Genomic DNA, 288,358 nt, shown 5'->3' on the forward strand with positions numbered 1-288,358 from the left:
GGTATTGACTGCATGTACAAGACAAAAATAATTGAGAAAGAAAGCATAGAGAAATATAAGGTAAGGCTAGTTGCCAAAGGATTTTCTCAACAACTAGCTATTGAAAACGGTGAAAACGTTTCTCTAGCTGCATGGTTGGATACCATTAGAACTATGTTAGTCATTGTATCCTAAAATAAACGAACATTTTTTTCTTCTTTTTTTCTTTTTTCGAGGAAAATCAGAGAAAAAATCCACCCAAAGGGATCACATCTTGCCAATCAAAATAATCAAAGTCTAACCTCGAGGATGCTAAGGAGAATTGATCCTATAACTTCCCAACTGCAAGGTGCTTTAGCAGCGAGATGTTAAGGAATTGAGATAATTCTAGGGGCTAACAAACGACTAGTTAAACTGGTGGATGTGAAGTCATCATTCTTGAACATTAATTTAGAGAGGAGGTGTAGTAGATTAATAACTAGGATTTGATGCTCAACAATGCATTTAGAGGGAGTAGTAGTGAACCTACTCTCCACACCAAATCATATCAACCTAAAATTATTATATTATGTATCATGTTGATGACATAATAAATATTGGATACTCAATATTAGAAAATTTTAACAGTGCTACATAAAGAGAATTGGAGATAATAGACCTTCATCTCATGAAACAGTTTTTGGTAGTTGAAGTCAAACAATTTGTTCAAGGGATTTTCGTATGTCAAAGAAAGTATGCTAAAAATACTTCAATAGATTCATGATGAACAAATTCAAACAAACATAGAAACCTATTGAAACATCACCAAGACTAAGCAAAAGCATGATGGAGCAATAGTTAATTTAACTTTGTATAAAAGGCTTGTAGGTAGATTCATGTACCTTATTACAATTAGACCTAATGTTTGTATGTTTCTAGTTTCAATTTTAGATTTATGAAGTCATCCAAGCATTCTCACTAGAAAATTCGAGAAAAAACAGTTTGAGCTATACTATAGGTACAACTAGTTACAAATTGTAAGGCACAAGTTCTAAAAATAATATATTTACTGTATACACAAATCAATATTATGTTGGTAGTATTAACGATAGGAAAAACACCTTAGGATATGTTTTTCATTTGGGCAGAAATTTGATTTGATAGGATTCTAATGAACAACCCGTATCTTCCAAAAAAGTAGAATACATAGTAGCTACTACAACATCATGCCATGTAGTGTGGCTAAGAAGGATATTAAAATATCTTGGAAATGTGGAGAAAGATCCAACTTCTAATTTCCTTGACAACAATTTAGCAATTGCCTTGTCAAAGAGTCATGTGTTTCACAAGAAAAGCAAACACATTGACACTTTATATCACTCCATTCTTGTGCTTGTCAACTACATTGACATATTTCTTCAATTCTATGGATCTAAAGATTAGATAGAAAATATCTTCACCAAACTATAAAAAGTTTTTTTTTTTTTTTTTAAATACCACTAGCAATTGATATTAAGGAGAAGTATTATAATATAATTTTTGTTATTAGCCTTCTTTGTTGTTAATTCAGTTACTCATTCGTCTGACTCTAGCAATTGAGATTAATGAGTGTTATAATATAACCTTTGTTATTAATTAAGTTAGTCTTTATTGTTAATTAAGCTGGTCTTTGTTGTTATTACCTTTCTTTGTTCTTAATTTAGTTACTCGTTCCAAGGATTAACTTATTAATATACAAGGAAAAATAATATTTTACTATAAAAAAATATAAAACATGACAATGGGGTGAAATTGTAGACGTTACGGAAAACGGCACGTTCACACCGAAATGTTCAGAGAGAAAGCATTCCAACTTTTTCTCCGCATGGAGACAAAGCGAGATAAAAATCAACGTAACATATAATTAAACTCCTTAGTCCATAACGTCACGTTTAGATCAAGAAACAAGGGGTGGACAATTGGCCTCCGGTAAGCATTCGTCCACAACTTGGTTTGACAAAACTTCATTAAAAATGTAACCAAAGTGGCGTTCCTTTAATCTTTCTCAAAATGATTAAATGGAAATGATTTATGTACGCTCCTTTAAATCTTTGCCAAAATGATTAGATGGAAATGATCTATGTTCGACTTTAAAGCATCGCCATCCCATTCGTGCAAAAACAATGATATAAACATTAGAATTTTGTGGTAACTCATTTTCACCTACAGTGTCATTTCTATATCTCCTTTCACAACGATGTGAAAAGCCACAAACATATAGAACACCGAAAATATGTCATATAATGGTAGCCTTCAATGAAAGTTATAAAGGATAAACATAATCATTAAATTTGACCTTTTGAAAAATGTTAAATTTATATCCAAATTTCATTGTCTGTCAAAGACGTTTTACTCTGTATTCAAGTTTCTTCATCATTTCTGGACAAGAATTTTCAATAACTAATGTTACAATGAGTAGAACACCACGATAATCAACCGGAAAGAATGAACGTAGTAAGAATAGTTTTATAAATATCGTCTATCTGATAGCTGTGCAATTAGCTTTCGCTTTCTTTAATCATATTTTATTGAACATTTTTGGTCAGTTTGAAATTTCGATGAAGCATTTAAATACATTTTCGATATGAAAATATACCTGTCAAAAGGGAGCAGCATACACTTTCATCGCAACGATATTACATAATCATAAGTAGAGATGCCAAAATTGGTTCTCGTGTAATAATAATTATATAAAAGTTTTTATTGAATATACTTAACTAATTATATTTAATTACTAAATATATTTAACGGTTGTTAAATTTTTATAAGGGAAATCTATATTCCATCAATCAAATATGATATTACATATATATTGGAAATGTTGTTTCAAGATAGGAAAACTATATTGGACACACAATATGTTTGTTGAGAAAATATTTCAACCACATACAAATCTAGGAAACAAAAAATGAACATACTCCTCTAAATAGAAATAATCACAACTAAGACAAGTAAGAATTACATATTCCAACACACCCCTTTAATGAGTAGTTGTCTCGATATCAATCTGCAAAGTCTAATTATGGTCAAACATAACAGAACAATATGTTGATGTCGATATAAAGAAGCAACCATCCACCGGAATGCATGGCTGCTAATCACTCCATTCGCTAGTGTACTACGATTCCCTTCGCATACATGATTCTATCAACCATTATAACTATATACATATAATTGCACCTGCTAATCCTCCTCCAATATCATCATCCTGAGTTTTATTGGATTACCTATAACCATGCCCTGGATTTTATCGGATCGTCCTCAACCATGTCAGCATGGGCTCTTAGCCACCGAGGTTCAACTTAGCCATGAAGATTCAACACAGCCACGAAGGCTCACCACAACTACTGTGGGCCACAAATCTGCCACTGAGGCACTCCAACCACTTTGGGCCACAAACCTGCCACTAGGGCACTCCAGCCACTCTTGGCTACAAACCTGCCACTAGGTCACTCCAGCCACTGTTGGGGAACTTGATGATGCAAAATTTAAGTTTAATAAATTTAATACTGCTGACGTTGGTACTTCAAGGACCTTATAGTTAATTTAGAAATTAATTCTACCTACCTACACCCTTCCCTTAAGTGATCACCCTCATACGATTTCAGGGTGAATCCATGGGCTTATTTCTTAGATTAAAAGACCCTTGTTTTTCATCCTTAGGGTTTTTTCACTGCTTCTTGTTTGTTGCAAGAGCTAAAAGAAAAGAGAGGGCAAGGGTTTTGACCCTATGACTGCCTGTGGTTTGTCGAGGTCCTCTGTGTGTGAAATGGCTTTGGCTTCTTCTTTGTGGGGTCTTTGTCTTCACGAGACACACATGCTTGGTAACACTGTTTTCTTTGTAACTATTATCCTTCAACTTCTTCTCGGATTTCCACAATTCTATATGTGACTTCTATAACCATCTTCTGCGTGTTCAACGAGTTTCAGCTTCACTCTTCAGCACCTCGGCTTCGTCATGCACAGGTAAGTCCTTTGTTCTGATTCTTTCCATCAACATTTGTCTTCATTTTACTGATCTTTGGGCTCCTTTGTGAATAGGTAAAAATGCTTTGTAACCTCAATATGACATAGTCTTGATAGTGCTTATTTTGGTCTTCTCGTCTTCTGGTTCGATGACTTGTCTCTTTAGGTAAGTTATGAATGGAATTCTTTGCTTCCTCTCTTTGTAGTCTCATGTGTAAATCATATTTCTCTATATTTTTTATCAGGTTATTTCTTTGTGGCTGCAGGTATTGAACCTAGATAGCTCCTTGCTAACTACGAGGTCAAAGCTCCGCTGTGTGAAGAGGGTAGGACCTTTCCTTTGTGGCTAGTAGTTTAGTTGCGTTAAAAAACTTAAAACCCTAAGAGGGTTTTTGTCATATCATATTCTTGAGTAGTACTGTGCTCGTCTCAGGTTTGTTTGAATACATTATCAATTTTGTTAGCAGGGTAGAACCTAGCTGTTTGATAATACATATATTTTTCGTTGGGTTTGTTGTTCAATACCGTCTAGAGCTTGTCCAATGTTACAGCCAGTTCGATGTATATTTTGGACTCTTAGAAATGAAAATAATTTAGATTATGCTTATCAAATTATTTTTGTAAAATGTACTTGTGGTATCTTCTTTGCAAATGTTGTACTCACTCTGTTTGTTTCGACTGTAATCTTGATTTGAAATATGTTGTTCCTTCCTGGTTCAATTCGATTGTAGATAACTTACTGTTCCTCCTTGTTTAATTTGAATGCATCTTGGTTCATGGTTCTGGTTCCTGTGTTGTTAGTTTTTTTGTCAAACATAACTCAGTATGTGTTTAACAATCTATTTTGCCTTAAGATGTCAATAATCTCACATATAATGCCAAAGAATTTATGATAATAAAATGCTCCACACACAGTTTGTCAATCAATTATTTATGATTATTCTTCTTCCTTATGATGACAGACCCTCACCTAGGTGGATCTAGTTTTGTTGTGTACCTTTCCAACATTCCCTTATGGTTGAGAAATTGTTTTCTAGTTTCAGAATAATTTATTGACACTAACCCTAACACTTTAACTAATCCTAATCTAACTATTCTTTTAATTGCAAATTACAATGGCTATGTTAGCCCAAATTTAACTTAAAACAAAATAAAAGAAAATTCAAAAACTTCTTCTTTTGTCCTGCAGAAGAAGTCAATTCCATCTGTTGCCTTTCAGTTGGATGCTCCTGCATCAAGCTCCTGGGGTAAATTAAACTCATGGCTTCTGTCCATGAGCTCTTCAATAGAGTACCCGACTCTTTGAATTTGTGCAGCGTCCAACCAAGAACAATCCTCAATAGGATGATCCTTCCATTTAACCAAAGACTGTAAATATTCCTTCCTTCGTGTCCCTAACCACCTGTATGTCTAATATCTATTCAATTTCCAAAGGCTTTGCTAGAGGAATTTGTGTAATCCATTTTTCTTCCTCATTCTAGGTGTCTTGTGTTCATCTCTCCGAACTATCTTCCTCATCAGCAACAAGGTAAGGGTACATATCTTCCAAATTAAAAATGGGTGATATTCCTATACCCAAAGGTAATTGCTACTCATAAGCATTTGTAGAAAACTTCCGAAGGATCTGCAAGGCCCAATATTTTTCATTTTTAATTTGTTGTATTTGCCTTAAGGAAACCTCTCCTTACGTAAGTGTGCTAGTACCAGGTCTCCTACTTCGAACTATACCTTCCACCTTTTCAAATCTGCTCTCTGTTTGTATTTTTGGCTACTACCTTGTAGCTTCAATTTTACCTGTTCATGTAGATTGTTGATTTCCTTCGCAAAATCTTCACCATCAGCGCTCCTGCAAACCAACTGACCCAAATCCTGAAACTCATATATTCCATGTGGGTGCATTCCATATAGGATTTGGAATGGACCTCTACCCATGCTTCTGTTGGGCGAGTCATTATAAGCAAACTCCACTTGTGCAAAGCACACAATCCCACTGTCTGGAATTTCCACCAACCAGACTCCTTAGCAGATTTCCTAGACTCCTGTTCACAACTTCAGTTTTCCCATCTGTCTGTGGGCGATAAGCTGAGATGATGTTTAGTTTGGTCTCTAACTTCTTCTACAAGGTTCACCAGAAATGGCTTGTGAACTTTACATCCTTGTCTGAGATGATGGATTTCGATAAGCCATGTAATCTGACTATCTCTGAAAGGAACAAGTGTGCTACATGTGTGCCATCAATTGTCTTTCTGCATGGAATGAAATGTGCCATCTTGGTAAAATGATCCACCACCACCATGATGGAGTCAAATCCCCACTGTGTCTTCAGAAGACCAGAGACAATGTCTAAAATGACTGAGTCCCATGGTCTATTTGGAATGGGTAAGGGTGTATAAAACCCTGCATTCTAGCTACATCCCTTTGCATGCTGACACAATTTTCATCTGATCATGAATTTATGGACATCTCTTCGCATCCTTGGTCAATAGTAAAATTGGCCCAACTGATCCAAAGTCTTCTCTATGCCAAAATGTCCTCTGAAACCACCACTGTGCTTTTCCTAGATCAAGTTCTCCCTCATAGAACATTATGGAATAGACAACTATCCTCCTTTGAACAACAATCCCTCCTGCATGTTATATTCCAACCATGGACTATTGTCTCTCAATAGTGGATTTTGGCAAGCTTCATAAGCTTCCTTAAAATCTGCATCTATTTCATACAAGTCCTTAAGATGTTTGAATCCTAATACTTGTACTGTGCTTTCTTGAAATATCAAACTTCTCCTGCTTAATGCATATGCCACTTTGTTGGCTTGACCGTTGATGTGTTTCAAAACGAAGGTAAAACTTTGTAGGTACTACACCCACTTCACATGTTTATGATCCATCTTGTGCTACTGCGTGATGTAGTATACCACATAATTTTCTTAAAACAAGATAAATTCATTAGCCAGTAAATAATGTCTCCAATGCTTCAGTGCTTGGACGACTGCATAAAATTATTTTTCATAAGACGTGTACTTCTGCCTACTCTCATTTAACTTCTCGTTGAAATAGGCTACTTTCATATCTTCTTGGCTGAGTACTGCACCAATGGCTATCCCACTGGCATCACAACAAAACTGAAAAAGTTTGTTAACGTCTGGTAATCTTAGAACTTATTTTTCAGTGTTTTTCTTTTTTAGCAGCTGAAAACTCCTCTCAGCTGACTTTGTCCAATGAAAAGGTTGATTTTCCTTTTTAACAGTATCTATCATAGGTACACAAATTCCACTGAATTTTTTAATAAATTTCTGATAGAAACTCACCAGTCCATGAGAAATTATTAGTTCAAACAAACTCTTAGGAGATGGCCAACTAACTATGGCTACAACCTTCTCTAGGTCCATCTTCAACTCATTCTCAGAAACCATAAATCCCAAATAAATCAACTCTTTCTTGAAAAAATAACATTTTTTAAAAATTTATCAGCAATTTACTTTGCCGCAATTTTTCTAACACATACCTGACATGTCGAAAATGTTCTTCCTTTGTCTTGCTGAATATAATTATATCATCAAGATAGACAATCACAAACTTTCCAATAAATTCTTTTAGCATCTCATTCATCAAACGCATGAATGTACTGGGAGCGTTACTTAGTTGAATGGCTTGACAAGCCATTCATAGAAGCCTTCATTGGTCTTGAAAGTTGTCTTCTATTCATCACCTTCTCAAATCCTGATCTGGTGATAGCTGCTTTTCAGATCTATCTTTGAAAAGTATGTTGCTCCACTCAGAAAATCCATCATATCATCCATCCATGGTAAAGGAAACCTGTACCTGATAGTAATCTTGTTTATCGCTTGGGAATCAATGCACATCTGCCATTCACCTCCTTTCTTGGGAGATAAAATGGTCAAAACTACACAAGGACTCAACCTCTCCCAAATCAACCCTTTATCCAACAACTCCTGTACTTGATTCATGATCTCTTCATTGCCTTTCGGACTCATCCAATAAGCAATCTTGTTTGGCAAACTGGCTCATGGAATAAAACCAATACGGTGACTTGTTCTCCTCTTCGGTGGTAATTTATCTGTTAGATCATCTACCACAATATCACTAAAGTCTTGTTGCATGTCCTATATTTCCACAGGCAAATCAATAATTTCAATATGTATAATACTTCCGTGTCTATGCACAACTGCATAGTTTACCTCATTATCTTCAATCTATCGCAGAAACTCCTTTCCGCCTATCAACAATGCTTTTGTCACACTAGTTTCTGCAGCACTTTCTTCTTTCATGGGAACTAGCGTATGCTTTATCCCATATTTCACAATTCTATAAAAATTCTTCTCCCTTTCATGGAAAACCTTTCTTTCATATTGCCATGGTCCTCCCAGCAGAATATGGCACATGTCGATAGGCATAATATCACAAGTTACCTTATCTTTGTACTTCCCAATGTGAAACTCCACTTTGCAGTGCTCATCAACCAACAATTGGTGTCCTTTCTGTAACCAGGACACCTTATATGAAGTCAGGTGCTTTAACTTTTTCAAACCCAATTTTTCCACCATTTCAATAGCTACCATGTTATCAGTACTTTCGCCATCTATAATTAATTTGTAGCATTTTCCACGCGACTTGCACACAGTCTGAAACAATACCTTCCTCTTTCTCAGGTTAGCTACCTCCTTATCTTGTTTTAGTAGAATCCTGTTCAACACCAAGTCTTCTCTTGTTTTAGGAAAATTTTCCACCTCCTGTGGCGATGCCTCTGCTACATTAGGTTGAGCAACATATGCTCCCCTCTATCCAGCTTTCTCATTTTCGGGACATTCAAAAGACTTGTGTCCCCATTTGTGACACTTGTAACACTGATAGGCATTTTATCTGCCTCTACCATTACCTCTTCCACGTTGGTATGGCCTTCCTCCTCTAGTGTTACCTTCCCTCTCAGTCTGTCCCAAAGTCTTCGAACTGATGCCCTCTTCATTGCTATTGGAAGTTCTACCTCTGCCAAAGGACTTTCCTCTTCCTCTGTCGAAACCACGTCCTCTTTTTGCATTCTGCTTTCTGGTAATCTTATCTTCTGCCTTCAAATCACTTTGATATGCCTCCTCTATTGTCTTAGGGGAAAGAATACTAATCTCGTATAGGATCTCCATCCGTAGACCATTTACAAATGTCACTTTCTTCTCGGGGATATCTTCAACATACTATCAAGTTTACTTTATAAAACTCCTCAGTAGATTCCTTTACACTCATAATTCTTTGTCTTGAGTTCTACACCTATTTGTAAGGGGTAATTTGGTAATCTTTAGGCAAAAATTTACTTTTCATATTCACAATCATTCTATCCCATTTTTTGATGAGTGGTTTTCTCAAATCTCTTCCTTTTTTCCTACACACTGCCCCACCACAATGTTGCGTGTCCTTTCAACTTGGTAACAACAAACTTGATCTTCCCATCATCACAGATTTCTTCATATTCAAAATAGTTATCTAACTCACTTATCCAATCCAACAAGGCCTCTATGGATAAGCTTCCATCGTAGTTAAAAATTTCTAGCCTTGGCTTGCTACTAACCATCAAAATTGATATCAACAGTTTGATCTTTGGTCCCTCCTCTTCCGACCAATCTATTGTTGCTGCATTTTCATCCTCACTGTCATCTCCACCTTAACGATCTTTGTGCCTTCCCGCTTCCACTATTTCCAAACATGGACAAAAAGTTATGATCTCTTCTTGTAGCCCTTCATCTACTACTCCTTTGATGGCTCTGCCTCGTCCTCTTCTTCCTACCTCCATCTTCACTGAAAGAAGAGAAAGTTGACCTGATACCACAATTGGTGGGGAACTCAAGGATGAAAACTTTAATTTCAATAAATTTAATACTATTGACATTCATACTTCAAGGAAATTATAATTAATTTAGAAATTAATTCTACCTACCTACACCCTTCCCTTAAGCGATCACCCTCATGCAATCTCAAGCTGAATCCGTGGGCTTATTTCCCAAGTTGAAAGACCCTTGTTTTTTTTCCTTAGGGTTTGTTTGTCACTTCTTCTTGTTCGTCGTAAGGCTTGAGAGAAATGAGAGGACAAGGGTTTCGACCCTATAACCACCTGTGGTTTTTGGACATTCTATTTCTATGTGAAATGGCTTCAGCTTCTTCTTTGCGGGGTCTCTGTCTTCACAAGACACACATGCTTGGTAACACTATTCATTTTGTTACTGTAATCCTTCAACTTCTGTTTGGATTTCCACAGTTCTACATGTGACTTCTATAACTATCTTTTATGTGTTCAACATGTTTCGGCTTTTCTCCTAAGCACCTCGGCTTCATCATGCATAGGCAAGTCTTTTGTTTTGATTCTTTCCATTAACATTTGTCCTCATTTTATTGATCTTTGGGCTCCTTTGTGAGCAAGTAAAAGCCCTTTGTAACCTCACTATGATGGAGTCTTGCTCGTGCTTATTCTGGTCTTCTCATCTTCTTGTTCAATGACTTGTATCTCAAGGTAAGTTATCAACGAAATCCTTCGCTTCCTCTCTTTGTAGTCTTGTCTTCCAATCATATTTCTCTGTCTTTTTGATTTGGGTATTTTGTTGTGTTTGTAGGTATCGAACTTGGATAGCTCCTTACTAACTTCGAGGTCAAAGCTCCCCTATGCAAAAAGGGTAGGGCCTTTCCTTTGTGACTGGTAGTTTAGTTGCATTAAAAATCTTAAAACCCCAAGAGGGTTTTTGTCATATCATATTCGTTAGTAGTACTGTGCTTGTCTCAGGTTTGTTTGAATACGTTATTAGTTTTGTGAGTAGGGTAGAACCTAGCCATTTGATAATACATATATTTTTATAAACTCTTACTGGGTTTGTTGTTTAATACCTTCTGGAGCTCGTCCAATGTTACGGCTAGTTCGATGTATATTTTGGACTCTTTTAAATGAAAATAGTTTAGATTATGTTCAACAAAATATTTTTTGTAAAATGTAGTTGTGGTTTCTTCTTTGTAATGTCGTACTCGCTTAGTTTGTTTTGACTGTAATCTTGATTTGAAATACATTGTTCCTTACTCATTCAATTCGATTGTAGATAATTTTTTGTTCCTCCTGTTTTAATTTGAATACATCTTGGTTCATGGTCCTGGTTCCTGTGCTATTAGTTTGTTTATCAAACACAACTCAGTATGTGGTTAACACTCTATTTAGCCTTAAGATGTTGATAATGTCACATATAATTACAAATACTTTATGAGAATAAAATGCTTCACACACACAGTTTGTCAAATCAATTATTTCTGATTATTCTTCTTTTGTAAGATGCCAGACCCTTACCTAGGTGGATATGGTTTTTTTTGTAACTTTGCAACATTCCCATATCGTTGAGAAAATGTCTTTTAGTTTCAAAATAATTTATTGAAAGTAATCCCTAACACTTTCAATAATCCTAATCTAATTGTTCTTTTAATTGCAAATTGCAATGGATATGTTAGCCTTAATGTAACTTAAAACAAAAAAATAAAATTCAAAAACTTCTTCTTCTGTCCAACATAAGAAGTCAATTCCAGTTGTCTCCTTCTAGTTGGATTCTCCTGCATTAGCAACTAAGGCTCACCAAAGGCCCGACTCTACTAGCCTAGGGTTTTCTCGGCTGACCCTCAACCATGCCAAGGGTTTTGTCGACTGACCCTAAACCATGACTATAGAATCCATTCCACTTCACTCTCACATGTTGTTTCCGGATTACCAAAAACTAACACTACAAGTACAAAATGGTTTTAATATTACCAAGAACTTTATGGGGCTACACATTCCTTACAAGGCTTAGAACAGAACTCCAAGTTTTGGAGTTACTAGGTACATACATTACAAAGACCGCTACGAAACATCCTAGACTTTCTTAATAATAAAATGTGTGACTCATAATACAACATGCTATTCAATCTATCCCAGAAACTCACAAAAACATTCAACTAGTTGTCCATCATCCAAAAATGTCACTTGCTTCGCACAAAATCAATTGTTGCACTTCAACCTTGACCACCGAATGCTTTTGTTCTCTTCTTTCTTTTTGGTTTAATTTTCTTGGATTCACTTGTGTGATTTGTTAGATTATCTAATTCTAACAAAACCACTTCATTGAGTTAGCTAGGCTCAATGATTCTAATTCGAGAACATTTATAAATACCACATTAATTTGTTTCTCGTTGGAGTTTTTTCTTAAGTCTGCAATTATAACAAATTGCACTTTTACTTTGAGTTGGCTAGGCTCAATATGTTTACCTTATCAAACTCCAATTCTATCAATTTGACTCGAAGAGAAAGAAGAGGGAGGTAAACTTCCAATTAAGTGAGCAAGACACTGTCCCCCTGCACTGGAAGCACTCACCTCCATAAGCATCGCGACCTGGCAGAAGATGCCACGTTTACTGTTTATATGCTGAGTCATTGTGGAAGAACACTGGAATGCACCTGACTATCAACTCCATATGCAGAGGAAGGATCACTAGGCTTCCATGCATCTTTCACTGTGTTGACTACTTAAGTAAACACATCCTTTTCTTTAACTGTGAGCTCCACCATCGAAGTAGGCAACCAAGTGTTGTAAAGACGCATCTTAGATTACAAATAAATGTTTGGCCTTTGCAGAGCACTTTAATATGATCTCTCTGATGAAGATTAGAAAAACTTTAGCAATGAAAGTTTGTTTCAAGGCCAATAAACTACCATTTATAGTAGCCCTCATCCCAGTGGACGTCTCCAACAATGGGGCACTTGTATGTCTGCATCAGTGGCTCCACAAAGATACAAGGATATCTGACATTTGAGCAGACTCAGATCTATTCACACACCATTAAATCTCATGGAACCGCATCAATGCTTTTAAAAAAATGACAGACATGTCATCGATCTAAACAATGATTGCAATGGTTGACTTCTACATTATTGATAAACTTTATTGGCACATGAGGATATAGAAAAAGGTATTCAGCTTTGAAAATCAATCCATGAGTGTCCTCGCACCAAAACAAACCGTGGTAAAGGCTCCACACTTCATATGTGAGATCCACGCTTCCACTATGTAGATCCACGCTGATCCGAGCTGATCCACAATTCTTGTTGCAGATTGCAACAACCAACTCCACCTTTGAACTAACACTGTGGACCTCACACAGATCCACCACAGGCAGAGCAAGGTAGGCCATGTCTACCAATCAGCCCACACAATTCACATCAGGTTCACCAGATTGTTTGCGAAATCATGAAATTGTGCCGAAAACATAAATTCACAATTAGGAGCTCCACCAAAAGTATTTTCAAGATTTTGATATTATAATTTGTGGCAAATTTCCCATGGCTTAAGAGATGGACAAACAAAAAACAAAAAAAAATATACTCTGTTATTTCCTCAGCCTAGGATAGGTCAACCCTAAGAGGGGTCACGCCCTTAGGGGGCTCTGATATAAATGATAAAATCTCATAGTGCAAACTATCTTACAATTTATTAATCAAATATGATATTACATATATACAAGAAGAGTTCTCTCAAGATAGGAAATCTATCTTGGACACACAATCTATTGGTTGAGAGAATATCTCAACCACACACAAAGCTAGGAAACAAAATAGGAACATACTCCTCTAGATAGAAATAATCACAACTGAGACAAGTAGGAATTACATATTCCAACAAAAACTGTCTAATTTCTATTAAGGTGGTTGGTTTTTTCTTTATTTTTAGTTTTTCATTATTATTTTATTCTCAATGGTCTCTTTTAACTACGAAAAAAGAGTCCAGAGGAATCACTATACCAATTTTTTTTTAAATACTAATGTATTAAAATGATGCATTAATACAATTTTCAAAGAATTTTCTGCAAAACAAATGAGAGACCTTCAAAAATTTTAAAAGATTTAAGGTTGTAGTAAAATAGAAAAGTGGAAAATACTTCAAAGTGTTGAAATTCTGTGGAGGGTGGTATGGCTCAAAAGAATTCTTCATTTTTTTGTAGACAAAATAGAATTAGAAGGAATTTTACTATCAAATATACTTCACAACAAAATGAACTCCTTTAATATAAGAATTAATCCATTAAGAACATGACAATGAGTATGCTTAAACCTAGAAATTTGTCAAGTGAGTTTGGGGTTTAGGTTGTTTCTTTTCAGTCTACATAAATAGATCTCCAATTAATAGTGTGGAAGGTAAAACCGATAAAAAAGAGTGGAGTGGCACAAATTTAAGTGCTTTTCATTTCAAAGTTTCGTGTTGTATTTCCTATGCACATCCATGAAGAGTTAGGGAGGAAACTTCCTAATAAGAGTGAAAAGTGCATTTCATTGGGTATACTAAATAGTCCAAAGCCTAGAAATTGTATAAAATTTGCGACTAAAAAATTCTTTGTAACCATAGATGTCGAATTCTTGGAGGAAAAATATAAAAAGAATGATGCAATGGCAGTTGAAACCCATCTCCCGCAATAGAAAAATAGGTGGAAACCTTAGGACAAGAAATCCCTCCATCATTTCCAAGATTACAGGTGAAAAGGCAAGAAGATAACTTGAATAAAAACCAAACAAATTATTATCCACATTATTCATCATTAATGTCAACATTTCTGAATCAATAGCAAGAACTGTCATTATGACATATCACTTGAGAGAAAAGATTGGTAGAGTGAACAATAAATACACAAGTGTCTATTATGTAGGTATTAATATATATTAATGAATTTATTAATGTACCTTAATATAGTTATAAGTTTTATATCTATATATCATTAATATGTAATTTAGGTGTAGGTTTCAATATCCATTAAAAAAGCTATTAATCATTATTCATAATTATTATTTTTTATATGGATTGGATGATTATATTTTTTTTCATCCATATAGATGCATTTCGAGTGGAAAAGGTGGAGGAATCAATCCACGGGATCATTTTTACCAATGAGACCCAGTTTGGAAAAATGGGGTCTAAAACTTTCTCGGAGTGTTTTGAGGCATCAAACGATGTTTTTTCGGGGTAAGACTTTACCATTTCTATTTGGAACTATTTGATGCTATTATATATACATATATCTTTCGAACGGAGCAATAAGCACATCAATTAGAGTTCGTATGCAAACTTTATGCCACTTAGAAGTTGACCTTCATGTTTTCACACCTATAGTTTGGTAGGATGCCACGTCAACCCTCATTATTCATGGAAAATATGCTATCCACATTATTATGATGAAAAATACTCTATAAGATTCTATATTGTAACTCTAGTTAAGCGTTGGTGTAGTCAAAATTAACCACTAGTAGGCTATTGGGTTTTGTTATAACTAAGCCACTAAGAGGAAGAGGCATTCCATTCTTTCAAGAGCATTTTGTTCCATAGATAAGCAAAGATAGCCATGAGAGATAAAATGTAGAGCACACATAGAGGATCTATGCATTGTACCAGCCCACTGGCCACAGAATTACTTCTTTGTACCTTTAACAATCTTTCTAGACAAAGAATGAGAGTGAAGCAACCTCAAGTTCCAGCTCAGTTTTCTCCTGAAAGGGTTTCCCAGAGAGCAAATCTTGTTTTTTTTTTTGTGTGTGCTTATTTTTTATTCTCTACTTTTTTCCATAATTTCTATTTACATGAATTCACTAATTACAACTAAATATACAGATATTAAAGTTTAATAAAATCCCAATAGTATAGAATTTCAGATTTTTAAAATAATATTATCAAAATTTGTTGTGGAAAGTTGTCTAATGGAATACTGACAACAGTTTGTGGATCAATTTTTTAGTTATTTTTCTCAAGTTTCCTTCTTAGGGTTATAATAGCTAATTATATTTTGGTTTCTTCCTATCTTCTCTAGCCCTTGCACTTATTTACTTTTTGTTCACTTCGGCAATCATTTTCCTCAATAGATCTGTCCTCATAATGGGTTTTTATATTGACTTGAAACATTGATATTATTGATGAATACTGCAGATAATAATATGGGTGTTTTCTCTTCAATGTTGAGCCCAAGAAACTTATAATAAATAAAGAAGAGAGTTCTTATGTTGTAGCAGCTACAACCACCCTCCAAAATTTTTCCTTAGCTTCATTTTGGAGCCTCCCTAACAACCATCCTTAGCAGCATGTCTTGCACTGTCAAGTACATAGGATTTAGCTTAGTTTCAGTGACTTGCCATCTTGTGCATGTCAGCTTGTTTGTCTCCCACCCGCAGGTCGATATTCCAAACATAGGAAAATCTCTGCCTGAGATGTTCACTCTGAAAATTGCGCAATTCTAGAGGGGAACCAACCTTCCCTCTAGAAATTGTGCAATCCTGTTGGGCTTCCTGGCGAGATCTAGAATTGCACAGTCCAGTCAGGCAACCCTCCCTCAAGAAATTGCGCAATCCACCCCAACACTGGCCTTTAGCACATAAATTGCGCAATTCTGGGAGGTAGTGCCCTACTAACCCCCAGAAATTGTGCAGTGCCTGAGGGAAAACCAACCTTGCTTAGCCCAAAAACTGCGCAAATCCCTTTCCCAGGCTTGCACATTGTTGCATGTGCCTTAAGGTTGATTAGTACCCTCGAGGACTGAGCAATCCTGATTTGCATGAATGGGCTACTTTTTTCGAAATAGAAAAAAAGAAACATGCAAAAATCATCCCTATATTTTAGGGATCTATTTTTCACAGTTGGAGGTTACATGCAAAGATCATTTTAGAAACTTCCCTTCAAGTGTCACTTTTTCCTAAATTTGTGGCATGCACGTGATAAGCATCATCCTTATCAAACCTAATTATTCAACATTGCAGAGCTCACTCTCCTCACATCGACCATGGAGCTCTAACATTCCACGTCATATCTAGGAGTCTTCGGCACATTCAACTCAAATTTTTCCGAGTAAGTATGCTTTTCATGTCATTTGGTGCCTTTTTGTTGCTTTCTGTATTTAACTTTCTATGAATGTTGTTTGCTTGGTTTTGTTGAAAGGCTGTTGTCATTTTAATGTATATTAGATTGTAGAAGCATCATTTCAGTATTTAGTTGCATCTCATTGTTATCGCATGCATGACATTGTTTTTCACTAACGGTCATAGTTGCGGCGATACATTTCACACACATGCATGTATTCCCATTTTCTGAATCTTGAATTCACGCTGCATGCATTATCATTCACTCTTGTTTACACTTAGTCTTACCATGCATCCAAACCTTTTCATGTTTTTAGTCACCCATCGACAAGTCTAGGCTGCCCTGGCCCAAACCTTACCTTATCCAAAAGGAAATTCACATTTATGGAAGTGAAGGCTCTTCCTTCCCTCCAAAAAATACATAAACCTAGACGACAATGACCTCCGAGCTTGCATTGCGTAATTCTAGGAGGCAGTACCCTGCTGACCATGAAAATTGCGCAATGCAGTCCCTAGGCTTGTATGCCCTTGGTGACTCAAATTATGAATTGTGCAGTTTTAGTCCTCAGCAGGCCAAGATGGAAAGCACATTGCACAGTTCTAGTAGTCAGTCAACTTCCTGATAGCCTAGACTGTTCCTTGCATATTTTTGGCAGTCGGTCTCCTAGCCTCCCGTGAAAATTGCGTAATCTTTACGGCCAATCACCAAGGTGTGTTGCATGTCATTCGTCAAATTTGTTTTGGCTTTTAACTAACAGATTTATTTCCATGAGTTTTGCTATGTCTCCAGGTATAACAAGTGTTCATCTGTCTCTCAACAGTACAGGTACAATCGCCTCCAAGAGAGCAGGGTCAAAGGACGTCGTTGGAAGTGAAATTAGAGATGTAGTTGAACAAGTGTTTCTGAGCTTGACCATTTATGAAGACACAAAGATGTTCACAGATAGAGACATCAATATGAAATTTCAGGACATCAATGACACATTCTCAGGCACATTTGAGGAAGATCTAGAAGACCGTAGGGTCTATGTCAACATCCATAAATCTGGCTTGTACTAGATGACATGCAGGTATTTCGTGTTTCCTTGCGCGGATATGATACATTGGATTGTCTTGCACACTAATCCTGAGACGATGACATTGATCAGTTTTAATGGGACTGAGATTTCTACCTTCTAGGCGAAGGAATTTCAGGAAATGTATCACTTGTCATAACTGATGATTGCAATGGAGAAACCCTTCAGTAAACCCAACAGCATCTGAAAATCCATAGATATCTTGAAGAGCTAGGTGAAAGTGCCAGCTAAGCTCAAGACAATGCCCAACCTTGTTTTGAAGATGAAGATACTGTGGAAGGGATATCAGTACTTGGTCATCTTTTTGTGTCGCTTATATAACCAAGAAAGAATGGAGACCTTCCTATGGAGTTGGATGATTTCATTGGAACAACTGGCCAATGAAGGAGGGCCATGTAACTGGTCTGACATGTTGGCTCTCAGGTTGAACGACCAGGTGGTAGAAGCTTGGAATCTGCCCAAGGGTCAGCAAGCAGAGATATACATGTCTTCATACATATTGGATGAAATTTGTGCCCATTACTAGTTTCAAGGCTTGAGTTGGACATGGACACCTTCGGAAAGCATTGTGCACACTTTTTGGATATTGTTCTCCGAATGAAGCTTGTGCGGAGTTATCACACAGTTGTCAGACCACATTGTCACCTGGTGTACAAAATGATATTTGAGTAGGACCAACCTTGCATGTCGTAGGCAACACCAAAGGAATTGGTCAACATAGCAGATTGGTATTCCTCACCCCTTGGAACCTTCATACGAATGTACAACGTGGATAAGCGTCCACATGTTTTACCGAAGTTTGTCATAGACAAGCTCGTCATGCAAGAAGTGTCGTATCACATCTCGACATGGTTGTTAGCTAGACTACACATGAAGAAGAAGACACCTTGGCCCACTATTCCTTTGTGGATCGGGTTCTACGAGATATGAAATCTCAAGCATGTTGAGGCCGAAATGGAGGAGTTCAAGAGATTCACCTTTGAAACTAGAAGTTTCAATCCGTATGACCCGCATTGGTTCGTAAAGGACCACTTTGTGAGAGTGAAATTTACTTAGATCTATGGGGCATGTCATTGGACTGAGGAAGACCCATGGAGATATTGTGACAACTTCTCCAGCCTCAATGAACTGGTCGACATAGTTGTGGAATGGCTAGCAGAGAAGAGGGAAGCAACATCTTAGAGAGAACCATCATTAGCAACATCAGAGGGTAACAAACCTGCGCATGACCAAGGCAAGAGAAATGTTGTTGAGAGTGTAGAGGAAGAAGAAAGCCACAAGTTCAAAGCAGATCCAATCGTGATGAAAGAAGATTTGGATATTGAGGCTAAGAGGCGACAATGAGTTAGGAGGAACGTGCAAAGGCAAAGAGAGAAGCGGAGGATGGAGGAAACATAAAAAGAGTTTCAAGAGCTCAAGAAACAACTCTGAGAAGAACAAGAGTTGCGCAGAAGAGAGATGGAAGCACAACAGGGACAAACAGAATAGGAGGACCAACATGCAGAGATTGATGAGACTACACCCATACAGGTTATAGACTCATCCAAGGAGCTAGAGTAGAGTAGACATGGTGAGCAGTCGTAGTTATAGGACTTAGCTCAAGAGATTGAACTGATGTTAGAGCATATGGATACGGATGTGGTGCAGCAAGAGTTCGAACAAGATATTGACCCCATGCCTCATACCCGAGAAGTCATCCCATGGGCTTTGGCAGATTCAGAAGCAGAGAAAGTCCGAAGATATCAAGGAGACACAAAGATCCTTCAAGACAATCTGAAAGCAGAGATGCACAACATATCTTTTGACGAGTCACAGCAGAGAGTTCTGCAGTTGTGCAAAGTGCCTACTCTGGATGTCCACACATCTCCTGCACAGTTTAAAGAATGAGTGATCATATCTAATGTGTGCAAGCAGCCAACAACATTGGTTGATGCTAGAAGATCATATGCTGAAGCCCCCAGCTCGAGTGTTCGATTATTTATAGTAGAGAACGAGTGAATGGCTAAGGAATTACAAGCAACTAAGCAGTGAGGAGAAAATATTACAGCATCCACCCAAGCAGTGTTGAGGAAAGCGATATTGGATGAAGTATCATCTCTCAAAATAGTCATGCGAATGTTGTATTCCAGATTTGGAACCATGCACAAGTCAGTTATCCATCTCAATGATTGGCAACAATGTTGTGCTAGGACAGCACACATCTTGTCAAATTTGCACACTTCTATTAATCACATGAAAACATGGACAATGAGGTACAAAGGAGTCCCATTGCACTTGTCAAAGATGATGAAGCCCAAGGCAGTAGAGTTGAAGGCATGTACCCGAAGTCAGATCCGGAACTATGAGGAACTTCTGTAGCTTATCAACAGTTTGCAGGATTCACATACACGGGTGTTCAAAAGCATGGATGTCATTATGCGTGCGGATGCAATCCCATCTATTGGCACACTTACTGAGGCGAAGTCAAAGAAACAATTTCAAACATAGTTGGACATGTACTTTTATGAGTTGATGCATGTAGCCACCAACACAGACTTGGAGATGAGCGTAGATACTATGCATCAATATGTTGTTGGTATGGTTGCACTAAAGACTATGATGCGCATGTTAACAGATGAGTTTGATAGAGGTTCCAAATTAGTGTACCCAGATGCAACGAAGGTGAGAGTTCACTTTCAATTGGATGCCACTGTTGAGCACGTGGTCATCACCACAAACTACCAATCTTGGCATCAGTTTTCCACTTTCGATCATCATGAGGATGTCGAAGAGTTGGTCTTCCCACAATTGTTTGAGTCTTAGTAGTGTCTTGCATGGATTTCACAAGCCTGTTTTGTCTCACATGGGTACATGTGCAGATTGTAATGTAACATCTTGTAAAAGTGAAAGACCAAGTATCGATGGTCGAATGTAACAATCATGTAGTAGTTGAAGAGTAATGAGGGTAGGTGAAGAGTCACAAAGGGGAATGTCAAGGGTCACCCCACCCTTTTCTATTTATAGAACCTCATAACACATTGTAAAGGCTTTTGGGAGACAACCTTCCTATAGGTGTATCTTAGAGAAATCTTGGAGTTTATTGTAACAAGCCTTGGCTTCTCCACCGTGAAGAGCTAGTATATCTCTTTAGAGGAGCAGGTGGCAGTGACTATAATGTTCTGTTGGTGGGACTAGTAGTTTGACATGGTTGTATATATAATTGGAACCTTCACTTTCTTAATATACCAGAGCCAACACATTGCATGCATATCTTATAATTGTATTTCAGTTATCTTGGTTACTCTAATGATATATGTAGTTATTTCCTTACCCATGTATGTATGGACGCTTTCTATATATGTACGTGTGAATCTTGTTGAGATGTGTTGTTGTTTCAACCATCACTTTGGATCATTGGTTCACCTTCCTTCCATCTGATGATGTATATTTTCTCGTGTGTTCCCTTACAAGCCACATGTTTCCACATGTTTCCAAGGGGCACACTTATTCCACTTTCCGTGTGTTAAAATCCTTCATACACCTTCATTGGCTTATTGTGCTGGTCACACTGTTGCTACCAACAAGGACATCCTGATTACCTCTGCGCGCAACCACAGTCTAGGCAATATCGTACGACCCATTGTTGGGACTCCTACACCAAACGACTTGAGGTCTAGTTGGGACTTCTTATGGGGGAGATCCCCTGACATGTTGGCAGGTCCAGTACCATCAGCATCTTCTTACAAAAGAGTGTCAATAGATTCAATGAAAAATCAGATTAATAGTCCTTCTTCTGCTGCTGAGTAAATTTAATGAGGAATTATAAAGAAGGGAGTTTAACATAAATATATGAGTAGTGTGACATGAAGTACCAAAATGCTTATTTTTCCTTAGTATCTGTTTCATCTACTTATTTTGATGAGGTTGTTGGCATTATGATACAGGTGTTGTCCTTGATGGCAATGCTCTAAGATGGAATATCACAATACAGCAAGTTAACAACAAAGAATTAGAGATCAGACTACACAGAATGGAGAAAGATAGGTATACACAGGTTCACCTTGACCAAGATGCGTATACACAAAGGTTCACTGACCACAAGTAGCGTATACGTACACACACACTTTCACAGAAGGAAAAGCGCATATACCTTGGAAAACTAAGTTTATGGTCCAAGGTATTTGGTCCATGGGATTTTGATCCATGGTATTGGTCCAAGGTATCTAGTTCGAGGCATTGACCCTAGGTATTTGGTCGAAGGTATTGGTCCTAAGTGGTTCTGGTCCATGGCATTGAGAAAGGCCTAAAACTATAAAAGGAGGAGAAGATCATTAGGCCATGTGTGCAAGTATTGAATATTTGATGAAGTGTAAGAACTAGTATGCAGGTTATTGACTTATGGTGTTGTGCTTGATCTGAACTAGGGATGAACCTTAGCGGTTGATGAAGGATAAGATCTAATGATGGATAAGGATCTTAAGGCTTGAAATGAATTATCATTATGTGGTTTTATTATGTATAGCCTAGATCTGAACACTGACGCATGTGTTATTCTATAAATATTATGATCTGGGTATAACTGAAGTCTGGAATAGCTGTAGAATTATGAATTAATATTTGCAGATGTATACGCTGGTTGTCTTTGAGAAAAGCGCGTATACACATAGGTTCGACACATGGAAGTAGCGTATACCTTATAAAGTATGTTTCAGTTATTTCTATTTGTTGTTGTAGAGTTCTGTGTCCTAGTTTGGATTCTGGTTACTGTATTCAGGTGACAGTATTCTGAATGATCAGATTGATTATGATTTAATGATGGGTTGTCAAAGTGATTGATTGATTCGGTTGTTGTTGGTTCAGAAAGTGATGATTGAGTCTCAGTGATTGGCTGATGTAGATGTATTTAACGATTTAATTGTAGTTATGATTTTGTTGATGGATCCAGTCTGAAAATTTATGAAACATGGTCCTTGGAGGAAGAAATAAGGTTCTAGCCTTCTTTAGGTCGCCGCCTATGTACTAATAAACATATCGACTAGTACAATAGTTATAGGGTTGTAGCTCCCTTCCAGTAGAAGCTGGAAAACGAGAGAAGGTTGTAACCTTCTACAGGTAGAAGCCTATGTATTGGTATAAGTCTGCACCAGTACAAGATTGTAATCAGATTTCCTTATTATTAAAATAAGACAGAGACGACAACAGAAGGTGGTTTTCACCCACATTGGATTTCCACGTTACATCTTGGTGTTTACGTGTGTTTCTTATGTGTGATTCTTTATTCTTCTTTTAATGCACTGTTTAATAAATCTCTGATACACTGGTTAAAGTTTAATGCATGATAAATTGGGTAAATCAAAAGTTCTCTGCATATATGCTGGTTGCTTTAAGTACAGTCCCGTATACACGCTAATTCACTTAGCTAAAGTAGTGTATACAAATATATTTGGCAAATTAAATTATTGATATGATAATACTGATTCAGCTCCCCTCTCTGTATTATTTCCAACAATTGGTATTAGAGCCAGTCCTTTAGAAGAAGCTTGATCACTTGAAGGGAGATCCATCGTCATGAGTAATCAAGAAACCGTGGGATCCACCAGACCACCAATCTTTGATGGGAGCAACTTTGTCTATTGGAAGATAAGAACCACAGCCTATCTATAATCACTTGGAATGGATGTCTAGGAAATCGTGGAAGGAGGATATACATTTCCATCAGCAATTCCTACAAATACAGCAGGTAAAAATAAATATGAAAAGAATACGAGGGCTGTTAATACATTATTGGGAAGTCTGTCACAATCAGAGTTTGTCAAAGTTATGCAGCTCAAATCAGCCGAAGAAATATGGGACAAAATTGTCCTAAGCTACGAAGGAGACTCTCACGTAAAACTTGCTAAACTACAAACTCTTAGAATTCAATATGAAACTCTTAAGATGCACAATGATGAAAGTATAGCTAGTTACTTCTTACGTATAGATGAGTTTGTTAATTGTATGAAGAACCTGGATGAAGAGATAAAGAAAGTTACATTAGTTGAGAAAGTTTTAAGATCCTTGTCTGCTAAATTTGAATCAAAAGTATCTACCATAGAAGAAAAATAGGATCTATAGACTATCACTATGACACAGCTTCACATAATCTTAATTGCCTTTGAGATGAGAAAAGGAGGCCCATCAGATATGAGAGAGGCCGCATTTAAAGCTTCAGCAAAAGGAAGAACTCAATGAATCAGAACATATTTCAAAAGAAGAAGATGAAGTAAACTTTGTCAAGAAGCTTCAACCGGGTTCCGAAAGATTTAGAGGTAAACTACCTTTCAAATGTTTTTCCTGTGGTAGAGTCGGTCATTATGCTGCCAAATGTCCTCATAAAGATAAATATGATAAAGGGAAGGAATCTACATAATGGAATAGAGAACATAGTGTAAGTAAAAAGATTTACTATACTCGTGAAGATAGCGATGGTTTATCAAATAGTGATGAGGATGAAAATAGTAATGACTATAGACTTCTAATGGCTTATGACGATGATAATTTTTGGGATGCTTTAGGAGAAGATGACCTTCATGAAGAAATCTCTAAACTCAAAATCTATCTAGAAGAAAAGAATATGATTATAGATACCTTGACATACCAACTTGCTGAAAGAGAAAAAAACAATGAAAAACTAGAATGTGAAATTGTGGGTCTAAGAAAGGATCTCGAGAAAACAAAATATCTCAATATTAGATTTGCTAAAGGATCAGAAATCCTAAATGAAATTATCAAAGTGCAGCATTCTCCTCTGATAAAGACAAGTCTTGGATATATTGAAGAGGCATCTCAATCGCAGAAGTTGTCAACCTCCACTAAAAGTTATCTTGATGCAACAAAGAACAATGAACAATATGACAATCGTCAGCAAAGGCATAAAACATATCACCAAGTAAATAAGGCTCAATTTTCTTCAAGGATGAACAAAAGACACAACCAACCTCAGGTAAATCATACTCAATTTTCTTCAAAGATGAATATCAATAGAAACTACAAGCACCGGGTCAATAGATTCAATAATCACAAGAACTTCTTTAATGGTTAATGTTTTTCATGTCATAATTTTGGAAACAAAGGTGCTCAATATGTTTCTTGCAAAACCATCATGAGTAGAGAAGCACGAAAACAAAGGAATGTGACAGGGATAAAGAAAAGTTCCTATAATAACTTTTCTCTTCTTGAAAATGAAATAGAATGGTCAATCTGTAACAACTTTGGCCATGAAGAATCTGAATGCTAGAGAAAATTTCGACAAACATCTCAAAAGGAGAAAACTCCATTAAATCCCAAAATATGGAGAAGGAAAGAACCTCAAACAAAAAAAATCTGGTATGGCCTTGTATGCAGAAAGACAAGAAAATCAGTGGTACATCGACAGTGGATGCTCAAAACAGATGACAGGTGACAAAGAAAAACTTCACTCATATAATGCCTTAGAGAAGGAAAAGATTGTCTCATTTGGAAATGACACTCCTGCTATCATAAAAGGCAAAGACTCTATTTTCTTGAAAGAAAAGGTTAAAGCTAGGAATGTTATGTATGTAGACGGCCTAAAGCATAACCTGTTGAGTGTCAGTCAAATGTGTGATCAAGGAAATGAAGTGGTGGTTCGATCAAACGGATGTGTTGTTCGTGAGCTTGATATAGGAGAAACTGTGATGAAAGGTACAAGAACTCCAAACAACTTATACATACTCAAGCGGGGATAACAACAATGCTACCTAAGAAAAAATGATGAAAACTGGCTATGGCATAGAAGATTGGGACATCTAAGATTTTCTCAAATACGAAAAGCATCTAGATTCCACGCCATTCGTGATCTTCCAGATATCAGCTTTCCTAAAAATACAATATGAAAACCATGTCAATTCGGTAAGCAAACTAGATCTCACTTCATTGAAAAAGAAGGATCAATTAGTAAGCCTCTTGAACTTGTTCATACTGATTTATGTGGACCATCAAAGAAAAAGTCACCTCGTGGAGAAGAATATTTTATTTTGTTCATTGATGATTTTTCCAGAATGTGTTGGATAAGTCTTCTAAAGCATAAAGATGAAGCATTTGAAAAGTTCAAAGCCTTCAAAGCTTTGGTTGAAAATGAATTAGATTGCAAAATCAAATGCCTCAGATCTGATGGAGGAGGGGAATTTACCTCAGATGAGTTCTTTGACTTTTATGAACAACATGGAATAAAAAGGAAGTTCTCCACCACAAGCACTTCTTAGCGAAATGGAGTGGTAGAAAGAATGAATAGAACTGTTGAACAAATCGATCAAGCTATGTTAGATGAATCTAGAACTCTTGCAACCTTCTGGGGTGAAGCTGCATTCACCACCGTAACTATTCTCAACCAAGAAAATGTTTGGGTAAATAGCACCCAAACTCTACATGAACTTTGGTATGGTAAGAATCCTACGGTAAAATACTTTAAAGTTTTTGGAAGCAAATGTTATATCAAAAGGACTTATGAAAAACTTGGTAAGTTTGAGTGTAGAGCAGATGAAGGTATTCTTCTTGGTTACACTTCCCAAAGTAAAGGATATAGATGTTATAATAAAAGACTTGGGAAAATTGTTGAAAGTATTGATGTTGTAGTCGATGAAGCATGCAAAAATCCAAAACAGATAAAAACCGAAGATTATGACAATGAAGAAGATGGGGATTATTTTCCCACATCAAATCATAATGATTCTGAAGAAGAAACCAATGAAGCACCAGAAAAAGAGATAATGGTAGAAGAAAAGACTCCATCCAGGTATGTTCAGAAAAATCATCCAGAAACTCAAATTTTAGGGGAAAAAGAGGCAGGTGTATAGACAAGAAGAACTATTACAGAAACCTCAAGCTATCTAGCATTACTATCCTCCACTGAACCTCAAAATGTAAATGAAGCATGCAAAGATTAATGTTGGGTCAAGGCCATGAATGAAGAACTTGAGCAAATTGAAAATAATAATACTTGGGAATTAGTTCCTAGACGTCATGATAAAAATATCATAGGAACTAAATGGATATTCAAAAACAAGTTGAATGAAAATGGAAAAGTTATTAGAAACAAGGCCAAACTTGTTTGTAAAGGGTATGCTCAACAAGAAGGTATAGATTTTGAAGAAACTCTTTCACCTGTTGCTAGACTTGAAGCCATAAGGATGTTTCTTTCTCTTTCTAGCTTTCAGAAATTCAAATTATACCAAATGGATGTAAAATCTTCTTTCCTTAATCGAGATTTAGAAGAAGAAGTTTATATTGAACAACCAGAAGGATTCATTCTTTGAAATGATGCAAAACTTGTATGGAGACTTAGAAATGCTCTCTATGGTCTAAAACAGGCTCCAAGGGCCTGGTATTATCACCTTGACAAATATCTACACCAACAGGGTTTTTCAAAAGGGTCAATAGATAGCAATCTATATACAAACATTGACACTGATAAATTGCTAATAATTGTTGTTTATGTTGATGATATCATTTTTGGTGGCAATGAAGAATCCATGAGTCAGAATTTTGCTTTAGTAATGCAACAAGAATTTGAAATGTCTGTGCTTGGTGAACTTACCTATTTTCTTGTTCTACAAGTTCAACAAAATAAAGATGGTATTTTTCTTTCACAAACCAAATATCTCAAATAGATCTTGAAAAGGTACGGCACGGAAGATTCTAAACCAGTATGTACCCAAATGGTAACAGGATGCAGTCTCAGCTCAAATAATGAATCAGTAGTAGTACATCAACCAACTTACAGATCCATGATTGGCAGTTTGCTTTATTTAACATGTACGCGACCTAACATCATGCATGCAATAGGACTAGTTGGAAGATTCCAAGCAAATCCAAAGGAATCACACCTTTAGGCGGTCAAAAGGATTTTGAAATATCTTCAAGGAACACAAAACTTTGGTTTATGGTATCCTAGAGATACATATCTTACTCTTCATGCATACATAGATGCAGATTCGGTAGGAAGTGTTGATGACAGAAATAGCACTAGTGGTGGTGCATTCTATATGGGTTCCAGGTTAGTGGCTTAGTTCAGCAAGAAACAAAGTTCAATTGTGTTATCTACAACTGAAGTAGAATATGTGGTTGTTGCATCTTGCTGCACATAACTACTTTGGATGATGCAAACATTGCAAGAGATTTAGATCACATGCACTCCACCCATCTCCATTCTATGTGAAAATACAAGTGCCATTAGTATCTCAAAGAATCCAGTCATGCACTGCAAGACCAAGCACATACCCATCAAATACCATTTTCTACATGAACAAGTGCTTGAACAAAAGGTCAAATTGGAATATGTTCCCTCCAAAGAACATGTTGCTGATATATTCACTAAACCACTACCCAGAGAGACATTTGAATATCTTAGACAAAAGCTGGGAGTAGTTGTTGCATCATCCTACTATTAAATCAAAATTTTTAATAAAAAGGTGATTATACGCCTGTTTCCTAAAGTGAAGTTGCGTACACACGCGGGTTTATGTCAGTCAAGGAGTGTATATGTTTTTCAGGAAAAAAATAGTGGGTAGGCTCTGATATGGGTGCTCTCACTGAAATTGATGATATGCTTTGTTCATTAATTTTATGTGACTAACAAATTTGCCTTAATCTTTGACCTGTTAACAATGCACAGGTAGCACCGGTTGAGGGGGAGCATTAGCCTTCACGTACATTCAACATTGTTGGCATTATGGTTGCTGAGTCCAACTATGGCTTCAGATATTTATATCATTGGTTGCTCAAGTCATGTAAAATCCTAGGGTGTGATATGTCTTCTCATACATTTGAATGGGTCCTCTTGGACAAATGATGTAATTTATATCCCCACTTTACATGGGATGGATGATGTAATATTTATTGTTTTTGTCATGTATAAACAATTGGTATATCCCCACTTGGTTGGGAGATGGATGTATGTATAAGTCATTGGTGATAGGAAGGTCATTGGTGATGTATGTATAGAGTCATGTTATTTTTTAGAAAATATTTTTACAGACTTTGCTTGTGCTCAGGGGGAGCATGGACTCAATCATGGGAGCTCAATTAGTACATTTCAGCATATCACAGAATTCAGCATGTACTCAGGGGAGTCATGTCCAACATAATGTATGTCAAAGGGGGAGCATGACCCTTTGCCCTTGATGTCAAAGGGGGAGAGTGACTTAGTGTTGTTGTTGCCATCAAGTCCAAAGGGGGAGATTGTTGGCATTATGATACAAGTGTTGTCCTTGATGGAAACTCTCTCAGATGAAAGATCACAGTACAGGAGGTTAACGACAAAGAATTATAGATCAGACTACATAGAATGAAGAAATAGAGGTATACGCAGGTTCACCTTAACCAAGCTGTGTATACACATACGTTCACTGATCACAAGTACCGTATATGTACACATGCACTTTCACAGAAGGAAAAGCGCGTATACCTTGGAAAACTAAGTTTTTCGTCCGAAGTATTTGGTCCATGGTATTTTAATCCATGGTATTGGTCCAAGGTATCTGGTATGAGGTATTGAACCTAGGTATTTGGTCCAAGGTATTGGTCCTAAGTGGTTTTGGTCCATGGTATTGAGAAAGGCCTAAAACTATAAAAGAAGGAGAATATCATCAGGCCATGTGTGCAAGTATCGAATATCTGATGAAGTGTGAGATCTAGTATGCAGGTTATTGGCTTATGGTGTTGTGCTTGCTTTGAACCAGGGATGAACCTTAGCGGTTGATGAAGCATAAGATCTAATGATGGATCTAGATCTTAAGGCTTGAAATGAATTATCATTATGTGGTTTGATTATGTAGATCTAAATACTGACACATGTGTTATTCTGTGAATATTATGATCTTCGTATAAATAAATTCTGGAATAGCTGCAGAATTATGAATTAATATTTGCATAGGTATACACTAGTTGGCTTTGAGAAAACCACATATACACACAGGTTCAACACATGGGAGTAGCGTATACCTTATAAAGTATGTTTCAGTTGTTTCTATTTGCTGTTGCAGAGTTGTGGGTTCTGGTTTTGGTTCTGGTTACTGTATTCAGGTGACAATATTCTGAATGATTAGATTGATTGTGATTTAATAATGGGTTGTCAAAGTGAATAATTGATTTGGTTGCGGTTTGTTTAGAAAGTGATGATTGAGTCTCAGTGATTGGTTGATGCAGATGTACTAAATGACTAAATTGCAGTTATGATGTTGTTGATGGATCCAGTCTGAAAATTTATGAAACGTGGTCCATCGAGGAAGAAAGAAGGTCGTAGCCTTTTGTATGTTGCCTCCTATGTACTAGTAAACATATCAGCTATTACAAGAGTTAGGGGGTTGTAGCTCCCTTCCAATAGAAGTTGGAGAATGAGAGAAGGTTGTAACCTTCTGCAGGTAGAAGCCTGCGTACTAGTATAATTATACACCAATACAAGATTGTAATAAGATTTTCTTATTATTAAAAGAAGACAGAGACGACAGTAGAAAGTGGTTTTCACCCACATTGGTTTTCCACCTTATATATTGGTGTTCATGTGTGTTGCTTACGTGTGATGCTTTATTCAGCTTTTACTGTACTGTCTAATAAATCTTTGATATACTAGTTAAAGTTTAATGCATGATAAATTGAGAAATCAAAAGTTCTCTGCATATACGATGGTTTCTTTAAGTACAGTCGTGTATACACGCTAGTTCACTTAGCTGAAGTAGCGTATAAAATATATTTGGGAAATTAAATTGTTTATATGATAATACTGATTCGCCCCCCCCCTCTTAGTATTATTTCCAACAGAAGCAATTAAAGAAAGTATTTGGGTGTAGGCAATGAATGAAGAGATTGACGCTATTAGGAGGAATGAGACATAGGACCTTATTGATGTCATAACTGATAAAATAAATGTTGTTGTTTAGTGTCTGTGCAAGTATTGGTGTTGAATGGATTTACAAGACAAAGTTAGTTGAGAAAAGAAAGGTAGATAAATATAAGGGAAGGCCAACTTGAAAATAATTTTCTCAACGACTAGGTATTTGAAAATGGTGAGAAATTTCCTCTACTAGAAAGGTTAGATACCAATATGAGAACTATGTTAGCCATTGGATCCTAAAAACAAATGGATACTTTAAATGGTGGATGTGAAGTAATCGTTCTTAAATAGCAATTTAAAAGACGAGGTGTAGTAGATCAATCACTGGGATTTGCTATAAAAAGCTAAGAGTACAATGTGTACAAGTTAAAGAAATTCTTATGTGGCTTGAAGCATGCTCCAAGGGCTTGGTACAGTCAAAATGAATATTTAACCAAAAATGGGCTTAGAGGGAGAAGTATTGAACCTACTCTATACACCAAACCAAATTAACATAAAATCATTATAGTCCTTATATTATGTCGATGACATGTTAAATACTGGAGATTTAGTATTAGAAGATTTTAAAGATGCTATGAGAAGAGAATTTAAGATGACAAACCTTGGTCTCATGAAATAATTTTGGTAATTGAAGTCAAACAATCTGTTTAAGGGATTTTCATATATAAAAAAAAGTATGATACAAATATCTTAAAGAGATTAATGATGAACAAATACAAGCCAACAAATACACTTGTTGTAATGAACAAGATTAAGCAAAAGGATGACGTAGCGGTAGTTGAATTAACCTAGTAGAAAATTCTTGTAGTTAGCTTCATGTAGCTTATTACAACAACGCCTTGTTAGTTTCATTTTTAGATTTATGGAGTCTTCTAATGGATCTCACTGGAAAGTTACAAAAATAAACTATTGAGTTATATTATAGGTACAATTAATAATGGATTTTAAGTTACAACATATTTACCATATACTTAAATGGTGATTTTGATGGTAGTGTTAGTGATAGGAAAAACGCCTTAGGATATACTTTTCATTTGAGCACAAATTTGATTTCATTGGATTCTAAGAAACAACTCATTGTTTCGATATCTTCCACATAAGTAGAATAGATAGTAGCTACTAGACAATCATGCCATGTAGTATTGCTAAGAAGACAATTAAAATATCTTTCAAATGTAGAGAAAGATCCAACCTCTATTTTTTATGACAACTTAGCAATTTCACTGTCTAAGAACCATGTGTTTCACAAGAAAAGAAAGCACATTGAAACTTTCTATCACCTCATTCACGAGCTTGTCAATAATAGTGACATATTTCTTCAATTATATAGATCTAATAATTAGCTAGCCAATATATTCAACAAACCATAAGGAAACCATAAAATAGTGACAAATTCTTCTCCAGAGAGTAAATTTTTTCTACTATTTCACCTCGACTTCATAATGCTTCCATTGGTTATGGACATTGTTATACTATCAATATAAAACATATAATCAATGAAAATAACCGGGTACTGACCACCAAGAGTTCAATGTTATCAAGAGTCAAAGCCATGAGTGAGAGCCACACCAACAGTGAGTCTTCCAATTCTACCAAAACCATTGATTCCAATCTTGTCTTTTCCACTATGAATAGCTCTGCCCCTCTCAAATTTTGTTACATCAAATGTCAGCTGGACAATCTGTACCAGAAGCCCTAGACCCACCACTTCCTCAAATAAATTTGTGTGCTATGATGATGATGTATTAACATAAATAAATCATACGAACAAACTATAGTAACGCTTGAAAATATGAACAAATAATATCATTTGCTTTCCACAAATCGTCTACCTTCATGTACATTATTTTTTTCCCTATACCGTATGTATTATTTATTTCTCAGTTAAATTCCACTCGTCTAAATGGAAGAGTAGATATTGTTTTCCACACGAGTATGGTGAGCTTTCTATTCAACAAGTAATTGTGTGCATATAAATACATGATGCTATGTTATAACGTAAATACGCTATTTTAGCTTATTAGTAAACGTTTGCGAGAATATTTTAACCATAAGGCAAAATAGGAATATTTTGGAATATAATTTTGGAAAAAATTATAATTTTATATTATTTAAAATATATTTTTACATCTAAAAAAAATCTATAAACTAAAGTGCTCTAATAAAAAGAACCAACTATTTAAATAATCTTTCATCTCGAACCAAGTTCTTAAAAACAAATTCTACATAACATCTATCGTTGATAATAACAATTACAATATTCAATATACGGACACATAAAACAACTAAGTATGACTCCTTCCAACAATTCACTTATTAATATACAAAGAAAAAATAATATTTTATTATAAAAAATATAAAAGATGAAAAATGGGTTGCAATTGTTGACCATCCAAAACACGGTACGTTCAAAGTGAAAATTTCAGAGAGAAAGCAATGCAATTTTTTCTCTGCAGGAAGATACACCGAGAAGAAAACGTTCAACCTAACATATAGTTAAACTTAGCTCATAACGTAACATTTAGATAAAAAAGGGGTGGACAATTGGTGTCAGGTAAGCATTCTCCACAACGTGGTCTGACAAAAACATTATTAAAAATCCTCCAGAAGTGACCTTCCTTTAGATCTTTCTCAACATGATTAAATGGCAATGATATATGTTCTACTTTAATGAATCTCCATCCCATTCATCCAAGAGGCAATGATATAAACATTAGACTTTTGTTGTAACTCATTTTCACCCACTGTCATTTCTATTTTGTTTTCACAAGGTTGGGAAAAGCCTCAAAGGACATAGAGCGCAGAAAATAGGTCAGACAATGGTAGAGTTTTCAATGAAACTTATAAAGGATAAACATAATCATTAAATTTAACAATTTGAAAAATGTTAATTTTATATCCAAATTTTAATGTCATTCAAAAATGCTATAAGCTATATTAAGTTTTCATCACTACTTGACAAGAATTCTCAGTAACAAATGTTAAAATCAGTAAACTACCGTTGTAATCAACGGAAGAGAATGAACGAAGTAAAAACAATTTTATAAAATCTCGTCATTTAGTGATGATATCTTTGTAAGTAGATTTTGCTTTCTTTAATCATATTTTTATTGAATTTTTTGGTCAGTTTGAAATTTTGATAAAGCATTTAAATACATTTTAAATATGAAAATATACCTGTCAAAGATGAGCGTACAGTTTCGCCGCAACGATATTACATAACATGGGCATAATGCCAAAATTGGATGCTTCAAGTGTAATATTAATTATACAAAAGTTCTTTAAGAAGTATATTTAAATTATTAATCTAAATGTATTAATTAGGTTAAAGTGGGTTATGGCCTTGGTTTTTCGTTTCTTCTTAGCTTTTCATTGTTATTTCATTCTCAATACCAAAATTGCCAAAATAAATATAATCAGCCTCATTCAAGGACGGTTTTAAGTATTTCATAAATCTTTTTTTTCGAATACTAATGTATTAAAATGATGGATTAATGCCTTCTTCAAAAGATTTTTTCTAAAACAAATTTTCAAAATGTTTAAATAATTTAAGGTGGTAGTAAAACAGAAAATTGGCAAATATGTTAAAGTGTGAAGTCTTTCGGAGGAGGAGAGTATGTCTCAAAAGAATTTATAAATTTCGTTGAAACATAAAATTAGAAGGAATTTTATCACTAGATATACTTCATTAGAAAATAGAGTCTCTGAATAAAAGAATGATTAACTTATCAACATTGCAAAGAATATGCTCAAAGCTAGAAATTTACCAAATAATTTTTGGATTCAAGTTGTTTCTCGATAAATTTACATAAACAAATACCCAATAAATAAATAGTGCGAAAAGTAAAATGCCTTAAAAATCATGCAGTGACACAAATTTCCGTGCTCATTTTAAAGCTTTTGGTTGTATTTCCTGTGCATATGTCTACAAGAGTTAAAAAGGAAACTTGACAACAAGAACTTAAAATGCATTTCATTGGGTATTCTCACCTGTCCAAAACATACAAGTTGTATTTCCTGTGCATATGTCTACAAGAGTTAAAAAGGAAACTTGACAACAAGAACTTAAAATGCATTTCATTGGGTATTCTCACCTGTCCAAAACATACAAGTTATATACTATGGTGACTGTAACCAGAAATGTAGAATTTTTGTAGGAATAATATTAGAATAATAAAGAGAATGAAGTAATGGTAGTAGAAATCCAGCTCTATGCAATAGATAAATAGGTGGAAACTTTAGGACAAGAATCCCCTTCCAAAGCATACAAGTTATATACTGTGGTCACTAAAAAATTCACTGTAACTAGAAATGTAGAATTATTGTAGGAAAAATATTAGAATAATAAAGAGAGGGAAGCAATGGTAGTAGAAATCCACTTCTCTGCAATAGATAAATAGGTGCAAACTTTAGGACAAGAATCCCTTCCCAAGTTTGGGTAGATTACAAGTGCAAACACGAGAAGACGACTTAAAAAGAAGAACATGGATACGAATTTTTTATTAACAATTATTAGTAATTATTGGTTTAGTGGTCTTTCTTAGGTGTATTTAGTAGGGTTCTTATAGCTGACCATATTTTGGTTTCTTCATTTCCTCACTAGTCCTTAACTTTATGTACTTATTTTTCACTTTGGGAATCTTTTCTCTTAATAGATATGTCCACATGATGCATCTTTTTGTTAACTCGAAACATTGACATTAACAATAAACACTCTCGATAGTAATTTAGATGTTTTTTTTTCCATCTTCAACCAAAAAAGATAAAAAATGACAATAAAAAATGAAGATAATTATTGTTATAGAAGATAGTCAACATATTTAGTTACTAGTGAGAAGTCAGAGAAACAATGCTTCTTTCGGTATTCAGTTAATATATTTTGCAAGGAAGTAGAAAACATGGACCTTAAGGGAAATATACGAGTAGGGTGGCTACAAGGATTAACAAGCCCATTTTTTCTTATTATCATATTAGTCTACTTATTTTGAAGAGGCAATGAAAGAAGGGCTTTGGGTGTAGGCCATGAAAGAAGATATTGAAGATATTGGAAGGAAGCAAACATGGAATCTTGTTGATCTCATTACTTATGGTGTTGAATGCATGTACAAGACAAAACTAATTGAGAAAGAAAGCGTAGAGAAACATAAGGCAAGGTTAGTTTCCAAGGGATTTTCTCAACAACTAGTGATTGAAAATGGTGAGAAATTTTCTCTAGTTGCAAGGTTCGACACCATTAGAACTATGATAGCCATTGGATCCTAAAAGAAATGACCAATTTTTATTTATTTATTTATTTTATTTTATTTGAGGAATAACATAGCAAAAATCCACTCAAAGGGATCACATCTTGCTAGCCAAAATAGTCAAAGCCTAACCTTGAGGATGCTGAGGAGAATTATCCTATGACCTCCCAATGGCAGGGTGATTTAGTAGCAGGATGTTAACGAATTGAGCTAACTCTAGGGGCTAACAAACTTCTAGTTAAAGTGGTGGATGTGAAGTCATCATTCTTGAACAACAATTTAGAGAGGAGGTGTAGTGGATCAATCACTAGGATTTGATGCTCAACAATGCATTCAAAGGGAGTAGTAGGGAACCTACTCTCTACACCAAATCATATCAACCTAAAATCATTATATTATGTATCATGTTGATGACATGATAAATATTGGAGACTTAATATTAGAATATTTTAACATGGCTACATAAAGAGAATTTGAGATAATAGACCTTGGTATCATGAAATACTTTTGGGTAATTCAAGTCAAACAATTTTTTCAAGAGATTTTCATATGTCAAATAAATTATGATAAAAATACTTCAATAGATTCATGATTAACAAATTCAAACCAACATAGATACCTATTGAAACGTGACCAAAACTATGAAAAAGCATGATGAAGCAATAGTTTTCTTAAGCTTGTATACAAGGTTTGTGGGTAGCTTCATGTACCTTATTGCAACTAGATTTGATGTTTGTATGTTTCTAGTTTCAATTTTAGATTTATGAAGTCTTCCAAGCATTCTCACTAGAATGTTTGAGAAACAAAATTGAGCTATACTATAGGTAAAAATAATTGTGGATTGTAGGGCACAATTTCTAAAAATAATATATTTACTGTATACACAAATCAATATTTTGTTGGTAGTATTAATGATAGGGAAAGCACTTTGGGATATTTTTTTCATTTGGGCACACATTTGATCTCATGGGATTGTAAGAAACAACCCATATCTTCCACAAAAGTATAATACATAGTAGCTACTACAACATCAGGCCATGTATTGTGGCTAAGAAGACTATTAAAATATCTTAAAAATGTGGAGAAGAATCCAACTTCTATTTTCAACGACAACAACTTAGCGATTGCGTTGTCAAAGAACCATGTGTTTCACAAGAAAATTGAACACATTGGCACTTTCTATCACCTCATTCATTCACGTGTTTTTCAAATATGTACAAGCCCAAATAAACTCCACAATGAAAGAGAACACGGAAAGAACATCATATTAATGATAAAATTACTTATTTATACATGTCAAACCTAGGTATGAGACAGTTGTGTCTCACTAACTTATTAACCATGAAAATGGAATTTAAAACTAATTATATATTATACAGTATACAATAACAATCCCGAAGGATTAGTTAACATTCCCCCCTTAATCCGAAGGGACATCTGACATGCCGAGTAACATTGTGAATTTTTCAAACTTTTTATGTCCCAGTGGCTTTGTAAATATGTCTGCGATCTACTTTGAAGTAGGACAATGTGTCAGACGAATAAGTTTGGCCTTTACATAATTTCGAATCAAGTGATATTTGGTGTTAATATGGTTGCTTCGATCATGAAACTTGGGATTCTTGGCCAACTAAATTGCAGAAGAGTTGTCGACAGGTAGTGGAGTTGAAGCCTTTTGTTTCTCCTACAAGTCTTCAAGTATTTTGTGAAGCTAAATGATTTCTTTTGTAGCATGAGCTGCTGCAACATATTCGGCTTTGGTGGTAGAATCAATAGGAACATATTTCTTGCGTTATTTCCAACTAATGGCTGCTGATCCAAGACTCATCCAATAACCAGAAGTAGAGACTCCATTCTCCTTGTATCCATCAAAAATAGAATCTGAATAGCCGGTGAGATGGAAATCTACAACTTTGGAATATTTGATGCCATATGTTCGATTGCCTTTCAAATACTTGAGCACTCGCTTTGCTGCATTCCAATGACCTTCACATGGCTTATGCATGAACCTAGAAAGTATCTCTACAACAAAAGCTATGTCAGGTCGAGTAGTAGTTAGAAAATCCAAAATTCCAACAAGTTGCATGTACTTTGTTGGATCTTCAAACATACTTCCTTCAGTAGAAGTAAGCTTAAAATTCTGCTACATAGGAGTAGCGATAGGATTACAATCCTGCATCCCAAATCCAATAGTTGTCCAATATACCGTTTCTGAGAAATGAAAATATATTTGGGTTTCTGATCAATTTCAATCCCTAAATAATAAACCCTGATCAATTTCAATCCCTAAATAATAAACCCAAATTTGTCATGTCAAACACTTTCAATAATTCTCTTTTAACGGACACCATATAGTTGTCATCGTTTCCTGTGATCATCAAATCATCTACATACACAACCAAATATACAACTAAATTTACAATTTTTTTAACAAAAAGAGTTGCATCATCCAGATCAAATATATTATAATTCAACTTGAGAACGTGTTCAATTAACTTTTCATACCGTACACAAGAAGCTTGTTTTAGTCCATACAAATCCTTAACCAATTTTCATACCTTTTTCTCTTTGCCTTTAACAACAAAACCTTCAGGCTGAAATATATAAACATCTCCTTCAAATCGCCATTAAAAAAAGTTGTTTAACATCAATATGGTGTATCTTCCAACTATTTTGAGCTGCAAGAGAAAGCAAAGTTCTAATTATGCCCCATTTTGATGTAGGAGAAAATGTCTCTATGTAGTCGACACCTTCCTTTTGAGCGTAGCCTTTTGCTACAAGTCTTTCCTTGTATTTATGAAGTGAACAATATTCTTTGTATTTGATCTTATACACCCATTTTCAACCAATGGATTTGAAACCTACAAGAGGATCCACTAACCTCCAAGTTTTATTCTTAATAAGTGCATAATATTCCTTTTGCATTGCATCCTTCCATTCATCACAATTAGCAGCTTCTTCAAAATAATTAGGTTCGCTAATTGTACAATGATTGAATTCACATTCATGAGAAACATTACCTGAATCACCTTTAGAAGACATTCCTACTTCAAAATCATCATACTTGCTTGGAACTTTTCCAGCACGTGTAGATCTTTGTAAAGGTTGCTGAAGTGGTTGTGATGGTCATTCATCTTGAAAACCAGGCTCAAGAACGGGCTCTTCAAGAGCAATTTCTAGTCCTGCAAAAACATTACTATCATCCAAATTTTCTTTAGCAATAACATCATCATGAGTGAAAGATGGAAAAACCACAGACTAATCCAGAATGGGAACCCCCGTTCAGTGTGTGGAACAACATTATCAGATTCAAAATAGAACTTCTTAGATGCAAATTTCTCCAAATGAGCTAGTTTCTTATCAAAAGTGGAATCACTTTTATCTGATTCAAGGAAAATAACATCTCTGGAAAGAATGAACTTCTTATTCTGTTCATCATACAATCTATAAGCTTTCGAAGTAGCAGAATATCCCAAGAAAATACATTTGCGACTCCTAGCACCCAACTTGTTGCAATGATGTTTAGGAATTAATGCATAGAATAGAAAACCAAAGACTCTAAAATGTTGAAAAATGGGAAGAAGATTATACAACATTTCATAAGGAGATTTATTATTGATGACAAAATAAGGACAATGATTGCGAATATAAGCTGCATAAATCATTGCTTCTCCCTAAAACATCAACTTAAGATTCTTAAATAACATCATAGATCTAACCATATTAAGCGTAGTTCTATTCATACGTTCTACGGCGCCATTCTGTTGTGGATTATAAGGTATGGTAGTTTGATGTTTGATTCCATTGTCCTTCAAGAATTGCTCAAAAGCATGAGAAGTGTACTCATAACCATTATCAGTTCTGAGAATGCCTATATTCTATTGAGTTTCATCTTTAATTATCAAAGTAAAATTTTTAAAAACATCAAACGCTTGTGACTTATTCTTCAACAAATACACCCAACACATTCTCGAGTAATCACCAACAAGTATTAGCACATATTTATTTCCATTTGTAGTTGCAACAGGCATACGTCCACATAAATCTGAATGCATGAGACCTAATTTTTATGAAGATCTGAAAGAAGAACCATGAAAAGGTTATTTACAATGCTTTCCTATAATACAAGCATCACAAGGTGTAATATTTCTTGGAACTGTCGGAAGAACTTTAATACCTTTCTTTTTCATAATTTTGATGGTGCCATAATTGATGTGACCAAATCGAGCATGCCACAACAAGCTGGGAGACATGATATCACTTTACTGCACCAAAAAAACAAGACTTTTAGGAGAATTAGTATATGAAGTACAATTTAATTTTAAAAGCATACCTTCTTCCACACCGGTCATAACGATTGCATGATCAGATGTTCTTCTTATCTCGATGATTCCATGAAATATATGAATAGAATGCCCCTACTGCCGAATATTGATAAGAGACATCAAATTTCGATTAAACTATGGAATATAAAGTACATCCTGTGGAACATAATCTACAAAATTTGGTATCTTGAAACAAGTAGACCCAATGCCAGATGGTTTAATTTGAGACTTGTCAGCAAAGTAAATAACACCATTAATATCGTCATTGAATGTTTCAAAAAAATCTCGCCTAAATGTCATATGACAAGTGGCTCCTGAATCCAAAATCCAACTCTCTCCATGAAGAAAATGTAGTGCTAAAAGCATCATTAATATTAAAATTATAGTGAGCAACAATGTAATGTGCAAAATCTGATGATTTTCCCTTATCTTGGGGCAGTTGATCTTTCTTTTCATTCAAGTGTTCTTTCCTTTCACTGACTTTCTCCCAAGGGATTTTACAGTTAGTAGTAGTATGACCAATTTTACCGCATCTAAAACATTTGATAGTTGGTCTGTCAGAAAAACTCATTTTTTTTCTATCTCCTTGATTATTCCCCCCCCCCCCCCCCCACCCCCCCTGCCTCTATAATTTCACCTACCCCGACCTCTACAACTTTTGTCACCTCTATAAGTTTCAACATGAAACTTCTGATCGTTTTGTGCAAGGAACAAAGTTTCTAGATTAGAGTTAGGTGGAGCCTCTTTCTTCCCAAAGGTTTTTTCTCTCTCAGCTATTTTGCTTACTAGTTTATCAAAGGTAATGTCTTTTAGGTGCCCACTAGCTTGGAGAGATTCCAAATAGTTTGAATAGACAGGGTGAAGGACTTTTATAAAAGTTGTAAGTTGTAAATCTACTTTAATTCCGGTGGTTTCTATATCATGAAAAATGACTTATTTCAGAGGCACTCTTCAAAGAATCATTATCTTTCATCTCCAAATTAAACAACTTTAACAATAACTAAATAATTTTGAGTTCTTTGTGTGAACCATACAACACTTTCAACTTCTTTAGTGCTTCGAATGCAGTGCCACAAGAATATTCTTACCTCCTTTGTCACCGATGCAATTATTAATGCATATGCCTTGTTGTCTTTTATCTCCCAAATTGCATGTTGTTTCTCATTATCAGACGGCTCTAGCGCAATTTCTTTTCCATCACTATCATTCTTGCCTTGACAAACTTCCCACAAATAGTTAAAAACAAGGGCACTTTTAAGCTTTCCAAACCACTCCTGATAATTTTCCTTTCCATTAAGAACAACTCCAACAATGGAAACTATTGAAGTCATAATTGTTATGTAGCCAAATATTCTTCAAATCCTTTCAAATTCAAAATATATGGAATACATCTGAAAAGATATAAATTTGTTTCTCCTCTTGTTTTAGCAAAGTTGACTTTGTGGTTTAGTGGTAAGTTTAAAAAATATCCTAGCAAAGAGCTAGGTTCAAATCTTATTAGCATTCAAGAATAAATTATATTTTACCAATGGCATCTTAAAAAAATATGTATTTCAAATCACTAGAAATTGACCACTCTGACCACTTATGTATTTCAAATCACTAGAAATTGACCACTCTGACCACTTTTCAATTAAAATTTCAGCCACCAAAAATATATATATCCACGCCAAAATATTGACCACTCTTCAATTAAAAGTTTTATTCAAGCCACCAAAATATATATACTTCATTTTAATTATCCTTCACAAATACTTCAGTAAAATATTTCAGTAAATTTTTTTGTATTCTTCATAAATATTTTTATAAAAAACTTGTATCATTCAAATTTTGTATCATTTTCAGTAAAAAAAAATTGTATTCTTCAAAAAAACAATTTTTATTCTTCTGAAATCCTTCTATAAAAAGCATGTATCATTTAAACTTTGTATCCTTCAGACATCTCTATTTGTAGTAAATGTATCTTGTTATCCTTCATAGATTTCACTATCATTAAACTCATGTTCACTGTGGTAAATGCAAATACTGTGATTAAAGTCTTGTTTACTGCAGTGAATGTAAACACTAAAGAAAATTATGCCACTCAATTCTCCAATCATCTTTCATTATGACTGAAAGACATGAAAATTACAGAGAGTCAATAGTTTGAGCATCCCATTTCATTACTCCACTAGATTAACCTTCTGTTGCACTCTATCTTCAGAGTCTTCATGCTCCGCGTCTTCTTTACCATAGGCTTCAAATATATGGAATTTAGGAACAACCCAACCAAGGCTCTTTGATACCACTGTACAAGCCCAAATAAACTCCACAATAGAAAAGAACAACGAAAGAGCATCATATTAATGATAATATTACTTATTTATACATATGAAATCTAGGTACGAGAAAATTGTGTCTCAGTAACTTATTAACCATGAAAACGGAATGTAAAACTAATTATATATTATACAATATACAATAACAATCTCTAAGGATTAGTTAACAAAATACAATGACACATTTCTTCAATTCTTTAGATCTAAAGATTAGCTAGCAAATATCTTCACCAAACAATACGAAAATATTTTTTTTTTTATTTCCAAAATTAAGACTATAGCAATTGAGATTATTTTATTTCCAAAATTAAAACTATAGCAATTGAAATTAAAAAAGAGTGTTATAATATAAACTTTGTTGTTAATTAAGCTAATATTTGTTGTTATTACCTTTCTTTGTTGTTAATTCAGTTACTCATTCTCATGAATGTAACAATTGAGATTAAAGACGAGTGTTACAATATAATCTTTGTTATTAATTAATCTAGTTTTTGTTGTTAATTAAACTAGTCTTTGTTGTTATTACCTTTGTTTGTTCTTAATTCAGTGACTCGTTCCAGGGATTCACTTATTAATATACAAGGAAAAATAATATTTTACTATAAAAAAATATAAAACATGAAAAATAGGATGAAATTGTAGACGATCCGGAAAACAGTACGTTCAAACTGAAATGTTCAGAGAGAAAGCAATCCAATTTTTTCTCCGAAGGGAGACACAGGGAGATAAAAACGTTCAATGTAACATATAATTAAAGTCCTCAGTCCATAACGTCACGTTTAGATCAAGAAACAAGGGGTGGACAATTGCCCTCCGGTTAGCATTTGTCCACAACTTGGTTTGACAAAACTTCATTAAAAATCTAGCCGAAGTGGCGTTCTTTTAAATCTTTCCCAAAATGATTAAATGGAAATGATTTATGTACGCTCCTCTAAATATCTCCCAAAATGATTAAATGGAAATGATTTATGTTGGACTTTAAAGCATTTCCAACCCATTCATGCAAGAGAAAATAATGTTTATATAAACATTAGACTTTTTGATAAAGATATAGAACACTGAAAATGTTATATAATGGTGGTTTTCAATGAAAGTTATAAAAGATTATGTGATTAATCCAAAAGACATTTATTTATATTATGGATCACAAAAGTCTTAAATCTAATTATAAACACAATCATTAAATTTAACCTTTTGAAAAATGTTAAATTTTATACCCAAATTTCTTTGTCATTCAAAAATAGTATACTCTATATTCATGTTTTTTCAACATTTCTTGACAAGAATTTTGAATAACTAATTGCCAAAAGATTTGCTCAAAAACTAGCTATTGAAAATGGTGGAACTTTTCTCTAATTGTAAGGTTGGATACCATTAGAACTATGTTAGCCATTGGATCCCAAAACAAACAACCAATTTTTTTTTTTCCTCTTTTTTGATGAAAATATGAGCAAAAGTCCACCCAAAAAGATCACATCTTGCCAACCAAAATATTCAAAGCCTTATCCTGAGGATGCTAAAGAGAATTGACCGTGTGACCTCCCAATGGAAAGGTGATTTAATAGCGAGATGTCAATGAATCGAGCTAACTCTCGGTGCTAACAAACTACTAGTTAAAATGGTGGATGTGAAGTCATCGTTCTTGAATATGAATTTATAGAGAAAGTGTAGTAAATCAATCACTAGGATTTGATGCTCAACAATGTGTTCATATGGAGTAGTATTGAACCTACTCTCTACACCAAACCATATCAATGTAAAATCAATATATTATGTATCATGTTGATTACATGATAGATATTGGAAACTTAATATTAAAATTTTTAAAAACTGCTAAAAAAGAATTTGAGATAATACACCTTAGTCTCATGAAATATTTTTTAATAAGTGAAGTCAAACAATAAAGAATTTTCATATGTCAAAAAAAAGTCTGCTAAAAATACTTCATGATGGACAAATGCAAACATCATAGAAACCTATTGAAATATGACCAAGACTAAGAAAAATCAGGATGGAACAATAGTTATTTTAACCTTGTATAAAAGGCTCGTAGGTAGCTCCATGTACCTTATTATAAGTAGACCTGGTCTTTCTTTTTTTTGGTTTCATTTTTATATTTATGAAGTCTTCCAAGGATTCTCACGAGAAAGTTCGAGAAAAAAAAATGACTATACTGTAGGTTCAAGTAATTACGGAATGTAGTGCACATCTTCTAAAAACGGCATATTTACTGTAGGCATACATCGATATTATGTTTGTAATATTAATGATACGAAAAACATCGTAAATTAAGGAATGTACTGCACATGTTCTAAAGACAACATATTTACTATATACACAAATCAATATTATGTTTGTAATATTAATGATAGGAAAAACACCGTAGGATTAACAACATATTTACTATATACACAAATCGATATCATGTGTGTAATATTAATGATAGGAAAAACACCGTAGGATATATTTTTTTTATTTGGGCACAAATTTGATTTGATGGGATTCTAATAAACAATCTGTATTTTTCACAAAAGTAGAATACATAGTAGCTACTACAATATCATGCAATGTAGTGTGGCTAAAAAAGTTATTAAAATAGGAGTAGTCTAGCTGGGCGGAGGAATGGCCCGGTTTCCGTTGCCGCCCGGAAAAACCTCCGGCTCCGGCGCCGGCAATTCCTTCGCCCAGCTCCGCCACCCTCAGCGAGCTCCGCCCAGCGCCGCTGCGAGCTCTGCCCATCTCGATTTCGTGAACTTCTAGATACTAATACACATGCATGCATGGCGCAATGGTAGCGTGTCTGGTTCAGATCACAACGTTACTTGTTCGATTCGCCTTCTTCTTTGCAGGCCATGAACTCTGGGGAACCAGATGGTGGAATTGACAATCTCCGCATTTCCGCCATACCCATCCCCAATTGATCTTGCAAATGGCTTTTTACTGCTTTTTACTGGTGTTTTCTCCATCGAATTGACCGGGCTGTCAGAGATATTTTTTGGGGTAAAATGGTTCGGCACAACGGAGAAAAATGGCATGAACAAAAAAATTGCCGCGCGCAAAGAACATATGGGCGAAAAATAAATTAACTCGCAACGGAGAAAAATGGCATGAACAAAAAATAGATTGCCGCGCGCAAAGAACATATGGGCGAAAAATAAATTAACTCGCAACATTGAACCCGTCGTGAATTGAACACTCAACCTTCTGATGTGGATTGAGACGCACTACCATTGCACCATGGGTCCATGTTTATTAATCTTTGGAAGTTAATGGAATCGAGCTGGCGGAGCTCGCGGCGGCGTTGGGCAGAGCTCGCAGAGGGTGGCGGAGCTGGGCGGAGGAATTTCCGGCAGTCGGAGCCGGAGGTTTTTCCGGACGGTGACGGAAACTGGGCCATTCCTCCGCCTAAATAGACTACTCCATTAAAATATCACGAAAATGTGGAAAAAGATCCAACTTCTAATTTTATTGAGAACAATTTAACAATTGCCTTGTCAAAGAATCATGTGTTTCACAAGAAAAACAAACACATTGACACTTTCTATCACCTCATTCCTATGCTTGTCAACTAGAGTGACATATTTCTTTAGTTCTATGGATCTAAAAATTAGCTAGTAAATATCTTCACGAAACTATAGGAAAATGCTCTTTTTTATTTTTAAGAATATCACTAGCAATTGAGATTAAGGAAGAGTATTATAATATAATTTTTGTTATTAATTAAACTAGTTTTTGTTGTTATTACCTTTCTTTGTTGTCAATTCAGTTACTCATTCCTATGACTCTAGCCATTGAGATTGAGTGTTATAATATAATCTTTGTTATTAATTAAGTTAGCTTTTATTGTTAATTAAGTTGGTCTAATTCAGTTACTCATTCCAAGGATTAACTTATTAATCTACAAGGAAAAATAATATTTTACTATAAAAAAATATAAAACATGAAAAATGGGGTGAAATTGTAGACGTTCTGGAAACGGTACATTCAAACTGAAATGTGCAGAGACAAAGCATTCCAACTTTTTCTATGAATGGAGACAGCGAGATAAAAATCAACGTAACATATAATTAAACTTCTTTGTCCATAACGTCACGTTTAGACCAAGAAACAAGTGGTGGACAATTGCTCTCGAGGAAGCATTCGTGCACAACTTGGTTTGCCAAAACATCATTAAAAATGTAACCGAAGTGACGTTCCTTTAATATTTCTCAAAATGATTAAATGGAAATGATTTATGTACGCTCCTTTAAATCTTTGCCAAAATGATTAGATGGAAATGATTTATGAGTTAAAAATAATCAATATTATTTTGTATTAATGGAGAAATGGTTACATAGTTGTAACGTATCTCCTTAGTTTAGGATTTGTTCCTAGAGTTTAGGAGTTTGTTTACAACTACCAAATTTCTAGTGATGTATTTAATATTGTAATATTCATTTGATGGTATAGTAGAGTGAACGAGAGAGAGTCTCCTCTTTGTTTGAGTGCAGTCTCCTAGGTGCTGTACACACCTGTGAGCTGCAACTCCTTCATTTAATTCAAAGTTTGATTTTTATCTTGGTATGAGATCTTAGGGTAGAGATAGCCTCAAATATTTTTTTAGGGATGTATCATTAGCTACATATCTGTAGTGGTAGGAGAGCATGTAAATGTATCTGTGTGATCAGGTGGAACTGCAGTAACACCTGCAGCGAAGGGTCTCAGATGACTAATCATCTCTGAGCCCAAGAAAGGGTTGGAGCACAATTTTTTTTTTCTCAGAAGAAGCAACAGTTGGCGCGGATTTTTTGCAGAAAGTCGCACCAATACAGAACAGAACAAGCGACTGGCGCAATTTTTTTAGTGAACAGACGCGCCCATTGGCGCCAGTTTGAGACTGATAAGAGTGCCAGGTAAAAAGTAACTGAATTGGTGCAAATCCATGGATGTTAATCGCGCCAATTTCTGTGAACTTCATAAATTTTTCTTTTCTGCAATTGGCACGGATTCGTGGCTGGTCAAGGCGCCAAAGAGCCGACCTCTTTTTCTCTGAAAATATGCAATTTTTCGTTGCAGATCGGAGTTTCCCAGTGGTGGCACATGGAGATTTGTGCTTGGTGGCAGCAGATTTGATTTGCCTGGTGGTGGCGAATTGAGGTTCCTTGATCCGCTCGGAGGTAGCAGATTGGACCTGCTCGGTGGTGGCGAATCAAAGCTCTGTGATCTGCTCGGTGGAAGCAGATCGGTTTTTTTTTTTTTGCCCGGTGGTAGCGTAGTGCAGCTCCTCGATCTGTTCGGTGGAAGCAGATTGTCTTTGCTCGGTGGTGGCATGTTGGAGCTTGTTTGTTGATATGTTCGGTGGTAGTAGATCGGTTTTGCTCGGTGGTGGCACAGTGAAGTCCCTGATCTGTTCAGTGGCAGCAGATCGGACTTACCCGGTGGTGGCACAGTGAAGTTCCTAATATGTTCGGTGGTAGCAGATCGGACTTGCCCGGTGGTTGCCGATTGGAGTGTTCAGTCGGATAGAAATGAATAACATTATAGAATCATATCTCCACGAGTCTGGCAGACTCGATGGATCGAATTTCTCCAACTGGAAATTCAAAATGCAAACTTTGCTGGAGAGTGTAAATGCATGGTCAATCGTTGAGGGAAATGAGAAGAGATCTGGAACATCGACCCAAGAACAAGATTGGGATAAAAGAGAAACGAAAGCAAAAGTTATACTGAAGATTTCCGTTAAGGACAATATTATCCCACATATCAAAGATTCTAAGTTGGCTACTGATATATGGACAACGATCAAGAACTTGTACAAGAATCAGAATACAAATCGTGTTCTCGCACTCAAGGGAAAATTGTTTGCATTGAAGATGGACGAGAATGAGTCTGTTGCTGGATTCATGGCCATAGTCAAGGATCTGAGTGACAAACTGGGAGCTATTGGAGAAAAGGTGTCTGACTCAGATCTAGTCACGCTTACATTTAATAGAATGACTGATGAATACCAGACGTTCATCACAGGACTGTCAGCGAGGGAGAAATCCCCTTCATTTGATGAGCTGATAGCGATTCTGCTCCAGGAGGAGGAGCGACGACCAAGGATAATTTTAGGGGCGAATGTTCGCCCTTTGGCGAAATTAAGGGGTTTTAAATTTTTAGTGGGCGAATATTTTGTATCATAGTAAATTTTTACAAATCACCTCAAATAGCCCACCTTATTTTAAGGGAGAGGGTAAAAAAGGAAAATTTAGCCCTTGAAATTAGGACTTACAACCTTCCATTCGCCCATTTTCAAGAATAGGTTTTATTTAAGTGAATCCATTCGCCCATTTTCAAGAATAGGTTTTATTTAAGTGAATCCTCTGGGCCAAATACCATATTTATAAAAGAGGTATGGTAAATTAATAAAAATATAAATAAATGAGAGGTATGGTAAATAAAATATTTTTTATATTTACTCCATAAGTCACCTTATATACATGTAAGGGTGTAAACAAATAAAAATATAAGTAAAGTGGAGGTATGGTAAATAAATAAAACGTCTTTTTATATTTACTCAAAAGGTATGGTAAATAAATAAAAATATAAATAAACTAGACGTATCGTAAATAAATAAAACCTCTTTTTATATTTAGTCCATAACCCTCGTTCTATTTATGAAGGCTCAAGAAAGAGGTTTTATTTAAGTGAATCCTATGGGCCAAATACCATATTTGTAAAAGAGGTATGGTAAATTAATAAAAATATAAATAAATGAGAGGTATGGTAAACAAATAAAACATTTTTTTATATTTACTCCATAAGTCACCTTATATTTACGAACACTCAAAAAATGGGTTATATTTAGGTGAAACCTATTGCCAATATACTATGGGACAAATACCATGGACTAGATTGTTATTAATACCATGCAAAAAACCATTATTAACCCTAATATTAGAATTAATAAAAATAAAAATGGCACATGGTATTGACCCATGGTATTCACCAAAATGGCACATGGTATTGACCCATGGTATTCACCTGGAATGTAGCATATTTAAATGGGGGAATTAAACTAGCATGTAGCCTATGCTAAGATTCACTAGGACTTTACAAAGTTTTATTATTTAGTGAAAGACTCGCCAAGATCTTACAAGATTTTATAATTGAGTAAAATATTCGCCATGCCTAGTGAGAGATTCGCCAAAAAATTATATATACATATTATATTATTGATAAAATAGCCTTCCATTTTTCCTATATACCATGGAGATTCGCCCATTTATTATATTTATAAATTTAGGGGGGGTTCTTAAAATTTTCCCTGGCGATGACAGAATCTGAAAACTCAGAGCAATGACCTTGCTCTGATGGCGAAGAGGCGACAGTACAGAGGAAAGCAGCACCAGCACCAGCACCAACACCAACACCAACACCAGCAACCGCAGCAGCAGCAGCAGAAAGGAGCCAACTCTTTTCAAAAGAGATCATTCAGAGGTATGACTGATAATTATGTTAATAGATGTTTTTATTGTGGGAAACCTGGTCATCAGATTAAAGAATGTTATAAGCGGCAGGCGGATGAAGGAAGAAGCAAATAGAGGAAACATCAGGGGTGTTTTGCTGGAGAAGAGGAGGACCACAGCCATGATCTTCGACTATTCACAATCGATCGTGCTCTTTCAGCATGAATGGGAGATGAGGAGGACATATGGTATGTCGACTCTCGTGCATCCTCACATATGACCAGTAAGAATGACTGTTTTGAATTTCTTGAAGAATCTGCACTTGGATCAAAAATTTATCTAGGAGATGATAGTGGGTATGAGATCAAAGGATATGGAGATATTCCTGTGAAGCTACCTAGTGGTGACATTAAACATCTTAAAAATGTATTATATGTTCCAGGAATTAAGAAAAACTTGATCTCTGTCTCAATGATTACAGGCCAGGACATGCAGGTGAAATTCCTTTAAGAATGGTTGTGTCATTAAGGATAGCGAGATGGAAACAGTTGCAACAGGAGTGCGCGTGGGGAATTGGTACAGATTGGATGCAAAGAGTATTCCATGAAAAGCAATGGCTGCAGCTGGATCAACAGTCGAAAACCTCTAGCATCAGAGATTTGGACATCTCAATTTGCAAGACCTCATCTTACTTCAGAAGAAAGGTATGGTCGATGGACTCCCTATTTTTCATAATGCCAAGATGGAATGTGATGGATGTGCATTAGGGAAAATGCATAGAGAAGAGTTCCCTTTGCATGTCAACAAAAAGGAAAGAGACATTCTAGAACTAGTGCATACAGATATTTGTGGACCTATGCAAACTAGGTCTTTAGGAGGTGCATATTACTTTCTATTGTTTACAGATGATTGCACTAGGTTTTCATGGGTGTATTTTTTAAGTAAAAAGAGTCAAGCCTTTCGGTACTTTAAAGAGTTCAAATCTATGATAGAGAACCAAACAGGAAAGAGGATAAAGATTCTCCGCTCGGACCAAGGGAGAGAATACAGGTTAGGAGAGTTCATGAACTTCTGCACGCAGCATGGGATTATGCAGCAATTCACAGTGCCACACACTCCATAGCAAAATGGAGTATCAGAACGCAAGAACACAACTCTTGTGGAGTGCGCGAGAAGTCATTAATACTAAAGGTCTATTGAATGGTCTTTGGGCAGAAGCCATTAATACTGTTGTTTATTTAAAGAATAGGAGTCCTACTAAATGTCTAGGCTTCAAAACCCCCTTTGAAGCATTGTTTGGACTCAAACCAGCAGTTAGTCATTTAAGAATATTTGGATCTAAAGCTTATGCTCATATACCAAAAGCAGATAGAAAGAAGTTAGACCCCAAAGCCTTGAAATGTATATTTGTTGGATATGGCACAGAGTATAAGGCATACAAGTTATATAATCCTGTGACTCATAAAGTTTTTGCAAGTAGAGATGTTATTTTTCATGAACAGGCTGAAGATGGAAAGGAAGACTCTAACAGTGATAGCCACATTCCATTGCTGATAGAAATGAACAGTGACGAAGATGAAGAGCAGGAGCAGAAACCTGAAGAAGTAGCAGCAGATAGTGTAATAAGTGATGATGCAGGCCCGGAAAGTGCTGAAACAGATAGACTTGAGGTAAGTCCTCTACCTAGAAGATCAGGTAGGAAGACTAGACTACCAACAAGATTGAAAGGCTATGCTTTAATGTCCAAAATTTCAAACATTGTAGAACCTTCAAACTATGAAGAAGCAAGTAAATCAGATGAATGGAGGGCTGCAATGCATGAGGGAATTGAATAAATATATAGAAACCATACTTGGGATTTAGTTGAGTTGCCTGAAGGAAAAACCCCCATAGGATGTAAGTGGCTGTATAAACCTAAAATAAATGCAGATGGGAGTGTAGAAAAATTCAAAGCTACACTGGTAGCAAAGGGTTACTCACAGCAAGAAGGAATAGATTTCGATGACACCTTTGCCCCTGTAGCTAAACTAAATACAATTAGAATGCTAATTTCATTAGCAACAAAACATAAATGGAAGCTACACCAGCTAGATGTTAAGTCTGCATTTCTGAATGGAGAATGAAAGGAAGAAATTTATTTACCACAGCCTCCTAGTGTTGTGAAAAAGGGGCAGGAGCATTTAGTGTGTAAATTGCATAAGGCACTTTATGGTCTGAAACAAGCACCCAGGTCATGGTATGAGAAAATTGATTCATTTTTTATACAGCATGGTTTTCATAGGAGCCTCAACGATCTAAACCTGTATACCAAGATAAATAAACAGAGGCAAATCATTTTGATTTCTTTGTATGTGGATGACATGATCATAATAGGAAATGCAAATAATTTGATCAAAGAAATCAAGCAACAAATGTCACAGGTATTTGAAATGAACGACCTTGGAGATCTTCATTATTCCTTAGGTTTGGAGGTATGGAAAGATTCTGGTCAGACTTTTCTAACTCAAGGAAAGTATGCCAGAACCCTATTGGAAAGATTCAGAATGGAACAGTGCAAAACAACAGCAACACCATTGCAGCAGAATCTCAAGTTAAGCAGTGACGATGGCACAAAACAGGTTATTCAGATTCTGATTGGGCAGGTAACCTAGATAATCGAAGATCCATCACAGGTTACGCATTTAGTATTGGATCTGGGGTTATTTCGTGGAGTAGTAGAAAGCAAAGTACTGTAGCACTATCATCATGTGAAGCTGAGTACCAAGCATTGTGTGCAGTCGCATGCGAAGCTATCTGGTTGAGGAGATTGCTCAGTGATGCAGGTGAAGGACAGAAAGAAGCAACCAGCATCAAAAATGAAAACCAGAGCACAATAAAACTTGCATACAATCCAGTTTTCCATAAAAATACTAAACATATTTACACTCAGTTTCATTTTGTTCGACAAAAGATACAGTCAAAAGAAATATGTGTGGAGTATTGTAACACTTGTGATAGTTTAGCTGATATTTTTACTAAGCCTCTTGGGCGAGTAAAGTTTGAATTATTTAGAGGGATGTTAGGAGTGCAGAATAACCCTTTCTCCATTAAGGGGGGGAGTTAAAAATAATCAATATTATTTTGTAATAATCGAGAAATGGTTACATAGTTGTAACGTATCTCCTTAGTTTAGGATTTGTTCCTAGAGTTTAGGAGTTTGTTTACAACTACCTAATTTCTAGTGATGTATTTAATATTGTAATATTCATTTGATGGTATAGTAGAGTGAACTAGAGAGAGAGTCTCCTCTTTGTTTGAGTGCAGTCTCCCAGGTGTTGTACACACCTGTGAGCTACAACTCCTTAGTTTAATTCAAAGTTTGATTTTTATCTTTATGTTCAACTTTAAAGCATCTCCGTCCCATTCATGCAAAAGACAATGATATAAACATTAGAATTTTGTGGCAGCTCATTTTCACCCATAGTGTCATTTCTATCTCTCCTTTCACAAGGATGTGAAAAGCCACAAAGATATAGAACACGGAAAATATGCCATATAATGATAGTCTTCACTGAAAGTTATAAAGGATAAACATAATCATTAAATTTGACCTTTTGAAAAATGTTAAATTTATATCCAAATTTCATTGTCAGTCAAAAACATTTTACAATATGTTCAAGTTTCTTCGTCATTTCTTGACAATAATTTTCAATAACTAATGTTACAATGAGTAAAATACCACGATAATCAACTGAAAAGAATGAACGTAGTAAGAATATTTTTATAAATATCGTCTATCTTAGTCTTGATAGCTGTGCAATTAGCTTTCGCTTTCTTTAATCATATTTTATTGAACATTTTTGGTCAGGTTGAAATTTTGATGAAGCATTTAAATACATTTTTAATATGAAAATATACCTGTCAAAAGGGAGCAACATACACTTTCACCGCAACGATATTACATAACAAGTTCATAACTTCAGGTGCCAAAATTGTGTGTTTCCCGTGTAATATTAATAATATAAAAGTTTTTATTAAATATACTTAATTATTTATTGTAAAAATAGTGAATAAATATATTTAAGTTATTAATTAGGTTAAAGTGTCTAATTCCTATTATGGTGGTTCGTTTTTCCCTTATTTTTAGTTTTTTATTATTATTTTATTCTTAATAAGTCTCTTTTAATTAAGAATAAAGAGTCTAATAAAATTCCACAAAGGAATTTATATTTCATTAATAAGATATGCAATTGCATATATACATGAGTATTGTCTCAAGATAAGAAAACTATTTTGGACATACAATGTTGGTTGAGAGAATATCTCAACCCCACACCAAACTAGGGAAACCACTCCTATACAATAGGAACAAAATATTTACATAGAAAGTCATACTAGAGACAAATAGGAATTAATATTCCCAACACACCTCCTTAATGAGTACTTGTTTCAATATTAACCTACAAAGTCTAGTTGTGGTCAAATATAAAAGAATATGTTGATGTCCATATAAAGGAGCAACCATCCACCGGAATGCATGGGTACTAACCGCTGCAACCGCCAATCTTGTAGGATGTCCTTCGCATACATGGTTCTTCTAACCATTATAACTGCACACATGTACCTGTACTTGTAAACCCCCTTCCAATATCATCATGGGTTTTATCGGATTACCCGTAACCATGCTCTAGGTTTTATCAGATCACCTTCAACCATGCCACCAAGGGCTCTCGACCACCAAGGCTCAACTCAGCCATGAAGGCTCAACATAGCCACGAAAGCTCTCCATCCGCTCTGGGCCACAAATCTGCCACTAAGGCACTCCAACCACTCTGGGCTACAAGCCTGCCACTAGGCATTCCAGCCACTGAGGCTTACCAAAGACCCGACTCAACCAGGCCAAGGATTTTCTCGGCTAACCCCAAACCATGCCGACATGAATCTTTGTCCCACTTCACTCTTACATGTGGTTTCTGACTTACCACACAATGACGCTACAAATACAAAGTGGTTTCTTTGTCCCACTTCACTCTTACATGTGGTTTCTGACTTACCACACACCGACACTACAAATACAAAGTGGTTTCTAGATCACCACGAACTAAATGGGGTACACATGCCTTGCAAGGCTTATAACACAAATCCATCTTTTGGAGTTACCAGATACCTACATTACAAAGACTACTACAAAAATCCTAGACTCGTTTACACATATGATTCACATTACAACATAATAGAGTCTATTCCACAAACACAAACAAACTCACACTAACTTTCACCTAGTTGTCCATCATCGTTTAATCATTGTTGCTGCTAGTTTCACCTCTTGGGCATCTTTTTCTTTGTCAATTAAATCTTGGAAATCCATGCTTAACATGTTGTCATTTGTTAGAGTCGCGAATTCTAACAAAATAACCTTACCTAAATTTGAGTTAGCCAGGCTCAAGAAGGCACAATAATTTTTTCCATGATTCCAAGATATTAAAATAACTATCATATTAACCAACCATCATATTTATCTATCTCTTCCTGTAGATGATTTTAGATCACTATCTCTAAAAAAAAATCTCTCCACCGTCGGCTGATCCAAGTCACACAGCGTCAAAGATCTGATGCCGGATAACTGCAGAAAACTCCAGATCTGCTACCCGAGATCGCCGATCTACACTGATTTCTCCTTTGTTCTTCACTTAGCTGTGCAAGTGAAGGCTTCACTTAACCAAGGGACTTACTAATCCACAATCTTTTGGCAGATCATTCGCACAACAACAAAAACCGAATCTTACCACACAGGCACAACATCGTCGGGTTGTGAGGTCAATCAAAGCCTCACTGTTGATCTGTCATGATATGCGTTCTCAAAACGATCACAATCTGCGTTGTCACCATCAGAGGCCTTCGAACTAGGTAAATAGTTGTCACGATCATTGGGCTCTTCTTTGACACAACACTACCACGCTTCTCCTGGTCTCACCATGATCGATCCTAAAACAATTTCAAGATTTCCCGGAGATTCAAGAAACACACAACCAACCATCCCGAGTCCAACATTGTATCTCCATGCCAAAATTCTGCAAAAGTGACAAAAAATTTGAAAGCGTCTCCTGAGCATAATTTAGACACAGATTCATGTCCATGCTCATTGCAGGCTCAACTCCAAGAAATGATGTTTTTCGCAACTCACCTTACAATTCTCACAATAACAGAACCATCATAAGCTCAGTTAATATAACCATGCAATAAAGAACAACAAGCATCTTTCTGATATGATCTACAATTTCTTCTACGCTTGGAATGCGAGGAGAGTGAATGTCATAGACACCAGGACCAATTCTGGCACCATATTTCACACCCTCTTGGAAAACTGAGAGAAGTTTCTCATTGGAACGAGAATTCTCAATGGTGATGACATCGACATCCATATCAATGATTGAATGAATAATGTCATTGAAGTTCGAGTAGCACATGTGAGTATGGATCTGAGTGGTATCTTGCACACCATAGTTAGTGATACGAAATCCGTGTACAACCCAATCCAGGTAATAAGCATGTTCAGCCTTGCGTAGAGGCAAACCTTCTCTAAGAGATACCTCATCAATTTGAATCACCTGAATTCCACCCGCTTCCAAATCTTCCACCTCATCCTTGATGGGCAAGGCAATTTGCATGCAAGTTTCAGATCTTGGTTGATCATTTCTAACAAACGACCAGTTCAAAATTGTCACTAGGCTAGTGAGCATCGCCTTCATGGGTCGGGCAATCATATAGATCCACCATGTAGATCAACTGATCCATGACACCACCATCCAAAATCCACTAATCCACTGCACCACCAATTCAGATCCACCGATGCTCCCATTGCTTCACCACAAGCAGACTTGGATCGCTCCTCTTGCGGGCATAAATAAATGGACAAACTAAAAATCATAAAAATTAAAATATATTCTTTAATTTCCTTCCCCCAGTATGGGCGAAGCTTTCTAACCCGAGGATGGCCAAGCCGAGGGGGGGGCCAGGCCCCTCAGGGCTCCGATACCATCATAAAGTTCTACAAAGGAATCTATATTTCATTAATCAAATATGCAAATACATATATGTAGGAGTATTGTGTCAGGATAGGAAAACTATCTTGGAAATACAATCTGTTGGTTGAAATAATATCTCAACCACACACCAAACTAGGGAAACCGCTCCTATAGAATAGGAACAAACTCCTTACATAGAAAGTCATACTAGAGACAAGTAGGAATAAATATTCCAACAAAATCAAGAGAAATCACTATACAAAAAATTTCCAAGATAAACATAATCAACTTCATTATCCCGTTGTTGGAAGTATGTAATAAATCCTTTTTTTTGATACTAATGTATTAAAATGGTGCATTAATATAACTTAAAAAAATATCCTAAAAAACAAAGGAGAGACATTCAAAAAGTTTAAAAATGATGCATTAATATAATTTTCAAAGAATTTCGTCGAGAAACAGATGAGAGAAATTCAAAAAGTTTAAAAAATTTAAGGTTATAGTAAAATAGAAAATAGTAAATATCTCAAAGTGTTTAAATTGTAGTTACCAAATTCGACCGAATTGGTAAAAAAAAAATCAGAATATTCATGAGGTCTTTGATTCAGCATAATTATCTATAAAATGTTGGTTCTTTTTACAAAAAAATGGATTATATAAGTAGAAGACCTCAAAGCCAAGGAAACTGATTTAATACAGCCTTCTCCTTGCCTAAATTGTTATAAAACATTAATGGATTATAGTTCATCTCCCTCACAACTTAGAGAGGGGTGAAAGTCAGCCAGGTAGGCCCAAGCAAGACAGATTTTCATTCATATTAAAAGTAGTTTGGGTAGATTTTGAAACATAGTAGATTCGGTACATTTTGAAACATATAAGTGAAAAGTTTAAAAATGATGTATTAATATAATTTTCAAAGCATTTCATCCAGAAACAAATGAGAGAAAAGATAAAATGTGAACATAATTGAAAAGAAAGAGATGTAGCTCTCAGGTGTGGCCTGCACCTGGAGACTACACTCACCAAAACAGAGAGATCACTCTCGTACACTCCATTATTCATCAATGAAAGATTACATCATTAAATACAATATTAGGTTTTAGGAAGTTGCACCCAAACCCCTAAACTTTAGGAACTAATCCTAAACTAGGGAGAACGTTACAACAATGTAACCATTTTCTCCATTAATACAAAAATAATATTGATTGTTTTTAACTCCCCCCCTTAATGGAGAAAGGGTTATCCTGGACTCCTAGCATCTTTCTAAACAATTCAAATTTCACTCGTGCAAGAGGCTTTGTGAAAATATCAGCCACATTGTCACAAGTTTTACAATATTCAACAGCAATTTCTTTTGATTGTATTTTCTCTCTAACAAAATGGAACTGAGTGTCTATATGTTTGGTGTTTTTGTGAAACACTGGATTGTATGCTAATTTAATGGTGCTCTGGTTGTCGCTTTTGATGGAAGTGGGATTCCTCTATTCTTTTCCTGCATCTTTGAGGAGCCTTCTCAACCAGATCGCTTCACACGTTACTGAACACAATGCTTGATACTCAGCTTCACATAAAGACAAGGCTACAGTACTCTGCTTCTTGCTGCTCCAAGCTATGACCCCGGAACCTATGTTGAATGCATAACCTGTGATGGACCTCCGATCATCTAGGTTACCTGCCCAGTCTGAGTCTGAAAAACCTGCTAGAGTAACATCAGATACATCACTGTATAAAATACCATAATTAATAGTACCACAAAGATACCTCAACACGCTCTTTGCTACTATCCAGTGACTTTCAAGCGGTTTCGACATGAATTGGCTCAATACACTAACAGAGTATGCCAAGTCAGGTATGGTTGTTGTAAGATATATCAAGCTACCAACCAGCTGTCTGTACATTGTGGCATCAACTTCCTTAGTGCCATCATCACTGTTCAATTTCAGATTATGCTACAAAGGTGTCATTGCTGATCTACACTGATCCATACCAAACTTTTCCAACAGATTTCTGGCATACTTCCCTTGGGTAAGAAAAGTTTGCCCAGTATCTCTGCATACTTCTAATCCCAGACAATAGTGAAGGCTTCCGAGATTTTTCATCTCAAAAACTTGTGCCATAAGCCTTTTGATTCCTCTGATTAAATCATCTTCATTTCCTGTTATAATCATGTCGTCCACATACAAAGAAATCAAAATAATCTGCCCCTGATTATTGTACTTGGTATACAAAATTGGGTCATTTAAACTTCTATGGAAACCATGCTCTACAAAGAAAGAATCAACCTTTTTGTACCAAGACCTGGTTGCTTGCTTTAAACCATATAAAGCCTTTTTCAATCTGCAAACAAGATGTTCCCGCCCCTGCTTTACAAATCCTTCACGCTGTACTAAGTAAATTTCCTCTTTTAAATTACCATTTAAAAATGCAGTTTTAACATCAAGCTGGTGTAATTCCCAATTACATTTAGTAGCTAAAGCAATAAGCATTCTGATTGTATTTAACTTTGCTATAGGTGTAAAAGTATCATCAAAATCTATACCTTCCTGCTGTGAATATCCTTTTGCAACCAGCCTAGCTTTTAACTTTTCTATACTTCCGTCTGCATTCATTTTTGGTTTAAATAGCCATTTGCATCCTATGGGTGTTTTGTTCTTAGGAAGCTCAACTAAGTCCCAAGTATCATTTCTAAGAATTGGTTCCATTTCTTCATTCATTGCAGCTCTCCATTCCTTAAATTGACTAGCTTCTTTGTAATTAGAGGGTTCTACAATGTTCAAAACCTTTGACATCAAAGCATAGTTTCTCAATTTTAGTGGTAATTGAGTCTTCCTACCTGACCTCCTTGGTGGGGGACTTACCTCAAATTTGTTTTCTTCTACTATGGCTAGGCTTGCATTATCACCTTCTTGTTGTTCTTCTTTTTGCTCTTCTTTCTGCTCCTGCTCTCTTTCATCCTCGCTGCTTTCCTCCAACAACAATGGAATGTGCCAATCATCACCAATGTCATCTTTCCCTTCCTGTACCTGTTCATGAAACACTACATCCCTGCTTGCAAATGTCTTACGAGACTCAGGATTGTATAATTTATATGCTTTAAATTCTATGCCATAACCAACAAAGATGCATTTCAAAGCTTTAGGATCTAATTTCCTCCTATCAGCTTTGGGTACATGGGCAAATGCTTTTGACCCAAATACTCTTAGATGGTTTACTACTAGTTTAAATCCATATAGCTTCAAAAGGGGTTTTGAAGCCAAGATACCTGGTAGGACTTCTGTTCTTCAAATATACAGCAGTATTAATAGCCTCTGCCCAAAAGCTATTAGACAGACCCTTACCTTGTAACATGCTCCTTGCGCACTCCACCAAGGTTCTGTTTTTGTGCTCTGCAACTCCATTCTGTTGTGATGTGTGTGGCACTGTATACTGCTGAACAATCCCGTGAGATTTGTAGAATTTCATGAATTCCTTTAGCTTGTATTCTCCCCCTTGATCAGATCGGAGAATTTTTATACTCTTACCAAACTGCTTTCCACCAAGGTTTTAAATTCTATAAAGCACTGGAAAGTCTGACTTTTCTTGTTCAAAAAATAAACTCATGAATATCTAGTGCAGTCATCAGTAAATAACATAAAATAATATGCTCCTCCTAGCGACCTTGTCTGCATAGGTCCGCATGCATCAGTGTGCACTAGTTCTAAAATGTTTGTTTCCTTCCTCCTATCATGCACAGGAAACTGTTCTCTATGCATTTTTCCTAAGGCACAACCATCACAATTTAACTGAATATTACGAAAGATAGGGAGTCCCTCGACCATACCTTTCTTCTGCAATAACATGAGGTCCTGCAAATTCAAATGACTGAACCTCTGATGCCAGAGTTGTTCGGCTATCGATCCTCCTGCAACCATGGCTTGCTTTGGTATGTTTTTTGCATCCAGTCTGTATAGGCTTCCAACTCGCATGCCTGTTGCAACTATTTCATTCTTGCAATCCTTTATCACACAATGAGTCTTGAAGAACTCGACTTGCATATCTTGATCAACCATCATGGATACAAATGTCAGGTTTTTATTAATTCCAGGTACATATAAAACATTTGTAAGGTGACTAATTTTTCCATTTGGTAACTTAACTGAAATCACCCCATGACCTTTAATCTCGTATCCACTATCATCTCCTAGATATATTTTTGATCCATTTACACTTTCTTCAAGACTATCAAAAAATTCCTTTTTACCTGTCATGTGAGAGGATGCTCCGGAATCGACATACCAAATGTCATCTTCATTAGATGTTGAAAGGGCATAGTTGACTGTGAACAGTCGAAATTCATGACTGAAGTCTTCTTCTTCAACAAAGTATCCTCTGTGCTTTGCATTTTCCTGCCTCCTCTTTGCATCATCAGCCTGCTTCTTATAACATTCTCTCTGTATATGACCCGTCTTTCCACAATAATAACATTTCTTTTCAGAATGATTTGCAAGAATACCTTTATGAGAATGCAGATTCTTATGTGATGTTGCTCCTTTCTGCTTTGATTGCTGCTGTGACTGCTTTCCTTTGGATGATCGTCATTTCGCCATCAGCGCAAGATCATCACTCTGGGGGTTCAAGTTCTGCCGTCGCTCCTCCTCTTGCTGCAAGATCCCAGTGAGATCATCAAATGTGGGCACTTTCTCCCTTGCCGACACTCCAGTGATGAATGTTTGAAAATCATCACGCATCCCGTTCATTGTGATTGCAACAAGATCTTCATCAGACACCGCCACTCCAATGGCCCCCAATCTGTCTTTCACATCTTTAATTCGCGCAAAAAATGCAGTAGCAGTCTCCCTTTCGTCCATCCCCATTGAAAATAGCTTGCTCTTAAGTGCCAAGACTCTGCTTGTATTCTGGGTCTCATACAGACTTTTGATTTTCGTCCAGATGTCTGCGGACGTTTTACAGTCTCTGATGTGTGCAATAACATTGTCTTTCACAGACATCTTCAACAAGACTTTGGCCTTGTTCTCTCGTTTTTCCCAATCTTGCTCCTGTGGCCCTCCGTTCGGCTTCTGCTCATCGCCTGTAACTATGGACCAAGCATTCACACCCTCGAGCAAGGTCTGGATCTTAAACTTCCAATTCATGAAGTTAGATCCATTAAGTTTACCAGACTCGTTAAGGTAAGATTCCATCATATTACTCATTCTGAATCTACCCAAAAACAAAAAAAAAACAATACCTATCAGATCGATCTGTCACCTCTGCCACCGATCTACAGTGTCTGGCAATCCCGCTCCAACGAGCAAATTCGACGTCTTCAATATAGTCGAAGATCCGATCTGATCAAAAAATTGATCCGATCTGCCTCTCCCGGATAGATCTGCAACTTCGCCGATCTACACCCCTTGCAAACCGCCAAATGAAGTTGAGGCTTCCCGCAGATCCCCTTGAAGGAAGATTGGCACGTCCTCAATCAGCGTGCGAAAAATACCTTTTGTGTTGGCGCTATCCCGAGCGAAAAATCCGCGCCAATTAAAAATTGGCTAGAGTATTTTTGCTGGCGCGATTTCCTGCTTAAATTCAGCGCCAATTTGATGTTCTGGCGCTCTGGCGCGATTAATCACAAAATATCCGCACTAATTCCCCAACCTGGCGCTTCTGTCAGCACAAAAAGCGCGCCAATATCCTCTCCTCTCAGAAAAAAAAAATCTGAGTCCGAGCCAGGTGTTCTGCAGTCCACCTACTCAATTGAGCATAGAGCTCTTGTGTACACGCGGCCACAAAGGCACTTCAAGCCACACAGGCAATTCTACCACACACGTAAGCTAGCTACAAAGGCACTCAGCCAAAAAGGTGACAAAAGATCAGGCTCACCCAATCTGAGCTCTGATACCAAGATAAAATGTGAACAAAATTGAAAAGATAGAGATGTAGCTCTCAGGTGTGGCCTGCACCTGGAGACTACACTCACCAAAACAGAGAGATCACTCTCGTACACTCCATTATTCATCAATGAAAGATTACATCATTTAATACAATAATAGGAATTAGGAAGTTGCACCCAAACCCCTAAACTTTAGGAACTAATCCTAAAATAGGGAGAACGTTACAGCAATGTAACCATTTTCTCCATTAATACAAAAATAATATTAATTATTTTTAACTAGAAATTCAAAAAGTTTAAAAAATTTAAGGTTATAGTAAAATAAAAAATAGTAAATCTCTCAAAGTGTTTAAATCGTAGTTACCAAATTCGACCAAATTGGTAAAAAAAATTCAGAATATTCGTGAGGTCTTTGATTCATCCTAATTATCTGTAAAAGGTTGGTTCTTTTTACAGAAAAAAAGGATGATATAAGTAGAAGACCTCAAAGCCAAGGAAACTGATTTAATACAGCCTTCTCCTTGCCTAAATTGTTATAAAAACATTAATGGATTATAGTTTATCTCCCTCACAACATAGAGAGGGGTGACAGTCAGCCAGACAGACCCAAGCAAGACACATTTTCATTATAAGCAAGACACATTTTCATTCATATTAAAAGTAGTTTGGGTAGATTTTGAAACATAGTAGATTCGGTAGATTTCTAAACATATAAGTGAATATTTTTTAAGCATACTGTCAATTTTTGTTCGAATCGAATTATTTTTGTATCTTATCTTATTCGAACGTGAACTTGATAATTATGGTTTAAATTGTATGGAAGGTTGTATGAATCAAAATAATTCATACTTTTTGTAGACAACATATAATTAGAAACAAATAAGAGACATTTTTTTTTTTTTTTTTTTAAATTGAAGGTTGTAGTAAAACAGATAAGTGGCAAATATTTCAAAGTGTTTAAATTATATGGAGGGTGGTATGACTCAAAGGAATCCATAATTTGTTTTTGTAGACAACATATAATTAGAAGGAATCTTATCACCAAATATACTCCACAGCAAAATGGTGTCTTCAATAGAAGAATTAATCCATTAAGAACATGGCAAGGAGTATTCTTAAGGGTAGAAATTTGTTAGGTGTTTTTGGCATTTCGATTGTTTATTTTTCAGTCCTACATAAATAGATCTCCAATTAATAGTGTGAAATGTAGAACCCCTCAAGAATCATGGAGTGGCACAAATTTAAGTAATTCCCATTTCAAACTTTTGGGTTGTATATCCTATGCACATGTCATGAAGAGCTAGTGAGGAAACTTTGAATAGGAGTTAAAAATGCATTTCATTGGGTATACTAAATAGTCCAAAGCCTAAAAAATATATAATTTTGTCACTAAAAAATTAATTGTAACCAAAGAGGTACAATTCTTAGAGGAAAAATATTGCAATAATATAGTGAATGAGGCAATGGTAGTTGAAACCCATCTCTCCCAATAAATGAATATGTGGAAACCTTAGGACAACAAATCCCTCCATCATGTTTTCCAATTACAGGTGCAAAGATAAGAAGATAACTTGAATAAAAAGCAAACAACTTGCTATCCATAATATTCATCATTAATTTTAACATTTATGAGTCCATAGCAAGACTCATCATCAAGACATATCTCTTCAGAGAAAATATTAGTAGAGTGAACAATAAATACGTAAGTGTCTATTATTTAGGTATTAATATATATTAATGTATTTATTAATAGTTAGTAATTTAGTTATAAGTTTCATATCTATTTATCATTAATTTTTAATTTAGGTTTGGGTTTCAATATCCATTAAAAAAGTTATTAATACTTATTTATAATTATTATTTTTAGTGATTTTTCACAAGTTTCTTTCTTAGGCTTATTATAGCTCATTATATTTTGGTTTCTTACTTTCCTCGGTAGCCCTTAACCTTATGTAATTATTGTTCACTCTGGAAATCTTTACTCTCAATCCTTACTCTCAATGTATATGTCCTCGTGATGGGCCTTTCTATTCACTTGAAACATTTATATTAATGATGAATACCACAGATAATAATATGGATGTTTTATATTCAATCTTGAGCCAAAGAAACTTACAATAAACAAAGAAGAGAGTTCTGGTTACAAAAGAGTGTCAATAGATTCAGTGAGAAATAAAATAAATAGTCCTTCTTTTGGTGGTGAGTAGATTTCGCGAGGAATCACAAAAGAAAGAATTTAACATAAATATATGAGTAGTGTGACATCAAAGACCAAAAATATCATTTTTCCTTATTATCATCTTAGTCTACTTATTTTGATGAGGCAATTAAAGAAGAGCTTTGGGTGTAGGCAATGAATGAAGAGATTGAAGCTATAGGGAGGAATAAGACATAGGATCTTGTTGATGTGATGAATAATAATATCAATATTGTTGTTGAGTAGTTGTACAAGTATTGGTGTTGAGTGGGTGTACAAAACAAAAATAGTTGAGAAAGGAAAGGTACATAAATATAAGGTAAGGCTAGGTGCAAAAGGATTTGCTCAAAAAATAGGTATTGAAAATGGTGAGAACTTCCATCTACTAGCAAGCTTGAATATTATTAGAACTATGTTAGCCATTGAATCCCAAAACAAATTGCTAGTTTAATGATGGATGTGAAGCAATCATTCTTGAATAAAAATTCAGAAGAGGAGGTGTAGTAGATCAATCACTAGTATTTTCTATAAAAGGCCAAGAGTATAATGAATACAAGTTAAAGAAACCCTTGTATGGCTTGACGTATGCTCCAAGAACTTGGTACAATTAAATTGACTATTTAATCAACAATGTGTTCAGAGGGAGAAGTAATGAACCTACTTCCTACACCAAATCAGACCATCATAAAATCATTATAGTCTATATTATGTTGACGACATGATAAATATTGGCGATGTAATATTATAAGATTTTAGAGCTGCTATGAAAAGAGAATTTGAGATGACAAACCTTGGTCTCACGAAATATTTTTGGTAATTGAAGTCAAACAATTTGTTTAAGGGATTTTCATATGTCAAAAAAAGTATGATACAAATATCTAAAAGAGATTAATGATGAACAAATGCAAACCAACAAAGACACTTGGTGTAACATCAACAAGATTAATCAAAAAGATGATGTAGTGGTAGTTGATTTAACCTTGTATAAATTGATTGTAGGTAGCTGCATGTACCTTACTAAAAATAGACCTACACTTATGTATGTTGTTAGTTTCATTTTTGGATTTATGGATTTTTACAAGAACTCTCACTAGAAAGTTTAAAAAAAAAATATTGAGCTATATTATTATTATTTTTTTTTTTTTTTTTTTTTTTTGTGTAAGCTTGGTAGATTGTTTTTCTATTAATATTTTCTGAATATAAGTATGTGTTTAACAAAATTTGCAGGTGGCCTCAACCTACCCATACGAAACCAGGTCTATTGGCGACCTGTCTGCATCGAATGCTGTCCAAAATTTAGATAAAGTTTTCATGACCGTCCAGGCTATATTTGTAGTTTTATCTATTATAAAATTCACATTAAAATAGTAAAATATAACCAACATATAAAAAAAAAAATTATGTTTGAAGACATATTTCACTCATCAGATAAGTCCACCGGAGCTGGGGCTTTCTCATTCGTCCTCGGGATTTCGCTCCTCTTCATGTCCTGTATACTCTGCTCAATCCTGTTTAGCGTGAGATTGTTTTGGTACACTTGTATCTGGACTGCAGAAATTTCTTTGCATAGATCCTTCATGGTAGGCTCCGATGATCTGGCCTCTTCATGTTCCTCTCGCTCCTTATATAATGTCATTTCTCGGGCCAAGATATTCTTCATAACCTAGTATTGTTGAATTGTTTTCCGAAACAGTGTGTGACGACCTTTGGTGTTCCTCCTCATCTTTCACCATAGTTTCCCATTCTTTTGCCTCTATTTCCTGATTGGTTATACTGTCATTGAGCTCCCTCTCCCACTCTGATATTTGAGCTTTCACCTCTGGTGGAGTGCCAACCATGTACGCGTTTATGAGGGTCTGCATGTTTTCTTTCCCAATCTTTCTTCCTCTTTTGTTTGGACCTCTATTGGAGGTTGCTTCCACCCCCTTTGTCCTTTTTCCTGCCTTACCTATTCCTTTGGTTCCTCTCTTGCCCGCCTCTTTTCCCTCCTTTGCCATCCTGTCCTCTTTCCTACTTAATATTTATTTTCCTGGCCAGATCACCAATTACGCGCTGCTTGCCTATTCCTGGGTTGGAGCACTATATGGGTTCTGGAACACCGGGTGTCACTGCACACTAGTATTTATATTACCTAGAACATAAAACAATGAAAATTCTTTATAAGTCAGAATTATTTTAAACAGAGTGAACTTGAGCTTCTTTGGCCCGAGCTTATCCACCTGCTCCTGGCTTGGAGAATTGTGGTTGCCCTCTTTATCCCCCGAATTCCCCCTTCCTTCTCAGAGATGAACATGCTTCTGCCCTTCACTTTGGGCTAGTGATTCTCTGTATTTTGTATATCCCAGTTTCCCAATTCCCGTGGGGTCTCTCTGTTTCCCCTTCCTACTTCAGTTTCCTCCCCTCCCTGCTTATCCCCACCTAAACAGACAAGATAATGTGTTGTAGAATTAGCAGTTATGCATGTGTACCAATTCTGAGTCTCATTCTAGGTATTCTAGGTTGCGTTTGAGGGGCAGACCATGATATTCTCCTTGTTGTTTCCCTCTCCTAATTGCTACCATTGGTTTTTCCTTGTGACTCGTAGCCTTGTTGCATGGTTCATGATGGTTACAAGCTCCCCTCCCATGACAATAAATTCTTCCCTCGCATGCCAGATGCTCCACTTTATAGGAGCAGAAGGTTTCCTACTCTCTCCATTGTAGAAGCCCCATTAGGAATCACAATAGGCCACATTCCCTTGGTCACTACATTCCCAGGGATTCATTATATATTTTCCGAGCCCACTCACCCCTACGGAATTCTAGGCAAAAACACTCCAAGCGATCAGGCTAGTTTCCTTAGCATAATAGGTCTTGACTCATTCTGAGTCTTGACTTCCTTCAGCCATCAACCCATATTCCTCTATAAAATTCATTTTTACTATGCAATCGAGAATGGGACTGAGGTAACATACCAATTCTTGTCGATGAAATCTATTTTCCACTCAACGTCCTCCAACTTGCTTCCACCACCTTTCGTAACACATTTTTCCTCCTTCTCCCTTTGCACACAAATGCCTTCTCTCCGTGGTTCCTTATCTTCTTGTTTCTCTATCCAAATGCCCTGCTTAATGTCCAATTGGTCCTCCACGTGCCCTCGTCCTCTTTCCACCACCCATGCCCTCATTTTATTTACTCGGGATGAGGTTTCCCTAACCCTTGCATTATTTCCTTCCATCACTCCACTTGTGCCAGCAGATTCCCCTGCCGTGGGTTTCCTTCTTTTGCCTTGCCACTTGCCATCAATTGTCTGCCCACCATTGCACTTGACCCTGGATCTCCGTCTCTCTCCTCCAGCCTCGACTACAACTGCATTAACCCTGTACCATCTGCCCTATCCTATCCTGTGTGCTTCCCCACCTGCATTTGCGTCCTCACACCTTCCAATACCCCCTTTATCCTTTGGATGAGCTGGGTGGCTTCTATCACCTCATCCCCCCATACCCTCTGACCCACCTTGGCTTCCGTCACCATTGTGCACCTACCACACCCTAATCAGGGGTTTTATCCCTTCTCCTTGTCGTTTTCTAGGATCTTCTTTAGGCTTCTCATCCCTTCCATTTGGCTTAGCTCCTCTCCCCTTATATCCATGTTTTTGCCTGCCTGCCCGCACCCCTTATTGCCAAGATTGTCTGCTGCCATGTTACCCGATCTATGAACATGCATAAGGACAATGTAGTCAATCCTTCGAATTAGATTTCCAACTTCTTGGATGATCCAAGTCGTCCTCCAACTTTGGCTAATCTTCTCCCATGAGGTTCCTTGCTGAAGTTTTTTCACCATTTCTATTGCCAGTTTCAAGTCTCCCTCCACCTTGAGTCTCTGGAAACTTTCCCTTTCTATGATTTCCAACCCCCGCTTCAATTCCTAGAGCTCTGCTTCATTGTTGCTCACAGTGCCACAATCCATGGCAAATAGACAAATAGTATTGCCTTTGTCATCTCTAAACACTCCTCTAGACGCTTTCGCCCCCAGATTCCCCTTCCCAACTCCGTTGAAGTTGAGTTTAATGAAATATTTCTCAGGCCGCATGAAAATGATCGCTAACTCACAGTGAGGGGGATGATGTTCCCATGAGTTGGGGCTCAGGATGCGTGGCTTTAAGCTTAGTCCTGTCATTATTCTTTCTTCCTGGGGATTTGTTTCTGAGTCTTCTGTATACTAGTTCTCAGCTAGGATTGTTTCTCTTATGTTCTGGACTATCATTTTCCATCATTCTACTTTTGTTCTCTTTTCCCCTTTGAATATTCTTTTGTTTCTTTCCTTCCAGACTGCCCATAGTAAGAATCCTAATGATATTCTCCAAGCACGATTCAGGATGGGGTTCTGGTAAGGCTTTCTTCTCCAATTTTCCATTGTTTCTTTCATGCTTATTTGATTCCTGTCATTAACTCCAAAGAGTTGTTCATGGTTTTTCCAGAGGTTTTCACTGTACCTACAGGCATTGGTCAGATGTTCCATTGTTTCTGCGTGTTCTGCATAGATACTACAGATCGATGGTCCCTGCAGACCTTTTATCTGAAGTTGGTCCCAAGTAAGTGCTCTCCCATGTCAGATTATCCACATGAAGAAAGAAATTTTTGGCCATGATTTTTCTTGCCAGATTTTGTCCCATATCTATGGCCCCTGTTGCAGGTGGTGCGCTGCTTGCAGATGATAGCCCTCTTTAATAGTAAACATCCCTTTGATTTTATACCCCCACCTTATTATATCTATCTCATCCGCTATTGCAATTTTCCAGGTTTCCATATCTTTCCCATAAACCTCTCATTGGGTGGATTCGGGAGCACCCAACCAATCTTGTTTCTGTTTCCATTTTCCTGAGTGTTCTCCTGGGTCCGGGGTCGAAAAGGTTTTCATTGTCTGATTTGTAGGTTTATTGGTGAATTGACATACTACTCCTAGAGCAGTTCTGTTGTGAAGTGTTTCTCTTTGTTGCCACACCGCATCCAAAAAAAGTTCTTCGTCTGCTCCCCTTATTTCACAGAAGCTATGAGTTCTTATCATTTCTCTATTTTCTGATGCTAAGTTCCATATGACCGATCCTTTGATGTTTTCCTGGACTCTTAGGCTTCCTTCAATTGAGCTTGGAATTCCATATTTAATCCCCCATATTTCCTTCCATAGATCTGCTCCTCCCTAAATCCATCGCCACCAAATATTTTCCCCCATGACCTGATTGAGAATGTACGGGTCTCTGAGACCTAACTGGCCTTCTTTTAAAGGTTTTCTCGACCAATTCCATGATAGCATGACCCAATTTGTTTTTCTATTTTGGGCCCTTGCCACAAGAACTTTTTGAAAATGTCAATCATCCCTTCGCATATCGTTTTTGGCATTGCTTGACTAGATAATTGGTAAATCATAATCGATTGGAGCACTTCCCTCCGTAGTATAAAATGACTTGGCATACTCAGCGATCTGAATGTCCAATTCTACATTCTCCCTTGGATTTTTTCCAGCAAAGTATTCTAGTTTGCCACTCTGGTTTTTTTGTCACTTAACTGTATTCCTAAGTATTTCAAGGGAAGATTAGCAATGGGGAATCCCATTATTCTTGCTAGGAAGGCTTGCGATGGCACTGTTGTATTAAAGAAAACTATATCCAAATTTTCCTTTTTTATCACTGTCCCATAAGCACCCATAAAGTCATTCAGGATCTCCATCAGGCCTCTGGCTTCGTTGAGGGTTTCTTACCCAAAGATCATTATGTCATCGACGGACTCTTGAGCAATTAATGGTAAATCATTACCCCACATTCCAAGACCTGTATATTTATACCTTTGCACTTTCTCTTTTACATACGTTCCTAATCCTTCCACAGCCAGTATAAACAGAAACGATGAGATCGGGTTGCCTTGCTTAAGCCCTCGGGTTGCATTGAACACCTCTATGGGTGTCCCATTGAGTATGATTGAAAATACCAGGGTCAATATCATCGATATTATCCAGGTTATCTATCTTGAATCAAAGCCAGATGCCTTTAGTATGACCTGTAGGTACTTCCAACTTCGGAAGTCATAGGCTTTTGATAAGTCTAAAACATCCCTTTGGGTTTCTTAAGTCTTCAGTGAGTGTATTTCCTCTTGAGCCATCACAATTCCATCTACTGTTGGTCTCCCTTTAACAAAGTCTATCTGTTCTTGAGAGATTAATCCAGGTAGGATAGGTTTGTGGCAATTCACCATGATTGTGGCCATGATTTTGTAAATTACATTGCAAAGCGTTATTGGTCTGAAACCTTGCGGTTCTTCCAAGTGGTCAGTTTTTGGAATGAGGGCAAGAAAGTTGGAATTCAGGGCTAGATGCATTCTTCTATTGTGTCAGGACTCCTCCATGAGTTCCACAATATCATCTCCCGTGAATGATCATGTAGCCTGAAATAATTTGATTGTAAACCTCTGGGCCTGGTACTTTGTTTTTTGCAATGAATTTGATGAATTCTTCTACCTATGACTTGGAGATTTCCCTTAGAAAGGCTAGGTTCTGGTCCCTGCTCACTAGTTGGGAAATATGTCTAGTTAGTCTGCTTATATTCTCCACCCTGTCTAAATTGGGTTCCATCAATAAGATTTGAAAATGTTGAACTAACATGTTCTCCATATCTTCCTTTTCAGTAAGGTGATTTCCTTGCTGATCGACTAAGGAGAAGATCCTATTTTACTGCTTGTGTTGAATCATGGCTTTGTGAAAAAACCTAGAATTCCTTTCCCCTTCCTTTAACCATTGGATTCTTGATTTCTTCTTCCACATGATCTCTTCTTGTTGCCTCCTTTCCTCTAATTTATTTATCAGTTTCCCTTCTTGCTCCACTAGAGAATCAAATCTACCCTCATTTATTATTTGTTGTTACACTTTGCTCATCTTATCTTGAATCAATTCCTGCTCCTGTTGTATGTTACCGAACTCTTCCTTGTTCCATTTTTTATTTTACCTTTAAGATCTTTGAGTCAGAGATGGAAGGTATGCATTAGATTTTTGCCTTCTTTCTCGCTCTCGTTCCACCATTCCTTCATTTTCCCAGTGAAGGTCAGTTCTCTTAACCAAAAGGCTTCAAACTTGAAGGGTCTCTTTGATTGCCCTTGTTTCATGTCCACTTCTAGTCTAATTGGCCAATGATTTGAACCCAAGCAAGGTAGGATGGATTCCTCATAGTAGACATCTCTTCTTATGAGATTTTATGCTGCCAAAAATCTATCGAGGTGAGACACTATTTTCCTATTTCCACCCCATCTGTTGTTCCACGTATATTTTCCATTAATTGTTGGGATATCCACGAGGTGAAGCTCTTCTTGGATATGCCTCAATTTCTCCATTTCTAGCTCCTCTAATGATGTTATTAGGTTGAATGCACCTGATATCAGCCAAAGCTTTTCCTCATGCATTTGGTTTAGAGTATTTATCCTTTGGATTAATTTTTCCTTTTCTATTGGGATGTGTGGGCCATAAACTACAGAGAGCAAGAACCATTCTTTAGTTCCTATGAGGTAGAACTGCGTTGTGAGGATGCGTTGCATGCTTATCCAATAGTATATAGTTACCTCTATTGGATTCCACAAAATGGAAATCCCTCCAGTACTTCCTCTTACATCTATTACCATACCCTCATACCTTGATTTCCTCTTACTTAGGATTTATTCTAGTTTCCCTCCTCTAATCTTAGTTTCTTGAAGAAGCATGACTTGTGGTTTCTCTTTTCTCAGTCTCTCTACTAAGTATCTCTGTTTTCCTCCGCTGTTTAGGCCTGTTATGTTCCAAGATATTACTATCATTGGGAAACTTTATTTAGTTGTTGGTATATCACTGACAACAGTACCACCATTCCTGTGTTCACCAACATTTCTACCATTATTTGTATTGATTCCTGAAGGTTTCTCCCACCTCTTTTCTTCCCCCCTTTTTCTTTGTTTTGATACTCATGGGGGTTTTCTTGGTGCATCCCCAATTTTTCTGGAATCTCAACCTGTCCCTATCCTTGCTTGGCTTGATATTGTTGAAACGTTTCTGTATACAGTCTCTTTTGGTCTTCCAAAATGAATGTTTCATCTAGGTGTCTCCATTCATTCAAAAATTTCTTCAGGATTTATTTTTCCATACTAAGCTCCTCCCCCTTGCTTGGGTAGATTTCCATTCTAGTGGTTTCCATCCCTACTTGTTCTTCTTTTTCTTCTTTGTCTGCAAGTTCTCTTTGGGCTTCTTGCTTGGGTGTTGGTTTTACTTGACTAGAGTTACTCTCTTTTCTTTTTTCCTGATAATCCATGGGTTGCTCCTCGTTTTCCGCTTCTTCTTCGACCTGTAATACTTCAAATCTATTTTTACTACTCGACTGGGCTTGGTGTTATTTTTCTAGATTATGGGGTTCCTTCGGTTGCCTCCTCTTGGTTTTAACTTCTTGGAACCCTTCCTTACCATCATATGGGTTCTTATGTTTCTTGTCCTTGTTCTCCGCCTCCTCAAGGTTCAATCGACATTCCTTGAATAAATGGCCATATTCATGGCACCTTCGACATCTAAACGCGATATGTTCATAGTCTAGGGTCTGGTGCCAAACATCCTCATGGTATTCTAGCTCCGCTGATTCAGGTATGGGTTCTGCTATGTTCATATATACATAGATTCTCGCAAAGGATATATATCTGCTTATTTTTGTTGTTTCTACTATTTTGACAAATTTTCCTATCATATTCCCAATGCCCTAAAATATTTCTGGGTCTCAAAAGTCCATTGGGAGGCCAAACAATCTTACCCATACTGGGGCTGCCAGGAATTTCTCCTTGTCGAGGTCATATAATTCCTCCCAATATCGCATGAATAGACCAGCATTAGAATGGAAATAGGGGCCATTTTGAAATAACCTTTCTTTATCTTGCAAGTTTGAGAAGATTACTGTAAAGAAGCCTCTGGCTCCTAGCTTGAATTCGATATGGCCCTTTGGTTGACATTTCTATTGTATCCACATGATGAGGTCTTTCTCTGTCAGCCACACTCCTGTGAACTTGCAGATCAATGTGTGGTTCTTCATGAAGCTTATGTATATTTCCATTTTTTTCATCAGGATGACAAAACTTGGTTTCTCTGTTGCACATGGAAGGCATTTTCCCCTGCTACGAGCCTGCCATCGCGCCACGAGGACAAGGCCATTTGTATGGCTCATTTCTTGGGCTTGCAGTTGGATGCTTGGTTTATGGCATGAATCGCCTACCGTGGCATCCCAGTAGGAGGGGATCTCCCCCCCCTCGGGCTTACTCTATCATTTCAGCTTGTTAGGTTTCCCCCTGGTTTATAGCGCTGCTGGTGTTGTAAGAAAATGAGGTTCGCGACTGAGTTTAGGTGATGGCAGAGTCAAGAGTCTGCTAGGGTTGCATAGCTCCTTCCGTTGTGTTTTCATAATACTAAATCCATTATATTGAGCTATATTATAGGTACAATTAAAAATGGATTTTAATGCACTATTTACAACATATTTACCATCTAATCAAATGGCGATTTTGTTGGTAATCTTAATGATAGGAAAAACAACTTAGGATATTCTTTCTATTTGAGCACAAATTTGATTTCATGGGATTCTAAGAAATAACCCATTGTTTCTATATCTTAAACATAAGTAGAATACATAGTAGCTACTGCACCATAATTCCATGTAGTATGGCTAAGAAGACAATTAAAATATCTTTCAATTGTGGAGAGGGATCCAACCTCTATTTTTTGTGACAAGAACTTAGCAATTGTATTGTTAAAGAACAATGTGCTTCACAAGAAAAGCAAGCAAATTGACAGTTTTTATCATCTTATTCACAAGCTTTTCAACTGTGGTGACATATTTTTCAATTATGTTCATCTAAAGATTATCTTTCCAATATATTCACCATTCCATAGGAAAAATAAAATAATCCAAGGATAACACTTAGGTATTGTGAATGTTGATGACTAAGGAATTGAGGTTAAAGGGGAGTGTTTTTCTTTTTGTCTATCAAATTGTCCGTGATCCTCAAAGCTTGACATGTGGCTTGAGGAGTCGTGACCCAGGGGCATATAAGCCATCAAAGTCACCCAAGGATTGCACTCGGACTCTGTCACACCAGCCTCTAGCTGAATGGAGTTTTTAGCATCTCTCACTCCCTAGCATAGGGCACAACCATCCCCCGTGAGGTTCGATGGTGGGTCACCTTGATGACGAGGTCCATCCTCAACCAGTTGTGCTAATGAGATTTTATAAGATTAAATGAGAGTGTTAAAATACAATAATTGTTGTTAATTAATTCAGTATGAGAGTTACTCGTTAGATATGTCTAAAAAGCTTTTAGTCATAGATATTTCTAAAAAGATGTTAATCCATATACTTCTATAAAGCTATTATTCATAGATTCTTCTAGAAAGATGTTAATCCATATACTTCTATAAATCTATTATTCATAGATTCTTCTAGAAAATTATATATTTTAAATTCATCTATTTAAAAATAAAAGTACAAACCATACTCATGAATTTTCGATTAATTTTCATTCATATCTTTATTTATAAATTTAATAAAATTAACCTATTTCCCAATTTTCCCTTCCTTCACCTAGACTCAAACATATGTTTCGTTCACCTATGCTACCTCATGGCTATGTAATGTTGATACACAATTACAATCAAACTAACTCTTATGAAACATGTGTTCCCTTCTCTTGTGTTACCTTGTAGTTAAGTAACATCGATAAGAAATTGAAAATGAGACATTGCAACATTGTAGGGTTGAAGCATATTTTACAAGGACTTTTAAACTCCACGTCTTATTATATTTATTAAGTGATCTTAGATTAAGTAAAGCCTTCTTTTTTTTACTATGACAATCACAATAGTAAATTTGGTTAATATAGGCCGGAGAACATTAATATTTCAATTTTTCACTAACAAATATAAATACAAATCTTGAAAATGCAGAACACTAATATTTCGATTTTTCACTAATAGATATAAATACAATCCTAAAAATGTTACAACACTGAGAGGCTCATTCTACAGCCTAGTATGATGTGTAAGGGTGTTAGTACATCATCAAAGTTTAAATTTTGCTCATCTACGTCAAAATAAAAATTTAAAAAAATATAAAATTAAATAAATTAAATAACTATACAAAATATTTAAATAATGTTGACTCGTACAAAAATTTTCACATGAAAAATAATGTCAGCTCATGTTAGATCTGTATTTAAGATGGATCTATGGTGGTGTAACCAAAACCCTAACCTAATAGATACACCCTAATAAAATTCCCTAATTTAGTAGATAAATTAGGGTGCTTAGAGGACCCACATACAACTTTGATCTATGTATCGACATTAAACATAAGATATGATGTTACAATTATTTTCAATAATATGACATTCAATCTAATTCAAACATATATTGCAATCACAAATATATATATATATCGAAAAAAAATACATTATTCCTTTTCCTTCGTTCAAGTATCCAAAAATCTGCAAACCTAGAGGAACAATCCCTTTGAAGTAGTGTCGAGCATAAGTGCTTAAAAACTAAAACTATTCGTTAAAGCAATTTTTTTGGAAAAATGTGGGGAAGACTCCGTGCGGAGGAGTGTTGGGTGTATGTGCAAAACTCTCACCCATGTTAATTCAAAAGCAAAATTTCTTTTATATTTGTAAGATGGGAAAATATAAGTTTTGAAATATCTTTGCGTAAAACGATTCATTCAAGGTACGATTTTTGATGAACAATCCCTGAAAGGTACCATTAGGTTATTCTGAAGAGCAAAGGTACAAATGTTGGATAAAAATATCCCGGCTCTTGCTTCGTAATAAAGGTGTAACATGCCTACCATAAATTATTATTATTTACTAAGTTTAATATTATGAAGAGTCAGTTGAAATCAATAATCATTTTGATTAGTTTATTAGTAATTTAGTTTGTCATATTTGCCTTTAGTTTTCGATGCTTAATATGTTACCATTATTTTCCACCTAAAATAAAATAATATGATATTCAAACTAATTCAAACATATATTGCAATCACAAAATATATATATATATACATTATTCCTTTTCCTTCGTTCAAATATCCAAAATCTGGAACAATCCCTTTGAAGTAGTGTCGAGTGTAAGTGATTAAAAACTAAAACTATTCGTTAAAGCAAATTTTTTTGACAAAAGTGGGGAAGATTCCCTGGAGAGGAGTGTTGGTGTATGTGCAAAACTCCCACCCATGTTAATTCAAAACCAAAATTTCTTTTATAATTATAAGATGGGAAAATATAAGTTTTGAAATATCTTTGCGTAAAACGATTCATTCAAGGTACGGTTTTTGACGAACAATCCCTCGAAGGTACCATTAGGTTATTCTGAAAAGGAAAGGTACAAATGTTGGATAAAAATATCCCGACTCTTGCTTGGTAATAAAGGTGTAACATGCCTACCATAAATTATTATTATTTACTAAGTTTTATATTATGAAGAGTCCGTTGAAATAAATAATCGGTTTGATTAGTTTATTAGTCATTTAGTTTGTCATATTTTCCTTTAGTTTTCGATGGTTAGTATGGTGGGATTGGTTGGGAATGGGTTGGAAAAATAACCGATCAGATTATAGTTATCATCTTGTTCAAGAAATTCGTTGCCTCAACTATCTTAACAGTTTTTTTAGTCTCAACATAGTGAGCCATCAATGAATTTAAGTGATTTGATCAATACAACAAACATCGCCTTATCAACACCAATGTATGTATTCTCCTCAGTGCTCTCCTTACTCAAGCATCGATTCTCCTCAGGGATCTCCTTACTCAAGCATCGATTCCAGAAAAGATTTGAAGGCCTTATCAACACCAATGTATGTATTCTCCTCAGTGCTCTCCTTACTCAAGCATCGATTCTCCTCAGGGATCTCCTTACTCAAGCATCGATTCCAGAAAAGATTTGTTCAAGAAGAGATTGTTCACGTGTACCTCCTTATTCTCATTCTTAAGAGAGCCCAGTGTGAGGCCATAATGGTTATCATTCTTGTTTTGACAGATGAAGATAAAGATTTTGCATCGAGGAATAAATCACTGTGACCGAAGATGGAATCTTAGTTGCAACGCTGATGTTCTCAGTAAAGCTAAGTAAGATCATTATTTCGTTTCCTTTCTCGACTATTATTAACTAGGTACCCCTTTTAGTACGCATTTTACCTTTACTTGCTTGTTTCTTTATATTTTAAGATTATATATGCACCATGATCCGACATATGCGAATGTGTATAAGGAAAACTCACACTATTTTTCTTAGTAAAGAAAATATATCTCTACATATAGATCAAGACTGTGATTATATATTTTTCTTGGTAAATAAAATATATTATTGCATGTAGATAAAGATTGTGATTATATATTTTTCTTGGTAAAGAAATATATTTGTGTATGTAGATAAACACTATGATTATATATTTTTCTTGGTAAAGAAAATATATTACTGCACGTAGATAAAGATTGTGATTATATATTTTTCTTCGTAAAGAAAATATATTAGTGTATGTAGATAAACACTGTGATTATATATTTTTCTTGGTAAAGAAAATATATTACTACATGGAGATAAAGATTGTGTTTATATATTGTTCTTGGTAAAGATAATATATTACTCCATGTAGATAAAGATGGTGATTATATATTTTTCTAGGTAAAGAAAATATATTAGATAAATAGTGTTATTACTATATATAGAAAAAGATGGTTATTATATATATTTGCAACATTAAAATATAAGTAACCTTTCTTGTCTTTATATAAAATGTATATGGCTTTTATGTAAGAAGACATAGGATGAATTCCCTTTTCTTAAAAATGGATTTTGTAGTCATTTTCCTAAAAGTGAATATAGATGAAAGAGGGTAATTTGTGAAATATTCTCATTGGTAAGAGAGTTCTTTTCAAAAAGAATACTTAGTTATGAGAAAATATAATAACCTATGCAAAGATGAAAATCAAGAGACAATATAAGTCATAGGAATCTTATTTGGAAAGAATATGTTAAAGAGGGTAATTTGTGCAATATTCTCATGGGTAAGAGAGTTATTTTGAAAAAGAATACTTAGTTACGAGAAAATATAATAACCTATGCAGAGATGAAAAGCACAAAGATAATATAAGTCAGGAATCTTCTTTGCAAAGAATATGTTTTTCTTGTGCATGAGAGATAAGTTAATTGTGTTGATTCCTTTGCAAGAGTTTGCAATGTTAACTTTTTTGGTGAGTAAAAAGGTAAATGATTTGTGTGTTGCATATTGGGTAGTTTGACAAGTTAGTTATGTTAATTCCTTTGCAAGATTTTGCAAATGTTACCTTTTTTGGTGAGTAAAAAGGTAAATCATTTGTGTTGCACATTGGATAGTTTGATAAGTTAATTGTGTTAATTCCATTGCAAGAGTTCTCAAATGTTACCTATTTTGGTGAGTAAAAAGGTAAATGATTTGTGTGTTACCTGTTTTGGTGAGTAAAAAGTTAAATGATCTGTGTGTTATATATTGCATAGTTTGATATAATTTCATGGTTTAATGCATAAAAGGTTACCATTATTATTTTATTAGTTCTTATGCCCAAAATAAAGGTTGATTATGATATTTTCTTGAAAACAAATGCATGAGAAATTTGTTATGATACCTTCTTTAAAACAAATGCAAGAGAAACATGGATTGTAGAACTATTGTGATAGGCCTTTTAAAGAGAAACATGGATTGTAGAACTATTGTGATAGGCCTTTTAAAGAGAAACATGGATTTGTGTACAGAAAATAATAAGTATTATGGAAAGTAAAATAAGTAGTTACTTGGAGTAAATGTACTAGCTTTCATTTGTAAAATACATATATCTGCATGCAAGAAATAATGAATGACTAACACATTAGTTCTGGTTTGAAAGAATGCATGTCTTTGTGCATGCAATAGATTTTGTAAATAACTCTATCTTGGAAAAGATGATTTTTGAAAAGGGACTTAAATTTGCATGCATGGTAATAATGTCTATCATGTTAGCTCCCTCTTAGAAGGGAACATCTACTATATTCAAAATATTACTTAGTTACATGCACAACGAATAAGCTAAGGGGTTAGCTCTCTTTGAATAAGTTTTTATCTAATTACATGCATGAAAAATAGAGATAAGTTGATAGTATCATTTAAATGGAATGAATAAGCTAAGGGGTTAGCTCTCTTTGAATAAGTTTTTATCTAATTACATGCATGAAAAATAGAGATAAGTTGATAGTATCATTTAAATGGAATGAATGGTTACAGTGTTATCCTTTGGATATGAATGTGTTGGTGTGAGAATGATCATGGTAACGTGGTAATTATTTTGACATGCTTGATAATAAAAAAAATTATACATGCACAATGTTGTTAGAAGAAAGCATGTTGTGATATTATATTACATCTCATGTGTGCACATGAATAGATGTCAAAAGATCACTTTTAAAGACAAATTATTAATTTATTAATACTTTATCTAATCATGTTACCAAATATTGTTGACGACATCAATGACAAGGATGGTGATTTGTGAAAAAGACAAATCAATTTTAGCATTGTGACATATAAGAACTATTGGTCCATGCTTATGAGTATGCGCTATAGGATGGTCCACTGATGGGAAAATCATGCCACAAGCATATAAAGAGTGGTCATTTGTGGGTAAATGGTTTCATGATCATTGTAGTATCTTTTATCTAGGTATGTTGTATTTTAATTGATATTTCATTGCAATATCTTTCAGCTAGGTATGTTGTAGTTTAATTGATATTTCATTGTAATATCTTGTGACAATGGTTCAGGGATGGACTCCCTTATAAGCCATAGAGTGATGGGTGAACACTCTCATGGGCATTTAATAATAAATTTAAATGTTTGCTAGTTTTCACCCTACGGGGTTTCCATGGTATATCGGTGTTTTATGATGTGATTGTTTATTATGTCAGTTTGATGATATGATTCCTTACATAATGTGATGTTGATAATGTCAAGTATGTGATTAATTAATGTGGTTAAGGGAATAATGAAATGGATGCAAGATTACATCATACCGTTTATGTTAATATACTACAAGAGTGGTGGTTAATAGTTATCAAACTTATTATTCCTCTAATAAAGTTACTTTATATATTGATGAACATTCTATTTAATGGTTAATGAAGAATGTGAATAGTGGTTTGGATAATTACCAGTGGATAATTTGTGTAAAAATTTTCTAACTCCCTGCATTTTCATGTGAGGATATCGGGTTTGTTACAAGAGGTATCAGAGCTAAAGGTTACAACACTAGTGCCTTTGGGAATTTTTAGGTAGAAGGAAATCGAGATATGCTACTAGTGAGCATCAACTCAAGTTTGAGTCTAACAATCTACATATTTATTTATTTAGTACACTACTTTTAACATGATATGTGTGATTCAAGTTTATAACTGCATTGAGTAGTGAGTAATAAAGTTTGCTCAAAACTATGTTCATGAATTCCCATGGGTTCCAATGGGTTGGGAGCAGCATTCTTTTTCCACTATGGTTCTTGTAGGTGAACAGACTAATTAATTATTTATGTGTTGCGTCAAAAATGAATTTTATATATAATTGTGTAAAATATGTTATGCACATTTTAACACCAAAGGAGGTTAGTAAGGAGTTATTGGAATTTTAGTTCCTTTATTGTATTAGCAATCCTGTGAGCGTCTTTGTAGGGGCTAAGATAATTTTCACTTGGTGAAATTATTGACTATTTTGATGATTAGAGAGCTAGGTGCTCTTCGGGTACTTTTAGAAGTACTTGTGTGGATGTCTTTAGTGGGAGCTAACACAGTGTGCATGTGGTGTAGTGATATATCCTTTTGATGATGATAGTGTTAGTGCTCTCTAAGCACTTGTAAAAGTGTTGTGATTTAAATATCACCTGACATTGCATAATTAATTTATAGTTAAAATTATTTCATTTGATTAAAATGTTATGACTAATGTGATTGAATTTGTTAGTCATATATTACAGGTTACTTGCCATGGAATATTGATGGGTCGTCAAATCACTATTAAAGTGCATATGTGAAGGTGATCATGATTTTCAGGAGTAATTAGTAAGTAATGGTAGGTTGATATAGACATTGTTTTTGTATAGTATGAATTTGAATAAGGGCCAGGTGATGGAAATTAGAACTTGCATATTTTTGCAGTTATGAATGCTTATGACTATTGATTTTTCTTATGTTATAACATTACTATTCATTGTTTATTGGCATTTCTTGAAATGAAATCTTTAATTTTAAAGAGGAAGGATACTCTTTTGTGTGGTTTAGATTGTTATATTAGGAGTAAAAGCTAAAGTTCGAATGAGAGATGAACAATGAGGACGATGTTTTCTTTAGGGGGGGGAGCTTGTAATGTTCCTACCATAAATTGTTATTTAAAACTCATATATTTACTAAGTTTAATGTTATGAAGAATCAGTTTAAATCAATAACCGTTTTGATTAGTTTATTATTAATTTAGTTTGTCATATTTTCCTTTAATTTTCGATGGTTAATATGGTGTGATTGGTTGGGAACGGGTTGGACAAATAACCAAAAATAATATTATAGTTATCATCTTGCCCAAGAAATTTCTTGCCTCAACCATCTTAAAATTTTTTTTTAGTCTCAACATATTGATCCATCAATGAATTTAAGAGATTTGATCATTGTAGTGAATGTCACCTTATCAATACAGGCGCATGTATTCTCCTCGGTGCTCTCCTTACTCAAGCATTGATTCTCCTTAGGGCTATCCTTACTCAAGCATCAATTCTAGAAGAGATCGGTTCCAGAAGAGATGGTTCACACATACCTCCTTATTCTCTTTATTAATAGAGCCCAATGTGAGGCCATAGTGGTTATCATTCTTGTTTTGACAGATGAAGATAATGATCTTGCATCGAGGAATAAATGATTGTGACCAAAGATGGGCTCTTAGTTGCAAGGCTGTTGTTCTCGGTAAAGCTAAGTAAGATGGTTATTTTGTTGCCTTTCTTGACTATTAACAAGGTACCCCTTTTAGTACACTTTTTACCTTTACTTGCATGTTTCTTTATATTTCAAGATTATATATGCACCATGATCCAATATGTGAATGTGTATAAGGAGAAATCACGCTATTTTTCTTAGTAAAGAAAATATATCTCTCCATATAGATCAAGACTGTGATTATATATTTTTCTTGGTAAAGAAAATATATTACTGCATGCAGATAAATATTGTGATTATATGTGATTATATATTTTTCTTGGTAAATAAAATATATTACTACATCTAGATAAAGATTGTGATTATATATTTTTCTTGGTAAATAAAATATATTAGTGCTTGTAGATAAACACTATGATTATATATTTTTCTTCGTAAACAAAATATATTACTGCATGCAGATAAAGATTGTGTAATTATATGTTTTTCTTGGTGAAGAAAATATATTACTGCATGGAGATAAAGATTGTGTTTATATATTTTTCTTGGTAAAGGTAATATATTACTCCATGTAGATAAAGATGGTGATTATATATTTTTCTAGGTAAAGAAAATATATTAGATAAAGATTGCTATTACTATATATAGAAAAAGATGGTTATTATATATATTTGCAACACTAAAATATAAGTAACCTTTCTTGTCTTTATATAATATGCAGATGTCTTTTATGTAAGAAAAGATAGGATGAATTCTCTTTTCTTAAAAAGGGATTTCATAGTCATTTTCCTGGAAGTGAATATAGATTAAAAAGGGTAATTTGTGAAATATTCTCATAGGTAAGAGAGTTCTTTTGAAAAAAAATACTTAGTTATGAGAAAATATAATAACCTATGTAGATATGAAAAGAAAGAGGTAATATAAGTCATAGAAATCTTCTTTGGAAATAATATATTAAAGAGGGTAATTTGTGAAATATTCTCATGGGTAAGAGAGTTCTTTTGAAAAAGAATACTTAGTTATGAGAAAATATAATAACCTGTGCAGAGACAAAAAGAACATAGATAATATAAGTCATAGGAATCTTCTTTGGAAAGAATATGTTTTTTCTTGTGCGTGAAAGATAAGTTAAGTGTGTTGATTCCTTTGCAAGAGTTTGCAAAATTGCCTTTTTTGGTGAGTAAAAAGGTAAATGATTTTTGTGTTGCATATTAGATAATTTGATAAGTTAATTATGTTAATTCCTAAGTTGCAAGAGTTTGCAAACGTTACCTATTTTGGTGAGTAAAAAGGTAAATCATTTGTGTGTTGCATATTGGATAGTTTGATAAGTTAATTGTGTTAATTCCTTTGCAAGAGTTCACAAATGTTCCATATTTTGGTGAGTGAAAGGGTAAATGATTTGTGTGTTACCTATTTTGGTGAGTAAAAAGGTAAATGATTTGCATGTTGCATATTGGATAGTTTGATTTAGTTGAATGGTTTAATGCATAAAAGGTTACCATTATTATTTTCTTAGTTCTTATGCCCAAAATAAAGTTTGATTATGATATTTTCTTGAAAACAAATGCATGAGAATTTTTTTTATGATACTTTCTTTGAAACAAATGCAAGAGAAACATAGATTGTAGAACTATTGTGTTAGGTCTTTTAAAGAGAAACATGGATTTGTGTACAGAAAATAATAAGTATTATGGAAAGTAAAATTAGTTACTTGGAGTAAATGTACTAGCTTTCATTTGTAGACTACATATATTCGCACGCAAGAAATAGTGAATGACTAACACATTAGTTCTGGTTTGGAACAATGCATGTCTTTGTGCATACAATAGATTTTGTAAATATCTCTATCTTGGAAAATATGCTTTTCGAAAAGGCACTTACATTTGCATGCATATTAATAATGTCTATCATGTTAGCTCCCTCTTAGAAGGGAACATCTACTGTATTGAAAAGATTACTTAGTTACATGCACAAAGAATAAGATAAGGTGCTAGCTCTCTTTGAATAAGTTTTTTGTAATAGCCCCAAAATAAAAACATGTAATTAATTAGATTAATCATGCGATTTATAATCAACATGCAATTTATCAATCAATTAACATCAATTTCAAAAATATGAGTAGAGACAACTTCCCTGTGGCGATGATGTTTCTCACTTGTGATTTCGGGATTGAACGCTAGTTGTATTTTGATAACTGCAAAAAACTCTTGGGGATGACTCTCCACCCAACCGTAGGCTCAATTGCACAAAATCTTGCTACAACTAGCCATCCCCGAGCCCTCAATCAACGTACTACTGCCAGGGAATCCTTTATCTCACAACACTATTCTCCCAAGAGAATGGATGATGGAATCGTGGAATGATGGAATGCCTCTCATCTTCCTCACCATCTATTAAATAGAGCAAAAATTGGAAGGGGAACCACATGCACACACTCCATGTGTCATCATGCAACTTTACTACTTTCTTGTTTTATTTCTTTTGTTTTTACTTTTTGATAGCTTTACTGATTTTTACTGCTTTCTTGTTTTATTTCTAGTTATATTTATTTAGAGTTTTAGTACTGTTATTTATTATTTTATTATTATTTATTATTTATTTACTATTACTATTTTTTATTTATTGTTTATTATTTATTTTCTTGTATTTTAATATTATATTATATTATTATTATTTATTATTATTAATATTATTATTATTTATTATTTATTATTAAGGGACATTACATACTCCCCCACTTTAAGGAACTTCGTCTCGAAGTTAAGTTCAATTATTTAACACCCTCTGAACTTCATGTTCACCGACACCCTCTACTGAACTAGTATAACTAGTAGGCATCGAAAGTTTCAAAACACCTGGGAAATCCCAAGGAATCTCTGTCCTTTTTCCCACTTTCAGAACCAGGCATAAGCCTCCTCGGTCTGTATCCTAGTCCAAGGTTGGCCCCAAGGCTAGTGCCTGACTCAGAACTCATCTACCCCAAGGCAGGCATCTGGTACAGTGCTCAAAGTCTCCGGGCATCTCGCAAGGTTGGCCCACTCCCTCCACAACTCACTGAGGCACACAACCCCGAGCATCAAAGTCCTTACACCCTTACTAGACTTTGGCATCTGAATACAATACTAGGCACCTAGCCTTCAATATCAGGCACTTGACCTCCTCAAGATGGTCATAGCCCTCAAGAGCCATCCATCAAGATCTATATAAGACAAAGGAACCACTGGCATATGTAGTGTTGATTGAGTATGTCCCCAGCCCATATGGTGTTACATATGCTCCCTCGCAAGTATGGGCTCCGACGCGATCATCAAATAAACCGGCCTTCTTGGCCTATTTGTGGAGTTCTTGTCAGTCCCCACATCTCAACATGCAACCACTGCATTAGTTATAATCATAGTATCATAGAAAATAATCGACATGAAAACTCTTGCATGTCACCATGATAACATAACACCATTGTTAATCACCACATTCTAAATAGTAAAAAAAATTGCATACTCTTATATGTCATAAAATCTGCATGCAATTACCACATGCTTCACCTTATGAAATACCATCATAATTTATAACATCAACAGGTCTATATCAAAGATATATCATGACATCACATAATTAATGAACCACACGTCAATATACATTTTATTGTAACATCATAATCCCTATGCATATCATATCCACAATGAACATACAACATCATTATAATAGCAAACTAAATGAATAAGAACCACATGTACATCATTATCCTCATGCCAGTATATCATGAAACATCATCAATATGAGAATCATCTCAATACTTATCAAATATATAATAATAATACACTATAAACATCCTTATCATGATTCATCAAAAAAACGAATTTCATTTGCTTGCATAAAAATTGAATACCAACTATGAACCAAGATTATTCAACATCCATCTAGGGTCTATGTTATCTCATCAGTACTATTAGTGTCATGTTTTCATCAAGATACCAATCAGTTTTCAATAACCATTTCTTTCTCTTTCTATTAGTAAGGTTCGATGGATTAGGGACACAGTTTTCATTATCTTACAATGCATTATATCATTGCCAAGGGTTACAATGGATTAATACTCGTGGGCATGCAGACACACAATTGAACCTTTGAAAGGATTGTGACAAACCATCGACGGATTGTAAAAAAAAATCGCCGATGGGTAAGACTTCAGACCCAAACATCTGATGGTTATGGAGACCCACCGATGAACCAATTGTTAGCTTTGCCAAAAATGTGTCGAATCAATTCGCTGATGAACTAGTTGATAACTAGGCCAAGATTGGCAAAGCAACCTCTCATCAATTCACCAACGAACCCATTGACAACGCGCCTAAGGGGAACCTGAAAGCAAGGGAAGTGAACAATTCACCCATGAGGAGTTTTGATAGGTGAGGGGCTATGGGAAAATTTTTAGCCACAACTTGCAGAGCCACATTATGTGAGTGATAAGTCACAACTAGAGTCAAAAGCTTCAAGTCATAGCCACACTAGAAATTTTTCTTTGTCGCAGCCTAGCGATAAAACAATTAGGATAGAATCATTAGGATGTGACTGTAAATTTTTTCTTTTTTTTTTTTGTTAAATCATTTAGATCGAAGTTTTCTACATTAAAATGTCTATAGGCCCTAAGAGTTGAACCTAGCCTCTGATACCATATGTAACAGCCCCAAAATAAAAACATGTAATTAATTAGATTAAATATGCGATTTATAATCAACATGCAATTTATCAACTAATTAACATCAATTTCAAAAATATGAGTAGAGACAACTTACTTGTGGTGATGATGTTTCTCACTTGTGATTTTGGGGTTGAATGCTAGTTGTATTCTGCTAACTGCAACAAAGTCTTGGGGACGACTCTCCACCCAACCGTAGGCTCAATTGCACAAAACCTTGCTACAACTGGCCACACTCGAGCCCTCAATCAATGTATTACTGCCAGGGAATCCTTTGTCTGACAAAACTATTCTCCAAAGAGGATGGATGATGGAATCATGGAATGCCTCTCATCTTCCTCGCCATCTATTAAATAGAGCAAACATTGGAAGGGGAACCACATGCACACACTCCATGTGTCAACATGCAACCTTACTTCTTTCTTGTTTTATTTCTATTGTTTTTACTTTTTGATAGCTTTACTGATTTTTGCTGCTTTCTTGTTTTATTCCTATTTATATTTATTTATAGCGTTAGTATTGTTATTTATTATTTTATTATTATTTATTTTTTATTTACTATTACTATTTTTATTTATTGTTTATTATTTATTTTCTTGTATTTTAATATTTTATTATATTATTTATTATTTATTATTATTATTTTTTTGTAAGCATGGGTATTACCTTCCTTTTCTATTTATAATAGCCAGTTAAACCAAATACAGCGTTTTGGTGGCCTCAACTTGCCCAAAAGGGAAGCCAAGTCTGCTGGCCACCTGAGTTTGCTATAAGCCGTACAGTAACAAAATTTAACCAGTCTTTCCATCCAAGATATATGCACTGTGTAGTTAAAAACACTTAACAAACTAAAAACTAACATATAAACGTCTGAAAAAAGATCTATCCACAAAAAAAATAGAATAAACAGGGAAGGATTATTCCTTCTGGTCATCGGGGATCAAATCAGTGTTAGCAGGAGCTGCCATGGAATCCTTGGGTGCTTGGGTCATCTGAGTCAGCCTCTGTTGGATCTCATCCAGCTTCTTGTCCTACATTATCATTATCACCTGCAAATTCTTCATTTCCTTTTTGACGTTTGGCATTCCTTAGGAAATTTCTGCCACTTCTCCTGCCACTTGCTCAAGAGCCTTTGGAAGAAGTCGTTTTAGCACCCAATACACATGGAGTGCTTGCCTATAGAGCATCATACGTCCTCTAGTGTTGCCAGGGTCATGGATGATGTTTGCCCATTCCTCTATCTTAGGATTTGACTGCTCTTCCATCACATTCTCCTCCATTTCTTGGATAAGTTGGCAGATGTCTTCATCGCCCCCTCTTGGTAGGCTCTAGCTGCTTCCTGGACTGCGGTCATCATGGATCTCCTCCCCCGCCGCTGACTAACAGGTGTCGCAGTTGGCTGGTCAACTCTATTCTACTGGCCCAGTCACCTTCTGCCTCCACGCCCCCTGCCTCTACCCAGGCATGCCATTTTCCCCTCTATTGTTGCCTGTTTGCAATTTTGATCAATATAAGTTAGATTTCTATGATTTACAGACTTTCCATCCTCCTTCACTTCCTTATCCCTAATCCCTCCAACCCTACTCTAATCATCTCCATTTTTCTAAAATTTCCATTGATTTTCTTCTCTCGGATGCAGGAAGGTAAGTAAACCCTCTCTCATACTAACCAATGCCTGGGCCAGGTTCATAGTTTTCTCAGCTTGACTCTCTATCCCCCTCCTACCCTTCGTCATAGTATGAGTGCTCTGGTCCTTGGTATTTCTCCCCAGACGGTCCTCTGGTTCTCTCATCCTCCGCCCATCTTGTGCAGCACCCTGCTTAACCCCCGCCTCTTGTTTACTTTGCATGGTGGAATAAAATACTACCCCGCTCATACTCCCTTCCTCCTCGGAGGTTGCCAACAGACCTCTCTCTTCCATCATGCTATGCATATCAGAGAGAAATTCAGAAGGAGGGCCAAAGGAGACATACCTGAATTCACGATTTCCCGTCGAAGCTCCCAACATTTGCCCTACACCTTGCTCCTCTTCCTCTCGACGTAGACTAAGTTTCCTTCTCCACTTCACCACCCTCAAGTAATTCATCCCATCTGTCCCACTTCCCATCCCACTACCGCCACTGATTCTGCACTTCTCTCTCCTCCCATTCCTTCCACTCCATTTTCTCGAGACTCGCACTAACATGCAGTTCGCCACCATGGCATTTTGGATGGTGCTTCGGGTAGTAGGTGGTCTCACTGTCCTTCTACTCCCACGAGCTGTCCTTCTGCCCTTACCTTCCCTCCTTTTCACCCTGATCGGGGTATTATTTATTATTGTTATTATTAATATTATTTATTATTTATTATTAAGGGACATTACATTTTTATCTAATTATAAGATAAGTCGCTAGTATCATTTAAATGGAATGAATAGTTACAGTGGTATCCTTTGGATATGAATGTGTTGGTGCGAGAATGATCATAGTAACGTGGTAATTATTTTGTCGTGTTTGATAATTGTTTGTTTATACAAGTACAATGTCGTTAGAAGAAAACATGTTGTGATATTATATTTGCATCTCATGTGTGCACATGAATAGATGTTAAAAGGTCACTTTTAAAGATAGATTATTGATTGATCAATACTTTATCTAATCATGCTACCGAAGATTGTTGATGACATCAATGACAAGGATGGTGATTTGTGCAAAAAACAAATTAAGTTTATCATTGTGACCGATAAGAACTATTGGTCCATGCTAATGAGTACGAGATGCAAGATGGTCCACTAATGGGACGATCATGCCACAAGCATATAAAGAGTGGTAATTTGTGGGTAAACGGTTTCATGATCATTGTAATAGCTTTTAGCTAGGTATGTTGTATTTTAATTGATATTTCATTGTAATATTTTGTGACGATGTTTAAAGGACTCCCTTATAAGCCATTGAGTGAAAGGTGAACACCCTCACGAGCATTTAATAATAAAATTAAACGTTTGCTGGTTTTCACCCTACAGAGTTTATAAGGTATATTGGTGTTCTATGATATGATTGCTTATTATGTCAGTTTGATGATGTGATTCCTTACATAATGTGATGTCAAGTATGTGATTAAGGGAATCATAAAATGTATGCAAGATTACATCATACAGTTTATGTTAATATACTACAAGAGTGGTGGCTAATGGTTACGAAACTTACTATTCCTCTACTAAAGTTACTTTATGTACTGATGAACATTCTATTTAATGGTTAATGAGGAATGTGGAATAGTGGTTTGGATAATTACCGGTGGGTAATTTGTGTAAAAAATTTCTAACTCCTTACATTTTCATGTGAGGCTATCAGGGTTTGTTACAAGTTAGGAATTTCGTTGTCCTACAAAATCGAAGCCACAGTTATACAATATCCCTGCCTCCTCTCTCAGGTTAGACTATTGAATTGAAGGCGGTGTCTAGAAATTGGGTCTGAATATAGCTTTGCTATGGAGGAAAATGATGAGTTAAGGCAGTGATTGAGATGTGAAGTAAAGCTCACCCTAGCATGCTCTCACGATGATTGATTTGAAAGTCAATTTGAATTAAATTTAACAAAATGAGACTTAATAATTTATTTGATTCTTACACGTGGTAAAATAAACAATAGTTAAATTAAAATATTATTCTTTGATTTGAATCTACATACTTTCACAAATAATAGTTAAATTAAATATATTATTCTTTGATTTGAAATTAAATACTTTCATATCATCACTTAAATCGTGTATTAAACAAATAATATTATTTTAATATGAAATCTTGTTTATTTAATTATTAAAAAATCAAAATTTCTCAAACCCAATTCCAATATATACCAAATCTATTAACATAATTAAATAAAGGTAAAAAAAATTAATTTTTAATTAAAATATTTTTTAATATAATAGTCTGAAAATATTCATAACATTTTCAATCCTAACCAAATCATTCATATACTACTACCATCAAAATACTGACCCGCTCGCGGCCTAATTCCCAAATGATAAACGACCCTTGACTCAGAAAAACTGAAAAAAGTTACCACTAAACGTATAGGGGATTCAAATTGACGATGAAATATAGGCAATGAGAAAGCAAGGTACGTTCAAAATTAAATGTTGAGATGGAAAGTGATCCAAACTTTCTCAAAATCCGGACAGACAGAGAAGAAAACATTCAACATAACTTATAAACCCATCTGATTAATTCCTAATTAAACTCAATAGTCCATAACGTAACGTCTACATGAAAAAACTGGGGGTCTGAGGTAAGCATTCATCCACACCCAGATTTGATAAACCTTTAGTAAAAATGTTCCGGACGGGACCTTCCTTTTAATCTTTCTGACAAATGATTAAATGGAAATCCTGACGACCCATATCGCAATGCTATATCTTTGACTTCAATGCATTTTCTTCCATCCATCCAAGAGGCAATGTCATCACCATCCGGCTTTTTTATATAACTCATTTCACCCCGTTGTCATTTCTTAAAGTTGTTTTGAAAAGAGACAAAGGATATTATGACAGAAATATGTGAGATAATGGTATAGATTTCTATCTCAAACTAATAGAGGGAATAGCATTATTTTCAAAATATTAATTTTTTTATTCAATTTCTTCTTTATTATTTGGTAAGTGTCTTCTCCCAGTAATGTTACAAAAGATAAAATACCATGATCACCAAGGAAGTTATGTTTTTTATTTTTAAAAGGCTTATATAATCAATATATTAAAAGTGGAATTAATATATAGAATATTAATTTTTTTTGATATAACTAATTATGGAATATTAATTTATTTATTTAAATTAATATAAATTTATTTTCATTCTGTATTTTTAAGTTTGGATAAGAATCAAATTTCTCAAAGAGTAAATTTCTTTTTAAATGCAAAATTTTGAAGAAAAATGTGTACCAATAAATATTTGATTCATCTTGTTTTTTTAGTAGATTCTTAGTTAAAATGGATCTATGCTAGTCCTTAATAATATTATTTATATTCTATAAGTTTCACATTTCTGTATGTAAAAGTATTCTCATTATTAATTTTATTAAAATTTTGATTTAATTTCTATGAGATATCTATGAAATATTTTTATTAGTAATGATGATACAGGTTTAGATATATCTCAAAAGTAATTATGATTTTTTTTCTTTTATATTTAATTAAAAAAAATTGTTATACAAGTAAATTAAATTAAATATTATGATTCTTGGTGTTATTGATAAGGCATGGCATTAGCCCATGGTATTGCAATGAAACCTATCTACAAGTTAATAATACCCATGGTTACATAATTATTATTTCAATTTGTCTTGTAAAATAGATTTTAATTTAAAGTTAATTTTTATATATTGTATTTTTAAATGTGATTATTATGATTTTCTTTTATTTAAAACTTTGTTTGTAATTTTATTAATTAAAACAAAATTATACTACAACACATGCAACATTTCGTCTTTCTAAGTCTTATATTATTTTTAACTTTTTAATTTTTAATTAAATAAAATTATAAATATTTACACACATTTACACCACTACAACATAACTTAACTTGATCAACACAAAAATAACTTTATAAAAAATCAAAAATCATATATAAAAATTTTGCATATAATCCTAATAACATGTAATTATCTTTTTTTATCTTCAAAAAATTCAAAGTTCAAATTTCATTGGTCATTTAGTATTATATCTATTATAAAAAGATATAATTTTTTTTATTATTTTTTGATATTTTTATTAAAAAAAATTATAATAATTTAAAATTTGATAAAAATGTTTAAAGATATTTTTAATATGGGAATATATCTCTAAAACAATTGCTAAAAAAGGTCATACACTTCATCTCAACACTATTTCATAAACTTATTAATTAATATGAGAAAATAAATACTATTATTCATGGAGTGTTTCAAGCTTTTCACTAATTATATACAAAAATTAGCTATATAGAAATTATTATTAGCTTTGTATTTATTAGCTAAATTAAATTGTTAATATTTAGTAAGTTGAATAGAGAATAATTGGAAAAAAAACCAACCAAAAAAATATAAATAAAATATAATATTTTTTTTTGTTTATATATATATATATATATATATCAATGGCGTGTTTAAGTCAATTTAACATTGGATGGGGTAATTATGTCAAGTTAATGCATGCATGTGTTTACAGAATAAAGACTCTTACCACTCCACTTCTTTGCATACCTTTACAAGTATCTAAATGTGTATTTTCTACTAAGATGTGTGATAGAGTGTATATTGATTGTTTTAACTCTTGCAAGATATAAATCATCCAAATCCTTTTCTATTATGATTTTCCTTCTTGGCAATTTTTTAGATATTCTACTACTCCTTTTCCACGTCCTTATAATGTTTCCTATGTTTGACATGACCTTCAACATAGGAGCTCTATCTCAGGGATTGTTAAATGCTCTCTAGCTAGTAGCTTTCCTTTTGACTCATATAAACTTTCCCAATAGAGAAGAGTTTGTCGAAACCACCTCTTTTTGATCACCCCCGTGGGAAGACAATTTCTCTATCTTCCTTAGCTTATGACTTATCCATTTCCTAGTTCCAAACCTTTTCAGTTTGGCCTGTGTTTTCTCGCCCAAATAATCAGGGCTCTATAACAAGTGCATAGTTGTAGATGAAGAAGAGTATGTAACTCTATGGGTGGCTTCACGATGTTGGAAATACTGAGAGGGGGGTGAATCTGGGTTGCTTTTCAATTGTTACTTTTACCAATTAGATCACTTATATTTAGAGCACAAAATGAACAATAGAATTAAGTGCTTTTATTAATATAATATTTACAATGAATCAAGTACAATATAGGTAGGGCTCTAACCATTGATGAAGACATCGAGGCTCCAATCTGGGATGTTCCAAGCACCTACTTGGACTTTAGTGAGGCTTTGACCTCTAGGGCTTCGACCCTATCTTATCCAAGGCACCAACCATGAGTTTAGGAGCACCAACTCCAAGGACACCAATTATGTAGCTTTGCTTTGTCAAAATATGTTAGGTTGTTCTTCACGACTCCAAAGGTCTTCTTCAACAACTCCTGTTAATCTTCAGCTTCATTATAGTCTCCACACAATGCCATCAATGACAACCTTGATATCTTAAAAGGTGTCACCACTGCTCTTCATCATACCCAAACAATTCCCCTAAGTTACCTCATGATGACACCAGTGATGCATCATGGTCTTCAATCTCATCTTCAAGATACCCACCAAAATGTAGTGAACAGTGTCTCCAAGGTCATTCAAGGCTACTCATCAAGAGGGCTCCAATATGGGATCTTCTCCAAGACCACTCCACAAGGACGTAAATCTATTATTCATTTTGGTTGTGTGAATGTTGTTCATTTTAGTTGTGCGAATGTTTTATATTATTTTTCACATGTGGGTTTTGAGGTAACATGCTTTTGCATATTTATTGCATTATTTACAGATTTGATATTTATTTTATAAATTGGTTGCATTATTCATATATCTAATAATTATGTTCTAGATCTACCGCATTTTACACAAATCTGATATTTATATTGCTAAATAATTTGTTGATTGTTTTAACAAAACCACCTTCCCCTTATTTCCCTTCGAGCTACGATGCACCTTACCATAAAGTCTCAAAAATGGATTTTACATCCCAAAGTATTGTGAAATAGTCCTACAAAATATCAACAAGATATAATAACACAAATTACAAGAACACCTTCGTGCTCTCTGATAATAAACATACTCGGTGTTTTTACTTGGATCTTCCACCTTTGAATTCAGTTTTAATGTTGGAACTCGTTGTTCCTCGTCATTTGTTAAATCAACCAACTGAAACAAAATAATTTCGCTATTATATTGAAGTAACAAATATTTTAGGTATATATATATATAAACAATCACATAATTTCTAAATCCAATCACCATAAATTTTTATTATTTGTATTAAAAAACTATTTAGCTAAATGATATAATCATGTTTTCAACCAGCGTCCCTCACACGAACGACGACTGTGAAAAAATCTAAAGAAGTTTAGCGCATAAGAACAACTATACAAAAAGCTTCCTCATTCCCAAATCCCCTTTTTTGCGTGGATGAAAATTGACATTCATGTGTCCAGATGGTAGTAACAAACCCATCTTAAACATACAGTCGAAGGGCTTATTGGCTTATTGTCTGAATATGTTATTTAAATTCAACAATGTCACCACAATAGCTGGATCATAAGCCAACATGATTGCATCTGTTATTGAACCTAGACCTATGGCGTGAACATCTCCTCTTTTGTCACCATGATTTTCCGAAGAAAAACTTGTTGGAGAATTTTATTATAACCATTAGTTAGGTGTCAAAAATATCTATCCAAGAGTCTTAGTTCAGTGTCATTTAATTCAGTTTAGTTCAGTTTTACTACATTCATTTATTATTGATATTTCCGATATAATCTTATTAAACTAATTCGTAATATTGAAAAGAGAAAATCTATGCTCTACGATTTCTCTTTATTCTTTATCATGGTATCATAACTTAGGCTGAGTAAGACTCAGTGAGAGTCGCAGAGAGAAAAAAAGGCGAAGCTGCATAAGACTTCGAGAGAAAGTGACGATGCCAATGAACAGATAAAAGCATTTGAATCATGTTGAAGCATAGAGATCAAGAATTTTAAAAGAAAAAAAAAAACCAGTTGTGGCCAAGCAATTAAAATCCGATCAAGCAACGCAATCCCTTCCGTGCAAAGAGAAAGAAGATTTTTATAATCCGTTCCGTGCAAAGAGAAAGAAGGTTTTTATTTTTCCGAAAAATTATGTGACGCGTGGCTGAAGTAACGCACCCCAACAACGTTGAATCTAGCGTTTTTAACACTTTATACGAGCAAATGAAGTAGCGTTAGCTACCCAACGTTATTAATGCGTCACACCATTCCAATGAGTCACGTTAGTTCATGGAATTTACAATAATTTCCACAACACGCGGCCCTGTAACAGTAACAACCGCGTTAAAGTGATTTAGCAAAAGGTCGTGCCAAAATTCACGAAGGTATTTCACGAATTTCTTTGAAACTCAACTCGCATTTTGTTTAAAAGTCTTCAAAGCATTTTTTTAATGAAACCAAAATCCCTGAAGCTAATTAACAAAAATAGAAAGATCCTTACTTGAAAGACCTTTCAAAAGAATTTGAAGGAGGAAGCCCATTTAACAAAACAAAGGGATACAAGTTTTTTTATTAATTACGTTTCATTGAAAAGTGAGCAAGCCCCACTCTTTTAAAAGGAAAAAAACGAAATTTGAAATAAGAAAAAGCTTTTATTAAAGTTTTAAAAAAACAAATTTTGGATTTGTAAGGGTTAAAAGAAAGGAAAAGGCTGCATTTTTTAAGGAGATTTTTTTTAATTTTAGAAAAAGGTGCACATTAAAAAAATGTCTTCTTGTAGCTCTTTGCCATAAACACCGACTTTTCTTGGGAAAAACTATGAATTATGGTCTCTTTACGGATGAAGACATTTGTAGAAGCCCAAGAGTGTTGGGATACACTTCAAAATGGTTATGGAGAGCCAACCCAAGAAGCATTGGAAACCATGACCAATAATGAGAGGAATGCAGCTATTGAATTAAGAAAGAAAGAGCACATTGCCAAATGTTGGATACATAACTCAATGGATTACTCTATATTCGACAAGATAACAGGAGCATCAATAACAAAGAAGCTTGGGATACCCTTGAGATGATTTTTGGTGTAAGGGGGAGTAATTCAGTTGAAGATGAAGAGTTTGGTGAATCCCACTGTGTTGAGCCACAAGTGGATGATGACTGTGAATATTTTATAGAAGAAGCAAAGAGAGAACATATAGATACTCGTGAACCCCACTACGCACAACTAAAAGTTGACAAAATTTGGTGATTCTAGCAACAGAGCTTGTTGATAACAATTTCGTGATTCCAACAACAAATTTTGTTGATGACAACTTGGTGATTCCAACAACAAAGCTTGTTGATGACAATTTGGTGATTCCAACAATAGAGCTTGCTGATGATAATTTGGTGAATCCAACAACAAAGTTTGTTGATGATAGTAAAGTTGTCATTGGAGCAACAAATGTTACACTGTATCAAACAATTCAATTTGCTAATGTAAATTTTGATGAAGACTTTTTACCTAATGATGAAAGGTTGTGGAGGATGCAACATAAACATCATATCGACATGATGTTATTCAATGAGACAAGCCCACCTGAGTCTAAAACCAAGTGGAAGAAAACCTGTTTGCATAGAAAAAGTGAGTAAAGAAGTTGAAGAGACAAAGAGAAAAGAAGAGGTAGAGAAGGAGGCACAACAGGAGAAATCTCTCATTATAGAGCATAAGGAACAAAACCAATCTAGTTATGCAAATGTTTTTACATTTACCATTGATTTCAAATGTCCAGGTAAACAAAACGATTATGAAGAAGAGTTAAATTTCTTTTAACAATGACTTGCAACACCATGTCTAAATGAGGACTACATAGAAGCTTCTAAAATGAATGTTGAAGACAACATGCATGATGAACACGTCAATGAAATTTTCAGTGATTGGAGTTTTAAAGAGATAAATTTTTATTCTCATCTAGTGTTGCAGTAGATTGATGATGAAAAACACAGTACAAAAGATGACATGTGGCAACAGTCCAGATACAAACATATTTTTGAACAGATAGATGATATCCATGCATAACGTGGAACAATCAAAGACCTACACCAACAAATCAAGAAACTGAGGTTTGAAGGATACAACAAGAAGAAAAGGGTGAAATAATTTAGAGGCTACATGATCTAGAAGAAAAGAACATTGGGTCGATTTCAACTTTTAAATTGTAAGCCTAGCTGAGACATAGACCAACAAGCATCTTAGTTTAAATTTTTTAGTGATTGAAATTAAGGTGGAGTGTTGGAGAATTTAGTTCCAACCACCTGCTAGGTGTCAAAAATGTCCATCCAATTGTCCTAGTTCAGTTTCACTTAGTCCAGATTAGTTCAGTTTCTCTTAGTCTAGTTTAATTTAGTCTCACAGCAATAATTTATTACTGATGTCTCCAATGTAGTTTTATTTAACTGATTCATAATATTGAGAAGAGAAAATATCTTCTCTACGATTTCTCTTCATTCTAGGTCAAAACTTACATTGAAATATGTGCATACGAGCTAAAAATGTGTGCATATATATCCGCGAAATTCTTGATACCTGAGTTACTTTCACTTTCTTGGACGTACTAGGTATTTTTTAAACTATAATGGCACCATTTTCACCTGCGAATCATATATCCTATAGATTTATAAAACTAGAAAATAGTGATAGATTCTTCTCCAAAGAAAAAAAAAAATTATATTATTTGACATCGAATTCATAATTCTTCCATTGGTTATGGACACAACTATTATTACAATATAAGACATATAATCAATGAAAATGATCGGGTCACTCACCATCATGAGTTTAATGTCATCAAGTGTTATAGCCATGAGTGAGAGACACACTAGCAGCGATTCTTCCAATTCCAACAAAACCATTGATTCCGATCTTGACTTTTCCACTATGAATAGCGCTTCCCCTTCTTGAATTTCACTACATCAAATTCCTGTTGGGAAATCTGTACCACAATTGGTTTAGGAGCATTAGAGCTTCCACGTCGTCAAGATTTTTGAAGAAAAGCTACAAAAGGGGTTTCAATATTGTAAAGGAATTATAATTTCTTAATTGTAAACATTTTTAATTTCTTTTAATTATTATAGAATATTTCTAGAAAAGCTATGGATAAAAGAGATTTTTTCCATAAGGCAAAAGAAAATTTGAATTGAAAAAAATGGGAGATTTATGGAATAAATCATAAGAGATTTAGTGAATAATTCATGAGAGCTTTAGGCAATAAATCACGAAGTAATTTATGGATTTACTAAAATCCATTTTTCTTGTAACTTTGTATTTAATCATTTTAAGCATGAGGGGAAAACTAATGGCTACAAATATGTAGTATCAAGCCATAGAGAGTGAATGGAGAGAAATGAGATTTTTTCAGTGTATGTGTATGTACATATTTGATTTAATGAAAGATAGTTTCATATATTTGTGGTTCTCATGAATTGTCTTTGTATGAATGGAAGAATTTTAATTTGTTCATGCTCTATAATTCACTGTAAGTGAAGTAGAATTTTTATATGAAATACTTTTGTAGAAAAAATTAAGATCTTGATCAATGATGATGAATTGATTTGTCATGTGATCTAGATATGGTTTATAGGAAACGTCGAATTTTCCTGCATAAAGTGATATGAGAGTTGGTAATCTCTTTGGAATTTAGGATTGCAACTAGAAGAAGGATGACTTCCAACAAGTAGCAGTTGGGTAGAATTTGTCAAAGGGCAGTTCCACAGTGAGTGTGGGTAGAATTTCTAAGAGAAGGTTTAAAGGAGAGAACCAGAGAAAATACCAAAAGGTCACGCTAGTGAAGAAAGCTTGATGAGGTATTGATTAGCAAGAAGAGTATACTTGCTACATAGGAGAGGCTTGGTTGTAGTTCACTGTTGAGCATGGAGAAGCTCACAAAGATAGAGAGAATGATGACCATAGAGGGTCATGAGAAAGATTTAGGTGGAAGCCATTCCATACGGAAATAAGATGTCAAGGAGAAAGACATCAAGAAGAAAACGAGTGATGAAGAGTTTAATAGGGAACTCGCTGAGATTAAAATACAGTTGGATGTACTTATGGAACTGCTACAACAAGAAGTTGAAGACCAGAAATGCAGATGGGTTTTTAAGAAGAAATTTAAATGGTGGGTTAAGGCATTGTTTGCAAGAAAGCTACAAAATAAGATGTGGCACATGATAAGAACCTTGTTGAAAGAATGGGAAATAAAATCATTTGAGTACGAGGAAGAAAAAGTTCACTATTGTGAGCCAAAGAAAGGGTCGTTACTTGGTGAAGAAGAGGATATAATAGTGGATGAGATCCAAGGATCTCATATTTATGAAACTGATGAATTTTCTGTAAATGCAGTCATAAAATTGAAGATGAGCATGAGATAAAATTAAAGAAATATGAGACAATATATTTCTTAATGATAGTGTTCAACCTCAAGTAAAGCATTCAAATTTAGTGTTTAATGATTTTGCGGAGGAGATGAGGTATTTAGAGGAATGGTTAGCAAGAGATGCATGTGAGTGCATAGAGGAACATATCAGAGCGTCATACAATAATAGTATGGAGGAAGAGATAATGCAACAAATGGAAGTTAACAACATAATATTTCAACAACCAATAATAAAGTTGGATGAAGAAATTAATGAGATTTGGATGCTGATGGAGAGAGTGTTTAGACAGAGGTACTCTATAAGTAAGAACAAACAAATAAAAAAAGGTTGCAATTTAAATTTTGGAAATATGAAGAGACAAAGGAAACAATAACTGAATAAGTCGATTAACAACATAATGAAGTGGATCACAAATTGCAAACTAAATTTTGGGATCTAGGAGGATTCAGGCATTAATGACACATGACCATGAGGTCATGATTTTTTTCTACATTGAGAATCTGATGCAGGAACATTAGAGCTTCCAAGCCATCAACATTTTTGAAAAAAAACTAGAAAAGGGGTTTCAATAATGTACTAGAATTCTAATTCCTCAATTTTAAATGTGTTTAAATGTTAATTATTATGGAAAAGTTTTAGAAAATCTATGGATAAGAGATATTTTTTACATAAGGAAAATAAAGTTGTCTTGAAAAGAATGAGCGATTTATGGAAGAATTCACGAGAGCTTTAGTGAATAAATAATGAGAGCTTTAGAGAATAAATCACAAAGTGATTTATGGATTTACTAAAATCTAATTTTCTTTTAACTTTATATTCAATGAATGTAAGAAATAGTGGAAAACTAATGGCCAAACATATGTAGTATCACGCAGCCATACAGAGTGAATGAAAAGAAATGAGAGTTTTGTGAGTGTATTTGTATGTACATATTTGATTTAATGAAATAGAGTTTCATATATTTGTGGTGCTCACAAATTGTCTTTGTATGAATGGAAAAATTTTAATTTGTGCATGCTCTAGAATTCATGGTAAGTGAAGTAGGAATTTTATATGCAATACTTTTGTAGAAAAGATTAAGAACTTGATGATGTAGTGATTTGTATTGTGATCTACAGAAGATGAATTTCCATGAATAGTAAAATTCTTTGCCTATAAATGGAAGAATTTTAATTTATGCATGCTCTAGATTTCATTGTAAATGAAGTAAAATTTTTATATGAAATACTTTTACAAAAAAAAATAAAATCTTGATGTTGAAGTGATTTGTAGTGTCTTTTAAAAAATATAAATTTCCAAAAATAATTCAATTTTTCTGCCATGAAAAACCCCAAACTCACCACTTCCTCAAATAAATTTGTGTGCTTTAATGATAATGAATTAACATAAGTAAATCGATGTCTTACTCCATTCTCTACGAAAGGCTCTACAACTTGATCTAGAGTTGGCGTTAAGGTTTTGACGTTGGGCACCATGGTGGGACGCGCAAGGGGGAGTGTTTCTCCCTCCTGCAGTCAAGTAGTTACGGATAGAAGTAAGGATGCAGGAAAGAAGCGTTTCAAGAAACCTCCGGAGAAGGTAAAAAAGGCAAGAAACATGGAAATATTGGGAAGAAGAAAACCTCATGAATAGGAAGGGGATCGACAGGAAGCTAGTAAGGAGAAGGAAAAAAGGGGTAGCAGTCAAAAACCTACTTCCATAAGGACAACTGGGGTCTGCAAACCCAAGTTGAACATCATTCATCGGGTCATCTTAAGTGACCCAGTGCTACCAGCACATAGGGCATCATATAACGGAATATGCGGTCATATGCAAATTCATGGGAATATGGCCGACGGAGAGGGTGTTGCACGTATGGATAAGGAGCGACTGGAAGCCAAAGGGGGGAATACACCTTCATCTAGGATCTAACGGTTTCTTCACAGTAGTATTCACAAGCCTAAAGGATAAAGACAGAGTATTCGAAGGAGGACCATATTTCTATGTTGCGGCAAGCCTCTACATGCGGCCATGGATGATGAACTTTGAACCAGAATGCGAGACATTCACATTGGTACTAGTATGGATCAGACTATACTCCCTTCCTCTGGATTATTGGCTACCGGAAACTCTAAAAATAATAGGGAACAAACTGGGGCATTTTCTAAAGATCTCAGATGTAACTCTGAAGGGAAAATACACCTCCTTCGCCCGGATATGTGTGGAAATGGACTTATCTGGAGCACTTTTGGGCGCGATAATTTTAGAAGTATATGATGAAGAATGGGTGCAGGCGATGGACTAGGAGCACATCCCATTTAGGTGTCGCAAATGCCATGAGCATGGGCATCTGTATAGAGATTTCCCAACAAACAACATGGAGAGAAATGTGAAAACCATTGTGGATAAAAATCCCAAGGGTTTTACCAAGGTGGGGGGTAAAAGGAAAGGCGAAAAGCGGTCGCAAAAGAAGATCAATGAGGAAATACAACCGAGCCACAATAGCTTTAAGATTCTAGAAGAAGAAGAAGTAAACAAAGAAACAAACCAGCAAATGGAGAACATTATCAATGCGAAGGAAAGGGATGATAGCATGGAAGATATCATAGAAAAAAACCAACAAAAGGATGATCTGCCAAGCATTATGGAGATAAATAGGGACCATGAGATGACTCCAACTGAGGCGGGAATGGAGGACCATGAACTGCAGGAGATTAGAGATAGGGAAAATCTAGATCTAGAGAAATTTCTAGAACAAGGGAGAACCAAAAGAGTGGACTCCCTGCCAAAAGAGGAATATTATAGGGTTCAACAGCTCTTCCTATGGAGATCACAATCGAAGGGATCTAGAGTCAAAATAAATCATGAAATCCAGGAGCATAGAGGGATCAAAATGATAGAGGAGACACAAGCACAATCTCCAAAGAACCCACGAAAGAAAAGAGGAAGAAAAAGACAGAATAAGTTGCTGAACGAATGTGGGAAACTATTGATTATCTCAGGTAAGATGAAATATCTCACCAGTTATTCCTTTACAAACCTTTCTTAATGAAGCTCACAACTTGGAATATTAGAGGCATAGGAAATAGAGGGAAACAAAGAAATCTTGGTAATAGGATAAAATAAGAAAAACTAGATATGCTTTTTATTTAGGAGACAAAATGTTTGATGGATAAGATTAGAAAAATTCATAAATGGCTAATCAAGTATGAGTATCTAGAGGTTAAAGCAAAAAACTCAGCGGGGGGGATTCTCATACTGTGGGATCCCTAGAAATTTGGAATTCTAGATGGTAAGGCATCTAGGAACTATATTTCTTTGGTATGTCAACCTTTAGGTGATAAGGATATATACATGATCACAAATGTCTATGGACCTCAAAAGCAAGAAGACAAACTCAAGCTTCTCACCTCCCTTGAGGAACTAAGAGCAAGACACCCTAATATGCCTTGGATCATTGTAAGAGATTTCAATATGATAAGATCTTTTATAGAGAAAAAAGGTGGTATCAAATAGCTAGGCAGAGACTCCATGGCCTTCCAGAACTTCATAATGATCATGGGGTTAGTGGACACTGAAAGAATAAATGGGACCTTCACAAGTCACCTCTAAACTAGATAGATTTATTATTTCAGAGGACCTCTTTCTCTCAGGCCCTACCATGACAACTTTTATTCTTCCCTTTGGAGGTTCGAACCATTGGCCTATATAGTTGGAAGCCACTTTTATGGGTACACCAAGAAACAAACCTTTCAGGTTTGAAAATGCCTGGCTCTCTCACCCTGAATTCACCAGTAATATTGACAAATGGTGGAGAGAGGATCTGAACATTGAAGGCACTAGAATGTTCCTGCTCCAACAAAAACTTAAACATATCAAATACAAGCTTAAAGATTGGAACAAAAAGGAATTTGGCAATATCTTCAAAGCCAAAAGAGAAGCTGAGCAGAAACTCTAGGAGATCAATCAGATCAGCATCACAGAGGACTTTATTGAGGAGCGGAAAAATCTAGCTAATTATTTGCAGGAAGAATGGGAAGATCGGTGCTTAAAAGAGGAGATTTTCTGGAGACAGAAATCAAGGATACAATGGATTAGAGAGGGAGAAAGAAACACAAAGTTCTTTCACAAATCCACCATGGATCACAGGGCACACAACAAAATCACAAAGCTCAAAGATTCTCAATGGAGAGAACTCGTCTCTCACAAAGACATGGAATTTTTCCTTGTACAACATTTCCTCAGTATAGCAGAGGAGCCTCTGGAGGATAGATCCAGGTTCATCAACCATTTCACTCAGTATATCCCTCAGCTGGTTACCAGAGTTGACAACCACAATCTTAACAGGCCAGTGTCAGAAGAGGAGGTCACTAAAGTGATTAATGAAATGCAAAATGGAAAAGCTCTAGGCCCGGATGGGTTCAATGTAAAATTCTTCAAAGCCTACTGGAAAAAAATCAAACAAGATATCCTTGAGGTGGTGGAAGACTCAAGAAGATCCAAAAAGGTTCTAAAGGCTTTTAATGCTTCCTTCATAACTTTGATCCCAACACAGGAAAAAGCCATGAATCTGGATGGTTTCAGACCCATAACTTTATGCAATGTGGTGTATAAAATTATTTCCAAGGTGATCGCCAATAAACTCAAACCCCTTTTACCAGCTCTCATCTTAGAGGAGAAAACAGGCTATGTGGAAGGAAGACAAATCCTCAACAACATCATCCAAGCTCATGAGGTGGTACACTCTCTCAAAAGCAACAAAAAAGCTGGTATGATCATTCAACTGGACCTAGGGAACGCTTACGACAAGCTAAGTTGGTCTTATATAAGGGCAGTTCTAAGAGCTTATGGCTTCAATCAAAACTGGATAAGATGGGTTATGGCCCTAGTTACCATGACCAGCTTTTCCATCTTGCTTAATGGCGCTCCTTCAAGACTCTTCACACACTTCAGAGGTCTCAGACAAGGGGATCCGCTCTCACCACTCCTTTTTTTCTCATGATGGAAGGGCTAGGCAGAGCGATTAAAATGGCAAATGCTGGAGGAAGAATCCAGGGTATCAAACTCACCTTGGATGGAGCAGCAAAAACTCATCCACAATTTGTGGATGACACAATGCTACAGAGCATACCCACAGTCAGGGAAGCCAGAATGATCAAATATATCTTAAATGACTTTTCTATGGTAGTTGACACAAAGGTAATCCTCAACAAATCAAAAGTTTTTTTCTTTAACACTGACATTACTATTCAAAGAAACATCACCAGAATTCTTGGGTTTCAAAGTGACCAACTACCTTCCAAGTATCTGGGCATACCTCTCATAGATAAACATCTAAGCAAGGAAGTGTGGGAGCCAATAATAGATAAACTTCAGGACAAGATCAGAAAATGGGCATGCAGGTCTTTAAATTTGGTGGGGCGCCTTGTGCTCACACAGGCTATCTTGCAGGCAATTCCCATGTTCATGTTCTCAGCTCTTCCTGCTCCTAAAGGAATTAAGCAACAAATCAGGAGCATACAAATGGATTTTCTATGGAGTAGAGGAGAAGAGAAAAAGAAATGGGTTTTAGTAGCTTGGGACAAGATCTACAAACCAAGAGCCATGGTGGCTTGGGGCTTCATGATCCTGAAACCCTCGGTAGAGTTTTGGGAGCTAAACTTTGGTGGAGGTGGATCAAGGAATCGAAAACTCCCTAGGCTAAGCTTTGGAAACAAAAATATGCCAAGAATTGGTAGGAGAAGGATCACATTAGAATGTCAGGGCATATTAAGGGCTCCCACATTTGGAACCTTGCCTGGGAAAATAAAGGTATTGTTCAGCAACATAGTTTCTGGGAGATTCGAGTTGGGAACCTAGCATGATTTTGGGAGGATAACTGGCAACAGGAGCCCAACTTGTATAAGGGTGAATCAGCAGCTCTCAATAATGACACAAACAACAAAGATCTACTTATGGTAAATGAATTCTGGGACCAGGTAAGGAACAATGGAAAATGGAGAATTCAGAAGGATCTAGGCCACAGTGAAGAGAGTCCTCTGAAGGCCTAGGCAAACTCTCTTACTGAGGATCTAGAGCATAGGAGGATTCTGGTATCCTCCTTGCCTAACCAACTAAGATAGGGAAAGAACACCGAAGGAAACTTTAACCTGAAAGAAGCTCAATAGGTAGTAACAGGATTTAACTACCTAAACCCTGATCAAGTTTGGAAGAATCTTTGGCAGAGCCCCCACTGGATGAAAATTAAGTTATTTATTTGGCTAGTTCATCAAAGGAAAATTTTAACTTGGGAGAATCTCCTGAAAAAACGCTTCACTGGACCATCCAAATGTTACCTTTGTGGCTCACAAGAGGTGTTAGGGTCCCACCCTAACCCCCTTATTTATGTCATGGGATCACGTCATAGTCAAGAGTCAATAAAGCCCATATTAATATTTGTAAGTGGTTAACCCACAATTAATGACGGGACCACAGTTAGTTGCAAATGGGAGGTAGTATTAGATAGATGGTAAATGGGCGGTAGTATTAGATAGATGGTATTAATAAAACCCACGATATTGGCCCGTGGTATTGCATGTATGAGTCATATATAAAGGATAGAGACTCCCTGCGAGGAGCATCGTGTCTTGTTTTGTAATCGAGCTCTGCTCTATTGGAGGTTGCCCCCTCGAAGAGGCCTGTGAACATTTCTCTCTGAATAATAAAATCATTGCTATTCTATGTTCTGGGTATATTTTCTTCACATATTCTGTGTTCTCGGTATCTTTTCTTCGCAAATTCTATGTTTGGGTATTGCTTTGCAGGTTAAGAGCATAACAAGAGGAGACGATGGATCACCTTCTCACCCTCTGCCCTTTCACCTCTACCGTGTGGGATTGGGTGGCCTCAATGTTTAGGCACATTGATAGGGATAGACACAGCATCTCCAACACTTTGAAGAATTGGAGGAAAAACTTCTCAGGGAATGAAATTATTAATAAAGCCTAGACTCTGGTTACAGGCTTTGTCATCTAGGATGTTTGGAAAGAACGTAATAATCGAATCTTCAAGAACAAAGCAAGCAAGCCCCAACACATAATTGACCAAATTTTAAGTTAGCTCAAAGACATGGTCAGAAGCTTGTTGATGAAACTTTCTAAGGACCTTCCTTTGCCCCAAGATGCGTGTATTCTACTGCATTTGGGTCTCTAGTCTATAGGCCCATAGGGCATAATCAAGGGTGTGAGCCAAACAAATGCAGATATAAATATTTGGAAGCCTCCTCCACATGGTGTGAGCGGTAATTCCACTTTGGCTCTGATTCCACTAACACAGCGACACGTAGCAGCGAGGTGAGAGAGCGAAACCACTTTTTGTGTGGATTTTGGGTGCGCAAGTTAACTGTGCAAAAAATGGGTGAGTCGTTAGATCTAGTGGACTGGGATCGACAGTTGATAAAATAGGGCAAGTTTCGAAGTCGGGAAGTGATGGGACCGTTGGATCTTGAAAATATCAATGGCGTAGAAGAGCCGACGTTTTTTCAGAAGGGAAAACTTCAAACTTTTTCACTAAGGTTTGTGTTATCGTCCAATCCAGAGCAATGGTCTGGAGCTTAGTGGATGCCCTTCAGTTGTTTGTGGATGACAGAGAGCCCTTGGGAGTTTAACACTGCTTCCTGTTTAATAGGTTTTGAAAGTATGGGGATTTGGTTTGCTTCTTGTTGTTGGCATTCCCACAACAGGCTAGTTCTTGTTTTGTTCTATACACTTGCATAGACATGTAACATATGTAATGTACTATTTCAGTTAATAGAAGGCTCCATTCCTACTTGACCAAAAAAAAGAATTAACATAAATAAATCATATGAACAAACTATAGTAACGCTGGAAAATAATAAACGAATCATATCATTCACATTCTACAAATCGTCTACCTTCACGTGCATTATTTTATTTTCCTATACGGGATCTATTATTTATTTATCAATTAAATTTGACTCGTAGAAATGGAAGAGTAAAAATTATTTTCCACGCGAGTATGGTGAGCTTTATATTAAACAAATAATTGTATGCATATATATAATGCTATGTCACAAGATAAATACACTATTCTAGCTCATTAGAAAATATTTGATAGAATATCTTTACCACAAGGCAAAATAGGAATGTCACAATTTAACTAATGAATATTTTAGAATATAGTTTGGGAAAAATTATAATTTAAAATAATTTTTTAAATATATAAATCGAAAAAACCCAAAATTTTTATTAACTAAAATTCTCTAATAAAAAACAAACTACATGGATAATCTTTCATCTCGAACCACATTTAACCTACCGAAAACTTCAAATCCTAAAAAAGTTCTTAAAAACAAATTCTACATAACTTTTATCGTTGATAATAACAATTACCATATTCAATATACGGACACATAAAACAACTAAGTGTGACTCCTTCCAACACTTCACTTATTAATATACAAAGAAAAGTAATATTTTATTATAAAAAATATAAAAGATGAAAAATGGGGTGAAATTGTTGACGAACCAAAAACCGGTACGTTCAAAGTGAAAATTCCAGAGGGAAAGCATTGCAATTTTTTCTCTGCAGGAAGATAGACCGAAAAGAAAACATTGAACCTAATATATAATTAAACTTATGTCATTACGTAACATTTAGATAAAAAAGGGGTGGACAATTGGTCTCAGGTAAGCATTCTCCACAACGTGGTTTGCCAAAGCTTTATTAAAAATCCTCCCGAAGTTACCTTCCTTTAAATCTTTCGCAACATGATTAAATGGCAATGATATATGTTCTACTTTAATGAATCTCTATCCCATTCATCCAAGAGGCAATGATATAAACATTAGACTTTTGTTGTAGCTCATTTTCACCTACCGTCAATTATATTTGTTTTCATCAGGTTGCGAAAATCGAGTTTTCAATGAAACTTACAAAGTATAAACAAAATCATTAAATTTAACAATTTGAAAAATGTTAAATTTATATCCAAATTTTATTGCGACTCAAAAATGCTATATGCTAACACATAATATTATTGTTTTGATCTAGGGTTTTGCTTTAGGGTTTGTGTCGCTGGTTACCATGGTGGGGTGAGGAGGAGGAAGTTCTGCTCCCTCCTACAGTCAAGTAGTTGCAGACAAAAGCAAGGGAGCTAGTTCTCATTGCTTCAAGAAACTAGCGGATGTGGGAACAGAGGTTACGAATAATGAAAAATCGGCAAGCATCGGACCTCAGGAACAGGGAGAGATCCATGAGGAACATGGTAATGAGAAGAGGACAGAGGGTAGCAATCAGAAAGTTGCTCCCATAAAAATATCAGGGGCATGTAAACCCAAGGCAACCAATATTCCTCGAGTCATTTTAAGTGATCCAGTGCTGCAGGTGCACAGAGAACACATGGCAGAATATCTGGTTATCTGTAAATTTATGGGGATCTGGACGACATAGAAGGCTTTGCAAGCATGGATAAGGAACCACTGTAAACCTAAAGGGAAAATTGACCTTCACCTTGGGTCCAAGGGTTTGTTCACAACGGTGTTCACAAGCCTAGAGGACAAAGACAAAGTCTTCGAAGGAGAACCCTATTTTTATGCGTCTGCAGGCCTTTACATGAGACCATGGGTAATGAACTTTGTCCCAGAACGAGAGACTTTCACCTCAGTACCGGTATGGATAAGACTCCACTCCCTTCTTTTAGATTATTGGCTGTCAGAATCTCTAATGCCTATCGGTAACAAGCTAGGACATATTATAAAAATCTTAGATACCACTCTAAGAGGAAAATACACTTCCTTTGCACGGATATGTGTGAAAATAGACTTATTTGGGGCACTTCCGGATGAAATCATTTTGGAAGTGTATGACGAGGAATGGGTGCAAACAATAGACTATGAACACGTCTCATTTAGGTGTCATAAGTGCCATTAACATGAGCACCTATATAGGGACTGCCCTTTGAACAAACTGGAGAGCAACACAAAAGCCACCACAGACAAGGATCCCGAAGGCTTTACTAAGGTAGGGGGTAAAAGGAAAGGAGGCAAGAGGTAACAAAAGAAAAGTATTGAAGACAGACAAACAAACCACAACAGTTTCCAGATCTTAGAAGAAGAATTTGAAAACAATGGGACAAACCAGGAATCGAAGAATATTCATAATGAGAAGGAAGGGGATGCTAACATGGAGGAGATACCGGAAAACAACAAACAAATGGATGATTTTCCAAATATGATGGAGCTCAGCAGGGACCACGAGATGACTCCAAGTGAGGCAGGAATGGAAGACCATGAATTGCAAGAGATTCTAGAGAGGGAGAATTTAGATCTAGAAAATTTTCTGGAGAAGGGAATCACCAAAGGGGTTGACTCTCTACCAAAAGCAGAGTTTGACAAGGTTCAACAACTCTTCCTCTGGAGATCACATAAAAAGTGCTATAGAGTCAAAATAAACCATGACAACCAGGAGAATAGGGGTGTGAAAACGATGAAGGATACACCAATGCTTTCTTCAAAGAACCTGAGTAGGAAAAGAGGAAGGAAGAAACAGAATGAGTTGTTGTCCGAATGTGGAAAACTTATGATTAACTCAGGTAAGATGAAGGATCTTAACATTTACTCATTTACAAACCTTTCTTAATGAAACTTACAACCTAGAACATTAGGGGTCTAGGAAGTAAAAGGAAACAAAGAAATTTTAGTAGTCGAATAAAAGAAGAAAAATCAGATATGATTTTTATTCAGGAAACAAAATGTTCGATGGATAAGATCAGAGAGATACACAGCAAATGGTTAATCAAGTATGAGTATCTAGAGGTAAAAGCGGATAACTCGGCGAGGGGGATTCTCACTCCATGGGATCCTCAAAAACTTGGAGTCCTGGATGCTGAAGCTTCTAGGAATTATCTATCGATGGTGATTCAACCTTTGGGGGATAAGGAGATCTACATGATCACTAATGTCTATGGCCCTTAAAAACTAGAAGACAAACTAAAGCTTCTCACATCCCTTGAGGAACTAAGGGAGAGACATCCTAATATGCCTTGGATTCTAGCAGGGGATTTCAATATGATCAGATCTCTTACAGAAAAAAAGGAGGCATAAGGAAACTAGGTAGGGACTCCATTGCCTTCCAGAACTTCATGAATAACATGGGGCTAGTGGACATAGAAACAACAAATGGCATTTTATATGGAATAATAAGAGAGGAGGGGCTTCTCAAGTTGCCTCTAAATTAGACAGATTCATAATCTCAGAGGAACTCCTTATGAAAGGCATTGATATGTCAACTTTAATCCTTCCCTTCGGAGGCTCGAACCACTGGCTTGTCCAGATGGAAGCTACTTTTATGGGTACACCAAGGAACAGACTCTTTGGGTTTGAAAATATCTAGCTCTCTCACCCTGACTTCACTAGCAATATTGACAAATGGTGGATGGAAGATAGGCATGTTCAAGGCACTAAAATGTTCACACTATAGCAGAGACTCAAGCACATCAAATATAGACTTAAATATTGGAATAAAAAAGAGTTTGGCAATATTTTTAAAGCCAAAAAATAATTTGAGAAGAAAATCCAGGAGATCAATTAGATCAACATCCTAGAGGGTTTTATCGAGGAAAGGAAAATTCAGGCTGATTCTCTACAGAACGAATGGGAGGATCAGTGCTTGCAAGAGGAGATTTTATGGAGACAGAAATTGAGGGTGCAGTGGATTAGAGAAGGAGAAAGAAACACAAAGTTTTTTCATAAATCAACTTTGAATCACAGATCTCATAACAGAATTTCCAAACTTGAAGATTCTCAAAGGAAAGAGCTTGTCTCACACATAGAAATAGAATCTGTCCTAGTTAAACACTTCTGTCGCATAGCAGAGGAGCCTCTCGTTGATAGATCTCGGTTCATTAACAAATTCACAAAGTTCATTCCTAAACTTGTAAACAGGGAAGACAACCACAATCTTAATAGGCTAATGTCTGAAGAGGAGGTTAGTGAGGTCATCAATGAGATGCAAAATGGGAAAGCTCCTGGCCCTGATGGTTTCAATGTGGATTTCTTCAAAGCTTGTTTGAAAAAAGTAGAAAAAGATATCCTTGAGGTTGTGGAAGGCCCTAGAGGATCCAAAACTATTTTGAAAGCTCTTAATGCCTCTTTCATAGCTTTGATTCCAAAGCAGGAAAAAGCTATGACACCGGATAGATTTAGACCCATAGTTTTATGTAATGTGGTGTACAAAATTATCTCCAAGGTGATTGCTAACAGACTAAAGCCTCTTCTTCCTGCTCTCGTTTCAAAGGAGAAAACTGGTTTTGTGGAAGGAAGACAGATTCTCAACAACATCATACAAGCACATGAGGTGGTACACTCTCTTAAGAGCAAGAAGCAAGCTAGTATGATAATGCAACTGGACCTAGCGAAAGCTTATGATAAGCTAAGTTGGGCATACATCAAGGAGGTGCTAAGAGCTTATGGATTCGACCACAACTAGATAAGATGGGTTATGGCCCTTGTATCCTCAGTTAGTTTCTCAATTCTACTTAATGGATTTCCCTCTAGAACCTTTATACCTTCTAGGGGTCTCAGACAAGGGGATCCGCTCTCCCCCTTCCTTTTTGTTCTCATGATGGAAGGACTAGGCAGAGTGATCAAAATAGAAAATGGTGAAGGAAGAATCCAGGGTCTGAAACTTACCCCAGATGGGGATGCCTCTACTCATCAACAATTTGTGGATGATACAATGCTGCAAGGCATTCCTACGGTCAAAGAGGCCAGAGCATTCAAACAAATCCTGAACGACTTTGCTTTGGCAGCAGGTACAGAGGTAAGCCTTAACAAATCAATTTTTTTTTTTCAATACTGACATTGCCTTTCAGAGGAACCTCACTAGAATTCTAGGGTTTGAAAGGGTTCAGTTACCTTCCAAGTACCTTGGAATGCCTCTTACTGACAAACCTCTGAGTAAGGGACTGTGGGAACCGGTCACCAATAAACTTCAGGATAAAGTCAGGAAATGGACCTGTAGATTTTTGAACTTGGCGGGGCGTCTTGTGCTTACAAAGGCTATTCTATAGGCTATACCCATTTTCATGTTTTCAGTCCTCCCTGCTCCCAAAGGTGTTATACAAAAAATCATGAGTATTCAACGATATTTTCTTTGGGGTAAAGGGGAAGAGGAAAAGAAGTCAGCATTGGTAGCTTGGACAAGCTCTGCAAACCTAAGGCCCATGGAGGTTTGGGGCTTCATGACCCTGAAATCCTCAACAGAATTTCGGGAGCAAAACTTTGGTGGAGATGGCTAAAGGAATCGGCAACCCCTTGGGCAAAGCTTTGGAAGTAGAAATATGAAAAGAATTAGTAGGAGAGGGATCATATTAGAATGTCAGGGCACATCAAGGGCTCCCACATTTAGAACACTCCTTGGGAGAATAGAGGCATTGTCCAACAACATAGTTTCAGGGAGATCAAAGTTGGGAACCTTGCCCGGTTTTGGGAGGATAATTGGCAGCAAGAACCAAATTTGTTTAAAGAAGAACTAACAACTCTCAAGAATGACACTAATAACAAAGGTATACTCAGGGTAAGGGACTTTTGGGATCAAGTAAGAGATAATGGCAAATGGTGAATGTGAAAGAATCTTGGTTATAGTGAAGAGAGTCCTTTGAAAGCTCAGGTAGATTCCCTGGCTCTAGACTTGGAAAAGAGGAAGATTTTAGTGTCTTCCTCATCTGACCAACTGAGATGGGGCCGAAACACTGAAGGAACTTTTAACCTCAAAGAAGCCAAACGCAAGGCCCAAGGTTTTGATTATCCAAACCCTGACCAGGTTTGGAATAACCTTTGGAGGAACCCGCAATGGATGAAAGTCAAGTTATTTATGTGGTTAGTTCACCAAAAGAAGATTCTCACTTGGGAGAATATTCTGAAAAGAGGTTTTGTTGGCCCATCCAAATGCCATCTATGTGGATTACAGGAAGAAACGATGGAGCATTTACTAAACCACTACCCCTTTACCTCTACCTTGTGGGATTGGGCAGCTTCAGTCTTCAGGCAAACTGACAGAGACAGACTCAGCATCACCAACACATTGAAGAATTGGAGGAAAGACTTCTTAGGTAATGAGATCATTAACAAGGCTTGGACTTTGGTTCCAGGCTTTATTATCTGGGATATCTAGAAAGAACACAATGGCAGGATTTTCAAGAACAAAACTGGCTCGACCCAGAATATCATTGGCCAAATACAAATCAAAGATACGGTTGGAGTCCTTATGTGGAAAATTCCTGAGGACCCCCCTTCGGCCTAGGAGGCTTGCATTTTGAGGGAGTTGGGTCTACATTCTCTGGTTCCCCTTGTCGCTGTTAAGGGTGTGAGCAAAACAAATACTGGTAAAGATATTTAGCAGCCTCCTCCTCATGGTTTTTTGAAAATAAATATAGATGGGGCATCTAAGGGCAACCTATGGATGTCTAGAATTGGAGGTGTCATAAGAGATGAGCAGGGGGGCATAAAGGATATCTTCCACAGTCATTTGGGGACTGCCACTAATAACATGGCGGAGCTCATGGCCTTAGAACAGAGCCTAGAAATCTTGATTGAGTTAAATTTCCACAACGCCATCATAGAAGCTGACATGGAGTTGGTCATTAATGTGGCTAAGAAAATGTGCAATGGAACGACACCTGGAAAAGTGTCGAAACGTTGGAGGCTCTCGCAGGTCTTTCAACGCATTCACTCCCACTTGCGAACACTGAGAATAGTCAATTTTGTTCATGTGCGCAGAAAAGCTGATACGTTCGATGATCATCTCGCGAATGAAGGTGTGATATGCAAGGAGAGTTATATATGGTGTGACTGGGGGTCTATACCCTCGAGTAAACTGTGGGAGTATTTTCATAAACAGGCGGCCAAACATATAGAGTGATTCCAGATCATGAATAATAAGCAGGAGGAAGACCAACGGGAGTGGGAAAGAGTAGAAGTACTGAGCCTGATTGGAGTGCCAGAGCGAATCCTAACCGTAGATCCCATAGTAAATGCTTACGCCATAGCATAAACAACATGATTGCTAGAATTAGAGTATAGGATAAATAGTGTGCTTTTTGATGGGCCGCAGACCATAGACTCTGTTGGCCTTTGATATCGAATGGATATTGGGCTTCAAATTGATCGGAAGTTAAGGGGTGGAGTGGACCCGATATCTTTTTAGACCAAGGTTTTAATCTATATCGGGTCCATCAAAGCAAGTAAATACCTTGTAAGTTTCTATTGCGATGACTTGTGGATCGTCTAATCAAATGGGTTTTGATCAACGGTGCAGAATCATCATGCACCTTGGTTGATCAGAGTGATTATCTACCGTCTGATGGAAGGAAAGATAGACGGTGGATCTCGGTAGATTGGAGAAATTTTCAACCATCCGATCCCACAGTCAATGCTTACGCCATAGCATAAACAGTGTGCTCGGTGGGAGTGGAGGTTGGGTTAAAAAGTGTGCTTTTTGTTGGGCCACAGACCATTGACTCTGTTGGCCTTCGATATCAAATGGATATCGGGCTTCAATCTGTTCGGTAGTTAAGGGGTTGAGCAGACCCGATATCTTTTTAGACCATGGTTTTATTCTATATCGGGTCCGAAAAAGCGGGTATTTTCCGAGTAAGTTTCTGCAGCGATGACTTGTGGACTGTCTGATCAAATGGGTTTTGATCAACGGTGCAAAATCACCGTGCAACTCAGGTGATCAGAGTGATTATCTACCATCCGATTGAAGGAAGATAGACGGTGGATCTCGGCAGATTGGAGATTTGTCAACCGTCCGATGGAAAGTTTGATCGACGGTGGGGTTTGAGGGTTAAGTTTTGGGGAGTTTGAGCGGTAAGATTTGAAGGAGAAGAATTGCGGAGAGTTCGGCAATTTGTTCTTTTAGGTTTTGCCCAGGGGGCTTTGGTGGGTATGATTGTAAGGTTATGGGGTCGGTTGTCCTAGTTGTATGTTTGTTCTTACACCGGTTTGTATTTTGTTGGTCTTTACACTTGTAAAGACATGTACCATATGTAATCTTTGTTCGGTTAATTGAAGGATCCACTTTTACTTGACAAAAAAAACAAAAATACTATATGCTAAATTCAAGTTCTCATCACTACTATACAGGAATTCTCAGTAACTAACTAATGTTACCATGAGCAAAATACCGTGGTAATCAACGGAAATGTATGAACGAAGTAAAAATAATTTTATAAAATCTCGTCATTTGGTAATGATATCTTTGTAAGAAGATTTTTCTTTCTTTAATCATATTTCTATTGAATTTTTTAGTCAGATTGAAATTTTGATAAAGCATTTAAATACATTTTAAATATGAAAATATACCTATTTAAATATGAAAATATACCTGTCAAGGATGAGCGTACAGTTTCACCGCAAAGATATTGCATAACAGGCGGATAATGCCAAAATTGGATGTTTCAAGTGTAATATTAATTATACAAAAGCTTTTTAATAAATATATTTAAATTATTAATCTAATTGTATTAATTAGGTTAAAGTGTCTAATTCCGGTTATGCTGTTGGGTTTTCGTTTCTTCTTAGTTTTTCATTATTATTTTATTCTCAATGAGTCTATTTTAACCAAGAACAAAGAGTAAAAGAGAAATAGCTATACCAAAAATTGCCAAAATAAATATAATCAACCTCATTCAATGACGGGTTTCAAGTATTTCATTAATTTTTTTTTCAAATACTAATTTATTAAAATGATTTATTAATGCCCTCTTCAAAAGTTTTTTTCTAAAACAAATCAGATATTCAAAATGTTTAAAGAATTTAAAGTTGTAGTAAAACAGAAAATGGGCAAATATGTTAAAGTGTGAAGTGTTCTGGAGGAGGAGAGTATATGTCAAATTTTTTTTATAAATCTGATAGAAACTTAAAATTAGAAGGAATTTGATTACTAGATATATTTCATTATAAAATAGAGTTTCTGAATAAAAGAATGATTACCTTATCAATATTATAAGGAGTATGCTCAAAGTTAAGAAATTTACCAAATAATTTTTAGATTCGGTTTGTTTCTTAATAAGTCTACATAAACAAATATCCAATAAATAGTGTGAAAGATAAAATGCCTCAGAGATCATGCAGTAGGACAATTTTAAGTGCTCATTTCAAAGCTTTTGGTTGTATTTCATGGGCTTATGTCTAGAAGAGTTAAAATGGATTTCATTTGGTATTCTCATCCGTTCAAAGCATACCAACTATATACTATGGTTACTAAAAAAATTCATTGTGACCAAAAATGTAGAATTCTTGTAGGAAAAATATTAGAATAATAAAGAGAATGAAGCAATGGTAGTAGAAATCCACCTCTCTAATAGGTGCAAACTTTAGGACAAGTATCCCCTCCCAAGTTTGCCAAGATTACAAGTGCAAAGACAATAAGATCACTTAAGAAAAGGAATATGGATTATTAGCCACAATAATTTTTTATTAACAATTATTAGTTTTAGTGGTCTTTCTGAGATTTATTTATTAGAGTTCTTATAGCTTTCTGGTTTTTGAGTTCCTAACTAGTCCTTAACTTTATGTATTTATTGTTTACTTGGACAATATTTTCTCTTAATAGATATGTCCACATGATACATCTTTTTGTTAACTCCAAACATTGACATTGATGACAAACACTTTGGATAATAATCTGGATGTTTTTTCTTCAATCTTCAACCAAAAAAACTTACAATCAACCATGTATATAATTCTTCTTACAGAAGAGAGTCAGCATATTTAGTGACTAGTGAGAAGTTAGAAACAATCCTTCTTTTGGTATTGAGTTAGTATATTTTGCAAGGAAGTAGAAAATAAGGAGCTTAAGGGAAATATATTAGTAGTGCAGATACATGGATCAACAAGCTCATTTTTCCTTATTATCCTATTAGTCTAACTTATTTTGAAGAGGCAATGATAGAAGAGCTTTGGGTGTAGGCCATGAATGAAGATATTGAATCTATTGGATGAAATCAAACATGGAATCTTGTTGATCTCAACAGCTAGTTATTCAAAATGGTGAAAACTTTTCTCTAGTCGCAAGGTCTAATATCATTAGAATTTAAAGCTATGTTAGTCATTGGATCCTAAAATAAACGACCATTTTTTTTTTGAGGAAAATCAAAGAAAAAATTCACCCAAAGGGATCACATCTTTCTAGCGAAAATAATCAAAGCCTAACCTCAAGGATGCTAAGGAGAATTGATCCTATGACCTCCCAATGGCAAAGTGCTTAAGTAGTGAGATGTTAAGTAATTGAGCTAACTCTAGTGGCTAACAAACGACTAGCTAAATGGTGGATGTGAAGTCATCATTCTTGAATATCAATTTAGATAGGAGGTGTAGTAGATCAATTGCTAGGATTTGATGCTCAACAATGCATTCAGAGGGAGTAGTAGTGAACCTACTTTCTACACCAAATCATATCAACTTAAAATTATTATACTATGTATCATGTTGATGACATAATAAATATTGGAGACTTAATATTAACATATTTTAACAGTGCTACATAAAGAGAATTTGAGATAATAGACCTTGGTCTCATTAAATAATTTTTGGGAATTTGAGATAATAGACCTTGGTCTCATGAAATAATTTTTGGTAGTTCAAGTCAAACTATTTGTTCTAGGGATTTTCATATGTCAAAGAAAGTATGCTAAAAATACTTTAATAGATTCATGATGAACAAATGCAAACCAACATAGAGACCTATTGAAACATGACCAAGACTAAGAAAAAGCATGATGGAGCAATAGTTAATTTAACCTTGTATACAAGGCTTGTAGGTAGCTTCATGTACCTTATTACAATTAGACTTAATGTTTTTATGTTTCTAGTTTCAATTTTAGATTTATGAAGTCTTCCCAGCAATCTCACTAGAAAATTTGAGAAAAAAAATGACCTATACTATAGTTACAACTAATTATGGAGTAGGGCACAAGTTCTAAAAATAATATATTTACTGTATCCACAAATCAATATTATGTTGATAGTATTAATGATAGGAAAAACACTTCAGGATATGTTTTTCATTTGGACACAAATTTGATTTCATGGGATTGTAAGAAACAACCCATATTTTCCAGAAAGGAAGAATACTTAGTAGCTACTACACATTATGCCATGTAGTGCGGCTAAGAAGACTATTAAAATATCTTACAAATGTGGAGAAGAGTCCAACTTTTATGTCAAAAAACCATGTGTTTCACAAGAAAAGCAAACACATTGACATTTTCTATCACCTTATTCATGTGCTTGTCAAATACAATGAAATATTTCTTCAATTCGGTAGATCTCAAAATTAGCTAGCAAATATATTCACCAAACCATATGAAAATGTTATTTTTATTTCTAAAAAAAGTACTTATGCATTTTCTAAAAAAAGTACTTACGCATTGCCCATGACTATAGAAATTGAGATTAAAAGGGAGTGTTATAGTATAATCTTTATTGTTAATTAAGCCCATCATTGTTGTTATTACCTTTCTTTGTTCTTAATTCAGTTACTCATTCTGATGACCGTAGCAATTGAGATTAAAGAAGAGTGTTATAATATAATTTTTGTTATTAATTAAGCTAGTCTTTGTTGTTAATTAAGCTGGTCTTTGTTGTTATTACCTTTCTTGGTTCTTAATTGTAGACTATCCGGAAAACGGTACGTTCAAACTGAAATGTTCAGAGAGAAAGCAATACAATTTTTTCTCGGCATGCCGCATGAAGACAGAACGAGATGAAAACGTTCATTGTAACATATAATTAAACTCCGTAGTCCATAACGTCACGTTTAGATCAAGAAACAAGGGGTGGACAATTGCCCTCCGGTAAGCATTCGTCCACAAATTGGTTTGACAAAACTTCATTAAAAATCTAACCGAAATGACGTTCCTTTAAATCTTTGTCAAAATGATTAAATGGAAATGATTCTATATGTACGCTCCTTAGAATCTTTCTCAAAATGATTAAATGGAAATGATTTATGTTCGACTTTAAATTAAAGCATCTCCATCCCATTCATGCAAGAGAATGACATAAACATTAGACTTTTGTGGTAACTCATTTTCACCCACATTGTCATTTCTATCTCCTTAATCTTTCTCAAAATGATTAAATGGAAATGATTTATGTTCGACTTTAAATTAAAGCATCTCCATCCCATTCATGCAAGAGAATGACATAAACATTAGACTTTTGTGGTAACTCATTTTCACCCACATTGTCATTTCTATCTCCTTAATCTTTCTCAAAATGATTAAATGGAAATGATTGATGTTCGACTTTAAATTAAAGCATCTCCATCCCATTCGTGCAAGAGAATGATATAAACATTAGACTTTTGTCGTAACTCATTTTCACCCACATTGTCATTTCTATCTCCTTTCACAAGGATGTGAAAAGCCACAAAGATATAGAACACCGAAGATATGTCATATTACGGTAGTCTTCAATGAAAGTTATAAAGGATAAGCATAATCATTAGTTGTAACATTTTGAAAAATGTTAACTTTCATATCCAAATTTCATTGTCATTCAAAAACGTTATACTTTTCAATAACGAATATTACAGTGAGTAAAATACTGCGACAATCAACCGAAAAGAATGAACGTAGTAAGAATAATTTTATAAATCTCGTCATTTAGTAATGATATCTGTGCAATTAGCTTTCGCTTTCCATAATCATATTTTTATGGAATATTTCTGGTCAGTTTGAAATTTTGATGAAGCTTTAAATACATTTTCAATACGAAACTATACCTGTCAAAAGGGAGCAGCATACGCTTTGACGGCAACGATATTACATAACAGGTTCATAACTAATATCAGGGCATCTTTATCTTGTTTGCCGATTCCCTGAATATTTGGCAATCAGACGGATACTGGTTTGGTCAAATTTTTTACCGAGACTGATCGCCAAATGGGAATCGGCGATTGAGATAAGCTCAGGGCTAATATCACATTCATAATTTCGAGTGTAATATTAATTATATAAAAGTTTTTATTAATTAGCAATGACTTCTAAAGGATGCAAAGATACAAGGAAGATATAAAAAATTGGGAAGATCATTTTGTCACAAATAAATCCAACTGTTGAATACATGAGCCCACAAGGGCTTCCAAACTTTAAAATTTCTGAAGTCAATAATAAAAGGAAAATGAAATGTTAACATATTATAGAAAAACTCACTTCATTTATCTACAACTATATGATTATATTTATTAGTATTGAACATTACATTATTTGATATAAGATTTAATTTACCTGAGTGAAAATTATTTGGAATCTTAAAAATAACATTGTACTATTAACTAATTTTATACATAGTTTTAAATGAAAATAACTTTTTTAAATTAATCCATTATTTTAGTTTTATTAACAATTTTATCATATTTATATTAAACCACTAGATCATGACCATTGACTATCCATGTTATCCTTCAATAAACTAATTATTCTTAAAGTAAGTTGCTCATAAATTCATACTACATGTGCTCACTCTTTCCATTTGAGAAAAACAAACCCTCTTCATTTTACAAGAAGTCCTCTTTTATATTTAATATATATAGCATGCATCCCAATTATAATGGCGTCATTATTAGTGATATATAGGGAATATCGTGAGTCATGCCTTCAGTCATTATGTGTTTAATCTACAAATAAGGATTTGGAAAACACACTAAATAATAAAATATCTCACTTGGGAATTATGTATTCAGTAAGCCTCAAATTTATACATATGCTAATTCAATTCATCGCATAGAATGTCTTATGATGGTTAGAATTAGATGTCTATAAAAATAAATTTCACACTTAAAAATACATGATATAAATAAAATTGAGTTAAGGAAAAAGTATTTAGTTATCAAAATTGTAATTCATTGTCATTAAAATATTAATAGCAAATTGGGCAGGGGGTGTGATTTCTTCTTTATGCTAGGTAAGACATCTAATATTTTAGCTAGAAGAATTTGGGGGAAGTTAGAAAATATTAGAGAGGTTATTAAATCATAGAATTGTTGGTTTTGATGATCCATTGAGATTCATAAGCTAAAGCATTTCAACAACCTCAAGCATTGAAGGACTTCTTTGAGGGAACACATTGGTGCAAAGTGGAGATATTTTTAACGCTGCAACCATATCTTCCTCTGAGCTCTCTCTAATCTTAGAGTCAAGAACCTTCCATAAGTCATCCTTTGTATTAAACTTCCCTCAAACCCATTTTACAACATTGATATTATCCTAAGCTCCATCTCAGTTTCATCCTATTAACAATTCCAATAATACTACTCCAAAGCTATACACATCAAAATTTTCTCATTTACTTTTACAAAGTAAGCATATTATGCGATAACCAAAAAAAATAGAGCAAGTATTATCATAGAACAAACCTTACACATTCCAAAAAACTTGTGTTTTTATCCTAAAGTGGTGATATCAAAAGAATACGTTTTACATTTCTATATTGAAATAACTTTGAAAAACCATTTAAAAGCATGAATTTTTTATACTGTTATATTATATAACTTTAAATAGTCTCAAAGCATAAAAAATAGAGCGATTACAAGGGTAGAACAAACTTTGGACATAAAGCAGTGATATCAAAAGAATGAGTTTTACATTATAATATTGGAAGAACTTGGCAAAATCATTAAAACATTATGTGTGAGATAATATGTCTTGTACACAAGGTCACCACCAAATGATTGAACCTTGGATCTTTTAGTTTACACGACTTCACGTCACTTCAATCACCAATTAAGCTACCGTGAAAACCACTAATATTATTATTATTTATATGAAAATGTCTAAATCTTATTTTTTAAGCTACTATTATTATTTGTATAAATAAATATATGTTATATTTTAAATTGTGTATATATAGAATTATCGATATATAAATTTAAATTTAGTTCCTTTACATTATTATCAATAAGTGCAGAGATTTTTTAAGATGTGCAAATGTAAAATACCCTAATTTTACATTTAATTATGTGTTGTGTTATATCAGTAGTTTAAAAAAAATGATAATTAAAAAGGAGTAATTAAATATATTTAATTTGAGATCAATTAAAATTAAAATTAAAATTTAAAATTTAGATTATATATATATATATATATATATATATATAATATTAAAGTTATTGCAAGTAATGTTGTCAAAACATGGGATTTTCATGGTGTAGTATTCAAAACAAAGAATTTTTTTTATTTTTTATTTTTTTTTATTTTCCTATTTCACCTGAACAGAGATGAGTGGGGTTTGATTTAGGGTTTTTCATATTCAATCTTAACATTAAAAATGAAGGGGTTTGATATATTTTTTATTTTTTTTTATTTTCCTATTTCACCTAAACAGAGATGAGTGGGGTTTGATTTAGGGTTTTTCATATTCAATCTTAACATTAAAAATGAAGGGGTTTGATATCCGATATTGCAACATACTAGGAGCGATGTATCAAAAAGTCCCTATAGTAGAAGTCATGGACTCAAAATGTGCAGAGTCTCCCAATATCTTGGTAACACCAAAGTTCGCAATATTAGCAATGCCAAAGTATGAATACAAAAGTATATTCTCAGACTCGATATCCCTGTGAAGGACCTGTGACATGAGATCATGATGCAGGTAAACCAAACCCTGGGTTGTTACAAGTGAAATACCAAATCGAGCAACCGAGTCCAAAACAGTTTCCGAGGAATGCAAAATATCTACCAAACAACTATTTGGAACATATTTATATATGAACATATTTGTTTCTTCATATATTTGTGAGACATTCTATGCGATGAATTGAATTAGCATATGTATAAATGTGAGGCTTACTGAATACATAATTCCCAAGTGAGATATTTTATTATTTAGTGTGTTTTCCAAATCCTTATTTGTAGATTAAACACATAATGACTGAAGGCATGACTCACGATATTCCCTATATATCACTAATAATGACGCCATTATAATTGGGATGCATGCTATATATATTAAATATAAAAGAGGACTTCTTGTAAAATGAAGAGGGTTTGTTTTTCTCAAATGGAAAGAGTGAGCACATGTAGTATGAATTTATGAGCAACTTACTTTAAGAATAATTAGTTTATTGAAGGATAACATGGATAGTCAATGGTCATGATCTAGTGGTTTAATATAAATATGATAAAATTGTTAATAAAACTAAAATAATGGATTAATTTAAAAAAGTTATTTTCATTTAAAACTATGTATAAAATTAGTTAATAGTACAATGTTATTTTTAAGATTCCAAATAATTTTCACTCAGGTAAATTAAATCTTATATCAAATAATGTAATGTTCAATACTAATAAATATAATCATATAGTTGTAGATAAATGAAGTGAGTTTTTCTATAATATGTTAACATTTCATTTTCCTTTTATTATTGACTTCAGAAATTTTAAAGTTTGGAAGCCCTTGTGGGCTCATGTATTCCACAGTTGGATTTATTTGTGACAAAATGATCTTCCCAATTTTTTATATCTTCCTTGTATCTTTGCATCCTTTAGAAGTCATTGCTAATTAATAAAAACTTTTATATAATTAATATTACACTCGAAATTATGAATGTGATATTAGCCCTGAGCTTATCTCAATCGCCGATTCCCATTTGGCGATCAGTCTCGGTAAAAAATTTGACCAAACCAGTATCCGTCTGATTGCCAAATATTCAGGGAATCGGCAAACAAGATAAAGATGCCCTGATATTAGTTATGAACCTGTTATGTAATATCGTTGCCGTCAAAGCGTATGCTGCTCCCTTTTGACAGGTATAGTTTCGTATTGAAAATGTATTTAAAGCTTCATCAAAATTTCAAACTGACCAGAAATATTCCATAAAAATATGATTATGGAAAGCGAAAGCTAATTGCACAGATATCATTACTAAATGACGAGATTTATAAAATTATTCTTACTACGTTCATTCTTTTCGGTTGATTGTCGCAGTATTTTACTCACTGTAATATTCGTTATTGAAAAGTATAACGTTTTTGAATGACAATGAAATTTGGATATGAAAGTTAACATTTTTCAAAATGTTACAACTAATGATTATGCTTATCCTTTATAACTTTCATTGAAGACTACCGTAATATGACATATCTTCGGTGTTCTATATCTTTGTGGCTTTTCACATCCTTGTGAAAGGAGATAGAAATGACAATGTGGGTGAAAATGAGTTACGACAAAAGTCTAATGTTTATATCATTTTCTTGCACGAATGGGATGGAGATGCTTTAATTTAAAGTCGAACATCAATCATTTCCATTTAATCATTTTGAGAAAGATTTGAGATAATCTCTATAGAGTTCTGGCAGTGTAACTCTATAGACCTTGTTTCCATCTAGATTTGAGATAATCTCAACCTCATTAAATTTAAGATGATAAAATACTATGGTATTCCACTTTGTTTTTGTAGGTTCTTATCACATTCTTTTGCAGGATCTTTGTTCAATATTAAGCCCACGATGAGTATGAGCCTAGCAGTCATGAATGCAACAATCAGAACCCAGATCTACACAACAAGATGGTTGCACAATGGCTTGTGTCTAAACACCTTTATCTCTCTGATTTTGGTGTAGTAGTTTGAATCACAGGGGCGAAGTTGGTGTAGGAGCAACAGGGGTGAAATATCATCAACACAAATGTCGTCGCAGAAGACTTTTCGGGGTGCTCGTCTAGCCTCAAATCATTCAGTTTAGCCGGAACTTTGTATGCTTAAAAAAAAAATGTTCTAATTAATTTGGGTGTCATCGAGCTTACTTATTAGGATTCGTTTTCCATTTTTAAGAAATTAGAGCTTACATATTAGGAGTCGTTTTGCATTTTTAAGAAATTAGAGTTTGCAGGGGTCAATTTATATTTTCTGAAGATTATTGTGGAGTTTTCTGGTCTGGTATTTGCCTCTTTTCTATTTTGTAGTGGTCTTATTGACAAATATTCAAACTCTTGAAGCTTTGTTGGGCTAAAATTCTGTTGTTTAGCCCGAACTTTGGAATTATTGAGAGAAACTGTTTAGATTAGGCAAAGTTTGCATATCTAATCAGGGTTAAATACTGAAGTCGTTTTGTTGTCCTAAAGATATCGCATTTGCAAGGGAAAATTTTCTATTTTCTTCGGTGCCCATTTTGTTTACTGGTCGTTTTCTATGTCTAGAAAGTTCACTTTGTAGGGGGGAATTTTCAGTTTATTCATGTTCTTAGCTTTTGTTATAGTAAAATTATAGGGTTAGGGTTTAAAATAATGGAGCGTGAGTAATACTGAAAAATACAGGGATCTAAAATGTATTTTGTTAGGTTTATTGTGTTTGGCCTTTAGGTTAGTCACCTAAGCTGTATTTTTTAGATTGGCAAGAAGAAGCCTGTAAATCTGCTTGTTTTAAATCTTTGGGGTTGTAGTTGGTTGTTTGTTCCCTAAAATGCTCAGGAAGCAAGCGAGAAATTCCTTGCAAGTCATTGAAAACGTTACGAAAGTCTATGGTCAAAGAAGTGAAATTTAGAGGCGTTCGCAAGTGTCCATGTGGAAGATTTTCGACGGAGATCAGAGATCCGGTGAAAAAGGCAAGAGTTTGGCACTGTACATTTTATACAACTAAATAATTGGCTCGTGATTATGATGAAGCTTCTAGAGCTCTGAGAGGAGCCAAGGAAAAGAGAAAATTTCGTTGTTCCTTGCGATGATCAGAGTTACAATCCGTAGCATTATTGTGGAGTCTTCGAGCGGTCCACGAATTTGGGACGATTAGAAGGAAAAATTCAATTTGAATGGAAGGGGAACGAGGATGGTCCAAATTAGCCATTGAACCCATCGGAATAGAGGGGCTAAAGACACATTGCGGTGAAACCTTTGCCACTTGTTGGGTCAAACCTTTTCCACTTGTCGGTTTTTAATTGGACAGAATGACGAAAATGGAGCACAGGGATTGGTTCAGGTGAACTGGGATTTGTTCAGGTGAACAGTGTCTACTCACCCCAACCATGAAAAAAAAACACCTTCCCTGTAAATATACTTAGTTAATTATAATAAAATTAGTTAATAAATATATTTAAATTATTAATTAGGTTAAAGTGTCTAATTCCTTTCACGGTGGTTGGTTTTTCATATTTTTTAGCTTTTCATTATTATTTTATTATCAATGGGTCTCTTTTAACCAAGAACAAAGAGTCAAGAAAAATCGCTATACCAAAAATTTCCAAAATAAATATAATCAACTTCATTTACCAACTGTTGGAAGTAAGTATATATATATATTAAAATGATGCATTAATCACGGAAAATTTTAACCATGGAAAATCATCTTAAATTTTAGAAATCTTGGTGAATCTTACTAGTCCCTAATATGAAAATGGTAAAATATTTTGAGATATATCAGTAAAATATTCAAATTTCTAATGATTTTATATATAGTGTCTACAAAATTTTAGCGGTCTTTAAGGTAAACAAAATTTATAATCTAAAGGTTGGGTTGATAATTATTAGGAAAAATGGAAATTGACAATTTTTTTTTTTGGAAAAGACATGGAAAATGAGTCCACCTAGGAATATTAGCCCCTAAACTTTTCCATGGCATTAATACAATTTCAAAAAAATTCCTCCAAAACAAATGAGAGACATTCAAAAACTTTAAAAAATTTAAGGTTGTAGTAAAATAGAAAAGTAGAAAATATCTCAAAGTGTATAAATTATATGGAAAGTGGCATGACTCAAAAGAATTCATATTTTTTTTTATAGACAACATAGAATTAAAAGGAATTTTACCACCAAATATACTCCACAACCAAATGGATTCCTTCCATAGAAGAATTAATCCATTAAGAACATGGAAAGGAGTATGCATAAAGCTAGAAATTTGTCAACTTGTTCTGGGGTTTAGGTTGTTTCCTTTTCAGTCTACATAAACAGATCTTCAATTAATAGTGTGAAATGTAAAACGCCTCAAGAAGCATGGAGTGGCACAAATTTAAGTTCTTCTCATTTGAAATTTTTTGGTTGTATTTCCTATGCAAATGTCATGAAGATTTAAGGAGGAAATTTGGAAATAGGAGTGAATATTGCATTTCATTGGGTATATTAAATAGCCCAAAGCCTACAAACTATATAATTTTGTCACTGAAAAATTCATTGTAACTAAAGATGTAGAATTCTTGGAGGAAAAATATTGGAATAATAAAGAGAATGAGGCAATGGTAGTTGAAACCCATCTCTCCTAATAGATAAATATGTGGAAACGTTAGGAAAACAAATCCATCCATCATGTTTTTCAAGATTACAGGTGAAAAGACATGAAGATAACTTGAATAGAAAGAAAACAAATTGTTTTCTACAATATTCATCATTAACGTCAACATTTTTAAGTCAATAACAAGACCCACCATCAGGGCATATCTCTTGAGATAAAATATTGGTAGGGTGAACAATAAATATATAAGTGTCTATTATGTAGGTATTAATATATATTAATGTATTTATTAATAGTTATTAATATAGTTTAAGTTCTATATCTATTGATCATTAATTTTTAATATAGGTTTAAGTTTCATTATCTTTTAAAAAGGTTATTAATAATTATTAATTTTTAGTGATTTTTCTCAAGTTTCTTTCCTAGGATTATTACGACTAATTATATTTTGGTTTTTTCCTTTCCTCCCTAACCCTTACCTTTATGTATTTATTATTCACTTTGGCAATATTTTCTCTCAATAGATATGTCCTCATGATGGGGCTTTCTATAGAGTTGAAACATTGATATTAATGATGAATACCGTAGATAATAATAGGCATGTTCTCTCTTCAATATTGAGCCAAAGAAACATAGAATAAAGAAAGAAGAGAGTTATTATTAGAAAAGAGTGTCAATAGATTCAGTGAGAAATCAGATAAATAGTCCTTCTTTTGGTGGTGAGTAGATTTGACGAGGAATCACAAAACAAGGAGTTTAGCATAAATATATAAGTAGTGTGACATAAAGGACCAAAAACCTCAGTTTTCCTTATTATCGTATTAGTCTACTTATTTTGATGAGGCAATTAAAGAAGAGTTTTGGGTGTAGGTCATGAATGAAGAAATTGAAGCTATTGGGAGGAATGAGACATAGGATATTTTTGATGTCATGACTCACAAAATCAGTATTGTTGTCGAGTGGTTGTACAAGTATTGTTTTTGAGTGGGTTTACAAGACAAAACTAGTTGAGAAAGGAAAGGTAGAGAAGTATAAGGTAAGGCTAGCTGCAAAACAATTTTCTCAAGAACTAGGTATTGAAAATGGTGAGAACTTTCCTCTACTAGAAAGCTTCAATACCATTAGAACAATGTTCGCTATTGGATCCCAAAAAATGGCTAGTTTAAATGATGGATGTGAAGTAATCATTCTTGAATAGCAACTTAGAGAAGGTGTAGTAGATCAATCACTAGGATTTTCTATAAAAGGCCAAGAGTAAAATATGTACAAGTTAAAGAAATACTTGTATGGCTTGAAGCATTCTCCAAGAGCTTGGTACAGTCAAATTGACTATTTAATCAAAAATGGGCTTAGAGGGATAAGTAATGAACCTACTCTCTACACCAAATCAGATCAACATAAAATCCTTATACTATGTATTATGTTGATGACATGATAAATACTAGAGATGTAACAATAGGAGATTTTAAAGTTGCTATTGAAAGAGAATTTGAGATGACAAACCTTGGTATCATCAAATATTCTTTGTAATTGAATTCAAACAATATGTTTAAGGGATTTTCATATGTCAAAAAAAGTATGATACAAATATCTTAAAGAGATTAATGATGAACAAATACAAACCAACAAAGATACTTGTTGCAACATGAACAAGATTAAGAAAAAGGGTTATGTAGCAGTAGTTGATTTAACCTTGTATAAAATGCTTGTTGGTAGCTTCATGTACCTTATTAAAAATAGACCTACAATTATGTATGTTGTTAGTTTCACTTTTAGATTTATGGATTCTTCCAAAGACTCTCACTAGAAAGTTAAAAAATAAATATTGAGCTATATTATAGGTACAATTAATAATGGATTTTAATGCACAAGTTGCAACATATTTATGAGATACTTAAATGGTGATTTTGTTGGTAGTTTTAATGATAGGAAAAACATCTTAGGATATTATTTTCATTTGAGCACAAATTTGATTTCATGGGATTCTAAGAAACACCCCAATGTTTCGATATTTTCCACATAAGTGGAATACGTAGTAGTTACTACAACATCATGCCATGTAGTAGTTTAGAAGACAATTAAAATATCTTGCCAATGTGGAGAAAGATCTAATCGCTATTTTTAGTGACAACAACTTAACAATTGTATTGTCAAAAAACCATGTGATTCTCAAGAAAAGAAAGCACATTGACACTTTCTATCACTTCATTCATGAGCTTGTCAACGATGATGACATATTTCTTCAATTATATAGATATAAAAATTAGCTAGCAAATATATACACCAAAACATAGGAAAACATTTTTTTTCCAAGGATAACACTTAGGCATTGTGAACGTTGATGACTATAGGAATTGAGATTAAAGGGGTGCGTTATAATATAATATTTGTTGTTAATTAGTTTAGTATGGGAGTTACTTGTTAGATGGAAAGTGATCCCAACTTTCTCAGCGTCCACACAGACACAGAAGAAAACATTCAACCTAACTTATCAACCCATCTCATTAATTCGTAATTAAACTCCTTAGTCCATAACGTAATGTCTACATGAAAAACGAGGGGCCGACGTAAGCATTCATCCACACCCTGATTTGACAAATCTTTATTAAAAATCTTCCGGACGGGACCTTCCTTTCAATCTTTTTCACAACCGATTAAATGGAAATCCAGATGACCGATATTGCAATGATATATCTTTGACTTGAAAACATTTCCTTCCATCCATCCAAGAGGCAATGTATTTTTTCAATAACTTATTTTCACCCAGTTGTCATTTTGTATGTTTTCTTAAAGTTCTTTTGAAAAGACACAAAGGAGATTAGGACAGAAATATGTGAGATAATGGTATAGTTTTTAGTAAAACTAATAGAGCGAATACTATATTCATTAAGTTTAATATTTATTTATTTTCAAAATATTAAATTTTTTTATTCAACTTTCGTAATTATTATTTGGTAAGGGTTTTCTCCATGTAGTGTTACAAAAGATAAAATACCATGATAACCAAGGAAGTTATTGTTTTTATTTTAAAAAAGGTGTATGCAATCAATATATTAAAAATATAATTAATGTATCGAGTATTATTTTTCATTTTAAAATGTAACTAATTAATTATGGAGTATTACATTATTTTATTTAAATCAATATAGATAAGTAAGTTAAATTACTTAAAGAAGAAAATTTTTATTTGAATGCAAAATTTTGAAGAAAAGTTACATTTATAGATATTTGATTCATTTTATTGTTTAGTAGATTTTTAGTTAAAATAGATTATTGTTAGTTTTTAATAATATTATTTATATTATATAAATTTCACATTTATTTAGATAAAAGTATTCTTATTATTAATTTGATTAAAACCTTGATTTAATTTCAATGAGATATCGATGAATTTTTTTTATTAGTAATGATAATAAAGGTTTAGATATATCTCAAAAGTAATTATGATTTTTTTCTTTTATATTAAATTAAAAAAATATTGTACAAGTAAATTAAATTAAAATATTATGATTCTTGATAGTATTGATAAGGCATGGCACTAGCCCATAGTATGAAACCTATCTACAAGTTGATAATATCCATGATTACATAATTATTATTTTAATTTATTTTGTAAAATAGATTTTAATTTAAAATTATTTTTGATATATTATGTTTTTAAATATGATATGCATATTATGTTTTTCTTTTATCTAAAATTTTGTTTGTAATTTATTAACGAAAACAAATTATACTACAACATATTCAACATCTCTTCTTTCTAAGTTCTATATTATTTTTAACATTTTATTTTTTAATTAAACAGAATTATAAATATTTACACACATTTACACCAACCCAATCAACACAAAAATAATTTTATAAAAAATCATTAATCAAATACAAAATTTTTACATATAATCCTAATAACATATAATTATGTTATTATCTTTTTTTTTTTTTTAATTCACAGTTAAAATTTCATAAAGTTAAAATTTCATAACCTTATTAATTAATTATATACAATTTCAAGTTTTTCACTAATTATATACAATTTATTAATTAATATGAGAAAATACATACTATTATTCATGGAGTGTTTCAAGCTTTTCACTAATTATATGTAATTTATTAATTAATATAAGAAAATAAATACTATTATTCATGGAGTGTTTCAAGTGGTTCACTAATTATATAGAAAATTTAGTTATAAAAAAATTATCATCAACTGTGTATTTATTAGTTAAGTTAAATTTTCAATATTTAATATGTTGAATGGAGAATAATTTGGAAAAAATAAATAAGTTGTTTATATATATATATATATATTAATTAATTAATTAATAAGGTGTTTAATTCAAGTTAACATCGGATGGGTATTTATGTCAAGTTAATGTATGTATGGTTTTACAGGATAAGGACTCTTACCACTCTATTTCTTTGCATATCGTTACAAACATCTAAAATGTGTCTTTCCTACCAAGATGTGTGGTAGAGCGCACATTGATTGCTTTAACTCCCGCAAGGTATAAGGCATCCAAATCCTTTTCTATTATGATTTTCCTCTTTGGAATTTTTTTTAGATATTCTAGTACTCCTTTTCCACATCCTTATAATGTTACCTATGTTTGCTATGACCTTCAATAGAGGAGCTCTATGTCAAGCATTGTTAAATGCTCTCTAGCTAGTAGCTTTCCTTTCACCTCATAGAGTCTTTTGCAATAGAGAAGAGTTTGTTGAAGTCACCTCCATTTGATCACCCTCCTGGGAAGACAATTTCTCTATCTTCCTCAGCCTATGACTTATCCATTTCCTAGTTCCAAACCTTTTTAGTTTGGCTTGTGTTTTGTCGCCCCAATAATCATGACTCAATAACAAGTACATAGTTGTAGATGAAAAAGAGGACGTAACTCTATGGGTGGATTCAGGATGTGATTTAAAGAAATGTCCTCAACTGGAAGTTAGCAGGTGTAGACTCCATTAGAAATGCAAGCTAAAATCTAAGATGTGGAAGAGGAACTTCATGAGGAGAGGAAGGAAATTCTTGATTCAAAGGTTATGGTAAGGGTCACTTAGTGGGTTCCAAACACCGATAATTCACGTAGGTTTCTAAATAATTATCTCCACATTGTGGATCTCTATTGGCATGTAAAGTTATCTCTTGGCAAGGTTCTAGCAGACAAGTGCCAAACGTAGGACATTCGATGGATGTTGAAGGTTTCCTAGTGAGGATCGAGATGGGATCCCCTCCTAGTTCTTCTATTCCACCATTATGCGAAGTTGAGAAGAAACCTATTTTCTTGGACACCTCTTTTTCACCTTGATGAATAAGCATTTTTTATTGTAAATTTCAATGTTTATTTTTTAGGAAGTTATGTTAGATTTCATGGAGAATCCCCATCCCATCCCTAAAGTTATTTTTGTTTTCTCTGACGTCGAGAAAACCTTTTTTGATTTGCAAATTTATGGAGCCACTTGTTTGATTATCCTTTACTATTGGTTTTCTCCTCAATGAGCATATATTATTATTCTCTTTATTCATGATTTTTACACTTTAATTTTGGTAAATTACCTTCTAAATTTTTCTATTTAAAATCCAAGTTCTCAAATGACAAACTAAAGATAGAGAGTACATTAAACATAATATAATTTTTTGAATTGTCATTTAAACTTTTTAAATAAAAATAAATAATTATAAATAAATAATTTAAAGAATATATATATATATATATATATATATATATATATTATATAATATAGAAAAGTATTAATAAAATAAGTAATTAAATCGAAAATGTTTTATAAACTTTTTAGACTCATATATATATATATATATATAAACAAATAATTAAAGCTTCCTTGTAAAATAAAGTATCAAGTTGCAAATGAAAACCTCCTCCATAGGGGAGAATTAATAAACAATGTAAATGTAAAATATTATAACTAGCATTTGTACTGAAAGTTGCAAAGGAAACGCCGTAAGTCGATAGCACATATGGAAAAAGAGAATAGCACATATGGAAAAAGAGAATAGCACATATAGAAGAAGAGAATAGATGAAGAAAGAAGTGATATGTTATGTAATCTAACTATAGCCGAGTGAAAAATAATTGTTAATGCTAAATATAATACAATAAAACAAAAGAGGCACCTTGTCTATCCCACCTTGTCTATCTTTTACAAGTCAAACAATTTAAATTATTTAAATTTGAGGGAAAATATCTAAGATGACAACAACCATGATATTGGCGATGACAATAACAATGTTGATGATGACGATAACAATGTCAACCAGCATGATACAATTACAATGATTATAATAATAACAATTTTCGGCATATTACTTTATATTTTAAGAAATATCAATCCCACAAAATATTGTATTACTTGACTTTGGGAAAAAAGAAAAGAAGACTACACCTTTTTAAAATTATCACAAGTTTAATAAATTAAAACCATAAAATTATATATTAAAAAATATAATGATGCAATGTGGCTATGGAGATTGTGAATGGTGTGTGAGATTTGGTTTGCTTTATCATGGGTTCTAGATAAATGTTGTCTTATAAATAGAATGATTGATTTAAATGTTATCATGGAGAGATGATGCAACTCTAAAGTCTCTCGAGACATGACTGTTATACCACGTAGAAGATATTCTCACATGTCCAGGTGGGATTCTTAAAGTTGACTATCCTATAGAGAAAGTCCTACTGCAACTGTTATACCACATAGAAGATATTCTCACATGTCCAAGTGGGATTCTTAAAGTTGACTATTGTATAGAGAAAGTCCTGCTGCAACTGTTATACCAGGTAGAAAATATTCTCGCATGTCCAAGTGGGATTCTTACAGTTGACTATCTTGTAGAGAAGGTCTCTTACTACTTGTATGATTAAGCAAATTGCTTGATTTGAAATTCCACTACTTTTAATCACATACTAACTATATTTAATCATTTAACAACTTAAATGATTAACAATGTATACAATCACTCTTTATTCAAAAAACTCTTTATTTAAAACTTCATGAATTTATTTTTAATGCTTTATCATAAATGTTAATTAAGCATCATTTATAAAATTACAATATTACTAGGTACAAAATTAATCTAGACCTTTCATACATAATGAGGGAAATGAATTTAATTTGTCTTTTATTTATTTTTTTGGGTGGTTGAAGTAGATAGGATTAATTATGGATTTTGGACCAATAAATGTCTTCAAAATGCACCAATCATCAGTTAGATAAAAGTTACTTAAATTTATTTTATTGCTGAATTCTAATCAATAATATTTAAAAAAAATAATAATAATAAATGTTCATAAAATTATAATACTATTCAAAGCCTGTAACTGTTGTGAGATGAAGCAAGAGTGGTTACTTTAGCTTTTTAGATACTTTTGAAGATTATCAGCTACATTGTATTTATATTCATTTATTATTGATCTTTAATATGCTCAATTTTTTAACAAATTTTCAAATATTATAAAAAATTTACACATTTAAAAATATGTTTTAAATGCCATAAAATACATTAGAAATTGCAGAATAATAGTAAGGGTAGAATAACAATACTATTGAAATTCCAATCCAACCATCAATATGTGTCATTATTTCAAATTCCTCAGCAATATCATTCATATTGGTATGGAAGAATATATGCATTTATCGAGCCTTTGCTTTTACTACTGAGTAACTTTGGGACTCAACCTAACCTTGCCCTTACTACTGAATAACTCTGGGACTCAACCACCAGATCTGTAGAAAGCTATGGGTTTTAAGTAATAGGATTTGACTGGAACGGAAATAATAAATACTATTAAAATACATTAATAGAATGACAATATTACTAATAAACCTTTGAAGCTGTGAGTTGTGAAATGAGGAAAGAGTGGTTAGAGTACTTTCCAAGAATATCAAATATATTGTATTCTGAATCATTTATTATTAGTTTTAGAATGGATGATTTAAAAAAATATTATAAATTATTTATACATTTAAAAATATATTCTAAGCACTATAATTAAAATAAAATTACTGCTTCAATAATTTACAAAATAATAGTAATGGTTGAATAACAATACTGTATTCTTGGCACTATAATTAAAAAATTAAAATAAAATTACTGCTTCAATAATTTACAGAATAATAATAATGGTTGAGTAACAACACTGGGCACTATAATTAAAATAAAATTACTGCTTCAATAATTTACAGAATAATAGTAATGGTTGAATAACAATACTGTTAAATTTTTCAATCCAACCATCAATACTTGTGTGTCATTACTTCAAATTCCTCCTCACTGATCATTCATATGGAGAAATTTATATATGGAAAGAAACGTGCAACCATGATTCTGGACTACATGAAAATAATACGTACCCATAATAATAAGCAGGCTACCAATTAATGAAATGGGGACGTTTTTTCTGATAGTTCCTTCTCACCCCACTGTGCATCATAATAACAGAAAAGAAAATGAAAGTTTCAAGGAGCAATTACGTTAAACATGAGTTAAGTCATGAACGGAGAATTATTTTCATGTTGAGTCATGCACGGAGAATTATTTTCATTTAGGCCATACGAGTTACAATGTTTAGCACATATATGATTTGACTTAGCCATTAACCTTCTGTATATAACACCTGTATATGATTTGACGTAGCCATTAACCTTCAGTGTATAACACCTATCAATGGAGGCTTCTAAGTTTGTTTCCACCCACAGACACTTGGCATTGTTCTCGGGATTGTCACTGCATCGACTGTCTGGAGCGACGATGCTCATCTGACGGTGGAAAACCTTCCCCCTCTTTTCAGGCTAAGAGCCTACCCTAACCCTCCGTCTCGAACACCATTCTCTCCAATTGTTCAGAGCATGCTGCTGCTCTCTGCCAAAGTCATGACAGAGGAACCACTGGTTCTTGCTCGGATTCAGATCGATGCTTTTCCCACCAGAACCCCAGAACTGACTTCCAGTTATGCGTGGTTCTCCTCTCGACCTTCTCTGCACAGGTGCTCTCATCTGTCACAGGAGGGCCGCACCATCGGATGGTTTCCTTTAGCAATACATGCACCCAGATAAAACGAGGGTTTGATGTAAGGGACGTTTCCGGCTCCTACAGCCTTGGTTTTTATGAGCATTTTCTTGTCTGTTTGCCGGTAAAGTTACAACTCGCGGCACTATGGTGGTAAAATCACAGGGATACTCCTGTAGCATCTTACCCACTATTGGAGTGTTAGTTTTGTTCCTCTCTGTTAAAACTATTTTGACTATCGCTTTTTTTGTAACAGGTACCTCTATTTCCCTTGGCTACAACAATGAGGAAAAGGGGTCTGGTTAAGGCTTTGTTTCTTAACAGGGTTTGCCTCTGCTTCCACGTATTTACTCCGGCATCCTCAAGGAGTTAAACTACTTATTTATTCTTGGATTGTTCTATTAGTTTGAGAATGGATGATTTAAAAAAAATGATTATAAATTATTTATACATTTAAAAATATATCCTGGGCACTATAATTAAAATAAAATTGTTGCTTCAGTGATTTACAGAATAATAGTAATTGTTGAATAACAATACTGTTAAATTTTTCAATCCAACCATCAATACTTGTGTGTCATGACTTCAAATTCCTCTTCACTGATCATTCATATCCAGAATTTTATATATGGAAAGCAACTTGCAGCCATGATTCTGAACTACATGAAAATAATACGTACCCATAAGCAGGCTATTAACCAACTAATGAAATGGGGACATTTTTTAATAGTTCCTTCTCACCCCACCCCACTGTGCATCATAATAACAGTAAAGAAAATGAAAGTTTCAAGGAGATAACAGGAAAGAAAATGAAAGTTTCAAGGAGCAATTACGTTAAACATGAGTTACATCTAGCAATAGTTGCCTGCACAACAGTACAAATGCAAATGCAGGCAGTGACGGTAGCAATCATGAAAATTACATCTATTTGTTTTGTATATTTTTTTAATTGAAAAAATAGCATTTTGTATATTTTTTTTAATCGAAGAAATCGCATTTGAAAGGCATATATAGTCTTGCATTTATAATTTTTAACAAAATTAGACCACAAGATTTATAAAACCAAACCTCACCACAATTTCAAAATACATATTAAAAAAAAATTCAACCATGATTCTGAACCAGATGAGAACAACATATATTGTCTACAACAATACAGGCTATTGACCAACTGATAAAATGGGTCATTTTATGATAGTTCATTCTCGCCCCCATCGTGCATCGTAATAACATGAAAGAAAATGATAATTTCAAATTATGTCTAATAGTCGTTGCACCATTTGCAGCAACATTCCAAATTCCGGCAATTATCCCAGCAATGTGGAAGATTACAACTATGTTGGCAGAATTGACTTCCAGCGAGCAGAACCAAGGTATGAGTGGTTCTCCTCTTGACTATACGTATGAGTGGTTCTCCTCTTGACCATACCCGACTTACTCGCTCTCAGTTTTGGGTTGTGGTTTTTCTGTTTAACTTCTAATTCGACCTTCTCTACACAGGTGCTCTCATCTGTCACCGGAGGGTCCCGCACCATCGGATGGCTGCCTTCAGCAGTACGTGCACCCATATAAAATGTGGGTTTGATGTGAGGGACGTTTCCAGCGCTTACAGTCTTGGTTTTTTTGAGCATTTTCTTGTCTGTTTGCAGGTGAAGTGCCAAACTTGCGGCACTATGGTGGTTAAATCACAGGTATACCCTGTAGCATCTTACCCTGTATTTCAGAGTTAGTTTTGTTCCTCTGGCTACAACAATGAGGAAAAGGGGTCTGGTTAAGGCCCTGTTTCTTAACAGGGTTTGCCTCTGCTTCCAGGTATTTACTCCAGCACTATGGTTGTGCTTCCAGGTATTTACTCCGGCACTATGGTGGTAAAATCACAGGTATACTCCTGTAGCATCTTACCCTCTTTTCCAGTGTTAGTTTTGTTCCTCTGGTTACAACAATGAGGAAAGGGGGTCTGGTTAAGGCCCTGTTTCCTAACAGGGTTTGCCTCTACTTCCAGGTATTTACTCCGGCGTCCTCACCTCACGATGTAGCTGTACTGTTATAGTTTTCTTGTATAATTGACTCTGTCCACAGACAAGAGAACAATTTATTTCCTATTTATGAGAACAAAGTCTGTTTAATTATCTATGAGACTAGATCTGCACTTTCAAGGTTAATGGTTATACGCTTTTATTGTTATGATAAAGTCCCTGTTATATCTGTACGGTCAAATGTGTTGCAGCATAGTGTTCCTTTCAAAGATTATTCATTTTTTGGTTATAAGTTATAATATGATCTTCATTGGGTTCTGTTAATAGGATTTGTAATTTCAATAATACAACCGATTCCTCTTGCATGAAACTGTTTGGTATCCAGTCTTATTTGTATGGAAATTAATACTAAGCTCCTTATATGTTGCATGCAGAGTGTTATTCTCTTGAAAATGGAAAACCGCGCATAACTAGGAAAGAATTAGGTTGGAAAAATCTCTTTTCATGCTCTCATTTTATTACTGCACAATATTTTTAATTATAACAATATTTTTGTTATTAAAATTCTCTTTCATGCATCCATTTCATTTCCACATGAAAAAATTTATACAGAAAAAATTTCGTGCATACATTTTATTTTGGCAAGAACAGATTGAAAGAAAATTTTACGCTAATTTAGCTAAATAAAGTTCATAAATTCACCATTTTCTGATCGTTCACTGATGCTGAGGGCTTAAAACAAATATTTTATTTTAGCAAGAACAAATTTAAAGAAAAAATTAGGCTAATTTAACTAAATAAAGTTCTTAAATTCACCATTTCGTGATCGGTTATTGATGCTGAGAGCATAAAACAAAGATTTTATTTTAGCAATAACAGATCTAAAGAAAAATTTAGGCTAATTTAGTGACATAAAATTCATAAATTCACCATTTCGTGATCAGTGACTGATTCTGAGAGCTTACGATTTCTTTTACCTTTATGCCATTACCGTCATTCAACCGCATCGATGATTGTCCTGCAGGTCGATGATTGTCAAATGAATTGCAGGTCAATAATTACATAGCTCCAAGGATCTTGCCACAAAAAAGAAACTCGTTACAACGTAATCAAATATGGAATTGGGTGTTCTGTTTTGTATGCGAAAAGGGAAAATGGGGAACCGAGATGAGATGAGGGCATGAAAATGCCAGCGTAACTAATGGAATACCATGGTGGAGATGTCAAATGAGACATTCCCTGGACAGGAAATCCTCTTTGGCAGGGATACGCAGGAAACTTGCTAGACAGGGACGGAACAACAAGAGGTTTCATGGATGGATAAGATAGAGGACGATATTCTGCGAGGCAAGCCATGGCCATCTACCTTCTCTCAATCATTCGCTGCTCCAAGAGGGTTCGCCGCTCCAAGAAAAGGATCATTCGCTGCTCCAAGAGGGTTCGCCCCTCCAAGAAAAGGATCATTCGCTGCCCCAAGAAACGGATGAATTTTCGACTGTTATTTTTAATTATAACAATATTTGATTAACGGTGGAAAACAGTTTAATCGTCTAACATAAGATCGGACGGATCATGGTAAGACACGTAAGACAAGAGGAGAGTCGATTTCAGAGGGGACGCCTTATGGTGTAATTACACCAATAGGTGTTTCCTCTACAGGGTTGGGGTGAGCAAAATTTTTCACCCTAGCTAATAAGAGACTTTCATTTTCTTCATCCTTCTTCCAATTAGAAACTGACACATGTTATAAACAATGTCTTCCACATCTTTCAATATCCACCTAAATTCACAACATGGTTTTTTTGAGTATATCATTGTTTTTTTTGTTCTAATAATTTTGTAGGTGGCCTTTTATCCGGTACGATTGGGGATGCAAGAAATTTCATCCTATACAAGTAGCTTATGGGCGGAATATTGGTGAGTATTAACATCGAAATCACTTCCTCGTCACCACCCAGTATGTCCATATTGGAAGTCTTTCTTCTCAAACTTCTTTCTCTCACCCAACATGATGTTTTTTCTATCATATTTGGGGTTTTACTCTTCATTATTAGTGTTGTCATGGAAATATTATCATGGGTGTGTCGTTCATTTCATAAATCCTCGTATTTATTGATTCCTTTTGTTTGCTCACATGATTAACAAACCATAGAACCCAAAAACAAAAGTTTCAAGAAAATCACTAATGCATTATACATAGATGAAAGCTACAAAATTTGTTATTCAAGAAATTAACAGAAGGCTCACACCTCTTTTGTTTTCCTCTTCTACTTATATGTTTAAGCCTCTTAGATTTAAGAGGTGTCAGGTTCAGATCCTTATATTTGTTTTGGTAGGATTGTGAAATATATGGATTGAACAAGTAGCAGGAAGAAAAATGCAAGATGATGGAATGACTTTAGCAGGAATGAACCAAACAATTGGATGCAGAAAGTGAGAATTTGAGTCTAGATAACCAAGTTTTCATTCTTATGAACATGCTCAATTATGATGAGGGGGGCAATGTGTGTACACCATAAAGCCTTGTTAAATGACAGAGGCTATGGTTTATGCTTAATGTTTAGTTATTTTCATAAAACAAAATTTTAAGCTCTATATATTCTCATTAGAAACAGGTGATAAAGGATATAAGTTTTAGTGATGATAGTCATTATATTAAAATTAGCTAATCGAGGAGAACTAGCCATTTGTTTTCTATAAAGCCTTTTGGTGGGGTTATTCTTCCATACCCATGAGGAAACACTTGTGGATGGAAGCATGGTATCCTCCCATGTATGGAATCCTACATTGTGTTAGTGGTCATGCTCTAGGATACTGATGGTGAGTCAACAACCTCTTCCACCACCTTCAGCCCTCATCACTCTAACTATTGTGAGCAGGTTAAAGAATGGTAATGCTTGTTGGTAGATTATTGTGAGTGTGTTGCAGCTCTTGCAATAGGTAGGACAAATTATTATGTTGGTGTTATTGCTATTGATGGTGAATCAACAACGTCTTCCACCACCTTCAACCCTCATCACTCTAATTTTTATGAGTGGGATAAACAATGGTAATATTTGTTGGTAGGGTATAGTGAGTGGTGTTGCAATTGTTGCAACAGGTAGAAAAAATTCTTCTGTTAGTGTTATTACTATTGTTTATGTGGTTAAAAACTAAAGTCTTATGTGGCTAAAGGGATAAAATTTGGTTCATTACTATATTAATTTGTTTCATAAGTACGCCTAAAAATTGTTGAAGATTGGTTAAAAACTAAAGTCTTATGTGGCTAAAGGGATAAAATTTGGTTCATTACTATATTGATTTGTTTCATAAGTACGCCTAAAGATTGTTGAAGATTGATTTGGAAAAAGAGAATGATGACACCGTAGGAACATAAAATTTATAAATAGCATGTGTATGACTAAAGGCATTTAGAGTAAGGGATTCTTCCATCTTCATTTTTTCATCTTTACTGGTACAATTAATGGATTTAATTCCATGAATGTCAGAATGTTTAACTAGCGAAACTATGGATTAAGATTTTGAAAGGAATTACTATTTTTTTAATGAATTGGTTAATTTCAAGTTCAGAAAATAGAAGAAATAAAGTTATTTTTAAAAGAATCTATATAGTGTAGTTTTAAGCATATGTATCATAGTTTATGATAATCATGTTGTACGAAAATAATGTTAACTTTGTTTCTTAGAGTAATGCAACCATCTAGAATTGCAATTTTTTCAATAATAGATTCAACTTACATCTTTCATTGAGAAATTTACCTGATTATTTGAAGATTTCTTTATATCAATATAAACATGGATTTTATTTTAGTATAAACTAGAAATGGGAAATAGTTACAAAATGCGTAACATGGACCATACAATTTAAACTTTAGAGTATAACAAATGATACCTTATAGAACCCAGGGCTTCCAAGCTTCTTGAATATAAAGAATTAACTATATTCATATTATGCAATATTTTATAATGGGAATTATGCATTATGAAGTGATGGAAGATGGCTTAGTTAAAGAAGATATAGTCAAGGTTCAAATCAACTCCACAAAACATATATTATATATAGTATGTAGTTTACATTAGACCCTCTACCTTTTTCTTTTCCAAAGTTACACACATAGGAAAGCCTTTAAATAAAAGGATGTTACCAAGGCTAAACCATAGAATCCTCATGAAACAAGGTTGGTCAACAAAAAGGCTCAAATCCATTATAATGGTACACTTTTTAAGAGCTCATCATGTCGCTTGTGGGAATTGAACCTTGGTGGGGAGGATAACAATCTTCCTCCCAACCACCTGGGCTAAACCCAGTTGGCATATTGTACTGTTTACATATGATAGGATATCTTCATTTTATCAACGGTACTTCAAAATTTTGGAAAGGCATTGAGAAAAGGGAGAGAAGGAGAAAAGCAATGTAGTTTGGCCCTAAATAAAAAGATTACATTTTATTTGCTAAAGAATGAGGAATTGTATTCCCCAAGCTTCAATCCCCCTTCAAAAGTCCTCTTGTTGGGAGCTGTTGTTTTCCTTGGATCCTTTTTCAATTTTAAAACCTTATCTAAAATAAATTTTGTTGTTTATCTCAAATTCTTCCCTTTAGAGAATTACGCATATATATGGCAAGTCTAACCCTAAAATCTTGAATTTTCACTTGTTGTTTCTTCGATTTGGATGGAGAGGAGTCTTCTCGTAGGTTTTGAAGGGGTAATATTTCATTTTATTTTTTCCATAAACTACTATTCCATGGAATGAGAATCAATTTTCATTGGAAATTTCTAGACTCCCATGTATGTTGAAATGTTTTGCTTCTTTTATTTTCATTACTCATTTTTTCTTCAATTAGATTAATGTAAAATTTTGTAATGTGTATAGTATTTATCTCTTGTTTTTAATTTTCCCTTAGAGTTTTGCATATTTCCATGGTTTGGTATTTTTCTAAGAACATTTTTTAGTGTTATATTACTTTTAGTTGTGTCTTAGTTTCATTAGTTGGATACCAACATTCAATAGGATTTGGATCAATTATGTGAACATGGGGAAATTTCTTACACAACATATCAACAAATTGTAAGGTTTGTTGAAATCTTATTTTTGGAGAAATTAATAGTTCAATACCACCTTGCAATTTTAAGGCACAAGGTTGACCTTATATAGAGGTTAGCCTAGAAATCTAGCATCAAGCTACTATAGATATTTATGACATGGTAGAGAAGAAGGAAGAAATATTCCATAACAAGTACTAAGAAAACTATTCCTTGAAATTCCTTCTGACAAAAAGGTTGAAGAAGTGCCAATGGTAAGCCCTAGATCCCATTCACCATTCTAAATATAAGCTACCAAAACTTCATAGTAAAAAAATGTCTTGTCTCACAAAGTGTTTCTTATATATTAATCAAATTTTTATTCAAGTGTTTCCTTTGCCATCAGTCTGTGAAAATGCTCTTTTGTGTACGTATGATTACATTTGTCGTTCTAAAATTTTATTGCACTTTTAGATTTTAGAATCCATGTTAAGAAAATTAATGGCAGAGTCTAAACAAAAGCTTTCTAATCAAGGGGAACATGTAATGCAATAAATTCCATTCCTACTTTGCAATTATCTACTAATGTGATGAATATCGCATTTGGATTCTATGCTACGTTTGTGAAGAATCATATTGCTAAATCCCCATTTATCATGGAGACTTCAAATATTCAACACAAGAAAGCTAATTATACGCATCTATCATAGTTTATGGTTGAGAATGGTTCTAAAGGACCTACTGACCATTGGATTTTTTTAATTCTCTATTGTGGTAACCACTTCATACTCTTTGATGTATGTCCCACAACATTAGGAACCTAAGGGGCTAGAATTGTGGAGGCAACAATATTAATGCCTTGGTATAAATTCTCTCACTGGGGCAGATATCAGACACTATCCTCCCAGCTATCACTCGTATCATTATATTTTTTCACCCTTTTCTCTTCCATATCCAACAATTCATAATATCATAGGGAATAGTGGTTTTGCCTAGCTTATGTTGGTAGCTTATATCCTCCAGCTGTTGCTACTAGCAATACACTCTGTTTCATTGATATTAGAGGATCTCAATATAAATAAAATAATGTATACATTGTTTTTCAACATGTATGCATTCCTTATCCTTGTAAATGTTTTCTTATCATTTCATTTTTTGTGAAAAATTATATGTATGCAATAGTAATTGAATTATATTATAACTTGTAGGGCGAATGATATACAATATTTTTTAGGGAATATGAGATATTTTTGGAATACAATAAAATTCGTACTGTAATTACCACCATCATAGGGGAAACATGTGGCATTCACACATGCACAAGGTGGTCATGCAACATATATTGTATTATATCATCCTACATAGTTTGGGCCAGCTCCAAAAGCACATCCATTACTTCAACAAACACCAAAATTAGGGGAAGTCATTGATTTTTTGTTGCTCAAGCAAGGGTTTATTAGCAATCACAACATGCTCAACTAAATTAGGCCAATAGTTACTGACATCGCAGAGAAATTCACTCTGTTGGCTAGACTAGGTATAGTCTATTATTCGCAACCACTCTTAGATGGCCCGGATGTATAGTTGTTGCTTTGAATGAGGTTATATTCCTGACATGATTTTACATATTAGGTGTGAATCTCTAGGTTGTGAGAGAATTGATTAATTGGAAATATCTATTGTAGTTTTTAGGCATGTATGAGAACTTATAGAGAGCAAGCACTTCATCTATTTTTCTTCCCCACATGTCACCATTGTTGTCATCTTAGAATTTCTTTTATTTCGTTGAAAATCATATTTCCATGGTCTTAACAATGGTGAAGTAATGGTTCATGATCCATATTGGAAGCATCAATCCAAGGTAACCATGAACAAGAGTGGGTTTTAATTATACTCCACAATCTTAACTTGTAGAGTGTTAACTCCACTTTATTAACCCATTGGTAGTGATGTAAGCTAATTTACCTGTTAAAGAATTCATTGGAGGAACTTAGATTTGTGGATGTTATATCAGATTCAATAAGATATTTTATATTGATTTTAATCTATAATTCTTGTTTGGTCTCTATCAATATAAGATGATTTTATGATCACTCCTTTTTATGCTATCCTTAAGAACTAATTCCTACAACAATATTGGTCATGTATAAGGGACTATGCGACTATGGAGAGGAAAAAATAGAAAATAACTTCCTCCCACTAAGGACTATTCATTCTACTATGTTTACTATATGTTTGAAAAAAAAATTGTCATGAGAATGACATGTTTTAAGAAATATCTAGCCCTAGTATTGATTATTTATACTTATTATCATCTTAGATGTGATTCTGGACAGTTCTGTGTTGATCTCAGCAATGACCTGTAGCTTAGCCCTAAAAAAGTGGCATAGATATTGTAACTACACCCTCTGTACTCAAGAAATTCAGTTGTAATTGCATGGAATCAAGCTTATGCATGTGGTTGGAGCCTTCCAAATACATGCATAGTATGTCATGATTATGGTTGTGGTAGAACTCCTGAGAAAAAGAAGTTCCAACACATGGATTAATCTCCAGGGGTAGTTGTCATACACCTGGGTGATCTAGGGTCCCTGAGAGGTATCAATCAGTTTTTGGTTTGTAGGCCCCACTTCCATAAGTGTAACTTGGATGTCACATCATGTCATAGTAGCACTTAACTCATGCTTACCCTGAAGAGCTTGTAAAAGTAGGTAAATGTGGGATGGCGTGGTTACAAGGTGGTATTAGAGCCAAGTTGCAACATTGAAGTTTCATTGGTATGATTATGGTTAGGATATTAATTTATGATTTGGTATGATTTTGATATTGTATCGTGTTAATCTGGATTGGCCTGTGCATATCCAATAGCCTCCCCTGAGATACCTAGATGTATGTTTTTTATTATGTTGTTACTTATCTAACAATGACATATTGTAGGAAATATAAGGCCAAGAGATGAAGAGCAAGATAGTTAAGTAAAATGCATATGACTCTTGGTAGAGGCCGAAAGAGACATCGGTAGGCTAGGAGAGATCTATTGAGCAATAGGGAGAGGGATATTGTATTGTTTTGATAGATACATTTAGGAGTTTGAGGGTATAAATTATGAGTGTAAAGAAAACAATGAGCAGTTGATTAAGGCACAGGAAAGACTTTCCATAGCTTAAGAAAAGAAAGTTAAGCTTAATGCAGTCATCCTTCAAAGCCTTTCAGATTTGTAGAAGTAAGGTCAGCTAGGGATTAGTCATGGATAGGAAGAAAGGACTAATGGTGGAAATGGTAGCAAGCCTTGACAAGGATATATGATGGATATATATGATACAGCCAAAGGTGTAAGATCCTTAGATATAGATAAAAGGAGGGCTAGAACTTATGGTTTTTATTCAAGTTGTGATTTTAAGAGACATCATCACCATTACCTCCATCATCTGTATAGGACGAGTGAGATCGAAGGGATACTTTCCATAAGAGTTTAGGGAATCCAAACCCACTATATTTTAAGGAGAGACGAATAAATCAAAAGATGCAGAAGCATGGATGCTTGGGATGAAGAAATTTTTCAGATTACATGATCATTCAAAGAAAATGAGTTCAAAGACAACTAGCTTCAGTCTTAAAGGAAAGAAAATATCTGGTGGGAATATGTTAAGCATGTCAGAGGCATTAGATAAGAGGAGATGATTTGGGATGAGTTTGATAGACTCTTCAAGAATAACTACATGTTTGAAAGATACTATGATGAAAGGGACAAGGACTTCTATGAGTTAAGCATGGGTTCTATGAGGAATGATGAGTACACAACCACATTCCTGGAGTTGTTGAGGTATGTGCCTTATATCAATGACCAGAAAGAAAATATTCAAATTTTCATCAGTGCGTTTCCAGTAGCATTCAAATACCGATTGAGTTTGATGTGCCTCAGTCACTGGAGGAAGCCATTACAAAGTTAAATAATTATTATGATCAGTCAAGGTGCAAGCTTGAGTTCAAGCATGATTGGAAAGGGAATGAGAAGACTAAAGGAAAATGGCCTAAGAAATGAGAAATAACTCAGGATGTAGGTGATAAGGAAAATGTGGCACCTTACAAGAATTTCAATGGAGTTGAGAGAGGATATGGGTCTCGGTTTGAGGAGCAGAATAAGGGAAATGTTAGAAATCCTTTGAGATGTTTGAATTATGGTGCAGAGCATCATAGGAGATATTTCCCCCATTAGGGTGGCAAGCCTCATATTTATAATGCTGAGGAGGTGCAAACAGTTGGGGTTGTTGGATAAAGTATTCCTTGCATTTATTGAATAGTTGATAGTAGGTAGGTTGATCATTTGTCCTCCATTATTGAGATGGAAGGTAAGATTTGTGATAGGTTGTTTCTATTTTTATTGATACTTGATCTAGTTATGGCTATATCAGTCCTAACATGGTGTATAAGTGTTTCTTTAATAAAGAAGTAGATGCAAAATTTTATTTGGTGCACTTGGCTACAGGGAATAAGAGAATAGTTCATCACGTGCATTTGATCTCAATGGTCAATGGTATGCCTAAATCAACAAATCTAAATGTGCTTCATTTGGGTTCATATAGTATGCTTTTGGGCATGGTGATGATAGGGAAAAGAGAATCTTGCAGTGAAAGAAGAAGCCTACATCAATGAGAATGGTTGCAACTTTACAAGAAAAGCGCAGCCACAGGAAAGGATGTTTATTATTTGTAGCACATGTTTCCACTAACAAAGGGAAGGATATTGAGGATGAGGAAGTCCTGAATAAGTGTCTTGTTTTGTAGAAGTTTCAAGAGTTGTTTCTACAAAGATTTTATAGTTGTCGCCTCATATGGAAGTGTATTTTCCTATTGAGTTGATACAAATAAAAACACTGACATTTAAGGTATCATACATGATAAGTAATTTGGAGTTTGTGGAATTGAGGTTTCAGCTTAAATAAATACTTGATAATGGATACATAAGGCCAAGTGTGTCTCCTTGGGGTGCACCAGTGTTGTTTTTAAGGAAGAAAGACAAGACTATTAGATTGTGCATTGATTACATGCATCTGAATAAAGTGACTATCAAGAACAGGTGCCCATTTCCATGGATTGATGACTTGCTTGATCAATTGAAGGGAGAAATAGTATTTTCGAAGATTGATTTGAGAGTAGGATATCATCACGTGCATGTAAACGAAGAAGACACCTAGAAGGCTACATTTCGTATGAGTTATGGGAACTATGAGTCTGTGGTAGTTCCTTTTGGTCTTACTAATGCTCCAACCACCTTTATGTGTTTGATGAATATTGAGTTGCACCCTTACCTATATAAGTTTGTGATAGTATTTTTTGATGATATATTGGTATATTCAAAGAATGAGGAGGAGCATGCAGAGAACTTGGTAGTAGTGTTGATATTGTTTAGAGAGCATCATTTTCATCCAATCTCAGTAAGTGTAGTTTCTCTCAATCTCGTATTTATTACTTGGGACATGTTGTTTCCAAGGAAGGGATAACAGTGGACCCATAACAGATTAAATCTATCATGGAGTGGCCAACTCCTACGAATGTGGATGAGGTCAGATCATTCATGGGACTAGTAAGTTGTTATAGGAGGTTCAATAAGAAATTCTCTAAGATTGTCTATCCTATTAAATATTTACAGAGAAAAGGGAAGAATCTTGAATGGGATAAGGAGCGTGCAATTAGTTTTGATCAGTTGAAGGATTTGTTTTTAAATTATTTGGTTTTGATGATTGTAGATTCAGATAAGGAGTTTGCGGTTTGTACAAATGCTTGCAAGGAAGGACTTGGTGAAATCCTAATGCAACAAGGACAGGTAGTATGTTATGATTTAAGGGAGTTAAATGAGCATGAGAAGAAATTTGCAGCTCATGACCTTGAGTTGGAAACTATAATTCATGCATTAAATATGTGGATACACTATCTCCTTGGCAGGAGGTTTGTTCTAATGAGTGATCATAGTGGGTTGAGGCACTTGTTTGACCTACCCAGTATGAATGCTAGGAAAGCAATATCGTTGGCTATCCTAAGTGAGTTTGACTTTGAGATCAAGTACATCAAGGGTAAGGAGAAAAGTGTTGTGGATGCTCTTAGTAGGAGAGTACAGGTGAATCATATTTCATCTATGAGCTCTTATGGGATAGATTTGCATGAGCAAATCTTACATGTAGGGAAACATGGTGAGAAGTACTAGTAGTTGAAGCAAAGGTTGCAGCAAGAGGATAGGGATGAGGACTATCACCTCACAAAAGATGGCTTGCTCAGATTTGATAACATGATCTATGTGTTAGTTAATAGTGAGTTGAAGAAGCTTATCTTGAGGGAGCTTCATGTCAATCCATATTCAAGCCACCCAGTATACCAAAAGATGTTAATAGTTGTTAAGAAGTCTTATTATTGACCAAATTTGAAGAAAGAGGTGGTTGAGTTTGTTGTAGTAATTTTGTACTGTTAGCAGGTGAAATCTTAATGTAATCACCCCGCTTGTCTATTGCAGCCTATTCTGGTTCTAGAATCGAAATGGGAGATCATTTCCATGGAATTCATTACAACATTGTCAAGGAAATCAAAGTAGCATGATGAAATCTTGGTTGTGGTTGATAGTTTGAGAAAGGTAGCTCACTTCATCACAGTGAACTCTACTAATTCATCATTTGAAGTAGCTAGGACTTTATCAGGGAGATGGTGAGGTTACATGGAGTTCCCAAGAATATTATATCAGAGAGAGATTCCAAGTTTACTTCCAAGTTTTGGAAGGAGTTGTTTGCAGGCTTGGGGATCAAGTTAGCTTTCAGTAAAACTTATCATCCACTGAAATTTGGACATACAAATATGTTTAACAAAATTCTTGAGGATATGTTGAGGATGTATGTCATGCATTAACAAAGGAAGTGGGATGAGTGTCTTCCATATGTATATTTTTCCTATAATAATGGGTATCTAGAATCCTTGAAGATGAGTCCATTTTCGGCTCTCTACGGGACAATTTGTAGCACCCCCATCAGCTAGAGTGATTAAGTGAATATGGTGTTGATTGGACTGAATATGTTGGATGAGATGGAGTAGGTGATGTAGGTTATAAAAATGAATTTAAAGGAAACAAATGATAGGTAGAAGAGTTATGTGGATTAGAATAGGGAATTCAAGGAGTTTCAAGTTGGAGAGCATGTGGACTTATGCATCCACTAGTACAAAATGGCTAATTAATTACTAAGAAAACGACTAAAATTTGCATATAAACGACCATTTTTTAGTCGGTGACCAATAATAGCTAATTTACAGTGTCTTATAACATGACCAATGTTTAGTCATTTTTAGCTTAGTCATTAATTGGTTGTCTCAATTTTATCATATAGTAATATATTTAGTCGTAAATTTTCTCATTAATTTAGTCATTAATTGTCGCAATTAATGAGGAAATATACAACAAAATATATTACTATATGATTACCTGAGAAAACCAATTAATGATAGAAGAAATATGACGAAAATGTTGATCGTGTTATAAGATATTGTAAATTAGCTACTAATAGTCATATATATGAAAAGTTTAGTCATCCTTTGAAAGAAATTAATGACGAAATAAATATGACTAAATGTTTAGTCGTGTTACAATATACTATAAGTTAGTTACTAATAGTCATATACATGCAAAATTTAGTCATCATTTGTAATAAAAATTTTGTCATTTCCAGTAGTCATTTATCTTTTTTTGGTTGTTTCATATTCATTATATAAACAACTAATTTAGTAGTATTTATTCATTTAATTTATAACAATTATAATCAACTAATCTAGTCATATATTAATTTTATCTGTGTTCATCACTAATCAATATAAAGTAATAATGTAGCAGTTTTAGATTGATTTTATGTGTTCATTATTAATATACATAAATTAATTAGTATGATTTTGCGAATAAATTTAAAAAGAATGTCATTTAATGTGCATGTTCATCTAATGTGATAACACAAAGTTATATATGTTAATTACAAAATTGAATAATATCAAGTGCAAATAAAAACAATTTAAACCATATAAATTTTATTACATAAAATTTCAAGTATTACAATAGGAGTCTTCAACTTAACATTGGTTGGACTATAGTTTACACATGAAATATTATTTCATCGACATTTCAAAATATTATCACTGTTTTGCCAAGGCATTGCATGTGAATTCACCAACTCTAAAGACTTGACCATTAGTCTCTATGTGTGTGTCTTATGCAATATATATTTGGCTCTAAGGGTATCACTAGACTGGTTCTCTTCTCTCTCTCATTTTCCATTTGTCACTCCACTATTATTGTTCTTCTCTTTCTTCAATTCCTCCTTCTCACCATCAATATTGAATTCCTCTCCTAAAAATGAAAGAAGATACAATGCAGAGCGTAAGACATGAAAGACGATGAATACTTGAATATAAACTAAAGTAGAGTATAAATATTTATACGACATATACCTCAACATCAGTAATGCCAATTCCATTTCCCCCCATCAAAGCAAGAAAATGGAACAAGTTATGTTCAGTTGGGGATAGTGGCCATTATGTATTCATATGACATGTATAAACAAAGAAAATAAAACATCACCATAGAAAAGAAAATCTTAGTAACTTAGTTATATTCAACCTTCAAGGAAAGCTTAGGCACAATCATGCTAGCTAAGTTACATGTTAAAAATATCATGTTGTAGATAACTTGTTAAAACAAATAATATAAGGTGTGATGTTTAATCCTTGTCATTTTATTCGCAACAACATTTCATTCTCTAACACATGAACTTGGTAAAGTATATTGACAACATGTGCTCAAATAACAACATGAAAGTAAATTTTTTTAATATTCATGAAAATATTTTAACATGAAACAACTAGAAGGATTTCAATTAATATCGTGTAGTACTAAACTCATATTCAAGCTTTGGATGTTTTCAAATGGACATGATACCAAGTATTTTCAATTTCATAGTTAAAAGATAAAACAAACTAAAAAGAAACACGCAAAATACAATCAAACAATAAAGAGAGGATATCATGGAATGAACATTGCAATTGTGAGAAATTTGTTTACCTATCCACCAGTGCCTTGTCTAACATTCCTAAAATATTTTCTTTCCCAAAATAACCATGAGGTGAAAGAATCAAAACATGAAAAACCATAGGAATTCCTAATAGAAACATTTCCAAAGTCGATGGCTTAGATGCCTGAAGGATTTCCAACAACAAATGAATCATATCCAAGACATTCTCTGCATTATCTCCCCATCCTTTTTCCAATCCCATTTCCTGTAACCTGTCCACACCATAGTAAAGTAACAATCAAGCGAAGGCATTGACATTTTTTTTTATCTTTATATATATAAAATTTGAATCTAATTGGTTTAAACAACATATTCTTTCATATTTGAAGCCTTCCTCTCATGAGAAGGTATCAATATTGAAGTAAGACATCAGAAAAATCGACCTTAATGAGGTCCTCAAGAAATTCCTACAATATCAATATTTTTCTTACTATGATATGTAGGGTCGAAAAGATAACATATTTGCAAAATAAAAATCCATATATTACTTGTGTTCAAACTGTGTATATGGTGTATTTATAGGCATCTCTTCAAGATGTTATTCTACCTTTACCAAAGAAAATTGTAGCTTGGTTAAACTCTATATCCTTTCATTCAACATCAATTTCTGCAAGATAAATGTCACCCATTGATCTTTTCCATTTCTCAACATGCTACAAATGATAAATTGAAAGTCACATAAAACCAAAGAAAACCCTTTTTCTAACCAAAACAAACAAACAAATAGTTCCTCTAACAAAACTTCACACGTCAGACATTACTCTTCCACGTGCATGGGCTAAAGTTGATATTCTTTGAACCATATTTAGGTCATACTTAATGAGGTATTATTATGTTTACCGTGATGTCAATTTTGTGTTAAAAGTAGTATATATATATCCAAGTTATTATGAGTGAAATTCAAGTACAATTCAAAAAAAATAACGGCATTACAAGGTAGTGAAGAGAGAAACATCTTCATAACTAGGCTTCTCTATTTTAGTTTTATTTGAATTATGTATTTATTTAAATATATAATTTTCTCTAAATAAGTGAAATAGAAAGATGAGAATCGAAATAACCCGAACAATCCCAAACCTTCCTTTCCTAGTTATCCATACCTATCTCCTAGCCTTGTTAAAATAATGTGCTTTAAATTATTCAAAGAGTATAATGAATTTGCTACAAAAAAAATTGTGGTCATCATGATATTAATTATAAGCTCCACAAAGAAAGTTTTCAATTGGGTTTATCTCTGGTGGTTGTGAGGAATGATTGTTATCCTTCCCACCCAGTTTCAATTTCCATAAGTGATGTGTTGAGCTCATAACAAGCATATTGGTGTAATGAAATTGAACCTTGTTGTTGACTGGCATTCAACAAGGTAAATCTTCTAGTCACCATTCTCTCTAATTCAATCCAAAAACAATTGGCCAGTTGCTACATAAGTGATGTCATAGCTATAACTTGTGAATTCTTTCCTAGCATATGGCTTGCTTCATCCTGACATTAATCTACCTTACCAAAACTTTAAACTTATTTATTTCATGTATTCAATCAAAAATGTATGTGGTATTGACAAAGTCAATTCAACTAAATCACCCATTTTCATCTTCTGAAAAGGACCACTAACAATTCTTTGATTCACTCTTCGCCTCAGCTCCTCCTGTATTGGCAAACCATAAGATGTGAAAAGTGAATTGGCATAAGTTATTTTGTCTAGAAAATCCTCCACAATTGAATTATGAGGTATTTCTTGCACAGTCATCTATTTAACAACAATAAGAAATCCTTTATTCATGAAATTGATATGATGGTAGAAATTTCAAACAACATACATAAAAAATTGTGTAAAATATTAGCGAATGAATTTGAACGCAAGAAAATTGCAAAGAAATTACATCATAATATGGTGTTTTTAGTAATACCATACTCACTTTATCATCTTCCAACATAATTAGGAGGCGGCTAGCATTTGTGTTACACGGTGGGATGAAAAATTTATCCATATGTGGGAAGCCATGTTTATGTGAAGGGAAAGGGCAAGGTGGTATCATGTTTGCATCCTAGGGAGATAATCGTAGTTTAGTGTCCATAATATCATTGTTCCACATTAGCACCCATCATGCCCACTCGGCCATCTAAACAATGAAGGAAGAGTGTGTTTCTTCACCCTACTTGTACCTCCAATGTGCAACAACTCCAAACACAGCTTGTTGATGCATTTCTTTAGCCTATATTTGTATTTCCAGTGGAAGACCATCACCCCCCAAAACAAAAGTATGTAAATACCAATACCTAAATAATTTGGACCACAACATGTGTTAGGAGAGTAACCAAAAATTTCCCATTGGTTTGTGCCTAACCTAATCTACAAATGATGTAACTTCAATAGAGAAGAATGATGTATATCCCAAATAAGGGAAATCATAAAATATATATCCTTTGCATATGGAAATGCAGTGATAAATTAAAATTCCTATATTTGGGGAGTGGTAGAAATGAGAAAGGTTTTAAAAGGGATGTTGATGAACGATATAAGTAGAAGCATCCATTATCCATCATATCCAATGGAAATTTTTAAAAAATTAGCAGTATCTTATCAAGAAATAATGCAAATTACAACACTGACACCATTCAAAACATGTCGATATGCCACCATGCAAAACTTGTCGATATGATTGGTGATATGGAATTTAATTTTTACATTCATGTATAATACCTCGATAATGTCATCCACGTATTTTCAACAATTTATTTGAATGCCATCTCACATGAGAGATTTCAACATCTGATTTCCTACTTTAGAATGTATGATGATCATCAAGAAGGCGTTTGTTAGAAGAGAATGTTAGCACTCTGTAATTTATCAAGGTTGTGAAAGAAACCTAGAGGTAACCACAAAACCACTTTCAAGCTTAGAAGTTTCCCCTTTTAAAGTCAGAGAGGGATCCCTCTATTGGATTTAGATTTGTTGATATCAGAATTTTAGGCTAGATATTAGGTTCAAAGTTTGGTTTTTTGAAATGTTTGGTTGAAACTACAAAGAAAGGCCATTGTGCAATGGATTCAAGGTCTTAGGGTGATCATATGTAGAAATATCATAATAGATTGAAACAAGGCAAGATAGGTAGACTATTAGATCTTTGTAGCTTTTTTGAGTGAGAGGGAGGAATAGATTCATATTTAATTAAACACAGAGCATTTTAACATGAATGATATATTTAAATTCAGTTTGAAAACATAAGAATTGCTTATAAAATAGGACAAAGTGTGATTAAACAAGTTCAACCCTTCATCTTCTTTTAAACAATTTAGATAAGAAAGAGATATAAAAAACAAAGATATAACAAGCTTACAAGAGAAATAACATCACCAGTTAGCGTGACACATGAATCATGGAACAAACTTCTATATTAATGAAATGATCACTTTCAGCTCAATGAAAAAATTTACATCAAAATGTGCTTTCTTGATACAAGTCCCAACATTTTAACTTCGATTTGTGAAGTACTTGTACAAAAATTACCAGAAATTTCTTGAGTAAAAATATCAAGGTTTTTTTTTTTAAATATCCTAAATTGGTTACAGGATCAATATAAAAAAAATAGGCAGCTAAAACTGTTGTAGTGCTCTTCCACTATCTTCGAGGATTGATGGTGATGACTTGGCCTAAAGAAGTGTTTCCTTACTGTTATAAGTAAAAAAAAAATTACCCAAGTAACTGGCACTATTTGTCCCATATGTCTTCACTTGGAGTGGATAATTCGACTAGCTTCCTGTAGATTTGATCCACCTTAGTGTACTTTTAAAAAGTGGGTTTGATAATAAACAAGTGATTTATCTCGTGTTTGATCAGAAAATCAAAGTCCAAAGCTTTCATGAGGGTTTCCCCTGTGATAAAACCTTTCATGGTAGAAAACTTTGACTTATCCGTGGCTATGGTTTATAATTTATGGTGATAATATTCTAAACTGATCAACTTATATCCAATTCCCATCAAACCTAGAAGTCCCTTATAATTTACCACATTAAATTTCCCATGGAGTTTTTGAATGTTGGAATCCATATTGTGACACTGGTTCTGTAATTGAAACGTAAGGTTCATTTTTGTAGGAACCCTCCTCACCTCTAGAATTGTCTCTATCCTATCTGCCATTTCAAATTCTTCCAATTCTTCCTTGGTATTCCAATTTAAAACTCTAATCAGAGCAGTGGCTTCACCTGGCTTATGCCCTCAATCTTCTTTTACCTCTTCAATGACCTCTTTAGACCTTTGTATTAACTCCTCTTACTAAAAAATAATTTGAATTGAGGGCCATATTTCAGTCATGGACTCATTTCTTTCTATCCATATACTCTCTTTTGCATGTGCCAATGTTTATGCCATTGCTGATTCATTTTGGAATTTCTCAATATTCTGTGTTAATTTATGATTTTTCTGCAACGCAGCTAAGTATACATTATCAATCTTCAACTTCTGCTCCTGAAGGTTATTCAACTGAGTTTTCATCTTCTCAATTTCCTATCCTCCAATTGACAGGTCATCCATTGCTCTACTAATTTCCTTTGAAGAATCTATAGATTTCTCCTCATTGATGGTTGTTTAAGTGGATGCCCCTGCTACTGATGTAGATGTGATGTAAATTGTTGTTAGTGGAATGGCTGCCAACTGTGTGGATTGTTCTCTTTCCTTTAACAATTTCTCCATTTCAACCTCCAATGCCCCATTGTTCGATAATGATCCACATTGTTCGATAATGATCCTCAACATGTCTTCTTTTTCCTTCTCTAATTCTCCAAACTTCCTTAGTACGTGGATCTTCTGTTGAGGGAAGCTTGAGATGCTTCTTGAGTGTTGCAATGTCAACATTTTTCCTTTTTATAATCTCTTTTGTTGCTTTCACATTGCTAGGATTATATCCTTGTTTGATTACAAGGTCTTCCAATGATTTTATTTTTGTAACCTTGGCTAGATAAGATACTTTCTATAATTTAAGCTGAGAGTGGATGTTATTTATAGAGGCTTGTAGCCTAGAAGTTTCCATTGCTAAATTTTTCAAAGTGGAGTACAACATCTCCCATATTTGCTTGTGCAGGTCTATTTGATTAATTGGATGAATTTGATTAGTATTGAAGGAAATAATTGATTTTTTATAATCTTCATGAGTCTTTAGGAAAGGGACCTCAGCATGTAGGAAGGCTATCTCCATTTTCCCTTTCTTTGTGTCAAAGGCAGAGAGTAGCCTATGTTTTGAAGGGGTTGCCTTCTTCCAGAACTGTGTATATGTTGTAACTTTTAGCATTTTATTTTTCTTCCTGATCTCTCTGTACATAGTAAATATGTTTGGTTCATCTTGGTCAAGAACCAATTCCCCTACCTGAGAGGTGTCTAATGGCTTATGGGAGGCCGAAGAGGATGGAGAGCCTACAAAAATATCTTCAGTTCCACTTGAACCACAAGGGCCTGTCAAAATAATAGTGGACTGTGTATTTTCTTCTTGAAAATGTTTCTTTGTTGGATTGGTCCTTTGCCTCTTCTTGTAGTTTTGAAAATATTTCTCTGCAATTTCTGTGACTGTAGGGAAGACCTCTTACCCTAGTCTCTTGTCTTTTTTCTCCTCTAGTGTAGGAGTCTATGCTGTTGTAGTGGAGATTACCTGTTCTTTTTCTTCCTGCAAAGTGTTCTCCAACCATTGATCCTAGTTCATGTATTTGTCAATCCCTTGCCTCGGAGTGTGAATGCGGGGAGTAGTCTTATGTTCCACTCTTAGCTTTTAAATCACTTCCAAGGGGTCATATGACCAAGTAAAGCTGAGTTTTAATTTCATTTGTTTTAGGATGATGTATGTCTTTTTAGTTGTTGCTCTGGTGTTGCATATGAAAGGGCTGACATGTGCTTTAATTCTAAACGATTATTTCCTCTTTTTTGTTACAAAATGGAGATCATCCATATGAATAATATGTATAATATATTCTAATGTGAAAATTATCAATGGAAAAAACGTTGGCAATCTGTAAGGTGGCAATTCACACCCATACACCCTAATTTCTGTGTAAAATCCTTCTTATTTCAGGTCCTATCCTAGGTTCAATTTCACTATTCAATCGGAAACAAACTATATAGAAATTGATCAACATAGCCATTGAAAGTAAACTCATTTCAATGCTTCCTCACTAAGCAAGTCTAATGAATTATATATTGGGCATTCCCTTGTTCATCCAATCTCTAAAATGGAAACTGAAATTTGTGTGTCTGATGATATAAAAACAAATAAACTAGAACTGATGCATATTTGAAGGTTCCCTCTGTAGAAAATTTTAGGAACTGCTCATGGATGGCGTTTGCTAGAAACTCACTGCAGTCATCTCAGGGAATATGGAGGATGAATAAGAGAGATTCTTCTTTGGTAATTGGGCATCCTCAAGGAGAAATGTTTGAAAAAGTTATTCTCTATGAGGAAAGGTTAGGTTCTTGTAGAGTTCCATGAGGGAATCTACTGTAAAAGGTTTCAAAGGTGTAGAGTTTTGAATTTGGAGCATCTGGGAGATGGATTCATAGGTGATGGTGAAAAGGATGTCATTATTTTGAGCCATAATTGCCATCTGACTAGAAATATATCAAAATTGGCACCATGATACAAATTTAGGGTAGTGGTAGGTCTGAGGGAAAATGAATTGGGGTAGACAGGAATCCCACAGGCCCAATTCATCGCTACGGTTTATAAATTTCTGTTTTAACCAGTTTTGGAGTTCATAAAGGTCGAACCCACAACTAGTTTAACTTATTTTGTACTCTTGGTCTACAAAAGGATGATGGTCCAAATCAATGATAGGGGGTAGGGGATGGTTCTCTTTTGTAATCTTAGCTTTCCCTTTAGGAGCATGTTGTAGCGGCTACAACCACCCTCCAAAATTTTTCCTTAGCTTCATTTTGGATCCTCCCTACAAACCATCCTCAGCAACATGTCTTGCACTGTCAAGTACACAAGATTCAATGGCTTTCTAACAGCATGATAGCTTTATGCATTTCCCTCACAGCCTGCCTCCCCGAACTTGGTCCAATTGTAGGCTAAGTAGCTCCCTCAAGAAATTTTGAAGTTCTGGAGGGGAACCAACCTTCCCTCTAGAAATTGCACAATCCTAACTGGAAGCATGCTAGGATCATGAATTACAAAATTCTAGTCTGTCAAGCTTCCTTGGAAAAACTCCGCAATCTGACCCAGCAGGATTGCTCGCCCCATAAATTTTACAATCCTGGGAAGCAATTAGTTGCTCAACCTAGAAATTGTACAATCCCTCTGGATAGCTAGCCCAACTTCCTCCGAGAAACTACGCAAAAGTTACCCTCAGTCAAGCAGGCTATTGCATGTTCCATCGGATTGACTGGTTCCACCCGGGACCGAGAAAAATTGAATTGCATGCATGGGATGCTTTTTCCCTAAATAGAAAAAAACAACATGTAAAAAGCATCCCTAGATTTTAGGGATCTATTTTTAGCAGTTGGTGGTTACATGAAAATATCATTTTAGAATCTTTCCTCCAAGTGTCGCTTTTTCCTAGATTTGTGGCATGTGCATCATAAGCCTCAAAATTATTTATTAGATTCTTCAGATCTTACTTATTCACATCGATCTTCGAGCTCTGACATCCCAAATCACATCCAGGAGTCTTTGACACATCCAAATCAGCTATTTATAGGTAAGTATTCTTAACTTGTCTTTTGCAGCATTTTTGTCACTTTTTTTTTTGTTTTGGCTTTTTTGAGTGTCATATGCTTGAGTTTTGTGAACTCTTGCTGTCATTTGCATGCATATTAGCTTGTACTAGCATCATTTCAATTTTTGTTAGCATCTCACTGCTTTCGCATGCATGACACTCTTTTTCATGAACAGTCACTGATTCAGTGACTCACTTCACACACATGCATGTTGTTCCATTTTCTGAATATTGCGTTCACTATTTGCATGCATTATCATTCAGTCCTGCTTACACTCAGTATTGCCATGAATTCACATTCACATTTTCTTTCAATTGCCCATCGGCGGGTCTGGGCAACCTTGGCCCAGACTCTGCCTCACCAATACAACACTGCACAATCTTGAGAGGGAAGGCTCTTCCTCTGCGAAAATGCACATTTTTTCCCAGTGATTGTCCTCCAGTCTTACATTGCACAATTCTGAGAGGCAGTGACTACTGGCCGAGAAAATTGCGCAATGCAGTCACTGGGCCTGCAACCCTTTCCAACTCGAATTGTGCATTACACAATCCCAACAACCAAAAGGCCAGTTTGGATTTCTCATTGCACAATTCTAGCAGCCTGGACTACTTTTTGCATAGTTCTAGCAGCTAGTTCCTTGGCCTCCTAGGAAAAATTGCGTAATCCTTGGTAGTCAATCCCCAAGTATGTTTCATGTCATCCCTTAAGTTTGCTTTGGTTTTAGCTAACAAATTTCTTGTGATGTGTGTATACATGTCTCCAGATCTAGCAAGTGTTCATCCATATCTCCACAGTCCATAATCAATGGACTCTAAGAGAGCAGGATCAAAGGACACCAATGGAAGCGCAACTGGAGCAACAGTTGAGCGAGTGCCTACAAGTGTGCTGATCTATGAAGATACCAAGATGATTGTAGACAAGGAAATCAAGCTGAAATGGAAAGAGTTCAATGATGCATTTGTAGGTGCATTTGGGGAAGACCTCAAAGACCTCCAAGTCTATGTGAAAATTCACAATTCTAGCTTATACTGGATTGCATTCAGGTATCCCATGTTCCCATGTGTGGACATGATACATTGGATCATCCCGTATACTAATCCCGAGACGATGACATTGAGCAGTGTCTATGGGATGGAGATTGCTACCTTCAGGGAATAGGATTATGAATAGATGTACAATATGTCAAAGCCAGTGGTCACCATGGAGACACTGTTCAGCATACCTAGCAGCAATGCCAACTCTAGAGATATCTTGAATAACTAGGTAAAGGATCTGACCAAATTCAGGATGACACCCAACCATATCTACAAGACGAGGATAATGTGGAAGGTGTATCAATACTTGGTAATCTTTGCATATCACCTGTATGGCTAAGAGCGCATGGAAACCTTCCCACAAAGTTGGGTGATTGCGTTGGACCAACTGGTCAGTGAAGGTAAAGCATGCAACTGGTCTGACATGTTGGCTCACAGGCTAATGGAACAGGTAAGAAGAGCTTGACAGCCGCCCAAAGGTCAACAAGCAAAAATCTACATGTCCACTTACATCTTGGATGAAATTTGTGCCCTTCAGGAGTTCCCAAGTTTGAAGTGTTCATGGACATCGGTGGAGACCTCTGTGAACACTTATTGTAAAAAAAATTCCAAACACAACTTTAGAGGAGTTATCACACAGCTGTTAGATCATTTTGTCACCTGAGTGTACAAGATGATGTTTGAACCGGATCCACCTTGCATGTCGGAGGAAGCAATGGAGGCACTCATCGATATAACAAATTGGTATGCCTCACCATCTGGAACCTTCATACATATGTATATCAGAGAGAAGTCTCCACGTGTTCTATCGAAGTTTTCCTTAGACAAGCTCGTCATGCAGGAAGTCTCATACCACATATCAGAAGGATTGTCAGCTAGGCTGCACTGGAAGAAGAAGGCACCTTGGCCCTCTCTTCTATTGTAGATTGGGTTATACAAGATACAAAATTTCAAGCATGTGATTTCGAAGCAGGGGATATCAAGACATATCCATTCGACACTCGAAGCTACAATCCATATGACCCGCATTGTTTTGTAAAATATCACACACGAGAGTATAGTTTTAGTGGATCGACGTGGCATGTCATTGGACAGAGGAGGACCCATGGAGATATTATTAGAGCTTCTCTAGGCCTAACGAACTGGTCGACATCTTTGGAATGGTTAGCAAAGCAGTGTGAAGCAACATCCAGGAGAACAGCAACACAAGTACCAACAAAGGTAAACATACTAGCGTGCGACAAAGGAAAGAGGAAGATTATTGACATAATGGAGGAGGAATAAAGCTACAAGTTCTGAGTAGACCCACTTGTGTAGAAAGCAGTGTTGGAAGTAGAGGTGAAGAGGTAACAGTAGGACAAGAGGAATGTGCAAAGGCAGAGAGGAAAACGAAGAATGGAGGAAATAGAGAAGGAGTTGCGTGAGTTGAAGGAGTAACTCTGGAAGGAACAGGAGTTGTGCAGACATGAGGAGGAAGCGCAACATGTACAGAAAGATGAAACTACACCTGTAGAGGTAGTCGACTCAACTAAACAGTTGGTACCAAGTAGATAGGGTGAGCAATTGTAGGAGCAGGACATTTCTCAAGAGATTGAACAAGCGCTTGAGCAGATGGATATGGATATGGAGAAATAGGAGTTAGAGAAATACATCGACCTCATGCATCACCACAAAGAGATCAACCCACTAGGTTCACTCGATCTAGAAGTAGAGAAAGTCCCAAGCGACGAAGGAGACACTAAAATCCTTGGAGACAATCTGCAGGGAGAGATACACAACATCTCATTCGATGAATACCAACATAGAGTTGTGCAATCTCGTAGAGTGTCGACTCCGGATGATCATACATCACCTGTGCAGTTTGAGGAATGAGTGATTGTGTCTGACATGCACAAGCATCCAACAGCATTCACTGATGCTACCAGAGCATATGTTGAAGCCACTAGCTCGAGTGTTTGCTTCCTTATAGAAGAGAACGAGCGAATGGCTAAGGAGTTATAGACGGACAAGTAGGGAGGGGAATGGGTTACATCATTCTCCCGATCAGAGTTGAAGAAGGCAATACTGGATGAAGTATTGTCCCTTGACACAATCATGCAGCCATTGTATTCCAAGTTTGGTACCATGCATAAGGTAGTTGTCCATCTCAACAGTTCGTAGCAACTATGTGCTAGGAGAGCACGTATGTTGTCGAATGTACATGTTGTTGTTGATTACATGTAAACATGGACAATGAGATACAAGGGAGCCCCGTTACGCTTGCCGAAGATGATGAAGCCCAGAGCAGTCAAGCTGAAGGCACACATTTAGAGCCAGATATGGAACTATGAAGATCTCTTGCAACTCATCACTAGTCTACAAGCTTCTCATGCACAGGTATTTAGGAGTATGGATGTTGTTGTGAATGCACATGTGATCCCATATATTGGGACACTCACCCAGGTAAAGACAAAGGCATAGGTTTGACTGGAGCTTGACTCGTACTTCGACAAGTTGATGTGCATAGCCACCAGCCCAGACTTGGTGATCAGTGCAGACACCATGCACTAGTATGTTGCTGGTCTGGCCACACTCAAGACAATGATGTGAATGTTATTAGATGAGTTGGATAGAGGAGCCCGAGCAGTGTACCCGAATGCTATGGAGGCAAGTGTTTGTTTCCAGAAAGATGTCACCATTGTGGACTACCGAGTTTGTCACTAGTTCGCTACTGCCAACCACCATGAGGATGTCGAAGAGCTGGTCTTTCCATAGTTGTCTGAGTCATAGTGATGTCTTTCATGGCTTTCTGAAGGCTATTTTGTCTCACGTGGCCACATGTGCAGATTGTATGTAATGTCTTGTCAAGTGTAAGTCCAACTGTCGATAGTTCGATGTAACAGTCATAGAGTAGATGAAGGGTCATGAGGGTAGATGAACTCTCACAAAGGGGAATGTCGAGGGCCACTACACCCTTTTCTATATATAGTCCCTCATAACTCATTTTAGAGGCTTTTGGTCATGCAAGCTTCTGATAGGAGTATCTTAGAGAAATATTGGATAGTATTGTAACGAGCCTTGGCTTCTCCAATGTGCAGAGCTAGTATACCTCTTTGGAGGAGGATGCGGTAGTGACTGTAACGTTCCGCTATTGGAACTAGTGGTTTGTCATGGTTGTATTGTATGACTGGAACATACACTTCTTAATATAACAAAGCCAACACATTTCATGCATATGTAATGTTGTATTTCATCAATAATGTTTACTCTAAATGATATATGTATCTCTTTGCTTATTATTGGGTTAGTGGGCCCTGACCGAGGTTCAAATTAATTATCCAAACAAATAACATGCATATGTAGCTATTTTCTCTATATGTATGTATGAAAATTACTAAAATGTGTTGTTGGTTTAACCATCACTTTGGATTTCTAGCGTACTTGCCTTCCATGTTGTGATGCATCTTTGCTCGTGTGTTCCCTTCTTAACTACGTGCTTTCATATGTTTTCAAGGGACGCACTCACCTCACCTTTTGCGTGTTAGAATCACTCATGCACCTTCCTTAACTTATTACATATTTCATACCCTTGATACCAACAAGGACATGTTACTTGCCTCTATACGAAAATGCGGTCAAGGCGATACAGTATAACCCACTGTTAGGACTCCTACACCAAATGGTACGAGGTCTAATTGGGACTACTTACAGGGAAGGTCCCACGAGATGTTGGCAGGTCCAGCGCTGTGAACATTTCTGGGGCGATAAGGAGGGATAGATGACAAGATGTGTCCTCTCATCCTCTTTTGAATCTTTGTACATCTATCATGGATTTTGTCACACTGATCCAAAATGGATCGTAAAAACCTTTAAGTCTTTCAATACTTAAACACTATCGCAAAGGATAAACCTTCAAGAATGGAGGAAAACACTATCAGATGGGGAAAAACATGAAGAAATGGAAAAACTAGAGTCTATCGGATGCTAAAGCAACAATGCACAGGAGCTGTCAGATTTGGCCAATCAATGGTCCAGATCTAATCAGCATATCGCAATCGGAGGTGGCAAGCAGAGTTAATCGGAAGCGGCCTTATGGAAATCGTGATAGCAATCAAACGCGATTAAACAAGGACCATAGATCAAGCGCGCAAATCAACGGTCCAAATATACTCGTGCAATATCGCATTGCTCATATGCATACCGAGAAGGACTTAGCCCGCGGTTTGAAGTATTGGCGATATGCGATTGCGATATATCGCATCACAATATCGCATCATAGCTTTGTAAGGGGTGATGCCAAGAAGGCCAACGACCATGCTATAGCGATGCGCTGATAGTCGATAATGTCGATCGGTGCAATCGATGATTGAGGGTCAAGAAGGATATGCGACATGCGATATAGCCAGACCCGACGGGTTTTATAAACGCGAATATATATATTTTGAGTTTTGATATAAAGGGATTTGTCAAGCTTTTGTATGTTAGTGCATTTCCACATAAAAACTGGAAATGCAAAAGGAAATGCCTCTATGCAATAACGCCAGACCCGAAAGGGTTTTTGAATGCGATATGATATATTTTGAAGTCCGATAGGGAGCAATTTGTCGCATTTTCATTTCTATTTGGGGTTTTTCATTATAAACCCAAATACAAAGGAACTTGCGACTAGCGACTTGCAATAGCAATATAAAGGTGGACCCGATGGAGTTTAGGGTAGGTTTAATAATATTTCAAGTCTGATAAAAGGCATTTTGGTAGATTTTGCAGTGTTTCTTCGTATTTCTCTGTGTAAATAGAGAAATGATTGTTTTTGGATTTCAAACGCGTTGATGGTCCCTTCTGTTTAAAAACAGGTGGCCACCATACCTGAAGACGTTTAACAATGATTATTTAACGCTTAGAGGGGATTTGAGAGGAGAGAGGCCAGGAGCCAGAGAGCCCAAAAGGGAAAATGAACAGACAAGCGTTGATAGGCTTAAAAGCAACTTAGTGTCAGAGACAAAGGCAGGCAGTGCTGAGATAGAGAAAACGAAGATAGAGAGCGAGAGGGAGAGTCTGTGTACTCAGAAATACTTGAGGGATTCAAGTAAAACCTTGTTGGTTGTTCCTGTTTTGTTGAGACTCAATTTGAGCTCACATTTGTAAAAAATCTACTCTTGAAGACATAATAGAGAGGTCACCAATGAAATCTGGACCAGGAGATGTAGCCCAAGATTTTTGGGTGAACTCCTTGATTATTTGTTGTGTTATGTGTGTGCGTCTATTATGTTTCTCTAACTGCTCATTGTCTATATTATTCGCAATCTTTTTGATCCGTTGCATTAAGTAATATAGAAAATCCTGCACATGATTCTATAATACCTTAATATTAATCTAAGATCTCATTTATAGATCAAGAGGTATCAGAGCTTTTTGGTTTTGGTTTTGTTAAGGTTAGACAAGCTTGTGCTAGATTCTTGAATGCTAACTAGGTCAAAGCTCAAACTAGGAAAAGGAGAACTTGTTGAGGCCAATCCAGAGATTGGAAGAGTCTTTCCTCAGAGAAGAATGGCAGAAGAAGCTCCATTGGGATCAAAATCTTAGTTCATGGATAGTTTTATGGCCATGCGAGCCATGGTGGAAGAGATGTATCAGGAATTTAAGAAGGGTCGAGGTGAAAGCACTTCAGCTCCTAAACCAGAAAAAGGAGCAGAGGAACCTCTTCTAGTTGCCCATCTACAAGGTAAAGGAAAGGAAGAGATGCCTTCTCCACCATCTACTCCATCATCACCTTCATCATCCTCATCATCTTCTTCACATAAAACTAGCCCTCATAAGAAAAAGAAGAAAACTTCTTTGATTAAAATTAGATGTAAAGTTTGATTTGCCAATTTATGATGGAGAGCTAAATGCAGAAAAGGTAGATAACTGGATAAGACAGATTGATGTATATTGCAGGGTACAGAACATTGATTCATAAAGGAGAAAGATTCAGCTAGCTAGCCTTCGCCTTGGAGGAACTGCCCTAGTATGGTGGGAAGGAAAGACACACGCTGAACTGAAAATACATGGTAAAATCCTTTCTACCTGGAATGAATATGTTTCTGCCATTAAAAAAAAATTCTATCCTCTAGCTTATATGCAGCAAGCAATGATGAGTTGGAAAACTCTTCGCCAATTAAAGGGCCAGAGTGTACAAAGTTATACCCAAGAAATTAGAAAAAGAGCTTTAACTCTAGGCATATCTCTAGACTCACCTAAAATTTTGTTCAAGTATATAGGTGGCCTGCATAGCTATTTGAAGCATACCATTCTCATGTTTAATCCCACTAGCCTAGATGATGTATCAATTTAGGCTACACATCTAGAAGCTAGAGGCAAGAATGTGAACCCAGAGGTTGGGGGATCATCAAAACCATCTGCAAGAAAGAATAAGGAAAAGAAGAAGCTGAAATGGAAGGAGAGGAAGAAAAACACTGTACAGAAAGACAAACCTTCATGCACTCATTGCAAGAGGGACGAACATGATGATGCACACTGTTGGTCTTTTCATCGGGAGATGAAACTTAAGAAGTTCAGTGGTAAGAAGAAGAATACTATTGCTGCTATTCAGAAAGACTTGGGGTCAGACTTAGGTGATGAAACAACAGTAACAACCACACGTATAAAAGGTAAAAATTCTAAAGCATCTATAAGTAATTTTGCACAATCTATTGACAATGAAGATAATGAGAGGAAAAGACATGAGCTTTTTCATATTAGAGTTATTTCCAAGCACCAAAAGATTTCTACTTTATTTGATAGTGGATCACAAGTAAAATTGATTTCTGAAACAATTGTAAAGAAGTTGGGATTACTAACAACACCTCACAAGGAGTCATATCCATTAGGTTGGGTATGTGATAAAGCAAAGCTACAAGTGACAAGACAATGTAAACTTCTGTTTGCTATTGGCTAAACATTTGTATATGAGGTTGAGTTAGATATAGTTCCCTTGGATATATGTGGTATTGTTTTAGGAAGTCCTTACTTGTATGATAGAAAAGCCATTTTCTATAGAGCTGAAAATAAGTATCAACTCACTAAAGATGGAATAGAATATATTGTAAGAGCTCATAAACTCAAAAATAACTATTCTCTCATAAACTCAGGGCAGATGAAAAGAATTGTAAATTCATGCAAGAAATTTTTACTAATGGTTGTAAAGGAAAAGAACCCTGATAAAACCAATGTATTTGAAGGCTGTGATGCTAAACAGAACACTGATTTAGTTAAAGTTGTTTCAGAATATGATATCCTATTTCAAGAACCTAAAGGTCTGCCACCCAAAAGGGAAATAGTACATGATATTCTTTTGCAGCAAGATGCTCCATTACCTAACATCAGAATGTACAGGTTATCCACTTTAGAGAATGTAGAGATAGAGAAGCAGATATAGGAGTTGCTCGATAAAGGGTTCATAAGACCAAGCACATCACCATGTGGATCTCCAATTGTGTTGGTGAGAAAGAAAGATGGTACGTGGAGGATGTGTATTGATTACAGAGCACTGAATAAAATAACTATCAAGAATCATTATCCTCTTCCTCGCATTGATGATATATTAGATCAGTTGAAAGAAGTAGTTTACTTTTCCAAGTTAGACTTGCATAGTGGCTATCACCAAGTCAGAGTTGCGGAACAAGATGCATGGAAGACTGCTTTCAAGACAAAGCAAGGGCTGTATGAATGGCTAGTTATGCCTTTTGGCCTAACTAATGCTCCTGCCACTTTCATGAGAGTTATGAATGATGTACTCATACCTTTTATTGATGATTTTGTAATTGTATATTTAGATGGCATTCTTGTTTTCAGTAAAACATGGCAAGACTATTTGAAGCATGCAAAGCAGACTTTAGATGTTTTGAAGAGAGAAAATCTCTATGTGAAGTTATCAAAATGTGAATTTGGCAAAACATATTTAAATTATTTGGGTCATATTGTACGGGGTGGTGAATTGAAGATAGATACCTCTAAGGTTGAAGTCATTGTGAATTGGCCTAAACCCAAATCTGCTACAGAAGTTAGGAGTTTCCTAGGAGCAACACAATATTGGAGAAAGTTTATTTCTAACTTTTCCTTGTTTGCAGCTCCATTACATGCTTTGACAGGATTGAACAAGGTGTTTTAGTGGGGAGGCAAACAGCAGAAAGCCTTCGACACCTTCAAAGAAAAAATTAGTACAACACCAGTACTAGAACTGCTAGATCTTCAACATCCATTTGAGATTGAAACAGGTGCCAGTGACTATGCCATGGGATCAGTGTTGATGCAACACGGTAAGCCCATATGCTATCATTCTGAGACATTTAATTATGCAGTAGTTAATTATCCCACATATGATAAATAATTGTATGCATTAGTACAGAGTATGAAAAAGTGGAAACATTACCTAATGGGCAAAGAAACAATCATACATACAGATCATCAACCACTTCAATATTTTCACTCACAAACTAAATTTCAACAATCAAGACATTATAGGTGGATGGTTTCCTACAACAATTTTATCTTGTCATCAGATATAAGAAAGGCATACACAATAAGGTTGCAGAAATGCTATCAAGACCAATCATAAATGCATCTACTATACTTAAGCATAACTCAGTAATGCATGAAAGCTACATTGAACAATATGCTCAAGATGTAGATTTTAAAGACGTATATGCAACTTTAAGTCATGGCAAGCAAGTAGAATAATTGGATTATTATGCTAAGGACCAACTCTTATACCATTTGGGAAAGTTATGCATTCCACAAACTTAAAGAGTTAACATAATCTGAGAAGCACATACTTCTCTCATATCAAGTCGTTTTGGTGTAAGTAAAAGAGTTGCACAGTTGCAAAGGTTCTATTATTCACCAAGAATGCATGAAACCATTTCTAGATATATTAAAGGGTGTACAATGTGTGCTACAAGCAAGCCCAGTAATAGAAAATTAGGCTTGTACACTCCATTTCTAGTTCCTTCTCATCCTTGGGAAAGTGTTTCCATGGACTTTGTTGGGGGATTGCCAAAATGTAGAAAAGGTCATGATTATTTGTATGTTATTGTGGATAGGTTCAGCAAAATGTGTATTTTGATACCTTGTAACAAGCAGGATACAGCTGAACAAACAACAAAGTTGTTCTTTTAGCATGGATGGGTTCATTTTGGGTTGCCCACTTCTATTGTATCTAATTGAGATTCTCGATTTGTTTGGAAGTTTTGGTCAAATATATGGGAGTTGATGGACCCTAGATTAAAGAAGAGCACAACATTTCATCCACAAATAGATGGTCAAACAGAGGTGGTCAACACGACAGTGATCCAGTTGCTCAGAGGCTATTATAGCAAGCATCCCAAGCTTTGGGATGAACATTTGTGTTATGTACAACATGCTTACAACCATGCCAAGCACTCTTCTACTCAGAGATCTCCTTTTGATACTGTTTTTGGTTTTATACCAAAGTCTCCCTTGGATTTTGTCTTTGGTAAAGACATAGCAGTTGATGGACACAGTGATGTGGACAAAGAAACCAAGTTCATTGAAAAAATCCACCAAATTCACCAGGCAGTGCAGGAACAACTGGAAAGAAGCCAAGCCAAGTACAAGGCAAGGCATGACAAGCATCGAATTGAACATAGTTTCCAAGTTGGTGATTAAGTCTAGTTGTACATCAACAAAGACAGAATGCAAGGTGAAGGTAAGAAGCTGAAGCCAATAAGGTATGGGCCTTTCAAGATACTTGAGAAAATTGTTGAAAACGCTTTTTGCCTAAATTTGCCAGCTTACATTCATATCTATTCAGTCGTTAATACAAAGAGCTTGAGATTGTATGAAGCTTCATTGATTGAAGATCCCGACGAGTAAAGTTAGTTGCCTTCTATTAATGATCTGTTGCCCGAATATCTCAATGACTTGTAGGAAGACACAGTTCTGGACAGGAAGGTGAGAACTATGCACAGAGGGGATGTTGAGTACTTGAGAATCAGACTCAAAGGTTCAAAGGCAAGTAGTGCACGATGGATAGAAATTGGGCAAGTGAGGAAGTTGTATCCTCACTTGATCGATGCTTAAAAACAAACTTTTGGTGGTCCAAAAGCTTTTCAGTGGGAAGGCGTGATCCAAAATGGATCCTAAAAACCTTTAACTCTTTCAATACTTAAACACTATCGCAAAGGATAAGCCTTCAAGAATGGTGGAAAACACTATTGGATGGGGAAAAACATGAAGAAATGGCAAAAACAGAGTCTATCGGAGGCTAAAGCAACGATGCATAGGAGTCGTCGGATCTGGCCGATCAAGAGTCCAGATGCAATCAGCATGTCACAATCGGAGGTGGCAAGTAGAGTTAATCAGAAGCGGCCTTATGGAAATCAAGTGTGCAGATCAATGGTCTAGATCTACTCGCACAATATCACATCACCCATATGCATACCTAGAAAGACTTAGCCCGCAGTTTGAAGGATTGGCGATATACAATTGCGATATATTTCATGGAAATACCGCATCACAGCTTTGTAAGGGGTGATGCCAGGCAGGCCAGCAACCATGCGATAGCGATGCGCCGATAGCCGGTAAGGCCGATCAGCGCAATCGGTGATGAAGGGTCAAGAAGGATATGTGACATGTGATATAGCCAGACCCGACAGGTTTTGTAAACACGAATATATATATTTTGAGTTCTGATATAAGGGATTTGTTGGGCCTTTTGTATGTTAGCGCATTTCCATATAAAAACCGGAAGTACAAAAGGAAATGCCCCGATGCGATAACGCCAGACCAGAGAGGGTTTATGAATGCGATATGATATATTTTGAAGTCCGATAGGTAGCAATCTGTCAACTTTTCCTTTATATTTGGGATTTTTCATTATAAACCCAAATACAAAGGAACCCTAGTGACTTACGATAGCGATATAAAGGTGGAAACGATGGAGTTTTGGACAGATTCAATAATATTTCAAGTTTGATAAAAGGCGTTTTGGCTAATTTTTCAGTTTTTCTTTGTATTTCTTTATGTAAACAAAGAAATGATTGTTTTTGGATTTCAAATGCATCGATGGTTCCTTGCATTTAAAAGCAGGTGGCTACCATACCTAAAGGCGTTTAACAATGATTGTTTAATGCTCAAAGGGGATTTGAGCGGATAGAGGCCAGGAGCTAGAGAGCCTGAGAGCGAAAACAGACAAACAAGCATCGATAGGCTTTAAAGCCACTCAGTGTCAGAGACAGAGGTAGGCAGTGCTGAGACAGAGAGAAAACAGAGACAAAGAGTGAGAGGGAGAGTCTATGTACTCAAAAAGACTTGAGGGATTCAAGTAAAACCCTGTTGGTTGTTCCTGTTGTGTTGAAACTCAATTTGAGCTCACATTTGTAAAAACTCTACTCTTAAAGACATAATAGAGAGGTCACCACTGAAAGCTAGACCAGGAGACATAGCCGAAGAGTTTTGGGTGAACTCCTTGATTATTTGTTGCGTTATATGTGTGTGTCTGTTATGTTTCTCTAACTGCTCATTGTCTATATTATTCGCAATCTTTTCGATCCGTTGCACTAAGTAATATATGAAATCCTGCACATGAGTCTGTAATACCTTAATATTAATCTAAGATCTCACTTACATATCACACACTCACCCCTCCACAATGTTTCTCGCATGCCAAACCTCTCAACATCACGAGGGATTTTTTGATCTCTTGTTTGAATTCCTGTGTGATGGTGAAGGCGAAGTGGCATGGCCTGTGTTCTTACATGACTTCCTTGCCATTCTTGATGAGGAACATGCATGTTTTGACGAATAGGTGATGAGCACTAGTATTGCAGCAAGAATGTTGCAACTCTTGGGGCTACCAACTTTACTTCATCAACCCGGGGTTCGTACAAACTTGGAGGTGATAGTGTTGTATACACAAATCGATGCTATGGGTCTACTCTTTTGTCACTGCTGAGATGGGCAATAGACCACCAAGGTTTCTCAAACTAGCCTTCTATGTATTTAGAATAAGTTTTATTAAAAATGGGAAAAGGGGAATTTTACCCTAATTGAGAGAATTGAAATATTATCTATTGTAGCAATGAAAGATTGAAATAAATGCTTAAAACACACCACTCATCTAGTTATTTGTTAAGATATCTTGATTCGGAATCATTCTAAGGTAACACATGTGAAACCCTAACTAACCTAAGCATGTAATCTGATATAATCAAACACTTTACTGTTGTACATATGAATGAACATAACAACGTTTTTTTTTGTCCTTTTTGTGAAAACATGAATGCTAATTCTTTTTTGTTGTATGGAAGGTGGGTTAGGTGTTGACAAAGATGAATGTGAAGGGTCATATGACTTGAGAGGCAAGCAGGGGCATTCTCCTATATTTCATGATGCATTTCTCACAAATCAGCCTCAAAACAGGCCACTAAAGGTTGTCCTACAAGATGTCCTAATTCACCTACAAGATCCCCTGTATTCCTAGAGGAACAGGCCAGAAACATAAGGAGTGATTTGGATGGTGGTATAGGGTTTAGGGAAGGTGAGTGACAGAAAAAATAAGGCATGTAAGTTGCTAGGACTTCGTCAAAACTCAAACCCAAGTTTGTATGATGGTTGGATTGCTCAACAAGCATGACAAGTTGTTCTTATAAAATTGATAACTCGGTTTTGGATTTAGTGGCTCTTGGCAATCATGGATGGGTGCAGTTAGGCTGGGGCTGCTAATATGAGGTCTTCCTGCACTATTTAAACTCTTGCAATACACACATCACTGGCATTTACCCATAAATCATGTCAAAACAAGAAATATTTACGACAACATAAGAAAACATAATTTCATCATTAATTTGCCTAGCTCATGCATGGAAATTCTTGCAGCCTATTGTGAAACAGCATGAAATCTAATACAAAGTTGGAGATATCATAAATAACAACTACAACCTATCCTTGAAAACTGAAAGATTTTGACCTAATTAGCGGAAAACCTTAAATTTCATAAGAAATTAGAATTCAGTCTTTTGGGGGTTAAATGGGAGGTTTTCCTCAAACCATGGTCCCTGAAGGGAGGAGTGAGGCAAGATCCACCTGTTATCAACCTTTTTGGTATCCATTTATCTCTGTAAATTTACTACTAAATCTACGCACAAATGGAAGCAAACTAATCAAATTTACCAATACTTGCAATGAAACAATGCCAAAATCAATTCAACAAGTAATCTAGGAAATAGCCTAAGCATACAAGTACAGTAAGAGGAACCTCTACTGCTAGGGTTGGTCCCTAGCCCAAGAGCTTCAGCCCTCTGAGTCAACTCAGTGTTGGACCAAGGAAATTCTCATTTTCATTAACATATCAAAAATATACATAACATTGTTTTTCCACAATCCTTCAACTAAAAACTTCTTAGTTCTCTTGCTTAAAAAATCTAAATCCTAATGAGGCTCTAGGCCTCCTTATTTATACAAATGAAGTTTCCATCAAATTCCTTAAAGCTAGGGATACTTCGCTACCAATCACAAGATGAACTGGTTCTTAACTATTGCTAGCTTGGCTGCCAATGATCTTCATGACTCAGCTGCCTGCAACTTTGAGCTAGTATGATTTGCTTGAGGGATATTCGAATGAGTGAGGATTTAATGTGGAAAATCCATCTCCTATAATCTCTCCTTCTTGTCTCATTCGATTTCCTACACCCTAATTAGCCATAATTTCCATAATTTGCTCCCAAAAACTTGCAATCAATGCACATTAGATCACTAGACATAACATCTTACTTTTATTCATCTCATTAAGCAAAATATAATTAAAACATGTAAGGAATTATAAAAAGAGTTGATTTAAGTAAGATTGGAGGTGTATTAAGGTCCATATATTTACCTAATGATGAGCCTCATCATAACCCCCCTACTGAAAGTGTTGCTCATCCTCTAAGCAAATTAATCTATGTCCATGCCCTTCATTTTTCTGGTGGCTTCCCTAACATCCCATGCTTCTATTGTAGTCTCCTCTTCCTGTGAATAAAATCCTGCCTTCCTCTCTATTTCCTCCCACTGCTTTCTTTCTTCTTCTTCTTTCCTTCCTTCCAACATTTCTAAAAGCAATGGTGGAATGAGCCTCAAGCCAATCCAATTGACTTTGAGTCTTTGCAGAGCCTTCTTATACATGGGGATTCTATTTAGTGCCTCTCTCATTCTGTCAGGAGAATGATATTCTCTGATTTTTTGGTTGTAAACAAGGTGTTCCATCTCCTTTGGAAGCTTGCATGATCTCATCTCCTAGCAATCTGAACATGTCTTCAAAGTTTGTGACTGTCTGTTCTTTTGTAGCAAGGTACCTAGGTGCAAGCTTGGGATCATTTGCAATGAGGTTGTGGGTGTTGATGCTAGCCAATGGGTTAGATTGTTCAACTCTGATCATAAGGGGTTCTGTCTCTTCTTTTTCCATTACCTTTTCCATCTTTGTAGCTCTTTCCTCCTCATGATTCATCCATGATGCTAAAGCCATTAATTTCAAGTACCCTAGCTTGGGATTTGGGTCCTACACATTTAAATCTATCAAAGCCATGTTGTGTAGGTAAAACTCAGATATTTTTTCTCTATCTTCCAAGGTTCTTTGATCACAGACATCAATGAATTGTCTATAGTCTTGGAAGGGTATAGTTCCTCTTTGTGTCGGGGTCTTTAATTGGAATTGTAGCCATTGTTCGTTGAGATACTAGCCATAGTTTCCAAATGGCTTTCCCTTTCTTGTAGTTGTCCCCTTAGCCATGTGTTTTCTGCTTCTAACTGAGATTTAATCATTTCTTCTCTATCCCTTATGATGATTATGTCTCTGCCAATCTCCTTCAATTTCTCCTCCATGTGGCCTACACCTTCCACCCCTTTTGATTTGGCAATTTGTGTCCACTTGTGTGTCCTTGCCCTCTCTTTATCAAGTTCAAAGAATAAGGGAATGGAAAACTTCTATGGGATTACCCTTCCTCCTTCAATGAACTTGTAGTAGGAGCTGAGGTTTGGTTGTGGACTAGGTTCTCTCAGTTCTTAGTCTTCTTTCTTTATCTCTTGTTGAGTGATACCTTCCTCGTCCCTTTTCTTTGTTTCCTATAGCTTTGACATAGTTTCCTGTAGGATGGCCTCTATTTCTTATAGGTTTGTTTGTGTCCCCTATAAGAGACATTTTCCATTAGATGAGGCTGACCTTGTGATAGGCCTCCTAACATAAGTGATTGGAGACTCGGGAGAGGCTTGCTTCGATGATCCTTCTCCTTGATTTTTCTCTAGAGGGGTTGCCTTTTCTTGCTACTTCGACGAATCCTCAATGAAAATTGGCATTTTGGTGGAGGTTTGAGGTCTCCCTTGTCTAATCCTAGTGCTCTTTCTTGTCCTAAAGTACAGTGGGGTTTGTCTTTGCCTCTTCCCCTTTGATTTGATAGGTGTACCTAGGGCAGTAAGAGCAACTACAACATCTTTCTTTGTGGCCTCTGGAGATACCCTTGGTGATTCTTCTCCTTCCCTGCCTTGAGCTGCATAGTTTGGCTCATCCTTCTATCATTTTTCCTCTTTTCCATTTTCCTTCTCATTTTCTTCTTTGTCTCCACGTTTCTCTTTTTCTTCTTCATCTATTTCTTCACTCTTCCCATCTGTCTCTTCTTTTGTTTTTTCCTCTATTTCTTCTTTTTTTCCTCCTCTGTTTCTTCTTTTTTTTCTTCCTCTATTTCTTCATCATTTTCCTCCTCTATTTATTCTCCCTTCTCACTAGCAATGGGGCTTTTGTCATATTCAAGAGCTTGAATTTCTCCTTCTGCCTGTATGTCTCTGAAGGTTGTCCATGCAATAGGGAGTCTTACGTTTTGTAGAGGATCTTCAAGGATGATTTTTATTAGCCCATGATGGGCTAGTTGTTGATTTTTCCCTCCTACATTTTAATGCTCATTTCTATCATTGATTGTAGAAGAAAATAGGGTATATTAAATTTATTTTGAGGAGCTATGTTCTCCCCAAATCTCAATTCTTGGAGGAGTTTGAAGCGGTATCCATACACCACATTGTATCTCCCTTCACATGATATGTATTTAATGAGGTGGTAACTGACTTCATTCTAAGGGTATGGAATTCTTTCCCTTCTAATCCCATTTTTGTCCTTCATTGGCTCCTCTCCTTCAAAAAAGAATCTTTTCTTTGTACGGGTTTTGTTACCATTGTCTTCTTTTCTCCATGGTAACCCTAAAGGGAGTGTAGTGATTTTGCTTATAACTTCAAGGGTAATTACTACTGATAAGCCTTTCACCACATCATTGGCATTGGTCCTAGTGAGAGGTATGAGTGAGAGGGAAAATTCTCTAGGCACATCATCATCATATCCTCTCATCCTCTCAATGAACCCCATCCATTGGTGTCTTATGAAAATTTCCACTACAGGAGGATGCTGGTGGATCCTTGTTGTGTTTGTGGGTTCTCTCTTATTCAAACCTCCTATCATCTTTCCCTGGTAATTGTGGAGACTTGTGTGGATACAATGTCAAGAATTTTGGGAGGTGAGGGAGGTTTGAATGTTAATTTTTAGTGACATGCAATACAACTCTCCTATACTACAATTTCCTTAATCAAATTGAGGATTTTTTCCTTCTTTCAAACGGAAAATATGGAAGGTATAGCTCTTACATCACCTTGATATGTTCTGGTGAGGATAACCTTTGACTTCTTCTCCCTTCTTTCCCACTGATAGTCCTGTAGGTTGAATCCTCTGTATCATGTAGGCTTCCTGTAGGTTTGTTGTTGGTTTCCTACGTTGTAGATGCTGACTATCTCATATAGGTGTTGCTTCAGGAAGGCTGAGAGGATCCTCTTCATTTGATGAATCCTCAAAGTTTCTTATGCTATCTTTGTATGGGAATCAATGTTTTATTTCCATATATGGATGATCGTGTGGGGTGGTGTGTTGGTTGTCTAAGTACGAGCACCTCCTTTTGGACTGTTGGTCCCACTATCAATCCATCATTCCACCTTACCTCGTAATCATCTCCCATTCCTTTCCTCCGTAACCTAACCATTTTTGGATTTATTCCCTTTTTCTCTTGATTTGAATTTTTCCACATGTGGAGTGGTCTAATTATTTTCTTCTCGTCGATTGGCCAAAGGTGGCCAAGTTAACTAGCCACCTTGACTTATAAAATCAACTCTTACATATCCTATAGTTTTTATCATATCATACTAAAGAGAGACCATGAGTAAGATGACATACCTATGGGTAAGATGCTTTGATAATGATGCATGCTGGAGAGTGATGCATCTTTGCTGCGTTTTTGTTGCATATTTTTCTGTGTATTTGTCTTTTTTTATTCTTGTTCCTTTTGATGTGCAGGTGCTGGAGAGTGATGCTGGTGATATTTTTGTTGCTGCGAAGCTCTGAAGGAGCTAATTCACTCATGGAATCCCTGTTCAGAAGATGGCTACAAACTGTGTGGTTTCATTTCTGGGATAGGATGCTACAGGATTTCCTACAGGATACCTACAAGATCTCCTATAGCTGCCTCTCCCCTAAACTTTCATACTTTCTCTCAACTCCGATGCATAATGGATGTTGAAATGAGTGGAGAAGGATGATAGGGAATGGTAGGTGAGAGATGTTGTCTCTAGGTATCATTTCTCTTTCCCTCTTCTCTCTCTCTTCTGTTTGTTTTCTTTTTTCTTTTCTTTTTGTAATCTGTAATTTTTTTTTTAATTTGTTTCTTTGATGGATGTAGGGGTGACATGGTGATGAAAGGAATGGCTATGATGTGGTGAAATACATGGTTTTTCATCCAGACACAGGCTTGTGTCATCTTCTTGCTCTTGGACTACCTTCTTGGGAGTTTCAATGTCACTGTAATTCCTACAAAGAAACTCCTATAGGTTTACAGGGAATCTTTTAGAATTACATTTAATCTTGTAGAAAACACAGAGTTTGTGTAACATAAGCTGGAGGGGTTTATAAGTGGATGAATAGGTGAATAGTGGAAGATATGAGTTGGGTGAATTGAAACATGGCCCTTGTATGTCCCTCTGTCCCTCTCATGATATCCTTATCCTCCTCTTGCTGACTTACAAAACAAAATTTCCAATCTTTTATATGTTTTTTTTTCTTTGTACATCAACTAGTCTTCCTCCAAGGGGGTTTTCATCCTAGTTGCCTTCCCTCAGTGCCTCAAAAGAGGTTTTGACCCAGAGATATTTTTATTTTTCCTCTTTATTTTAAAACACCCTTGGGCTGCCTCCAGAGGTTTTCAACCCAATAGTGCGACTCAGGTGCCTCATGGAGGTTTTCACCTGAGTCTCTTTGTTTTTTTTTTATTTTTTTGTTTTTTTTTGTGTTCCTTTTTCCTTTTTTTTTGTTTTCTCTTAAGGGATTTGGTGAGGTGGAAGCTAAGACTTGTGCTACCACCATCCCTGTGTTGTTGATGCTATTGATGAATTCTTGCTTTGACAAGGGCTTCTTATAGATCTTTAATCTATAGCCATTGAAAAGAAAAGGGATAGCCTTTGCATCAATGGTTTTTACCTATACAAAACCATTATCATGACACTTTTCTATTACATAAGGCCCTAACAATCTAGTCCTTAACTTACCTTGAAAATCCTTGCAACGGGAATCATACAACAAAGCCCAATCACCTTCTTGAAATTGTTTGTCTTTTATATTCTTTTCATGCTAGATTTTCCTCTGAACTTGAGTCAACTCTATGTGCAGGAGGGCCTGCATCCTAAATTCATCTATCCCATTCGGCTAGATAAATCTTTTTTTTTTTGCCCTGGTCAGATCTAGATCAAGTTGTGCTACCATTCTTAAGGTGTTGTATTCAAATTCAATGGACAACAAGGATTTCTTGCCATATACCATCTCATAAGGAGTGAACCATGTAGTGGTATTCTAGGTGGTATTATAGGCCCAAGTGGCTTCAAATAATCTATCTGCCCAATCCTTTCTACTATTGCTAATCACTTTGGTCAGAGTGCCTTCGAGTGCTCTGTTGGTTACGTCCACTGGCCCATTAGCTTACGGGTGGTAAGGAGTGGATGTTTTGTGCTTGATCTTGTGCTGTCTTAACAAATTTTCAATCATGTGAGATGTAAATTGACTGCCTTGATTGGTGACCATTTCTCTAGGGTACCCAAACTTATAAAACACATTTTCGCTTAAGAATTTAGCCACCTTTTCTTTTTTTGCTACTTTGATGGCTTTGGTTTCAGCCCACTTGGTTAAGTAGTCAGTGCACATAATGATGTATTGCTTCTATTTGGATGGAGGGTCAATGGGTTAGATGAATCCATGCCCCACTTGTCAAATGGCTCGAAAGTCACTTGAGGTTGTAGGGGCATCTAATCCCTTGGGGTAGGTTTCCCCATCCTTTGGCATTGATCGCACTAATTGGTATACCTTCCCACATCTTGGTGAAGAGTGGTCCAGTAATAATTGGCATGTAGTACCTTGAATGCTGTTTTTTTGGATGCAAAGTGACCTCCACAAGGCCCATCATGATAGGTCAGAAGGATGTCAAAGACTTCCTCCTCCCTGACAGATCTTCTTAGGATTTGATCTGGGCCTAGCTTGAAAATATTTCCCCCAATCCAAGTGAATGGGGTGCTCTTCCTTACGATCTTGCTCTTTTCCCTAGAGGACAATGTTGGCATTATGATACAAGTGTTGTCCTTGATGGCAACTCACTCAGATGACAGTTTACAGTGCAGCAGGTTAACAACAAAGGATTACATATCAGAGAGTAGTTTAAGAAGTATACGCTGGTTCACCTTGTCCAAGCAGCGTATACACGTGGGTTAATAGAACAAAAGGAGCGTATAATGTATACACGCACTTTCACAGGAAGAAAAGTGCGTACATGTTGGAAAACCATGTTTTTGGTCCGAGGTATTTGGTCCAAGGTATTTTGATCCAAGGTATTGGTCCAAGGTATTTGGTCTGAGGTATTTGGTCCAAGGTATTGACCCTAGGTATTTGGTCCAAGGTATTGTCCCTAAGTGGTTTTGGTCCAAGGTATTGAGAAAGGCCTAAGAGTATATAAGGAGGAGAAGATCATTAGGCCATAAGGAAAAGGACTGAAGATCTGATGAAGTGTAAGATCAAATATGCATGTTATGGGTTCATGGTGCTTTTCTTGATCAAAACTGAAGATGAACCTTAGCGGTTGATGATGGATGAGCTCTAGTCAGGATCTAAAATGAATTATTATTATGGATAGTCTAGATCTGAATAGTGATACATGTTTTATTTTGTAAATCTTATGATCTGAGTATGACTGAAGTTTGGAATACCTGTGAAATTTTAAGTTAGTATTTGCAAATCTGTATGTTGGTTAGCTATGGTAAAAGCATGTATACAAGATGGTTCAACACATCGAAGTAGTGTATACCTTATGAAAAATGATGTCTGAAGTTGCAGTTGCTTCTGGTTGCTGTTTCAGAGTTCTAGGTTCCTCTTTTTTGTTTTGGTGACTATATTCAGGTGACAATGTTCTAAATGTTCAAATTGATTATGATTTGCTTCAGTGATGGTGATTGGTATGTGGTTGATTGATTGTATAAGTGAAAAGAAGTGATCTATGTTGCAGCCTGTGTACATTTCTGTAAGTGGACAGTAGATGTTCATTATTTTGTTGGTTGGTACAAACTTGATTCAAAAGTTTATGTTTGCAGTAGTTTTGGAGGTATACATAGGTTTGATTAATGGAAGTAGCGTATACACGTAGTTTGGGTTCAGCCAAGTAGCGTATACAGTCTGATGTATGGTTTTTGAGGTTACAGCTGGTTGTGAATGATGATGCAGGTTTCTAGGTTCTGCTGACATTATTCTAAATATTCAGTGATGATGGGTTTCAATGACTCAGTTATGGGTGATTCAGAGATTGATGATTGAGTTTCAGTGATTGGTTGATGCAGATATATTTGATGGTTGTATTGCAGTGGTGATCGATTTTGAGCTTTAATGTTGTTGATGGATCCAGTCTGAAAATTTATGAAACGTGGTCCCTGGAGGAAGAGAGAAGGTCATAGCCTTCTGTAGGACGGTGCCTACGTATTGGTAAAAATATCATCTAGTACAAGAGCCAGGGGTTTGGAGCTCCCTTCTAGTAGAATCTGGAGAAAGAGAAAATGTTGTAGCCTTCTGCAGGTGGGTGCCTGCATACTGGTATGAGTCTGCACTAGTACAAGATTGTAAACAGGTTTCCCTTATATTAAAAGAAGACAACAATAGGTGGTTTTTGGCCCGCATTGGGTTTTGACATTAAATCTTGGTGTTCATGTGTGTTTCTTATGTGTGATGGTTTGTTCTATTGTTACTGCACATGATTACTGTTTATATGGTTAATGAAGTACTGATGCACTAATTAAAGATCAATCATAAGTTTGTTGCATATATGTTGGTTGTTTAAATATTGTTGTGTGTACACGTGAGTTACCCTTGTTGAAGTAGCATATAAAAATCAGAGTATGAAATAAAAAATTATTGATTTGACAAATACTGATTCACCCTCCCTCTCAGTATTATTTCCAACAATTGGTTCCAGAGAAGGTCCTTCAGAAGAAGCTTGATTGCTTGAAGGAAGATCCATCAAGATGAATAATCACGAAAGCATGGGATCCATCAGACCACCAATCTTTGATGGGAGCAACTTTGTTTATTGGAAAATAAGAACCACAACTTATCTACAATATCTTGGAACAGATGTTTGGGAAATTGTTGAAGGAGGATAGAACTTTCCAACAACAATTCCTACAGACATGGCAGGTAAGAAGCAATATGAAACCAATGCCAAAGTTGTCAACACTTTATTGGGAAGTTTGTCACAATCATAGTTTGTCGAAGTCATGCATCTCAAATCAGCCAAAGAGATATGGGACAAAATCATTCAGAGCTACGAAGGAGACTCTCAAGTAAAACATGCTAATCTTCAAACTCTCAAAATTCAGTATGAAATTTTCAAGATGCATAGTGATGAGAGTATATCTAGTTACTTCTTATGTATAGATGAGGTTGTTAACTGTATGAAGAATCTGGGTGAAGAAATAAAGGAAGTTACCTTAGTTGAGAAAATCTTGAGATCCATGTCTGATAAATTTGAATCAAAAGTGTCTACCATAGAAGAAAAACAGGATCTACAGAATATCACTATGACACAGCTTCATGGAATCCTAACTGATTTTGAAATGAGAAAAGGAAGTCCAACAGATATGAGAGAAGCCCCATTTAAAGCTTCACAAAAGGAAAATAAAAGGAAGAACACAATAAATCAGGACGCATTTAAGAAGAAGAAGATGAGGTAAATCTTGTCAAGAAACTTCAATGGGGTTCTGGAAGGTTTAGAAGTAAGCTACCTTTCAAATGCTTTGATTGTGGTAGAGTTGGTCATTATGCTGCCAGACGTCCTCATAAAGAGAAATTAGAAAAAGGAAAGGAATATGCAAAAGGGAATAGGAAACGAGTTATGAATAGAAGGAGTTACTATACTCATGAAGATAGCGATGGTTTATCTAACATTTATGAAGATGAAACTGGTCAAGATTATATACTTCTCATGTTTTTTGATAGCAATGATGGTTGGGATAGTATAGAAGAAGATGGTGATGGCTTATCTAATGGTGATGATTATAGACTTCTCATGGTTTATGACAATGATGATGATTTTTGGGATGCTTTAGAAGAGGAAAACCTTCATGAAGAAATTTCTAAACTCAAAATTTCCTTAGAAGAAAAGAATATGATCATAGATACCTTGACATACCAACTTGCTGCAAAGGAAAAACATAATGAAAAACTAGAATGTGAAATTGTGGGTCTAAGAAAAGATCTTGAGCAAAAAAAATCTTTCAATCTTAGCTTTTGCTAAAGGATTAGAAACATTAAATGAAATTATCAAAGTTCAGCGTTCTGCTCTGATAAAGACAGGTATTGGATATACTAAAGAAGCATCTCAATCACAAAAGCCATTGACCTCCACTAAAAGCTATCTTGATGTAGCAAAGACTAGTAAACAGTATGAAAATCGTCAGCAAAGGCACAAAGATGATCACTGGGTAAATCATACTCAATTTTCTCCAAGGATGAATATCAATAGAAACTACAATCAACAGGTAAACATATTCGATAGTCATAGAAACTTCTTTAATGGGCAATGTTTTTCATCTCATAATTTTGGGCACAAAGTTGCTCAATGAGTTGCTTACACAACCATCAAGACTAGAGAAGCACCAAATCAAAAAATGTAACAGGGATCAAGAGAAATTCATATAATAACTTTTCTCCTCTTGAAAATGAAATATAATGCTCGATCTGTAACAACTTTGGTCATGAAGAATTTGAATGTAGGAGAAAATTTTGGGAAACACTTCAAAAGGAGCAAACGCCATTTAATCCCAAGATTGTAGAATTTTCCCACTGTAGATGACCTGATAATGCAATATACTAACGCAAAATACTTGATCTACTTCTACAAACAAACTTGCGGAAGCTTAATTGATTTTGAGCAAGATCAAATAGAACACATATAACAGAGAATGAGAAATCAATCACACATGAACACAGAAGAATACTCTAGGCAAAGCCTCAGCTAAAAACCCCGAACTCTGTATTATCATACAAGTGGAAAATATCTTCGGATTACACAAAGCTTTAGCTCACAAGCTATCCAGCTCTTAGTACAATCCCTCAATACAGCTCATAGACAGAATAGACACAACATATGCCTTCCTTTAGTCCTCCAAGCCTCCTATTTTCTTGCGCAGTTTCTCCTGGGTCCACTGGCTGCCACCTGTGTTAATTCTCACCTCACACAACTCACCAAACTCAAAAATAACTACGCAATCCTCAAGGAATGAATTCCTTCTGCATGCAAGAGATATCCTCAATGGAATATTCCTGCAACTGATAGTACACTGTCCCATCATCTGATCTCAACTGGGTCTTTGACAGAATTGACATGCATGAGTTATTTATGAGAGAATATTCAGTTATCTGAAGTGCAATAGTTACATGCATGCATGCATTAACTAACTGAACTCACAATTAGTTCCTCCAACTGTTGGAACTAATCTAATTGAGCTTAGCTCAGTTAACTGAGCTAACAAATTACAACTCAATGTACAAATCATCCTTATCTCCTTAATTAACGGATAACTTCCTCAATCAAAGGGATAACTGTTGCATGTCCTCATATAGACTTCATGTTTGATTTTCTCCAACTAATTAAATCAAGATGCATTAATTAATTATTTTTCAAACATCTAGTGAGACTAAATTCGAATTTTAATTTTCAATTTTAATTCGGGGACTAATTAAAATTGGAATATATCCCAAAATTCTATTTTTAGCATTCTATTTTTCACTATTTCCAACTGAGTTGGAGTATATCATGAAATTCTAGTTATAGCAATGATATTTTTAGCATTTCTTGTTGCTTTTTTCAACACTCCCTCTCAACAAGAAAGGGATTATCAGTCACCCCAATCCTGTCTCTGTGGAACTTGAATTTGCATTTTGACAATTCCCTAGTCAAAATATCTGCATCCTTCTCCTTGGTCGAAACATATAGCAACAACATGATCCTATTCACCACACAGTCTTGAAGATGATGATACCGAATATTGATGTGCTTGGACCTGCCATGAAAGACAGGATTCTCAAAGAGTTTCATACAACTCTGATTATCGCAATAGATCACAGTTGGATCCATCCTCTGATCAAACAATCCAACTAGAATCTTCTGCATCCTAATGGCCTCGCATGTTGCCTGACTGGAAGCCATGTATTTAGCCTCTACTGAGCTAAGTGTAACTGACTTTTGTCTCCTACTATACCAAGAAATTGCAGCTGAACCAAGGTTGAAGATTCCTCCTAAAGTGCTTTTCTGATTTGATGGACTCCTTGCCCAATCTACATCTGTGAAGCCCTAAAGCTTCACTCCCTTTGTCTATCTATACCATAATCCATACTGAGATGTGCCTTTAAGGTATCTTAGCACATGCTTCGCTACCTTCCAAAACAGCTTGCTAGGCTGAACCATAGCTTGAATCAGCCGGTTCACCACAAAGCACAAATCTAATCATGTGTTCACTAAATACATCAATGAGCCCACAAGCTGCCGATAAATAGTAGAAGCTACTACCTCACTTGAAGTAGCATCCTCCTTCCTCCAGTTACCAGCTAGAGGAGTCTGCATGGGCTTGCACTTCTCCATGTGGAATCGCCTGAGTATCTCATTGGCATACTTGCCTTGAGACACAAACACTTCCGCATCCTTCTGCCACACTTCCATGCCTAGAAAGTAGTGCATGAGACCCAAGTCTTTCATCTCAAACTCTCTTGCAAGTTCCTCCTGACAAGACTTGATCAACTGATCATCACCTGTCAATATCAGATCATCAACATAAAGAACAATGATCAATGCCCTACCTTCTACCATGATGTGGTAAAGGTTCACATTCGCTTCACTCTTTGTGAAGCCCAACCCGGTGAAATAACTATTGATCCTAGTGTACCAAGCACGAGTGCTTGCTTCAGCCCGTACAAAGCTCTCTTAAGTCAGCACACATGTGACTCACGATCAAAGGTCTCAAATCTTTCTGGCTTCCCTATGTACACCTCTTCCTCAATCTTGCCATTGACGAACGCAGTCTTCACATCCATCTGATGGATCTTCCAACCAATCTGAGTTGATAGTGCCAACATCGATCTGATAGATGAATACCTTGCTACATGAGCAAAATTCTCATCGTAGTCGATCCCCTTGACCTGTGAGAAACCACGGGCAACAGAACTTGCCTTATGTTTCTCAACACTACCATCAGCTGCCTGCTTTACCTTGTAAAGCCTTCAGGAACTCACCACTAACTTGCCCTCTGGTCTTGGGACAACATCCCACACTCTGTTCCAAACGACGGAGTCATACTCCTCCACCATAACATCAACCCATACTGGTTTCTGCATCGCTTCCTCGAAGGAAGAAGGTTCGATCTCTACACACTACCCAACTGTTAGTGTCAGTCTTTGCAGCCTTCCTCTAGTGATCAAACATGCTCTTACAAAGTGATTTTAAGGTGTCAAAGTCAAATTTTGTCATTTCAGTGAGTCTTCAAGCAAAATTTAGTCACTAGGCATTAGGTCTAGGGTTTGCTTTCACTCCTTTCAAAGTTTCCCAAATGTCAGTCTATGTCACTATTCAGCTGAGTCTATCATTATTCAGAGGGTTGTTATCATCATGTCAGGTTCCATTGGGTCATGTTGCACCTTGTTCATGCCTCAGTTGCGCCTAGGCAAGGTTCATTTCCCTCTCCTAGGGTTTTGAAGGCAATTTCTCTTGAATTGTCAAATCATTAGCAAAACTTGTATCCCGATGTTCATACACCTTCCCCTATCCTTCATGTACCTTATTAAACACTTCCCATCACTCAGATCCCCCAAATTCCTCATTTTCGCACAAACCCTAGTTTCTTGCTACAACCTGGCAATTTTCTAGGTTGGGCCTGTGTTTTGCCCTTTTGGACCCCTTCCCCTCACTCAATTTCTGAGATTCCACTTTCCCCTACTTCCTAACATCCCTCCCTACTTCCCAAAATTTCCTCAAGAATTTAGAAGCTCCCTATCCCCTTCATTTCGCTTCATTTCGACAAATCTCTTGTTCCGCACATCGGGGTAGGTTTTACTCAAATGATGTTTCTGAGAAATCAAAGATGAATTTTGGAAAACTGAGAGAAATTTTTGTCCACAACAGGTCAAGGAAGAAAAACCTCCTTCACGTTTTACACAGGTATCATGGTTTTAGCGAAGTGTCAAAAATACCGTCGCCTCAGGAGAATTGAGTGCACCTCTGAAGTGACCTTCGGAAAATCATGTTTTCTCCTAGCTTGGTTGGCCAAATGACTTTCTAGATGAGTCAAATGATAACCAGACACAAATATCTTTCCAATGAGCTATCATGAGCTAAATTTGGAGTTGCGAAAGGCATTCCAAAGTTGACTGTAACAGCACTTTGCCTTTGGGCAGCCTCATTTGGCACATTTTGACCAGTCTTAGGAGATTTGACTTTTGATAAGGAAAATGAACTCAAAATTTAAAAATTCCATTTTTTTGGAAATTAGACTCAAATACCTTTCCAACTAGCTATCCTGCGCCCGATTTTGACACCGGAAATGCTTCCAAAAGTCTCGTACAAAAAGGTGCTATGCACATACTACGCGCTACGCACTGGGTAAGCGCGCAACGCGTATAATCTTAGAGCCGAAAATTTTTGCTTCTTCATCCAGATTCATGCAAAATTGCCTCCAGCTGCTTGCAAGTAGGTTCTTTACGTTTTCCCAGTGAATTTTGGACATGATTATGGTGTTTTGAATGTGGAGAAACAAGTGTTTAAGGTAAAGAAATGTAAACCCTATGTTTATTGCCAAATTCACTTCTTAGGGTTTGAAAAAAATATTAGGGACTGTGTGGGGGTTTTTCAAACTTATGCTATTGATATATGCTTGTGTCATCTATTTTCAGTGGTGTCCCTGCTCATTATTAACCTTAGCCTCACGCTCTTTCTTTGCCATTACATCACTGCTGTCATTGTTATGGCCATTGTCATTTTCACACTGTTTATCATTCATGTTATGACATAGTCCTATTTTCACTTGTCCACATCCTCCATTGACAATTGTCAAACACTTCCAGTGCTATTGTCATTTTTGTTCCTAATAGTTATTTCCCCCGCATTACTCTCTTTTCTACTCTCTTGTCAAATCCCCTCATAATCAAAGCAGTGACTGTTTTTTCATGGAGAGTTGGCCCGGAAAAGACATGGCGATTTGACACCTTTTGAGCGGCAATTTTGGCTTGAGAAAATCAATTGACATCTGGAGGAGTTGTTGGCGAAGGCCAATAGAGAGAAATACATGCTCCGTCATATGAAACATCACTATTGGGCTCTCATGCACATCGGTAAAGCAAAAATAAATATTTTGAAGAGGAGGTTGAGCAGAGCATTAAAATGGCGAAAGAGGCCTGATCCACTTTGGATTTTGGGTGAGGCTACGTGGCTGGGAATGATACATGATGGAGGGTCTTCGCTCCGAATTTGAGCAAATTCGGAGAAAATTTTGTCATTTTGGAAATTATTGGCTTGCAAAACAGATTTTTCAGCCCAACGCGTAGCACGTCGACGCGTGCGCTTATGATTGGGACACTTTCTGGAGGAAAACTTTATAATTTTGGATATGTCATGGTAAGTTATGCATGCTCTAGTATGGCCAAGGCATTTCATCAAGTTCTGGATGATCGAAAGGGTCAAAAATGCCATGAAAATCACGTTTCTGCCACCTTTTGCATCAACAGGAAGTACTTGTGGGAGAATGAAAGTTTGAAGGGTCAAATGAGCTCCAAATTGGGAAATTCCACTTGGGCTGGATAACAGACATCTAGGGCTTTCCAACAAGCTAACATGAGCTTGATTTTGATGTCAGGAAGTGCCCCAAAAGCAGGCTGAAAGGTGCGCGACGCATAGAGCTCAGGCGCGTGACGCATAGAGCTTAGGCACGCGACGCATAGAGATTTTTGGTCAAATTTTCATCTTCTAGCTCAGAAATTCGGCCAGTTTTCACTAGTTTCACCTTCTGATGTAATATTTGACTTATCTTGATGTAGTTTGATGTATATGATGTAACTTTGGCACTTATTTACCTATTCTAGATTATTCATTCACAAAATAGAAAAAAATTAATGAAATGGATCAGTTTCCCTTCTTTTTAGAGGCAAGTTGTTGGGATGCCTAGTTTTCAGCTCTATGTTTGGAATTAGTTCAAACTGCTCCTAGAAGGAGGAGCTCGACCCCTAGAGGCTAGGAGATAGTTTGGCATGGTCTATATTATGTAGATTTTCATTCAGTAGCAAGGGTTGGACTTTTGGGAAAATTTTGGCACACTATTGTACATATCTTCTGCATTTTGGCTAAGGAAAGATTAGAGGTTTTGCAGCACTTGTTGGGATTCTTGTGGTTTTCAGTTTTGATGGTGTGTTCTCTCAGTTATTTGTAAGTTCTTTAATGTTTTAATGTATTTCATTCCCTTCTTTTGCTTCTGAAACTAAATGAATGAGTAAGTGAGGTAGAATCCATTGATTTCAGTGCTCTGCCTTTAAATTTGTTTAGTTTTATATTTTTTCACCAGTCTGGAGAGGATCCCTGTTTCCCCTTGCCCTTTTCAGCTCCTTGTCATTCTGATCCATCCATACATATGATCAAAAAGCATCAAGGCTACTACCTACCTTTCCCCAACTCGAATTCTGCAAAGATCTGGTCTCATCCCTGAGCCCAAATTTGTTTTTTCCCTTTTCTCCAACAAAACCCCAAAAAATTTTAAATCAAACCTACCTATCCATTTACTAGCCTAAAATCAATATCCAGTATAAGTCATCTCAGCTCCTTTGAAGACCTTTTGTCGAGATAGACCCGGAGAGAGCCCTCTCCTATCCTCGTAGGGCTAGCTACGAGGCTGAGCTTGGTTTGATGTGGCCTTGAGTCTCGCCTTCCCTCAACCTAAGGCAGATTCCATCGCTAACATAGTGGCGACCATACTGGGGAAGAAAATGGTTTGCTTGTTGATGTCATTTGTTTTATAGCTACAGACGGAGCCTGAAGTTATGCCAGGTAGCCTTCGGAACGCTTTTGCTTTGCATTAGCGGAAGTAGATAAACGATGCTTCAGTCAATCTCTGGTCTAGCTTGTAAATGTGACATTTAACTTGTTAATTACCCCAGTACATGTATCAAGTTTAGATCTGATTGTTGATGGTGGACAACGATTAGACACTAGCAAGGCTGAAATCATTCACCTGGTGACTCTAAATCATTTTCGAGATCAGATCCAAAGACTCCACTGGAGGATGATACCGACCAGTAAAAACATGAAAGGACAACATGGACAGATCAGGTATTCAAGTTGGAATTTCCTCCAAGACATTTTGTTCTTTGTTATTTCTTCTCTTTTCCCAAGAATGTCAAGAAGGCTTTGCAAAGTATATTGTATTTGAGAAGAGATCCTCAGCCTGCACTTGATTCTTTCCCTTTGAAGATTGTAAATACCAAAGATTTGCATGCCTTTGAGCTCGATCAGGATCCTTTTTCCGAATTTTGTGATGACCATCTTCAAATTGATGAGCCCCAAGAGACCAAGACTGATTCTATACCTTCTGTACATACCCCTATACCTTGTAAAGTTCCAGATCGGTATAAACCTCTTGTTTTACCTTCTTTTCTTCATGTTTTCCCCAAAAACTATGATCTATACTTGCTGAGGTTTGACGGTGAATGTAAGAATGTCAACGCTGAGCAACTTGTGCAGAATTTTGAGTCCTTTCTTGACCTTTTTGAAGTTGATGAAGAGGAGGTTAGTATAAGGATTTTTTCTCTTTCTTTGCAAGGAAAAGTCAAGAGTTGGTTCAAAACCCTACCTGATGCGAGCATCTCAGATTTTCGGCAATTTGTCAAAGTTTTTCTCGACAGGTGGATGATCGGACTGAACCTTTCTTGATTATAGAAGAGTATAACCAGCTGAAAAGATTGCCAGCAGAGACAGTACAATAGTTTTCAGCCAGATTTAATCAAGTTTATTATTCAATGCCAGTTGAGATAAGGCCTACTCCTAGATCTGCTCTCTTGCACTATCCGGGTGCCTTTGATCTAGAGATGGAGTTTCAGCTAAGAGAAAGGAACCTTGCAACACTTGAAGCGATGCAGAACAGTGCAGTAAATGTAGAGGCTCACTTGCTGATCCGAAGGGCAAGGTTGAAGGAAGAAGAGATGAAAAACATAGATCCGGAGGAATCAACATCTCTAGAGGTGAAGCTTGACATTTTGGTAAGTGCAGTGGAAAAGATGATGGACAAGATCAATGCAAGGAATGAGAATAGTGTTCACGCCCATGGCTCGCTGATTGAAGAAGAACAAGCTGCTGATCCAAAACATCTTATTTCTTATCCCAATTGTTATAGATCTGATGATGATTGTCTTATTAATCATCTTGGAGAAGAGAGATCTGTTGATATGACATGTATGCTTGATGATGTCTTTTATACTGATGATTTGCCTCAGTTTGATCAGTATGATGATGATTATGTTCTCCAAACAGAAGCTAATCTTGCAGACAAATCAGCAGCTCGTTTGTGGGCGGAAGAAGTTCACTTATAGCAGCTCGAATATAGTGATCAACCGATGCATATCAGCTATGACAATGATGAGGAAAGTGCAGCAAATTTTGAAGTAAGTGAAGGATCTTTGCCTTTTTGTTTTGATTCATGTCAGTTCATCAGAGACAATCTCCATGCAATCAGAAATCAGTTGTCAACAAGTCTTGATTTGGACCCTCTTGAGGGTGATGAACACTTTGTTCCAGACTTCTCATATTCAGCTTTGCAGTCCCCGAAAGCCATTGCTTGTCAAGTTGCAGATGAAGACATGGAAGCTAGCACATGTGATCAAATGATACGAGAAGATTTCATACCATTTTGTTTTGAATCATCTCAGCTTTGGAAGGGAAAATTGCAAAGTAAATCTTCAGTAAAGAATGAGTAGCATGTAGGCAATCATGTAATCACATTGGAACCAATAGAAAATGCGTTTCAACAGTCTTTTTAAGTTTTTCATGATCCAATAGCTGATGTTTTGGATGAGGTTTGCAGTCAAAGTCCTTCTCCATTGACTACATGTGAGCCTGAAACGTGTACTGATATAAACTTGATCCGGCAGCCGGTTTCTTTGTCATTTTTAGCAGAGGTCTCGTCACAAGGCTCAGATCAAAGTTTGCATTCATGGTATGAGAAAAAGAGAAGTAATCCATTGGATGAGCTAAGTTCCAGTGTGCTTGAATTTCAAGATCCTTATGCACTGTTTTTGGAGGCGGATAGAGGATGCATATCATTCAACGGATCTGTTTCCAAGTTGTCATGGGAGTTTCCTTTCAGTAGTTCTCTCTTGTTTTTCATAAGCGAGCACTTGCGGAGAATTCAAACAGCAGATGGGATACTTACTTGGTTGCATTAGTTGTTTCATTTCACTTGATCAGGTGATGAATGAAACTGTTAGAGTAGGTTGTGATGAATAAGCTCCACTTTGAGCATCATTTTTAGTTTGTCGGTTGTGTTTAAGTATCACGTCAGTTTTTAGTTGAGTCATGCGTCATTTGTGAGTCAGTTTTCAGTCTTGTTGTTAAGTTAGTTTGTGTCGGTTTTCAGTCATGCATTTTAGCTTAAGTTTTTTATTCCATTGCCCAATGGATGAAGGCACTGTCTGCTCTCCCAAAGATCTGCCGTTCTTGGCACCTCTAAGGAGCTACCATCCCAATTGGAGCCAATGTTAGTGTCAGTCTTTGCAGCCTTCCTCCAGTGATCAAACATTCTCTTACAAAGTGATTTTAAGGTCTCAAAGTCAAATTTTGTCATTTCAGTGAGTCTTCAAGCAAAATTTGGTCACTAGGCATTAGGTCTAGGGTTTGCTTTCACTCCTTTCAAAGTTGCCAAAATGTTAGTCTATGTCACTATTTAGCTGATTCTATCATCATTCAGAGGGTTGTTAACATCATGTCAGGTTCCATTGGGTCATGTTGCACCTTGTTCATGCTTCAGCTGTGCCTAAGCAAGGTTCATTTCTCTCTCCTAGGGTTTTGAAGGCAATTTCTCTTGAATGGTCAAATCATTAGCAAAACTTGTATCCAGATGTTCATACACCTTCCCCTATCCTTCATGTACCTTATTAAACACTTCCCATCACTGAGATCCCCCAAATTCCACATTTTCGCACAAATGCTAGTTTCTTTGCTACAACCTGGTAATTTTCTAGGTTGGGCCTGTGTTTCGCCCTTTTGGACCCCTTCCCCTCACTCAATTTCTGAGATTCCACTTTCCCCTACTTCTAAACATCCCTCCCTACTTCAAAAAATTTCCTCAAAAATTTAGAAGCTCCCTATCCCCTTCATTTCGACAAATCTCTTGTTCCGCACATCGGGGTAGGTTTTACTCAAATGATGTTTCTGAGCAATCAAAGATGAATTTGGGAAAATGGAGAGAGGTTTTTGTCCAAAACAGGTCAAGGAAGAAAACGATCCTTCACTTTTTACACAGGTGTCATGGTTTTAGAGAAATGTCAAAAACACCATTGCATCAGGAGAATTGAATGCACCTCTGAAGTGACCTTGGGAAAATCAAGTTTTCTCCTAGCTTGGTTGGCCAAATGACTTGCTTGATGAGTCAAATGATAACTAGACACAACTGTCTTTCCAATGAGCTATCATGAGCTCAATTTAGAGTTGAAAAAGGCATTCAAACGTTGACTGTAACAGCACTCTGCCTTTGGGCAGCCTCATTTGGCACATTTTGACCAGTCTTGGGAGATTTGACGTTTGATAGAAAAAATGAACTCCAAATTGAAAAATTCTAATTGTTTTAGAAAGTAGACTCAACTAGCTTTCCAAAATGCTATCCTGTGCCCAATTTTGACACCGGGAAGTCTTCCAAATGTCTCGTACAAAAAGGTGCTACGCACATACTGCATGCTACGCACTGGGTAAGCGCGCGACGCGTATAATCTCAGAGCCAAAAATTTTCGCTTCTTCATCCAGATTCATGCCAAATTGCCTCCAACTGCTTGCAAGTAGGTTCTTTACATTTTCCCAGTGAATTTTGGACATTATTATGGTGTTTAAGAATGTGGAGAAACACGTGTTTAAGGTAAATAAATGTAAACCCTATGTTTATTGCCAAATTCACTTCTTAGGGTTTGAAACAAATATTAGAGACTGTGTGAGGGTTTTTAAAACTTGTGCTATTGATATATGCCTGTGTCATCTATTTTCAGTGGTGTCCCTACTCATTATTAACCTTAGCCTCACTCTCTTTCTTTGCCATTACATCACTGCTGTCATTGTTATGGCCATTGTCATTTTTCGCACTGTTTATCATTCATGTTATGACATAGTCCCATTTTCACTTGTCCACATCCTCCATTGACATTTGTCAAACACTGCCAAGGCTATTGTCACTTTTTTTCCTAATAGTTATTTCCCCCGCATTACTCTCTTTTCTACTCACTTGTCAAATCCCCTCATAATCAAAGGAGTGATTGTTTTTTCATGGAGAGTTGGCCCGGAAAAGACATGGCGATTTGACACCTTTTGAGCGGCAATTTTGGCTTGAGAAAATCAATCGACATCTGGAGGAGTTGTTGGTGAAGGCCAATAGATACAAAGACATGCTCCATCATATGAAACATCACTATTGGGCTTGCATGCATGTCGGTAAAGCAAAAATAAAGATTTTGAAGAGGAGTTTGAGCAGAGCATTAAAATGGCGAAAGAGGCCTAATCCACTTCGGATTTTGGGTGAGGCTACGTGGCTGGGAATGATACATGATGGAGGGTCTCCGCTCCAAATTTGAGAAAATTCGGAGAAAATTTTGTCATTTTGGAAATTATTGGCTTGCAAAACAGATTTTTCAGCCCAACGCGTAGCGCATCGACGCACACGCTTATGATTGGGACACTTTCTGGAGGAAAAATTTATAATTTTGGATTTGTCATGGTAAGCTATGCATGCTCTAGTATTGCCAAGGCATTTCATCAAGTTTTGGATGATCAAAAGGGTCAAAAACACCATGAAAATCACCTTTCTTCCACCTTTTGCATCAGCAGGAAGTACTTGTGGGAGAATGAAATTTTGAAGGGGCAAATGAGCTCCAAATTGGGAAATTCCACTTGGGCTGGATAGCAGACATCCAGGGCTTTCCAAAATGCTAACATGGGCTTGATTTTGATGTCAGGAAGTGCCCCAAAAGTAGGCTAAAAGGCACGCAATGCATAGAGCTCAGGTGTGCGGCACATAGAGATTTTTGGTCAAATTTTCATCTTCCAGCTCAGAAATTCGGCCAATTTTCACTAGTTTCAACTTCTGATGTAATATTTGACTTATCTTGATGTAGTTTTATGTATATGATGTAACTCTGGCACTTACTTACCTATTCTAGATGATTCATTCACAAAATAGCAAAATTTTAATGAAATGGATCAATTTCCCTTCTTTTTAGAGGCAGGTTGTTGGGATGCCTAGTTTTCAGCTCTATGTTTGGAATTAGTTCAAACTGCTCCTAGAAGGAGGATCTCGACCCCTATAGGCTAGGAGATGGGTTGGCATGGTCTATATTATGTAGATTTTCAGTCAGTAGCAAGGGTTGGACTTTTGGGAAAATTTTGGCACACTATTGTACATATCTTCTGCATTTTGGCTAAGGATATATCAGACGTTTTGTAGCACCTGTTGGGATTCTTGTGGTTTTCAGTTTTGATGGTGTGTTCTCTCAGTTATTTGTAAGTTCTTTAATGTTTTAATGTATGCCATCCCTTCTTTTGCTTCTGAAACTAAATGAATGAGTAAGTGAGGTAGAATCCATTGATTTTAGTGCTCTGCCTTTAAATTTGTTTAGTTTTATATTTTTTCACCAGTCTGGAGAGGATCCCTATTTCCCCTTTCCCTTTTCAGCTCCTTGTCATTTTGATCCATCCATACATATGATAAAAAATCATCAAAGCTACTACCTACCTTGCCCCAACTCGAATTCTGCAAAGATCTGGTCTCATCCCCGAGCCCAAATTTGTTTTTTCCCTTTTCTCCAACAAAACCCCAAAATTTTTTAAATCAAACCCACCTATCCATTTAATAGCCTAAAATCAATATCCATTATAATTCATCTCATCTCCTTTGAAGACCTTTTGCCGAGATAGACCCGGAGAGAGCCCTCTCCTATCCTCGTAGGGCTAGCTACGAGGCTAAGCTTGGCTTGATGTGTCCTTGAGTCTCGCCTTCCCTCAGCCTAAGGCAGATTCCAGCGCTAGCACCAACCAAGGCCATGTAACAAGTGTATCGCTTGGGTGATCTCCTCTATTTATGCTAAGAGGATGGCTATCCCACATTCTCTCTTGCATCCATCACCAATCTGTCAGCTTCGCTTGAGCATTTCCACCCATCTTTGGAAGACTCTACATGAGTGTATGTCTCCACTCCTGGATCCTCTACATGCGTTGCTCCGCATCAGTCTAAGGCTCCTCCTCCTTTGGAAAAAAAAGTTCCTCCTCTGCATGCAACTCGATCTCCCTCTCAAGTGATACTCGCATGCCTTTCTTCTCGCCGAACTTCAGATCTCTACATACCACTGTCCTGTGAATAGTAGGCAGAAACACCTGATACTTGTGGGGTGTATCAGTGTACCCCACAAGTATCCCCAACTCAGCAGTTAGATCTAGCTTCTTCCAGGAACCTTTGGTCACATGGCAATAAATCGATGATCCAAAGATCCTGAAGTGATTCACATCTGGTTGCTTCCCAAAAAAGGCCTCCATTGGTGTCTTCATCCCCAGTATACAATGTGGGCTTCTATTATGCAAGTATATTGTTGTATTGCATGCCTCAACCCACAAATGAAGAGGTAGGCTTTGGTCATGAAACATCGCTTGAGTTGCTCCCACAATCGATCTGTTCTTCCTTTCGGTCACCCCATTCTGCTGTGGGTTATGTGGTGCCGTCAACTCCCATTTAATTCCTTCTGCTACACAAAAGTCCTTAAACTGTTGGGAGACATACTCTCCACCATTGTCGCATTGCAATGCCCTTATTTTCTTTCCATATTCTTTCTTTGCCAAGGCTTTGAACTCACAAAACCTTGAGAAAGTCTGATCCTTCTTCTGCATGAAGTAGATCCAACATCTACGAGAAAAATCATCAATAAAAATAACATAGTACCATTGTTTCGCTGTGGAGGCTATAGAGAATGGTCTGCACACATCTGTATGAACTCGCTCCAGGATTGTTCCAGCTCTACTGTTTTGATCCTGAAAGGAAGATTTTGCATACTTACGCAAGGTACAACCTTTGCTTGTATCCACTTGCTCCAATTTTCCTTTGGGAAGTCCGGTAGAAATCTTCTGCATGATCTTCAAGGCCCCATAGTGCAAGTGGCCCAATCTTCTATGCCATAGCTCGCCAACATCTTCGCTCCGCACCAACTCTACTTTGGAACTCAATGTAGCACAGTTGTCTACCTCCATCTTATAGAGATTATTTACGCGAATCCCAATCCTCTTGGTTAGTCCAGTGCCGATATGCCTTAGGAATGACTTTCCTTTACTAAAGACTACATCATAGCCTTTGTCTTCTAGCATAGTGATGGACACAAGATTCTTCTTCAGACTAGGCACATACTTTACATCAGTCAGGGTGAAAGGAGCTCCATGCTCCCTCTTAAACACAACCGTACCTTCACTTGAGACACGGTACTTTCCATCATCACCCATCTCAATGCGCATCTGGAGGTCCTTCTCCTCCAAGGTACTAAATAGATTCTTATCACCAGTCATGTAGAGTGAGGCTCCACTGCCCAGGTACCAAACACATCCCAACATCGATGAAACCATGCATGTGATGAGGGTGAAATCCAAATTGAACTATGAGGCCAATGCCTCACCATATAATCCCTTTGAGGATCCCTTCTTGGATTTCTTCTCTGGACAATGTGTAGCATAATGGCCCACCTCATGACAATGAAAGAATCACACTTTCAATTTGTCAAACTTCTTCCCACCATGGGAAGAACTCGATTTTGAATGGGACCCCTTCCCTTTCCCCTTCCTAGCCTTACTCGCTAAGGCTAGATTTTCTGCATCATCTTGCTTTGATGAAGATCCATCTCTGGTACTTCTTCTTATCTCCTCCTACATCAGATTCGGCCAAAGTCGTTCCCAATCTGGCAGTTTCTCTCTTTCATTTACCAAGTCTTGGTAGCTATGCCAGCTCTTAGTAAGACCAAGGAGAGAAAGACTCACCATGTCATCATTGGCTATCGTGATCCCTACACTTCCAAGCTCATCCCTGCAGGTGGTGAGCTTGTTCAGATATGTAGAGATCGTGTCACCCTTTTCACACTTGATTTTCCAAAGCTTGTCTTTCAGCGCCAGCTTCCTCTGATCGCTACTGTTCTAATATAGATCCTTCAACGTTTCCCACAGTGAAAACGGTGTCTCCTTCCCATTGAGGCTCGAGAAAATGTGGTCTCAAACTCCCTCCAGAAGGATCTTCCTCGCTCTAGCCACACATTTCTTCCATTCTGCCAATTCTTGGGCATTAGCAGTTGCTGGCTTGGGGACTTCTTGATCATTGAAGTCCTTGAAACCATTGTCCTCTAATACTACTTCCATGTGATCCTTGCAGGCTATATAATTTGAGCTGCCATCAAGGGCATACTCAAGTCTCAAACCGTTGACCGCCATTGGTGAATTTGAGATGTGATAAGAATTTGATTTCTATAATCACGAACTTCAAACTTTGAACTTCTCCCTTGTTTGTATACTGTTCTTCACTTTGATCACCTTTGCTCTGATACCATGTAGAAATTTCCCACTGTAGATCACCTGATAATGCAATAAACGAAAGCAAAATACTTGATCTACTTCTACAAACAAACTTATGAAAGCTTAATTGATTTTGAGCAAGATCAAATAGAACACATATAACAGAGAATGAGAAATCAATCACACATGAACACAGAAGAATACTCTGGGGAAAGCCTCAGCTAAAAACCCCGATCTCTGTATTATCATACAAGTGGAAAATATCTCCATATTATACAAAGCTTTAGCTCACAAGCTATCCAGCTCTCAGTAGAATCCCTCAGTACAGCTCATAGATAGAATAGACACAACATATGCCTTCCTTCAGTCCTCCAAACCTCCTATTTCCTTGCACATTTTCTCCTGGGTCCACTGGTTGCCACCTGTGTGAATTCTCACCTCAAGCAACTCACCAAACTCAGAAATAACTACGCAATGCTCAAGGAATGAATTCCTTCTGCATGCTAGAGATATCCTCAATGGAATTTTCCTGCAACTGATAGTACATTGTCCCATCATCTGATCTCAACTAGGTCCCTGACAGAACTGACATGCATGAGTTATTTACGAGAGAATATTCAGTTATCTGAAGTGCAGTAGTTACATGCATGCATGCATTAACTAACTGAACTCACAATTAGTTCCTCCAACTGTTGGAACTAATCTAACTGGACTTAACTCAATAAAGTGAGCTAACTAATTACAACTCAAAGTACAACTCATCCTTATCTCCTTAATTAATGGATAAATTCCTGAATCAAAGGGATAATTTTTGCATGTCCTCACATAGACTTCATGTTTTATTTTCTCCAACTAATTAACTCAAGATGATTTAATTAATTAGTTTTCAAATAGCTAGTGAGTCTAAATTCGAATTTTAATTCTCAATTTTAATTCAGGGACTAATTAAAATTGGAACCTATCCCGAAATGCTATTTATAGAAATGCTATTTTTAGCATTTATATTTTTTGATATTTCCAACTGAGTTGGAGTATATCTTGAAATTCTATTTTTAGCATTTCTTGTTGCTATTTTCAACAAAGATACAGAGAATAAAGGAATCTCAATTAGAAAGATGTGGTATAGCCTTGTATGCAGAAGGACAAGAAAATCAGTGGTACATCAACAGTGGATGCTCTAAACATATGACAGGTGACAAAGGGAAACTTCACTCATATAATGCCTTAGAAAAGGAAAAGAATGTCTCATTTGGAAATGACACTTCAGCTGTCATAAAAGGTAAAGGTTCTATTTTCTTGAAAGAAAAGGTTAAAGCTGGAAATGTTATGTATGTAGATGGTTTAAAGCATAACCTGTTGAGTGTCAGTCAAATGTGTGATCAAGGAAATGAAGTGGTGTTTTGATCAAACAGATGTGTTGTTCGTGATCTTGATACAGGAGAGACCGTGATCAAAGGTACAAGAACTCCAAACAACTTATACATACTCAAAGGAGGAAAACAACAATTCTATCTAAGAAAAAATGATGAAAATTGGCTGTGGCATAGAAGATTGGGACATCTAAGATTTTATCAAATAAGAAAAGCATGAAAACTCAAGGCTTTTCGTGATCTTCCAGATATCAACATCCCAGAAAATAAAATATGCAAACCATGTCAAATGGGTAAGAAAACTAGAGTTCACTTCATGGAAAAGGAAGGGTCAACTAGTAAGCCTCTTGAACTTGTCCATATTCATTTATGTGGACCAACAAGGAAAAATTCACCTCATGGAGAAGAATACTTTATTTTGTTTATTGATGACTTTTCCAGAATGTGTTGGATAGGTCTTCTAAAGCATAAATATGAAGCATTTGAAAAATTCCAAGCCTTCTAAGCTTTGGTTGAAAATGAACCAGATCGAAAAATCAAATGCCTCAGATCTAATCTAGGAGGGGAATTCATATCAGATGAATTCTTTGATTTTTGTGAACAACATGGAATAAAAAGGCAATTCTCCATCGTAAGAACTCCTTAGAAAAATGGGGTGGTAGAAAGGATGAACAAAAAAGTTCAACAAATGGCCCGAACTATGCTAGATGAATCTGGAACTCTTGCAACCTTCTGGGGTGAAGCTGCATTTGCTGCCATGACTATTCTCAACAAAGCAAATGTTCAGGTAAATAGCACTCAAACTCCACATGAACTTTGGTATGGTAAGAATCCTAATGTAAAATACTTCAAAGCTTTTGGAAGCAAATGTTTTATCAAAAGGATTGATGAAAAAATTGGTAAGTTTGAACCCAAAGTAGATGAAGGGATTGTTCTTGGTTATTCTCCAAGAAGTAAAGTATATAAATGTTATAATAAAAGACTTCAGAAATTGTTGAAAGCATTGATGTTGTAGTTGATGAAGTATGCAGAAATCCAAAACAGATAAAATCAACAGAAGATTATGACAATGAGGAAGATGAGGATTACTTTCCCACATCAAATCAAAATTATATTGAAGAAGAAACCAATGAAGTACCAAAAGAAGATATAATGGTAGAAGAAAAGACTCCTCCAGGTATATTCAGAAAAATCATCCAGAAACTCAAATTTTATGAGAAAGGGAGGCTAGTGTACAGAAAAGAAGAGCTATTACAGGGAACTCAAGTTATCTAGCATTACTATCCTCCATCGAACCTCAAAATGTAAATGAAGCGTGCAAATATGAATTTTGGGTCAAGGTCATGGATGAAGAACTTGAGAAAATTGAAAAAAATGACACTTGGGAATTAGTTCCTAGACCTCATGATAAAAGTATTATAGGAACTAAATGGATATTCAAGAACAAGCTGAATGAAAATGGAGAAGTCATTAGAAACAAGGCCAGACTTGTTTGTAAATTGTATGCTCAACAAGAAGGTATAGATTTTGAAGAAACTTTTGCACCTGTTGCTAGACTTGAAGCCATAAGAATGTTTCTTGCTCTTTCTAGTTTTCAGAAATTCAAAGTATATCAAATGGATGTAAAATCAGCCTTCTTTAGTTGAGATTTAGAAGAAGAAGTTTATATTGAACAGCTAGAAGGATTCATTCTTGGAAATGATGCAAAACTTGTATGCAGACTCAAAAAGGCTCTCTATGGTCCGAAACAGGCTCCAAGGGCTTGGTATTACCGCCTTGACAATTACCTACACTAACAAGGTTTTACAAAAGGTTCTACAGGCAGAAATTTATATACAAATATTGAAAATGATAAATTGCTAATTATTATTTTTTATGTTGATGATATCATTTTTGGTAGCAATGAAGAATCCATGAGTCAGAATTTTTCTTCAGTCATGCAGCAAGAATTTGAAATGTCTTTGCTTGGTGAACTTACCTATTTTCTTGGTCTACAAGTTTAGCAAACTAAATATGGTATCTTTCTTTCACAAACCAAATATCTCAAGCAGATCTTGAAAAAGTACGGAATGGAAGATTCTAAACCTGTATGTAGTCCAATGGTAACAGGATGTAGTCTTAGCTCAAATGATGAATCAACAACAATACATCAACCAACTTATAGATCCATGATTGGTAGTCTACTTTATATAACAGGTACCTGACCTGACATCATGCATGCAGTAGGAATAGTTGGAAGATTCCAAGCAAATCCAAAGGAATCACACCTTCAGGAAATCAAAAGAATTTTCAAATATCTTCAATGCACTCAGGACTTTGGACTATGGTATTCTATAGATGCAGATCTTACTCTTCATGCATATACAGATGTAGAATGGGCAGGAAGTGTTGATGATAGAAAAAGAACTAGTGGTGGTGCATTCTATATGGGTTCCAGGTTAGTGTCTTGGTTCAACAAGAAACAAAGTTCAATTGCTTTATCTATAGCTGAAGCAGAATATGTGGCGGCTGCATCTTGCTGCACACAACTACTTTGGATGACGCAAACTTTGCAAGACATTCAGATCACATGTACTGCACCCATCTCCATTCTATGTGATAATACAAGTGCCATTAGTATTTCAAAGAATCCAGTCATGCACTCCAAGAAGAAGAACATACCCATAAAATACCATTTTAAACATGAATAAGTGCTTGAAAAAAAGATCAAATTGGAGTATGTTCCCTCCAAAGAAAAGATTGCTGATATATTCACTAAACCACTGCCTAGAGAAACATTTGAATACATCAGACAAAAGCTAGGAGTAATTCCTGCATCATCCTGCTGTTAAATCCACCTTTTTCAAAGAAAGGTTATTATACGCAGGTTTCAAGAAGTATAGTCATGTATACATGCGGGTTTCTATGGATGAAAAAGCGTATATGTGTTTCTGACAAGCAACGTAGTTAGACAAACTCTGGAAAAGGGGTCTGATATGGTTCAGTCAATTATCTGCTTTGATTGATGATGGTTACAATCTACTGATGATCTGTGGAAATGTGTTGGTACTCATAAGGTGTTAAAAATTTGATGTATATATGTTTTGATGATTCTCACTAATAATTGCAAAGATCAGATCTGACAATAAACAGTTGGCACAGGTTAAGGGGGAGCATATGCTTCTAATAATGCATTGTTGGCATTATGTTAGAAGATCTTGGTACTTGAAGATGATTATATTGCTTGATCCACATAGTTATTTTGATTCAAATGACTCTTTTTATGATGTACATATACAGGATGTTGATCTTGACGCTGCTGACAGATGTTGATGGTGTAGATCATATATGGTGTATGATAGTTGCTAATGACTATTATGGTCTTGTTTAGATTGTTGGTCCCTATTATAAATGTCATGTATATCATTTTATGTAAAGGTCATGAAAAGACCTGATTTATAACCCCACTATGCATGGGAAGGATGATGTCATAATTTCTATTTCAGTCATTTGGTATATCCCCACTTGGTTGGGTGGATGAGTCAAAATTGGTGTATCCCCACTTGATTGGGAGATTGATGTATGATTCATCGGTGTTAGGAAGGTCATGTGCTCAGGGAGAGCATGGACAGTTTAGTGCATCTGAGCATGTACTCAAGGGGAGAATATCTTGGTCCACCCTTTGCCCTTGATATCAAAGGGGGAGAGCGTCTTGGTTTTGTTGTTGCCATTAATTCCAAAGGGGGAGATTGTTGGCATTATGATACAATTGTTGTCCCTGATGGAAACTCACTCAGATGACAGTACACAATGCAACAGGTTAACAACAAAGGATTACAGATCAGAGAGTAGTTTAAGAAGTATACATTGGTTCACATTGTCCAAGCAGCGTATACATGTGGGTTAATAGAACAAAAGGAGCGTATAACGTATACATGCACTTTCATAGGAAGAAAAGTGTGTACATGTTGGAAAACCAAGTTTTGGTCTGAGGTATTTGGTCCAAGGTATTTTGATCCAAGGTATTGGTCCATGTATTTGGTCCGAGGTATTTGGTCCAAGGTATTGACCCTCGGTATTTGGTCCAAGGTATTGGTCCTAAGTGGTTTTGGTCCAAGGTATTGAGAAAGTCCTAAGAGTATATAAGGAGGAGAAGATCATTAGGCCATAAGGAAAAGGACTAAAGATCTGATGAAGTATAAGATAAAAGATGCATGTTATGGGTTCATGGTGCTTTGCTTAATCAAAACTAAAGATGAACCTTAGTGGTTGATGAGGGATGAGATATAATCGGGATCTAAAATGAATTATTAGTATCGATAATCTAGATCTGAATATTGACACATGTTTTATTCTGTAAATGTTATGATCTGAGTATGACTGAAGTCTAGAATAGCTGTGAAATTTTAAGTTAGTATTTGCAAATCTGTACGTTGGTTAGCTATGGTAAAAGCGTGTATACATGCTGGTTCGACACATCGAAGTAGCGTATACCTTATGAAAAATAATGTCTAAAGCTACAGTTGCTTCTGGTTGTTGTTACAGATTTCTGGGTTCTGCTTTTTGTTCTGGTGACTATATTCTGGTGATAATGTTATAAATGTTCAGATTGATTATGATTTGCTTCAGTGATGGTGGTTGGTATGTGGTTGATTGATTGTATAAGGGAAAAGAAGTGATCTCTGTTGCTACCTGTGTAAATTTTTGTAAGTGGAGAGTAGATGTTCAGTGTTTTGCTGGTTGGTACAGACTTGATTCAAAAGTTTATCTTTGCAGTAGTTTTGGAGGTATATGCAGGTTTGATTAATGGAAGTAGTGTACACACGTAGTTTGGGTTTAGCCAAGTAGCGTATACAGTCTGATGTATGGTTTTTGAGGTTACAGCTGGTTCTGAATGATGATGTAGGTTTCTAGGTTCTACTAACAATGTCTTGAATATTTAGTGATGATGGGTTTCAGTGACTTAGTTATGGGTGATTCAAAGATTGATGATTGAGTTTCAGTGATTGGTTGATGCAGATATATTTGATGGTTGTATTGCAGTGGTGATCGATTTTGAGCTTCAAAGTTGTTGATGGATCCAGTCTGAAAATTTATGAAACATGGTCCCTGGAGGAAGAGAGAAGGTCGTAGTCTTATGTAGGTCGGCACGTACGTACTAGTAAAAATATCGGCTAGTATAAGAGCCAGGGGGTTGGAGATCCCTTCCAGTAGAAGCTGGAGAATGAGAGAAGGTTGTAGCCTTCAATAGGTGGGTGCCTGCGTATGGTATGATTCTGCACCAACACAAGATTGTAAACAGGTTTCTCTTATATTAAAAGAAGACGGCAGCAAGTGGTTTTTGTCCCACATTTGATTTCCACCTTAAATCTTGGTGTTCATGTGTGTTTCTTATGTGTGATGGTTTGTTTTGTTTTTATTGCACATGATTACTGTTTATCTGGTTAATGAAGTACTGATGCACTAATTAAAGATGAATCATAAGTTTGCTACATATAAACTGGTTTCCTTAAATATTGTTGTGTGTACACGTGAGTTACCCTCATTGAAGTGGCATAAAAATCAGAGTATGAAATAAAAAATTATTGATTTGACTAATACTGATTCAACCCCCCCTCTAAGTGTTATTTCCAATAGAAAATTTTGGTAGAAACTGTGCAAACACCAAGTAATTTGCTATGTTAGCAAACCATGGAGAGAGAACTGAAATGGAAAATAAGTGTTCATTTGGTAACTAATCATCAACCATTCCTTCCTCCTCTGCAAGAAAAGTCAATCTGGATAAAAAATATGCAACAACATTCTCCTTTCCAGGCTTATCAATAACAGATAAATCAAACCATTGCAATAAAAGTAACCATCTAATAATCAGGGCATTTACCTCAGGTTTATTCATCAAGTATTTAATTGCAGCATGGTCAGTATGTACAAATGTTTGGTAACTAGTAATGTGTTGTAGCAGCTACAACCACCCTCCAAAATTTTCCCTGAGCTTGTTTTGGAGCCTCCTTACCAGCCTTTCACAACACTTTGTCTTGCTTTGTCAAGTACATAAGATTTCATATTTTTCATGCACAAAAGCAGCTTGATGATCACAGTTTGATCCATTCCCCTCACAGGTTGTTCACCCGGACTTGGTCCAGCTGCAGGCTGAGCAGCTTCCCCTAGAAAATTGTGCATTTCTGGAGGGAAACTAGCCTTCCCTCCAGAAATTGCATAATCCTCTCTGGAAGCCTACTGGGCTTGATGATTGCGTAATCTTGCCAGTCAACACTTCCAGCAGGATTTGCACAAATTTCCTCAGCAGGGTTTCTCAGCTTAGAATTTTGGAAAATCTAGGCAGCAAATAGCTGCTCTACCGAGAAATTGTAGAATCCTCATGGGCAATCAGCCCATCTCCTAGCCAGAAACGCATATTTTCTCAAGCAGTTGAGCAGCTGCATGCATGAGTAGTTTAGTTGGCTAGTTCAACCCAGGAGCGAGGAAACTTGACTTGCATGCATTCACGACTGGTTCTTCCTAGAATAGCAAAAGGAAACATGAAAAAGTAATCCCATGATTTAGGGATGTATTTTTAGTAGCCGAGGGTTACATGAAAAGTTGTTTTAGAAGTTTCCCTCCAAGTGTCACTTTTTCCTAGATTTCTGGCATGTGTGTCATGAGCCCAAAATTATTTATTCGACACATCAGAGATCATTCTTTCACATCAATCTTGGAGCTCTGACATCCCATAGCACATCTAGGACTCTTTGACACATCCGGCTCAGCTATTCACGGGTAAGTGGCCTCAACTTGTCTTTTTCAACATTTCTGTCACTTTTTTGTATTCGCTTGTATGAGTGTTCTTTGCAAGATTTATTTGAATATTTGTTGTCATTTACATGTATACTAGCTTGTCCTAGCTCTGTTTTAGTTTTTGTTTATATCTCCCTACTGTCGCATGCATGAAACTGTTTTGCGCGAACATTCGCCCAATCGGTGAACTACTTCACCCACATGCACGTTGATCTATTTTCCGAATCTTTCATTCATGTTTTTCATGCACTATCAATCACTTATGCTTTCACTTAGTGTTGCCATGCATTCACTGTCTTATTTACTTTTAGTTTCCCGTCGACGAGTCAGGCCAACCTTGGCCCGGACTTTGCCTCATTGAGACTGCTTTGCGTAGTATGGGGAAGGAAGGCTCTGCCCTCCTCTCCAGAAATGTGCATTTTTTCCTAGCATTGGCCTCCAAGACTATTTTTCACATTTCTGGAGGATAGTGATTGTTGGCCTAGGAAATTACACAAATCTATCCCTGGGCCTATAGTCCTTCTCAGCTGCAATTACGCACTGCACAATCCCAACAGCCAACAACCAGTCTAGATTTCACATTGTGCAGATCCAACATCTAGTCCTGTCTCCCAGATAGTCCAAACTGCCTTTTGTGTTGTTTTGGTAGCCAGTCACCCAGTCTCCTAGAAGAAATTGTGCAATCTTGCTCATTAGTTTCCTAGGTATGTGTTGTGTCATTTCTCAGAATTTGCTTTTTTTTTCGCTAACATATTTCTTGCCATGCATGTTGCTTCTCTCTAGATCTTTCAGGTGTTCATCTATCTCAATGGCTTCCAAGGGAACATGATCTTAGGACATTGATGGAAATGCAGCTGGAGCAGCAACTAAGCAAGTCTCCTCTAGTCTGCCAATCTTGAAGATACAAAGTTGTATCTAGACAAGGACATCAAACTGAAGTGGAAAGACGTCAATGAAGCATTTACAAAAACTTTTGGGAAACACCTCAAAGACCGTTAGGTGTATGTGAACATTCACAAGTCCGGCTTTTACTAGATTGCATGTATATATCCCATGTTCCCATGCACATAAATGATACAATGGATCGTCTCTCACACTGATCCCGAGATGATGACCTTGAGCAGTGTCAACGGGATGAATCTTGCAACCTTCTGGGAACAAGATTATGATGAGATGTATCAGATGTTAAATCTCGTGACTATCATGGAGACTCCATTCAGCTTACCTAAAAATAGTGCTAACTCCAGAGACAATCTGAAGGATTGGGTAAAGGAGCTAGCTCATTTCAGGATGACACCCAACTAAGTCTATAAGACAAAGATACTGAGGAAGGTGTACCAATACTTGATCATATTTTCTTCTTGACTGTATGGCAAAGCAAGCATGGAAACCTTCCCACAGAGTTGGGTGGGTGCATTAGACCAAGTGGCTAGAGAAGGAAAACCATGTAACTAGTCCTATATATTGGCTCATCAGCTGAAGGAACAAGTCGTGAAGGCTCTACAACGATCTGGAGGTATGCATGCAGAGATTTACATGTTGCCTACATCCTAGATGCAGTTTGTGCCCGACATGAGTTCCTAGGTTTGGAGTGGACATGGTCACCAACAGAGACTGCTGTGACACATATTTCAAGTTGTTGTTCGAATGCATCTTCAAAGGAGTAATCACACAGTTCTCTGATCATTTTGTCTTCCCTTTGTACAAAATTGTATTCGAACAAGATCCACCCTGCATGTCAAAGGAAGCAATGGACGCATTGATAGGTATTGCGGATTGGTATGCCTCACCATCTGGCACTTTCATCCGAATGTTCAGTGTAGAGAATCCTTCACATGTTTTGCCAAAGTTTGCCTTGGACATACTTGTCATGCAGAAAGTATCCTATCACATCTCAGCAGGATTGACATCAAGACTGCAGAGGAAGAAGAAGGGACCTTGGCCCACTCTTCCATTGTAGAATGGGTTATATGAGATCTGGAGTATCAAGCAAGCGGATGTCGAAGTAGAATTGATGAAGAAATACTCGTTCAACCTCTGAAGCTACAATCCATATGACCCACATTGCATTGTGAAGGATCACTGCAACAGAGTTCAGTTCAACTCGATCTACAGGGCATTTTATTGGGTTGAGGAGGACCCATGGAGATATTTTTATAGTTTCTCCAGACCCAATGAACCTATCAAATTTGTTGTGGAGTGTTTAGCGAAGCAGTGTGAAACATCATCACGGAGAGCACTAGTAGTAGCAGCAGTGGCAATAGAGCTGAGCATAAGAGTGCCTAAAAAAGGGTAGAGGAAGATTGTCGATCGCATGGAGGAGGAGCAAAGATGAAAGTTTCGATCATATACACTTGTAGAGAAAGAAACTATGGATATAGAGGCAAAGAGGCAATAGTGCAACAAGTGAATCGCGTGAAGGAAGAAGGATAAGAAGAGAATGGAAGAAGTAGAGAAGGAGTTGTATGAGTTGAGAGAGCAACTCTGGAAGGAACAAGAGTTGTGAAAATAGGAGAGGGAAGTGCAGTAGCTGAAGATATAGTAGGGGGCACATCACATGGAAAGGAATGAAGCAACACCCATACAAGTAGTCGATTCATATGAAAATCTAGAATTAAGCGAACAGGGTGAACTATCATAGGGGAAAGACTTTGCTCATGAGATAGAACATGCACTTCAACAGTTGGATGCAGACATGGAGTAGTAGGAGTTGGAATAGGATACTGACCTCATGCCTCACCACAAAGAGGTCGACTCACCCGCTTCAATGCATCCAGAAGAAGAGCAAGTCTTGGATGACCAAGGAGGCACTGAGATCCTTCGTGATAAGCCAGAAGAAGATATGCACAACATCTCATTTGATGAATCCCAACATTGAGTTGTGCAGTCTCGCGGAGTGTCAACTCTGGAGGATCAAACATCCCCTGCGCAAGTTGAAGAATGATTGATCATTACTAATGTGCACAAACATCCAACTTCTTTGGCTGATGCAACCAGAGTGTAGGCTCAAGCCACTAGCTCAAGTGTTCATTTTCTTATGGCTGAGAATGAGCGAACGGTGAAGGAACTACAGGCCAAGCAAGGAGGAGACTTGGTGACAATGTCTGCTTGATATGAATTGAAGAAGGTGATACTAGATGAATTATTGAACCTTGACACAATTATGCGAGAATTGTACTCCAAGTTTGGTACCATGCACAAGGCGGTCGTCCATCTCAATGAATGGCAACAACGATGTGCTAGGAGAGCACGCATCTAGACAAGCATACATGCTGCTATTGATGACATGAAAACATGGATGACGAAGTACAAGGGAGCCCCACTTCACTCGCCAAATATGATGAGGCCAAATGCAGTCGAGCTGAAAGCATGTATACGAAGTTAGATCTGGAAGTATGAGGACCTCCCACAACACATCACTAGCATATAAGCTTCTCATGCATTAGTATTCAAGAGCATGGATGTTGTCGTCTGTACACATGCGATCCCATCACTTGGGACTCTCACCCAGGCGAAGACCAAGAAGCAAGTCCGACTAGAGCTTGACTCGTACTTGGATGAGTCGATGCGCATCGTCACTAGCCCAGACTTGCCTATCAGTGCACACATCATGCACAAGTATGTTTCTGGTCCAGCCACATGGAAGAAAATGATGCACATGCTATCAAACGAGTTGGATAAAGGTGCCTAAGCAGTGTACTTGGATGTTATGTAGGTGAAGCTCAGGTTTCAGATGGATGTCACCGCAGAACACACGGACACTATCAGAGACTACAAAGCTTGCCATCAATATGTTACTGTTGATCAGAATGAGGACATTGAGTAGTTGGAATTTTATAGTTGTCTAATTCAGAGTGATGTCTAGTTTGGCTTGCTCAAGCCATTTTGTTCACATGGGTACATGTCCATTGTAATGTTGAGTCATGTCAAGTGTAATTCAAGTGTCAATAGTGAATGTAACAGTCATAAAGTAGGTGAGGAGTCATGAGGGTAGTTGAACAGTCATAAAGGTGAATGTCAAGGGCCACCCCACCCTTTGCTATAAATAGTCCCTCATAACTCATTGTATAGGCTTTTGGTCAACCAAGCTTCTGATAAGACTATCTTGGAAATAACTTGGACAGTATTATAATGTGCCTTGGCTTCTCCACTGTAAGGAGCTAGTTCATCTCTTTGGAGGAGCAGGTAGGTGTGGCCGTAACATTTCACTGTTGGGACTAGCAGGTTTACATGGATGTATTGTATGATTTGAACTTAGACTTCTTTATATAATAAAAGCTAGCACATTTTCATGCATATGTTGTTATTGTAGTTGGACTTCTCTGGTTGCTTTAATGATGTATGTTGTTTAACTTATGTATTTTTGTATGACCTGCTTCATATGCAATTATATGAATCTTGTTGCAGATGTGCTATTGGTTTAACCATCACTTTGGATTGTCGACTAATTTTCTTTCCAGCTTGTCATGCATCTTCGATCGTGTGTTCCCTTCCCAGCTGAGTATTGATGCAGGTTTTCAAGGGGCGCACTCATCCCAACCCACTTGTATTAGAACCTCTCATTCACCTTCCCTGACTCACTACAGTGGTCACACCCTTGATACTGATAGAGTTATCTTACTTGCCTCTGTGTGACATTGCGGTCAAGGCATTACCTTACGACCCACTGCTGGGACTCCTACACCAAATGATTTAAGGTCTAATTGGGACTTCTTACCGGGGAGATTGCCTTCATATGTTGGCAGGTTCAGCACCATCAACATTTCTGGCGCTAGAAGGAGGGCTAGATGACAAGTTGTGTCCTCTCATCCAGTTTTGAACCTATACATACCATTCATGGATTCTTTCACTCTACTCCCCCCGCGATGTTTTTCGAATCATGAAGATGTCTCCATCACGGAAGACATTTTCGATCTCTTATCCACTTTCACGTATGATGGTGAAGGCGAAGTGGCCTGGCCTAAGTACTTACATGGCTTTCTTTCCATGCTTCTTAAGGAAGTGGGTGTTCTTACGAACAAGCCAGCTTGTTGCTTGCATACACACTTTGTGAATCTCCATTTCGTTGGCTGCTCAGCCTACTAGCTGGCAGCGTGCACTCATTTGAGCACTTCTAAGATCTTATTGAAGACACATTCTATCATTTCGATCTAGACCATCTTGACCGGAAACTATTATAGCAACGGAGGGATCCCCACCAATTAGTTATCGATTTTTGGTAGCGCTTTCGTGTCTTGCAGTTTCAAGCTTCGAGGAGCCAAATCAAATTTGCTTATTTTTGGGACAGGTTCGAGTATTGCCTTAAGAAATTTCCCCATCCCAAGAGGAAGTTTGAGCTGAAGCCTCGCTCAACATTCTTCATTGATGGAGTTGCACAATCTCATGTGGATGCGGTTACTATCTTGATTGACTGTCCGCCTCCCTCTCATTCAACAGATCCACCACAGCCTAGTGATATTGAAGATCATGCTCACACAATTGTTTAGTTTTCACATTCTCCCAACATCACTTCACTTAATTTTCATGCAGATTTGGTTGCGAGTCCTTTGAGTTCTCATATGAATTTTGTTTTGCGTCCTACGTCTTCGCACTTGAGTGTTCCTCCAAATGATTTTTTCGTGCATTTGTCCATTCTGGACTCTTCACTTATTGTGAATGAGGAACAACCCATTGATGGAGTTAGTGTTTCACAACCAACATGCACTTTCATTCATGAAGAGTGTGGCCGGGAGCTTGAGCATCAACACTCGGTGAAGCATGACTCCCTTCCATCTAAGCCCCCTCCATTCTTTCCTAACATCTTTGATGAACCAACCATCCATGATATTGCATGTGTGTCTTCATCCATGGATGCACCCATTGTTGATCACTCGCAGGACTCACCAGATGTTGGTCCATCATTCGACAACAGAGAGGACAAGTTATTCGTTGAAAATCCGCTTGATCTTTCATCTATCTTTTCTAAAAACACAAAGGATGAGTTTGTTCAATTTTCATCTACCCCTCTGTTTGATACATTTGATTGTGAGGATGCAAATGAATTCATTGCTTTTTGTGATCGTGGCAGTGATGATCCATTTGTTTCCATATTTGATCATGATCATGGCTCTATCATAGTTGATATTTCGAAGCCACCATTTTATGATGATCTACCTGAGGATGAAGTTGAAACACACAAGATCGTCGAGGCCCTTCAGCCCAAGATGATGGTTATGTCAAATCCTCGCTCTCATGGGGTAAGTTTCACTTTCAATCATGAAATTTTTCAATCACCCAAGGTTCCTGTTCACTCATCTGTATGCATTGAATATCCATCTCACACACAGAGCACATCTCCTCCGCTCAAACTACATGATCCCATCACTGATGCATTGGAGGAATCTTACCTTGCAAGCACATGTGTATGCCACAAGTTATCTTTGTTTCTTTCGTTTCCTTGCATGTCCCAGTCAAGAGTGTGCTTATGCTTCAAAGTTGCATGCAGTGTCACACAACACCATGATAAGTTCACCAACTACTCATCATGGACTTGCACTCACTTAGGTCCTATGGGCACTGTCAGATAGGAAGTGTGGTTATCTTCATTTTTATATCTTTATTGTTTGTTGGTTCGTACTACTGGGTTGATTGCGTACCAAGCCTTCACCAACATGGGTCTACCAATGCATCAATGGCTGCATTGGAAATATCACTTCACATGATCAGGCCCATGCACCATTAGTGTAGGAGTAGCAGTAGTGTTTGATTTCAATCAATCTGCTTGCATGCTTGTTTGCTTTTGCTTGTTTTGCTTGGTTTTTTACTTACTTGCTTTTCTTTTACTTTTGCTTATGCTTTTTCTTTGCTTTGACATTTGTTAGTTCGTTTGTTTCATTCATAGGTTAGTTTTACATGAAACCATGTATGACTCTTCAAATGAGCTGGGTGATGTACAAGAGGCCTCGTATAGCTATCACTGCATGGTTATTTATCATCTTGCCTCTATATGAACTTGTTACTTTCAGTCCATGATACATCGAAGGAACATATGTATTGTTCGAAGTGAACCTTGGTGAAGACACAATGCTTGCATGCTAATTAGTGTCGCCTTCTCTAGTCAGTTGTTTTTAGGTTCACCCTTTTCAGCTCAGTCAAGTAGAGTAAGGTGAGGAGGAAAATCTTAATAGGCATGTCAGAGATATAATAAACTACTTCTTTGCTGGAACAACCTCTTCTATTGTCAATAAGTTGGGATCCATTTTCCGCTTCTGAAATTAATAAGTGCTATGCACAGTGAAATGGAAAAATGAAAAAAATGAAAAGTAAAAAAAAAATCAAAATGAAAATGAATAAGGTGAAAGAAGAGATAGGCTTCTTGCGCAGGGAGGTGATGCAAGTAACTCCGTTGGGGTACTAGCCAGGGTCAATCATAGCGGAGCCATGCTTGTGTTCCTATGTCACTCCACCGGGGTATTGTCTAGGCCTGCCGGCAATGGAGAAACACCCGAGATGAAACTAAGACTCTAGCGACTATATTGCTTGTGAACCTATATACCACTCAACCCCAATTGAAACAACTATGTTGCCTTGGCTTAGAATGTGTGTCAATCGACCAAGAGCTTAATAGATTCTACATCTTACAATCAAGCTAGTATGAAATGAAGATGAGCTGAGAATTGAACAATACTTCTGGAGGTCTTAGACTTGCTTTTCATGAACAAGGTCCATTCAAAGAGTTGGAGTTCTACTAGTATGTCACTAAGTGTTGTAGCGACTACAACCACCCTCCAAAAGTTTTCCTTAGCCCATTTTGGAGCCTCCCTATCAACCTTTCACAACACTTTGTCTTGCTTCGTCAAGCACACAAGATTCATTGTTTTTCATGCATAAAGGCAACCTGTCGATCACAGTTTGATCCATTCCCCTCACAAGTTATTCAGCCGGACTTGGTCTAGTTGCAGGCTGAGCAGCTTCCCCTAGAAAATTGAGCATTTTTTAAGGGAAACCAACCTTCCCTCCAGAAATTGCGCAATCCTCTCTGGCAGCCTGCTGGGGTCCACAATGGCACGATCCTACTAGTCAACACTCCTAGCAGGGTTGCCCAGCCCAGAATTTGTTCAAATTTGGGTATTAATCAACTTCTTTGCCCAGAAATTGTGCAATCCTCCTAGGAAGTGAGCCCAGCTACTAGCTAGAAATGCGCATTTTTCTCAAGCAGCTAAGACGCTAGATGCATGAGCAGTTCGGGTGACCAATTCCACCTGGGACCGAGGAAAATTGACTTTCATCCATCCATGACTAGTTCTTCCTGAAACAGCAAAAGACAAATTGCAAGAGGAATCCCATGATTCAGGGAGCTATTCTTAGCAATCAGGGGTTACATGCAAAGTTATTTTAGAAGTTTCCCTCCAAGTCTCGCTTTTTCCTAGATTTGTGGCATGCACGTCATGAGCCCAAAAATATTTATTCGACGCATTAGAGATCATTCTTTCACATTGATCTTGGAGCTTTGACATCCCACAGCACATCCAGGAATCTTCGACACATCTGGCTCAACTATTCACGGGTAAGTGGCCTCAACTTGTCTTTTTTAGCATTTATGTCTCTTTTTGTGTATTTGCTTGTATGAGTGTTGTTTGCTTGATTTCTTTGAATTCTTACTGTCATTTACATGTATACTAGCTTGTAATAGCTTTGTTTCATTTTTGTTGTTATCTCAATGTTATCGCATGCATGAAACTATTTTTCACGAACGTTCACCCAACCGACGAACTGCTTCACCCACATGCATGTTGATCTGTTTGCTAAGTATTTCATTCATGTTTTGCATGAAATTTCAATCACTTCTTATGACACTTAGTGTCACCATGAATTCACTATCATATTTTCTTTCAGTTGGCCATTGGCGAGTCGGGCCAACCTTGGCTCGGACTCTACCTCACTGAGACTGCTTTGCGTAATTTGGGGAAGGAATTCTCTGCCTTCCTCTCCAGAAATGCACATATTTTCCCAGCACTGGCCTCCAGGACTATTTTGTGTGTTTTTGGAGGACAATGAATGTTGGCAGAGGAAATTGCGCAAATTTGTCCTTGGGCCTATAGACCTTCCCAATTGGAATTACACATTGCACAATCCCAGTAGCCAGCAACCAGTATGGATTGTGCATTAGGTAGATCCAGTAGCTAGTCTTGCCTCCTAGATAGTCCAGACTTCCTTTTGTGTAGTTCTGGAAGCCAGTCACAAAGCCTCCAAGAATAAATTGCACAATATTTCTCATCTGTTTCCTAGGTATGTGTTGTGTCCTTCCCTGGAAGTTTCTTTGTTTTCGCTGACAGATTTCTTGCCATGCATGTTTCTTGTCTCTAAATATTTCAAGTGTTCATCTATCTCAACGACTTCCAAGAGAACAGGACCTCAGGACACTGATGAAAATGCAGCTGGAGCAACAGCTAAACAAGTGTCCTCTAGTATGTCAATCTATGAAGATACAAAGTTGTATCTAGACAAGCACATCAAACTGAAGTGGCAAGAAGTCGATGAAATATTTGTAGGAAATTTTGGGGAACATCTCAACCAACATTTGGTGTACGTGAAAATTCACAAGTCCACCTTGTACCGGATTACATCTAGATATCCCGTGTTCCCATGCGTGGACATGATACACTAGATCGTCTCTCACATTGATCCCGAGACGATTACCTTGAGAAGTGTCAGTGGGATGAAGCTTGCGACATTTTGGGAGAAAGATTATGATGAGATGTATCAGATGTTAAAGCCCGTGACTGTCATGGAGACTCCATTCAGCTTAACCAACACCAGTGTAACTCTAGAGACATTCTGAAGGATTGAGTAAAGGAGCTAGCTTGTTTCAGAATGACACCCAACCAGGTCTATAAGACAAAGATACTGAGGAAGGCATACCAATAACTGATCATATTTTCTTGTCGACTTTATGGACAAGCAAGCACTGAAACCTTCCCAAAGAGTTGGGTGGTTTCGCTGGACCAAGTGGCTAGAGAAGGAAAACCATGTAACTGGTCTGGCATACTAGCTCATCAATTGAAGGAGCAAGTCAGGAAGGCTCTACAGTCACCCAAAGGTATGCATGTAGAGATTTATATGTCCTCCTACATCCTAAATGTAGTCTGTTTCCGACATGTGTTCCCGGGTTTGGAGTGGACATCCTCACTGACGAAGACTTTTGTGAACACATATTTCAAGTGTTGTCTAAATGTAGCTTCAAAAGAGTAATCATGTGGTTGTTCAATCATTATGTCATCCCTTTGTACAAAATGATATTCAAACAAGATGCACCTTGCATGTCAAAGGAAGTAGTGGAGGCATCGATAGGTATTGCAAATTGGTATGCCTCACCGTCTGACACTTTCATCTGAATGTTCAGTACGGAGAAGCCTCTGCATGTTTTTCCAAAGTTTGCCTTGGACATACTTGTCATGCAAGAAGTAGCCTATCACATCTCGGCAGGATTGACATCTAGAATGTAGTGGAAGAAGGAACCTTGGTCCACTCCTTCATTGTGGATTGGATTATATGAGATCCAGAGTATCAAGCAAGTGGATGACGAAGAAGAACTACTGAAGAAATACCCATTCAACCTCCAAAGTTGCAATCCATAGGACCCACATTGCATTGTGAAGGATGATTGTATGAGAGTTCGGTTCAACTAGATCTACGGAGCATTTCATTGGGCCGAGGAGGGCCCATGGAGATATTGTTATAGTTTCTCTAGACTCAATGAACCAATCGGATTTGTTGTGCAGTAGTTAGTGAAGCAGTGTGAAGCACCATCATGGAGCGCACTAGCAGTAGCAGCAGTGCCAGCAAAGTCGAGCATATGAGTGCACAACAGTGGGAAGAGGAATATTTTTGATCGCATGGATGAGGAGAAAAGTTGTAAGTTTCGAGCACATCCAATTGTAGAGAAAGAAGCTATGGCTATAGAGGCAAAGAGGCAGCTACACGACAAGCGAATCGCATGAAGGCAAAAGGATAAGAAGAGAATGGAAGAAGCAGAGAAGGAGTTGCATGAGCTGAGAGAGCAACTCTGAAAGGAACAAGAGTTGTGAAAACAAGAAAGGGAAGCGGAGCAACAACAGATACAATAGGGGGTGCATCACATGCAAATAGACGAAGCAGTGCCCGCACAAGTAGCCAATCCATCTGAATAGTTGCCATCAGGCGAACAAGCCGACCAATCACATGGGCAATACTTTGCTCATGAGATAGAACATGCACTTCAATAGTTGGATGTAGACATGGAGCAGCAAGAGTTGGAATAGGACATTGAGCTCATGCCTCACCATAAAGAGGTCGACTCACCTGCTTCAATGCATCTAGAAACAGAGAAAGTCTCGTACGATGAAGGAGGCACTGAGATCCTTGGTGATTATTTGGAAGAATAGATGCACAACATCTCGTTTGATGAATCCCAACATAGAGTTGTGTAGTCGCGCAGAGTGTCAACTCTGGAGGATCAGACATCCCCTGTGCAAGTTGAAGAACGAATGATCATTACTGATGTACACAAGCATCTAGCTACTTTGGCCAATGCAACCAAAGTGTAGTTCGAAGCCACTAGCTCAAGTTTCTCTTTTCTTATATCTGAGAATGAGCGAATGGCAAAGGAGCTACAGGTGGCCAAGCAAGGAAGAGACTTGGCGACAATGACCACCCGATCTCAATTGCAGAAGGCAATACTAGATGAAGTATTGTCCCTTGACATAGTTATGCGAGCATTCTACTCCAAGTTTGGTACCATGCACAAGGCAGTCGTCCATCTCAATGGATGGCAGCAAGGATGTGCTAGGAGAGCATGCATCTTGACAAACATACATGTTGTTGTTGATGACATGCAAACATGGATGATGAAGTACAAGGGAGCCCCACTTCACTTGCCAAAGATGATGAGGCCAAATGTGGTCAAGCTGAAGGCATGTATCCAAATTCAGATTGGAACTATGAGGACTTCTCACAACTCATCACTAGCATACAAGCTTCTCATGCACGAGTATTCAAGAGCATGGATGTTGTGGTGCACACACATGAGATCCCATTACTTGGGAATCTCACCCAGGTGAATACCAAGAAGCAGGTCTGACTAAAGCTTGAGTCGTACTTGCACGAGTTGATGCTCATCGCCACCAGCCTAGACTTGCCTATCAGTGCAGATATCATGCACAAGTATTTTGTTTGTCCGACCACATTGAATAAAATGATGTGAATGCTATCAGACGAGTTGGACAAAGGAGCCCAAGAAGTGTACCCATATGCTATGGAGGCGAAGGTCAAGCTTCAGACAGATGTCACCATGGAACACATGGACATTATCAGAGACTACAGAGCTTGCCATCATTATGTTGCTGTTGATTAGCATGAGGATGTTGAGAAGTTAGAATTCTATAGTTGTGTAAGTTAGAGTGATGTCTAGTTTGGCTTGCTCAATCCATTGTGTTCACATGGCTACATGTGCATTGTAATGCTGATTCATGTCAAGTGTAAGTCAAGTGTCAATAGTGAATTTAACCATCATAGAGTAGATGAAGAGTCAGTAGGGTAGTTGAACAGTCACAAAGGGGAATGCCAACAGCCACCCCACCCTTTCCTATCAATAGTCCCTCATAACTCATTGTATAGGCTTTTGGTTAGCCAAGATTCTGATAATACTATCTTGGAAAGAGCTTGGATAGTATTGTAATGCACCTTGGCTTCTCCACTACACAGAGCTGGTTCATCTCTTTGGAGGAGCAGGTGGATGTTGCTGTAACATTTCACTATTGGGGCTAGCAGGTTTACATGGATGTATTGTATGATTGGAACTTACACTTATTTATATAATAAGAGCTAACACATTTTCATGAATATGTTGTTATTGTAGTTGGACTGCTCCAGTTTCTTTAATGATGTATGTTATTTAACTTATTTATTTGTGTATGAACTGCTTCGTATGAAATTATATGAATCTTCTTGCAGATATGTTGTTGGTTTAACCATCACTTTGGATTTTCGACTAATCTTCTTTCCAGTTTGTGATGCATCCTCGCTCGTGTGTTCCCTTCCCAACTAAGTACTGATACAGGTTGTCAAGGGGCACACTCATCCCAACTCACTTGTGTTAGAACCTCTCATTCACCTCCCTTGTCTCACTGCAGCAGTCACACCTTTGCTACTGACAAAGTTATCTTACTTTCCTCTGTTTGACATCGCGGTTAAGGCATTACCTTACGACCCACTGTTGGGACTCCTACACAACACATTCTAAGGTTTAATTGGGACTTCTTACTGGGGAGATCCCCTTGACATGTTGGTGGGTCAAGCACCGTCAACATAATGTAATGCCTAAATTTATTCAATGAATGCATAACAACTAGGAGCTCTTTTTCACTCACTGTGTAGTTCAACTCAACTTTCGACAAATTCTTACTAATGAAGTAAATCGCATAAGGTAGCTTGTCGTCTATTTGGCCTAGAGCTACTCCTACGGCTTTGTGAGAGGCATAAACATGTATATGAAAAGGAAGAGCCTAATTTGAGCCTTAGAGAATAGGTGCAGTAGTCAACTTGTCCTTTAGAGTGTCCAAGGCTTCTTGACATCTCTCTAACCATAAACATTCGGAGTCTTTGGCCAATAACCAAAATAAAGGAGAAGCTAACTTGCTGAAATCTTTTATAAATCTCCTATAGTGCCTTGATAAACCTAAAATACTTTTGAAATCCCTTTTTTTGTGGATTTGGGACCCTTTTGATGATGGCTCTCTTATTTGGGTCTACCTGCAGTCCTTCCTAGGATATTGAGTGACCTAGAACAGTCCCTGCAGTCATCAAGAACTCACATTTTTTGGGACTAAGCGATAAGGTCATTTCAATACATTTATTTAGCACCTTACCTAGGTTAGAGAGAGCCTCCTGGAAATCACACCCATAGGGTGTAAAGTCATCCATATAAATTTCTACTGCATCATGGACTAGCTTTGCAAAGATACTCAGGGCTGCCCTCTGGAATGTGGCAAGGGTATTGCATAGACCAAAAGGAAGGACTGTATAGGAGAAAGTATCCCAAGGATAGGTGAAGGTGGTTTTATCTTGGTTTTTTGGGCTAATCTGGATTTGATTGTACCCACTAAACCCATCTAAGAAAGAGAAAAACTTTTTACCTTCCAGATTGTCTAACACTTAGTCAATGAAAGGTAGAGGGAAATGGTCCTTCTTTATTGATTTGTTTAACTCTATATAATCAACCCAAATCCTACACTTCTGATTTTTTTGGAAACAACACCAAAGGAGACACCCACTCACTGTTTGTGATAGGGTAAATGAATCCTACATCCAACAGCTTTTGCAATTCTTCTTTGACTGTATCCTTGAGAGTTGGATTCATTCTCCTCTGGGATTGTTGGATTGGTTTGCAACCTTCTTTGATGTAAATGTGGTGAGTACACACCGAGGGGTGCACTCCCTTCATCTCTCTGTAATTCCAAGCAAAGGCATCCAAATGCTTCCTTACCATGTTACATAACACTTCTTCTTAGTGTACAGAAAGAGAGGGATTGATTTCCAGAGTTCTTTCAAGGTCGAATTCTATTGTATTGACATGAGTCAGGTTTGAATCAGCTAAACATAGATCAATTTGATGGTCTCTCTTGGCTTCCTTCACTACTTCATCTAGAGACAAGGTGTTGGGAGTTGGATTTTGGAGGATTTGTTCAAGCGAATCATCTTCGTCAGGTTGTCCTCCTCCCATGGCAATTTCTATGGTATAGAGTTGGGTGGAGTAGATTTCATTTTTTTCCTCCTCTTTTAACCATAAAGGTAGATCATGTTCTAAAGATGGTCGAGGAGGAGGCTACAAGATCAACTGCTTGGATAGATGCCCATTTTTGATAGTCATGTTTCTAGACCTTGCAGCTGATGTAGGCATCGACAGCAGCTAACCAAGGCCTCACAAGTACGAGAGGATAACCATTAAACTTGGTCTTAGGCTGGAGAACTAGGAAGTCTCCGAGGTACTCCCAGGAGTCAATGGAGACCATCATATGCTCAATAATCCCATCAGGGGCTACTGTGGATTGGTCTGCAAGCTCCAAGACTGTCATGGTCTTTCTTAATGAACCTTGGAGATTTAGCTTGAGCATGGTGTCTTTAGTCATTACATTAATGGTAGCCCCAAGATCAATCAAGGTATGTGGGATAATGGTGCCATTGATGTGCACATCTACTACAGGACTTCCAGTGTCGAAATACTTTGGGGAAATTACCTACCCCAGTAATAAGCTGGATAGTTGTCCAATAACATTAATGGTAGGGGTGTCTCTTTGTCGCCTCCCTAGATTTTTGAAACAATTCTCTTTAATTATTTTGTTGTAAATAGGTAGATCCTTAATGGCTTGCAGAAGTGGAATTTTGACACATATATTTTTCAATTCACCCAAAAGTTCATTCGCTTCTGGGGTATGCTAGACTAGATGAGTTAATCTTTCAGGAAAGGGTGGTGGATTCACTCTAGGCATACTTTCCTCTCTTTCCTCTGCATTCTCCATGGGTGGAGATGGATGTTTGTTATCTAGGAGTACTCTCCCAAACCTCAGGATGATTTCCTGAATTTCCACAACATAAGCAGGGTAGGATGTCTCTCCACTATAGACCTGTTGTGCTTATCTGTTGTTCGGGTTCAGATTTGGTTGGGCAAGCACCTGAGGTTTTTTAGGTGGAGCAGGGTGTAAAAGTTGTGTTTGAGTACTAGGTGAAAGCAATAAAGCTGGACCATTGCTGTATGGGGGCTTCCATCCCTGAGGTGGTGCATTCCACTGAGGTTGTGGATGATTATATGGTTGAAATGCCTAGTTGGTCGGCTGGGAATCACACTGAGGTGCAAAAGACTAGGGAGAAGGTATAGACCATGAGGGATGAGCAAGGGGCCCCCAAGAGAGAATGGATTTGTTTTGGTTAGGGTTGTAATATGCATAAGATGACCCTTGTATGCCCTGCTAGTATGGTCGAGGCCCATGAGGCCTCCTTTGATTTATGTAGCAGATTTGTTCAGTCACCCCTTCAGTTCCCTGATACATAGCTTTTAGTCCAGGTAGAGAATGGCACTTATCTATGGAGTGGTTTTCTTCATAGACCGAGAAAATTTCTATAAGGTTTAATGGACATTCATTCCTAGGGTGCCTCCTTGTGCATCTAGGGCAGAAAATGGCTAATGCTCTCTATGCTTCCTCCTGCTTCCTCTTGATTTGCATAGTGTACATTTGTGGGGTAAGGGTTTACATCATTTCACTCTTAAAATATTTCAACATGTTTTCAATTTCTCCTTTTATAGATGTGTTGGAAGAGGATGAGTTGGTCACTATTTGAGTACCCTTACCCTTTTTCCTAGTTGCCATAGAATGGGTTTTAAAGACGAGCTTGATATCTTCATAGGGTAGTTGGTAGATGTCGCTTCCTAATAGCAGGTTTAGGGTATCGAGAGGATCTTCCCTGAACCCCCTTAGAAGGACTAGCTTAAGTGACTCAGGATCAAGTGTGCACCTGGACCTTCTTTAGCTAAGATGGAATATTTCCCTATAATCCTCTAAGGACTCATCATGCCCCAAGGTCATTCTAAAAATTTCCTCTTTAGTGTCTTTGGACCTGTAGTAGTCCCTATACTTGTTGTTGAAAGCTTGCTATATCTGAGCTCAGGTGGTGATACTATCCCCAGGTAGACCCATGAACCAGCACAGAGATGCATCCTTGAGAGTGGATGGGAATAATTTCAACTTCTGATCATCAATGGTGTAATCATAAGTTGTGTATATGATAGTGAATTCAAAAAAGAAAGTGTATGGATCTTCTGAGGTTAGGCCATGGAAGTGAGGAAGAGAAGAGGGGCTTATGCTTTTCATCTTGGCATCCCCATTGGCTTCTCTGATGGGAAAAGTGCCCTCAATTCTTTCTCCATCCCCCCTTTCATATCTATTTTTTGCCATTATGTTAGCTGGAATGGGTTCTCCTTCTTCTTCCCCTATAGGCTCTTCAAAAATATTTGGTTTTTCTTCTTCTTCCCCTAAGGGGTACTCCAATTCACAGTCATCGAAGAACAAGGAAGGTTGGCTTTTTGAGGTGGTGGGGGTATTTGGTAGAAATTTTCCTAAGTTATCCCTATTCCTACGAGGCATGAAAGAAGTGTTTTTGTTTTGTTTTGTTTTTCAAGCTTTAAGAGTAATTGCAGAATTGAAAAGACAAATTGAATTGAAACTAACTATTGAATGAAATTACTTGCAGAATGGAAAGGAAAGCAAACCAACTTACAACTATCTTGCAAAAATGAAACTAATAGAAGAACGAAAGAGATAAGAAATGGAAGAAAGAAATTAGAAATCACATCCACTCAGACGCTTCCCTGACAACGATGCAAAAAAGTGAGGAGCACCAGTATTGCAACATGAATGCTGCAAATCTTGGGGCTACCAACTTTACTTCATCAACCCGGGGTTCGTACAAACTTGGAGGTGACAGTGTTGTATACATAAATAGATTCCATGGTTCCACTCTTTCGTCATTATTGAGCTGAGCGATAGACCACTAGGGTTACTCATACCAACCTTCTATTACTTTAGAAGAAGTTTAATTACAAATGGAAAAAGGGGAATTTTACCCTAATTGAGAGAATTGAAATATTGTCTATTGCAACAATGAAAGACTGAAATAAATGCTTAGAACACACCACTCATCTAGTTATTTATTAAGATATCTTGCTTCAGAATAATTCTAAGCTAACACATATGAAACCTTGACTAACATAAGCATGCAATCTGATCTAATCAAACACTTTATTGTTGTGCATATGAATGAACATAACAACCTTTTTCTTTTTGTCCTTTTTGTGAAAACATGAATGATAATTATTTTTGATTGTATGGAAAGTCTTTTAGGTGTGGAGAGAGATGGATGTGAAGGTTCATATGACTTCAAGGGTAATAAGTGGCCTTCTCCTATATTTCATGATGCATTTCTCACAAATTGGCCTCAAAACAGACCACTACAGGACTTCTTACAAGATGTCCTAATTCACCTACATGATCCCATGTATTCCTATAGGAATAGGATGGAAGCATAAGGAGTGATTTGGACAGTGGTATAGGGCTTAGGGAAGGTGAGTGATGGAAGGAATAAGGCAAGGAAGTGGCTAGGACTTCCTCAGAACTCAAACCCAAGTTTGTATGATGGTTGGATTTGCTCAACAAGCATGGCAAGTTGTTCTTATGAAATTGATAACTCAGTTTATGGACTTAGTGGCTCTTGGTGATCATGGATGGGTGAGGTTAGGCTGGGGCTGCTGATATGAGGTCTTCCTGCACTATTGAAACTCCTGCAATACACACATCACTAGAATTTACCCATAAATCATGTCAAAATAAGAAATATTTCCGACAACATAAGAAAAACAGAATTTCATCATTCATTTGCCTAGCTCATGCATGGAAATGCTTGAATCCTATTGTGAAACACAATGAAATATAATACAAAGCTGGGGATATCAAAAATACAAACTGAAACCTATCCTTGAAAACTGAAAGATACTGGCGTAATTAGCAGAAAGCCTTAAATTTCATAAGAAATTAAAATTCTGTCTTTTTGGGGCTGAATGGGAGGTTTTCCTCAAACCATGGTCCCTGAAGGGAGGAATGAGGAAAGATCCACCCGTTATCAACCTTTTCGGCATTCCATTATCTCTCTAAAGCTACTGCTGAATCTATGCACAAATGGAAGCAAACTAATCAAATTCACCAATACTTGTAATGAAACAATGCCAAAATCAATTCAACAAGTAATCTATGAAATAACCTAAGAATACAAGTACAGTAAGAGGAACCTCTACTTCTAGGGTTAGAAACTAACCCAAAAGATTCATCCCTCTGAGTCAACTCAGTGCTGGATCAAGGAAATGATCATTTTCATTAACATATCAAAAAAATACATAACAATGTTTTGCCACAATCCTTCAACTCAAAAGTGCTTAGTTCTCTTACAGAAAAAACCTGAATCCTAATAAGGCTCTAGGCCTCCTTATTTATTCAACTGAAGTTTCCCACAATTTCTTTAAATCTAGGGAAACTTGGCTCCCAATCTCAAGATGAACTAGTTCTTAACTATCACTGGCTCGGTTGCCAATGATCTTCATGACTCGACTACTTGCAACTCCTAGCTAGTGTGATTTCATTGAGGGATATTCGAATGAGTGAGGATTTAATGAGGAAGATACATCTCCTATAATCTCTCCTTCTTGTCTCATTTGAGTTCCTGCACCTTAATTAGCCATAATTGCCATAATTTTCTCACAAAAACCTGCAATCAATGCACATTAGACCACTAGACATAACATCTTACTTTTACTCATCTCATTAAGCAAAACATAATTAAAACATGTAAGGAATTATTAGAAGAGTTTATTTTAGTAAGCTTGGAGGTGTATTAAGGTCCATATATTTAACCAATGATGAGCCTCATCAACAGGCCAGTCTGCTGCTTGCATACACACTTCGCGAATCCCCACTACGGTGGTGCTACAGCCTACCGGATGATAGTGTGCACTCATTCGAGCATTTGTGTGATCTCATTGGAGATACTTTCCATCATTTTGATCCATAACATCTTGAGCAAAAATTGTTACAACAATGGAAGGCCCTGCATGAATCACCTGATGATTTTTGACAGCGCTTCCATGTTTTGCAGTTTCAAGCTCTGAAAAGCCAGATGAAATTATAGTATCTCATTGACAGATATAGATATTGTCTTATCAAATCTGTCAATAATAATGTAAACTTTGAAACGGGAACGATAAACTCAAAATGAGAACTCTGGCCAAAAAACCCTAAAAACACATCAAAAACAGTGCTAAAAACCAAAAGTGTGTATACTGGAACGATGATTTTTTTTTAGGGTCAATTTTGAGCATGTTTTAAAAATGGCAGTGCAAATGAAATTTTCATGCAAAAAACACCTTGAAAACGAAAAAGTGATGATACTGGAACGATGTTTTTTTTTTGGGTCAATTTTCAACATTTTTAAAAAATGCGAGTAAAACTGAATTTTTATGGGCCAAAAATAGTTTTTTATGAGGAAACAAACACACTAATGTTTTTGGTAGAATAACGTTTTTCATTCCTAAGTATAAATTCAACATGTTCTCAACCATAACATGCTAGATACAAAAGAAATTGGAATTTTTTCAACCATAAAATTAAAAAACCATGACATTATGAACAAATTACATGACTAAATGAATTCAAATGTCATTATTTGTATATTGAATGAAACATACATTATATATCTAATTTAGCGTTGCATTATAGATATTCTAAAAAATAAAAATGATCACAATTAAGACATATAATCCAACAACATGAAAATGACTCAACTTCTCATTTAACACCATATGGAAATCAAAATTTTTATTTCAAGATACGATGCAAACATCAGTTATATAAATTGTCTTAAGCAATTATTCAAAATCATTCATATTTTCTTGCACACCATCAGAATTCACATCTTCAGATGAGTTACTGGATGCTGAAAAAGATGTTCCATATTCTTCTCTTTCATCAACTAGTGCCGCATCTGAGTCCACATGCATGCCCACCATTTCAAGTTTCAAAATTCTTCTAGATCTACGACTTGTTTCACCAGACTCCCATCTCAACACTGTTCCTTCTGGTAACAACCTTTTCAGAATCTCTATCGTCTTGAAGCGAAGAGTTCCTCTCTTTGTTAAGTTTGAAGTCATAAACAAGTATGTCAACATCCTCCAATTTTAATATGTCTGTGCGGTGGCGATTTATATTTTTACCATTTATTTTTCTCTTTCCACCATTTTTTTGTCAACTACCATCTCTGGCTTATACAGACCATTGAATGGGTGTGTATTTGTGGCATACCAATGTACTTCAACACATGTAACATCCTCATTTTCTGTAAAGACCTTCATAACTTTAACAACCCAGAATGGATAACCATTAGGATCTCCATCTGCTAGCACTGCGATCATGCAACCCTCCTTAATATCTTGTACTAAACCCCCGTAAAGGTCTTCCATGGCTTCACGTTGTGCATGAGATCTTCTGGAACCAATATACATCTCTCGTTCCTCTGCTTGTGAAGAATTAATAATACCTTGAGATTGTTGTTGCTCAACAACTTTTATTTCCTCATGTTCATTCGACACATTTTGTGGCCAAATAAATGGATTTTTCAAAGGTATATCTTCATTTGTTGTTGTTGAAATGATATCACTTTGATTATTGAAAAATGACTCCCACCAAACTGAATCAGCAATGTCAAAGTACTCATATGTATATCTAATACATTTTTTAATTTCTTCTAGGCAATCAGAATAATTTATGTCTGTATTTTGTCTGCGTGCATTATGAACTTCACCAATTGATTGTAATAACAATATTTTTGATGCAAATATTGGATGATCTGGAATGAACTTCAAAAATTCCAAACCTAATGATGGTGCCCATTCTGCAGTAGTTGAATACTTCTTGCCCCATATTAGTGTTTTCCCATCAATTTTTTTGATATGAAATTGATGTTGGAAGCTAATGTCATTAAGTTGTTCAACGCATTTCTCCTCACCATATGATCCTAGAATAAACCTTTGCATGTCAACAATTTCCTCCAACACATCAAAAGTAGGCTCTGGCATGTATGATTTCTTAATACATTCAATTAATGATGGAAAACTCCCAACTTCCTTCCTCCTCACTGTGACTGAAAAACGACTGAACAACTGATCAATATGGCCATGCGTGTGCCCAACAAGAAGGAAACCAACCTTTACCTTCTGAAAAATTCTCAATTCAACCAGAATGTTTAGATACCCAAAAACAACCTGATTTTTGGTTTCACGGCAAGTGTTGTCCAATTGTAGATACAAAACTTCAGGAAGATTACCAGACCAATGAGAAAGCACATCATGAATTATGGTTATGGTCAGATTTGCATCATTATGAATACCTGGAGCTGTGAAGTACACCCTTGGCAACATTTTCCCATTGAAGACCATACAACCGACCAAGTGATACTGAATAAAAGTTTCCTCCTGTAAATTTTTGGGTGTGCAAACAAAATGTGGTAAAAGTGTTTTGTTCTAGTCCATACCATCAATTATCAAGCCCAAATATTTATTCGGATTATCATAACACTTCTTTCGATGCTTGTACAAATTTTTCCTTTCACTTGTTTGTTGTTCGTGATGCTCCTGAAGTTCTTTGATAGTTGAATCTACACAACATAAAAGAAAGCCATTAAGAAATATGTTTTCATAGTTGATGAATATACAATTTTAAAAGTTAAAGTTATGAATGCTTACCTCTTTCTGACCCTTCACATTTGTCCCTTTTTTATTTAAGAGAAGCACATGTACTACAAATCCCCATCCTTGTCTTCTTAGGAATACGGACATTGTTGAATTCTTTCTTCCATACCTTCACAAAATATTGATATGTAATAAACTGGCCATGTCCCTCAGCACCTTCTACATATTCTTTGTATAAGTTGTAGATTTCGTGTCTTGAAAAATTATCTGGAATATGTATTGTCTCTCTATTTGGCATACACTCTCCATGCTTTGAAAAGAAATGTTTCATCCATGACATTGCAGTATTGGATAATGGCCCAAATTGTGTTTTATGACGTACTTCCGAATAAAATGTGGGATCCTTTTCCAAATTTTCTTGAATTCTCGAGAGACAAAAATTCCCAATCGAATGAAACATTTTGAAAGCCTTTCTACAGATAAATAAAGACCCAATATGATAATCATAACCTGACAATGTAGATTTCATGCACCCAACTAAATATGAATTTTGCATGCTTTTATTCATTGACAAATATATCTTCCCGCTCTCTAATGCAAATTTGAAATCCATATTTTTCAAGCAATCTTTTTGAAAACATTCACTTGAAATGAGAGTGATGATAGAAATTCTTCTCATCAGATATTATGCTCTACCCCTTGTGTAACTAGAACATCTTGCATTGATACGAGAAGGTCTGCTTCTACTCCTCGATACAATATTTCTTGGAAACATCTCCATCATTGGATCATCATTTGTATAAGGATTTTCATCTCATTAAGAGGAATGTTATCCACATTATGATCAGCTGTGCTTTTCAAATACTTACTTGGAGGATATTCTTCATCTTATTCTTCTTTAGTGCTACTGTCATAGTCCTTAGAATTCTGACTGAATGGAAAATTTGACTCGATGTTTATTGGATATTCTTCCTCATGTGCATTATTAGTGTTGTTCTCATAGTCCATAGAATTAGGACTACATCGAAAATGTGACTGTTTACTTACTGAAAATGCTACATCATGTTCTTTGTCACTGCTACCTTTATAGTCATTAAAATTAAGACTAAGTGCATCATCCTGTCCTTCATCAATGTTGCTCTCATATTCCTTAGAATTAGGACTAAGAGAACACCGTGACACTCCATTCTTTTGAAATTCATCATCACGCTCTTCATCACTGCTACTCTCATAGTCCTTAGAATTAGGACTAAGAGGACACCATGACACTCCATTCTTTTGAAATTCATTATCACGCTCTTCATCACTGCTGCTCTCATAGTCCTTAAAATTAGGACTAAGTGGACACCATGACACTCCATTCTTTTGAAATTTGTCATCATGCTCTTTAGCACTGTTGGTTTCATAGTGCATTCGATTAGGACTAAGAGGACACTGTGACACTCCATTGTTTTGAAAATTTTCATCACGCTCTTCATCATTTCTACTCTCATCGTCCTTAGAATTAGGACTAAGAGGACACTGTGACACTCCATTCTTTTGAAATTCATCATCACGCTCTTCATCACTGCTGCTCTCATAGTCCTTAGAATTAGGACTAAGTGGACACCATGACACTCCATTCTTTTGAACTTCGTCATCATGCTCTTCATGACTGCTGCTCTCATAGTCCTTAGAATTAAGACTAAGTGGACACCATGACACTCCATTCTTTTGAAATTCGTCATCATTCTCTTCAACACTACTGCTCTCATAGTCCTTAGAATTAGGACAAAGTGGACACCGTGACACTTCATTACTTTGAACTTCATCATCATGCTCTTCATCATTGCTGCTCTCATATTCATTAGAATTAGGACTAAGTGGACACCGTGACACTCCATTATTTTGAAATTCATAATCATGATCTTCAACACTGCTGCTCTCATAGTCCATAGCATTAGGACTAAGTGGACACCATGACACTCCATTCTTTTGAAGTTCATCATCATGCTTTTCATCACTGTTGTTCTCATAGTCCTTAGAATTAGGACTAAGTGGAATCTGTGACTCTTTATTTATTTCAAATTCTCCATCCCCTCTTTCATCAGTGTTGCTCTCATAGTCCTTAGGATTAGGACTAAGTGGAAGAATTGAATTTCTATTGATAGTGGAAGAATTCCCGTTATATTCATCAATATGAATAGAGTTGTTACACGATGAAGATGTTGATGCTGTACCAAGAGAAACTTCACTATCAGGAGAATCCATCCCTTTCAAATAGAAGAGTTTGAATGATACAAATTATGAGTCTCCTAAAGATATTATATAGCTTAGAGAATGAAATTTTCCCTCCAAAAAGTTTCGCCAAAATATTTCCCTCCAAAAATTTTGTTAGATTTATTTCCCTTCATTATTTTATTCTACAATTTATTGAAAAATGTAAACTAATTTTTTTTATGAAATAAATCTTTAAAGTTAAAATTGTAAACTACAACTTTTACCTAAATTATTTTAATAGTTAAAGTATATAATATTTACTAAACAATTGAATGTTTTTTTTAATTTTTATAATACATTCTAAAACAAATTAATCCCACATTCACCCCACTATAAAATGATTCCATAATATTCGCTTTATCATAGTTTCCTATATTGCCATAAAAAAATTAACATGTTAATTTTTTTTAAAACAAATTAATCCCACATTAACCATATGGTAAAACATCTTCGTAATTTCACCTATATAATAAATTCCATTATCACTATTACTCACATCACATCAATGTTTTCTGAGGTTCATTGAAAGACTTGGAGCAAATTTGTGGAGTAGCTACATTGCTATCAACAACATATTCAACGGAGAATTCTCGCAATTGAAAGGTTAGTTAATTTTTTTCCTTGCAAATTTTAATATTAAATAAGTTTAATGAAGTAGAGTTTTTTTTTTTTTTTTAAATTAAAACTTTTTGTGAGCCAAATTTACCCACTATGTCTGTTGTGAGCATGGTGGGCTCGGTAAAGCTCACAACAGCCAAACAGGCCTGGTAATGATCACAGCGGCAAAACAGGCCTATAGGATAGGGGCGATGAGTATGGCTAGCCCGCCCACCTGCAAGGTGGCAAGGCGATTCTCAGAATCGCCCCACCAACCCGTGAGCGGGCAGGCCGCTGGGGTGGCATAGTGATTCTCGGAATCGCCCCACCACCCCACGGGTGGGCAGGCCACCGGGGTGGCGCGGGGGGGGAGGGGGGGCTGCTGTAGCCTCCCCACGTGCCACCCTGCTGGCCCGCCTGCCCGCGGGGTGGCGGGGTGACTATTGCCAAGGGTAGGTGGGTCACCGAGGTGGCACGGGGGGGGGCTGTCGCAGCCTCCCCCCACGTCACCCTGGCGGCTCGCTTGCTCGCGGGGTGACACAACTGTTGCCCCGCCACCCTGTGGGCAGGCGATCCTTTGGGGTGGCACGGGGGGAGGCTGCAGCAGCCCACGCGTGCCACCCGGGCCGCTAAGTTGGCACAAGTGGAGGGAGGGCGAGCCATCGAGGTGGCACGGGAGGGTTTCGGTGGAGGTCAATGGTTGGGTTGCTATGGTAGGCTAAGGGACCAGACCCAATGGCTGGCTCGGTTGACCGACCGATTTTCAAGGTGCGGCAGCAGGGCTGTATTTTTTAATTTTATTTTTTTTCAAAATTGTTATGATTTATAAAATTAATTATAATTTATCATTTTCGTAGTTAATTTAAGTTAATATGTTTTCATCATTTACTGATTTATGTGTTTCTTTTTTTCAGGAAAATGGCATCAAAGAATATTTCTATGAATCTTTCTGGACCAAATACTTTTAAAGGTGGATCTTAAAAAAACATTGGTGAACGAACTCCACCTGAGCTGATGGCTACAAATCTTTCAAGTTCCTCAAATGATAAGAAGATGATTTCATACTGGAAGAAATCAAAAGAAGTGCAACTTCTATCAAGAATCTAGTATGTGAAAGAAAGAGAAAGCCAAAATGTGTATATATATCTATATATTGATATACCAAATGATAATGGAATTTATAAGTGACGGGAAGAGTCATAGACATGTGTTTGGTGCTGGAGAGTGAAGTTGTTTACATACTTACAAAACCACCCAAGTCACATGAAAGGATTAAATACTAGTTATCATATTCATTGTATGACATGAGAGAGGCATCTACAAAGTTGTGTAAACAAATCGTAAATGAGATGAAACAAAATATTGTAAATATTGTTATTTATATTTGTGTTTTGTGTTCTTGTAACTATCTCACTATATTTCTTTAACTTTGTTTTTATTGACATATGATATTTTGTTTGGCAGAATTTTTTTGAAATTTGTTCAATTAGGTTGGGAGGCATTCATTTCATAGAGCATGATATTATGAAAGTTGTCAGTAGTTTCTACTCGATTTCATAAGAAGATATGGCAAACAAGCAAAATGTAGTAATTGATGATACTACAAAACTACATCCAAGGGATCAATAAAAAAGGCCTCTAGTGGATAGATCTAGCAAGGGTAGACAAGTTACTTTTGAAGACGATGAAGTTGAAACAGATAGTGAAGAATATGTTGTCATTACTGAAGATGACATTGGAACTGAGAAGAAACATAAAAGACCAAAAGTAACAATGCCCAAGAATAAATCTGTTACAGTTAATGATGAGAATGTTATGAAGAAGAAACGTAAAGTTGAAGATTTTGAAGTAGTCATTACCAACAGTAAAGAACCTAGTGAAACTTCGAAAGAACGCAAATAAATCATTACACCAAGAGTTGATTTAGAGGATGACATTATCAAAACAAAACAAAATGCCATTTGACAGAATTTGACAAAGAGAAACTTAATTGAGGGTGTTCATACATTTCAGCTTAATGTCAGACAAATCTATAAGGAAAGTGAAGGACAATGTCAATATCAAGTCAGAAAGCCACATCATCTGCATGTTCACAACTTGAAGACATTGATGAGGTACAATCCATATGCTCATGTGATTAGTTATGTGCTTCTTGTTGATCCAGTTCAAGTTCCCAACAAAGAAGCATTTGATAAGTCAAAATGTTTTGAATACAATTATTATGTGCTTGGGGGTAACCATTCTGTAGAAGCTCAAAGACAATTGATGGAGGAATATCCCAATAACCCACGTTTTGAAACAACGAAATTTATCATTTATGTCGGTTTATCAGATACAGAAGCAAAGTTAGTGGCATGGGATCATAATTCAGATAATGAATATAGGATATCTATGACTTTCATCCAAAGGGTTAGATTTATTCATAGTGAATTTGAAGAAAAATGTGGTGGGGACAGGATAAATGTTACTGTAGATTTCCGAAAGGAATGTTGTATGGAAATAGGCTATCCAATTGAAGAGAAAATCAATTCAAAAGGTGGAAAAGGCGGAAAATTTAGTGATTTATTGAGAGGTGTTGATAACATTTTCCAGTTGGCATTTATAACTAGAGAGATATGGGATTTAATTAATGAGATTCTTAGCATGTCGGAGAACATTGGCATTAAATACCAGAAGGTCAAAAAGTCTATGCCATTGATATGTAGCAATAGTAAATCAGGTCCTGAAATGAGGCAGCTTCCAGAAGATATGACTATCACACCTTGGAGAGCATTGTAAGGAGTGAAGGATGAAAAAATTGTCAAAGCAATATTATCTCGTGTGAGGTCATGGGAATTATCATTGAAGGAAATGTTTGAGGAATTTCAAAAGTAAGTTTGTTGAATTATTTTTATCTATTTCTAGATTATAATTTTCTTTTAAATATAACATATTGTTCTTGGTAGTATTTGTTATACATATCATTATATTAGCTTTTTTTACTTTATCTATGCAGTCACAAAGTTTACATGAAAATTCCAGAACAAATGGTTAAATTGTTGAATGAAGATAGTTGGGATGATGTTGTACGCAACTATCCAGATTCATGTTTTACATCGACATTAAAAGTCTTTTATCTTGCATTTAAAAAGGTATGTTGATTTATACATTCATTTCTATGCATTTGTGTACTATTTTAAATTTATAACTTACACATATATTTGTTTATTTTATAAAAGATGAAGAAGGATGATAATGGAGCACCAGATAGTTTCAGAACCTTTATTGAAGAAATAAAGATCAAAAGACTAAAGAAACAACGTATTAAGAATGTTGAACTTGATCCAACTCTTACTCATTTCATTTGGAATGGGCTAGACACTATTAAATATCAAGTAATACAAGTCGACTGTAAAGACATCGCTAAACTCATACCTAAAAGGGATTATGCCCTAGTTATTGCAGATATTCCCCATGGTTTCAATATTCCAAACATTGACTATGATATTGACCTTTATACTTATCAAGCTCTTAGTAAAGTGGTTGCGGGATTTCTAGAAGTCACGTCATCACCATTATGGAGATTTGTGACATTTCCTTCAGACACACAATTGGAAATGTTATTGTCAAGCTTCAAGGGGAAAACAAATTCAAGGATGCATCTTATATGGTAAGATGTTTAAAATCTATATTTGATTAATGTTGAAAAATTAATTTATGTACAAGTTAATTGAACTTTTACTATTTCATGTTATAGGCAAAAGTCAAATCTTCTTAACCATGAAGATCAACTATTTATAATGATTGTGAGTTTATCCATATTGATAGTTGGGCAAAAGATGATAGCTATATGTCTATGATTTTTAATCGGGTAGATGAAAAGAGTCATTGCCAAATACTGACTTATGATGCTGTTGTGAGAAAACTAACATATGAAGACAAAGAAGCAAAAGGAGAGATAGTTAACATTTATCAAAAACCACAGTTATTGATTAAATATCTTATAGAAATATGTTCAAATGAAGGAGATTGGGTTCTAGATTTATTTTTTGGCTCAAGTATGTTTTATTATATGGAATTGAATTTCAATATGTTATTTCTTAATTAATATTTCATTGTACTAATTTACTTCATTATTTCTTTTGTGCTTGATAATTAGGTACAACACTAGCATGTTGGCTTCAAAAAGGAAGAAATTGCATTGCAATTGAAAAAGATCCAATACAATGCAATTTCATTCAGCAAATAATTAATGCTCTTCAATTTCTTCTAGATGTAATGAAAGAAATTGAGTTGAAGAAAGGGGACTTTAGTGAATCACGTGTGGGAAAAAAAGCAAAGGAACCCCAACTACCATTACACAGAATGAATGGAAAGGCATACATTGGGAGATTCGCAGACATCAAAGATCCATTAGAAGAGGAAAATAAGCAAAATGAAGCAGAAAATATTGTGGAAGAAGACAATGATGAAACTCTAGAGGACGAAGAGTTTGGATTACATGACATTGTTGATTAAATTTAAGTTATGCTTGGAAATCAAGCTCATTTTTTGTAACTATTAATTAGTTATACTTGTAATGTTTTGACTTTGACATTTTATGAGAAGAATATACACTCAATTAAGGTTGTTATGCGTTCAATATTTGTATTATGTGATTTTCGCATTAATTTTTAAGTTAATCATTATTTTTGGAAAAAAAAAAAGTGATCATTATTATTTTTTTGACATGAAATTCATAAAAAAAACTGTTATTTAACCATTTTTAGTTAAAAATTTCATATAAAAGTTGTTATTTTGACATGTCATTTCTAGCAAAAAATGATCAAAATGTGTAGTTTTTTAGTTGTATTTATGTTAAAAATAGTTATTTTTATGTCAATTGTTAAAAAATATTCTTTTTTAGAGACAATTATTTCATGTGGATTGAAAAATTAATTAACGATGTATAAATATGTAGAATATCGAAGATTCAAAATATCGACCTTCTTCTTTAAATATGGAAAACAATAAAAACCTCACTACAAAAAACTAAAAATATAAAATATAAAAACAAGAAAATATGAAGAAGGCCACTTCAAAAATTATTAAATTTACAAAATAATTATTTACATTTCATACATTAGAAAATTAAAAGTAAACAAAAGAGCCTTTTAAAAAAATGGCATGGTGTAGAATTACCACTTTTTAAAATCAACATCAAAATCACTATCATTCTAAAATGCGATGTACATAAAAAAAAAATTAGTGCCAAAAACTATGCTCTAAAAAAAATATGTGTGTTCTGCATCACCCCTTTCCAAAATCGAGTCACTTTTTTGCTATCTCTACAAAATGGGTAATAGTATCAGTTCCCATTTCAAAGTTTACATTGTTCACTCCCAAGAAGAAATTTGAGCCCAAGCCTCACTTAGAATACTTCAGCGTTGGAGTTGTGCAATCACATATGTATACGGTCGCTGTGACAAGTGACTGTCTACCATACCCTCATCAAGCAGCTCCACCACTGCAGAGTGATGTGGGAGAACATGAACATGCATCTATTCAACTGTCACATCCTCCCAACATCATCACTTCACTTAATTTTCGCGCAGACTTCATTGTGAGTCCATTGAATTTTCACATGCATTTTGTTCCTCAATCTTCGTCTTCGTACTCGGATGATCCTCCAAATGATATTGTCTTGTGTTCTTCCATTCTAGACTCTACACTTGTTTTGAATGAGGTTCAAACCATCGATGAAGTTGGTGTTGCACAAACAACATGCGTTATCATTCATGAAGAGTATGACTGGGAACTTGAGTATCAACCCTCAATGAAGGATGACTCCCTTCCATCCGAGCTTCCTCCATTCTTTCCTAACATCTTTGTTGATCCTCTCATGTATGATTTTGAATGTGTATCTCCATCTACGGATGCACCCATTGTTGATCGCTCACAGAACACACTAGAAGTCACTCCACCATCCGACAACGGAGAGGATAAATTAGGTATTGAAAATCCACTTGACTTTTCATTTTCCTTTTCTAGAAATACAGAGGGTGAATTTGTCCACTTCTCATCTACCCTTCTGTTAGATTCATTGGATCATGAGGATGCCAATGAAATCATTGATTTTGTTGATCATAGTTGTCGTGATCTATTTACTCTTGTATTCAATTATGATGATGATTCTATCGTTGTTGATTTTTCGAAGCCACTTGTTTATGATGATCAATTTATCGATGAAGTAGAAACCCCCCAAATTGTCGAGGCACTTCAACCCGAGATGATGGTTATCTCAGGCCCTCGCTGTCCTCAGGTTGGTTTCACTTCTGATTAGGAAATTGTTGAAACACCCAAGGCACCTCATCACTCATCTATATGCATTCAATATCAATCTCACACATAGATCATACTTCCTCCACTCGAACTAAACTATCCCATTGCTCATGCATTGGAGGAATCTTGCATAGCAAGCACATGTGCATGACACAAGTTGTCTTTGCTTCTTCCGTTTACTTGCATGTCATAGTCAAGAGTATGCATATGCTTAACAAGGACACATAGTGCTGCATAGCACCATGACAAGTCCACGGACTGTATGTCATGCACTTGCACTCAACTTATGTTCTGTGGACACATTGAAACTTGGAGTGTGTTTGTCTTCATTGTTATATCTTTCTTATTTTTTGGTTCGCACATCTGTCCTGTTCGCAAACCATCTCTTCACCAACATGGGTCAACCAATGCACCTATGGTAGCATTGGAAGTATCACTTCAACTAATTAGGCCCATGCACCATTATCTTAGGAGTAGGAGTAGTGTTTGCTTTTCATTTGTTTTCTTGCATGCTTGTCTGATTACTTGCTTTGCGTGTTTGTTTGTCTTCTTGCTTGTGTGCTTACTTGCTTTACTTTGGCATTTACTTCTACTTTCACTTTGTTTTTTTGTTTGTTTGCTTTTCTTTGTTCGTAGGTTAGTTTCGCATGAAACTATATGTGAATCTTGAAACAAGTTGGGTAGAGTACAAGAGGCCTTGTGTAGTTACGATTACTTGGTTATCTATTGTCCTACCTCTATATGAAGAACTTGTTATCTTCATTCCTTGGTACGCCAACGGAAAATACGTACTGTTCGAAGTGAACCTTGGTGAAAACATAATACTTTCATGCTAACTAGTGTCACCTACTCTAGTCAGTTGTTTTTGGCTTAACCCTTGGAAGCTCAGTCAAGTAGAGAAAGGTGAGGTGGAAAACCTTAACAAGCACGTCAAAGGTGTATATAAATTGCTTCTCTGAATGAACAACCTCTTTTTCTCTCAATAAGTTGGGATCTCTCTTCCACCTCTGAAATGAATGTGTTATGAACATGTTATGAAAATAAAAAAATGAAAAGTAAAAAATTTCTTGAAAAATGAATAACGCAAAAGCAGAGAAAGGCTTCCTGCATAGAGAGGTGATGCAAGTAACTCTGATGGGGTACTAACTAGGCTCACTGGCAGCAAAGCCATGCTTTTGTTCCTACGTGACTCCATTGGGGTACTATGTAGGCTTGCTGGTAGCAGAGCAACACCGGAGATGAAACTAAGACTCTTACAACTATACTACTTGTGCACGAATACAGCCCTCAACCCTAGTCGAAACAACTGTGTTGGCTTGGCTTGGAATGTGTGTGGACCGACCAAGAACTTGGAAGATGCTACATCTTACGATCAAGCAAGTGTGGAAACCAAGACAGATAGAGAACTGAGCAATACTTCCAGAGGCGTTAGACTTGCTTTTCACGAACAAGGTCCATTCAGAGAGCTGGAGTTCTACTAGTGTGTCGCCAAGTGTTGTAGCGGCTACAACCAACCTCCAAAATTTTTCCTTAGGTTCGTTTTGGAGCCACCCTACCAACCATCCTTAGCAGCATGTCTTGCACTATCAAGTACACAAGCTTCAGTGGTTTTCTAGCAGCATGACAGCCTGTGCATGATAGCCTGTTGCATTCCCCTCATAAGCTACCTCCCCAGACTTAGTTGAGTTGCAAGTTGAGTAGTTCCCTCAAGAAATTATGAAATTCTAAAGTGGAACCAACCTTCCCTCCAGAAATTGTGCAATTCTAGAGTGGAACCAACCTTCCCTCCACAAATTGTGCAATCTCGACTGGTAGTTTGTTGGGCTCAGGAATTGCGCAATTCTGCTTCTCAACCTTCCCTAGAAAAATTGTGCAATTTGACCCAACAGGATTGCTCAGCCCAGAAATTACACAATCCTAGGCAACAGTCAGCTACTCAGCCCAGAAATTGCGTAATCCCTCTGGGTAGACAACCCAGCTTCCTCCCAAAAAATGCACAAAAGTTACCCTCAATCAAGCAGGCTGTTGTATATGCCATTGGATTGACCAGTTTCACCTGGGACCGAGAAAATGTGGCTTGCATGCATGGGTTGTTTTTTCTCGAAATAGTAAAAATCATCATGCAAAAAGAATCCCTAGATTTTAGGGAGCTATTTTTAGTAGCTGGAGGTTACATGCAAAGATCATTTTAGCATCTTTCCTCCAAGTGTTGCTTTTTCCTAGATTTGTGGCATGCACGTCATGAGCCTAAAAATTATTTGTTCGACACTTTAGAGCTCACTTCTTCACATCGATCTTGGAGCTCTAACATCGCACAATAGATATGGGAGTCTTTGACACATCCAACTAAGCTATTTACAAGTAAGTCCACTTAAATTGTCTTTTGCAACATTTCTGTCACTTTCTGTGTTTTTGGCCTGTGTGAGTGTCGTTTGCTTGATTTTGTGAATGCTTTCTATCGTTTGCATGCATATTATCTTGTACTAGCATCATTTAATTTTTTTCGTTAGCATCTCACTATTGTCGCATGCATGACACTAATTTGCATGAATGGTCGTTGTCTCGCTTCACACAAATACACGTTGTTCTGTTTTCTGAATCCTCCATTCACTGTTTGCATGCACGACCGTTCATTCCTGCTTACACTTGGTATCACCATGCATTCACATTCACATTTTCTTTCAGCTCCCCGTCAGCGGGTCTAGGAAACCTTGGCCCAGACTCTTCCTCACCAAGAGAGCACTGTGCAATCCTGAGAGGGAAGGCTTTGCCTTCATCCTAAAAAATACACATTTCTACCCAGCGACTGTCCTCCAGTCTTGCCTCGCATAATTCTGAGAGGCAGTGACTGCTGGCCCAGAACATTGTGCAATGCAGTCACTAGGCCTGCAACCCTTGCTAGCTAGAATTGCACATTGTGTAATCCCAGCAGCCAGCAGGCCAACCTGGATTGCACATTATGCACTTCCAGTAGCCAGCCAGCCTCCTAGCATTCTGAACTTCCTTTTGCACCGTTCTGGCAGTGAGTCCCCGTGACCTTCGAGGAAACATTGTGCAATCCTTGCAAGTCAATCCCCAGGTATGTTGCATGTCGTTCCTCAAGTTTTCTTTGGTTTTAGCTGACAAATTTCTTGCCATGCATGTTTCCATGTCTCTAGATCTAGCAAGTGTTCCTACGCCTCTCAGCTGTCTAGGATCAATGGCCTCCAAGAGATCAGGATCAATGAACACCTACGGAAGTGCAACTGGAGCAGTTGTTGAACGAGTGTCTACAACTTCATTGATCTATGAAGACACCAAGTTGATTGTAGACAAGGACATCAAGATGAAATGGAAAGAGGTCAATGATGCATTTGCAGGTACATTTGGCAAAGACCTCGACGACTTCCAAGTCTATGTGAACATTCATAAGTCCGGCTTGTAAAGTATGGCATGTAGGTATCTCGGGTTGCCATGCGCAGACATGATACATTGGATCGTCTCGCACACTGATACCGAGACGATGAAATTGAGCAGTTTCAGTTGGATGGAGATTGCTACCTTCAGGGCATAGGATTATGAACAGATGCACCATATGTCAAAGCCCGTGGTCACCATGGAGACACCCTTCAGCATACCCATCAACAATGCCAACTCAAGTGATATCTTGAAGAACTGGGTAAAGGACTTGGCCAAATTCAGGATGACACCCAACCAGATATACAAGATGAAGATACTACGAAAAGCATATCAATACTTGGTCATCTTTGCATGTCGCTTGTATGGCCAAGAGAGAATGTAAACCTTCCCACAGAGTTGGGTGATCGCATTGGACCAACTCTCTAGTGAAAGCAAAGCATGCAACTAGTCTGACATGTTGGCTCACAGGTTGAAGGAACAAGTAACAAGAGCTTGACGGCCAACAAAAGGTCAACAAGAAGAAATCTACAATTTGTGCTCGTCAAGAGTCCTGGGTTTGAAGTAGGCATGGACATCGGTGGAGACCTCTGTGAACACTTATTGTAAAATGTTGTCTGAATGCAACTTCATAGGAGTTATCACACAATTTTTAGATCATTTTGTCACCCCTGTGTACAAGATGATATTTGAACAAGATCCACCCTATATGTCGAAGGCAGCAATGGAGACATTAATCGATATAGCATATTGGTATGCCTCACCTTCTAGCACAATCATATGGATGTACAACACAGAGAAGCCTCCGTATATTCTACCGAACTTTTCATTGAACAAGCTCGTCATGCAGGAAGTATCATACCACACCTCGGCAAGATTGTCAGCTAGGCTGCATTGAAAGAAGAAGGCACCTTGGCCGACCCTTACATTGTGGATCAGGTTATACGAGATACAGAATTTCAAGCATGTCAATGTCAAAGTAGAGGAGATCAAGAAATATCCATTCGATGCCCGAAGCTACAATCCATATGAACTGCATTGTTTTGTAAACGATCACTGCATGAGAGTACAGATTCAGTGGATCCAAAGGGCATGTCATTGGGTGGAGGAGGACCCATGGAGATATTTTTATAGCTTCTCCAGGACCAATGAACTGGTTGACATCACTATGGAATCGTTAGCAAAGCAGCGTGATGCAGGATCCAGGAGAGCACCAGCAGCATCATCATAGGTAAACATACCAACGCACGACAAAGGCAAGAGGAAGATTGTCAATAGCATGGAGGAGGAACAAAGCTACAAGTTCCGAGCAAACCCACTTGTGTAGAAAGAAGCGTTGGAAATAGAGGTGAAGAGGCAACAGCACGATAAGAGGAATGTGCAAAGGCAGAGAGAAAAACAGAGAATGGAGGAAATAGAGAAGGAGTTGTGTGAGTTGAAGGGGAAACTCTTAAAGGAACGGGAGCTGCACAGACATGAGAAGGAAGCACAACAAGCATAGGTACAACATGGGGCACAACATGTACAGACATAAGGAACTACACCTATACAGGTAGTCGACTCATCTGAATAGATAGTACCAAGCAAACAAAGTGAGAAATTGCAGGAGCATGAAGTTTCTCAAGAGATTGAACAAGCGCTTGAGAATATGGATACAGATATGGAGCAACAAGACTTAGAGCAAGACATTGACCTCATGCCTCACCACCAAGAGGTCGACCCACTAGGTTCACTGGATCCAAAAGTGGAGCAAGTCCCAGCAACTAAGGAGACACTGAAATCCTTGGATACAAACTGGAGGGAGAGATGCACAACATCTCATTCGATGAATCCCAATGTAGAATTGTACAATCTCACAAAGTATCGACTCTGGATTATCATACATATCATGCACAATTTGAGGAATGAATTATCATGTCTGATGTGTGAAAGCATCCAGTAGCATTGGTCGATGCTACCAGAGCATATGTCGAAGCCACTAGCTCGAGTGTTCGCTTCCTAACAGCAGAGAACGATCGAATGGCTAAGGAGTTATAGACGGCCAAGCATGGTGGGGAACTTGTTACATCATCCGCTAGAGAAAAGCTGATGAAGGCAATACTGGATGAAGTATTGTCCCTTGACAGAGTCATGCGAGCATTGTATTCCAATTTTGGTACCGTTCATAAGGTAGATGTCCATCTCAATGGTTGGCAGCATCAATGTGCTAGGAGAGCACATATCTTGTCGAATGTGCATGTTGTTGTTGATTGCATGCAAACATGGATAATGGGATACAAGGGAGTCTTGTTACACTTTCCCTAGATGATGAAGCCCAGAGCGGTCAAGCTAAAGGCACGCATCCAGACTTAGATCCAGATATATGAAGATCTTTCGCAGCTCATTACCAGTCTATATGCTTCCCATGCACAGGTATTTAGGAGTATGGATTTTGTTGTGCAGGCACATGTGATCCCATCTATTGGGACACTCACCCAGGCAAATGCAAAGGCACATGTCTAACTGGAGCTTCACTCATACTTTGACAAGTTGATGCACATAGCTACCAGCCCAATCTTGGGGATCAATGCAGACACCATGCAACAATATGTTGTTGGTTTGGCCCCACTCAAGACAATGATGCACATGCACTACAACAAAACCAGCGATTTGCGCCAGATTTAGCGCTAGATTTTAGTGCATTTTTTTTGTAATTGTGATGAGAAACCTGGCGCTAAATCTAGCTCTATTGTACAATTTTTAAAGCGTCCTTTTTTGCACCTGATTTTGCATCCTTTTTCACGCTAGATTTTGCATCATTTTTTACACCAAACTATGCATCATTTTTTGCGTCAAATTTTGAACCAAGATTTGCATCTTATTTTATGACAGGTTTTGCTTCTAGTTTTGTGTCATTTTTTGCATCTATTTTTCATTCTTTGTTGCTTCCTATTTTGTGTCATTCTTTGCTTCCATTTTTGCACCATCATTTGCATCAAGTTTACACTGTATTTTGAATCCAATTTAACGTCTTTTTATGCATCCATTTTGTGTCAGTTTTTGCATCTAGTCTTACGCCAGGTTTTGTATCTAGTCTTACACTAGTTTTTGCTTCTATTTTTGCACCATGTGTTGAATTTGATTTAGCACCAAATTTTGCATCCATTTTTGTGCCCATTTTTGCATCTTTTTTGGACCATTTTTTACATCCACATTTACGTTTGATTTGTCTCCATTTTTCCCATCTCATTTTGCACCATATTTTGCGTCATTTGTTTCATCCAATTTTGCATCATTTTTAACACCATCTCTTGCATCTAATGTTACATCATTTTGAGCATCCAAATTTTCATTTATATTTGCATCTTATGTTGAGTCATGTGTTGTGTCCACCTTTGCATCTTATTTTGTGTCTAATGGTACATTCAATTTAGAGCCATTTTTTACGTCTACTTTTGTATTTGTTTTTGCACCAATTTTTGCATCCAATTTTAAGCTATTTTATGCCCCTTTTTGCACCATTTTTTTGTGTCTACTTGTGTCCAATGTTGCACCATTATTTACACCGACCTTTTCATCCAATTTTGCATTTTTTTGGTGTCTAGTTTTACATCGTTTTCACCATCCAAATTTGCATCTTTTTTTGCCTCATTTTGTGTCCACATTTGCATATAATTTTGTGTCTGAGTTCGAGCCTAAATTTGCATGTGATTAGGAATCATTTTTTACATCCAATATGGCATCCTTGGTTTCACCTTTTTTCAGCCCCATTTTGCATCTTGTTTTATGTCTTTTCTTACATCTTTTTTTTTTCCTTTTTTGCACCCAAGTTTGCATCCCAAATTTACACCATTATTTGCATCATCATTTGGCATATTAATTTGTAACGTTTTTTGCTTATTTTTAACGCTCAAGTTTGCATCTTATTTTACATCTAGTTGTTGTCTTTTTTTGCATCTAATTTGGTGCCCATTTATGTGTACTTATTTTTGCCCAATTTGATATCCTTTTGTATGCCATGTTTTGTTCCCTTGTTTGTGTCAACTATTGCACAATTTTTCACTTCTAATTTAAAACACCTTGTATGTCAATTGTTTGCATTTTGTATTAATTTCTAGTTTAACATCCAATTTTACTTTTAATTTTGCATCCATGGTTACATCCGCATTTGACTCCTTATATAGAGTATATTTTTCTTTACATATATGACCCCCTTTATAGATTCATAGTGAAATATATGATAGTTTCTAAATATCATTAAAGCAGATATCACAATTCAAAATCATTTGTAAAGAAATTTAAGAGAAATTGACAACATCCATCCAAAAAAATAACAATGTGTCATTAACAATTTTCAAAACATGTATAAAATAGCAACATAATACTAATAAAATCAGTATTATTTTTAATCAAAACAAGTAAAATTCAAATATGATTAACAAATCAAAATATTTCATGAATATCGTTGTTCTACGATAAATTAACAACATACATAAATCAAACTCATCGTATGATTACAAAATCAAAATGTCTCATTGATATAGGGTAAATTCACAACACCCATCTAAACATAACAATGTCATTCTACACAATAATTTCTTCATAAAAAACAATGCATGTGCATGCCTAGCTACCACCACCAAGATCATCCTCATGATCATCTTGACCATCCTCATTACTCTGATCCACATCATCACCAACACCGCAACTATCATCATCATCTCCTCCTTCACCACCATCATCCTCATCCTCATCCTCATCATCTCCTGATATATGTTGAACATAATTTGGATCATCGTCTTGGCAATCATTACCTATAGTATTCTGACAAAAAAAATCAATATTACATGTTAGTATTAATTACATAACACAACGCATGTTTTTGTTATACAATGTTAACCATAAAATGAGGTAAGATATAATATCTAATAGTACTAAAAAATAAAATGAAAATATGGTTTAAAAGTATATTGGAAATCCAACTAAGATTACATACCATAGAGTCCATCCAAACAACAAATTCAACCCATCTCTTTTTCTGCAGCACCTCCTTTTCCAAATGATTTGGAGGTCTTCCATATTTTAGTTCCTATCAATCAGTAAATAGGGAGAAATTAGATAACAATGACTTTCTTCTAGTACAAAATTTATTAAAAAAATATCACATGTTTAATATACTTACAAAGGTTGTTATCAATGCTTTTAAACCTTTCTGGCCACTACGATGAGTGACTTTTGTCTTGGTTAACCTCGCCTTGGATGCCTTGTCCTTAAACATAAACCAATTCAATTTATTTTCACACAAATACATGTCTAAGATACTTATAAGTATTAATACATTCTAAATAATGTTTAATGAAAAATTCAATACCTGAATGCTCTCATTGCCGGCTTTTCTTTGTGCATCCAACTTCTCATATGATTTTACAAGTTCTTTCCATACTTTAAAAGGTATGTCAATAGGTCTTTGTTTCATTCTTTGATCTTGAGGCATTTTTTTAATTTTTCTTGTTTGGTTAAAAATTTTGGTTAAAAAAAACCGAAAAAGTAATTCACATCAATGGCATGGGGACTCTATGGATATGTGTAAAAAAATGGCTATAAAGAAAACATCCAAAAAACATATGAGCTCTCCCTTTAATGGTCACTTGGGGCATATGGCTGGAAAGGAACAACTCCATTTTCGAAAATCAAGGACAATCCTTTCTCAAAGTCCTTCCTAATATTTTCTCCAAATGTCTTAAAATGAAAAACAAAATTCAAACGTCATCCTTAAACATCTCCCTTAAATATAACGTTGGACCATAAATTCTTCACTTCTATTGTTATCGGCTCTGGAATGATTTTTCTATATGCAATTATATAATGAAATATGTGTGCACTAATGAAAAAACATTGAGTTTCATTTTTCATAATCACAAACAATGAAAAAAGAATCACACGTAACTAGCATCATTTTGGAAATTTTATATTTATTAAAAATCTTTAACATGTTTTCCTCACATATCTCATAAAAAGGTGTGAAATTTTTTATATACTCTCCAATAAGCCTAAGGATCACATACCTTTTAAAACTGTGCATTACCATTATATGTTTCTCCTTGAAGATATATAATATGTTTCTTCTTTAACATATATATTATGTTTCGCATTTCTTAATATTTGACAAAATACTAAAGTTGAAAAGAATATAAAAATCTCAGTTTTTAGAATATTTTATGATATAAGAGATTGATTTAAGTGATGTTTTGGGTTAGGAGAGGTTAGCTTTATATAATAAAAGAATATTAACAATTTTAAAGTCTAAATTTTGACAATTCAACATAATTTGGCTTTACATAATAATAAAAAAGAAATTAAGAATTTTTATTTCATATATCTTATTTATAACATTTTAATGGTTTATTCATATAGTAATAAAAAGTTCATATTTATAGGCAATTTAAAAATGATAATTTTAAGAGTGTTTACATCTAAAAAGTGTGGGAATAGTTTGAGATATGGTAGTACACAGTGCCCATCATTGTGAGTTATTAATACCATGAAAATGATCATTTAAGAGTGTTTACGGCGAGGGAATAGCTTGAGATATGATAGAACACATTATCCCATCATCGAGTTTTTAATACCATGATTGTTCACTAGTGAGAAAAAATCACATGGAGAGAACACAGAAAAATAACTGAATGTAGAGAAAAAAAAACAAAAAACAAAAACAAAAACAAAATTTGTAAAAAAAATCATAAAACAAATATTATATACTTTTAAATTTTGTATTTGTAATTTAAAAAAAAAAAAAAAAAAAAACAAAAAACAAAAAAAAATAGTAAGAAAAATTCATAAAACAAATATTATATACTTTTAAATTTTATATTTGTAATCTAACTTAAAAACTTAACATACTCGTAGAGGAGCTAATTTATTTGCAGATATTTCTTGGTACCTAAAGCCATCACTTATATTTTATTAATTTATAAATAATTTATATTTTATTAATTTATAAGTAAATAAACAATTAACACTGTAAATTGTTACACAATTAATGCTATATAAAAAAGGTTAAAATTTTATCTATGATTTAGAATTAATGTTTTAACACGGTCTACAATGAAGCCATTATCACCTAAATCAATTTAAACTATCTATGATTTAATATTCAATAATCCAACAAAACTACAATGAACATCTTCCACGAGCTTATCATCTTTATAACATATATTGCTTCAGCTGAGATTCTAGTGTGTCAATTTTGTTTCATAACTACGGGTTATCGCTCTGTATAATTTTATTAGAATTAACGTGACCTTGGAGAATTTCTCTGATGAGATAAGAAAAACGCTCTGATCGAAGGATGGTAATGTATTCATAGAAGTCACTGCAAAAAATCATTTGGGTATGAGGATTTTCAAGATTTCAATGGAAATTTGGATGTGGGATGCGATGTTATGATGTGGGTCGAAGAGATTGAGCTCTTTCTTTTTCTGGATTATGGGATTTGAATGCAGGAGTTGTTTCTACGGATGATAAAATTATGAGATTGAGGATTGTGGTCTTTGAATGCAGAAATTGCTTCTTTGGATGATAAACTTGTGCTTTTTTTATAAACAGTTGTGGGGATTCTCCTAAGTTTTTATTGATTTCTCTTTTGTGTATCATTCTTGTCATTGTCAACCCCATTATCATATCAATGTCTAGGATGAGAAAGATAGGGATGGGATCAGTGAGGGCTCAATGTCTTTGTTGTCATCAGAGTCCAGGTCGGTTGATGGCAGTGAAATGGAAGGGTAATCCCCATGGTGGTTTGTTGACGATGATCAGACATGACACAAAATGAGGCGTGGGCTTGTTCTGAAGACCAAGTGAGTGGATTCCTTTGATGTGGAGGCCATGGACGTGCCCGGTGCTCATAAGGGCCATGATAAGGGCCTTTCATTAGGATGGACGCTCGACTTGGCATTCCAAACACTTGGAGTGGTCTATCGAGATATGGGTACCAACTCCTTGTATGTTTTCACTAGTGTATTCATCCAAGCTCGTACCAAAGGAGAGGAAGATGTTTTGGGTGCATTAGCTTTAGTGATGTACACAATAGCCCTCATCCCTTTGGCTAAATAGGTGTTCATTATGCTCAAAGCCAATGACAATGGTGAAGGGGGTACATTTTCCTTGTACTCTTTGATTTGCACATATGCGAAGGTCAATCTGCTCCCCAACCAGCAACTATCAGATGAAAAAAATTCCAGTTTCAAGCTCAAGTTGCCGACCCCGAAACTGGAAAGATGATTAAGAATCAAAGAAAGCCTTTAGAGAAGAACAAAATTGAAGACCCTACTGCTACTCTTGTTTCTCATGGGTACTTCCATGGTAATTGGGGATGGCATACTTACACCTGCAATATCAGTCATGTCTGTTGTTAGTGGCATGCAAGATGAAATATCTAGCTTTATGGAAGACACAGTGGTCATTGTCTCAATCATATTCCTGGTGATCTTGTTCAGCATAAAACAGTTTGGTACAAGCAAAGTAGGCATGACATTTTCTCTGGCACTCATGATATGGTTTTTCTCTATTGGTTCTATTTTACTTTACAATATTATTTAACATGACATGACAATTTTAAGGGCATTCAATCCTGTTTATATCTATTACTTGTTCAAGAGGAACACTATCAAAGCATGGATGTCCCTAGGAGGTTGCGTGTTATGCATAATAGGAGCTGAAGCTATGTTTGCTGATTTGGGTCACTTCTCAGTAAGATCCATCCAGATAGCCTTCACATGTGTAGTATTCCCATGCCTACTATTGGCTTACATGGATCAAGTTGCATATCTTATGAAGCATCCCTCTGTGGTGGAGAACGTATTCTCTGCTTCAATTCCAGATGGTTTTATCTGGCCAGTCTTCGTGATAGCTAGTGTTGTTGTCATGATTGCAAGCCAGGCAATGATCTCAGCAACAATTTCATCTATTAAAATGTCCATGGCCCTAGGATGCTTTCCCAGATTGAAAATAATTCACACATCCCGACGGTTCATGGTTCAGATCTACATTCTTGTCATCAACTGGGTTCTAATGATAATGTGTGTCTTGGTATGTGATTGTTTTAAGAGCACGGTCGAGATATCAAATGCATATGGCATTGCAAAGTTAGAGATGATTATGGTGACTACAAGCCTAGTGACTCTTGTCATGGTTCTTATATGGGCAAAATATATATTCCTTGCGATTGGATTTCCTGTTCTATTTGGATCAACTGAGCTAATTTATTTTTCTGCAGTTTTGATGAAAGTGGGGGAAAATGGTTGGATAAATGGTTTTTGCCACCTGCTTCCTTCTTGTGATGTACATTTGGAACTATGGAAGTGTTCTGAATTATCAGGAGTTGTATATCTTGTTGGTCACGGATATGTCAAGGCTATAAAGGATTCATGGTTTCCTAAGAAACTGGTTATAATCTACTTCTATGCTTTCATGAGGGAAAACTGCAAGGCAGGCCCTACAAGACTCAATGTACCTCACACCAATCTCTTGCAAGTTAGCATGACATATAATGTCTAACTTGAAGGTTTCCATGAATCAAACATGTTGAATGTTTTTCAAGGACCAAGTCACAACATCAATATGGTGATGGATAACAAAGATTTCCTTGAAGGTGGCAGAGATGAAGTGAATTTTAATGTGAAGTTAATAATCATAAGTTTTGTTGTCGACCAAGATCTTCATTACTTAGTCCTTGATTTTGTTTGATAGATAATAATAGCCATTCCTACGATTAATCACTGATATTTATGAACAAAGACACCATTCTTTTTTCAATGAAGATGATAGGTGGTATTTTATATGCATGGTTAAGCCTAAGATAAGCCATGTTTTCTACATAAGAAAGTTATATTAAGTTATATCCATGAAAATGAAAGGAAGATGACATTGCATGTTTCCTCGTATAGCTAACCATCGCTCAATAACATTGGATGCTTCTCCACCTCATTCATTACATCATTGCTTAAGAACCTTGGATGCTTCTGTATTGATTATGTTGTTGTTGGAGGTCTTACACTAAGTTTTTCAACATCGATCTTACTAGGGCTTGCACCACCGCGGTTATTAGTAAGAATCTCATGAGGTTTGCATAGCCATGATTATTAGAATCAAAATAGTAGGATTTGCACTAAAAAACAGTTCATAGAGCTTTCCTGCTAGGGAGAAAATCACAAGTTCAGCTTCTGCAGTGCAGAGCACCGAGAGCTCGTAAGCTTTCTTCAGCAATCCACCTACATTTGGAAAATGTAGCCTGCCTACTGGTGATGTTCTCAATCCTCTTCTTCTGCATCTTTCCCCTCACTATTCTTGTATGTCCTCTTTCGTTTCCCCCTCCAAACAAACCCTCTCAAATTGAGAAAGCAGAACAACTCACTCGATGAGAATCCGAATCCAATTATCGCTTCTAACAATAACCCAATACGATACCAGAAGTGATTACACAAAACCTCATTGACTCTTCATTTGTTTGGAAAAGAGCCAAGCATATACTTCTAACGAGGGTTTTCGTCTCAAGTCTGGCTCGCAGGACGTCGCTTAGTCAATTGCGAGAAAAGTTTTCCACCTGCCTGTCACATACGGTTTGTCACACTATATATTAAAATCAGGGACAATCCTTTCTCGGAGTGGACAATCCATTTGAATGCATTGATCAATGCTTTGTGCAACGCTGGTAGAGTGGACCATGCAAGGAACTATCTAATGGAGATGAAAAAATTTAAATCCTGATATAGTTTGCTATAGGACATTCATTGGAGGCCTATGCAAGTTGGGTATGGTGGATGAGGCAGTGAATCAACTGGCAATAATGATTAGAAAGGGTCTCTCACCCACATATGCTCTGTACTATTCACTCATCAAAGCTTGCTGCAAATCAAAGAAAGTTCAAGCCGCTGCCCAGATACTGAACAAAATTCTTAGGGAACGTGTTGTTCCAATTCATGCAAGTTTTATCTATGGCATGCATCATCTTGGGAAGGTAGGAAAAAAAATTGACGCATAAAAATTTCTTGAAGAAGTGATAGATTGTAAATCCTCTGTACATGTTAAAGTATACACAGAAGTAATGTCTGCTCTATTTCATACCAGTGAAGTGGAAAAATCAATACAATTAGAAGGCAAAATAATTAGAAGAGGTTGTGAAACTAACTTTTGACTCTGTAAAACAGTGTTTCTCTAAGGGAAAAATTGATGAGGTATCTAAGATTTTAGAAGGCATAAACCAAAGATATCCGGTACAAGGTATTACATTATGAAAAAATTGAAATGGCCAGATTTATTGTTTTTCCAAGGAGACCACTCTTGCTTGAAGGAATGGAGAGGGCTCTACTCATAAGAAAGTACTGAACCAAGACCATTGTCAAAAAATGTTGAACCAAGAGTATTGTTAAAAAGCAATGTTGCTTAGTTGCATGAAAATTTAATTGTCCAAAATTTAATTTTGGACTCTTTGCTGGCAAAATTTCATATAAAGGTATGCCTTTTTGCCTTATAACATGATGATTTTAATGAAAATGGAGGAAGGGAATCAACTTTAGAGAATCAAATGAAGTTAAAAAATATTAGATTATCATTTATAATCCATAGGAAGGGAGGAAAATAAAGGGTATGGTTGTGCTTAGCCTAAAACGTTTGCCTCTCATTTGAGAACTTTTCAAAAACTCAACTTTATTTCTGAATCTATAAACACAACTCTAAGTTTACATCTCAATTTACAGGTAAAGATTCGGCTTAAAGCAAATCTAAAAATAAGAATAAGAAAATTCAGAACTAAGAATTTGAAGCATTATTATTGTGGCAGAGCAAGGCAACTAAAATTTGAGTGTGTGGGAACAAAGTGGGATCTAGAACATGGAAAACTCACCAAGAAAAACAGCAAATATTGTGGAAAGCGGAAAAGAGGAAAAAGAGCATCATTCCTTTGTTAATTCTCATACAGAATACAAATTAGATGCATGGTGTGAAGGAAAATGAAATTTATAGGTTTGTGGTTGAAATTTATTGGTGTATCTATACGTGTGGCCCCAAATCATTTGTAGGTATCATACCTGTAATTATGGGTAAGGCCATATTTAATTTGATTTATTTGAAACTAGGTTTGTGGTTAATTCCAACCTAGGAAAACTTGATATATAGGTTCAATAACCTTCTTGTGTTGTATGCCCTCATTGTGTAGGCTCAATAACCCTCTTGCTGTGTGTGCCTTTGTTATGTGGGCCAATAACCCCTCTTGAGAGGATGCCTCATTCGAGTTCAACACGAGCTCTCGTTTGTCTCATCTCATCTTGTGGTTGGAATTTTCCCACACTCTTGCATCTATGTTTTAACTTTTAAGTTTTCAGCACAATTGTACTTGGGTTTTGCTCTCTCTGGTGCACTTTTGAGGAGGCTATTTCAATATTTTGGGTGAGATTTGATTCCATCACTTCTCTCATTGACCCTTGTAAATATCAATGGTCGTAGGTTATGTAACAAATTCACATGCTTTCATAACTTCCAGTGTTGTAAGTCGCAGCTGCAATAGCAGTTCATTGTGGCACCATAGGTTTTGGTATCAAGTTCTTCTGGATTATCTGTAATTAAATCCATTTCTGGTCATTATTTCAAACCTTCTATCAACAATTCATTTTCAAGACAAGACAATGTCAAGGAAATTAACACGCCTCTCTACTGTTATTTATATTAATATTTATTCAACTATCGTTTGTTGAATGACTATCAACTTTTCCATAGAATTAATCACCCCATAACTCTTTCAGGAACCATTATATTCATCTTGTTATTAACAGAAACAACCCCCAAATTTTAAGAGTTGTTATCAAGCGCTGGGAGCTATTTCCACAAATGCAACATTTTGGCAAACATTTCTTTATCCACCCAGGACATACACATTCATTTATCCGTTTAAGGCATGTTCACATTCAACAACATTCCAAGAAAAATACAGTGAAACATGGCATGTAAACTAATGCAGCCTTGCAGGTACACACATATCTATTACTCTTTCATATTCACAAACTTAACCTATCAATTGCTCGTCTGTATATTCATCGACTTTCAAACTTAATAAATAAAATCAGCCCAAGACAGACTAAGAGTAAGACCTAAGAACTATAATTATCATGGACACCATAAATAACATGCACGAACCAAAGAGGGCCTACAAGGCATAACACTAAAACCATTGATGATGTCAATAACAGAGTGCGTGAGGATGCCATCCCATCATACCGAGAACTTCCAGATTGGAAAAATTTAATAAATAAAATCAGCCTAAGACAGTGACTAAGACTAAGACCTAAGAACTGTAATTATCATGGACACCATAAATAACAAACACAAACCAAAGAGGGCTTACAAGGCATAACACTAAAACCATTGATGATGTTAATAACAGAGTGTAGGAGGATGCTATCGCATCATACCGAGAACCTCCAGATTGGCAAAACTTTGGGCACATGTAATGCCTTATAAACCACTTCGTCCATACACACATAATTAGGAGGGGAGTCTTAATGTGGAATCAGATCCCAACATAAGGATAAGCCACTATATCGATGTGGACTCAGATGTCCAACCATGGATACTTAAGATAAATCCATATGAGGTTTTAGTAGTAAACTTTGCATTCCAACTGCATCACATGCTCGATCAAAGTGTGTCTACAAAGAACTCATGTGACCGGCTTCTGAGGATGGTGAAGTCTCTCAACCCTAAAGTAGTCACAGTAGTAAAACAAGAGGTTAACACTAATAATACAGCTTTCATCCCCCAGTCCATGGAAGCATTAAACTATTACTCATCAGTGTTTGAGTCGCTAGATGCTACACTTAAAAGCGATAGCAGAAATCGTATGAATGTTGAAAAATAATGCCTTGCCTGAGACACAATGAACATAATTGCTTGTGAGGGAGAAGAAAGGATTGAGAGGTATGAAGTTACAGGAAAATGGAGAGCTAGAGTGACTATGGCAGGATTTAGTGTATATCATCTCAGTGCTAATGTTAAGGACACGATTAAATCTTTGCTCTGTTAATCATATTGCAATAGCTATAAGACTAAGGAAGAAGGATGAGCTATGTATTTACTATTTTGGTTGGTTTGACAAAATTTTCATTGCAACATCTGCTTGGCATTGAGAGGCAACGACTATAAGAATGTTCTTGTACAAGAATTTGTTATAATTTATCAATACCATTGTTGAAACTGCATGTGACTTTCATGTGTGTCGGGGAAGAGTTCAGAAACCTGACACAATAACTTATTATAGGGGTAAAAGATGAAACTAATTTAAGGAAACAATGGTTTTTACCTGTCCTGTTCAACCAGGGATAAGATAGTTATTCGTTTGCATTTTGCTTCCTTATCCAGGTAGACAGGAAAATGCTAAGGCTTGCTAAAATCAATGATATGCCTGCCTACAGAGTGGGTAATTGGATAGAGATAGTTACTATTTAACTTTCAGGAACTTATACTTCACTAGCTAAAAAGTTTTGGATTTTTTTTTCTTATGACCATGAGTACAGAGTCTCATAATCAACTAGAAGAAAAATCAAGTCTATCTTTCAATTGCTTGAACCAGGACTATATCACAGATATTGCAACAATAAAAGAAATAATTCCAGTCTATAGAAAGGTAGCATAGTAATAACATACTTGAGTTTTCGGGGTGCTTCAAACAATCTCGTCCTAAAGATAGGATTCCAGGTTGTTTGCAGATTTTAATTGGTGAGGTTGGCTCTAATTTTGGAACTTTGTTGGCTCTGCTGCAGGTATCATTTTGCCCCAAATCTTCGCCAAGCCTTTTTCATGGACTCACTAAAGGATTATCATTTTCTGCATCCTTCATATGAGTAAACCTTCGACCCAGCACTGGTTTTCAATACAAACTTTCAAAGAGAGAAACTGGCAGTTTGGAGCAGGTTACAAGACCTCCTTCTATAATGAACAGAGATGACCCCGGAATGTGGCAAAAGTTCTCCCCTTCAGCTGGTGCTAAAGAAAACAAAGAGCTTCTCTCTGAAATCTCTAACGGCGTGCTTGGATGGCCTAATCTGACCAAAACTACAAAAATGTACCATGAGTTTTCCTCTACGTTGTTATATTGTGAAGGATAGTGTTTCCCTCAATTACTAACCATTCCAATAGCCCCTACTTCCTGATCCATTAGTTTTGACTTCTCCAGACACTAAAGAGCATTAACGATTCTATTCCATTACACAAAGATGAGCTGGAAGGGAAAACCCTTCGGAGCACAGTATTTCATGTTGAGGTATCAAATTCTTGGTTCCATGGAAATAGAAACCACATGAAGATATCTACGAACCACTTGAACGTCAAAAATGTTCAGTCTCAAAACTCTGAAGTAAATTTATGAAGAATGTAGCATTAGCTTTCTTGGCTTAGTGAAATCCCTAATTTTCTATCCTATTTGCCTGTCTTAAAAATCTCACGAAAACCTATAAAGATTGTGCCATTGTGTATGCTTAGCCTCTAAAAGCCCTAGATTTCTATCTTCTTCTGTGTAATTTGAATAGAACACCATCAAATACCAGAATTATCAATTCCCATTCTCCAAAACTTTTAAATGTGCGGAACTGAGACAGAAATCATTCAATCAAACCACTCGAAATGCATCTGAATGCTGATCCATTAACTTAAAGAACTTCTTCCCAAACTCTGCCATTTTTTAAACAAAATTTTGAGCACAACCTTGTCTAGTCCATTTATAGAGAGAGTTAGTTTATGAAATCTTGCCTGTAAGCCAAAATAGAGTCAAAATTTTCCATTGAAAGCTTAGAATAACTGAACCAGAAATAACCCTTGTGAAATTTGCTGCTTAAAACATTGTTTTGAGCACGACCTCTTTCTTCAGATTTATTTTAGATAATACGGTATCTTATTTAATGAAATATTTCCAAAAAGTTGAAATATGGCAAATTTTTCCAATCAAGAACTCTAAATAATTTCATTAGGACAAGGCGTAGAGGATTCATGACGGCGACAAGAAAATAATGGCGCTTTGCAATTTTAGCACTCTCTTGCAGAAAAATACCTTTTCTGAAATCGTTTTGACCACGAAGAAATGCAGATGAACTGTTGGAAGTCGTGCAAAGAGAGATCTGGTGGCTTGTGGATTGATTCTGGGGCAATGTTTATGCGATTGCAAACCATGATTGTTCATATGCGAGCTACTGAGCTCGTTGAGAGGGATACGCGCAATGGCGCCAAACTACCAAGAGGATTTGAATTTAAAGGCAGGATAGAATATCTACCGTCCGATCATGTCATCGACGACCATATATTTGTGTTTCAGTAAAACGGATTTTCAAAGAATTTGAAATATTATACATTCTATTATTTAAGCTGAATAATAGTTTTACTTTGGAAAAATAATTGGGCACATCAAATAAAATATTGATGCGATGGACATAGAACTCCGAAACAATAATGCACCCTTCTCTTACTCCAAAACAATAATGCACCCTTCTCTAGCTGATGTGTCAATGCTTTCTTTGAAGTGGAACTTAAAGAATTAAGTAATTATTCATTATTAAATTGGGATTTTATATAAATTAATTGATTATTTATTAATGTTAATTTCATTTTATAATTTTATAGTAATTTTTAATAGATTTTTGTTAAAGATAATTATTTGAGCTATTATTGTATCAAGATTTTTGTTGTGTCTTTTATTATTATATTTTAATCCACTTTAAACATGCTCAAAATATGTTTTCATCTTCATTTGTGGAGATTATCTACTTGCATATTCAAAAAGTTTTGATGTAGTTTTTGCCTTGAAAATTGATTATTGTGATTGTAATGGTGAGAAATTATTCTATAAACAGTGTTAGGTGTTATTTAGAATAAATGAGAAATTCTTTTTGAATATATAAGACTAATCTTTGAGAGAATAGATATATATTCCCTAATTATCACATAAACAAGGGGTTAATCTTGCATTTAGTGCTTTATCTCTGTAGAGTTTCGCTAAACAAAGGGAATACCTCCTCCTGCGTGACTTCGATTGTCCCTCCCTCTTACAGGATTGCAAAGCATTAAGAATTGAATCTTCTTTATTTTAAAGATGTAGTCTTGTTGAATATACCAAAAACATAGTAGGATTCTTTCATTATTGACAAAATCAAGCACATGTGCAAGGGAAGTATTCATCTATGGATGGTTAACAAGTTCATTAATAACTACAAGCAAACGCTTCAAACTATGTATTTAATGATCTCTAGTCATCATCTAAAGAGTTCAAGAATCAAATCAATTCCAACCTAAGTTCTAAGTATATGGTAAACCTCTACTCTAGAGGTTCTATTATTGTAAAATTTCACAACTATGGAAGTTGTGGCAAGGTCTCAAAGGAGGGACTTTCCTTTTGGGGCAAAACTAACCTTTTTTCAAAAGATAGTTTCTATAATTGAATCCATCTTCAATATCCATTTCTTCAACCCCACTCTGGATTTGAATATTGAATCCCCCCTACTTATTTTGGGATGAGATGATCTTTCAAAAGCCAACATAAATATATTGGGGACTTACAACAATATACAAACTAAGCAAGGAAGGGTATACACACATGTGTTAGAATTTGAATTGAAGTTGACTTGAGCAAAGGTATAACAATGCATATTTAATTAAATATTGGTGATTTTAACAACCACGTCCATTAGATTAAAATAATGATACTTTATGTGTATCTATATGCAAAGACAAAATACTTGAAAGGCACCTTCCCAACAACAAAGGTCATTATAAGAAAAATGGAAAAATAACAAGTTGATGGGTCATATGATTGAATGAAGAATCAAAGGGCAAGAAAGAAGAGACATCCAAGTTTAGTCCTAATAAAAGATTTTATGGCCCCTTCCAAGGAGTGCGTTATTAAGAGGGACACAAACATGATCATGGAGTCTGTGCTAAAGTCTTATGGGAGAAATAGGAAGCATGTGAATGAGATATTATGGATTTCAAAAGAGAAATCATGTTATTCAATCCAATAGAAGCAAGGGGATTGGTGCTACTTGAGACTCCATAAGCTCTAAATCAATTGGTGAAAGCAAGAAGTCTAAAAGATAAATGCAAAGAAAGGAATATCCATCTATGTACAAATCTACAATAAATAAATTCAAAATTATACAGTGTTTCCATATAGACAATGTTAGGTCCCTATAACACTAGTGATTCCCCCATTACTAGTGTCATTGTGGCCCTTACTGTTATTGTTGTGCCCTTATTGTCCCCATATTGTTATTATTGTGCCCCATAGAAGCCCACTATTGTTATTTTTGTGCCCTTATATTATTATTGTTATGTTGACTTTGATTATATTGTGACCCCTTAGACTCCTATATATAGAAATGAGGCTTTGTCATTTGTATCATCCAATAATTGTTCTTTTGTGTAATGTAAAGGAGGTTGCCCCCTCGAAGAGGCTGATTTCTAAGTTGTTGATCTATCTTTTCTATCTTTCTGTGAGTTGGTTTCATAACAGACAACCTAGGTTCGAACCCTAAAAAGTGTAGGGTCTTTCTGAGTGTTTGTGAGGGAATGTGTTTGACATCACATAATTGGATTCCCTTCATCATCAAAGAGACCTGTGTCCCAAAAGTCAATTTGGTTTAAGTGGATGTTAATATGATACATTGTATATTTTTTGAGGGTAGTAGCACAATTGGAAAAAAGCATGTTGGCAAGCCCTTGTGTATCCAAGTGATCGAAAATTCAATCCCCCAGACATATCTCACCAATTGAACTTAAAAAAAATATGATACATTGTATATTGCAAAGCCATTAACTTAAGTAATGACCTTGGCTAACCCAAATATTTAATTAGAATTTAAGCTCAAACACAACATTAGAAATGAAACCTTCACTCTAGATCTAAGGATATAGGGGTCAACATTGGATATTGGATACAAGACAAGGTGATCAAATGTATCTCTTGGACTAGCATTTTTTACAAAGGAATACAAATTTTAATGCTTATATTAACATGTATGTATAATATAATAATGAAATAGTCACTCTTTAGTTCATGGATAAAAGTGTTGGTGTGGAAGGAAATCTCGAGGGATGTGTCACTATAGTCATAAAAATTGCATTTATTGTGGCACATGGAGAACTTATTAATTGGGTGTAGCTTTAAAAATGGATAGGAGTGTTATCCTCCCCACCTAACTGCAATTCCTACAAATGACATATTTAGTGATTAATGAGTATATTGTTGTAATAATTTTGAACCCTGTGTTAAGAAATCCCTCTGCAATCCAATTTAACTTAGGTACCATCCTCAAAATGAGGAGAAGTCATTTGTGGGTTTCCTTAGAATGTGTATTTCAAGGAAGAATGTGTACTTTGTCGATATGTTGAAAGGTTTTACGGTCTTTGTGTTTTAGTGTACCATGTCATGTTTGGCATTGAGCGTTGGGTGTGTTGGAAGCCAACTCTTGGTAAACTCAAATACACTTGTCCTAAGGAGGGAGTTGGGGTTTTAAGGTTCTCTGGTTGTAAAAGCTTTCAAAATCAATGTTTTTCATCCTCTTCTTGCATATTGCAGCCTCAAGGCCATTCGATGAGTTGGTGGTCATGCTTAAGGTTTTCATCCTATTCTTGCATTGTGCTTAAGGTTGATTGGTACCTTGTTCCATGAATTATGATCAACTTTGGGTCCTCTTTCAGTAGACACCTCCTAGCCACAGTATTAAAGGCAACATATTGGTTTCCTTTACTAATTTTAGCTTGTAATAAATTTAGATGTAATGGTTTTCACACGCATTCATATACAACTACCTCATAACAAAGCTAACACAAGCACTTCTACCCATGCCTACATCACATCACAGAGGAGGAATCAATCAATATTATTCAATATCCCGCATTCGAGTATCCCTCCTTTGAGGATTCAATCCAACATTTATGGAGATCAGGTCATCCATTTACAATAACTAGCTTTGCCATATAGCATGTTCATATTCCTATTGTCATGGCCGAAAGTACCACCGACATATATCTTATGCAATACGAATAAATAATTACAACGCCTCAATGGATGCAATTCATCCTATAATGAATAATGCATATATTAGATAACCCGAACCATATGCTCTACCGTTTCAAAACAAAATCATTTATCATACATAATCAATAATCCGTCTGCCACAGTTGCATGACACGTTAACATGTGTATCTTAGGGATCATGCACAATTAATCAGAAGCGCAGCATTGGATGCATAGCACAAATAACTTGTACCATAGTTTATACAGTCGAGCCTTAACCACAGTTAACAAATTTGCATAGCGGCTCAAGAACGACTATTCACTATCTTAACAAAAGACAGGTTAACACCAATTCTACATAAGATCCACATACTGTGACTGTAATTAGAATTTCATTTATGTGCATCCATAAAATCATCTCATTAACGCCACATGCAGTGCATTTAAAACTCAAGCAAATTCTCTCATATGCTAAGGAATTTATAACATAGAGGGTAAGAAACCAACATACAGAACAATCCACGCAAGTGAGTCAAACTATATCAAAAGAGAGAACGACACTTGGAAAACAGAGCACCGCTACCCAACCTAGAAATGACTCTTCAGTTCACCACCGAGTCGAGGTTCTTGCCATGGATCAACCGCCTCGAATTGATCTATGCAATGGGTATTTAATACCTTCTTTCATGATATGGTTTCCATTAGCGGTGTCTCTCTTTTATGGATCTTTTTATCCATTTGCGTAGGCTTATCTCATAAAAGCTCACCTTTCTCTCCCATGAGGATTTTCCTCATAGAAGATTGCCTTTCTCTCCCGCACAACTTTTATGTTTTTCTCAATGGATATTTATCTCCAATCCATCCAACTTATCTAGAATTAAATCGAGAAGCTTTACCATGAAAGAATTATCCTTTCCCATTCACCAATGTGATTTGGCAATAATCTCATCTCTTGGTGTCTCGCTTTTCCAAGTGATTAATTTATTAATAATGTATTTACTTTTTATATTACGCATCATACCTAGCTTTTCTCAACTTAGGTTTGCAAAGTTTGACACACAAGGGAGGGGTGTTACATTTTGGATCCCTCTCTTTCCTTAAGATCCCTCCAACTGCAGCTAGAGTTCTTAGATGACTGTAAGGAGGAAGCCCCTATTGGAAAGGGACAGACAGTTTGAAGGTGTCTATCTTGTTGGTAATTCCTATATCGAAAAGTTGTATTTTCATAGTCCAGGGGTTGGGAATACACAATTCCCATCCACTTGAGCTCAATTTTATCTCGCAAAACTTCATTGGGATCTACCTAAACACATATGCAAACATAGGTGAAAATGCCTTTCAAAAGTCTTTCCCTGTCTACTTTTACGAATCTTCCAATAAAATTGCCCACTTTTTCTAAGAGATCTAGATGGGTAAAGTGAATGGGAAAACTGGGAATCTTACCCATACTAGAGTAGTCATCGGCAACATAGTGAGAGGATTGAAGTTGGGAAACCATGGCTTCACTAGAAGACCAACTCATCCCCAAAACCATGGACCTTGGTCAAGGATTTTTTTCTTATCCTCAAGACATTTGAAGATCACCAAAAAAAAACATGGGTCTACATCCACCCAAACCGGCGTTCATCCAATCCTATCATAATCGAACAGAAAAAAGCTACTTTTTCAATAGAAAATGGGGAATAAAAGTATCACCCAAGGATAATGACCATCGCATCAAGCGCTTAATCATAAGGGAGGAGCAATAATTTGACAATCACACATCCTTGATTTCTGTTGATTTAACTCTGAACACTCACGTAATATTCTCTTGCTTGGCGAATTAAACACCACTGCATGGAATGGACGAGGATTGAGCCAAACCCTGGATGAAGCCCACTTCATTCTCATCTAAACACAAAACTATATATACGTCAAAGCTATTACAATAGATTCTGACTGTCAACACCTCGAGGTTCTGTTTATATGTGGCTACCTTTTATGGTTACTATTGAATGTGTGATTGGCAATAGTAATGGCAACTTAGGGCTGCCAAATTTCCTTCGATTCCCTCACTACATCCTAACGCAAATAATTGTTCAATGCCTTGGTTGTCTTTCAAAACTGGTAGGCAGCGTCTTCTTTGATATTTCTCGATGGTTTTAATTCCACTACAATCACAACTTTCATTTACATAAACTTCATGTTTTCGCACGAGTGACGATTGTTCCAAGGTGAAATGTCACTTGGATGGTTTCAATGTTGTTGACCCATCATAACTAAATAACGGATATGCCCATTACAATTTTATACCACCCCATTATCAATATAAATTATGCATGGGAACCAATTAAAGCAACTTTTCACATTAATTTTATATGAGCATGAGAACATGTGTTAACAAGCAGCCCATAAAGCCTCATTTTGAATGCCATAGTCACTTAGAAGGAATTCCTCTTGTAGTAGCATCCTCCCTACTAAACTTTGCTAGTGCTAACATTAGAACCACCATTACAACAAGATATCTTTCTAGTGTTGACAACACCATTATAGTAAGATACCTCAAGAGAGACAGAAAATTTAAAAAGTATGATAGTAATACGTATCCAGAAGATGGTATTGAAACTAGTGATTGTTCACGAATCCATAAGATTGTAAGGTCATTCTCATTATCATAATCATTGTCATCATCATCACCATCATCCTTGTCATTGTTATTGCCATCATTACATTATCATCATAATCACCATTCATGCCATCATCATCATCATTATGGACATTGTTTGCAATTGTTCATAATTGTAGATGTTGTAAGAAATATCATCAACCCAAAAAATGTGATCAGTGCTAGAAAAGGGTTGTTTAGGACACATTGATATACGTAAGAGAAATAACAACTCTATTTTTGACAGATGATCGATGATGATCATCATCACCACCATTATCATTGTCATTGTCATTTTTATCATCCCCATCATCATCATTAATGTAATTTCTATCGACATTGTTGTAATCATGCATCATCATCATTCATGCCATTATTGTTTTTGATGATGACCTAGATGAAAATGATGATCATGACACCAAAGATAATTCTTATGATTGTGACAATGACAACATCTAAAATTGGGAAGATTCACCAACGTCATTAGCATCGTCATCATCATAATCATTGCCATCATCATCATTGTCATTGTAACCACTATCGTCTTTATCATCATAATCACAATTCATGTCATCGCCATCATCTTCATTTTCATCATTGTCAATATTATTGACATTTTCATCAATTGTTCATAATTGTCAATGCCATAAGGAATATCATCAATGCAGAAAATATGATGAGTGTTGGAAAAGGGATGCAAAAGCGAACATAGAAATGGGGGCAACAATAGAAGTAAAATTGGATGAAAAGTGGATACAACATAAGTAGATGCACAACAACATGAAAAACCTGACACAAAAGTGGATGCAAAAGTAGATGCAGTTGTCAATGGAAACTTGGATGCAAACATGAAGGCAAAAGTGGAAGCAAACATGGGTCCAATGGTAGGTGTAAAACTTGGCACAAATTGTGGTGAAACAAATGTGGATGCAACAATGGAAACAAAAGCATATGCAAAAATGGATGAAACAAAAGTGGATGCAATAGGGGATGCAAACGTGGAAGCAAATGTGGTTGCAATGGTAGGCACAAGATATGGTGTAACAAAAGTGGATGTAACAATAGACAAAAAATATGCAAAATAAGATGCAAAAATGGATGTAAAAGTGGAAGCAAACATTGATGCAACAGGCAAAACAAAATTGGATGCAAAAAATGGATATAATGTAAGTGGATGCAAAAATAGATGCAATATTTGATGCAAAAGAGGATGTGAACATGGATGCAAAATTGGAAGCAAACGTGGATACAACAGTGAGTACAAAACATGGTGCAAATTGTGGCACAAGAAAAGTGGATGTAATGATAGATGCAAAAAAAGAATCAAAGTATGATGCAAATGAAGATGTAAAAAGGGATGCAAAAAGTGAAATTTAAAATGGGTGCAACAGTGGATGCAAAATTGTGTGCAAAAGTGGATGCAATAGAAGTCAATGCAAAAGTAGATGCAAAACGAGACACAAAACCCGATGCAAATCCCGGTCCAAAATTGGATACAAAAAGGGATGCAAAAATAGATGTAGTAGTTGATGAAAACCTAGACGCAAATGAGGATGCAAACGTGGATGCAAAATTATAATCAAAAGTGGGTGCAAAAGGAGGTGCCAAACTAGGCGCTAATTGTGGCACAAAAATATTAGATGCAATAGTGGGTACAATAATAGATGCAAAAGAGGATGTAAATATGGATGCCAAACAAGAGGGAAAAGTGGATGCAACAAAAGTAGATGCAAAATTTTATGCAAAACTAGACACAAAACACGATGTAAAACTTGGCGCAAAAGGGATGCACAAATGGATGAAAAAATGGATGCAAAAAATGATTTAAAAAAGGATGCAAAAAAGGATGCAAAAGTCGATGCAAAAGTTGATGCAAGTGTAGGTGCAAAAAGTGGATGCAAATGAGGATGAAAAAGTATGTCAAACAAAATTAGGTGCCAAACTTTATGCAAAACCTGGAACAAAACCTGGTGTAAAGGATGACACAAAACTTGGCATAAAATTTGGTGCAAAACGTGGTGCAAAACCTATTGCAATACCTGGTGCTAAAGTTGGTGTAAGATTTGGTGCAAAACTTGATGCGAATTTTGTGTCAAGTTTTGCACCATATTTGATAAATGGATGCAAATAGCACCAAAAATGGGCTCTAGATGCAAAAAAAGAAGTAAAAAGGGACGCTAATCGCTGGTTTTGTTGTAGTGATGTTATCTGATGAGTTGGATAGAGAAGCCTAAGAAGTGTACTTTGATGCTATGGGGTCAAGAGTTTGTTTCCAGAAAGATGTCATCTTAGAGTACATGGACACCATCACGGACTACTAAGATTGGCATCAGTTCGCTACTGTTGACTACCATGAGGATGTCGATGAGCTAGTCTTCGCACAGTTGTCTGAATCATAGTGATGTCTTGCATGGCTTGCTCAAGCCTATTTCGTCTCACATGGGTACATGTCCAGATTGTATGTAATGTCTTGTCAAGTGTAAGTTCAAGTATCGATAATGGGATGTGACAATCATAGAGTAGATGAAGAGTCATGAGGGTAGATGAACTGTCACAAAGGGGAATGTCAAGCGCCACCCTACCCTATGCTATATATAGTCCCTCATAAGTCATTGTAGAGGCTTTAGTCAGCCAAGCTTTCGATAGGAGTATCTTGGAGAAACGTTGGACAATATTGTTACGAACCTTGACTTCTCCACCGTGCAAAGCTAGTATATCTCTTGGGAGGTGCAGGTGGTAGTGACTGTGACATTTCACTATCGGAACTAGTGGTTGGTCATGGTTGTATTGTATGAATGGAACTTACACTTCCTAATATAATAGAGCCAACACATTTCATGCATATGTCATATTGTATTTCAACTATCTTGTTTACTCTAAATGATATATGTATATGTTTTCTTAGGCATGCATGTGTAGCTATTTTTTGTATATGTATGTATGAATCTTACTGAAATGTCCTGCTGGTTTAACCATGACATTGGATTGCTAGCTTACTTGCCTTCCATGTTGTGATGAATCTTTGCTCATGTGTTCCCTTCTTAACTATGTGCTTTCACAGGTTTCCAAGGGGTGCACTCACCTCACCCTCCATGTGTTAGAACCAGTCATGCACCTTCCATGACTTACTGCATATGTCACACCCTTGCTACCAACAGGGACATATTACTTGCCTTTGTGCGAAACCACAATTAATGTGATACCGTACGGCCCACTACTGGGACTCCTACACCAAATGGTTTGAGGTCTAATTCCAACTTCTTATTGGGCAGATCCCCTAACATGTTGGTGGGTCCATCACCATCAACGAAACCACAGTAGACAAAAAAGAACTAAGAATTTAGAGTTTACCTAGGAAAGTTGGATGAAAGCTGGTGGGTGGGTGTACAAAGGTTGTTCAATTGTTGGTTGGTCATAGTGGTGGGTTGGTTTGATGACTTGACATTATGTATATACACTCTATACCCTACCTGGGTGCTAGAGCAATTTCTGGTTACAAATGCTTCAGAACAATGAAAGGAGGGTGAATGAACAGGTTTTGGTTTGTTTTGTTAGAAAAAGTCTGATTACCATTGTAATTTAGTTATTTAATTAAGCGAGTCCATTGTCACAGGAGCAGTTACATAACCGCTATAAAATAGTTCCATGTGTTGGAACGGGGGAGGGAGGTGACCATGATGGGATAACAATGAAGTGGGGAGTGCCATGTGGAAGAATTTCATTGGGGCAGAGTGGGGACCGGGATGCGCCACATGGAAAATAGTAGTGGAGCAGGAGAGCGGGGTGGATTCCTCCAAAGATTTTGGTTTTTTTTTGGGCCACCCTGATTATCTCTTGGAGGAGCTCTATTAGTTAAACTTATTCTCTCTACCACTATTTCCATAGACCTAACTAAGTTATCCAACTTAGCATCGGATGAAGAAGAAGGAGGCTCCTCTTTACTAGATACCCTCCTTTCAGCTTTTAGCCTAGCTCTTTTGGCTAACAAATTAGCTTCTACACTAACTGCATTTATCTACATCTCATGAAGGGTAGCAGGATTTCTTTCTCTAGGTTGGTAAGACATGTCTGGATGAAGTCCATATGAAAATTTGATTAGGGCTAGACCTAGTGGGGGATGTATGGTAGTGGGGATAGATTTGTAAATTCTATTGAATCGGGAACAATAATCTTGGACTGTTTCACCAGGGGCTCTTTTGATACTTTCATACTCAGCTAAAATTTGAAGAGGGTTTTTTTTTTACTTCCCATCATGCAAGAAAATTTTGATGGAATTGTGTAAGGTTTGTGATAGAGGCATATTGTAATGATTTAAACCATTTTTTCACTTTCGTTATTAAACTTTGAGTAAATAGTCTCTGTTAGGTGCAGGAATTGCAGTTAAGAGAGCTTCTTTCAGCACTTAATTTGTCAACCCAGGGTTTCGTACACTTTGAAGCATAGCATAGGAAATGCCAAGAAATGATATGAACCTTATCTAATTGTATTCCTACTTCTTAAACCACAAATTTACATAATCGAAAAGAATGATGATCAACGACAATTGATACTCAAAGAAAGTCTAGTGCTGGAATAAATGAAAAGTACTTTTGTAGAAACTGAAATGGATTCCTAATTCATTGCTAACAATATTAACTAATGAAATGACCCTTTATATTTACCTTCAGTGAGACAGTGTGATAAATAAGTGATTCAGTGTATCTGCCATCTTTAAAGATATTCATGCCTGCACTAAATTGTTATTCCTACACTACAACAACGTTCCTGTACTAGAACATTGTGCCTGCATTGGAATAAGTTTTAGATATAGGAAGGATGTTCTGTACTTGTACTGAAGTTATGACCTTCGTATAGGAGTTCTAAGTCTCGGGGCTAGAACACTTTGATCTTGTACCAGATCTGAGATTCCTGCACCAGATAATCAATATTTTTGCACCGAGTTTCTAGATTACTTTCAAAAGAAATAAAAAGTGCATTTAGTAAAATAAAATGCAAAGAAAACAGAATTTGAAAGTAAATTCTCACAAGATACTTAAACCAAACTTCGATTCTGAATAGGAAATGATTTGCAAAATTTTTAAAGTAAATCTTTCTTTTAAACAGAAAACTCTTTTATATGATTTACAGAAATCATCTAGTTGTGTAGATCATGATGTTCCCGATATATTTGTGCATGTAATTTAGATTTGCTTTTCAATTCTTTAACTCAAAGGGCTCATTCAATAATTAGTAAAGAAATTCAATCCTTTCTTCGAAAGAATTTAGTGTAGACCTGTAAGTTACTACAACATTTTTTCCATATGTAGCACAATTAAATCTTAAGTGAAATCTCATATATTAATAATACCCTTAGTTTTAGAAAAAACATCAATATTTCATGAAGGAATAAAAATAATTTTTTCAAAAATAAAGGAATAAAAGACTTGCGAAATTGAAGCAATGGAATCGACCTGTAGAACTAAAAATGCACTAGTACAGGCAACGTTCTTGGACAGATAGTGTGCTTGTACCAATCTTGCATAATTGAAATCAACCATTAAAAGGAAAGCTTATATAAATTGAAATGAAATAATTCTAAGCTTACACACCACGGATCTGTAACACAATAACTATATGTGAAATCAAACCCGTAACTTGTGAGAAAGATCAAAATAATAACGAATTCATGCCTGCACTTTAAAATAAATTAACACACCTCTAAAGAAAGGGAGAGAGAGTTGGGTTGGCCAGGCCCCGCCCAACCAACTCTTCATGTTAAGGAATTGAGAAACACAATTGGTCAAAGATTCATCATAGCGTAAATAGGAAACGAAACTGCATACTAGCACATTCCTTTACATTAGTTTCAAAAGGAAAAATACATCTTGGATATGCAATCTAGCCTAGAGAGATGATACTCCAAAATAACCACAGTCTCTTAACAAAATTTTACCATGGCATCGCTCCCAATTCCTATCAGAATTTTACAATATATACAAGCCTTCAGGCCTACGAACACAAAAAAAATCACGATGGTAGCTTAACTAAGTCTTTCGACTGTTTACAAAATGCTAATCTAAGGTATTTGGTCAAGGTCATGATCTTCAATCCACTTATTTCTCTCCCACTCTGAGCCCAACTCAAGGTCAATTGATCCTTTGCCAAAGATACGCGTTGGTTGGTGAGTTGTCATGGGAGTGCAGGAATCTTCCAGCTAGTGGAGGAATCCTACATGCACTTGACCATGCTAACACAATGATTAATAAGTTTTCTTATGAAATACTTTAGGAAAGACAAATATCAGTTGCAAGGATAATTAAAGTTATAAAATCCATAAATAAATAATTAAGTCCGTGAAAAACCATTAAATATGAAAATACAAAGAGGGTGCAGGAATGTGCATGATTTTAGAGAAAAGTACAGGAATGAATAGGTTCTTGGGTTAAAACAAAGGTTTAGGTAATGTGTCTAGAGTAGGATAGAGGTTAAGAAATAGGAAAATTTAGCCTACTAACATCCTCCCATCCCTATTTTGTTGTGTGTCCTCACAAATCCTTTACCTGCTGCAAAAAACAAAAACAAGTAAGCCTTCTGTCAGTCCTATATTTGTATGCTAATCCTTGCTTTCACCATCTTCCTCTTCTTTCCTTCAACCTTCTTGAGCCATTTAGTCACCTTTATAAGAAGACATAGCACTTTGATTCTCAGAATTTCCATATCTTCACTTGGCGTTTTTGCTCCTTCAATTCTCCTTCTAACTCTCTATTCTTTTGTTTCTACGCTATCCCTTGTACTTTCAAAGCCTAGTTCAGTATTTCCAGCCCATATATACATTGCTTGAGATACTCTATTTGACTATTAAGGTGGAGATTGGGGTATTCCTTAATGAATTATTCTTATCCAGGAGTTTCCTCAACATTTGACTCTAGACCAGTGCCGACATCATCGAGGTCGATATCACCCAGGTGATTATCAAGGTTGATATCACCCTCGTCATTATCATCCTTCATTTCAATATCATGATGGGTTTCAACACCCTGCACTTCAACATCCATCGGATCCTCTATCAGACCGTTATCTGCACTTACACTAGGCGTTGGCGTCATTTTCCTTTTACTCATTTTTCCAAGTGAAACCAACAAGGGTGTGTTGTCTTCTTCATTAATATCCCCCTTGCTAATCACCGTATGATCCATAGCATACGCAAGCACTGTAAGGTTGTCTACGGATGGTGAAGGAGGTGGGGAGTCATCCAAATTGATTAGGGAATCCCATTGAATGTGGGCTTCCTTCAAAGAGGCGGTCCTCTTGACCGAGATTTGGGTCCTCCTTTTTTATGTAGACGGGGTTCCAACAATGAGCTCTCACTCCTTTTCTTTCTCTAACTCATTTATGCCTTTAGTCTTAGTAAGGCGCAGTGTTAGGGTTTCAGGCTTCCCCTTCCTGCTTGCACTCTTGTTGCCAGAGGATTTCACTGCACCTCTTTTCTGTAGCTCAATCAAAAATGCTTCCCAGGTCATATTCTTGACCTCCAATTCCTTCTTAACTAAAATTGTAATCAACCCATGATGGTATAATTTGCATGAAACTTGGCTTTCTTTACTTTTCTACACTCCTTTTGACATTTTCTTCAAACCTCTTAGTAGGAAATAATGGAAATTTATAAGTATACCTGACTCAAAATGTAGCAACAACCGAATATGATATAAGAAGGTCAACAAGTAGCGACCCTCAGAGGTGAGGAACTTTTGTAGCATGTACATCAGGTCTTTCCATTTTCCTTCCATGGCTTTACGTGGCAGTCCTTTCTTCCAATCCACTTTTTGTTCTCCGTCAACCACAAACTGACACCACTTTTCTTCTCGATCTTCTCCTTTTTGAATCATTCCTCACCTTTTTTTGGTAATCCCGTGGCTTGTGATATAGACTATTTCGTTACTTCAAATTCCACTGATCCTACCTTGGCTCAGCTACCATCAAAGGTCCAAGAAAACTCTAACACCAAGGCTGAGTCAAAGCCATTAAACTTCAGCAAAAATGGGAAGAACCCAGATTTCTACAATAGTGGAAGACTATTCTTGTACTCGACCATTTATTCTAACTCTTTGATGGAACAGGGTTCAATTCTCACGGGAACCATCCTTAAGTCATTGAACCCTATCTAAAAATTCTTTAGAAAAATATCACGGGCATTTAGGAGCTCTATCTAAACAATTCTTATGATAACTGAGTTGTCCGACTGCCACTATATTGACCACCTCCTAACGGTAATGCTTCATCATTAAATGTAGACCTTGGCACAGAGGTGATACGGATAGGTTGTCATGCAAGTAGAGATAATTATTGGTGAAGCCGATGATTAAGGTGTCATGATTAAAATGACAATCATGCATGGTATGGTATAAGGGCAGGTCATCATTAATAGGTAACGAGATTTTTCAAAAAGGGAAGTATAGTATGACAGGTTAAATTGCACATATCCTGCAATCACTTCATTATTTCACACAAGGTGTACATGGTACTTAAAACAAATAAGATTTCATAACTTAACTATCCTTGTACTTCAAAGTTTCCTTCCTATTTAGAAAATGATAAAACAAAGCTTAATCATAATAAAAAGTATTGAATGATATCAATTTGGAAGTGGTGTAGTCATTCTTCCTGCACATGATTGTCATGAAACAAGAGCAATTTTCCAGATGCGCATTTTTGAACCAGGTATTCCTACACCATACTACAAAATTTTTGATTAAAGACCAATGTTATTGCACCAGGACATGTAATTTGGTACTTGTGAGTGCTCAACAGTATGGATTCCTACACTGAACATTTCTACACTCGAACATTTCTACACTAGACATTCCTGCATTGGATATTTCTGCACCAAACATTCTTACACTGGATATTTCTGCACTACACATTCCTGCACCGAACATTCTTGCACTGAACATTCCTGCACTAAACACATATACCTGCACTAGGGATATTGTGGCCAAAAATTTCTGATAAAATTCATAGGCTCGATTGTGAAGGATTTTGCTGAACCATAAAGGAGGTTTTATTCGCCATCTTTTCTTTATCAATACATGCCTTTTGATCAGCTTCATAAGCTTGAATTAGATTCTGCAATAAGATCCATAAGGGAGGAAAGAAGTGGGAAAGGGGGTAAATTTTTAGAATGGGAAGGAAATTATGACATGGAATTTCAAGAGTGAGACTACCAAGAGGGACATATCAAAAAAGGGATATGAGGAAAAAAAATGAGGGGGAAAAGAGGGAAGAATGAAATAGGATAGGGACAGTTTCCGTATGAAGAAAGGGGTGGTAAAATTTATGGGATAAAAAGAAGAAAAATAGAGGCAATTTTTTGAAAAAGGAAATAGAAGAAGGGCAAAATTTCACCTCAAAAATCTACCTGGATAGTGTCGAACCAAAAATAAATGCAGCGGGAATTGAATGTTGCTTGCATAAAATTTTCCGAGTTAGCTATCCCAGACTTGGATAAGGGCTCAATTCCTGCACTTAAAAACCTTCTTCTTCTTGGTGGCAGTTAGCACATATAAAGATCAAGCAACATTCCCATTTTATCAAAATTTTGATCTTCGTGGCATCATGTTGGTTTTCAAATTGATCCTTCTGTGACCATGTCAGCAAACTGATTTTCAGAATCACAGGAAAATATTTTTTTGTTCTATTTTTAGTTTTTGTCATTTTTTTTTCTTTATAATGTTTTTTTTTTTAAAGAGAGAATTAGATCTGTAATAGGTTGGCATGACCACCTACCATCTCTAGCTTAGGTTGTTGCTGTACTTGATGCTTGAAGTCCTCCTTTGCGATGGGTTGAAAATATACCTTGATTCTATGCCCGTTCACAAGGAATACTGAATTTTTCCCATCAATAGTTTTGACCTATACAACCCCATTCTCAAAACTTTTGACTACTTCATAAGGTCCCATCGAGTGTGTATGGAATTTCCCTTTGAAATGTTTACATATAAAGTCATAGAGAAGTACCCAATCACCTAGTGGGAACTGCTTCTTCCTAATAGACTTGTCATGCCACTTTTTGCGTTGTTGCTGCACTAACACATTCTGTTGAACAACATCTCTTCGAAATTCATCTAACTTATTTAACTGTAATAGATGTTGTTGTCGTGCTTCTGAGAGATATCATCCCAACTGAACTATTGTTCGAAAGGTTTTTATATGGAACTCTATCGACAAAAGAACTTTTTCCCTGTATACCAACTCATATGGTGTATATCCTGTGCTATTCCTTCAAGTGGTTTCATAAGCCGATAAGGCTTCAGGTAACTGGCTGGACCAATCCTTCCTATGTAGATTTACTATTTTGGTGAGGATGGATTCGATCACCTTGTTGGTAGATTCCACCTGGCCGTTTGCTTGTGGGTGATATGGAGTGGAATTTGTATGATGATAGTTGTATTGATCCATGACTTCTTGTACCAGATTAGAAATAAATTGCGGTCCATTGTCAGTAACAATCTCTCTAGGAACACCAAATCTCGTAAACATTTCACTAAACAAAAATTCAACAACAACTTTTTATGTAGCAAAAGAAATAGCTTTAGCCTCTACCCATTTTGTAACAAATCGGTGTAAACCAATATATGTTTTTTATTCATAGATGTTGGATTTATTGATCCTACGAAATCGATAGCCCATTTTTCAAAACGATCACTCATAATCTGAGGACATAAAGGGATTTCGTTGCCTTGAATAGGTTGACCCATTCGGTGAGAGCTATCACATTACTTGACATATTGTTTGGCATCCTTAAAAAAATAAGAAAAATTATCCAGGGCGTAAGATTTTATGTGTAGTTCTCTTATCAGTGAAGTGACCACTATAAGGTTCATCATGGGTAGATTTTAGTATATCAAAGACTTCTTCCTCTCTTACACATCTACGAATGATGAGATCTAGTCCAGTGTAAAAGAGGTCTCCTTGGACTCAAGAATATGAAACACTTTTTAATATGATATTCTGCTTTTCACGAGTAGATAAGTGAGGTGGTTTTTTTATGGTGACTAAATAGTTAGCTGTGTCAGAAAACCATGGCGACTTTGTTAACATAGAAAAAATATGCTCGTTAGGGAAATTATCATCAACATGAATTACTTCACCAGGATTACTTAATGTAGAAATATAGTCACCTATAACATTAGATTTTCTTGGTCTATCAACAATAGTAACATTAAATTCCATTAACAATAGTAACCACCAAGTCACTCTACCACTAGTCAATGTTTTATTCATCAAATATTTTATGGCAAAATGATCAGTATGCACAAAGACTTCATATCCTGTAATGTAGTGTCTGAATTTATTGATAGAAAAAATTATGACAAAAAACCCTATCTCAGTCACTATATAGTTCAATTTAGCGGGTGACTTATTTTTACTAATAGAGTAAATAGCATAGAATTATTTGTTTTCTTCTTGTCCTAAAGCTACACCAATAGCAGTATCTGAGGGACCGGTTGGGACCTCTCGAAATTGGTGCATGAACTCATTTTTCCTTTAATGTTTCAAAATACCATTGGCAAGTTGTGGACAAGAGAAACTCATTACCCTTAGCTAACAATCAGAAAAGGGGTGTAGCTATCCTAGAAAATTTCTCAATGAATCTCCTATAATAGCCAGCATGTCCCAGGAATCCTCTTACTTCCCTTTGTATTTTGGGTGTTGGAAGACACAAGATAACTTCTATTTTTTTGTGTCTACCTTGATACCTTTGTCGGAAACCAAATGTCTAAGGACTACTCCTACTTTGCACATTAATCTACATTTTTTATCACTCAAAGCAAGGTGAGCCTCTTGGCAATGTAAAAGCACCTTTTCTAATTTTTTGATGGTTTCCTGAAATGAGTTACCAAACACTAAAAAACATCCATATATATCTCAATGCACTCGAGATCAGAAAAAAATGGTCAGCATAGCCCTTTGAAAGGTGGTTGGGGAATTACATAGCCCAAAGGGAAGCACTCAGTAAGAAAATGTACCCCATGGACATGTAAAGGTGGTCTTATCTTGATCTTCGAGTGCAATTTAAATTTGGTTGTACCCACTGAAGCCATCTAAAAATGAAAAGTACTTTTTACCAGCAAGGGTATCAATAAAAGGAAGGGGAAAGTAATCCTTGAGAGTGTATTTATTAAGTTCTTGATAATCAATGCAGATGTGCCATCTCCCATCCTTTGTCGAGACTATTACCAATGGGAGACCCACTGGCTATTAGATATAGGATATATAAAGTTAGCATCTAAGAGATTTTGTAATTCTTCTTTCACAACATCTCTTAGTGCAAGGTTAATGCACCTTTGGTGTTAACGAACAGGTCAAGCTCCCTCCTGAATATAAATACGACGAGTACAAGTTTCAGGAGGTATGCCTTTCATGTCCTCATAACTCCATGCAAAGGCATCAAGGTGATCATGCAACAAATCAACAAACTACTCTCGTTGAGATGAGTCCAGGTCTAAATTGATATGTAAGGATTTTCCTAGACTAATTTCAACAAGAGTAGTCTCAGGCTCAAGAGTGCAGGAAGATGGTACTAAGACTGGTGATGAGGAGGGTTGAGAATCAAAATCTTCTTGAAAATCTAGACTAAAGATTTGACAAAACATGTCAAAATTAGGCATTGCATCCAAATTATTCAATAAATCTTGTGATTCACCCTCATGGGTAGACTTTGTATAATGGTGGATCAAAGAAACAGGTTGAGTCTCCTCGTCGCTGCTGTTGTAATCTGACCACAAGGTGTCCTTGAGATCCTAAATAGATCTAACAGGATGGTATAAGGTGACTTTCTTCCTAGAGTCTCCATGTTAAATATAGACGTCACCAGAGAAGAATCTAATGTAAGAATCAGTTGTGGCAAGCCACGGTCGCCCCAAAATCAAGGGATGTCCACACACAAGATTTTTTGGTTGAAGGACAGTAAAGCCTGCTGCATATTCCAGAGAATCTATAGAGACAACCACATCATCCAATACACCTTCTTGCTTGATTTTTTATCTATCTACAAGTTCAAGCATAGTAGGGGTAGGACTAATATGGATCAACCCAAGTTGCTCCATGGTTTTCCTAGTCATGACATTGATGGTTGCACCCAGGTCTATTAACAAATTGGGGATAAGGATACCACCTATATGAATAGAGAAAACCAGGTTTCTAGGATCAATATACTTTTCCATTTGTGCACATCCTGTCATTAACACAACTGCTCAGCCAACCAATTGAATGGTCTGAGGTTCTGCTCTCTTCTTCATGGGATTTTTGAGACAAAGTTCCATAATGATCTTTGTACAGATGGGGATCTCTCTATGTGATAAAGGAAAGTGTTCCCTCTGCGGACAGATGCAACCCCTCTAGCCCTAGATTGGGTCTAGTCATACCAAAGATAAAACAACAATCGATTCCCTTAAATAGTCATCATTGGAGGCCTGCCTCAAACCGGTGATTGGTAAAGTTTCCTTTGCACTGCTCCAGCTTTCATTTATTTCTCCTCAATGAGAAATCAACCTGAAACATCACAAGAAAACAACAGAGCATGTAACCGAGAACAACAATTATCTATTTACTTATAAAATCAATAAATCATAAGCTATCAAGTAAATTGTACACAAGATATTGGAAATCATCATTGATTGTATTAAAATGAATCAAGAGCAAAGCTTACAACCAAGTATTGACGTCAAAAGCCTTCTCGGAGGGTCCAGCCAGTATTTTTCTTCAAGCATTCACTCTCAAGAATGGGTCTCCCAAATAGATGATATCTATCTCTCACTCACAAGCTTTAATACAAGATTAAGGCACTCCACAACCTCTTACCAAACTATTAGCAATCCCACACTTGTCACACTCACACCAAAGCTATCTACTTAGTTTCAAAGCAAACTCAAAAGAACTAACCAGCACTGCCCAACTAAAGAACTAGCAGATCATAGCAATGGTGAGTGATTTTATAGGAGAAGGAGTCTCCATGAAATGAGGGAGAGGGAGCTTATCCTTAAGGGAGGTTGCACAAGAGATGGAACCACCATCCCAGAGGAGGAAAATTGACCCAAACTGACCCAACAACCAGCTCTAGAAACACCTAGAAGGCCGATTGTTTGAATAAATTCACCAATTCTAAATCGTCGCAAAAAATAGCTGGCGGCCTTGTGCCGAGCCCTAAAATTGCATCATTGTGGGAAACACGTGTACTCTGGTGATGGTGTCGCAACGAGGCAGTTCATGACAAGGGATTGTTGCACCTTTTAATGTCTGACTAGCGACGATGCAGAAACTTAGGAAAAAGGGTTAGTTCTTCAGCATCAGAGAGCACTATTTAATCTTTTTGCATAAGTGGGAAGATATGGACATGTGTATTTGATACATGATGCAACAGAGGGACTGAGATGAGGATAGTTACAAATTACTGTGTAACAGATGCCCCCTAAAGCATGAAGCCCGAGAGAGTGGGAGGGGTGAAATGCTTTACGAAACCATGACTGAATTGGAACACCACCTTGAAGAACTTGCAAGCGCATGTACAACTGATATCTTTGATAGTGAAATACATGTAGTCTAGGCATGAGCGCATCCATCCAAAAGACATATGAAAATTGGTATGTGGTATGGATGCAGCCATCCAATTGATAAGACCATATATAATGACAAAGGTATGGTCGTAGCCATCCATGAAGACTCAGGTATGGTCGCAGCCATCCAATCAAAGAGTCATGTATGTAATCATGAACAAATCCACACAACCCTAGTCAATCATTATAGAAAGTCGCTTGATTACTAGTCAATAATGAAAACCATTAACAAGCATGAGAGAAACCATTAATAATGCCAATGGCTCTCAAGGTACTGCCAGTACAATCCACTAAGTGTGAAAAATGGGCTGAAGTCGAACACTCATGGAATCACCAAATCGAAGAACAATGATGAAAGTCTGTCATCAGGCGTGAAGAACTTGCCATTGAGGCATTCAAGCTCCAAGGTACCAAAAAGGATCTCTAGATCAACCTCCTAGAAAATGAGCTGGTGTCGGCAGGAGGCGATCCATCACAAGAGAGCCATAATGTTTCCCCCATCAACGATGTGAGATAAGGGACAAGTGGTAGATGGTGAAACAGACATCAGAGGAGGTAAGGGTGTGAACTGCAGAAGGATTATACTCTCGAACAAATCACGACATGACTCCGGAATGCGGCAGCATTTTGGTACCAAGGGATCAGAGGTCTGACAAAGACAACATGGATCAGATGGAATGAGGCAAAATGGCAATCTGAAACCCCGGAAGGCCAATGACGATGTGAGGATATCCCAACCCAACGAGAAGCAAAAGTGTCGATGTTCAAGAGTGACTAGCTGTCGTAGGTAACCAATGATGACTTCCATATTTTCCCCCACCATTGTTGGTGAGTACCCCAATTATTTTTGAAAAACAATCTTGAAGGGGATAGCATATGCTTGTGATATAAGTTTGACCTTCGGACGAATGCAACCTAGTAATAGTTTAATGAGCCCTAGGGAGGATAAGCTCGAGTCTCGTCATGATGATGAGTCCAATGTCGTTAGGGTTTAATGACTCCGACACAGGGAAAACTCAGAGTCTTTTTCATGTTTAGAGAGTTTGAAAAATACATGGAAAAGAAAACTCTAGGGGGGTCATTTTTAGTAAATTTTTGTCCCTGGGGCCCGAAAAAGTAGAAAACAATACCCGAGAGAACCACGTGACCATTACGATCAAGGATTACTTTTCATAATTAGTGGCCCCGATCCAAAAAAGTAAAAAAACGATTGAAGACACATCATTTCATAACCAGTATCGAACTCGAAATGACAAAAGTCCGGTGATCTTTTCATGTCTATACGGTCAGAAAAGAACTGAAAGTGGACCGCCTTTTATTCCGTTTAACAAGTTAAAAGGGAAAAACACGACAAGATTTTCGTCTTTTGTAAGTCGAAAAGGGCTTAAAGAATACTTGTAGAAAATATGGACCAAGCATATATTAATCATTAAACGTATCGATGTCCCCATGTCTGCAGAAAAAAAACCACAGTATAAGATTCATTCGACAAAAATGCACTATACATTTGAAAATTAGGTTAATAAACCTAAAACCATAGGAAAAACCCCAAAATATAACACAAAAAACCCAAGCCCTATAGTTTAAAACCCTAAAATTTTGGAAAAATCACTATAAAAAGGGCTCATGGTAATTCATTTTCACATTTACACTTTGAGTTTTTACCCTTGGTAATTTGTGAGTGCATACCTGTGCGATCGTGAGAGCTTGATTTCAACGTCGGTGACCCACCATTCCACCCGACGCTCCTACCAAGTAAGTATACCATCCTTGGCATGGAATTTTCATCCTTTTTAAGTTCAATTTCATGTTCCATAAGCAAATTTTGGCAAATTTTTTGTTTCAAATTCACTCCTCAATCGTCGCGAAAATCCCTCACGGGTTAGCAACGATCGGGCATATTAACACACACCACCGTCAGGGTCGTCGGTAGAGACAGGTTTACTATCGTGATGATTGAGGAAAAAATGAACTATTATTTTGAGCCATTACTACTGTTTGAAAAACAATCGCGACGGCACCGTAAAGTTTGAATTTTTTATAAATTACGCATTTTATCCCATAAAAATGATTCTAATTATATTTTTTCTTCAATGCAGAGCAATAATGGCATTCGTATGGCAAGAGAGAACCCACGATGATGATGACGAATGGGCATTTAATGACCCTGAGTGCAGAAGAGCCTTGCATGAATGCGGATTATTGAAATTCTTCCTTACACCACACCTTCGGGCATAGCCAGACTTGCTCGAGTTGCTGATTTGTTCATGGAACCCAACAGAGGGCAAGTTCGTCATTCGTGGTCAGGGCATCAAGCTTGACGCGATGGACATATATTTCTTGACAGGTTTGTCTCATCACAGTGAGAGACCGATCATGGAGGGTGTACGTGTTGTCGGCGAAACTCTTGATATGTTGATAGCGCGGGTGTGCCCAGGGGCACGCAAATCATCCACTAGCAGGAAACTGCAGATCCCGACAATGGGGGATTTGACCCTTCATGCAGTAATGTTTATGGTTATGAGAGCAGCGAGCTCTCAAGCATAGCACGAGGCAACGAACACCCAACTGTGGTTGGCCCTTGACTACCTCACTCCGACCATTTACAACTAGGCTGACGCAGTGTCTCTTAGCATGAAGAGGCAACTGACTAAGTGTTGATGGGGGGAGATCAAACAGTTTGGATATGGATCCATTCTGATACCGCTCATTCTGGAGTGGGGACCATCACTTCAGCGACAAGATATGGACCTATATGTGCAGGGACCGCGAGAGACTCGCATCACCCGATGGGCACACGTGATGCCACGAGGAGGTGGTGGTCAGCCAGTATCATGGGGAGTACTGTTTCGGGAGTGGTTGGATCGTCATAGGATCAATGTCGAGGACTAGCCTTATGCGGGCATAGACTTCCTAGGAGATCCTGACATGCTACTCCCACCTGGCGAGCAGTGGGACGATGGAGGTAAAACACTTGGTCAAACACCACACTATTTATGTGTTTTATTTTTTATAATGTTTTTGGATTTTCACATGCATATGTCTTAATTTTCGTTTCTATGTTATTTGCAGATGTGGGACCGGAGAGACCCATGGGATTGACTCTTGTGGCATGGAGGGAGGGCAATAGAGAGATGACTCTGGCTCTCTTGGGTGGTAATGCAGAGGAGGAGATTGCCCAGAACCTCGAGGGCCTAACCGATGGGATCCCAGATTATAGGGGGATCGAGAAGGTTCCGGTGGAGTATTAGAGACATACTATCGGTGTGACACCTAGGATACACAGACTCTTAAGATGAGTATTGCGGGCGGTGGTCTACTATAGGGAGTAGAACCCACCACAGTAGACAGCTAGGCTTTACTTTTTTGCTACTTTTGAGAGACATGTGTCTCAGATGTATTGTGAACACAAACTCTATTTTTGACATACACACTTATTTTTGAGTGCCTCGTTGCGCCACACGATATTTATATATGCTATCTATCATTTATTATTGTGTATAAATGCTTGCATGCAATGTTTGATTATATATTGTGTAAATGTCTGCCTAATACATGATTTTCTAATGCATCAGTTAATGTGTTTAATCGTCTTGGAATGTGTTGATATGTGATAAAATCAAAATTTCTTTCCAATAATTTGACATGTAAATACAATCTTAAAATTTGTGGATTTCTGACGGAATAATGCCCGTTAAGTTGGAGGACAACAAGTTGACAATCCAGATTCATAGTCAATGCACGAATACCGAGGTTAACATCCTCGGTCAATAATTCAATGATAGCGCTATATTCAGTGACATTTTTTGTGGTACAACCTAGACAAACACCTTGAAGGTCTACTAACTCACTGTGAGGATCATAGATCACCCATGCTGAGAAGGAAAGATTCCTTGTATTACGGTAGGCATCATCAGCGAAACCAATGTAAGGTGTACCAGACATCTGCACAAGAAGTAAAAAGTCACAATAAGTGGCAATTATGCCTACACGCCAAGCCACACATGCGCACACACACACTGAAAACATATGTATGTACATAGCAGATGCACGAAGTTCATGCATAATATTTCTTAAGGTAAAGCCCATTCTGGGGCTTATCTAGGGGATTCCCTTCATAATCGATCAGATCATAGGCCCCTTTTTTCAAAACACATTTCACAATGTAAGGCCCATGCCACATAGGCTCGAATTTGCCTGGCCCCAGCTTATCATTTGCTTGATCATAGAGCAAGACTAGGTCTCCTTCAATGAAAGAACGAGGGGTAACAATTTGGTCGAAGTGAGTTTTCACTCTCTTCTTCTGTGCTTCAATGACCAAAGAGGCTAGTCGACGGGTCTCATCTAACCGCTCTAGGTAAAGAAGATGTTCTTCTACCAGAGTAGTGTTTGGGAGCAATTCGACAACTAGTTTAAGAGAAGGGATCTTCCATTCAGTCGGGAGGTTAGCCTCCAGACCATAAACTTGAAACGGGGTGAATCCGGTGGCATCCTTCACTGAAGTACAGTAGGCCCATAAGGTAGAAAACAACATCAAATGCCAGTTATACTTGTGCATACTAATGGTACGCTAAAGCATTATGGCCAACACCTTGTTGACAGCTTCTACTTGGCCATTGGCTTGAGGATAATACAGCGTCGAACTATCATGACGCAAGCCCAACTGGGTTGTTAACTCAGTCATCATATGATTATAGAAATGAGAACCATGATCAGTGACAATAGCCTGAGGGACTCCGAATCGAGAAATTACATGATTGAATAAAAACTGAGTCGTTGTCTTACCGTCATTAGATAATGTAGGAATCACCTCAGCCCATTTTGCAAAATCATTGATGGCAACGATGATATACCCGTGCCCCTCAACCGAGTGAAGGTTATAGGTCATATAATCAGTGCCCCATTTGGCAAAAGGGCTGACGGTAAGGACAAGGTGTAAAGGAGAGGGAGGCACATGCATTTTCCATTGGTAGATTTGGCATGCATGACAAGAGCGGATGGCGAGAATGCAATCCTTAAAAATAGATGGCAAAAAATAACCAGCGCGGAGGATCTTTTAGGCAGTAACATACCCGGACGTATGACCACCATAGGCACCAGAGTGGTAGTCATTGAAAACTTGTTCGGCTTCCTCGAATCTAAAACAACGACGGAGAACAGGGTCAATGCTAAGACGGTATAGGGTGTCCCTAATAATACGATAAGGCTAAGAATGATGGTGAATACATCGTCGAGCATCCTTGGACAAATCAGGATGAAAGGAGGATGTCTGAAGGTAGACAATAATATCCCCGTACCAGGGATCGAGGGTGCTAATCAAGAATAGAGACTCGTCCGGAATATGGTCCTCTAACCGAGAGGGTGCGGTAGTAGATGGTAGCGAGCAGAGAAATTCAGTGAAAACGAGAGATTTCTTAGACTTGGCCATAGTAAACTCCAAATCAAACTCTTGAAGGATGACAATCCATTTCGAGTATTTTCCCCCCAGCAACTGACGTGACAAGATGTATGTCATCGGGTTGCAGTCAGAAATCACCATCATTGTACGCAATAGTATATAATGACGGAAATGTTGGACAGCATGAACGACTGCCAATGCAAGCTTCTCAACATAGGTATATCGAGTTTCCATATCAATTAAATGGTGACTGAGATAATAGACAACATGATCGGCACCAACATCATTGTCTTGAACCAAAACCATGCCGATGGTGCTATCACTGGTGGCCAGATAAAGGGTATAGTCCTCGTGATAATAAGGTGGACGTAACAATGGAGCAGAAACAAGGAGAGCCTTGAGTTGCTCGAATGACTCTTGTATAGTGGCATCCCAAACAAAGGAGTTATCCCACTTTAATAACCGTGTATAGCCTTTGGCAACTTCAGCATAGTTCAGAATAAAACGGCGTAAAAAATTTGCTTTACCCTGTAAACTCTGTAATTGTTGCAAAGAAGCAGGAGGAGTAAGATTCAAAATGGCTTCAAACTTGAGGGGATCCAAGAAGATTGCAGAGGTGATTTGGATGGTCATGGCACTTTCCTGAATGAGCCGAAAGGTTATCCAGGTAAGGCTGCACAATTTGACGAATATCATGAAAAGCATAATACATTGAGCGTTGGAAGGTAGCACTGGCATTTTTAAGACTGAAAGGGAGTTTATTATAGGTGAAGGTACCCCACGGGCAGATGAAGGCAGTTTTGTGTTGATCTGCAGGAGATATATTGATCTGGTTGTAACCAAAAAATCCATCCATAAATGAATAAATCTCACTTCTAGCACAATCGTCAATGAGTTGGTCAATGAAAGGCGCAGGATAGTTATCTTTGGGACAGGCACGATTAATATCGTGGTATTCAACACAAACCCTAATAGTTCCCTGCTTCTTGGTCTCAGGGACACTATTAGAAACCCAATCAGTGAGCGGGATAAGGTAAATAAACCCAGCTTTAAGAAGTTTTGCAACTTCTCCTTTAATAACTGCAGCCTTTCAGGCATGCACAGGGCATAAACATTGTTGAATAGGTTTAGCACCCGGATACGTAGGTATTTCATTCACCATGATACTAGGATCAATTCTAGGCATCTTTTCATACGACCAAGCAAAAAAGTCATGAAATTCTCTAAAAAGATCGGTATAAAGTTGAATCTCCTTTGGAGTACAGGTTACTCCGATGTGAATATTCTCAACAACCCCCGGTTTAATAGAGATGTCGATAGGTATGGTTTG

The 288,358-nt window shown here is 36.3% G+C and overlaps 1 protein-coding gene and 1 pseudogene across 1 annotated transcript; both read right to left on the reverse strand.

Moving 5' to 3' along the window:
• Nucleotides 1-56,290: 56,290 nt before the first annotated feature.
• On the reverse strand, nt 56,291-56,845 carry LOC149138374 (5-methyltetrahydropteroyltriglutamate--homocysteine methyltransferase 2 pseudogene; annotated as a pseudogene).
• A 191,974-nt stretch (nt 56,846-248,819) lies between these two features.
• LOC149138375 (uncharacterized) lies at nt 248,820-250,374 on the reverse strand. The gene is made up of 3 exons (XM_089450080.1): nt 249,528-250,374; nt 249,342-249,434; nt 248,820-249,169 (listed from the first exon to the last, which is right to left on the reverse strand). Exons 1-3 carry the CDS (start codon nt 249,654-249,656, stop codon nt 248,972-248,974), a joined length of 420 nt encoding a protein of 139 aa, XP_089306206.1. The 5' UTR covers nt 249,657-250,374; the 3' UTR covers nt 248,820-248,971.
• Between the last annotated feature and the right edge of the window lie 37,984 nt (nt 250,375-288,358).

The sequence above is a fragment of the Pinus tabuliformis genome, chromosome X (assembly GCF_031772625.1).
Source record: "Pinus tabuliformis cultivar Carrire ecotype Pingquan chromosome X, CPIR1, whole genome shotgun sequence".
Lineage (NCBI taxonomy): Eukaryota > Viridiplantae > Streptophyta > Pinopsida > Pinales > Pinaceae > Pinus > Pinus tabuliformis.

What these genes read in the sequence shown, in the direction of transcription:
- LOC149138375 (XM_089450080.1), bottom strand. Translation starts at nt 249,656, where the DNA reads ATGTATTTGTGTGAAAATAAATTGAATTGGTTTATGTTTAAGGACAAG. An exon ending in AAGCATTGATAACAACCTTT is followed by an intron (nt 249,435 to 249,527) that starts GTAAGTATATTA and finishes ACTGATTGATAG; the next exon opens with GAACTAAAATATGGAAGACC. An exon ending in TTGTTTGGATGGACTCTATG is followed by an intron (nt 249,170 to 249,341) that starts GTATGTAATCTT and finishes TTTTTTTGTCAG; the next exon opens with AATACTATAGGTAATGATTG.